Below are 288358 nucleotides of genomic sequence, written 5' to 3' on the forward strand. Positions count from 1 at the left end.
TTTCAGCGTCTCAGAGTGCTAGGTTTGCAGGTGTGAGTCACCACACCAGGTCTGAACTTCTTGATATTAATTACTTTTTCAACTGTGACTAGATTGGATTCAGGATTACATTTTAAGTAAATAATTTCATTCTCAGAAATGTCCTTGTTTCATTTCTGTGAAGAGGTGGATGATGCATCCAGGCCTATATCCTTGAGGCTGAGTCATTTTCAAACGAGTTCGTCAACCCTATCACCAGCTTGAAGTCTCAGGACTTTAAGCAGATGTCTAAAATCCCTGCATGCTGGTCACGTTTTAAAGATTGCTTCTTTTTAACTCAGACTCCCCAGGAAATTCTCAATAGCTTTGCTACAAGAAGTAACATTCAATAATCTGTGACATTTATACTCTACTATTAATATATTAGACGTGTACCCTTGCAATATGCACAGGTGGTGAGGTCCCATCCATTACCCTCTTCTGTGGGAATGCAAACTAATACTAATTTTTTGATTGGCTTATGCAGGGTGACTGGGGAGCTGCAGGGGTTTCCACTGACATAACTGTCCCATCAGTATAATCCATTAGTCAAATGCTTTCTTAGATCTATCTCTTGCTCTTAAATTCCTGTAGATATTATGCATTAAAATAATGAGCATTCCCAGGTCCAGTCCTCAGGCCCAGATTCTTTACTGAAGCTTGCAACTGAGGTCCCTATAAGCCTAACAGCCAAGAACCTGAATGTTGTTCAATGCTTCAACATGGTATCTTGCCCATGAAGCACATGATTGGCTTGGAATTCACCATGATACTACTGTTCCTTGTGGATGATCTGCCCTTTTTTTTTTTTTTCTCATGAGCTGAGAAAATTATCTTAATTGCTCAAAAATGCTGCAAGAAACCATTCTGGAAATTGGAATTTAAAGTACCTAGCTAGAATCCTAGAAATTGTAACTAAATAAACTATAAATTTCATTAACTGTCAGAACAAATTGGAATCGGGACATTGCTGACAATCTTGTTTATACAATATGCAAGAAGACGTATGGGGAAGTGAATGGGTTATGGGAAGACTTAGCTCTGGTTATTGTTTCACACTGTTTAATAAGAACATGATTGTTCTGTGCAGACCTATACCCAGGACACACCTCACTCAGTGAAAGATTTCTATCAATAACACAGAGATGAAAGCTACCGTTGAAGTCTGTTATCTGGGCAAACTCTTGGCTGCGGATGTAAGAAACCATTTTAATAACCCAGCTCCAGCCACCACCTAAACTAATAATACTCCAGTCCCATAAGAAGGTGATCATCTGATGTAGTAATTATGGTGAGCCAAGCCTGTGCATCTGACAGTAATACCAAGCTTGAGTTCTAGCTTTGCCATTTATGAGGCAGGTGACCTTGGTCAAGTTACTTAAACTCTTACACTTTAAATACCTTCATCCATAAAAATGAATCCAATTTCTTGGGTTGCTGTGAGGAATAAGAGAGAGAGTTTATGTATTAGGCTTACACATAGGTAGTATGTAATAAATATAACCCCAGTATTAATAACTATAGATATTATTTAATAAACATGCCCACCCACACATGCACACATGCACACACTCCTGTAATGATGAAAGACTCCAGCCTTGTTGCTGTTTTTTTCCTAATTCATGTCTACAAAATGGTACACTTGGCTGCCAGCTCTGAGCTGTTGTTATCAGTCTTGTCAGATGTCATGTGTAAAGCAGGTTTGAGGTTCAGCTTTGAGGAATGGAGGACAACGGTTCACATGTTGGAAATCAGCATAGCTGCATATGTTGCTGGACACTGTGCAGAGTTTGACAGAAGTTTCAGGTGGGTCTCTTGGGGGACTTAGTTCATTAAAGAAAGAAACTTAATCAAAAAAGAGCTCGAAAGCAGAGTCAAAAACTGCTGCCTGAAAGGGAGCATTCCCGCCCTCAGGAGCAGCAGGCAGAGCCCTGACTCTAGCAGTGGTTGGGAGATAGGTTTGGGCATTGCGTATAAAAGAAAACTTAGAAAGAGCCAAACATTACAATTGCCATCTGCACTTAAGAGATTGCCCTGCCTTTTGTAAACTAAAAGTAAAACCCTAGCCCAACTACTGAGTGAAACCCCCTCTTGACCAAGGGCACCCCAGAAAAACCTGAAGAACTAAGTTCCCAGCCCTGATGGGGCAGGAGGTCAAACAGGCCTTAAGATAAGATAACTAAATTCCAAACAGGACGGAAGTCCATGCCAGACAAGGATCAAGTCCCCCTCCCCCCCGATACTTACAGAATAAACTATGTTCTAACTAGCAAAAACTTTTGTTTTTCTCCAGTGGCTAAACAAGCACTGGCCTTAAGCAATATAAAACAAATAAAATATAAAACAAATATAAATATAAACAAATAGCACTGTAAAACAAATTGCAGCCCACTGCCAGCCACTGACCCCCCACCACTCCCATCCCCCATTCCATAAGCCAAAACTACAGTTTAGATTGGATACGAGACTGATTTCAGTAACTTTGTCCTAGCTAGAAAACCACTGACCTCAAACTAGTTCTGGCTGGTCTATAGAGGCTGCACACTTGAGTGTCTTGGTGACCCTCTTTCACCTTTTAACTTACAGGGCCTGATTATAACACTTTTAAATGTTACGTCTCCACTTCAGGTGGAACATGGGTCATATGTTACATTCATGTTTATCCAGGATGCATGCCTTAGGACCACCTTCAGGAATGTCCATAGCTCCTCCCATAGCCTGTTGAATATGTATGCCTGAACGTCTCCCTTGGCATCAATCCCTGCACCAACCCCTCCTCCTTCCAGCCGCCAGTCTCTGGTCTTTGCCAGAGGCTATGCTTCCCAGCCTGTCAGAACGGCCACCCTGTGGGCTGTTACCCTGTATAAGAAATGGATAGGTGTCATGATTTTTAAATTGACACTCTCCATCTCCTTTCCCCCCTTCACCTGACCCTGGAGGGGTCTAACACAGCAGCTCCGGAGCAGCTAAGCATATGAGAAGAAAAAGTTTAACCCTTGGCACCCCACTCACCACCCCAAGCCGGGCTTCTAGACCTGAAGCAGCAAGGTAGGAGAGGATGGTGACTGAGCATAGCAGGCTTTATAATGAAAGAACTGGACTAGTCTTTTATGATAGATCAGACCTGAAATTTTTATCACATAGAACAAACTGACACACACGAGAAAATCTAGGAGGCCCGCCCTGTATTTCATTCAGGGGCAGGAGAAGAGTTCATCCAAAAGCCGAGTTTGGAAGGGAAATGGAAGAGAGACTAAAATTCTTTGTAATTAGTTATTCCCTGTTGAATTCTGCTATTTCAATAAAAATTTCACCAATCTGATAACTGTGTGAATATTTTACTTTTCATTTGGAAGTGCGCTCAGCACATTATGAAGATAACCTAACAAATTACATTGCCTTCCTTTTTTTTTTTTGCTTTTTTAAAAAATTGCTTTGTAAAAACCATCTCCACCCAGTGCAGAAAGGCCATGCACTGTTTCTAGTGCTGTTTTATTTTTTTGCTTTTTTGTTTTTTTTTTTGAAATTAACGAAAAACAAAAATCTCCTTTCTTTGTGTCCTAGAAACTATTTTGAAAAAGCCAAGCATTCATGGCTGAATGAAGGCCTGAGCTGTTGTTCCTTTGGTCAAAGAAAGAGCCGTTCAGTCAAGCATGGCTGCCACGGTTTCCTTAAAATGCTTGCAAAACGCACTGGCCAGACACTGTGTTTTCAGATTGCTAAACCAGATTGAAATTGAAATTGTGTGGGTCTGAGAGTTTCCACAGGAAAAAGTACAAAACCATGACACAGGATGCCGCAGAGGCCATGTGGACCAAAGGAAATACAAACTCGAGAGGGAGGTTTTTGAAGGTCTGCACACCTGCTGCTCAGCATAACTCAGATGGCACGTCCTATTTCCCACCTAGAAACACGATCAAATGCCTGATAGGGAAAAAGTGTTGTGGAGAAACGTAGAACGCTACCTTTTCAGATACAGAAACAGGATATGTGGATCTTGTCTTCTAAAGAAAGAATAACAGATGTTGCCAACACGCAAGTCACCAGTAACCCCTGCATGACCTGTCTCCGTCTCTTAGATACAGAGAAAGTCACTTTGGTCGCATCTTTTTTGTCAAATCTGCCAAAACAGTGCCATGAAGTACTGAGACATTTTTATCCTGTTTCCCTTCCTCAAATCTGTTTTTAATTATACGGTTTGGGGACAATGATCCAATTCGTTTATATGACACAAAAGTGGCACCTTGCATTTAAATAAAAAATCAAATCTTCTCTAACTTCTTAGGATTCTGTATAGAAACGGGAAGGATGGACGCACTGGATTGTCCATTTTATTTTGCTAAATACAGAGGCATTGAATTTTAAATACAAAATAATTTTATACACATCTAAAAAGAAAGCTAGTAAATTAGTCATATATATTATTTATAAATCATATTCTGTAAACGCACAAAGTCTATAAGTACACACTTTCTAGAGATTCAGCTGCGGCCTTCTTTTCAACACAAGTGGTTAAAAAGGATGACCCCTGGAATCATGCCCATGTCCTATCAAATAGCATATTCGCAGTTTAACCTCTCTGCATCTCAATTTGTTCAGCTAAAATATGAACATAAAAACAGGACCTTTCATGAACAGGTGTTTTGAAGATTATAGAAGACAAGTAAACATTATAAATTATGTTCTCCCCTCTTAAATCTTGTCAATGACTTTTTATTGCCCTTCGGATAAAATCCTAAGTCCTGTGTATAGGCTCTGTGGCCCTGCATGGTGTCAACACCTATCTCTCCAACTCCATCTTCTTTGATTCACTGTTTAGCTGAAAGTCCTTTTTTCAGTTCCTCCAAAGTTCCTGTGTTTTGCTGCTTCTGAGGTTTTACAAGTGTTCTTCGTTGCCTGGAATACATCTTTGTCACTCCCACACAAGCCCAGCACACACAGCTCGCTCCCACCCAACTCTTACTTCTCAGTTTAAATGTCACTTGTTTAAAAAGAACTTTTCTGATGAACCAATCAAAAAAACATTCTCTTTATTTTTCTCTAGCGTAGATGTTGTTGGTTTCTAATACCACAAATGTTGGTGTTACCTGAAATGAATGGAGAGACGGAGAGGAGCCAGGCAGAGGAGGAATTAAATTTGACTTTTAGACAACGCGTCAGGCTCTGGAGGTGATACCAGACTTCTCATAGATCTTACAGCTTGGAAGAGCAACACAGAATTCTGTCTTCCTGCGCAGAGTCCGGACAAAAGAAGATATGAAGGAGAAGGAATCACGGGGCTTATGCCTCCATCCATGTGCTCCAAATAAATAAGTTATTCCATTATCATCAGGAGGCAGGTGTGCAGTGGGGAGCAGCCGGGGTAGAGAGAGACAGGAGGGTTTGAAAACCCCCCTAATAGGGGAAAAGCATTTTCTCCATCTCAACCAACTTGAACCAGATGCAATGTCTATGTTTAAGGGTCAATATAAAGATCATCAAACTCATATGGTTTAAATATAATTACATGTGTCTATGTTGTATACACATTTAAATATAGAGATATTTTTATTATATGGACTATTTTCCATCATAGTCTCAATAATAGTCTTATGCATGCATGCGTGGACATACTATGAAGTACGTTTTATATATTTATCTACACATGAAGTATGTTATATGTAATGTGTATACATAATACATAACTACAGAGGGTGCTAAACATATGTAAATACATCTTAAGAAAGGAAAAAAACTGAAGTTATTCCATTATCCTCAGAATGTTATACACACAGATGTAAACATCTGTGTGAATATTTGATTATTGCTGCCTCTGCTATCGTAGTCTTAGCACAAAGAAGATATTTAAGTATGTCTACTTTTTTTAATCTCTGTATCTTTGTGGCTTACCACATCTCGAAATTATCTGTAAAAAGTAGTTGAATAAATAATAGCTGTGAAGTGTTTAACATACTTTTGGACTTATTTTTAGAAATCAATAGATGGTGGCTATTATGATGACCGTACTACGGCTGCTCGTGCAGATAAAAAGAGTCTCCATAACAGTCTTAATTCAATTTTGGTCTGGGTTGTATATTTCTAAGACTTCCATTACAGAAATTCATAAGCTTGCGTCTGAGTTTACTCATACAGCTTGTCTTTAACTCATTCTAACTTTAGGTAACATACCACAGTTGCATAATATCAGACAGGTTGAGAAGGGACTACAGCCAGCTGTAGAGGGTATGTGCTGCCCCAAACCAGCAGCCAGTGTTCCAACTCATTGAAACTTGCCATGTGTAGCTGTGAGTTCAATACTTTCAGACCTGTTAATTTTTTTCAAGAGAAGCTAAAAGTCTATATTGACATTCATGTAAAATTTAAATTTGCGAAACTGATTAAAAATGGCAGACTCTATGTGGTCTGAAATAGATCTTCATGCTACCCAGGGGCAGCCAGTTCCTGACCTCTGCTTATATGACAGCTGTCTTGTGGAACGAGGTTTTATCAACCCTTTTCTTGTCTTTCACTCTCCTACATTGATTATTCTGTGCTTTTCAACATTTCTTTCAGTAGTTTAATTTATGGCTTCATCAAGAGCATTTCTAGCTATTGCTCTTGTATCTCCACCTTCCTTTTTTGCTTTTTTAAGTCCCTCCTTTGTTTTTTCTTGATGTTAGAAGGACTTTTACGTTAATTACCTATTATATGAATAAAGCATTTTTAGCAAAAAAGGAAAAAATGGAGCTACACAGTATTTTCCAGCTAAGGCACAAAGAAAGAATTCTTTGGTGTTTTAGAGAACTCAACTACAGAAACACATGAGAAGAAATAGCACAACAAAGCAGGAGCAGTAATTTTATACCCAGTGAATATATTTCACCCACAAAGTCACTGGGCAAAACTTAAGTTTTCTGGAATTTCCCTTAGCAATGATTTTCTTTATTTAATTAATTAATTAAATTAATTAATTTTTTTTAGAGATAGAGTCTCACTTTGTCACCCTCAGTAGAGTGCCTTGGCATCCCACCTCACAGCAACCTCCAGTTCTTGGGCTTAGGCAATTCTCTTGCCTCAGCCTCCCAAGTAGCTGGGACTACAGGCACCCGCCACAAGGCTCAGCTACTTTTTTGTTGCAATTTTGCGGGGCTGAGTTTGAACCCGCCACCCTCGGTATAAGGGGCCAGTGCCCACTGAGCAACAGGTGCCGCCCAGCAATTATTTTTTTTAAAGGCATATTTCTCTCTGTACTAAACTTTGACATGTCCTTCATCAATACTTAGAATTATTATTATGTGCTATATATATATGAAGATTCTTTGAGACTTAGATTTTTATCAAAAATCACACTTTTTTTGCTTTTCTGCAGAAACCCACTGTACTCTGAAGACATTTTAAATGATTGACGCGACATATGTAGTACTATTTATGTAAGTAAGTCAAGTGATAGCAATGTAAAATTTATGATCAAATTCATGAGTGTTAGGCAATGACAATTAGGCATACTGCCGCCTAACAAACTGTAATTCATTTTAAGATGAATTCCCACTTCAGAAGTAATAAAGAGAAAAAAGTATATATTGGTATCAATGAACTACTGCTTAAATAAGTTTCTGAAATAATAGTTTTATAGGAAAGCTTAATTTTACATTTTCTGGGTAATTTTATTTTATTTATTTTATATGTGTGTGTGTGTGTGTGTGTGTGTGTGTGTGTGTATATTCCCCCCCCCCCAGATAATTCTCACTCTGTAACCCTAGGTAGAGTGCTGTGGTGTCATAGCTTACAGAAGCCTCAAACTCTTGGGTAATTCTCTTGCCTCAGCCTTCCCAGTAGCTGGGATTACCGGATCCCCACTTCATCGCTTGGCTAGATTTTCTTTTTTTTTTTTTTTTTTTTTTTGAGACAGAGTCTCACTATGTCACCCCTGGTAGAGGGGTTTAACTTCAACCTCTTGGGCTTAGGTGATTCTCTTCCCCAGTCTCTCAAGTAGCTGGGCCTACGGATGCCAGCCAAAATGTCTGGTTATTTTTTGTTGCAGTTGTCATTGCTGTTTAGCTGACCTGTGCTGTGTTCAAACCCTCCAGCCTGGGTATATGTGGCTGGTGCGGTAACCACTGTGCTAAGAGCACCAACTCTAGTTTTTCTATTTTTTAGAAGAGACTGAGTCTCACTCTTGCTCAGGCTGATCTCAAATTCCTGAGCTCAAGTAATGCACCCGCCTCAGCCTCCCAGTGTGTTAGGATTACTGGGGTGAACCACCATGCTGGGCCTTTCTTGATAATTTTAAATAATTCTTATAAAACTTTTATTTTATAACATATTAATTCTACAATACTATCAACTTTTAGTCCATAATTAACTTGACTACTTAACATTGCTTCTAAGTCTATGGTAACTTTTAGGGCCAGCCACTAAACAGTTCTATTGTGGTGAGAAATAGTTAATAAATTTTTCAAAGTAACTCTTATAACAAAGTACTGAAAAGAATAAAGGTAATGAATATTAATATTTCAAGTTGAGAATTCCCTGAGGCTATATGAGAGTACTTCAGTAAGTCTAAATGACTCTAACAGATTGATACACAAGGGAACTTGAATAGAGGTAAATATTTGGGAGAATCCAGGAGGGATCACTCTATTAATATATTCTGCCTATAAGATACATAATTTTACCCCCAAATTAGACCCTACAAAAGAGGTCCTTATGGTCAAAATGTTAAAAGCCTTCTCTGAGGCATTTCAGTATAATACTTAGGGCATATGCTTTCAATTACCATTATCCAGTTGCCTTATTTCCTGCTTGTGAGTCCCTACAGGAGATAACCTTTCAGTTCCTTCATTGGCTAAAAAGGAGATGATGATAGTACCTACCTTATAGCCCTGTTGAGATAATTAAAATGTTAATATGTCATAACCCATCCTGGTACAAGAATATATATATTACATGATCTCTGTATTTCCTTACATTATTATACATTGATCTGAACACTAAAAGTACTAATGGGTCAGGTCAGCCTGAAATCAATCCTGGTTTTAGATACATTCAGTGGTCATCTAATGAAATTGGTTTAAAAAACAACGAGGTGAAAACATTTAAAACAAATCTAGTATTTACATAGGCATCACTTCACAATTTAAGTGTTGCATGTTAGTGCAAACATGTTTTTATAAACTCTTAAACTGGTAGAGATCACTGATGTACATATTTATAATGAATGATAAAAAAACTAGTCTCTTGCTATAAAACGAGTGAGAATTTGTGGTTTGTAATAAAATTCCCAGGGATAGAATTATAAAAGGATGTGAAAAGTTAGGTATCTTCAAAGATACTTAGAGAAAAGTGAAACTTACATGCCCCAGAAAAAAAAAAATAAAACAATGAAAATAAACAACAACAAAAAACAAGTAACAGCAAAAAGAGCAAAGTTGGGGGCATCATACTACCTGATTTCAAAATATACTAAAAAGCTATATTAACTAAAAGAGTATGGTATTGGTATAGACATGTTGGCCAATAAAAAAGGATAAAGAGCTTACTAATAAATCTATGCATGTATGGACAATTGATTTTAGACAAACATACCAACAACACACAGTCTGTTCAACAAATGGTGTTGAGTTAACTGCACTTCCAGATACAGAAAATAAAACTAGACCCTTATCTCACGTCATATGTAAAAGTAAATACAACTTTAGTCAATCTGTAAAATTACTAGAAAAAATATAGAGGAAAATCTCCATGTAATAGTCTGGGCAATGATTATTTTGGATATGAACCCAAAGGCACAGGCAACAAAACCAAAAATAGACAAATACGATTACATCAAATTAAAAAGCTTCTTCACAAGCCAAGGAAACAACTAACAGAGTGAAGGGACAATGTGTAAAATGAGAAAAAAAATTTGCAAACCAGTATCTAATAAGAGGTTCACAATCCAAAATACATAAGGAACTCTAACAATTTAATTGGAAGAAAATAAATAACTTTAGGCAAAGGCTATGGGTAGATATTTCTTAAAAGAAGACTTACGAATGGTCAAAAGGCATCTGAAAAAAATGCTCAACATCACTAATCATCAGATATGCAAATTAAGATCACAATGAACTATCACCACACAGCTGGTAGAACGACTATTAGAAAAAAAATGAAAGATGTGTTGGCAAAGATTTGAAATAAAGGAAACCCTTGCACACGCTGTTGGTGGGAGTGTCAGTTAGTACAGATCGTATGGGAAAACATATGGTGGGTACTCAACAATTTAAAAATACAACTACCATATGACCCAGCAATCTCACTGTTGTATATCCAAAGGAAATAAATCAATGAGAAACAGATAACTGCACTCCCATGTTTACCGTAGAATTATTCACAATGTCTATGATGTGGAATCAACCTAATTGTCCATCAATGGCTGAAAGAAGAAAATGCGTTCACACACGCATACATGCGTGCACACACACACACACACACACACACACACAGGAATACTATTCCACCCTAAAGGAAAAAGGAAATCCTATCATTTGAGAGAATGTGGATAAACCTGGAGGAAATTAAGGAAAATAAGTCAGGCCCAGAGAGATAATCCTGTGTGATCTCACTCACATGTGGGGTATGCGGAGTATAAACAAAGTTAAACGCACCAGGACAGAGCAGAATGGTGGTTACTCGGGGCTGGGAAAGTAGGGAATTGGGGAGATATTGGTCAAAAGATACAAATTCAGAAAGAAGGCATAAATTTAGGAGATCTATTGTACAAGATGGTGACTCCAGTTAACAACGTGTTATATGCCTGAAAATCACTGAGAATAGATTTTAAGTTTTCTCACCACACACAAAGAAAAGATAAAATCTTTGGTAATGCATAAGTTAGCTTGAGGTCCATCGTACAATTTATACATATTTCAAAACATATTGTATATTACACACATATACAATTCATATAAAAGTAAAATTTTTTAAAAAGAATTGACCTTCTTCTAGGCTAAATACATTTTACAAAGAGGCTTGCATCTAACATAGAGCATAAGCTAATGAACAAATAGCTATCAGAGAACATTGAGAAAATATGTCTTAGCCAAAGTTCCCCAGTAAACACAGTCTGAGACAAAACCTTATGTGAGCACTTTCTGGGGTTGTCGATCCCAGGGAACAGGAGTGAAAAACAGAAGCAGGATAGTATATATATAAAAAAAAAAGAGTAATGATTTAAAATATGGCTATAATGGGGAAGATATTGATGTCAAAGTTGAACAATTATTTCATAAAATATAAGTAGAAAAATCCTTAGGCTCAGCACTGGTAGCCCAGAGGTTAGGGTGCTGGCCACATATGTTGCGGGGGGGTGGGGGGGTGGGGCATTTGGGTTCAAACCCAGCCCACGCTTGCTAAAACAACAATGACCACCACCACAACAACAAAATAGCTAGATGTTATGGTGGGTGCCTGTAGTCCCAGCTACTTGGGAGGCTGAGGCAAGAGAATCACTTAAGCCCAAGAGTTTGAGGTTCTGTGAGCTGTGACATCAGGGCACTCTACCCAGGGTGACACAGTGAGACTCTGTTTAAAAAAAAAAATAATAAAATAAAATGGAAAAATCCTTCTCACTTTATTTTAAATTGATATATAAATTCAATTTTATATTGAATTTTATATTTCTATTGTATAAATATTTACCTAACTCGAATTAAATATTATAAAAAGACATTTGCTTACTTTACTTATATCCATAATACAGGTAATTTAAATTTGGTAAAAATAATATTGAAATATTGAATCTTCTTCTACAGGAAACAGTCTTTAAATTCTGTTGTGTAAACAATTCTGTGTGTCAGAGATTTGGAGAGGTTTGAGAAGGAGGTAGGATTTAAACTTAGTCTTGAAGAATAATTGGAGAAGAGACAATAGAACTAAATTGCATGGATGGGTTGCTATTTTCTAGGTGCCCAAAATACAAAATCGCATTAAATTCTCATAGGTATCATGATTTCCAGTTTAATGATGAGGAAACTGAAGCTCAGATAAGTTAGTTTGCTCAAATGGCCTCAATCTACACCAGCCCCATTTTGAGTGCAAGCTTTTTAAGCCTAGCAACTGTGCTTTCCCCAAGACCTAATATAGTGAAGAGTGTGGATCATGGAGAAGATGGTTGAAATTCTCCCACCCTTATACTCCTAATTGGTTGACTAATATAAAATGACTCAACCTCTCTTTTCAATAAGTTTTCTTATCAGAGGGATAATAACACTTTTTCTTCAAGGAGAGGTTAAGATAATTAAATGAGGTCTTAGAAGTAAAATGCTTGAACAGTAACCAACACATAAGTGCCCAAAGGGTGTTAGCCACTATGTACTTGTAAGGAAAAGAGGAAGGAAAAAAAGGAGGGAAAGGAGAAGATAAAAGAGAAGAGGAGGAGGGGAGGAGGAAAGAGTCCCACTCTTTCAAATTGCCCCCTTCAGAGGCAGAGTGCATAGTGGGAACACATAAAGGAAGGCCAAGACACAGCTTTATCTGCTCTCTTACTAAAAAAATCTAGGAAATTGGGGCAACAGCAGATCATTTTGGAATAATTGTAGTCTAGATGGAAATTTCTAGGAATTTATACTTCAATGCTCTTGGCAGTAAATGGATTTTCATAGTTTAATTCTTATAAAGTCAATTTCCCTGTGTATTTTGCTTTCTAAACGCCTGAAGGGTTGCTCAATAAAAAATTTGTATTCTATGAATAAAACCTAAATGTGTTCAATGTATTAACTATTGACTACTTAAACTCTTTTAAGTGTCAAGTAAGCCTGTATTTATAAAACTGGAGAAAAGAATTTCAACTCACAGAGTTGTATATATACATATAGCATATATATTAGGTCTCGGTTAAAGCCTAGTGTCTAATGAACATTTAATAAGAGGTAGCTTTTGCTACTCAGACATCTTTTATTTTCTTCCACATATTAAGATCGATAAATCTTATAACCAATGTGTACATTTAATGGGGGAATGCTATTTTGCTTTTGCTTCCCGGAGTTATTATTAAATCATTGGTGTGCCTTACATTTATTTTCACATTTTAGAAAACGCTAACTCCAGAGATTGTATTATATTCGGTAACCACTGTATTTTCAAAATATCAAACAATGATGAATAGATTTTTAAAAGATTGACTATAAAATAATGAAGGCATTAAGAAATTGTTGCAGAGAGGCACCAAGGTCTCAATCCCAATTTGTTTATACAATCCAATGAGAGAAGTAATTGAAGAGCAAAGCAAAGGTTGACCTTCCAAGACATACCGTGACTGACTTGGTGTTTATAGCATGTTGTTCAGAGAAGTACTGAAAGATGGCTTACAGAGATATAAACAAGTGAGGAGGATATGAGGAATCCTTAGGGAGAGAAAAACAACCACCAAAGTATGGACCTAAAATGAAGCCAGGAAAAGAATCACATTAATAAAATCCCTGCTATAGAAATTCACAGGAAAAGACAAGGAGGATGGGAAAATGTCAAGAAAACATCTCGGAGATGGAAAGGAGGCTGGCAATTAAGTAGTTCAAAAGAAACTGGAGATTAGGTGTCTCTGTAGCAAGTTATAACTGTGTCAGCGTTTAACTAGGGAAGGCCCAGGCATTTTGGAAAGGCAGGTACTTTGGGTGAAGACAGTAACCGAATCTCAAAGGCTTAGTTAGGCTCCTAGGAAGCCTCCCTTATTTTGGACTTCACCAATTATCTCGCGCTCATAATAAGGTCTGCACTTTCTCTAATTGCTTGACTTCTGTCAACAGGTATGGGGAAAGAATAAGTACATTTCACCTTTTAAGGAAGAGAATTTCAGGTACAGCCCCTGGCAGGTGTTTATTACGAACATAAAGGCCCGGTGCGCTGTCTCATGCCTGCAATCCCAGAATTTTGAATCTCTTGAGGTGAAAAGGTCAAGGCCAGCCTGGGCAATACAACAAGGCCACACTTCTGTAATTTTTAAATTTTTTTTTATTAGCTGTGCGTAGTGGCTGTATCTGTAGACCTACCTATATGGGAGATTTCATTGAACCCAGGAGTTCAAGATTATGGAGTGCTGTGATCGTATTGGACACTCTCGCCTGCCAGTGTGACAGAGCAAGACTTCGTCTCTAAAAATGAATGAATAAATGCAAAAATAAATAAGAACTTGGTCCATGAACTCATTTGCAAACAGGATTATGCAGGCACTTAAGTGTTTGAGGTCCACAAGGATTCTCTGCGATTCTGTTTTCCTCTTTTTGGAGGGGTGGGAGGGAAGAGTGGTTCACTGTGTTACCCCAGCTAGTCTCAAACTCCCAGCCTTAAGTGATCCTCCCCACTAAGCCTCGGAAGAAACTGGGATTACAGGATGAACCACCGCGCCCTCCCTCCTTTTCTTTAGCTGTCTTTTAATTGCTTTCATGAGCAGAGTGTTAGGTCCAATCTCACAGGGGAATTGTTCTTCTGGATCTAAAAATCTCAGGTGCAAGGAGGAGCAAATTTACATAGAAGCGGCCTGGGGAAATTAGCGCCCCAGATGTATCTAAGTGTGGGAAACACTGAGGTAACGAGGAAAGTACTTGCAAGGGTGGTGCTAATAACCGCTCGTTTGACAATCAAGCCCTATTAGTGAGCGCCCACCACCGACCCTCCGGGAGGAGCCGGGAGCGGGTCAGAGGGGCTGGGCAATGCCCTCGCCGCTTCCCAAGCCCGGCTTGGCCGGGCGCCTCCGGGCCGAGGTGCGCCAGGTGGCGAGGGTGCCAGGTGCGGCCAGTGCGCAGCCGACTGAGTCAGTCGCCCAACTATGCTGCAGAACCAGGGCAGCCGGCTCGGCCGCCCCCTCGGTTGAGCTCGGGCCGCCCCCGCGCCGGGCGCCGGCTCCCCGCCCCCGCGGGCGGAGAGGAAGCGGCTGAGGCGCGGCGCGGGCGCGGCGCTTCCGGGGCTGCGCGCGGATCCCGGGCCCGCGCTCCCCGCCGCGCTCCCCGCCTCCAGGTGCGGCGCCACCGCGCTCCCCGCCGGCCGGGGAACAGCGCCGCCCGCGTGGCCGTAGGCCGGCAGCAGACGCGGCCGCGGGCAGCCTGCGCGCACCGCCGGGAGGAGGCCCGTGCCCGGGGCGGGCGGCGAGGACCGATCACCCGGAGCAGCGAGAGGCGCGGGCGCGGGGGCTGCCGCTCCGCCTGGCCTCGCTTTCCGAGCGGCGCGGCCGGCGCGCAAGGCGAGTACTCGGGGCTGCGGGTGGGCTGCGGCGGCGTGGCCGGGTCCCGGGCGGGAGGACGGTCCCCGGGCGCGCCGGGGCTTTTCGGCACTTCTCGGAGGACATTTCCAGAACGCGACGTGCTGGGCTCTGGTTTCTGCCCCTCAGATTTCTCTCCCGCGTGTGGGCGTCTAAAAGGAAACCAGAAGCCGGTGAAGTGACGCGAAAACTCTCCTGGGATTTGACCCGGGAAACTGACAATCCCGACCGACAGCTAGACGCCCCCTCCTCTCTTTCTCTACACCCCGCAAAGAGCCGTAGCGAGTTCCGGGCACCAAGTTATTTACTCGGTGGTGGTAATGACTTTGCCCGGTCTGTGTGCGCCCCCGCGCCCTGCTTGTTATGCACTTTAAAACGACAGGCCTGTTAATTAACTTTAGTTACAACCGTTTGGCCTCCACCTGCCTGAACCCAGCACCTTCCCCGGGGACCTGTGGGCAGTGAGTTTGCCAGATTCATCTTCCTGCTTTACTTTTGGAGACAGTTCTCTTGGGAGAAGCGGTGTCCATCCTATTTAGTAAAGTAAGTTTTATTTCATTCTGTCTTGTCTTTTTGAACCCTTCTCCCACTTCCTTGAGGCAGTTTCAAGGACTTATTTTGATTTGGGGAAGACTTTGTGAAATTATATAACCTTTGATAATTAGAGGAAAAATCCAGGAGACTAGTCAGCTGCTTTGTATGAATAATGACATTTTAAGGTTGTTGCAAGTTTGGTGATGTAGCAACATTTTTTTTTTTTTTTTTGCAAGCTTGTCCTTGAAGAAGTGCAGCCTTTGGGTTAAAAAAAGTGTATTGAAAGAAAGCTATTTTTAAAAGTACATTTAATCGGATGTCATTGTTATTACCAATAGTAGTATTGTACTTACAAGCTCAGTATTGATTTCTGCTCACTTAAGCTCTCTCTACACCACACCCGCGCAAGTTTATGGAACGTTGCCCGTAAGTAATTGGAAGACGGAGTTTATGACATTTTAAAAAAGGAAGCTAACTATTTTTAAGTGGAAAAAAAGGAAATTTCTTTAAAGTCTTATTTGGGACTTTCATACACTTACAGGGTAAATACGTTAAGGAAAGATTCTCATGACATTCCACTGTTTAACTATGTTTGTAGAAGAGAAAAAAAGTGGGTCAGAGAAGTAGGGTAGAGCCTAAAGTGGAAATATCTTCCTGGCTTCTTTCCAAACATATATTTAACACACACACATTTAAGGTGGTCCTAACACCAAGAGGGTTTTATTTAGCATAGACTTGATTTGTCATTACTTAGAGATTTATGTAACAGTGTTCCTGGAGGATAAGTTGGAGGGCTCATTAAAACTTATTTATGTGGGTGTGCTTGTATGTGTTGGTATTTTTTTCTCTGTAAGCCTGTCAGATTTTAGGTGGTTTGTCTGTGAAAGGAAAAGCTGATGGTACATTGAAGAACAAATTCTTATTTTTCTGATAGCACTGCAAGTTTCTCACAGTGTGAGGTATGCATTTAGTACTTTTCAGAGTTACTACTCTAAGTTACTATGGTGAAGTAGAGAACTCAGATTACAATGAATTGCAGTTTTCTTCAAAAGGTTTACATTAGCACATTGAAATTATGACATTTTTTAAAGCCCGCTTTGAATTCTGAGTTATAAACATCATGATATCCAATAAGGTTTTTTGTTTGTTTTTTACTTTCTAACCTACCTCCCCGTAACACTGAGCAAGTTTCGTGAAAGTCTATAAAAATGCTAAATGATGGCCATCCCCTTAGTAGCCTTCTTTTAACACACATTTCCTCCTCTCTCTGTAAATTTTTTGACTCCTTTATTGGGCCCAGTCTTTGCACATACTACAGTGTAGGGATTTTTGGAATTCTCTGTAAAGTATTAGGTAGAGAAGTTCTGAATGTTGGAAATAAGTCTTAGCTTTCATCACTTGATGTATGTGAGAATAGAGGCTATGAGATACCATCTTTACTTTTCTTTTGCCAAGTCCTGGACCTGGTGGTTTATTTTTTAAACATTGGCCAGATTAAATATATAATGGTAGTTAAGCCATTTTGCTTCTTTCTTTCTTCTTCAATTGAAATTGAAATAAGTCAAGGGTATTGTCCTCATGATTGTTACTAATTAGAAATCCGACCTGTGAAATTTTGTTACAGTTTCAACTCAGCCCAAGCTTGCTTCTTTGCCCATACTAGTCAGCAAACAAAAGGAGTCCTGATAGGGAAGGGAGTAGTCATTTTGCTGGGTGGATTCCGGCATAAAAACTACCTTGAACAGGTAGGGAGGCTTATTTTTCTTACACCATTTGTGTACAAAAGTGAATCAGTAGGTGAGGGAATGAATACTCAGGGAGGGGATGATGAGACAGTCTGTCTTCCCGGATGGTTCTTGCAAAAATAGGATGCAAAACACACAAACTCTGCTGGTTACAATATGTAGGTGTAGGAAGAGGGAAGAATGGCTTGATCTTTTGGAGTGGGAGAGATGACTTACCTGGGAAGAGCAGAAGAGAAATGTGGTCTCCATTTGCTTATCAGATGACTTGGTCTCATGCAGGTGGTGATGGTGAGGGGAGGGGCTGCCCACACTTAGGCACTGAACCCTGTGGATCCAAGCCCTCCCCGGCTGTCTCCAGCCTGCCCTTGCCCGGGTCAGTTTTTGCTACTTGTTGGGTCCTAGGTCTGCGGGCTATTCTGCTTTCTTGTGGCTTCCTGAAAACATTCCTCTCTGCCCCCTTTCTGGTATTCCTCTTGCTTCAGAAGCCTCACCTGCTGGTTTCTACCCACACCTCCTGGAACTGCTCTGAGAGCGCCTTCATTGGTCATTCCATCCTCAGAGCACCGAATTGCTGTGGGATTTTGCTATATTCCTGTAGCTGTTTGAGATTTTCAGAGTTCCTAAGTATTCATGAAAGATGATGGTGCCACTTCTCCATGTAATTAAAGATAAAACAATACCAAAATATAAACCATGTGAATGTCAACTTCATAAAATTTGTTTTTTGTATCATTACCATGTAAGTGGTTTTTGCAATGATTACTCCGCAAAACTTTTTTTTTTTTTTTTTTTTGGGCGTACCTTCTTCACTGACACAAGTAGTAAAGAACTGATCGCTTACATACATGTCATTTTTTGATCTAACCCTTTGCATTTTAAACTCATTGTATCTTCGGTCTCTTTGTAGCTCCCTCAGTGCAGTTCTCAAATGAGATAATAGAGGCTCTTATCTTGAACTGCAAATATTTCCCCCTATTATCTCGGGGTAGTGTGCCTTAAATGTTTATTGAATGAGTAAATGTAAAGAAATGGGCTAATAATTTAAGAGACATTTGCTGAGATACCCCTTTTTAAAAAACAAAAACAAACAACAAAAAGATACTTTGACAATTACTGAACCAATAGGAATAAGCTCTCAAACTCAGTTGGAAAAGAGGTCAGGGCGCTATTTATAAATGCAAAGAGAGGAAACGTTCACAGTAGGCTATTTTGAAACATCTGGTTGTTAGTCTAAAAATGTGACTCTTACATGCAGAGAAATGGTGGAATATGCATTTGTATGAAAATTTTAAAATTCTGTCTTTGTTAAAAACTACAGAAGATGAAATTGTGGTCTTGTTTCCTAAGAATTATAGTTCTGCCTTAGAGAACTCTCCATTAGAAAAACAATTCTCAAACCTCAGTCAATGAACTTAAAATCTGGATGGAGAGCTTGACAAGGAAAAGATTTACTGAAAGCTACAGATTATAAAACATTTAATGGTATCTAAAATACTTAAATCTAGCTATTATCGAGGCTTCTAATAATAAGTTCTTATACTAAATAAAAGAATTAGTATTCCTGGCCTTCACAGGATGTGGAAATGGATATTAAGTTCTAGATTTTTAAAAAGTTGTGTTTTTCTGATTGCACAATAAATAAAACATAAAACAATCTTTATTCCTTGATTCAAGCCATGAAATGATTTTGCCCAGAGCCTGGCTATATTCGGGTTAAACTTCAGTTATTTTTCTATCTAATAGATACTAATTTAATCTTTATTGCTTGCCAGGCACTGTTCTAAGCTGTTAGAACATCCTTTGAGGTAGATGCTGTTATCATCCCTGTTTACAGATGAAAACCGTGAGGCGTAGGAAAAGAAAGGAATTTCACAAGGCTGTGCAAGTAGCACGTAACAGATCTGAGATCTCTGGCCGTCACCATCCTCTGTATCCTAGGTTTAAAGTCTTCAGATGAAGTCATCATTTTTCACAACTCTAATCACATCTGTGTTTTACTAAATCAGTGAAACTATGCTTAATGCTGTTACGTGACTGTGGAATTATTAGAAGAACAACGTACAGTACTAATTTGAAGGAATGTGGTGTGACAGTGTTGGCAGAAGAATGCCATTCAAACCAAGTGCAGAATGATCAGGTACAAACAATAGCTTAGTAATAGCCAGCATTTATTGTACCCTTGTAATTTGTCAGGTACTGTTTTATATGAAGCCTATCAGGGCGTATCTACCCGTGTAATGTGAAACGTAGTATTAACAACGACTGGATACTTTCCAGACAGCCCTTGTATACCTTACATAGGTTGCTTGTTTCATTCTAGCAGAAAATACTATGTGCAGTGTATTATCATTAAACAAGCGAGGAAGCCGAGCTTCAGGGAAGTTCAAGTACGCTGTTAAAAAGTAGGGAAGCCTAGGTTGGACTTCAGGCATCCTGTTCTCCAGGCTATTCTCTGCATGGAATTAAGAGTAGACTGAGAAAGGGGGGAATAGTGGAGGAAGCTTCATTAAAATATGAACGTGGTGTTACCGTAGCTGTCAGACTTGACTTGGCCCCCAAAGGAGAGAAGATAGTCCAGGGAGTTCAGTTCCCTTTGTACAGAGAGTTCACGTTGAGTAAAAGTTGACAGGCTGGCCCAAATCTTCTGGTCTCTCTTCCTATCTCCATTTTTTTTTTTCTATAGTAGTAAAAAATTTATAAAACTTACTATCTTAACCATTTTTTTTTTTTTTTTTTTAGAGACAGAGTCTCACTTTGTCACCCTCAGTATAGTGCTGTGGCATCACAGCTCACAGCAACCTCCAGCTCTTGGGTTTAGGCAATTCTCTTGCCTCAGCCTCCCAAGCAGCTGGGATTACAGGTGCCCACAACAACACCCGGCTATTTTTTTCTTGTTGCAGTTTGGCCGGGGCTGGGTTTGAACCCACCACCCTTGGTATATGGGGCCGGCGCCCTACTCACTGAGCCACAGGCGCCACCCTATCTTAACCATTTTTAAACATACAGTTCAGTAGTGTTAAGTATATTTACATTGTTGTGCAACAGACCTCCAGAACTTTTCTATGCTGTAGAACTATAGCTTTATACTTGCTAACCAGGGGTCCTGATCCTGCGGCCCATGGGCCACATGAGGCGGTGTGATTATATTTGTTCCCGTTTTGTGTTTTTACTTCAAAATAAGATATGTGCAGTGTGCATAGGAATTTGTTCATAGTTTTCTTTTTTTTTTAAACTATAGTCCAGCCCTCCAATGGTCTGAGGGACAGTGAACTGGCCCCCTGTTTAAAAAGTTTGAGGACCCCTGCAACAATCCCTTGCTTCTCTGCCTCAGTCCACTTTCTAGTTCTGTGAATTTTTTTACTTTATATACTCGTGTAAGTGGAGTCCTATAGGATTTGTCCTTTGTGTGCCAGGCTGTTTCTCTTCATGTAATGACTTCGGGTTCATCTTTGTTGTAGCAGTTGACAGGATTTCCTTCCTTTTAAGGCTTCTTAGTTTCCCATTATGTGTATCCCCGTGTTTGGTTTATCTGCCCATCTGCTCATAGATCATCTGGGCTGCTGCCACAGCTCACTTCCTTTGTATCACATTTAAAGTTGAGCCTTTAAAATCATGGCAGGTCTCTTTTGCATCAAGATCTTGTCAAGTTTTTTTTTTTTTTTTTTTTTACCATCACCTTTGACAGCTCACGTGCCAGTGAATATTCATTTTCATTATATTTGATTTTGGCTTCATGTTGTTTGCTTTCAATTCTACTAAAATCCTACATTCATTATCTTTCTAAATAATAGATGCAAAATAAATTTCAATAAACTAAGTTCTAGATGATTCCTCTATGCAGTAATTACAAAGATGTTCTGCCTTCATTTGTCATTGGCTTTTGAATCTCAGGCAATTACATGTGGGTGGATGGGTGTAGGCGTCCATGTTTAGTCACTTAGGTGGACACGTACACCCACGATCAAACTGAAGTGATGTATGGAACTTGGACTTCCAAGGACAGGTGTCTTTAAGCCGCATTCCCCTCCTCTGCATGTAAGTGCTTATGCACAGCTGGACAGGGAAGGGAGAGGATGAAGTGTTCCCTACCTCTTTACTAGTCAGCTGTGTAGCTGGTAGGAGGCATCCCGGTGAGCAGTGCAGGTTGCGGAATCTGACCCTTGGCATTTTGTCTCCACTGTTCATCTATTGTGTGGTCTTGTGCATGGGATCGTCCTCCTAACACAGCTGCGAGGAGTGGATGAGCTCTTACACAGATAGTTTGTAAATGCTGCACAACTGTTGGCTGTTACTATCAGTGGAAATCTGAGGGGGAGTGAAAGAGGTTGGATGTATTTTGGTGGGGGAAGGGGTAGTGGTTATGACAGACGACAGGGGCAGGAAAGTCAAAGCCTGGGGATGACCACAAGAGAGATGGCCAGATTGAGGGAGCAGGGGTTCGCGTATGGGGTTCACTGGGGGGTGGTGTTGCCACCTGCTGTGATAGGTGAACAGATAGCAGAGGATGCCAAATGACTAATCTTAACACTTTTCTTGAGGCTAAGCACTTAGCCTAGAGTGATGAGCTAGCAGTCCTGACCTTTTACCTTTGCAGTCTGCTCTAAACTTGAGGATGGCCAATATGATAATTTCTCTAAACCATTTCCTCTTCTGCATGTTTGTGAGGAATAGTGAAGTTGAACCTGCTGTTTTAATGAACAGTTGCAGTGAATAATCTCTGTTAATTAAGGAGTTTGCTTGATGTGTCAGTAACATAATACTTGTTTCTTGGGACTACATCCTGTACAGCAGCAAAGGTGGACTTCTGTAAGACCTGTATCCTGTACCAATTAACCCAGCATATTATCCACATGGAACCCTCTAATTTCCCAAGGAGTTAATCTGTTTCTCCATAGTAAGTTTATTAGCAAATTGAAGGCAGGGACACTTTCTCCTCTTTTATCACTTATCGTTCTAGGCACCGTATGGGGAGCTGATTATAGTTATAAAGAATCAAGGGAATAAAAGTTATATCTGAGCTTTCTTTATTGGGTTCCACTGTAGGACGTCCTAAATCACCTTTCCTATCTGCTGGTGCCACTCTGTCATCAGCACCAGCAAAATCATTTTCTCAGACATTTCTGCAACTAACCTGGGGAGATGGTTTCATTCCAGTGGGAACCACTGTTCCAGAATACAGTAAAGTCTCATTGTTACTAGACTCTGTAAGACTTGTATTGATAACATTGAAAAGCTCTATTATTCATTTAGCAGCCTTGTTTATATAAATGTACATCTTCTAATATTCCTTTCAGGCCTGTGATCTTATGATTGGTAAGCCTCTTTTTCTCACATGTGTAGTTTCTAACTTTGCTAAAATTTGTCTTCCTCCAGTTTGTACGCGTCTTATTTCACAATGTTGTACACTTTTGTGTGTGCGTATTCATAATATAACTGAACACTAGTGTACCAGGCCGTTTTGCCCCCTGTGAGATACTAGAGTCAGGCAAAGTTGTTTCTAGAAGTTGTCAGTGTTGAATAGGGGGTGACCTCGTGGTTTAATGAAGCGACCCATTCAGTATTTAGCACTGACAACTTCTAGAAACACCTTTGTCTGACTCTAGTATCTTATAGGGGGCAAAACAGCCTGGTGCATTTGTTTTGTACATGAAAACACATTTGTTTTCTTTCCTAGCTCAACCATGGGACATGGCAAAGGTCCACTGTTGATGGATGTAGGGTGGGAGGGGCTCACTGTAGTGGTTTTTCTATTTTTCTTTCTTTTTTTTTTTTTTAGTTTTTGGCTGGGGCTGGGTTTGAACTCGCCACCTACGGCATATGGGGACTGGCGCCCTACTCCTTTGAGCCACAGGTGCCGCCCTATAGTGGTTTTTCTTACTTGAGGGTTGCGATGGGAAACCTGTCCCAGTCTGTGAGCCCCACATATGGCTTGGAATGCTTCTGGCTGACCTGACACTCCCAGCTCTTAATTTGAAGACCTCTTTTTGTGGTTAGAGGAATTGAAGAAATCTGTGTGTGGAACCAGTCGTTACTTTTTAATAGCTTGGTGGCTTACATAGCCAAAAATTTTAAAACCTTACTTTCCACTGTTCATCTGAAATCATCTCAAAGCTGGGAGAAGTTATTTAGCAACCATTTATAGAGCAGCTGATATAACCCGGCAGTGTTCAAGCTTAAGGTTTGCAACAGTGAAGAGGAGACAAGACCCCTGTCCTCTTGAAGCCATCAGCAGACATCAGGCATTAGTAATAAATGCCATGAAGACAGATAAAGCAAGGGCGAGAGGTGGTGGGTCACACGCTGTGTTTGCAGGCACAGGGGGTTGGGGAAGTCCTCTCTGAAGAGGGGACAGTGGAGCTGAGACCTGCTAGAGTTATGGGTTGAGCCATGAGACATGGGTCTCATGAGATGGGTCAGACATAAGGTCTGAAGTAGGAACAGATTGAGGCCAGTGTGATGGCTGTCACCTCGCCAAAGGAGACGTAGGTGGGAAGACATAGGGAGTGCTATGGTGTGACTTTTGTTATTCCATTAATCATTCTGGGTTCTGATTGGAAGTCCACCATGTGGGGGATCAGGGAGCCAGGACAGAAACAGGGATATGAATCCAGGAGACTGTTACAGAGGTCTAAGACAGTAAGGAGATGGCTTGGATTAGGAGGTGAGGAGGGGTCGTGGGGAGGAGTAGTTGGATTCAGGATATAGTTTCAAGGTAGAGCTAAAGTAATAAGGTACTGTTTACTATATGATATGGCAAACTGGGCATGTAGCAGGTGCCCCGAGATGATTCTTCCCTCTTACTTTCTTATAGAAATGGTTCGGGACAGCCGGGCAAACACACACCCAAGTGTAAGTTTGTGCTCTAAAAATGTACTGTGTATACATCATATATTGTGTTTATCAACAAATAATTTGGCATGTATTGGTAGCTTACCTGGATTACACATGTTGGCAGAGTTTATTATAATAATAAAAATGGCAAACCCTTACTTAGCATTTGTAATGTCCAGTTGGTGTTCAAAGTGCTGTGTCTCTATAACTCATTTAATTCTCACAAAAGGGGGAGAGAGAAGCTGCTTTACTGTTAATATGCCCACTTTGGTGATGATGCAAATACAGCACAGAGAGGTGAAACTCTCACCCAAGCTCCTCAGGTTAGCAAACGAGGGAAGTGGGATTTGGCCCCGTCGTCCCCTTCAGTGTCTTGGCTTCTGTGCTGTGCTCTCTGTGGAACAGGCAGAGTCTGATCAAACACTTGCTGTAGTCCGAGGATACGTGCTCCCCTCAATTTGTTTGATGAAGCTGACCAAGGTAATGGTACTAAGAGGTGCGGGTCCTTTGGGAGGTGACGAGGTCATGAGAGAAGGGCCTTGTGAGTGGGATAAAAAGAGGCCTGTGGGAGCTCGTTTGCAGCTTTTTCTCTCTGCCACGAGGACACATAGAAGGTTCTCTGAGGAGTGAGCCTTCAGTAGGTGTCAAATCTGCCAGCGCCTAGATCTTGGACTTCCCAGCCTCTAGGAAGTGAGCAGGACATTTCTGTTGCTGATGAATTATGTGGTCTGAGGTGTAGATGGTCCCTGACTTACAGTAGTTTAACTCAGGACTTTAGACTGCATGATGGTGTGACAGTGACATACACTCAGTAGAAAGTGTCCTCCTCCATGATGCCAGGTGGTGGCAGCTCGCCACAGCTCTCAGGCTGCTACACATTTTTAACTAAGGATATTTTCAGTTTACAATGAGTTATCACATCACCTTGTGATAATAAAGAGCGTCTTCTGTCACAGCAGCCTTCATGGTCAAGACAACACACTGAGAAGTAGATGGTGTAGAAATGTGGAGAACAGAGCATGTTTCTTATTCAGTAGAGACCTCAGGAAGGAAAAGTGTGTGTTAGATGTTGAAGAATAGAACGGAGTTTAGTCATGAGCGCCCGTGACTCCAGTGGTGATGGAGGTGAATGTTTGTAAGTCTGACTGTGTGAGGCACTTGCGATGGTGGATTATCTCCCTGAATCTTTACCACTGTTGAGATACCTTGCAGACAGTGTTTCCATTATAAAGGAGGGGAAATAACACCGACGTGGACGGTGTATGTTTAGACTGCTAAAAAGTGGGAGAGGCAGGATTTGAACTTAGTCTGACTCTAGACTTTTATGCAAATCACTGTTAGGCGGGGCACTGTAAAGATTTAGCAATGTAATTACCAAATTTTGTTGCACATTTCAGCCAACTTTGCAAAGTGTTACAAATAGAGATTTAGGGACGTGTTATCAGCAGTTGTGAGTCACTGACCTAGCAGGTGGTCTTGAGTGGCGGTGAACTCAGTTGGTGGTCAAAACATGGAGAGCTTCAGTTTCACTTTATGGAGTTTGGACATGCTAGAATTTTACAGAGTTCGGCCTGTCCATGTCCTTGTCTCAAATAATGTGACCCTATGAGGAGAGAACTGGATCTGTGAACCCCTTGTGTGGACAGACATCTAAACAGCGAGATGTTTGGAGGATGGAACTGACACTTCAGTGCAGAGAGAATTGTAGGGCCAGCGGAAGGGAGCCCCCCTATGTCGAGAAAAGGAGTCAGATTCATTCTGTTCATTTCATTCATGCCATGTTCAGCATGTCGAGTGGTAGCAGAGATGGTTTTGGGTGGAATATTTAATATTGTCCTTGGTTGAAGTATGGGTGTATATTCCAAAGGAAGGAAAGGATTTTGTTTTTGAACAAATACACATGAACACACACAGCAAAAACTAATGAAAGGGGTCTTTCAACACTTCCTCCATCCCTATCAACCTCTCCTCTCTTAAACATATTCCGAGCTATAAGTGAATGTGGAGAATGAAATGATTCATTCTCTTTTAAGGAGTTGATAGGATGCCTTCAAAGAAGAAGATAAAATTGACTATTCCTAATTTTAAGTAGTGTGCAGGGTAGCAGATACAGAATGTGCAAAAAGTATGCGGTTATCAAACACCTGTTGCCTCAGGGGGACATTAATTAACAAGAATAAACTGAGTAAAGACTTTGGGTAGAATGTTTGGCAAGGGTCAAATATGAGCCTTGAGTTCATACATAGGGATGCCAATCATGTAGGAAATATGTAAGACCTGACATTTGACAAGTAATTGCTATTTACATCAATAGTACCTTCTATTATTTTAATATCATTAGAGACCAAACTGTGATAGGGCACTACAGACATCCTCTTTAGGATGTGGAGTGACATGCTGGCTTTGGGTTTTTGATAGTTCATAGAAAATGTGGAGACTGGGCGGAGTCAGATTTGTTGCAGCCATCTGGATGAGAGGTGTAATTGAGGGTGTGAACCCTGCGGATGGAGGAGTGTATGTGCCTATTAGTTCAGCTGCCATAACAATAGAAATTTATTTTTTCATAGTTCTAGAGGCTGGAAAGTCCCCAAGATCCAGTTGCCAGCTGGTGAGGTTGCTAGTGAGGACCCTCTTCTGGGTTTGCAGACAGCTGACTCTGTGATCTCACAGTGGGAATTTGGGGGTAGACTAAATAAAGTGAGTCTTTTAGAAGAATCTAATTCTGTGTATCAAGGTCTGATCCATATGAACCCATTTAACATTAAACCTCCTTGGAGGCCCTATCTCCAAGTGCAGTCACTTTGAAGATTAGGGTGTCAACATGAAGTTTGGGGGGACACAGTGCTCTGCATGACAAGGAGTAAGGTCAGTGCCTTGCCTGCCTCCTTGAACGTGGTGGGTAAGGCGCGGGTGGACTTGGGAATGTCTTTTGGGCTTTAGATCTGGGTACTGGCTACCTGCTGGTGCCATTACTTGCAGTGGCAAAGGGGAAAGGTCCAGAGGTTTCTTGGTGTGTATTTTATTAAAATTATTTTTAATCCTGTTTAAGTTTTTGTGGAGACAGATGAGTAAAACTATGACTTTTTATAATCTATTCTACCCCAAAAGAAGGTGCTTCTAATCCTCTGGCCAAGGATGATGACTGTGTAAGAATCATATTTTAAATTCTTGAAGTGGGTGAATTTTATTTTCACTTATTGTTACCTTGGGAGTTGATTTCCATTTTGTGAAGTACCAGAAAATGTAAGCAATACATTTATTTACGTAATGATTGTGTAGAATAAGAGTAGAAAACGAGGTTTGCATGTTGTATTGAGGTTTAACTTTCCTTTCCCCCACGTTTTGGCCTTTTAGGTGTGTGACCCAGCGATACCTTATTGACAAATACATTTCCTGCTCTTTTCTCTCATTTGTAATTTATTTCTTTGCTCCTGTAGCGTGTCCTGCAAGAGATAGGTGCTTTTCCTCTTATCCTATACCGGCTGATTAATTTTTGCTCATATTTTTAAATAGTTGAGGCAATAGCTTATGGGCTGTAACATGTGGAGTCCAAGTAGTGCCTTTTAGACAGCTGTTTCAGAGATTATTTTCAGCATTGCATCAAAACTTGTTTAGAGAAATTTAACCTTGTTTGGGTGTGACTCATTTTATTACTTCTGTATATATATGTATGTAATGCATATTCTATATTTTTCCTTATTGAAGCATTATATACAGAAATTTGCACATAACACATTTTCATAAGATGACCTACCCTACCTACCATCTAGGTAACTAGCACCTAGATGAATTTACTTTTGTTAATGCTTAATTGTGTTGTTTGAAATATAAATGAGCTTGTATTGTATGAATCTTCTGTATGGAAAAAATGTGACCTTTAAACTTTTTCCTTGTCATTTTGTGTGGGCCTGTTTCCTGGTACCTAATATATTTAAGAATTAGCTAATTATTCAGCTAGTGTTATCTTGTATATTAATATTTATCATTGATGTGTAACGCTGCCTGCTTTTTGTTAAATGCAAACCATTGACCTGAGAAATATGTTCTAACTGCTTTTTAAATATTTGAAAGTAAGCGTATTGAAGGGGAAAGTAGTGTATATTTAGCTACTGTTAAGAATAATTACCTAAAACTTGGAAACCAAAAGAATGTTCTTTTAGTCCCTTGTCAGGATTATGGTGTAGCAGGCCCACCCTAAGGATGTTTAATCCTAATTCCAATTCCTGTGTTTGACTTGACTGTTTATGGAATAGAGCGTAGACACTGGGACATTGCCTTTATCTTCTAGCTTTTTGTTCAGTAGAAAGAGTAACCCCAAATGTTATGGTTTTATTGCCTTGTAGAACGTTACTAGTTTTTTTATCTAACCTAGTTGTCTTCTTTTTAAGAAATGCCTTTTCTGAGGAACTGTATAAACCTGTCCCACAAATGCTATTGGAAACAGCTTTACCATCTACTTGTTCCCTCATCAGTTAATGAGTCGAATACAATTTTTGATGTATGTTCATTCTTTGTCACGTCCGTGCCATTTTTTGAAAGTCAAAGTTTGGTACAACCTCAGCATTTCTGTCCTGTACCTCCACACTCTACCTAGGAATTGACTTGCTAGGGCGTGCAAAGCCGTGAACCAGGATTCCAAACTCAGTGAGTGAAACTACTGTCCTAATTGCCATTGTATGTCTTTAAAGAAAGCTTATCCTGTAAAAGTAGGTTTTAATTGGAAAGATGTTTGGAGAAAACTTAGAGATCTAAAAATAGATCTGCTATTCAATCCTATAATTCCTCTGCTAGGTATATACCCAGAAGACCAAAAATCACATTATAACAAAGATATTTATACCAGAATGTTTATTGCAGCCCAATTCATAATTGCTAAGTCATGGAAAAAGCCCAAGTGCCCATCAATCCATGAATGGATTAATAAATTGTGGTATATGAACCCCATGGAATATTATGCAGCCTTAAAGAAAGTTGGAGACTTTAACTCTTTCACGTTTACATGGATGGAGCTGGAACATATTCTTCTTAGGAAAGTATCCCAAGAATGGAGGAAAAAGTATCCAATGTACTCAGCCCTACTATGAAACTAATTTATGGCTTTCATATGAAATCTATAACCCAGTTATAACCCAAGAATAGGGGGAAGGGGGCGAGGGAGGGGAGGGAGGGGAGAGGATGGGCAGAGGGAGGGTGATTGGTGGGATTACACCTGCAGTGCATCTTACAAGGGTACATGTGAAACTTAGTAAATGTAGAATATAAATGTCTTAACACAATAACTAAGAAAATGCCAGGAAGGCTATGTTAACCAGTGTGATGAAAATAGGTCAAACGGGCTATAAAACCAGTGTAAGGTGCCCCATGATCGCATTAATGTACACAGCTATGATTTAATAAAAAAGGTTTTAATACTTAAACTGTCCTAATGAGTTACTTTTATTTTTTTCACAGGCATAAGCACATAAAGCAGTCACTGCAGAGAAAATAACATCTTGAGAAATTTTCCAGTCACGATTGAAAGAAGAAAAAGCAACAGAGAAGTGCATCCTCTTGGTACGCGTCCCTCCATGGTCTGCTGTTTATAATTCAGCTTAGTAATGAAGCCACCATTATGTCTTCCGTCAGTGAAGTGAATGTGGATATCAAAGATTTCCTAATGAGCATTAATTTGGAGCAGTATCTCTTATGTTTCCGTGAGTCTGGGTATAATTCTGTGAAGGACTGTGTGGCAATAAATGATAACGTGTTGCACAGCATTGGCATATCACCTACAGGACACCGTCGGAGGATTCTTAAACAGTTACAAATACTCTTATCAAAAATGCAGGACATCTCAATATATGCAAATATTCATAAAACAAAGAAAAATGATGACTCTTCAAAGGATCATCAAGCTGCTCCCTCTTCTGATCAGCATACCTGCGTAGAACATTCAGATTCTGGTCGCGTTCCGACAACTAGCCCACCACCATTAGACACTGTTACAAAAAATCTTGATGAAAATGAGGTTACTGTGGAAAATAGCCAATCTCTGCGATCAGAGGATAAACCGTCTCCTAACAATGACCTTCCCATTTCAGAAGAACCACACCCAAACTTGGAATCTTTTCATGATAGTGAAAATAGTAACATAGAATCTGTGATTACAAAGAAGACTGTGGATTGCACAATCGAAGAACAACAAACAGAAAAAGTGAATTTGATCTCAGAACATCTCAGTAAGCTTCCAAAGGCAGACCCTGAATGTTTTTCTTTTGTTGGTTGTTCCGGAAGCAAATCTGATGCAAATTCTGGAAACGGACACAATGGTGTATTAGAAAAATCCCCACCATCCCCGTTCTTTCAGTTTCAAGGAGAAATGGTTGTAAATGATTTGTATGTTCCGTCCTCCCCCATCCTGGCACCAATGAGAAGTCGGAGCAAGTTGGTTTCAAGACCATCTCGCTCTTTCCTGCTAAGACATCGGCCTGTGCCAGAGTTACCAGGGTCAACCAAAGGAATTTCAGGGAGGTAAGAATTTTTGTGATATGTTTGAGTATTCAATTCGAGGGAACTTACGTTATTTTTAACAATTACATTTCCAGTGTTCCTTTCTAAATCTGACTTCACGTTTACCTATTCTACCAATCTCTCCCTTCTTTTTATCAATTTTCCTTGTGCCAGTGTACATTACTTTCCAGAGTCTATTTCTTTTCTTTTCTTTTTTATTGTTGGGGATTCATTGAGGGTACAATAAGCCAGGTTACACTGATTGCATTTGTTAGGTAAAGTCCCTCTTGCGATCATGTCTTGCCCCCAGAAGGTGTGGCACACACCAAGGCCCCACCCCCTCCCTCTCTCTGCTTTTCCATCCCCCCCCATAACCTTAATTGTCATTAATTGTTCTCATATCAAAATTGAGTACATAGGATTCATGCTTCTCCATTCTTGTGATGCTTTACTAAGGATTAAAAAAAAAAAATCCTTTTATCATAAGGACACTTGCACTAGACTGTTTATGGCAGCTCAATTTACAATCGCCAAAACGTGGAAACAGCCTAAATGCCCGCCAACCCAAGAATGGATTAACAAGCTGTGGTATATGTACACTATGGAATACTATTCAGCCATTAAAAACAATGGAGACTTTACATCCAGAGTCTATTTCTAATAGAAATAAGTCTTAGAACTTCCTGGACTGGTTAGCTGTTCTGTATGATTTTCGGGGAAACATTTCTTCCCTTAATTCTGCCCAGATATGCCTTCCCCATATCTTCCCTTCACACCTGGCATTGCAGGCTTTCCCCTTAGGCAGTTCTCATATTTGATTTTCACACTTCTGTTTCCCCACTAGATTATTTATTCTTTGGCAGAGAATATGCCTTTAATGTTTATCTCTCTGCTGCTTGGCTCAGTGCTTGGCACCAATTAGTAATTCCACACCTATCTATTGAAGTTGTTAGTGGTGACTGTGGTAGGTGGGAAGGACGTAAAAAAGAATGAGAGGGCTTGCAATCCAGGGTAGAAGATAGGTGTAAGGAGATGCTAACAGTACAGTCATGAAACTGGGGTCCTTGGACACTGGAACTCTGGGACCCCAAAGTTGGGGCCCTGGAAGTTTCAGTTACTAAGGCAGCAGTAGGCCCTTGGTATCCAGAGGTCACTAGAGCAGTTTGGGGAAGAGCAAACTTTTGCAGCAGAGCAGAGTTTTCATCTATTTCTCAACCTTAGACTTAAAATAGTGACGGTTTTTCTCCAGGGTTGGGTGCGGTCTAACTTTCTCCGCTAAGAGCTGACCCTTGCCTGCTAGTAAAAAGAAGTGCAGTGAGTAGCACTGAACACTTAACACGCTTCCTGCACAGGGCCAGATCCGCCTCTCGGCAAGTGTCCCCTTCACCTCTTGAGTGTGTGGCTGCTACTGATCCTGTTGCCCCTTAGGCCCTTTTGGTAATTGTGGTGAAAGTTCTATTTGCAAGAAAAAGAGTGTAGCAATTTAGTGTTTCCAAGGGAAATTGTAGCAATTTACAAGGCGGTTAACTTAAGTATTTTCAATTAGAGCAAAACTCTTTGATGACAGAGCCCTAATTTATTTGTCCTTATTTTGACATCCCTAGTGCCAATTGCAATGTCTGGTATTTACTAGGAAATCAATAGTAATCGTGTTATTTATTAAACACAGGGGTGCTAGTTTGGTTTATAATTTTCCATGGGTTATCTTATGTTTACAGTGGCCCTTTGAATGAGATGAAGTTCACCCTAGTTTACTTAAGAGGCAACTGAGTCTTAGGATGATTTTTTTTTTACAGGACCAAAAGGGTGGCGAACTGGGATTGCATTCCTGTACATCCTTCTGCAGAACATGCTTTCTTAGCCACTCATTTGATAAATATTTTTAAGAATGTTGATTGCATATGTAAGAATTGGATTATTTCTTGGGATTGAGGAAGGTCACTAATTTTTGCATGACGCTTTTGCTTCAAAATACTTTGCTGATTTTGAACAATTTAAAATAAATGAAAAATTAAAAATTCAGATGGCAAAAGGTTTTGACAAGTGAGAAGGGTTTATTAGGAGCACCTAGGTTAAAACTGCATCTCTGACTGAACAGAAGCCTTTCGGGAGTCCTGAAGACCACTTCAGATAAACATTTGGTTAAACTTTCAAATGGTAGGTGCTATTTTTCATGAATTTTATAGAGTCTTTGGTGCTCCTTCAGTTCGATAGGGGCAGCAATACTCCACTTCATTTTTCTTAGGGTCCTGGTTGGGTCTGAGAATTAAATTGATGCAAGACAAATTAACAGCAGGAAAGCATACCAATTTATTTAATACCAGTAACACCAGTTTTCTGTGGCAAGGGGACATCTCTTTAAAGAGATGAAGGCCCAAAGAAGTAATTAATTATCAGACACTTAGGTACTGAATTGGAAAAAGTGTAGTAAGTTGTGGAAAAATAACTAGATTACGTGGGAGAAGCTTAAAAGATAAGAATTATTTTAACAAGGTCCATGAAGAATTCTTTAAAAATTTTTTAGATTAATATGAGGATACATTTGATTAGTTTATATCATTTGTAAGGTAAAGTCCAAGTTACAGTTGTGACTGTCACCCAGCAAGTGTGCCACTCACCCGTACGTTGTCCCTGTTAGCTGGGACCTTGTTGAACTTTCGCCCCCTCTCCCCTCTTCTTGAATTTGAGTTTTTCTGTCATGTGACCATGCTGTTCATATACAAATTTCAAACTAGTGCTCAGTACACGTGATGCTTGATTTTCCATTGTCATGATACTTAGGAGAATGTTCTCCAAATCCATGCAAGTTGTAACAACAACAAAAAAAAAATACAAAATCTCCGTTGTATTTTTGGATAATATTCTATGGTCCATATATTTCACTGGTGGTGTTTCCATAGCTTTGCAATTATAAATTAAGCTGTGGTAAGCAATCAAGTGCAAATGTTGTGATAAAATGAATTTTTTTCTATTGGGTAGATACCTAGTAATGGGATTGAGAGATCAGGTGGAAGTTCTCCTCTTATTCTTTGAGGATTCCCCATATGCCTTTCCATGAAGGCTGTCCTACCAACAGTGCAGAAGTGAAGTGTCCCCTTCTTTCTGCACTTGCTCCAGCATTTCTTGGTTTGGGACCCTGTGACGTGGGCCATTCTCACTGGAGTTGGGTGATATCCCAAAATGAATTGGTCTTCCATTTCTCTTATTTATTTGTAGAGTTACTTGTGCCCTAAGTAGAGTGCCCTGGCAGCGTCATAGCTCACAGAAAACTCTGTCTCTCGGGCTCAAGCAATCCTCTTGCCTCAGCCTCGTTAGTAGCTGGTTCTATAGGTGCCCGTCACAATGCCTGGCTTGTTTTTCTATTTTTAGTAGAAATGGGGCCTCACTTTTGCTCAGGCTGGTCTTGAACTCCTCACCTTAAGCAAACCACGGATCTTGGCCTCCCAAAGTGCTAGGATTACAGGCATGAGCCAATGCACCCCACCCATTTCTGTAATGTTAATTGGAGATCCCCACCCATTTCTGTAATTTTAATTGGAGATGAGCATTTTTTTGATGATTTTGTTGGCCATCTGTCCTCAGAGAAAAGGTTCTGTTCCTGTCTCTTGCCCAGGTTTTAATGTAGTGGTTTGTTCTTTTTTTTTTTTCGTTGATTTGAGTTTTTTGCAGATTCTGGTTATTAGCTTTTTGTCAGATTCATAGCAAGCAAATCTCTTCTCTCACTCTGAAAGTTCTCTCTGCACTTTGTTGGCTTGTGTCCTTAGCTGTGTAGAAACTTTTCAACTAGATCAGGTCCAATTTATTTTTGTTGTTGCTGTGATTGCCTTTGGGATCTTCTTCATAAATTCTTAGGTGTTTTGGCACAGGATTCTTTCTGTCTTAACTTCTTGTACTTGAGGATAGGATGTTATTCCCTTCTCCTGGGAATTGTCTGCTTTTAAGAAACAGCTGGAAGGTCAGAGCGATCTTTGTGGACCTGCTGTTTTCCGGTACTTGTTTTTCATTTAAAATAGTTAATATGCCGAGTGGTACATTTTCAATTTCTTCAGTTGTAAATGTAATCTTTGTATCCTATACAAAGATTATTACTCATTTATTACTTATTACTCATTTTGTGACTATGACATTTGAACCAACATTAATGTTTGCAGTAAGTACTTTAGTACTTGCTATATTAAGGCACTATAGTCAATGTGATTTTTAGGCCAAATCACCCATCATGATCTTTCTTTTAGGTTTCCATTAACCTTAGTAACTATGTTACTTAGTAACTATTGTTTTATGGTGCTGACATCATAAAATGAGCAAATAAAATTATTTTCAGACTGCACTATTTTTCTGTATAGTCCTTCCCTGTGTTGCAAATAGTAATTACAGGATTTTAAAGCATTATAATGTGACTTTAACAAACCTGTGGATTTTATAATCTGAGTTTTCCTTTAGTTAGGTCGTATCAGCAAGTCATACTTCATACATTCCTTGATACACCAAATAAAATATCTTTGTGGCCAATTTTTTTTTTTTTTTTGTGGTTTTTGGCTGGGGCTAGGTTTGAACCCACCACCTCTGGCATATGGGACTGGCACCCTACTCCTTGAGCCACAGGCACCGCCCTTTGTGGCCAATTTTTAAAATGTGATTAGCAATTAAACATTTCATACAATTGTTCAAAGGAATGTGGTCCTGTAAGTGTTGTCTTTACACGGGGCCCTTGGCTTCTCTTTTTGGAATTGGACGCCCGTTCCCTCCTTCCTCCTAATAAAACTGACACAGTTGACCCTCGGGTCAAGAAGATCCTCTTTGTTTTTGCCCTAGGTTCTTCCCTAAATTCCTGCCTGCTCTTTTTCTCTGGAGGCTGGACCGGGTGGGGCTGTGCTGGACAGTAACCTCAGGTTATATTTTAACTCCTATCTCTAGAGAGCCGGATCCGACCTGGCCTTGAAGCATCAGCACTTTCCTTATCTCTTTCACCTGGAGATCTCTCTTGTTTCTGGGCAGTCTAGCAGAAAGTGGTTCCAGCCAGCATGTTGTCACTGCCCTGGGAAATCTCAATTTGTCCTGTGACCCTGCTCAGGAGAGTCCTAGAGTCTTGAGACAGGAAGGAGCAAGTGTCTGACAGTGACTGAAGAGGTGTCTGTTTCATCAGCTTAATGATTTTTATACACTCTTTCATGCAACGGTGTTATCCTTGGCATACCTGGCAAAGCCCTCCTCTCTTTTCCCTGTAGGTGGCCTCTGAATGTTTTGAGGGAAGGGAAAATGAGTGAGAAGTAATGGTAAGGGGATGTAAGCAAAGCTCCCACGTGGGCGTGGATCTGTTGCACAACTCGTGCTAAATTGACTGAGGGCTTTTTAAACAGTTGGACATCTAAACCTGATGCCTCCAGCATTCTTTACATTTTTATTAAAAATTAAAATCTTTTTCTGCATGTATATAGACATTCAAAATGACTAACACTGTTTTATAGATCTCCAAGTTGAAAATGTATGTGAACAAAAAATGTCCAGAAAAGTAAGAAGCAATTGTTTACTGGATGAGAAACGTACAGAAAGGCGTCATCTTTCATGTTCAAGGAACATTTTACATTATAGAAAAATGCCTACTAATGCTAAAATTAATGTATTTATTTTTATTTATTATATTTTGCAGTTTTTGGCCGGGGCTAGGTTTGAACCCACCACTTCTGGCATATGAGGCCAGTGCCCTACTCCTTTGAGCCACAGACGCTGCCCTATTTTTATTTATTTTTATTTTTTTGAGACAGTCTCATTTTGTCACACTTGGTAGAGTGACATGGCGTCGTAGCTCACAACAACCTCTAACTCTTGGGCTCAAGCAATTCTCTTGCCTCGGCCTCCCAAGTAGCTGGGACTACAGACTACATTGTCTACCACAATGCCCGGCTATTTTTAGAGATGGGGTCTCTCTCTTGCTCAGCCTAGTCTTGAACTTGTGAGCTCAAGGCGTTCCACCGGCCTCTGCCTCCCGGAATGCTAGAATTGCAGGTGTGAGCCACTGCACCCAGCCTAAAATTCACATATTTTAATTTTAAGTGCTTTTAAATAAACTCTATGAAAAAATAGGCTATTTCAATAATTTCTAAATTTTGACCTGGACATCTAAATAATTGAATCAAAATTTACATGCTTTAGATTTATGATTAGAGAGTAAGGATATCTGTTCAGTCTTCCTTACAAGTTATAATAAAGTCATACTTCTTATAAATAATCCGCCTTGTTTGATAAAAGTATATATTAAATGTCAACTTTACTAGTAGATCAAAAACATTTTCGTGATGACATGTTGCTGTCATTCTGTAACAATCGTTTATTCTTATTCTAAGGATTTTTTTTGGAACTGCAGAAGTTGAGACTTGATACATTTGTCAATTTCACATTTTTGGTCTGTGCTGTAGTTACTCTCATGTTCTCTGAATTCAGATTTTTGTGTTTGGGGTAGATATTATGAAAACTTCAGGGTAATTTTAAAATGCTGCCTAATGATTTTGCTTGTTTTTCCTTTGAAATCAACTCTATAAGGCCCTTATAGAGTTTTAGTAGTCCGTTATCAGTTTTGAGCATTGCATGTTTTTGAAAACACATTCTGTGAAATGATTCATATATTGTATGTAACTGATTATCTTTTGGTGTGGTTGCCTTGCCTAAGCAATAGATAAATGTGGTTCATAAAGGGAGATCCTTAATTACCTATATGCCATTGCTTTTCTGGGTAGTTCTGGTGATTTAAAATGTAGGTTAAAAAAATGACATCTGTAGATATGCTAAATACTCACTGTGATAATCAAAGTTATTCATTGCTTTCCCTTGTTTTTAAGTTCTTTAAGCAAAACCTTTTAAAAATTTTTTTGAGCAGAGTCCCTCTCCTGGCTTTAAGCGATCCTCTTGACTTATCCTCCAGAGTAGCAAGTACCTAGGACTACAGGTGCCCACCACAATACCATGCTCATTTTTCTATTTTAAGTTGAGATGGGTTCCTACTCTTGCTTAGGCTAGTTTCCAACTCCTGAGGCCTCCCAGAGTGCTAGGATTACAGGCATGAGCCACTGTGCCAGGCCAAAGCAAAACATTTTAATTTGGATACCAATGATAGTTGTCTGTGCCTCTGGGGAGATAATTAAAAAATACTATGGACTTGGTGGTTTAAACAACAGAGATTTATTTGCTCATAGTTTTGGAGGCTGGAAGTATGAAGTCAAAGTGTTAGCATAGTTTGATCTGGGTGAGGGCTCTCCCCTGACTGTCAGGTGTCCGCCCCCTGGACTGTGCAGATGCCTTTGCTCAACACCTACACTCAGGGAGAAAGAGAACACCATCTCTGCTGTCTTTTTTCCTTTTTCTAAATTTGGAATTGGGCGCTACCTGGTGGTCTCATTTACCCTTAATTACTTCCCACATACCCCATCTCCTAGGGGTTCAACATGTGAATTTGGGAAGGGGGGGTACAATTTTATCCATAAGTGTAGTTTTTCTTTACTTTCATGGAAATTTGTTTATTCTTTATTTAAGTAATACGAGTGAGGCATTTATAAAGGCCTTGCAAACACATTACAGTCTACAGGTAAAGATTGTTTGTAGTAGACCAGCCCCTCAGATCTGAACATCTGCACATTCCCTTTCTTTTCAGAAAAATAAAATTGGATTTAAGGTTTTAAAAATAATGAAACTTCATGGGAAAATATGAGGTTACCAAAAAATATACCAAAACCCTTACCAAGTTAATGTAACTTAGAATCATTGATGTTTTCATGTTGGGGATTTTGGATTTTCGCAGGAGGTGCCCCAAAAGTACCCTTGAAGTCACCATGCCTCGGGAAAGTGAAACATTGTAGCTGAATGTGCCTCATTTACAAAATGTTCATTACAGCATTTAACAAAGAGACGGCCAATGCAAAGAGGATATTTTGTAAATATTTAAAAAAATTTTACAAAATAACCATCCAGATTGAAAAAACAAAAACAAAAACAAAAAAAAAAACAACATCCTAGTGGGCCTAGAAGTTAGTTTGTTGAGAAATCAGTAATGCAACTAACTTTTGTGTCGATTCCTTTGGGTTTGGCAGTAACCAGTATTCAGAATTGATGTTTATCCTAGTCATAGAGCAATACCATTATTTCCGATGTTTGTGATTTATGAAAATAATATTCTTTCACAACCTGGCATTTCACTTAATATTATTTCTGATACTCCTCGTGTTTGTCCATGTCAATGCGTGTATTTTATGCAGTTACTGCTGTACAGTGTCTTATTAAAAGAAAACGTAGGGCGGCGCCTGTGGCTCAGTGAGTAGGGCGCCGGCCCCATATGCTGAGGGTGGCGGGTTCAAACCCAGCCCCGGCCAAACTGCAACAAAAAAATAGCCGGGTGCTGTGGCAGGCGCCTGTAGTCCCAGCTACTCAGGAGGCTGAGGTAAGAGAATCGCTTAAGCCCAGGAGCTGGAGGTTGCTGTGAGCTGTGTGACGCCACGGCACTCTACCAAGGGCCATAAAGTGAGACTCTGTCTCTACAAAAAAAAAAAAAAAAAAAAAGAAAGAAAACGTAATTTGCTCCCCTCCTAGGTTGTTGCCACTTCTTCACTATTACAAATAAAGAGTATTCATTTTGAGGACGTTTAAGAAACAAGTGCACATTAGCTTTACCAGGAAAACCAACTGTTCTTTTTTCTAATAAAAATGTGTTCATTCTTGAGTATTTGCACTGCGTAGAGTAATGCCTTATGCTCTTTCAAGTCTGATATCACTGATCACCATAATATTTCTAGGGATCAGGTCTTGTTTTTATACTCTTTAATAGTTCTGAAGTCAGGTTCAGGGCTGTTAGGTAACTTGACTCAGATCACAGAAGTGTAACAACAAAATTGATGGTGACTACTGCTGGGTTTTGAATTTTTGCAAGTAAACAATGCTTTATATTTCAATTTTAGAAGCAGGGTTCAGGATGAATCATGGGAAAATAGTACCCCGAAGAATGGAAGATAAAATTAATATTGAATTCTGGCTTTGCCTCTCAGCTGTGGGATTTGGGCTGGGAGAACCTGCTTCCCATATTGGTAGGATTAGGACACCAGCTCCTACCTCATGCAGGTGTCACTAGGAATTAATGTAAGATACAGAGATATAAAGCCCCTGACATAATACTTTGGGTCAAAATATAAGAGTTTGTGATAATTTATTAGTAGACAAATTACTAATGTAGAGTTTCAAAGCACCTTTTTGTTATATTGAGCTAATCTTTTACCCGCACTAGTTCCTCGAACTTGGTTACTAGATTCGGTATTCCCTTATAGAGGAACATTGCATAGTGAAATCCATAGAAGTCTTTACAAAAGTTTTTCTTTACATTTTATATGCCTAACAGTTAAACCAACAAAATATTGCTTTAAGGTACCACTAATGGGTATACTTAAAATAGTTCAAAAATAGTTTGGTCTTCACAATCTTTTTATTTTAAATACTTTTTTCCCCCGTAAATTAGATTGATTTTTTTTTTTTTTTTTTTTTTTTTTGGTGGGGGAACAGGGTCTGTCTCTGTTGCCTGGGGTAGGGCTAAAGTGTAGTACATCATTGTTGCCCTCTGTAGCCCCAAACTCTTGGGCTCAGCTGTTCTTAGTTCTCCGTCTCCCAAACAGCTGAGACTGCAGCCACGGAGCCACCAGTTTTGATGCCCTGTGACGTTACAGTGGCTATATTGTCATGAGGCAAGAGGAATTTTTCAGTTTCATTATTGATCTCAGACCACAGCCGTACATGTGATGCTGTCATTGACCAAAACCTTGTTATACAGCATAGGTCTGTATGGATACCTGTGTGCACGTAACGTTCTGACATCTGTGTGGCTTGTTGTAAATGCTCAATAAGAATCAGCAATATTTGTTTTCAGTGAAACTTATCAAAGGTATAGAAAATTTAAGGATGTGCCACTCAAGGGTTCAAATCAGTAATATGTACTTGTGTTAGTAAAATACAAAGATGAGGAAGTCAGTACAGTGGTATAAAAGTTATCAGGGATGTAGAGATAATAACAAAGAATGAAGTATTTTTAATACTTTGGTAAGATTCTTGCCTTTGCCCCCCTGCCAAAGACAACTTCTCCCCAACAGTAAAGGACCATCACTTTCTTGCTTAAAAAATTTTTTTACCTTTAGTATGTCCCAAACAGTATAGTTTTGCTTATTTGGGGAAATTAAAAAATGTAATCATCTAATGAGTATTTTGCAGTCAAGCTCATTTCGCTTAACTTTGAGAATTACCCATGTTGATGTCTGTGTTTATAGTTTGTTCGTCGTCACTGCTATCTAATATTATTGAATATTGAATATGCCAAGTATCCATTTTTATCATTGATAATTTGTATCTTCCACATTGTCCCGTATTTTATATATATTTACATGTATGTATATATATATATATAGTTGGATATATTAATATTTACATATACACATATCTGTAAGAATATATGTATATAAGCTTAGGGTACTAAAATCACGTTTGACTTGTGCAGTTACAAGAGATGTTCAGTGTGATTTTTCATCTTTTGCTATCAGCATATATTGAGTATCACAATTTTATTTTTTATTTTTTTGAGACAGAGTCTCACTATGTCACCCTTGGTAGAGTGTTGGGGGGGTCACAGCTCACAGCAACCTTAAACTCTTGGGCTTAAGTGCTTGTCTTGCCTCAGCCTCCAAAGTGGCTGGGACTGCAGGTGCCCGCCCCAGTGCTTGGCTATTTTTTTGTTGTAGTTGTCATTGTAGTTTGGCAGGCCTTGAGCCGGGCTTAAACCTGCCAGCCCGGTGGATGTGGCACAGAAACAAGAGTATCACAATTTTAATACACTTGTTTCCTTTCTTATTATATGTATACATTTTTTGGCACCTCTGTATAAATCAAGTTTATTAAGGTAAAATTTGCACATGAAATGCACTTATTTTAAGTCGGTTGATGGATTTGGACAAGTATGTATATCGGGGTGACCACTACCACGATTCAGATGCAGAACATTGCTATCACCCCCATTTCTTCTAAAGTTCTCTTGTGAAAATTTGCTGTATATTTCTCTTTTTTTTTGGCTGGGGCTAGGGTTTGAACCTGCCACCTCCGGCATATGGGACCAGTGCCCTACTCCTTGAGCCACAGGCACCATCCTGCTGTATATTTCTCTATTCTTTACATCAGGCATCTGTCAGTCTCACTCTAAATTAGTTTTGCCTGTTCTAGAACAGCATATAAATGTCATCACACAACAGGAAATCTTTTGTATCTGGTATCTTCATTCCACGTAACATTTTCAAGATGCATCCCTGTTGCGTGCCAGCTTGTTTTTGTTATTGACTAGTGTTTTTTGTGTATCTTCCCCAACGGGTTTATCCATTTTTCTGTTGACATATGTTCGGGTGGTTATTCTTGGATCACATTTATATGCACATCTGTTGGACATGTATCCAGGAATAGGGTTGCTGCCTGATAGGAAGTATAGATCTTCTACTTCAGTAAATAATGCAGAATGGTTCTTACCGAGTATTTATATGGATTTGCAGTATCATCAGCAGGGTATGTGTATTCCTTGTTTCATATCTCAACAGTTTTTTTTAAATTTAGGCATATAGATATGTGTGTAGGGGTATTTTATTGTGGTTGTGAATGTGTATTTTGCAATGATTAATGAGATGAACACTTTTTATTGTATTTATTTGCTTTTGGAGACATTTATGTCATCTTTGATGTGGTGCCGTTTTGAGTCTTTTGCTATTTTTATTTCCTTTTGGTTGTTTTAAATTGCACTTTATGTCTTTCACAATGATTTTTAGGCATTGATACACTGTGGTCATGAGCCTTTGCCCAGTATATCTTCCCTCTGCATACTACTTTTATTTATTTTATTAAAGTCATATACACATAGATCATGAATACATTTATGCATGTTGGGGTATACTGTGTTGATTTTTTAATACAATTTGGTGTGCTTACATCAGACTAATTTTTTTTTTTTTTTGGCCGGGGCTGGGTTTGAACCCACCACCTCTGGCATGTGGGACCAGCGCCCTACTCCTTGAGCCATAGGCGCCACCCAACATCAGACTAATTAATACAGCTTTCGGCTCATTTACTTGATTATTGTGTTAAGACATTTATGTTCTACACTTGGCAGATTTGACTTGTACCCTTGCAATATGCTCCATAGGTGTGGTCCCGCCTTTTACCCTCCTTCTGTCAAACCTCCCCCCTCCCTCCCCACTCCATTTCTCTCCTTCATCCTGGGCTATAGTTGTGTTTTATCTTTCATAAGAAAGTGTGAGTAAATATAAGTTGGTTTCATACAAGTACTGAGTACATTGGACACTTTGTCCTCCGTTCTTGAGATACTTTTCTCAGGAGAATATGTTCCAGGTCCCTCCGTGTAAACATAAAACACAGTATGTTCCAGGTCCTTCCATCTTTTTTTAAGGTTGCATAGTATTCCATGGTATACATATACCACAATTTATTAATCCATTTATGGGTCGATGGGCACTTGGGCTTCTTCCATGACATGGCTATTGTGAATTGAGCTGCATTGAATTATCTGATGCAAATATCTTTTTTGCAAAGTGATTTTTGGTCTTTTGGACATATTCCTAGTAGAGAAATTGCAGGATCCAACGGTGCATATTACTTTTAATTCAGTCAATAGTATTGAATTTATTTGTTTTTACTTTTCATCCTGGGATCTTGCTAGACTTACTAGTTTAAGAAACATATTGGTAGTTTTGTACTGTTTGTTTATTTATTTTACCCTTTTTCCACTTTCAAAATACCTTGCTCTTACAAGGTACCTTCTTTTCTAATCTGCCTGGCTTTTATTTCTTTCATTTCTCTTACCCTGTAGGTTGGTCCCTCTGCAATAATGCCAGCTTTAGTGGAGAGATCAGATACCCTTGCCTCATTTCCAGTCTTAGGAGAAAACAGTCCGTCTTTAATCATCAAATAGAATGCAGGATTTTCATTACTAAGTTAAGGAAGTTTCCCTCTGTTCTTAGTGTGCTGAGAATCTTTGTCATGACTGTATTGTACGTTCAATTCTGTCAGTTGGTTTTTCTAGATCTATTGTCATGAACGTATCACTTTTCTCCTTTATTTTGTTAATGTGGTGAACTACGTTGATTTTTTTTTTTTTTTTTTTTTTTTCCAATGCCAAACCACTAGTGCTTTCTGGGATAAATCTCACCTGGTAATAATTTATTATCCATTTTATATATTGTTGGGTTAGATTTATAATATATAAATTCTTATTCATTGTATTTAATATTTTGATAATTTTTGCATCTATGTTACAAGGAGTATTCAACTGTAGTTGCCTTTACAAGTGGTTTGTTACCGGTCGTATTGCCATTATAGAAGGAATGAGTTGGGCCCTATTCCTTCCTCTTCTATTTCCCAAAAAATGTTTGTATGGGGATATTATTTCTTTAATGTTTGGTGGAATTGCCGCTGAAATATCTGGGCCTAGAGTTCTATGAGGGTACATGATGAATTACGAAGTTCAGTTTCTCTAATAGTGTAGGGCAACTAAGATGTTTCTATTTAGTCCTGTTTGGTCATTTGTGTCTTAAAGAATTGTTTCATTTCATCCAAGTTGTTGAATCTGTTGACATAGTTTTTTCTAACAATCTGTCCTTATTCCTTTAACGTTCTTAGAATTGGGAGTGTTGGCCCCTCTTTCCTTTGCGATATTAGTAATTTGTGTCTCTTTTATTTTTCTTCATTGATGTTTGGCAGTTTTATTGTTTTTTTTTTTTTTTTCTCTTCAAAGAACCAGTTTGGTTACAATGATTTTAAAATTTCATTCATCTGTTATTGTATTGACTTCCACTCTTTATTACTTCACTGCTTCTAGTTGGGCAGGTAAATATCTATGAGAAGTTAAGGATACCCTAATTGTTCCCTTTAGGTGGGAAATAGAACTCATCTATGTATCAATAGGTCTTTATTATCCTGTTTCTACCTCATTTACTTTCTTCTTTCTTTCTTTTCTTTCTCCTAAGACTATATGACCTTTGAAAGAAGGTCTTGTGTGTATTTTCTTATTTACATTCATAGAACCAGCCACGTTTTTGACTCAATATTTTAAAGCTAATGACAAAAGAATTACATAAACACTGAACTCGAGTTAGTCAATTTGTTTCTCTGAGTTATGCAGCCAGTCGTTTTGAAATTATGTGCATACCAGCATTGGACAAATATATTCACTTATTTTTGTAAATTATCGATGGGAGAAGCAAGTATTTGTAAAATCCAGTGAAATATCTTCCTTTAAGGCTATGTAGAAAAACATGTTTGTGGAATTTGGCACTTCTGTTTATTTCAAATCAGACTTGTTTTTAGTATCGATTTTTCTACCCCAAAGAATGTATGTGTCTCTAATAAATCCTGCGCTCAAGACAATAGCTCATACATATTTTCCGCTTTGCTTTAAGCTGTTTCCGTGAGAGAAGAAATGTTGCTACCTCAACTGGAAAATCTGCAGCATGGAAAAGTGAGTCTCTGTGTTTAAAGTCTCTGTGAATTAGTTGGCCCTCATCTGAAAGCCTTGAATGTGTTGGAATCCTGGCTGGGAAGGCAACCCACCTGTGATATAGGGTATAATGGGAGTAACTGTCTGCCTGTGTTCATAGTGACAGACGTTCTTAAAGGTGACTGAATAAAAGACAGTAATAGGCACTCCAAGGTGTGGAAATTTATACATGTTAATGGAAAACCCTTTTTTGAAATGCAAGCTTCATTTGTCATTAAACACATTCAAAGGCATTTAACTAAATTAAATGGTTTCTGGCAGTCTGAGCAATAAGACAGAGTTCTATGGAAAGTGATTTTGCCATGGTAACAGGAAAGGCCTGTGGTTCTGGTAAATTGATCATCGACACAAGCTTTTCTTTCTTTTTGATGTTGCTTACACAAGTTCAGGAACATTCTTTTTGATAATGCAATGTCAAACACTTGACTACTGAACCTTAAAAGTTCTTTTTTGTCGTATGAGAAATGCACGTATTGGGCGGCGCCTGTGGCTCAAGGAGTAGGGCACCGGTCCCATATGCCGGAGGTGGCGGGTTCAAACCCAGCCCGGCCAAAAACCACAAAAAAAAAAAAAAAAAAAAAGAGAGAGAAATGCACGTATTGTGTGTTCTTTCTCGGAGAGCAGAATAATTCAAGGGTGGTGGAAATTGTCTTGAAGTTATTTACAGGTGTGTTATTTGCTGTGGCATTAGAGGAAATGAGTGGATTCTGAAATTGTGAGTGATATCTAGCTGTTAGTGAATGTTTTATAATTGTTTACTCTGAATTAAAATAAGATTAATTTTCAATCATTTAGAATATTCTCTTAGTTAGGAAATAACATCAATGGCACCATGCCAGTCCCATTGTGTGTGGGCAATATAGTCGGTTATATTGATGTGGATTTTAGAGGTTAGCAAGGACATATGTGAGCAGTTACAATTTAAGAAGCAGTTATGTGATACTGTTTTGAAGTGAAGGGTAAATACAGTGAATGATGTATTAAGAGTATGGGGGAATATATTGAGATTCTTATATATATTAAGAATTATGAGCATAATTTTGGACAGAATAAAGCGTAAGTTGTGACATTGATATAAAATAAACACATGCTTTTCTCTTTTTTAAAAAAACAATATTACATATTATTCACATATTTTCATTCTCATTCCGTCATTTCCCCAAAAGATTCAAATGAAGAGAATTCATCCTCCATCTTTCCTTATGGAGAGACCTTTCTCTTCCAGAGACTAGAGAATTCCAAGGTCAGTCCCATGCATTTAATTTTTTTTCCATAATCAGTTCACTGATTTTCTGTGGTTCTTCATTTTCTTTTAAGTTATTCAAGGGATATGTTAGATTGACAAATGACATTTCTAGTCAGTAAACGTTTTGTTCAGTAAAATTATGGTAAATATATATCTTTAAAAATATGTATTCTACAAACATTTTCATTTTGATTTCAGGAATATAGGATTGTGAATTTTAAAAATTTGCCACAAGATCAAGTTCTTTTCATTAAAAACTAAACAATCCCATAAGACATAAAAACTGTCTCTTGCTTTGCCTTCTGTACAAATGCAAACTTCCTAAGGATATAGACATCTAATTATATATGTTTTTAATTAATTTAGCATCACTCAGTCTTTCTTGTTTAGTACTTGAGATCTTTTGCTGTTTTATTTTTTGGTCTTGATAAAGGAGAAGTTAGAGAAAAATAAAGCTGGCGAGTGCAAATAAATGAATTTTGTTCTGGGTTAGCACCTTTTTTTTTTTTTTTCTAAGCTGAATTGATGATTTACTAATGAGTTAAGCAAAATAGTAAAAAAAAAAAGGATATCAAAAAGCTATTGTTTAATGTAGTCCTCCCAATTTATTTTTCCTGAAAATTGATCTAAGCAACTAGACATGTTTAATAAAACTAAACTCAGATATTGTGGATCTTTGTAGGATATTGTTATACACACACACGAATCCCAAAACGTAAAACAATGTTTTTTGTTTTTTTTTTAAATATAGAAGAAATCTATAAGGAATGAATTTTTGACCCATGAAGAAACTCTCAAACGGGAACCAGTGGCTACCGGGACCTCTCTTATCATCAGATCAAGGTAGGAGGTCCTGATTGATGAGGATTCATTCTTAAGAAAAAAACTGTTATAAAATGTTGACTTCTTTATGTTATATTTCTAAGAAAATAGTTTACATTGGCAAGTTGACATCTTTCTTTTCTAAATGATTCTGTAACCTCAGCGATTTTCATGATGGAATTATTAAATGCAATTCTGTGAATTAAGTGGATCCTTACATTCTATAGCAGATTATTTTTGTCTTTTACTAGTTCAAATCACTTCCCACTCCCCAAAGTAGCAAATATGTGGTGACATTTTAGCACATTAAAGATGAGAATTTTTATTAAAACAAAGGAGGAAGGGGCTGTGCAAAAATCCCATCATGTGAGTTGCAGAATTTTACACATTTCCTTTTTATTAGAGATTCAGCATGATAATTTGATCACATGTGAAGGTAGATAGAATTTGTAACCTCTGATTTAAAGTTTATATTTTTCCTAGCTTTTTTTTTTGAAATCAGTATACTGGATCGTTACTTGTAATTCATTTAATTTTATGTGTAACTTTCACTTTCCAAGGCTAAGACTGTTGTAAGTTTCCTTCCGTTAAAGCTAAATAATTGAATATCTTCAGTAAGCATTTAATATGAATCTATTTTAATGCAAAATATAGAGGGGCCAGGCTAAATTATTCTTTAAGGACACAATGGTTTTTAGAATGCTGGATCCAGAAGGATATAATTTGACCCTCGACATCTGTTTCATTGATTAGCAAAACAAATCCTTGTAATGAGTTAATTTACATAAATGATTGAGTGAAATTTATGCCATTCCTTAAATCTGTAGGAATATGCTCAGGTATTATGAATGTTGCAGTAAATATTATGTTACGCAGCTTTTATTTTAATTGTAAGTTTTTTTATTATTTTATCATATTTCTTTAACTTAATATTTATTAAATCACAACTGTATACATTTATGGGGTACAATGTGATGATTTGATATACCATGTGCAATGTTTAAATCAAACTAATTAACATAACCATCACCTCACTTATTTTGTGGTAAGACACTTATACTCTCCTCTTAGTTGTTTTGAAAGCATTGTGGGCATTAGGTGAGATTCTGCCAAATACCCTCCCTCCCCCCATTAGCCTCTCTTTTCCCCCTTTCTGGACTATCTTTGTGTTTTATTTGTATGAATATGTAAGTGTATCTATATTGGTTTCATAATAGTATTGAGTACATTGGATACTTTTTTTTCCCATTCTTGAGATACTTTACTAAGAAGAATGTGTTCTAGCTCCATCCAGGTAAACATAAAAGATGTAAAATCTCCCTCTTTTTTATGGCTGCATAGTATTCCATGGTATACATATACCACAATTTGTTAATCCCTTTATGGGTTGATGGGCACATGCTTCCACTACTTGGCAGTTATGAATAGGGCTACAATAAACATTCTGATGCAAATGTCTTTGTTGTAAAATGATTTTTGTTCATCTGGGTAGCTACCTAGTAATGGAATTGTAGGATCAAATGGTAGATGACCTTCGAGTTCCTTGAGAATTCTCCATACTTCTTTCCAAAAATGCTATATTAGTTTGCGATCCCACCCCCAGTGTAGAAGTGTTCTTTCTCTCCACATCCATGCCAGCATCCACATGTACCACAATTTGTTTATCCATTCAAATGGGCATTTAGACTGCTTTCACGACTTGGCTATTGTAAAAGTACAGCGACCTTTTCTTGTAGCTAGCAGTGTACTGTAATACTTTTCATCATTAGCATTGCCAAACACTATCAATCTTCTCAGGAGTCAGATATATGCTTGGTTTTATGACATTGTGGTGGAACAACAAGTCCTTGAAGATTTGAGGATCGTAGAGAAAGGGAGCATGTTGGAAATAAGACCTCCATACAGATAAGTCCATGCTTCATGATGTTTCCCAGAGAAGAGAGGTGGGACTGGCTACTTAATTGTGCTAGTTGAAGATGCTTAATTATGATGCAAAGAATATGGTCAGTCTCTATCCTTACCACCTGTACACAACCCTTCAAAATAAAAGCAACCAGCTTAAATTATACATAAGAAAAGAAGTGTTAGGAGCATTCAGATATGTCAGAGGATAATGAAAGAATTCTACTTCATTTTTCTGGAAGAATTAAAAAAAATTTAAGATGGGTTAATTGAGCTCAGATTTTCTTGGTCTTCAATTTTGGAAGGCAGTTGTTTATAAATAACAAATGTTACTCATGTCTTAATTCACATACAACCCTTTGAAGTGGTAACACTGTTGTTCTCCATCTAGCATATATGATAATCGGAAGGAGACGGTCAGCGAAAACAAAGTGGAAGATATTTGGATCCCTCGACAGGATAAAAACAGTTTTCTGATAGACTCTGCTTCCGAATCAGAGTACTCCACAGTAGAAGAATGCTTTCAGAGTTTAAAAAGAAAAAATTCAAAGGCATCTAAATCTAGGACTCAAAAAGCACTGAATCTGGACCCAGGTAATAGGAATAGTTATCCGTTAAGCTCCTGCAGTGGAAATGCCAATTCATCAACCATATCCTCAAGTGCTATTTCTCCATACGCCTGTTTTTATGGATCCTCTGCAAGGAAAGTTAAATCAGGATGGCTCGACAAACTCTCTCCTCAAGGGTATGTATGTTTTCCTTTATTCCATAAATAGAATTAAAAAAAAATCAGAATGTGAGGGTATACAGATATTTCGTTTGCATACTTTGTTTTTGTACAGATTGAGTCAAAGGTCTATACGTATTGTGCCTGTCACCCAAACAGTGTGCATGCTACCCGATAGGTGTGAATTTAACCTATCCCCTCCTGTCCACTCCTCCCAGCTTGATTTTCATTCAGATTTATTTCCCTATGTGTACTTGAGTATTGATTGATTAGTTCCAGTTTGATATACATGTATTTGTTTACCTATTCTTGTGATGTTTCACTTAAGAAAATGGTTTCTGGTTCCTGCTAAAGTTATCCAAAAATATACTAGATCACCACATTGTATGCGTATATCACATTTTATTAATCCCTTCTTGTATGGGTGGGCACTTGGGTTTACCAAGCCTGCTAAGAAGAGATTGTACCTGTATTTCAGAAATTATTCTTTAACATTGAGAAGGAAGGAATCCTTCCTCACCCATTCTGTGAAGCCCATATCACCTTGATACCAAAGCCAGGACAGGACCCAACTGAAAAAGAAAACTACTGACCAATGTCCCTAATGAACATGAATGGAGAAATTCTCGATAAAATCCTAGTAAACCGAATCCAGCTGTACATCGAAAAGATAATTCACCGTGAACAAGTGGGGTTCATCCCAGAGATGCAAGGATAGTTCAACATAGGCAAATCTGTGATTGTAATCCACTCCATATAGATCCAAAGACTAGGACCACATGATCCTCTCAATAGATGAAGAAAAAGCATTCAACAAAATTTGGCACCCTTTTATGACAAAGCTTAACAAAATAGGCGTAGGACACACCTCAAAATTATAAAGGCTGTGTGCAACAGAGCCACGGCCAGCATCATGTTGAATGGGGAAAAATTGACAGCATTTTTACTTAGACGTGGAACCAGACAGGTTGCCTGCTGTCTCCACTTCCATTCAACACGGTATGGGATGTCCTGGTGAGAGCAATCAGGCAAGAGAAGGGAATCAAGGGATCCACATGAGCAAAGGAGGACTGTCGCTCTTTGCTGATGACTCGATCCTATGTCTGTAAATAATAGCACATTAAAAAGAATTCAAGTCTATTCATCTCTAGACTTATCAGGGAACTCTTCCCCCACCCTGGCCCTTTGCGCGCCCGCGCACACACACAAATTTAAGGACTTTCACTACATCTGCAAATGCTATCCTTTAAGGAGAGATGTGCAAAACAATTCCATTACCAAATACCCAAACTAAAATAGAAAGTTATGAACTCACATCTAGATTCTCAATGTTACTTTGTAACTTCACACCAAAGCGCACTGTCCTGTGTCCCAAAACGTACCAAGGAAAAACCACACAGGCCGAGTTAGTATTACTCAGCCTACACGCTTTGGCTTTTGCTCCTATCATAACATTGTTCTGTTTGAGAATACAAGGCTTATTGTAGTTAGGGGGAAAAAGTACATCATTGTTACATTTAGATGTTTGCTGTTATTGATATATTGGGTTTTTTTTTTGGCAACAGAAGGTCAGAGTCCCTTGAATATTATATTTTTCAAGCAGATTTATCCTTTCAGATGTTTATAAATAAATTTCTATCCCTTAAGTATTTTAGGGTTCTGAGCTATCTTTGAGGGAGGGATTATGTTTAATTAGAATTGTCTTCTGACATCCTTATTTTTGGATGTATTTGTGAAATATTTACTGGAAATGTTTCTCATGAGTTATTAAATTATTTCAGGATTAAGCTTCTCATGTTAGCAAATCCGGCAAGTCACTATGATGGGCTGGTTTTCTCTCTTCTTTCCCTGAAAACGTGCATCATTTCTAGACTAGCAAATAACTTACCAGAAGGAACATCACACCTTTAGTGGGAGCACGAATTACATTTCTTAAGAAAGCTAAAATACCCCCCAATTTTTTTGTTAGTAATTATAGGTTATGACTTCATATTATTTATGTAATTTTAAGAAATTTGATTTTAAGTAAACCATAGAAGAATGCTGTTTAGTATCCGTTATTTTGTGTCACTCCTCTCTGTCTACATTATGATGATAAGATCATCTGCTGTGTGTACCATCTGTTCTTACCGCTTCTTGGTATTAAGGGTAAGCGTATGTTCAAAGAATGAAAGGCTGAGTCAGCACTTGATCTACAGGCTGGGGAAAGGAAACCTTGAGCTTGAATGTTCTGTAATCTTTCATTTCTGTATTTATTTAGGGAGATCCTAGAGCTTTCTCAAAGAGCTACTGTATGAATTAGCAGCCCCTGCGCACAGCACCCCAGCAGCTGTGAATTCCTGTGTGATCTCTTGCAGTGTCACGCACTTGGCAGGGTTGGTCTCTTTATGCCCCGGGCACCATTACTGGCCCCCTCTGGGGCAGGTAGAATATTTCCCTCTTTACAGAGCCTTTAGTTTCCATTCTTTCTATTCTGAACCTACCTAAGGCTAGATGCGGTAAGCTTTCTAGACCTATACATTTTCATTTGAGGGGAAATAATGGCACATTCTGTCTTAATTGTCCCCCTCTGCCAATACCAGGATGGATAGATAGGTGAGCAACCAGAGAAATGTGTTATGAACATCAAGAAATTTAAAATAACTGCAAATTCGATGTGATTTTATTGCTATGACTTGAAAGAAATATATGTCACTGGCCAAAAAGCACACATCTAATAGATCAGAAGTGGAACCAGCCATTTTTCTTTCCCTAATTAGAGTCTGTAGCCTATTTTGAGGGTGTTTAAGATGTTCATTAATAATATAAAGTAATGCCTACCCAGTGCTTGTGCAAAGTTTGCTGATCTTTGTTTAACTGATGGCTGCATGTCTCTCTGGTTCAGGTAGCACTGGTTGAAATGGTATTATGAATTCCATAGAGCGGGTGTCAACAGATTTTTTTTTCTGTAAATGGTCATATAGTAAATATTTTAAGCTTGTAGCCCTATGGTCTCCATCGTAACTATTTAACTCAGCAGTTGTAGCATGAAAGTAGGCTTAGAAAACATGTAAAGCAATGAATAAGGCTATGTTACGATAAAATACAGGAGCAAGACAAACCAGAGGTCTCCCTGCAGGATTCTCTGCTCTTGGTTTTCTTTCTGACAAATGCTCTTCCCCCAAAGAGCAACGAGGGCTGGACCTCATCTCTCTCAAGTTTATGCTTTAATATGTCCTTTGCAGTTAGTTAAATTTGACCACCAAGTTTAACACTACAAATCTTTCTCCCCTGCCGCCCCCCTCACTTCTTTATTTTCTTCTCCAGGGCTCCTAGGCCAGATGATCTGTTTCATATAAGCTCCATGGGGAAAGTCCTCTACATTGTCTTTTTTGTACTTTGGTATCCCCGATACAACTTTGATTAGCACGTGATAGGTGTTTAATAACTGTTGTTAAAAAAAAAAAATCAGTAAAGACCTAGCATTAGATGTTATTTTTTCTTTTAAGTTTTGTAAAACAGCAATTAAAAAAATTATAAGGACTTTTAATACAAACTGCTAAACTCAGCAATATGTTAATGGATGAAAATGTCTGGTGCTATTGATAGAATTGGTATACGTTAACAGGGCAGTGAACTTTCAGTTTTTTGTTAGAATATGTTTCCCCCTTTAATATAGGAGCATGATTTATCAAAACACAGCTTTAAAACAGCCACAGTCTGGTTTATACTTTTCATATAGTTTGTGAAACTGTCTTTTGTTTAAGGAGTGACACTGAACAAAATAAACATATGATCCAAACATATTTCACCTGGTTTAGTATCTATTTGCTTTTGAAATGGAAATGCCAATTCTGAATTAGTGCACAGTGTATGAAAACTGTCCAATATTTAGTTAAGGAAAAATTGTATAACACCATGTGACAAAAGAAATGCTGAAACATTTTCATTTTAAAGTATGCAGTTATTTAAATATTTGAATGACCTAAAAATAATATTCCTAAGACTCGTGGTTTTAAAAATTATTTGAAAGGAACTTGATAAAATGTCAAAATTGTTACCAGTATTTCAGACAAGTCAAAGAAGATGAAAAATTAATAAATGATACTTTTCATAATGCTGCACTGAGTTTTGAGGTTTTGAAAACAAAAATTCTCACCTGCTTTTCCGAGGATCTGCATAGATGGTAATATGAAGGACTGGATACAATTTTAGGAGGAGTCCTGCACATTACTATAAGGATAAGACATTATGGTTGAATGTGCTACACCTTTTCTAGGAGATACATAAATTGCAGTTTCTGAGTATATCTGCAACAAGAAAACTTTTTTGACTTCTTTTTTTTTTTTTTGAGACAGAGTCTCCCTATGTCGCCCTCGGTAGAGTGCCGTCACAGCTCACAGCAAACTGCCAACTCTTGGGCTTCAGCGATTCTCTGGCCTCAGCCTCCCAAGTAGCTGGGACTGCAGGAGCGCACTACAATGTCTGGCTATTTTTTGTTGCAGTTGTCATTGTTGTTTAGCTGGCTCAGGCGGGTTCAAACCCACCAACTTCTGTGTATGTGGTTGGTGCCCTAACCACTGTACTATGGGCGCCCAGCCAGTTTTTGTTTTCTTGAGACAGGCTGTTTGGACAGTCTGTTGCCTGGGCCAGGGTGCAGTACAGTGGTGTGGTGTCCTCAAACTCCTGGGCTTAGCTATTCTCTTGCTCAGCTTCTCGCTCCAGTAGCTGGAAGTACAGGTGCCCGCCACCACACCTGGCTAACTTTTCTATTTTGTGGAGATGGGGTTTTGCTCTTATTTGGGCTTATCTCAAGCTCGTGAACCTCAAGAATCCTCCCACTTGGCTGGGATTACAGGCATGAGCTACTGCACCTGACTTCTTTGGACTTTAACTTGTTATTTTCTGAAGATGTTTAGGCGTGTAGGATAAAGTACAGAGCATATTTCTAAAACCTGGCTTGTAGGTGCCTATTAAGGAATTTGTATTTTACCTGACAAGATGTTTTGCCATTTTATTTCTTACTCATATAAATATGTATATTTTAAATTTTTACATTTTCTTTTTTTTTAACCCTGCAGAAGACATACATGGCAGGGTGAGCCTGAGATATCAGAATCTTTTTTTTTTTTAAACAGACTTATTTATTGTAGGGGCACCTTTTATTTATTTTATTTTATTTTGCAGTTTTGGCCGGGGCCGGACTTGAACCTGCCACCCCTGGTATATGGGACCAGTGCCCTATCCCCTTGAGCCACAGGCACTGCCCCGAGAGATCAGAATCTTAACATTGAGGTCAGCAGTTTGAGGCAGAGGAGTACAAAGGCAAGCCAGATATTCTCCTGGTCTTTTTGTAACTTCCATTTAGAGAAGCAGAGAAATATCTACAGATAACAATAAGACCAGAAAAAGACAGAGTATAATTGATACAGAAAGGTTAACAGAGCATGGAGATAGAGGGTTATAGAGGGTTGAGAAAGCATTTCTTTTTTTTTCTTTATTGTTGGGGATTCATTGAGGGTACAATAAGCCAGGTTACACTGATTACAGTTGTTCGGTAAAGTCCCTCTTGCAATCATGTCTTGCCCCCATAAAGTGTGACACACACCAAGGCCCCACCCCCCTCCCTCCGTCCCTCTTTCTGCTTCCCCCCCATAACCTTAATTGTCATTAATTGTCCTCATATCAAAATTGAGTACATAGGATTCATGCTTCTCCATTCTTGTGATGCTTTACTAAGAATAATGTCTTCCACTTCCATCTAGGTTAATACGAAGGATGTAAAGTCTCCATTTTTTTTAATGGCTGAATAGTATTCCATGGTATACATATACCACAGCTTGTTAATCCGTTCCTGGGTTGGTGGGCATTTAGGCTGTTTCCACATTTTGGCGATTGTAAATTGAGCTGCAATAAACAGTCTAGTCCAAGTGTCCTTATGATAAAAGGATTTTTTTCCTTCTGGGTAGATGCCCAGTAATGGGATTGCAGGATCAAATGGGAGTTCTAGCTTGAGTGCTTTTGAGGTTTCTCCATACTTCCTTCCAGAAAGGTTATAGAGAAAGCATTTCTTTGAAGACCTTCTAGGGAGGAAAAGTGGCAGTTGAATTGGCCTTTGGGAAATGGATACGATTTTGACTGACATTTTTAGATGAGTGCTTTTCCGGCTAGAGAGAGGGGAAAGGCCCTGAGGTGGGTGAAGTCTGGATGGGCTGATGCATGAGATAGTGAGCGGGGTTAAGATCAAAGTGAAGGCTGGGGTGATTTTTATCAAAGTTACAAGGTCCAGGCTGGGCACAGTGGCTCACATTTGTAATCTTAGCACTCCAGGAGGCTGAGACAGGTGGATTGCTTGAGCTCATGAGTTCGAGACCAGCCTGAGCAAAAAGTGAGACCCGTCTCTACTAACAGTAGAAAAACTGAGGGAAGAAGATTGCCTGAGCCCAAGTTGGAGGTTGCTGTGAGCTATGATGCCATAGCACTCTACCCAGGATTGACAGCTTGAGACTCTGTCTCCAAAAAAAAAAGGAATAAAAGGTTGCAAGGTCCAGGAGAACCAGGAGGGAGATACTTGCCAGTGAAAAGCATGTTCATGTCGAACTGAGATCTAGGGGAAGTGGAAAAGCCAGCGGTCAATTACCAAGGAAAGGTCAGATCCCAGACAGTGGCTAGGGGTCAGAACACTAGAAGCAAGTGGCCTGTGAATTGGTGGAGTTCATAGTTCATGTTGCTGTACCTTTGTCCGTGACCAGTTTCCCAGCTGAAGTCCACACTCAAGGCTGTGTTAGTGGGGCTGTTCCCAACCTGGGCGTACAAGTATTTGAGTGTCCTAGGTCTCCTGGTAATGCTGCCCTGGAGCTGCCCTTCTAGTGAAGGGCAAATGATGTAGAAAATTGGAAAGTCTATATCTGACTAGGGTAAGTATCACTTACTGCATTGAGTTTGCAGTTCATTCTTAAATCCCAGATAAAAAGTATTTTTTTATAACAGCAAATCAGTGGACTATTTCTCAAATTGCCTGCCACTGGTATAGATTATGCCAAAATTTTTTTAAAAAATGTTTATTTTATTTGTAGTTTTCGGGGAAAAATAGTTTTAGTCTCCATTAAAATAATGTGGTTAATTCCTTTTAGGCAGTCCAGCTGCAGAGAAATGAGTAAAGTGTTGGATTTTGACTCAAGTTAGCATTGTCAAGACATTGTTCTATTGCTATGGGACTCAATTTCTCAGAACTTGCATTTCCTACATAAAAGCATAAGGTCAAGATCATTGGATCATTTGGAAGAGTAGTCCTGATGTTAGCCTGACTCTTACTTTGTTAAGTAAACAAAATCTCAGTTTTGTTTCTCCCCAAAAGATCACCATTGTATAGCAGGTGAGCTTGGATAGTGTTACTGAAGTTTGTAACCTTACCCTGATGAATATAAGATAAAATAATCATGTGTTTACATTGAAGTTCTAAAATTCAATTTTTGTTGTTAGAATAATACATAGTTTGTGTCAGAAAGTTCTACATGGCCTATTATTAAATCGAAACAAACACGCAACTTTCTTCCCCTCCAACTTCTTCCCAAGAGGAAGACACTTAAAAATTTTTTTTTTTTTTTTTTTTGAGACAGTGACTCTGTCACCAAGGCTAAAGTGCAGTGGTGCAATTACAGATCATGGCAACCTCAAACTCCTAGGCTCAGGCAATTCTTCTGCCTTGGCCTCCAAAGTAGATAGAACTACAGGCCCTTGTCACCATGTCCTGCTACTCCTTTTATGTTTTGTAGGGACAGAGTCTTGCTGTGTTGCCCAGACTAGTCTTGAACAGTTGGCCTCAAGTAATTCTCCTGCCTCAGCTTCCCAAAGTGCTGAGAAGTCAGCTACTGTGCCTGACTTACAGTTTAGTTTTATTTTCTTATCACTGCGACTGCTACGCATATTTGAGCTATGTAGTATGGTTTGATTTTATCCTTCATTTATAACTTTTAGTTTTCCTTGGATTAATTATTTTCTTTCTTTGTTTTCATGATTTTTTGGTACTTATTTGTTCATCTGAAAATTCTTCCTAAGAACTATAAAATCTCAGAAGTAACCTAAATACGAAAGGTGCCAAAAATAGGTATACACGGTTTAGAAAGAAAAAAAAACTTTTAAAATTCTAATAATATATACTGATAACAGAAGATGAACGCAAGTCACATTGGACTTCTGCAATTATAAGAGGTACTTCAAGTAGTTAAATATCAGCATCCAGACACTACTGATTACAGCAAATTAGTGCTTGAGCAGCACTGACCCAAGTGTCCACTCGTATCCCTGTACATGCTGTTACATTTTCTACCCAAAGTACCCCCAGTGTAGCAGGTTTTCAATGGTATACCCCAACCTGTAACCATACCCCCCAATAGGTAGCAGTCAGGGAGTGTTAAGGTAGGAGAATGTGGGGGAAACTCAACCACACCTCTTTGTCCTATCCACTGTCCTGGAAGATTCTCACTGAGGTCAGCTCTCACGTCTTGGTGTATGCAGTGGTCTTGTGATGAAAACTTTCCATTTTTCTGTTTTAAGAATGTGTTGCATGCTTGTTCTGCAGACTCCTGTCTCATGTGCACACTATTGTAGACTCCGTGGCAAGTGTGTAATCTGCTCTAGCACCATAGTTGAGGAAATAGGATTTGTCACTGTGTGAAGCCTCCCAGGTCTTCCCTTATGCATGTCCCACACATGGCACCAGGCACCTTACACACTTATCACAAGTGTGTGCAGTTATCAGATGTGCACACTCACGCCTCCATTGTCAATATACTTAGCATTCTCCAGTTTCAAATACCTCTTCAAAGTGGTCTTGGGCCCCTCGAATGACAACCTTGCTTCTGCTATTTGGAGTGTCCTGTCTGTGGCAAGGTGACGCTAGTATTCATTTCACTGATGCCATCTGTTGAGGAAATGTCATCCTGTACAATGTGACTATAATTCAATTTCATTCTGAAAAGGAAAATATAGATAATAGCTCTTAAGATTTGTATACAAACTTTTTGTCACCTTCTGGCATAAATATGCTTATCAATTTAATTATTCTGGAGCCACCTAAAGACAACTGTAGCGAGCTTCGGCCTGCTACACGGTTAATATCCTGAGATTTCCTCATCGCTGTCCTGGGGATTCTCTGTGACTTGTGTTTTTGTCTTTCTTGAATCTTACATCATTGCCTCTCCACCTTCCCCTTTTCTCTGAAGAAAGCACAGCTCCTGGGACTGCACCTGTGTCTCAAAGGAGTAGGGTGCCGGCCCCATATGCCAGAGGTGGCGGGTTCAAGCCCAGCCCTGGCCAAAAAAAAAAGAAAGCACAGCTCCTTGAGACTTCCCAAGAAAAGATAGAGAGGAGGTAACCTTATTGAGACCTTGTGTGTTTGAAAAAAAGTTTTTTTCCTAATGTGATATTGATAATTTATGTTTCAGACATCTTGACTGGAAACAATGCTCTGTCCAGAACAGTAACCACCTGCTGTGGGTCTCTCCTATTCTAGAGCTAGTGCTGAGAATATTTTTTTCTTTCTAGATTTCCTGGTAGTTTGGTGTTGGGCCCCTGGCCCTAAAACACTGATAAAAATCTAGCTTTTGCATTTTTCATTTTCACTAGCTGGGAAGTTTCTTTAATGGTATTTCCTAACCTACTTTTGTTTTCCTAATCTTGTCCTTAATGCACGTTCTTTTTATTATTTTTTAACAGCACAGCGTTAATGTTTTACAGATACAGTATATTCCTTTACTGCACTGAGGACATTAGCATTTTTTTTTTTTTTTGAAGCGTTCATTTACTGTAGAGTTTGTTTCCTTTGATTTTCTATGGGTGGGGGGCACTCTTCTCCAGCTTTTACCTTGGAGGAGTTTTCCTGAAATGGTTTGTTAATACTGGGCTGTTTAAAGTGAAACACAGTAAAGCCTATTGGCAGCTCTGGTGGGTTTTGTCTGTTTCCTGTGAGATGATGGTTGGTCTTTTCCTGATATTGTATTTTATTGGTGAATATGCATGTTAGTATTCTTGAAATGAATCCCCTTCCTGAGGGTTATCAGCCTGCTCATGAGCGTTCTGAGGGCTTATTAGGGAAACTGGACTTTGAGTACCAATAATTAAGATGCAGAGATTTATTTTATTTTGCTGTTTTTTAAAATATGGCTTCCTGCTTTCAGCCATGCCTTAGTCTCCCAGCCCTGACACCCCCTATTTTTACCTTTCCAACGAATAAAATTCTGTTCTGTTGAGTAAAGGTCAGGGCAGTTTTCCAGCAGTGTGAAGTGAGGGGAGGATTCTGGGATGGGATGGTGGCCGGTGGGACTTCACATCTTAACCTGTCTTTCCATCCGTCCTCCCGTTCTCAGCACCTTGTCCTGGGGCCTACATAGTTAAATCCAGAGTTAACTGGTGCAGGTACTTCCTGAGACTTCGTGAGGTTCTGTGGGGGTACATTGGTTTTCCTCTTCATTTGGTTTAATGTTGGTTTAGCAATCAGCTCTTATCCTCCCTTCTGCTTTGCAGATTTCTAATTATTGTTACAGTCATCTATTTCTCTGGTCAATGTTGGTTTGTAAGTATTTATTTTAATTTAATTTTTTTTAACTCTTTGAAGTTTTTTTTTTTTTTTTTTAGAGACAGAGTCTCACTTTATCACCCTCAGTAGAGTGCAGTGCCATCACAGCTCACAGCAACCTCCAACTCCTGGGCTTAGGCAATTCTCTTGCCTCAGCCTCCTGTGTAGCTGGGACTACAGTCACCTGCCACAACACCCGGCTATCTTTGAAGTTTTTAAATGATATTTGGGGAAGAGTAGAAGTGAACGCAAGCTTTTAATTGATCACCTTACCTGGAAGCTGGTTTGTGTTAGAGGTTTTTGAGTATAAATCTATAAAATAGGTATGAATCTTTTAAAATGGACTTTCACATACCACATCATGGAAGTACTAAGCTCTTTAATGAAGTGGTAGTTGCACATGAAAATTCAGGCTTTATCACGAACTTTTACAATTCTTTATAGTCTCTGGGATTTTATGTTGAATGCATTTTTTTTTCTGGTTTAAACATACACGTATAGCAGAAATAGAAACTGCGATTGAAGAAAATGAAGAGGTTTTTTTGTCACAACTCATTTGGTTGATATAATCTGGGAAACCATCACTTTGGTTTGTGTAAAAATGAGGAAATGCCCTTTAAAACAGAAAAATGCTAGCATTTTATAGAAACACTTTGATAACTCCTTGCATCTCTCTCTATAAAAGACTCCATTACTAATGCTATCTCATTTCAGAGTGTTACATTTAAAAGAGTAATTGGATAAAGTAAATAATTCTCTGAATAAAGCATAAGTAATGAGATAAAGAAATATTTATACTTTTGGAGACTGTAGTCTTTCTTTTTTTTTTTTTTTTTTTCCCCTGAAACAGAGTCTCACTAAGCTGCCCTCGGTAGAGTGCTACGGCGTCACAGCTCACAGCAGCCTCAAACTCTTGGGTTAAGTGATTCTCTTGCCTCAGTCTCTCAAGTAGCTGGAACTACAGGCACCTGCCACAATGCCTGGCTATTTTTTGTTGCAGTTGTAATTGTTGTTCAAACCCACCAGCCTCGGGGTATGTGGCCGCGCCCTCCCCACTGAACTACGGGTGCTGCCTGGAGACTGTAGTCTTTGTAAAAAAATATTTTCTGTAGTTAGGGTTCAAGGAGGGAAGGGAGATAAAGTATACTGTCACTCTATAGGAATATGTAATAAACAAGGCAGATGAATCTGGACCAGGATGTCGAGGACACCTTTTTATTCTCTTGAGATTGTTTAGAATAACTGAAAAGTATGATTCTCATGATTTTAAATGCCATGGCAGGGGTCTTCAAACTGCGGCCCATGGGCCACATGAGACGGTGTGATTGTATTTGTTCCCATTTGGTTTTTTACTTCAAAATAAGAGATGTGCAGTGTGCATAGGAATTTGTTCATAGATTTTTTTTTTTTTAAAACTATAGTCCGGCCCTCCAACAGTCTGAGGAACAGTGAACTGGCCCCCTGTTTAAAAAGTTTGAGGACCCCTGAAAAAGCCATACATTTGACTCAGTGCCCTTGAGGCCCATTACTTTTATGTGGTTTTTCAAGGTGACAGTCCTTTGATGCCTTAAGTTGATATCATTGGTTAGCATTCTTATTCGATTTTAGGATTTTTTTTTAATGCATAAAGATTTAGTCTTTCAAAAAAGCGTCTGCTGGCACTTAGGAATAAAATTAAACAGGAGTGCCTCTTTGTGAGTACTTCATAAATGGAGATTTAATTGTGTGTGTATACAGTGTTGTTAAAAAAGAATTTTTAAGAAAAACATTTTGAGACGACAAAACCCAACACCAGATGGTGAAGCTGTTTTTATGAAAGCAGTTGAAACTTTACACCACCTGCCCTACCATTGCTCAAGGGAAGAGTTTATAGAAATCCACTCAATAATACTGCACAAGCCTTATAAATTATTCTGAAAAAGCTTCTTAAAGAAATGTTTCCCTTCAGAACTCTAAAAACAAAATAAGATGAAAACTTGGGCTAATGTGTTGCATGTCGACTTCACCCTTTTTCCTAAAGGGATTCTGAAGTACTTTGCAAGATTGAACTCAACATATAAAATGTGTAAGGGTCAAATGTTATTACTACCTGAAGGTATGTCCAGGATACGTGGCTATCAAATGGACTAAAGTCTGTTTTATGTAGTGGCTAGGAGCATAGTCTTTGGGAAGAGACTGCCTGAATTTGATTCCAAGATGTATTTGACTCCTTAGCAACTGTTAAAGGTTATTAAGTATGAAATGTCTGATTCCCCCGTCCTAAGTTTGATGGTTGATTATCTCTGACATTTCACTGTCACACCCCTTGTTTTTATTTTTATTGGGAAGATACATTCTCACTTTTCAAACACTTGTTTTGGCTTAGGATTATCTTTCAAAAAATGTTTAGAGCAATGTTGTGAAAGCACGAATAAATAAAAAATTCATGTTATTTTCAAAAATGAGTTCCATTGTGGAACCAATTTAGCGCAAAGGGCTCAAAATATCAACAAAGAGTTTGGGAAGGATATGGCTAATGAATGCACAGTTCTCCAACTGTTTGAGAAGTTCCATTCTGGTGATTTTATTCTTGAAAATGAGCCATGTGGGGGCTGTGAGACCATGATGGATCATGATGAGCTGAAAGCTAGAGGAAAAGCAAATCCATCTCAACCTATGTGTGAATTTGCAGCAAGGTTTGAGATTGCTATTCCAACAACACTGGAGCATTTGAAACAAATTGTCAAGGTAAGGAAGCTGGATAGATGCGTTCTGCATGAATTAAAGGAGTGTCAGAAGCTTGCCTTTCTTTGCTGTCACAACAAAGTATTTTTACACTGTATTGTTACAGTTGGTGAAAAAATGCATTCTTTTTGACAATTGCAAGCATTTGGCACCATGATTGGATAAAGATGAAGTTCTGTAACAAAGTCCAAAACCGAATATTCATCAAAAAAAGCTAATGGTGCCAGGCACAATGGCTCATGCCTGTAATCCTCCGGGAGACTGATTGGATGGATCACCTCAGCTCATGAGTTTGAGAGCAGCCTGAACAAGAATGAGACCCTCTGTCTCTAAAAAAATATATAGCCAGGCATTGTGGTGGGCACCTGTAGTTCCAGCTACTGGAGAGGCTAAGGCAAGAGAATCACTTTGAGCCCAAGAGACTGAGGTTGCTGTGAGCTATGATGCAATAGCACTCAACCTAGGGTGACAAAGTTAGACTCTGCCTCCCCCACGAAAAAAAAAAAAAGGTAATGGTGTTTGGTTGGTGGTCCAGCACTGATATTCTCCACTACAGCTTCATGAAACCTGATCAATCAATTACAGCAGATGTCTGCTACAACAAGTTGGACAAAATGAGGAGGATGCTTTGAATTAATCAGTGGAGACAGATCAATAGAGACAGGCCAGTCCTCTTGCAAGACAGTGCTCAACCATGTCACAGAAACAACACTGCTCCAACTACAGAAGCTGGGCTTGGGAACTCGCTGTCATCTGCCTTATTCATCACACCTTGCACCAAGTGCTGAGGTGAGGCTGTGGATCACCTCTTCCAAGGAGAAAAATACTCAATTCTCAACAAGCTGTGGAAAGCTCCTTTTGTGATTTCACGATTTCATTGCCACTTGCGCTCCAGGCTGCTTCCCTGCTGGCATACACAAGCTCCCATTACGATGGCAAAACTGTGTTGATAGTTTAGACACACATTGGCTCATTGCACTGCTTCTCATTTGAGATATTGAAAGCTAAAGTTTTGATTTGAAATCTGACATTTCTTATATGATGAATTAAATACTTGTATAACTTGGGAAAATTATTTAAACAATGCCTTTGTGCCTTCATCTATAAAATGGGATAACTTACTTGTCTTGTGTGTTGCTTGGGAAATCAAATGAGTTTATATTTGTATGTGGCTTGGTATAGTGCCTGGAAACAAGCACAGTGTAAGTGTTTGTTTGTTACTAGGTATAGGGCTAAATAAGTTCATTAGTGACTGAAATTATAAAATTGCTTTTCTGCGTAGTAATGCATCATTACTTCAGATATGGTTTGTATTGTGTGGTAGGAGGAACAATGGGCAAGAGGGCACGGTCTTTTATATGTTGACTTTTTTAAACTTCTTAACGTTTATGAAAAAAAATTAAGCTATTTGAAATTTAAGGGAAAAGCATAACTTTGGAGAAAACTTTTAGAGTACTTTTGTAGCCTCTAATAGTGTATCAATTATATATATAATTTCTGTGGAATTAGTTGCTTACAATAAACATATAAATGCACCTACATGGGAGGAATATTTAATTCTTACATAGAAAAGATGATTCATATAAATATAGTATTCACTCTATCAAAAATTTACAGTGACATTTAGAATCACAAGAGTGGTACTTGTAGTGTTTACCAATATTAATCTAAGCTTCCATTTGCTAGAAAAAGGAATAATTCTGTGAGAGAGGATTTGAGTTCTTTAAGCAATTATTAGAATTCAGTATTGAAGTTCACATGTAGAAAATGGGCAGGAGGATTATTCAATCGTTACATAAATCAGTTTAGTTTTAGAAACATCTTAAATTGGTGATTTCACATATTTCATGTAGGAAAATGTCAAATGCATACATTTAAAGGACTGAACGTTTTCGTTCCCAACTTTATTGAAGTGTAATTGACAAGAATGTTTATATTTAAGATTTATGCCATAATTATTTAATATACATAGACATTGTGAATGATTGCCACAAACAAGCTAATTAACATCACAAGGACTTCACAGCTTCCCTTTTTTTTTTGGTATGTGTTGAGAACACTTCTTTGAACGTCTCTTAGCAAATTTCAAGTGTACAGTACATTATTATTAACTAGAATCATCCCACGCTTACATTAGCTCTCCAGAATTTATTCTTATAACTGAACATTTATACCATTTGGCCAACATCACTTACATCCAAAATTTTGAAACGTTAGCATAGAAACAGAGAATGGAATGGTAGACAGCAGAGACGAGGGGTTAGGGATAAAGGAGAGGGGGCATTTTAAAATTTAATTCTAAAATGTATTTTAAAATCAAAATTAATGGTGAGTCTTCCAAACTATCTGCAGGCTCTCATTTTTTTTTTTTTTTTTAATAACAGGGTAGGTCTACAGAGCTTTTATCATATAAAAAAATCTAGTCTTATTTGAAAAATGACAGAACAAGGAAATTAAGGATGAGGTGTTTCAATTGTGTTTATTTTCCATATTTATAAATTCAGATTTGCTTAAGCTTCTCTCAGTGAAAAATATGTTCATTCATTTGCTCATTCACTGAATAGTAAGCCCATTTTATGTGTTAGGGTTGGGGTAGCAACAGGCGTTATTTTGTTACATAAAACAGAAGTGGTATCTGTACTTAAGGATCTCAAAATCTGTTTGAGTAGATAGGTACTCTAATTACTTTGATTTAATCATTACCTATTTTATGCATGTATCAAAATATCACATGTACCCCAATTATTATGTAGCAATAAAAAATGCATCTTAAGAAACAGAAATTAAGGCCTCATGTGGGAGAAAAATAACTAGTGATGAAGTAAAATAAATATGTAATTATAAATTCTGCTAATATCACATGTACCTCAATTATTATGTAACAATAAAAAAATTTAAGAAACAGAAATTAAGACCCAGGGTTTGGGAAAATTAACTTGTATAATGATGGATGAAGTAAAATTAATATGTAATTATAAATTCTGCTAAGTGTTAAGAAATACCCAGACCAAGAGAACAAAGGAATGTGGAGGATCTATGCGCTAGTCGGGGTGGCTGCTGGGAGGGACTCACTTTGAAGCTGAACTCTCACGGGTGAGAAGGAGCTAGCTATGGCAGGTGCAGGCAGGGATAATGACGTATGGGGAGGCCCCAAGGCAAGAAAGCGTTTAGAGAACAGAGGTAGTGTGGCCAGAAGGTGGTGTCCACAGGTTTTGTTGGCTAACTGGGTGAGGGGCTGACAGCAGAAAGTGAAGCTTTGAGGGCAGGATTGCCAAAGAGCCCCCTCCGCAGGCAGAATGGTCATTGCGGCTGGTCTTTCTGCCACTGCACAATCTGGCTTCTGGTTCCATGCTTGTTCCTCTTTGGATTATTTGCTTTTCCTCTTTGGATTATTTAAGAGGTTTAGTATTCCTTAAAAGATAACTGAGTTTAAAATGGATGAACACATCAAATAGCTGGTGGTTGAAAAAATTAAATGGCTAGGTGTTGATTCATTGAGAGGCTGAGGTTTTGATGTTTTTCTGAGTAGGGTGTATCAGTGTCTGAGGGAGGAGAGATGTAGCTAGTCAGATGGTGGCATCTTTGGTCCTTACTCTTAAGAACTACCGAGCCATCTGTTTTCCATCTTTTCTTACCTCCGTTTTGTGCCGCCACAAGTACTTCAGACTGTAAACTGTCCAGATGGTGTTAGGATTCTAAGAAAGCTTCTTGAGTCTGAGCGGTTGCAGTGGAACAATCTATGTGAGACATGTTGAAATAGGTTTTAAACCTTTCTCACTTGGTGTTTTGGCAGGGTGTGAAACTTTGAATTTAATTCCAAGTTATCTAAGGTTTTTAATTTTTAACTAAATTTTTAATTTAATTCCAAGTTATCTAAGTTATCTAACCTTTCTTTTAGAAGATGCTGATTATACGAGTTCTGGTCGCTTTTTTGTCTGTTACTCTGCTCACGTTGCAAAAGGACTGAGCTTAATCCCACCACTTGTTCAGGCAGTTGCTTCTCTGTTAGTGCCGTATGTGCCTCTGTGTTAATGGCTGATCAATGGTAGAGAATGAAACCTTCTAGAACTTTCTCTGTAAAGTGTAAGGGCTGGTATAGGAGATAGAACTTAAGCATGTAAAAAAAAATACATATAGAAGTAGAGACTATGTTAAGGGCTGTGAGGAAAAGAGGAGTGTGTTTGAGTAAGTAACTTGGGATCTGTTTTGGATTGGACCATCAGGGAAGGAATTTCTGTGCCGAAAATTTAGGTGTGACTACAAAGAATGAGCTAGCAAAGGAAATAGAAGAAGAAATGGAAGGCCCTAAGGCCTCTATCTTCCTGCAGATGTTGGTTATTTTTATTTTGAAATGGAGGATTAAATGTGCCAGTGAACCCTGGCTTATCACTGTTCACAATGTTAGATGGGTGAAGACCCAAAGCTCAATCTTGATTTATTGAGTTACTGTTGGGTTGCGCAGGAAGATGTGTATTTGCCTGTCTTTAAGTATGGAAGAGATAAACTTGAAATGAGTTCAAAGTGATTAATCAGTGTGTAATCATCATGTGTCTGCTTAATATTTATTTACCTTTTAACTTTTAACGCTGAAGTACACTTGAGCTAGTAGAAGTAAAAACCACATCTCTGTAATAAATACTGTTGGGTGTTGTAGTGGGAAGAGACACAGACATTTAAAAGGAGGAAGAAGATGAGGAAATAAAAAGAGGGCTGGGTAGTCAGTTGTGGGCATATGATTTGAAGGTTTTTACGTGTTCTTATTCCTAATAAATTTAAGGTTGTGAAAGTATTCTCTATTTGATCAGATTTGCTCTGATTTTGTTTCAAGGAGAATAAATTTGCTAACAATTAACATGGGAGGCTGGTATTTCACTAGATGTGTGCTTGCAGAATTAGCCCAGGAGACAAGACTTTCCTGAAGTTTTTTACTATTGTCTAAATCCTTTAAAAGATACAAAAAGTTACAACAGTTCTTCAGTTGAACATATTAGATAACTATAGAAGCCAAAGGGAGACATGGTTGATGTTTACCTATTTGTTTAGAAATGATGTCTTTTTTTCTTCCAGTTTTTTTTTTTTTTTTTTTATTGGTGGGGATTCATTGAGGGTACAATAAGCCAGGTTACACTGATTTCATTTGTTAGGTAAAGTCCCTCTTGATTTTTTTTTTTTTTTAAATAGGAAATTAGTTTCTGTTTATTATCTGTCTTTAAGTATGGAAGAGATAAACTAAGGGCTAAAATTATCTAGATGCTGTACATTGAAACTGAGATCCATGTAATGCAGTAGTAGCTGAATTTTTGGCACCAGGAACCAGTTTCACGGACGATAATTTTTCTGTAGGCCTTGGGGGTGGTGAGACAGGGATGGGGAGGCAGAGGTCAGGTAGTGAGGCTGCGTGGTGAGGTTTCTAGCCAGCCGAGGACAGCTACTGTCTGTGGCCGGGTTGGGGACTGTGGATGTAGAGAGGGTAGAGTTAGGATGAAACCAGTAGTATTGCTTGACTTCTGGGAAGGGAAACGAAACAAACAAAAAAATAAGTGTAAGTAGAAAGTAGTTCTTCGCTCTTTACTAACACAGTTAGAAAAATAGTTGTTTTCTCTCTTATGACTGAATAGGGAGCATACATTATTTTGCTTTTGTTTTTCATGTCAATAACCATTTTAAATGGCATTTGTCTTTTATATGATAGTCTTTCAAAAATAATGTTTCATTGAATTTTGAATGATCAGAATGAATATATTTGGGCTAAGCTCTTCGGCTAATGTAATCAATATCAAATATTTTAGGACTAAACCACTTGAGTATCAGTTTTTTAAATTCCCAGTCAACTGACAAAGTGTTACTGTACATGTGTTTTCTGTGTGCCGTGGCCAGTACTGTATAGCATCATAGCCTGTTTTTGTCTACCCTGTTTAACAGCAAATGGGAATATGTTTACATGGTTACATTACAAGTGCATTTAAAATCCAAGTTCATGGTAGTTGACTCTAAAATAACTATTTCATATGTTTTGCAGAAAACGCATGTTTCAGAAGAGATGGGTGAAATTTGATGGACTTAGCATTTCTTACTACAATAATGAGAAGGTAAATACACTTTACAATTTTCAAAGATCGCTTGATGAATGCTGAGAGCACTTCAGTGAACTAAGCTTGTCATTTGGTTTTCAAGAATAGGAGGTGGCTTATAAACATGAAAGGAATTTAAATAGGGTAAAAATCAATCTTTTTTACTCTTTTCATAATTTAACTTTTCTTTGACATATAAAATTTGAATTCTCTTTTACTTAGCTATCTAACGGTTATTTGCAGAGTATTTTCTATAAACCTTGGGAGCTCCTAAGAGTAGTATGAAGCTGAAGAAGCAATTGCCCTTACCCTCGCGAGCACGCAGGGGTGTGTACAGTTGGCACTAGGAGAGAGGCAGGGAGATGTTGCTTCACCAGGGATTGGAGGGAGACATTGATGTGAAATTTTGTTTACCATACACCTGGAAGAAAGGGGATTGCCTCTATATATACAAACTAGAGGGAAACAAGGACTTGTTAGCAGAGAATGGGAGATGCCCAGATGGGAAATGTGGACCACATTTAGTATAATGGAGTAGTTTTGTCCCTTTGGATCAGGTAAAAAAGACATAGGGAAAACAAAGTTGAGAAGGAATTAAAGTTCATTGAGTCTTAAGTGTTATGGGAAGATGGTTACAATGTATTCTTTCAGCGGTTGAGTCTTAATGAGGTGAGGTGGAGTTTTGATCATACCCTTCCTGTTAGGTATAAGCATGTCTTTATTCTTAGGTGATGAAGGCTGAAAAATGAGGGCATTCTGGGTCATTTTAGCTGCAGATGTTTTTCAGATGTTGCCTATCTTTCTGTATTTATATTTGTACACACTTATATTTATTGGCACATGTGCACAGTTAGCTAAAACAAATTCTGAAGATGTAATCAGTTTTGAAATCTAGATGGCAAATATATGGGTGCTCCTTGCAATGTTCTTTTAACTTCTTTGTTTGGATATTTTCTTAATAAACAGTTGGAATTAACAAATATACTACCATATGTTCAGATAACTAAAATCAGGTGATTTTTTTTTTTTGTTGTTGTTGTAACTATACTTTTTTGTTATATACTTAAAGTCTTAATCCAGTTTTCTTATTTATAGCACATAATCTAACATTATTTTCCCTTTATTTAGAGATTTCCGTAGACATAATGGATATTTTTGTTGTATCTGTGGTTTGAATGAAGATTTAGATTTCCTTTCTTATACGTTACTTCTCCAGTGCTGCAGGACAGAAGAATATGTGCTTTTACTCTTTATTTATTTTTAATTTCACATTAGTGTGAGGGTACCAACAATTAGATTATAGTGTTTGTATTTGTTGAGTAGAGACCCTGGTATAGTTTTGTCCCACACCCAGGAGGTGTGACCTTGTACCCTTACATCGTGCTCATGAGACGGAAGCACACCCAGCCCCCTCCTTCCTCCCTCATCCCCCTGCTCCCCACCTTGAGTTGATTGGAGTTTTTCTCTTGGGTGGGTATGCATTAGATTGTCTGCTGGTTTCATGTTAGTATTGAGTACATTGGATTCTTGCTTCTCCATTCTTGTGATGCCTTACTAAGAAGAATGTGTTTCAGCTCCACCCAGGTTAATACAAAAGATGTGAAGTCTCCAACTTTTTATGGCTGGTGTACTAATACCACAGTTTAATGAATCCATTCCAGGGTTGATGGGCATTTACGCTTTAAACAGAAAGTAGTGCCTATTACAACACAGCACACACCAAATGCTTTATTGCCAAGACTAATAGAAGGTTTAAGAGAAGGATTTGTTATGTGGTTTCACTTTGCCGTGAACCAAATTAAGCATCAGGTGAGTTGGAGTAAACCTCTTTGAGGTTTATAAGATGATTGGATGAGTGCTTTTTTAAAATCTTGTTTTCTGCTTTAGCTGTGTTCAGTCTGCTTGTGCATTTGAATGTTGAGATAATTTCTATGCCTAGGGAAAGTAGAAGATAGTTTGCTCATCTTACGGAATCTAACTGCTGTTTTTTTTTTTTTTTTCCCTTTTCTGGTTGAGTTGAAGAAGAAAATTATCCAGTCGTGAGACTGGCTTCCATGCCATAAATCTCTCTGTTGGTGGTTGAACCATTCTTCCCATTTGAGAGAGAATTTCTAGTAAATGTGTCCAACTGGACTATTTTTCTCTTTCTCTTCATATGTCCTATTAAAGATTATCTCACCTGCAGCAAAGAGAAGAGAGCTTATTACATTTTTAGATATTGATGCAATAAACATGATTCAAGCTTAGTGTGAAGTTGAGATTAAAAGTTTATATTAAAGTGAGTTATTACAAATAATTTAGCTTCTCAACTTTTAAAAGAAGTATTTCCTTGTCATTTCATCTATTTACTATTCATATGATTGGTTTCATTTGGGCAAAATATAAAATTACCAGGGTGAATGTTTCCTAAAAATAAGCACAGTTTCTGTTGTGACCCTTCTGACAAAAGGTATACCTAAGAGTGGCTGGAAAAGTTACTATTTGGGCCTGGTGTGCTATTTTAGTGGCTCTGTGGGCAAAGCAGTTGAGTCTTTTGATATTTAAATGTTCACTTGAGGACCCTGTGGTTGGGCAGTGGAGGAGTGGGGGATAGTCTGCAGAGGCCCCCATTGCCCTAGTTTCCTCCCACTTTTCTCAATGCTGCCCAATCATATCTTTGCAAGGACTTCATTGTATCACAGAAAATGGTATTATCCCACAGTCTTGAGATCTCATCTTCTTCTGAGAAATTTGTCTCACCCCCCTTCTCACTCAGCTGTGGTCAAAATTGCCCCGTGGTCATTCCATTGTCTGAAACTGGTAGATGATAAATGACAGACTTGACCTAGATATCAATGTCATCTTATAGGCTCAAGGGATACTTTGAAATTTCTTTCTTTGGGGAAAATTTTATACTCTCAAAAATGCAGGCATCTCGAGTCTATCATTTGAGTATTCCACCCCCCACCCCCCACAATTGGCTTTATCTTGAGTTGTTAGAAGAGAAATACAAAGGCAGTTCTATAGTGTTAAAAATTATGAGATTTATTTTAGGATCTTATATAATATATGAGACTTTAGGGAAAGTATAACTTCCTGATGTTAAAGTGACATAGCATTTTACTTGTGCATATTTTGATCACCTGGGAATTTTTTTTTATCCTATTACTCTACCACAAGTACTTACTTGACAATATAATATATCATTGTTACAGGCATATAATTTATTTTTATAAGGAATTGTTTTTTAGACTCTTTAATGAAATCCAGGGGAAAGAGAATCTTTTTATTCCTTTTCCCCATCCCCCATAATACCGCTTGAGTGCTCTCTATGAAAAAGGTTAATGTTAGCCAACAAATAGTTAATTATCTCAATAGGGATATATTTTTATAAGCTCCTTTAATTATTATGCAAACTAAAATCCAAGATAGGACATCTAGGGGATGAACTGTAAATGTTTTTGGACATTCTGAATTTCCTCCTGTCCCCTCACATTGTCCCCCAAAGATACTAGGCCCCTTCCCACCCCCTCAGGTGCAGACCATGGGAAGATGGCCTTCTTTTCAGTTCCTAGAGCATTCAATGGTTTACATTTGGCCTTGAATTGTCCTGTTAATCTACTCCCATTTTCGGGTTTCCTTTGTGAAGTCAGTCTTATCATGTATTTCCCTGTGATGATCTTTTTAAGCAATGTCTGAGCACAACTCTGGGAAACTAGGACGTGTCTTTCCCTGTATTTTCCCCTCTGGGTTTTTATTTTTCCATCTGATCTTTCCTAGACAATGCCATCCATCAAAATCCTGTGCAGACTTTCCCCCATGAACCTTTATTTTCTCTAACTGTATGGCATTTGAACAATCTTATGTAGTAAAGTTTAGAAGGACAAGAAGGCCAAAGTAGGGGGATAGGTCAGGAGCCTGTTGCAGGAAGCCAGGCATTGATTTAGCAGAGTGTAGACTTATGTAGAGGCCAATGAATTTCAAAAAGTACTAAAAACGAGCCACTGGAGTTGGTTATAAATGTGACTGGACATAGCGTTCATTTGTAAAATGCTTCCATAGTGCCAACTATTACATGTGAAAGGTGGTGAGGGAAAAAGAAGACCTGAAGCCTATTCGGGGAGACTGTATTGATCCAATAATCACACGGGTCAATATAAAGCCTCCATTTAAATTATAGTTAGCATTGCTATCTAGGAGAAGTCCAGGTAGCTATTAGCTTAAATTCAGATTATTTGCCCAGGTAAGGATGAGCTAAGCGTCTGATCAAAAAGACTTTCTTCAGGAGGGAATGTTTATGCTGAAATGTGAAGACTGAGGAGGCAGCACTATGTAAAGGTGGGTGTGAAGAATATTTTCCTTGCAGAGCAAATTGTGAATGTAAAGGTGCTTGTCTGGGCAGCAACGTGACAGGTCACAGAACCTCAAGAAAGCCAGTGTGACTAGAATTCAGAGTTGGTAAGTGGGAGGGAGGAAGTGAACCCTGAGGATGGAGGAGAGTCCAAGTTATGTGAGTGCAAAGAACCACAGGTCAAAGACTATTCTGTCCTGTTTCAGACTGATTCACTAGAAGAGCGATGTTTTAATGGGCAAAATGGATAGAGGGATGGTAGGTCTTCAGGTAGTAATAAACTGTTTTAAAGTTTGTGGTATGGGACAGTTACATTTACAATGATGACTTGAAAGATGTATTGAAGATGAATGAACTGTACGGGTAAGGGAGAGAGAGATTTTAGATTACTCTGCATAACGCTGGTAGAAGTGGAAGACATTCTGTTAAGTGAAATAAGTGAGGAATAGAAAATTCAGCATCGTATGTTCTCTATCATATTTCTTAGACATTTGCTTAAAAAAAAGTTGGTCCCAGGGAAGTGAAAAATAGTACAGAGAAGTCTAGAGATTGGAAAGATAGGCAGAAGGAGAGGATCGGGTGAGATTTTTAAAAAGATGTAAAATTATAGCTACTTGGGAATAATTTCTAGTGTCCTGTGGCATTATAAGATGATTGTAGTTACCAATAATAGTTTCAAATACCTAGAGGGAGGATAGTGTATGTCCTCAGAGAAATGATAAGTGATGAAATGATGGCTATGATAATTACCATGCTCTAATCACTATATTGTAGATGTATTGCAATGTGACTGTGTGCCCCATATATGTATACAATTGTTATACATCAATTAAAAAATTTAAAAAAGGAAAGAGCTTTTCTTAGGGAGAAAAGATAAAACAATAAAAAAGTAGAAAATAAGAAGAAGTAAGTTATTTTAAGTTGCTTATTTCTTGACACCTTAAATGAGGTTGTCTATTGATTTTCCTAAGTAATAGTTTAATTATGATATTCAGTTTTTGGCTGCACAAGAGAATATAGGAAATAACACTGCCTTCATGATGGTGGTACTTAAATAGCATTAAAGAATGGATAGGATTCTTACGGATACCTAAAGTCAAGGATGGGAAATTGGAACAGAGCCAGTGAAGGAGAAGAAATTGTTAAAGAACTAAATCACTTTGGCAGAGTATATGGTCAACTAGCAGAGGAGGATAACCCTAGCAGAGGGCTGACAATAATTGTCCCTTACTGGTCCCTAAGTTAGGAGTTTACAACTGGAAGGGATATAAACTTGGTCCTTGCTCTCTGCATGGAATGGGTCAGAACCTCCTTTTTCTAAGAAGGTAGAAACTTGGGACCCACTCAGAAGTGAGGGTTCTGGGGACAATGCTGTGAATGAAAGAGGAAAAACACCTTAAGGATGTGTCCAAACTCTTCTGATGTTCAAGACCCTCCGTAACGTGGCCTCATCATCTCTTTGATTCCACGTTGTTATCTTTTTATTTCTCTACTTCACACTTCCAGTGTTCAGTCTGTTTGGCCAGAATCACCTCCACCCACTTGTCTATTTGGTTAAAGTCAGGGGGGTCTCAAGTCAGGCTCAAATGCCACCAGGTTTGTAAGAATTTTGGGGCTCTTCGAACGTAGGGACTTTCTGAATTTTCTTTCTAACACAGAATCCAGTAAATATTATGCCCTTAGTGTAAATGGTTGAGATGGTGGGGTGGTCATCATGCCAAGTGATCAAGAGGGTCTAGGAAGTTGAAGATTAGGAATAAGTTAATCCAAGTGCAAAGAATGACCATGTCGAGCAAAATTGTAATATGTATATACTGATTGCAAACAGCAAAATCCATCTTTTTTTTCACTGATTAGTCACTGGAGAATAAAAATAACATGATATAATGTGATATTAGGATAATTATCATAAAATCATTGAGTAATACGATTAATCGATTATATCCAACAAGTTTTGTAGTTATGTTTTCGTTTTCAGTGTGTAATGGCATAGTTCTGAAATGGTTCGGTGACAGTACCCGTTGTGGCCAGCAGATGCCTGCAAACACCATGAAATCATTTTGACCAGATTGTTTTAAATATCACGTTGTGGTTTTTTGAACTACATATTGCTAGTTTAGTAGAATTGTGTGTATTTTTTTTTTCCTTCTTAATTCCAGATGAAGAGAAAATTGAAAAGACATCTCATTTAAAGGGACATTTAAAAGTTTCTTTTCTTGGGTATTAGATTATAATAGTATTTGCGCAAACATTATCTGTATGTCATTTTTAAAACTTCATAATTTGAAATTATGAAGGAGAAGCCTTATAAATACTATTCCATTCTTTTCTTTATATAAGATCAAGAGAATTTAATTTTCACGAGTCATCTTTATATTTTTCTGTAACCAACACAGGAGATGTATTCAAAAGGAATAATTCCACTTTCTGCTATATCAACAGTACGAGGTCAAGGAGACAACAAGTTTGAAGTTGTTACAACACAAAGAACTTTTGTTTTTAGAGTAGAAAAAGAAGGTAAGATTATTTCTTTATCTCTGTAAACCACAATCATTAATTTCTGTTGAATCACATTAAAAAATGAATGCCTTGAAGGCTATGTTAACCAGTTTGATGAATGTATTTCAAATTGTATATAAAACCAGCACATTGTACCCCACCATTACATTAATGTACACAGCTATGATTTAATAAAAAAAAAATTAAACAAGACATGTTAAGAAGCCTTTAAATATATTTTAAATAATGTATTTTTTTAAATTTGCAAATGCATATTAAAAACATAAATTGGTAAGTTTTTGTTTACTGTTTTTTAATGGAACAAAAATGCAAAGACTTAGGGCACATCCTTAATTGTCAAGGACTCTTAAAAGTTTTGGGTCTATAGTAGTGGAAAAAAGACAAACTCAGTTTTTATGGAACTTGCATTTTGAGGTATTGGCTTGTTTTAATGTAAAATAGTTGTTTAATATGCAAAAACAAATTTTCTACTAAAAGGTTGTCTTTTGGAAGTTTATGCATGGTAGGTCTTAGCTGACTGCAGGCACCGTAATCATTTTATTAGGGATATGGAGCATCTTCTATATTTCATGAGTTTTTTATCTACATCTCTACATCAGCCACTGGTCACTTGATGGTAAAAATTTATCTAAGTATGGCATGGGTTTTCTGAATCACATTTACAAGTGTACAGAGGAATCTTTTCTGAATTTTGTTTCATGGGGGAGGGAGGCATCAGAGGAACTAAAAATTCTGTTTGTTTTGTTTGACTATCATATCATTATAAATCTCAGTAGCTTCAAATAATATAGGTAAGGCCTTCTCATGAATTAAAAAAATTTGGATTTAACTCATTTAAAATATGCTTTTATTTAGTTATAGATGTATAATTCAATTTAATTTTCAGAAGTACGTTTTGGTGCTTAATTGAGCAATAATGGGGTGAATAATTTACTAAATACTGGGTATTTAGTGTATTATTAGCCACATACCCGGCTAAATTGTTCATTTTCACAACAGTCTTATGAAATAGGTAGCATTACAATTACTATCTCATACTACAGATAAGAGTATTCACCACCAGTCGAAAACTGCCGCGGTGTTAACTGTCATGGGACAACATTGGCCTCTGTATTAAACTCTTAGATTCTTAGAACATACGGTGGGCATGACCAAGAGAAAGCTTTCAGTGTCTATTCTGTGTCGCTCGCATTGCTACTTGGGATTAATGGATTTGTTTCCGCTTGCCTTTGCACTGGAGAAGCTTTTTTCAGACTGGATTACTACCCATTTGTGAGTTCAACTTCCTGGTATATGATGGTAGCAAACCTTTTCCCTCCTCCTCCCCCCAAGTACCCCAAAACATAAAATAAAATAAGAAATATCGACGTTCATTGCTTATAAAAGGTGTTATATTATGAAACAGATCTATGTATATACTGTATAAGTGTGTGACAAAAAGTTTGTTATTTTGAAGCCAATGTTGCATGAAAACTATAGCCCTAGAGCAAGGGTCAGCAAACCGTGGTCTGCAACGCACATCTGGCCAGGTGCCTGCATTTATAAGTAAAATATTGTTAGCTCACAGCCGTTCTCATTATTTACATGTTTTAGGGCAGTTTTGAGCCTCAGTGTGCATCAAATAGTTGTGGCAGAGGCTGTGACCAGGAGAGCCTAGTATTTTTACTATCTGGACCTTTGTAGAGAAACAGTTTTTCAGCCTCTGTCCTAGAATTGCATGCGTGATGAGCAGTTTTGTGAAACATTGAAATTCAGACACAGGTCCTCATTTGACTTTTGTGTGCAATCCCAGTTTTTCTGCATCTCTTGAAACGTGTGGCACTGCGTCCTTGACTGGCTTTCACAGCGTCTTTCTTTCCACTTTGGTCTCCGCTACCCTGAAAGGTCACTGGCTGCTTCTTTGAGGTGTTTCTACCTCCCTCTTGGCCTCTCAGAGCAGTTTTCACATATGCCACGTAGCCTGCACTTTCAGACAGATTATTAAATAGAGCTTCTAACTTGTGTGAAAATCTGTTTAGCCATATTTACTAGGCACAGTAAAAGTTAAACACATGTTATTTAAGTAAAAGGTAGTCAACTCACACGTGTTTGAAAGTTACATGTTCATAATTGACCAAGAGACCCTTTAGTGGCATATAGTTCATCTTTGTGATGTAAACTTAGTGCAATATAAGGCTTTCATTAACTTTTGGTATAAATGTATTGTTTGTCAAATAAGTTGTAGGACATTAATTTTTGAGATCATGGAAATAGTGCTTCATTAAAAACCAAAGTTGGGGTGGTGCCTGTGGCTCAAGGAGCAGGGTGCTGGCCCCATATACTGGGGGTGGCAGGTTAGAGGCCAGCCCCAGCCAAAACTGCAAAAAAAAAAAAAAAAAAACCAAAAAAAAAAAAAACAAAACAGAAGCTGTATCCACAAGGAATTGCTGAGTCAGTTATTTTGATCAAAAGTCATTTTTATTAGGTCATTAAATATGAAATGTCTGATTTTTAATCAAAAGTTCAGTTTGTTTAGATCTCAAATAAAAGCAGTACAGTTAATCAAAGTGCACGGCTAAATTTTCGACACAGTTTTGCCATTTGAATGGTAGTCTGTGTACACCAGCAGCAAAGAAGCCTGGAGAGCAAGTGGTGATCAAATTGCAAAAGGCATTTTCCACAGCTTGGTGAGAATTGAATGTTTTTCCTTGGAAGAGGTGGTCCAAAGCCTCAAAGAAGCGGTTGTAGGTTGGTGCAAGGTCTGATGAATACGGCAGATGACAGAGAGTTTCCAAGCCCATTGTCATTTTTGCAAGGTGGTTGAGTGTTGTCTTGCAGGACGATTGGCCTACCTCTGCCGACCAGTCTTGGCTGCTGAATCCCAGCATCCTCAACGTGTCGTTCAGTTGGTTGCAGTGGACATCTGGTGTAGTCGGCAGATAAGTTTTCCTGAAGCTGCAGTGGACAATCCCAGCCCTGGGCCAACACTTAGACACCATTAGCTTTTTTTTTTTTTTTTTAATGACCATTTGGTTTGGACTGTGTTGTAGCACTTCATCTTTATCCAGCCATTGTGCTGAATGCTTGTGATTGTCAAGAATGTATTTTTCATTCCATGTAACAATACGGTGTAGAAATCATTCACCATTACGTTGTCGTGACAGCAAAGAAAGGCAAACGTGGAGATATCTCTCTTGAGCTCTTTCAATTCACATGGAACCCGTGTATGCAGCTTTTTACCCTGCTCATTTGTTTCAGATTGTCCGATATTGTTGGGACAGTAGCATTAAACCTTGCTGCTAATTCACACATAGGTTGAATTCAGCTCATCATTACCCACCTTGGTCTCATGTCCTCCATGTGGTTCATTTTCAAGATCCAAAGCACCAGAAGGGAACTTCTCAAACCATCCATGTACTGTGCATTCATCAGCTACATTTCCCCAAACATTTCATTGATATTTTGAGCTGTCTGTGCTGCCTTAGTTCCAGGATGGAACTCACATGTGTAAATAAAAGGGATTTTTGACTTACCTGCAGTTTCACAAAAATTGACCCTCCTAAAAAATTTGAAAGATAATCCTAAGCCAAAGTGTGCATTTGCAAAAAAGAAGATATAAAAAAATCTAAACCAAAAAAGCAAAACAAGATGTGTCAAAATCAAATGTAAGAGATCTGTCAAACTTAGTACTTAAGGAAATTGGATATTTCTTACTTAATATCTTTAACATAGTGAAAAACTCACATTTTTAGACTAGTACATATTGAAGTTTGTGGGTATATTGCATATATGTTTACATATGTACCTATATATTATAGAAGCTTCAACAATATACTATAATAAATGTGTTTTATTCTGTTTTTTTCTTCTATAGATAAAATGATCATTTTGTGGGAAGTGGGAAATATAGTGGCTTATGAAAAATTGGACTGTCTGAACTTTAAGTTAAAGTTTGCTTCAGTTGAGTGAAGAAGCAAAATCAAAGTTTAGAACAGAAAGGGGAATGGTTTGACCTCTTAACAGAGATGAATTCTTCTTTTTTGATTAAAAAGGTTTAAGTGACGTAAGCAGCAGTCACTGTCTTTAAGTTGTGAGCACACTGGCCCTGCTCAGGTAGGATTACCATTTTGTATCTTTTCTCTGCATATTTCTAAGGCTTCAGTCCCTCCAAATATTGTAGTGAAATATTTTCATTCTTGTATTCGAAAGTGAATTATTTTGAAATAATAACATTTTAAAACTACTCTTCACCGAGGGAAAGATTTGGGGTGACTCCTCTTCTGAAATGGAACCTCTGGGATCGGTCGGAGGGTCCTAACAGTTGATGATCTCACTGGTTAGTTTGTATCCTTGTGTGAGCTGTGGTCACACACGCAGATGTGCCATTTGACAAAGGTGATGTTTTGAGGGGGCAGTTCTCATGGTTAGAAGACAGCTTAAGATTTCTGAGCGGCAGTCCCTTTCAGGGCCATTTTTCAGCATGAACTTTCAGCTGCAGATTCTGTGTCTGTGCCCACCTTAGTAGATTCTAGATGCCTCAGAAACAGGCAAGCATGTCATGTTCTCTCAATTCTCTTTTTATGATATAAAGTTTTTTTTTTTAATTAAAAATAGGTAAAACGCATAAAGAGTACCTAGCCTAAGAACCATATAAATTCCCCTTAGTTGTTTTGGAAGCAGCCTTCTATCTCTTTGCAATCTTCATTGGTCAAGCAAAGCATTGAGCATTTTCTGTCTCTACTTTGTTACCCTACTTAACACCATTCATGGTGGTTGGCTGAGTGTCTTCTTTAAAGACTTCACATGTCATTTTGGAAGTTTTTGGTATTTCATGAACTTGCTACGCTCCTGCATTCCTTCTAACATACTGTATTGCGGGGCCTTAAGTTTGATGTTGAGGCAGATCTCATGGTTTTAAGGTGCCTTTAGCCACCTACGTATCTCAACGCAGGTGCTGAACAACATCTCAAACTTCACGTGTCCTAATTCCTATTTCTGTCCTCTCCACCTCTTCCCTGTAATACTCTAATGTTCTTCATTTCAGTAAATAGAAGTCCGAGGTGCTTAGGCCTCCAGTAAATAGATGTCCCCCTGTGTTGTTCCTGAAGTGTGGAGTCATCTTAAATCTTTTCCTTCTCTCCTATCTCACATCCGGTCCATCAGCAAATCTTGGCAGTTTGACTTTGAAAATGTGTCTGAACTCTGACCAGTTCTCAATACCTCCACTGCACTGATACCACTCTACTACGAGCTGCCCCCTCCCTCTGAATATTTTATTCACCTCTATTGATCAGCTATATTCGTATTTTCAGCACAGTTTTGTCAGATTCACCAGGAGAATCAGGTCATGTCACTCTGCTTCATAGGCTCCACCGTCTGTCTTACTGAGAGCCAAGTACTTACGATGTCCAGATGTACCTACAAGATCTGGTTCTGGTCACCCTGTGCTATATGTTATCTCATTGTGTTTGTTTCTGTGCATTAAATTATATTTCATTTCTTGTGGCCTCCCTGGTTACCTAGCGTGTGAATTCTAGGAGAGCATGGTCATGGACTAGCTTGTTCATTTCCCTGCTCCTGGTATTTAGGGTAGGTCGTGAAACATACTAAGCACTCAGTAAATATTGTACCAATGAGCGGTTATCAGTTTAAAGAAAATGCTAATGTGGGATGGCGCTGGCCCCATATACCTAGGGTGGCGGGTTCAAACCCAGCCCTGACCAAACTGCAACAAAGGAATAGCCGGGCATTGTGGCGGGCGCCTGTAGTCCCAGCTACTCGGGAGGCTGAGGCAAGAGAATCGCCTAAGCCCAGGAGTTGGAGGTTGCTGTGTGATGCCACGGCACTCTCCCCAGGGCAATAAAGTGAGACTCTGTCTCTACAAAAAAAAAAAAAAAATAAAATAAAGAAAATGCTGATGTGTAGTACTGCTTTCTTTAATACTAATCATGGGTTACACTGTGTAATCTTTAATTAGCTCATATTATCATATCAAAAGAAAGGGTCCAGCTACACTTTGTTAACTTATCAATGTGTTATGTGACTCTTATTTAGCAATCTCTCATGTAATAAATCATTTGTTACTAATGAATATGCCTTCTGCTAAATCCAGTAGTTCAGAGAAAAAAAGTCTCTTGTTGACTTTTTTTAACCTCTTTTTTTGAGGCTTATACAGCAGCCTGTTATTTCTGAAAACATCAAGAACTAATTTGCAGTTTTAGGAAATTTCTAGTGTCTTTTATTTACCTTCTAGCATAATCAGAATAAAGAAAGTGGCAATTTCAACACTTATTCTTGTTTTCCCTACTCCCTTTCTTCTTTTCCAAATCAGAATGCTATACTTGGTTGGAGACAAGCCCTTCTAGGTGAGAGCTGGTGTTCAGAGGGAATGGTGGTTAGCACAGTGCTAAGATAACTCAGAGGCTGGGTGCAGAGGCTCACGTCCATAATCCTAGTACTCTGAGAGGCCTAGGAGAGAGGTTTTCTTGAGAACAGGAGTTCTGAGTAAGAGTGATACCCTGTCTCTACTAAAAAGAAAAAAATTAGCTAGGCATGTGGTGGGTACCTGTAGTCCCAGCTACTTGGGAGACTGAAGCAGGAGGATCACTTGAGCCCAGGAGTCTGAGGTGGCTGTGAGCTAGGCTGGTGCAGCAGAGTGAGACTCTGTCTCAAAAAAAAAAATTAAAAAACAAAAACAAAAACACAGTGGATCAGTGGATATTTGTTACTGAAAAGAATACCAGAATTTTGTGAAGAACAAGCGAAAGCTAGCGTAGAATCTAACTTTGCCCTAGATACTTGTCCAAAGGGAAATCATTCTTTAGAATATTGTGACTTATGAAAGCATATTCTCCCATAGCTAAAGATGCACAAGTTGCGCAGCTAAATACAAATGACACTTGTAATCTATTTTATTGTTTAAATAATCCGTTCTACTGTGTCTCTCCATCGGCATGAGTTTAAAGAATAAACTGAATGTTACTATTCATTCCTGTTCTTCTTCATGTCTGTTTACTTCCTGTTAGTAACTGGAGCCCTTGGGAGTCAGATAATTCTTCCAGGATATGAGGGGATCATGTATTGAGATGCAGCCAAAATGTGTGTTAGTCTGACAGATGCAATTGCCAGTTGCAAATTAATTTCTGAGAAACTGAGATATATGGTAATAGTAATGTAAAAGGCACTACCACTTAGGCCCAGTTTATTAAATTACAACCTACATTTCAAACTCATTGATCTATGTGAATTAACACAAACAAAAGCCTTTATATAGCACTTAGTTGGCAGGACTATCTTGTGTGAAACTAACGATCACAGGTAATAACCAAGTTACATGGAAGGTCTGTTGCTGTTATTGAAAACGTAATAAATTATCACGGTGCAATCTGGATGTGTTTGTATACATGTAAAATTGTAGAGTAGCTGCTGTATACTGACATTGACTTAGCTACTTGAATATTCCCATGTTGTTTATGATGTAACACAGTACTGAGGACATTTGATAGGTATTTTATCCTGTTCTATAGAAACAACCACCAGTAATACGTAACTCCTACAATAGAATATTATTGAATGAATTTTTGATAAATACTTGGGCTTCGGTCATTAAAGACAGAACTCTTTAGTATAATTTTGAAGGTGAGCGAAAATAAAGATAATTTAAAAAATCAAGACTTACTATGAAGTAATTAAATTGTTACTCATGTTGGAATGTGAATAGGCTTAATGTGGAGACCTATTTTAATCCACCATGAATTTATTCTGGACAGACTTAGAAGGATCTGAGAAACTGTCTGATGTTCCGAAATTGGGCCCTATTTGCTCTTTTCCTGTCCTTCCTCCTGGAGAGGTTTTCCTACCTGAGATTCAGTCTGTTTCCTTTTGCCTTGATGACCACTTCTCCACTTGTTCTGATAGCCCATTTTTCAGCCTCACAGGTAGGATTCTACCTCAAGGTTTGTCTGTTTCTTTTTTCTTTTTTTTTTTAATTTTTTTTTATTAAATCATAGCTGTGCACGATAATGCAATCATGAGGGTTCGTCTGTTTTCTCTTGCTTCACATCAAACACTTGTCCCCTTCCATGAGTTTCTCTCATTTGGGTCACCTTTCTTTCTCTTTCCTTCCTTTCTTTCTTTCTCAGAGCCTCAAGCTGTCCCCCTGTGTAGAGTGCTGTGGCATCACAGCTCACAACCACCTCCAACTCCTGGGCTCAAGCAAGTCTCCTGTTTCCACCTCCCAAGTAGCTGGGACTACAGGCACCCACCACAACGCCCGGCTATTTTTTGGTTGCAGCCATCATTGTTGTTTGGCAGGCCCAGGCTGGATTCGAACCCCCAGCTCAGGTGTATGTGGCTGGCGCCTCAGCCGCTTGAGCCACAGGTGCCGAGACTGGGTCACCTTTATTTACGCAAGGCTATTAGTCTGCCTAGACCAGCAGTTCTCAACCTGTGGGTCGTGACCCCTGTGTAACAATGAAAATACATCATGGCCTTAGGCCTAGATGCTCATGCTGGGTGCTGAAAACTGGAGGTGGTTCTGTTCATTAATCAGATCCCTCTATCCTTTGCCTGGTCAATTCATATGCTAAGGTACCTTTTGCTCTCTTTAATTTATTTTTTTAAGAATGCCCAGTAAACATATTCACTATTTTTCAATCCCTACACGTCTTGATTGTTCACATGTCCTTTTGTTTTCATTTTCACGTACTTTAAGTCTCAATAATACTTCCCAGCCTCTGGTGTGGTCTACCTGTCATTGTTCATGTGGTCTTAATCATGCCCTTTCATAAGATTCTTGAAATGGTTTCCTTTTTTTTTTTTTTTCCTGTCATCAAGGTAAAATTCCTTAGACAGTATAGATTTTACAGCTGTATTTCCCACTAAATATGTTCATCTACGGGTTAGTCCTTAAGTGGATGCTACTTGTTTCTGATTTTGTTCCCGTATTATCCTCTGCCCAGAATCGCTTTCTGTTCTTCCTTCTCTCAGGTTTTTGAATTGCCCCTCATCTTCAAGACCCCTTTTGTTTTATGGTGCCAAGAAGAGTTGTTAGAGTTGAAACATTTGATTCTCCTCCTCATAATAATAACTTGCTATATGACTTTCAGAAAATCACTTAGCTCAGTTGTGTTGACTTCTACGTTGATACAATTTGTACAGCATTTAGACTATCCAGTGTTTCATTATGCGTTCAAATCTAACAGGACATATGGCTTTGATTGCCCCTTTGGAGCTAAATAGAATTCCTATGCTAGTGACGGTGCCTTGTTTGTACCTGAAGGTGACTTAGCTTTTGTGGAAGGAGTGGAAGAACCAAGTTTTAATTTTCCAGGTGAGATGCTATTGTTGGTTACTATGGTGAGCCTGGATTTAGTAACTGCACATCAAGATTGGTGAGCCAGGATTTAGTAACTGCACATCAAGACAGCTCTACTACTGAGTAGAGTAGGTTCCAAGTGACTGTTAGAAAGTAAAATTTTCTAGGCATTTGTTAACTGACTTGCAAGGCAAAATAGATTAATTGCTGGATAGAGATATTACTTTCTTCTATTAAAAGAGATAGTCCAATCTCATGAATAATTTAGAAGAGTGCTTCTCAGGTATGAAGAAACTCACAGGTGAAGCCCATGGTATGGATTCCAGGACAACTGAGGAACAAGTGTGATTCCTTTTACCTCACAGAATTGGGCCATTGGTCCTTTCCACAGTAGCATTTAGACTGTAGTCATGGGAAAGAGGGGCAGGTTTCTTGATGCTGTTTCTATGTGTATGACTTACAGATGGATTGTTTATCTTCTCTTGTCTTTGTTTTCCAGAGGAAAGAAATGACTGGATCAGTATACTGTTAAATGCACTGAAATCAGAGTCCCTCGCCTCTCAGTCTCAATCCATTGTTACACCTGAGAAATGTGGATATCTTGAATTGAGAGGATATAAAGCCAAAATTTTTACTGTGCTAAGTGGAAATAGTGTCTGGCTTTGCAAAAATGAACAGGTGAGTCTCTGTTACGGTCTTTGCAAGTTGTTGCTTTTTGATTATAGTAACAACTGTGCTTTGTTAGAAATATTAATGTTTTTACCTACGGAGTCTTGCTTTTGTATTGAATACTCCATTTAATGTAACAAAGGAGGAACAGTTTTCTTGAACTTTCTCCATGTTTCCACCGGCAGGAAAGTATCTAAATCAAACTTGAGGCTGGATATCCCATTTTCAGGGGAATGAGGAAATAGAATCATTGAAAATAACTTTTGAAAAAAAGTATTTCTTAGTTAAGCTAACATTATAAAACTACAAGAGAGAATAATCAAGAACCAATGAACCATTATAGCTGTTGATGAAATATGACCAGTTCTGCATTTGACATGTTGCTTTAATGTTTGTTATAGAAAACTATAGAGTAAGCATAGGTAACATATTGAGTTTATAGGTTTTTATTGGTCTTTTGGGGTGGTGGGCAGATATGTATCTTGCAGAAAATGATGTACTAAGGCTATATATATAATATGTGTATATACACATGTACGTATGCGTACACACACATCTATACATACCCATTATATATACATATAAGTAAAATAGACTTGAATTGATGGGTTATTAAATTCAATTAACATCTAAAGGACCAATAGAGAATTTAAATGTTCTGAGGAGACTGATGGCAAAATAGTTTTAACAAACCCTTTAGCTTTCTGTGATTCGGTAGACCTTCTTTGCTAACATTTCTGGTTTTTAATGTGCATAAGAAAATTCTTTCTTTATTCTTTTGTGGCAAAAACTTTTTAAAATCTTTCTTCCTGGAATATACTAGATGTTTAATGATTGTGGAATTAAACTGGGTACTCTGGATAGCTGATCTAATTCATTTTAAGATACATTATCATGGGTTATTGGAAGGTGAAACTAAGTGCTATTTTCATAACAAAAAATAAGGTTATCAACTCAGTTTCAGAAAAAGTTCACTATAGATCTCTATCCAAGGTATCCTCTGCACTTCAGTGTGAACTTGTTATATTTTTTTGGATGAGATTTCTTAGCTAATTAACTGTGGAAGTCATCATTAAGCATTGCTGCCACACTCACAACTTGGATAGTTAATATATTCCTCAAGAAGTATAGTGATGTACAGCTTAAAAATGTATATGAATCAAATATGAGCATTTTCATTCAGTGAAGTAAGATGATTAAAACTTTTCTTACTGGAATTATGCTTAAAAATGCATAATTTGCACGTTAAGTATGGAAGTTACTCTCCCAAATTAACTGCAGTATTCATTTTTCACTTGTATAGATAGGATGGACTTCAAATTATTAGTTTCATTGCTCACATTACCTAGATCATCTGAGCTTTTTATTCCCTAAAAATAAGATAGATATTTTTAATGTTTTATTAACACATTCTTATTAACCAAAAATTATACGAAATTATTGGTTTAGTATCAGTGATTGAATGTGAAAGTCACAGTAATGATTATCAATTTTTGAGTATCAATTATGATGCTAATTAATTTGTAAATATTCCTTTTTAATTGTCCTCACAAATATAGAAGGAAGATGCTCTCATCTGTGTTTTGTAGGTAAGGATAAATAAGGATAAAATAATTTGGGGATTACAGTTCATCATGTAGAGTTTAATTTAAAACCAGAACTTAATAACTCTAAGCCTAGTTTCTTAAATAATATGCCAACTTCCCTTTTACAATATAGGTTGAAAAGTAATTTTACATCTGTGACCTTTTAGAAATAGCTTAAAAATCTGGGGTTTTCCTTGAATAATTTAGTTTGCTGTGAGTTTCAGTGTATGCGTCCAATAAGCGTTGCATGTGATGCCAGCACCCTAAAAATGTCCTCATGGAGGAGGAGGATACAGGTCGTAACTTCTGAGAGGAAAAGTCAAACAAGACCATTTATGTTGGATGGTGAGCTCAGAGTTGTATGAGGTTTTGCAGGAATCAGAGAGGTGCAAAAATGGGGGTATTTGACATAGTCTGGGAAATGGAAACGTTTCCATGTACTCAAGCAATGAAGATGTTCTCCTTAAAAAGGAGAGCCTTCAGGCTGGAGGGACCCTTTCTCCTTACATAAGTAAACATTTTTGATGTATGTCTATTTCAAGTCCTTTTCTATGCATTAGCGTGCCTCTAAATGTACCTTTAAAAATGTCTGCTATTTGTGTATATGTGTGTGCATTTTAAATTACATCATATCCTAGGGAGCCAGATCTTTATGGAATTGGTCTTGAGTTGTTACAAGACTGTGCAAATAGGTGAGGCCCTCCGTGTTCAGACATTGAGTTAGCCACTCCGTATCCTTGCATTCTTGCATGCACTATTTTCTCCAGAGGAAAGTTTCACATTGATTTTCTCTCATGGTGAAGCACATGTGGAGAACCTTGATCCATGCTAAGGAATTTTTCTCTTGAATGCAGAGGACTTGATGCCAGTGACAGCATCAACCTGCCTTTTAAGAAGAATTAAAAGATATTGGGCAGCACCTGTGGCTCAGTGGGTAGGGCGCCGACCCCCTATACTGAGGGTGGCAGGTTCAAACCTGGCCCTGGCCAAACTGCAACAACAAAAAAATAGCCGGGTGTTGTGGCGGGCGCCTATAGTCCCAGCTACTTGGGAGGCTGAGGCAAGAGGATTGCCTAAGCTCAGGAGTTGTAGGTTGCTGTGAGCTGTGTGATGCCATGACGGCACTCTACCGAGGGCCATAAAGTGAGACTCTGTCTCTACAAAAAAAAAGAATTAAAGGATATTAAAATAGTATGGTGCAACATTTAAAAGTTTTACATACCTACCCACACACACACACACAGAAGGTTACATATTTTTCAAAAGTAATGGAAAAAGATCTATTGATCATAAAAATGTACGTGGTACTTCATTTGAATCTGTTAATTCATCTTAATTTGTGTTGGCGTTAATCTCGTGCCATGCAACAGAGCATACTTATTTATATTATTTTTATTTCAGAACAGTGAATTCATTACCACATAACTTAAAGCATGAATAGAGTAAAAAAAATAAGAAAATTGACCCACACCATCCCAAATTAGGAACTATTTTCATTTTTTTGCCTCTAATTTATACAGTTTTACTAATTTACTTTGGCAGTCATTCTGGAGAAAGTGAACAGGCAGTGGGTAGAGGTGGACGGCTAGTTATTACATCCATATGTTGATGAGTTATTAAAGAGGAAGCTCATTTTCTGCGAAGAAGATTGGCCTGGGAGGTCGCAGATAGGGGTTTTCATTCTTGCGCTGCTACTGATTGGCTCAGGTAATTAAGATAGTCTCTCTGGATTGAAATGGCATCATATGAAGAAGGGAGATGGATTACTATCTCTAAGGCCATCACTTAAGGTATGTGTTAAAATCCTGTGTTTCTGGCCCATCCCAGAATTGATTCAGAATTTATGAAAATGGGGTGTTGGAATTTATACCCCAGGAGAGTCGTGATGGGTGATCCCCAAACCAATACTTTTAAACACTGTTCTGGGTTTTTTTCTTCTTCAAAAATAATATGCATCCACATTAAGAGAGCAAGATATTTCAGGACTTGGACATGCATAAAAATAGTCTTTATTTATGTATTTATTTTATTATTATTTTGTTGTTGTTGCAGTTGTTATTGTTGTTGAGGTGCCCCGGGCCGTGTTCAAACCTGCCAGGCTGGGTGTATGTGGCTGGCGCCCTAACCACTAAACTACAGGCGCCGCCCTAAAAATAATCTTTAACAATATTAACAAGATTGGTGTTTCTTTAGTTCTTCCCTCAACTTGAAGTTGCTGTACTTCCTTTCCAGTTAATTTGAAAGTATATCTTTTTCTTCATTGAAAACATTTAAGTATTAACAGATATGTAAATGGACAGTTAATGTTAACCATCTCAATTTCTAAATAAGATTTTTTTTTTTTTTTTGAGACAGAGTCTCATTCTGTTGGCCAGGCCAGGGTGCCACAGCATCAGTGTGGCTCACAGCAACCTCGGACTTCTGGGTTCAAACAATCCTCCTGCCTCAGTCTTTTGAGTAACTGGGAATACAGGCACGCCTCACAATGCCCAGCTAATTTTTCTATTTTTGTAGAGCTGGGGGGTCTCACTCTTGCTTAGGCTGGTCTTGAACTGCTGGACTCAAGAGATCCTCTTGCCTTGGCCTCCTAGAGTGCTAGGATTACATGCATGAGCTGCTGTGCCTGACCTTTAAATATGATTTTGATTTTTTAGCTTATAAGGCCTGCTTTAGCTATTTAATTTCTTTCTCTTAACATAGAACTATTTTTTTTTTCCCCAGAGTGTGCCTTATTGGAGGAATGTTTTAAAACTGCATTTGTAAAGTCAAGAGAAAAGCAAGTTTGAAAACTAATGGAGAGATTTTTTTGTTTGCTGTTTTCCATAAGTTTCTTTAACTGTGTGCTTGTGTCTGGAAATTTACTGTGATATTACAAATCATTGTTCATTTTTTTCTTGAGCAATTTTTCTACTTTGAGTAGATGCCCCTAAGATTTCTTGTCAAGCATCTCTACAAATATATTTTCTGTAATTTTCTTTTTTTGAATCTTTCTTCTATTGAATTAAGAATTCACTTTGTCTATGCTTTTATAATATAGCTATAAAACTTTATAGCTAATCAAACTCTTCAACGTAGCCTTCATGACATTTTCTTAGTTACTGCATGTAGGCATTTATATTCTGCATTTAGAACAGTTTGATGAGACTAGTTCAGATTGTATATGAAACCAGCACATTGTACCCCTTGATTGCACTAATGTACACAGCTATGATTTAACAATAGAAATAAATAAATTTAAAATATATATATATAAAAACTTTATAGCTAATGCCTTTACTTTTTCAAAAATTTTTTATTACTACATTTTGTGTGTATTTTTTTTTTAACAGACGTGGTGATGGAATAGCAGGGAAGGCCAGTCAGCAGGTGGTTTCCTGAGTGGTCTAAATGCCGTGTGCAATAGGCATCAACATGGGGTTAACATGGAATTTTGCTGTTCCCAGTGAATCAAAGGTTCACTTTTTTCCTCTCTCTTTCTTTTGCTCTTATTCATTAGCAGATTATAGAAACTGAAATATAAAGTAGTTGAATAGTTAACATGCCTTAGGGAATGCTAGGGATTTTTAGTTTTTATTTTTTTCCTTTTTTGGAGAAACTTTAAGAAACTATGAAGATACATTTAAAAACATTTGTTAGAAAAGCAAAAACTGCATAGTAGAAAGTGACACTCGAATTCTTTACCTAATTCCTAATTACCCTGTTGCAAAACAGTGCAGTGGTCTTATCCTGTAACCATGTCATCTCTTAAATATTTAGCGGCCTTGTACAACCCCACTGTCTTAATTTTTACACATTTTCTTCTGTTCTTTGTCTCTGTTTATGTTTTATATGTCTGCAGTGTGTTATAATTATGACAGTTTTTCTGCCTTATTATTATGATATATAAAATAAGTAATGTTTTAGATCATCTGCCTTCATATTAGAATTGAGTACTTTGGATTCTTGTTTCTTCATTCTTGTAATGGTTTACTAAGAAGAATGTGTTCCACCTCCATCCAGGATAATACAAAAGATGTAAAGTCTCCATCTTTTTTAGTGGCTGAATAGTATTCCATGGTTTATATGTACCACAGCTTGTTAATCCATTCCTGGGTTGGTGGGCATTTAGGCTGTTTCCACATTTTGGTGATTGTAAATTGAATGCAACAGACAGTCTAGTGCAAATGTTCTGTGATAAAAGAATTTTTTTTTTCCTCTGCCCTGTAATGGGATTGCAGGATCCAATGGGAAGTCTAATCTGAGTTCTTTGAGGGTTCTCCACACTTCCTTCCAAAAGGGTTGTATTAGTTTGCAATCCCACCAGCAGTGTAAAAGTGTTCCCTTCTCCACATCCACACCAGCATCTGTAGCTTTGAGATTTTGTGATGTGGGCCATTCTCATTGGGATTAGATGATATCTCAGGGTGGTTTTGATTTGCATTTCTCTGATAATCAGGGGTGATAAGCATTTTTTCAGATGTTTGTTGGCCGTTTGTCTTCATCAGAGATGGTTCTGGTCATATCTCTTGCCCATCAAGGGGTGGGTACGGGAATGAGGGATGGGGAGAGTGGAGGAGGGAAGAATGTGGAGGGGTGTATAGCACACATCTTGAGGGCATGGCTCAATTACAAGAGGGACTTTCCCTAACAACCACAATCAATAAATAAAAAATAATGGGAGAGGAAAGAGCCTGCAGCTAGGGCTATATCTGCCCAACATGTGTCCCATTTACATGCTAATAATACAACTCAATGAAAACTCTTTTTGGACAAATCAAAAAAATAAAGTGATCACATTTAAAATACTGTAATTGCATTTGTCTAGGTTATACTACAGGCACTGTGTTTCTGATTCATTCATCCATCTGACTAATGTTTACCATGTACTTCTCATTCCTGGGCTCTGCCCTGGGCACCAAGGGTTTTGTAGAAACCTCAAGGATCTTTGCTGTCTGGGACCTCACTTTCTGATGGGAGTAACACAGAGTGTTAAATAAATAAATGAGATTTCTCGTAGCTTTCTATGTGAAGCTTTGTTTTCCTTTCTGATTATTATTATTTTTTATGTTGGAAATAATTCCTATGATTCTTTCCTGAAGAGTTGTTTATGTTTAATATACTGTTAGTTCTGCAAATACTATCAGTTATATTTTAATCTTTAAAGTAATTAGAATTCTTATGCTCTCAAATGAATAGTGTGAATATTTACTTTATTCACTGCTATGTCCTCAGGCAGAAAATCTGGCACTCCGTAAACATTGGTAGAATGGAGTTCCTGACTTAACAGTCATTTCTGGCTGTTTCCTTTAATAGAAAAAGTATTTCTTTTCTTTAAATTTTTGTTTTAAAATTATTTTTTCTCTATTGCCCCTTTATCATCTTTGTCTATGTCTTGGGAGTTTATTATCATTCTTGCCAATTTCTTTAAGCTCTTTATGTAATAAAGAAACCATTTTCTGTAACTCTTCTTCTGAACTTATTTGGTTACTTTTTATTTTTCAGTTAATTTTTGTTAAGTCTTGTTTTTACGATTAAACTATTTTTTAATCAGTCGAAAGTTGCAGTTTTTCTGTATTCTGGATCAACAATTATTTTCTAACCAGTTTACCTTAAAAATGATATGCATGTAGTATATAAGCCAGCACTTTTAAAGTTTTAAAGGAGAAGCCAGGCATTGTGGCAGGTGCCTGTAGTCCCAGCTACTTGGGAGGCTGAGGCAAGAGAATCACTTGAGCCCAAGAGTTTGAGGTTGGTGTGAGCTGTGACGCTGTGGCACTCTACCGAAGGCGACATAGTGGGATGCTGTCTCAAAAAAAAGGAGATAATCAAATATAGACCTACACTGAACTAAAAATACATGGTGTTATATACATGGTATTACTAGTTGAAAGGAATTTCTGTACAGGACATGTGGCGAATTTAAGAGAACAGGCTTTAGTTTCCGTTTGTTATTATGCTGTCCTCACAGCTGGCCTCTCCCATCTTTTCCTGATGAGTTTTTTTGAATATCACGTTAATATTAGTGAATTCATTACAACCAGATGTCTTGCTTGGTGGGTTTGGGTATCCATTTGAGGCTAATTGTGGCATTGGGGTTTTAACTACATAAACTCACTTGATTAAACATTCTCAAATCAGGGTATAACAAGAGACTCATTCCCCCTCCTTCCCCCAACATAATGTTTCCTGGTGTTCTGGCATGGAAATGAATCTCTAATAGAATTTAAATAGACGTCACAGGGCTCTGGGTTGTGTGGCACAGAAAGGAGCAGCAGGATGGAGGTGGTGGCCTCAAATTCTCTGGATTCTGTATCTGGCCAAACTCTGCATCTGGCGTTCCCCAGGAAATCTGGTGCCAATGTCACACAATACCACATCTGCTTTCAACAAATGTTTAAGCACCATGTTCTTAAATTCCTGGCACGGAAACCTGGCATCAAGTATTTCCAAAAATAGATGTGAGATTTCAGCAGATTTGGGGTTAACAGACCTTACCTTAATTTTTCTGTTTAGTATCAAATTTCTGTTTTCTTCTCTCACTATGTAGTTTTAAAATCGTTTTAGCTCAGTTCTGTTGCTAATAACTCTCATGAATAACCAATTTCAGTATCTTGGTAAATATTTACCATTAAGTATATGAATGTTTACTACGGAATTGTTGGTATGAATACTTTCGGTCATTATAAATAAAATGGAAATATTTTTATTGAAGATAAATTCTGTATTTAGAACTCTGAAATGAAATAATTGGGTGCATTAGGTCTTTATATTCTTTTATTTACTGTTTGTAATTATATCATATGGTAGACATGACTTTATTTACATAAATATGGAAATTAGGGTCTAGATAAACTAAATAACTTGTCAGTGATCAGACAGCCGGTACGTGGCTCAAGATTCTTCTCTGGTGCTGACCCCAGTGCTCACTTGGTCATTGAGTCACCCTGGCCTGTGGTGTCCGGATCTGCTATGCCCAGCATGGATGGCCTTGGTTATGTGAGTACTAGTGGGAGGATTCTTGCTTTTTGAGCTCCTCCATTCTATCACAGCAGGTTACATGCAAATATTGCTTACTACAGAATGTGGTTTTACCTTTTTACTTTTTATAATAAGGTCGTTCTACCCACTGAATTTTGTGTTTCTATTTTTTCAACCCACTTTATTATAATATTTGAAAAGTTGAAACTCTGGCTTCTCCCTGGCTCTCGCCTCTTTCTCATAGTGAGAACAAAGCTCACAGTCAGACTGTGCTTAATGGGTAATTTATTTTTAATTTTCTTGGACATTTAACATTCACATTTTATTCCATTAAAAAATATCCCAGCTAGTTAGTTTTTGAACATGTATTTTTAAATAGGTGATATGTTCAGTTGGTTTCAACTTCTAAAGGTACAAAAGAGCAATAATAATAATGACGGTGGTTAGCTTGTCCTGTATAGCGTATACTGTGCGGCAGGCATTCTTTCCAGCATTTTGACTGTATTAACTTAATCCTCGCTAAAGCGATGCAGTTAACACTCTACTGTGAGTGAGTGAACTGAAGCCAGGGAAGTAGGTCTGACTATCAGGCTGAACTGGGTTTTGTCTTTTCGCCAGTCAAGTGTCACAAACTTTGGGATGCCTTTTATGGACACAACTCTCTTTTCTGGACTGAAGTCAGTGCTTACCCTACAGCCAGACATTTTTCTTTCCTTACATTTATTACAACTTTCTCTCATTCTCAGTCCACCAATGAGCTTCCCCAAGGCAGGTACCCTATCTTCTGCTCTTGTGCAGACCCAGGATAGCACCGTTTCTGGCAATACAAGGTACTTAATAAATACTGCTTTGCCAAGAGAAAGTTTTCTCATTTAAAAATGGCTGTATGGACTTGGTGCCTGTGGCTCAAGTGGCTAAGGCGCCAGCCACGTACACCTGAGCTGGCAGGTTTGAATCCAGCTTGGGCCCTCCAAACAACAATAACAACCAAAAAATAGCCGGGGGTTGTGGCAGGTGCCTGTAGTCCTAGCTACTTGGAGGCTGAGGCAAGAGAATCTCTTAAGCCCAGTAGTTGGAGGTTGTTGTGAGCTGCAATGTCATGGCATGCTACCCAGGGCGACAGCTTGAGGCTTTGTTTAAAAAAAAAAAAAAAAAAAAAAAAAAAGGCTGTATCTGCTCTTCCTACTTCACAGAATTATATAGAGTGGGAGAAGGGGAGATCATAGCTGTTTATAAACTTCAGAACACTACACAAATATTAACTCAATTATGGAATACACTGTATAAGTTTAATGAAGGTGATGCTTTTAAAGGTTCTGGATATTAGAGCAGGTCTAGGCACCCGGGACAAATAGGATCGTATCAGTGTAGCTGCCGTTATGTCCCGGCCTGCTTACTTTATAATAGAATGATTTCAAATGGTTTTTGCACGTTCTGATTGTATTTTTATTTTCAAAAAGACAGAAGTGTTTGCACCCTGATATTTAAATATTGCATAATCATACTGTCTAAATTCTACAACTAGCTCTGCTTTTTAAATCAATGTTTCTTACTATTGGCCACATATGAAAATCACAGGGCTGGAGTTTTGTTTTTGTAGATTAAGATCCTTTGGTTCTGTCCTCAGATTCATGGAGTCACAGTCCCAGGGAGCGAGGGAGAGGTTGCCACATGTAATTGTGAAAAGCATCTGGGAATGGGAAATATTCTAAATATGTTCTAAATACTGTCTGAAAAAAATGGCTTAATGTCATCTAAAATATTTTTCATAGAAAACCGAGCTGTTTCATATTTAATAGCTCTCAAGAGCACTGACATTTATTTTGTTTCTCTGCTGGTATTTTACAATTGATTTGTGCTGGTGAGTTCTGTGGATACTCTAATTATTCAAAACCATATGGCCATGGCAAGCAAATGATAAATGGCAAATACAGTTTTCCAGAGTAAAAAAAAAAAAGAAAATCATCTTTGCCTTGAGTGGGAGAAAGTTGGGGCGTGAAGCTGGCCCTCATTTATTTTAACGGAAATTGTAGATTTGCACGTAGCTGTCTCATGACTTGCTTGTGGAGATGAGGGGCCATCTACTCAGGCAGGTACCGTGATGAGGCACATTCGTTTCCATAAAAGGTTGTCATTCTGACCATCTGGAGCTATGCTGGTCAGAGTTTTATGTGCCTCTGCCTGTACTAACACCCGGGACTTGTAGGCCAGGCCTCCTCAGGGTATGTGACCTGGAGTGATCTGATGGCAAGCTCTCGTCAAAAGCCTCATTGAGGAGAATTGTTTGCAGGATGTACAGTCCAAGCTTTTTATTCTAGAGTTTATCCCTGTATCAAGGTGAACCATTAGAAGGCTGTTTTTAAAGTATTAGATGTTGCTACTCCATCATTATTTCCTGACTTAGGAAAGACTGTTTGAGTTCCTGATCACATGCATGGGAAGTTTATCCAACCATCAGATTATTTAGTTGTAGCATTGGTGTAGATAACTGGGAATTTTTTAAGTAAGTACAATCCAGTACCAATATGCGGAAAATTATTAAAATGTTGCAGATTGGAAAAGCTTGTTTTTCCTTCTTTCCATATAATGTTAAGTACTATCTTTCATTAAATGGGCTTACTGCACAAAGTGGAAATATATCACTTCCATTCTAATTATTTTTACAAGACTCAGCATTTCTTTGTGTTTTTTCTTTTATATAATTAATTCTCAACTTTTTGCTTGTTTCTCCTAAAAAATTACTTTTTTCTTTCATCAGAAAAAAAAAAATCAATGGATGATTTCTTTCCTGTAGGAGCCATTTTCTTATTCTAACTAAAAACTTCTTTATACATGAACAAAAAAGAGAAGCTTTTAGGGCGGCGCCTGTGGCTCAAAGGAGTAGGGCACCAGCCTCATATGCCAGAGGTGGCGGGTTCAAATCCAGCCCTGGCCAAAAACTGCAAAAAAAAAAAAGAAGCTTTTCCACCATTTTGGCAAGAAACTCTGGATACCCTAGAAATAGGGAGAAATTTGTGATTCATTTTTAAACTTACTTTATCAATCAGGAATGCATTAGTATTAAAAAACACAAACCTGAAGGAGAGCTTAAATATTAAGCATTTGTTTTAACAGACCCTTGGGTGTAGGCAGAGGGTTGATGCAAGCCAGGAACAGGGTTTTTCCTATATATAGTTTTTCCTCACTTTGGCATCCTTAGAGTATAAGGATTTGTCTTCAGGCTCGGCTTCTCGAGGATTGTAAAGTTCTGTAATAAAATGTCTTCTGTGCTTACGGATGTCTTTTTCCAAGAAGATGGGGAGGCTGGGGTAAAAGGCTTTGTTCTTCTTAGGCTCTCTGCCTTTCCTTCTCCTTCCCACCAGGAATTATTTATATGTTATTGACCAAAACTGCGATGCACGGTCACTCCCAGGTGTGGGGGAGGGAAGAGAGTGCTTCTGCTGTCAGTCTGGACAGCAGAAGAGACGGAGAGAAGCAGCCGGTGGATTGGTTCTTTTTGTCTCTGCCAAGTGTTCTGATTGAAAATAGACCGATATTTTTGTATTTTGCTTTTAATACAGGGGCATTTTCCTACTCGTAAGTTAAGAATTAGCACATTTAATCAAAATCTGTTCGCACGGGTAATTCATTTTTTGACGTACAGATTATATTTTAAGACATGTTGAGGTTTTTGAATTGATACATCAGATTCCCCAACCCACGTGAGTAGATGACTTTGCAAACTTTAATGCCTTCCGACTGCAAGCTAGCCACTTCGCCTTTGGAACAATTGCTCATCTTCACGAGACAAGCTGAACGTGGTGACTAGAGATGTTGAACAAATGGCAGTTTTATGCCAAAGTAGCGGGTTAGAGGCGCTTTTAGAGAATTCGAATGAAGGAAAAGGAAAGCAGTAAAATATTGTCAATGAGATAAGATCCTATACTTCATAAAACAAGCAATGCTTTTGAGAATAAGTGAAGAGAGTCAACTAACATGATACAGCAGAGGTGATCCAATATAGTGACAGAGCCATAGACAGCCCGGGCATCTGTTCCTTTCTGCTATGTCCAGCCAGCTGCACTTGCCACATCACTTACTCTCTTTGAGCCTCAGTTTCCCCATCTTTTTATATACATAGTGATTACACTAATCTCATCCTGTCATTTAGCTCCTCCACCTAGAAAACTGCTCAGTGCAAGGTAAGGCTTCATGAACTGTTAGTTCCCTTTACCACCTGTGTAAAGATGAGTATGGTGCTGACTTTCTCCAAAGAAAAGCACGTGTAATTCAGCGTGTATGGCCCCGTCAATTTGTCTTCCTTGTGACTTTCACAATAGTCTCAAGATTTAACACGGGACATTGTTCTATATTGAAAGTGACTACCTAAAATGAGAAAATCATTCTCAGTCTATTTTCTAATGAATTGTCTAATTCATATACATGTCTAGTAAAATTTGGTAGGATTATTGGATTTTAAAAAACACAAACATGTTTCTAAAAATCTATATTTTTGTTGTTTCTTGATAGTTTTCAATGTTTTTCTCCACCCCAGGATTTTAAGAGTGGGCTCGGTATTACCATAATTCCTATGAACGTAGCAAATGTAAAGCAAGTGGACCGGACGGTAAAACAATCTTTTGAAATCATTACTCCCTATAGGAGTTTCAGGTAAGTTAGGATTAAGTGTTTTGTGTTTGCACTGCTCCAGGAAGGCTGGGATGATGCATCTTTATTTTTAGTGTAGTGGTGGTTTTATCTCTTATAGACACAAAATTATCTTCTTATTTTTCCATGTTGTGTAATTTATTGGCTGGTACATAAAAATACCTTGTAAACATGACCTAAATATAACCTGCAAGGATATTTATTTCATGACATTTGAGTAGTTTTTGAATATCTTTGTTTTTAGTAGGCTTGGTGAATGTTAATTCTTTATCAACAATTTTTTTTTTTTTAATTTTGTCTCCCTTGGTAGAGTTCCCTGACGTCACAGCTCACAGCAACCTCAAACTCTTAGGCTTAAGCGATTCTCTTGCCTCAGCCTCCCAAGTAGCTTGGACTGCAAGTGTCCGCCACAACCCCTGGCTATTTTTAGAGATAAGGTCTCTCTCTGGCACAGGCTGGTCTTGAACTAGTGAGCTCAGGCAGTCCACCCACCTCAGCCTCCCGGAGTACTAGGATTACACACTTGAGCCACTGTGCCCATCCTATAACAAATATTTTTTACAAATTCCTTTGTATTTAGAAGGAATAACATTAAAAAGAATGTGATATGTTTAAATTGTATTGCTAAATTTGTCTTCTTTTTAATCAAATATGATCCCTCATTTAAGATCAATTCGTAATTATAATTGTAGATCATTAATAATCTACGTAATATCTAATTACAATATTTCTTCCAGGGACTCTAGCTTAAAATGATCTCGAATTAATGGACCTCGTAGCACTTATCGGTCCAGATATTTTAGCATTTTATTCTATATCTTACATTCTGGTATTCTACTAATTGCATCATTATGACAATGAAAAGAATATTAAGTCCTTACCATGGTTTAATAAACTATAATGATTTTATAGGTTTATCATACAGAACAGGCCTAATAAGTCAGTATCTATTGAGTTCACCTACATTAATGCATTTATCATAAATAAGCAATATACCACAGGGTAGTAGGCTGGTTAGAGGATATTGTTCTAGGCCTCGAAAAACTAATAATTACTTAGTAATTTCACAGTTACTCCCAATGCTGTTACTCATTTTGTCTTTCAAAATATATCTACTGCCTAAAATTTTGAGAAAGAAATGTCTCATAAAAATCGTCTTGATTTTCATATATCCATTTTCTATCCTCAACTGAAAATGTAAATATATCTTGGCTATGACCACTTTCTGGTAGAACAAGAAACCACTAAGAATTTTATAAATATTCCAGTGGTAATGGAATTATAAAGTGCTTCACAAAGCGTAATCCATGTAGACCACTTATTTTTGTGGATTATTTAGAATATGTTAGCCATCTGTTATTTTCTTTAGATTTCAAAGCATTTTCATCTTTAAAAAGAAAATTTTCATGTGAAGAGAAGCATCACTTTGTGGGTCACAGACCCAGATTCCCTGGCATACTGTAGGTGCTCAGCAAATATTTCTTGAAGGGTGAACTGCTATTTAATGTTTTTTTTCTTTTTTTCCTCTTAACTCAAAACACCAAAGAAACACTAAGGTTTAGAATAAATCAGAACATGGCTAAAAATGTTTTACAAATCTTAGAATAGTAACCACCTCAAGCTTTTTTTTTTTTTTTTTAATTTCTCAGTTTCTTAAAACCATCTGGACATTCTTCTAATTATAAAAAAAGAACCTATTTAAGTCTGAAAACAAAAATCGCAGTTTCTGGCGGGCAGTTTTGATAACGTAGTTTCAGACTACCATGGCATACTTGCTTGGCAAAATATTCCAATAGTCCTGAAACTCAGCCAATCTCTTACTATTATAAATGAGCATTGCTTAGCAAACATGGCCTCCTAGTTTAGACTTTTGACCTGACAAGGCAATTGTTAAATCTTGGCTATAAAAATGGGTACATTAATTTTTGTTCATGATATACACAAAGCCATAAGGAATGTGGAAAATTAAAGGAAAAGAAAAGATTTCTCGAAGTAGATGATTTGTAACAGGAAAAGGTAATCCACTGCTCCCTAGCAGGTATATTTTTCAACTGCTGTTTTAATTTGTGAGTGAAATGAATACGCAAACTGAACATAGTACTTAATTGGCCTTTATAAAGGAGATCAATACTGCAGAAATGTTAATTGTTTCAGCTTTACAGCAGAGACTGAAAAGGAGAAACAGGACTGGATTGAAGCTGTGCAGCAGTCAATAGCAGAGACTCTCTCTGATTATGAAGTAGCTGAGAAGATTTGGTTCAATGAGTCCAACAGGACCTGTGCAGATTGCAAAGCCCCGGACCCTGACTGGGCGTCCATCAACCTCTGCGTTGTCATCTGTAAGAAGTGTGCAGGTAATTAGTGACACGTCACGCTCCTCACTGCTCTGTGGCACATGGGCACTGAGTGGCTGTGCAAATACCAGACAAAGCTTATTATAGTTCAATCAAATTCAGAAATGCCTTATCACACTCAACTTCTGAAGACGTAGATGTCAAAATTGATTTTTTCAGCATGCAAGTTATATTTCGTGCCTTCTAGTCTATGTTTGGATTTTAAAAATGGTGAAATTTCTAGATTTTGGGTGAGCGTATTGCAAAGTGCACCCTGAACATGGAGCTTGCACATTTGCTTCCAGACGTGTCTGTTTTTCCCTAGTCCCTTTCAGTAAGACACATGGTTCTCGTCAAATGTGTTTTGAGCTCTAAACTTCCCTTATCAGGTCTTTGATGTCTTCTAATAAAAGTTTTTATATAGAAGCATTTCAGAAGAGTATGGATGTTTATGAAAATACTATGGCTGTGACTGGCTTTCTTATTGTGACCTCAGACAGGTGTCCAGGTGAGTAGAGGAGGATGGACCCCAGTTTAGGTGTGTGGTCAGAGGTCTTGGGGAGAATTAGCACAGTCCAGATGTCACTTCGATTTTCCAGGCCTACCTCTCCGCCCCACCCACACACACCTTACACACACGAAGAGGGGAGAGAGAACTCACCTAGAAGACCAGTCACAGTGCTTTTATGGGAAGTTTAAAAGATGAGTAAGACATGACATTTCCTCCAGAGGTATGTAATTCTAACAGCGCACCGTAAGTACAGGAATAGAGTTGGGTGCGAGGTTCAGTGAGGGAATGTAGTAGAGGAACATCTGCTTAACTAGAGCCCAGACGGGGGTGCTGTAGCCTCCACCATTGCTGCAAACCCTTACCACTTCTCTAAAGCTCTCTCCTACGCATTTCTCATCATACCAAGGTCCATTTCCTCACCAGGTCCTTAACAGTGTCAGTCATAACAGCAGCAAAAATGGACCAGCTAATCGGCTTCCTGTCTGTATTTGTCCCCATCTGGTTCTTTTGGGAGAGAGAGGCTTTGTGCCGCTCACAGCTCTTCTGTGCTTATGCTTCCCTTTTCCCTCCTTCCTGGCGATACTCACCTCACCACTTAGTCACTGTCTTATGTAAGTGGTCTGCCACTGTCGTCTTGTTTCATCACAGAAACTTGCCTAAGTGTGTCTATTTATACCATCAAGCATCTTGAAAATGTTCCTTTCCCTTCAGTGGATCATTCTCTGTCCTCTTTTTCCTCTTAGAGATGAGATATTTTCAAGAGCAGTCGTATGGATGAGTTTTCTTCATTCATTTAACTTTCTAGGTTTTCTTCTGCCTTCTGTCATCGTTCTTTTTTCCTCTTCAGTGCAGTAAAAATATTTTCACTGTACTTACTGATTTGTGGTGAGATTGATCACTCAATTTCTGTGTAGTCAGTGTGTGTATTTTTATTGTCTTTTCTCTCTTTGCGACCCTTGACGGGTATGCCTCTTCTGACACCCACCGGCCCCCAGTTTCTAAGGTAACCTGCATTATTACTTCTGACCAAGATTGGGAATACATGGAGCTACACAGTTTTATGCAGTGGGTGAGGGGCAGCATGAAGTCTGCTTTTTTGACATGTTAATTTTTAAGGTGTATTTGGCAGTGGCTTCTCTGTGTGTTCTTAACTACAGTCATCCTTTTGCAGGTTACACTTTCTCTTCACGCTCACAAAATACCTTCACGTGTCCCCTTGGGTTCCATTCTCAGCCGCCTTTCACTCTGCTGTTCCTGAGTGTCATTTACACTTGACCTCCAGACTCATTTTTAAGTAGATGATTCTCTGTTAAACAGCAAACTCTTTTAGAATTATCTATGTATTACAACCTGTACTTAGATTTGCCAAAAAAATAACATGTCAAAAAAGCAGCCTTCATGGCTGCCCCTAGCCCATTGTGTAAAACTGTGTATTTTCATATAATTCCTTTTCTGGGTCAAAAGCAATGATGTTCACCTTAGACTCAAGCCTAAAATCTGAGCGACCACTTTCCCTTTCTTTCTTTTTTTTTGGGGATGTGTGTGTGTTTGACACAGTCTCATTTTGTCACCCTCGGTACAGTGCTGTGGCATCACAGCTCACAGCAGCCTCAAACTCTTGAGCTTGAGCCATTCCCTTGCCTCAGCCTCCAGAGTAGCTGGGACTGCAGGCACCGCCACAAAATCTGGCTGTTTTTTTTTTAGAGACGGGGTCTCGCTCTGGCTCAAGCTGATCTCAAACTCCTGAGCTCCAGCGATCCACCTGCCTCAGCCCCCCAGAGTGCAAGGATTACAGGCATGAGTGCCCAGCCCCCTTTCGTGTTTTCTTCAAGCCCAAGTCCCATTCATTTTGTTGTGTCCGTGTCTCTAAATCTGTTTGCTCCATTTTGTTTCTGTGCTGCCGCCTTAGCTCAGATTCTGTTTCTTGCCAAGGAAAGTTACACCAATACTCACTCTCCTTCAGCTTTTCTACCTGCCTCTAAGTGTTTTCTTTTTCTGAACTGTACAGCCCTTGGGTAGTCTTTTAACATGCAAGCCTATGCAAATTCCTGCTATACGAATTCTGCAGCTTTAGCTCTAACTAGTTTCCACCTTGAAGGAAGAAGGAAGGTAGAGAACCTCTCACATAATGTAGGGAAAAGGATGAACCTGCGCTGCTGATAAGGTAAAGGTCCTTCAGATCAGGGACAATGACTTGTTGAGGATTTTCCTTCTCAAATTAGCAATCGTTTGACATACCCCTGTGTGCTCAGTGATGACCGAACCGTGGTTTTTACAGCAGAGTTGGGCTTAGGGTAATAGAATGCTGGCCTCTTGTCTGGTCCAGACATAATAGCAGAATCAAGAATCCACGTCAGATTTTTAAGTAGACACGTATTCATGTGGTGGCTAGTTTTTCAATAGTAAAATTTTTGGTTATACACATATTTCAAATACACAAATCTCTCTCTCTCTCTCTCTCTCTATCTATCTATCTATCTATCTATCTATATATATATATATATTTTTTTTTTTTTTTCAGTTTTTGACCGGGGCCAGGTTTGAACCCACCACCCCTGTATATGGGGCTGGAGTCCTACTCCTTGAGCCACAGGCGCCACCCTATGTATATTCTTTTAAAAGTGGGGTTTGATACTAATGCTGGTGTTATGCCCAGGGGTTCCCCCAGAGACCACACAGAAAGTCGAAATTGCAGGGGAGTTCTTTATTGGAGAGCTGGCTGGTGACGGCCTCCATGTCCCAACATGGGGTTTGTGAACGCAGCCCCGAGTTGTCTGTGGCTCTGGTTTATTTTGGGGTGGGGGTGTGGGTGCAAGCGTTATTATGGAAGCAAAATTAGCAGTTAAAATGGTAGGGGAACCACGAGGGAGGGTGGTAAGTCATTTTACACAACACTATGATCATGAGAGCGCGATTAGTGATTTTTCTTCCTTACAAAATAGGTACAAACCACAATGTCCTAGGGGAAAAATGCAGGGAGGGGAATTTACAGGTTAAGGGTCATAAAGCCATAATCACTAGGGCCACAATCACAAGCAAATGCATTTACAATTACACTAAGGGAGGGCAGACAAGAGGAAGTGGTTTTGAAGCTAAAAGGGAGTAAATAATAAAATGGAGTCAAGCTTGTTTTTTTAACATTTCAATATCACATACGGATTGTATGAAGATCATCTTAACATAATCACGAGGGTTGTTGTCACGAGGGTAGTTAGTGAATTTCTACATAATAGAACAGTTCTAACCAGATACACTTAAAATACCATGCAATGGGCAGGGAGGCAGGTGGAACTGTTTTTTTTTTTTTTTTTTTTAAAGCAATAAAATGTAACAAAACAACAGAATGGGGTCAGGCCTGCTTTGCCTCCCCACCGATGCTCAGGAATAAGAGTTACAACAAAATGGAGTTAGGCTTGCTTCTCTCTCACCCTAACACAGGGTGCTGACATAGCTATGCTGGCACCTTCACAGTGGCTGGTTACCATTTCTGTCTAATTACCACCACGTCTCCTAGTGCCCTTGGCATCTGGGAGAGTAGATATTGGAGTTCTTGGAGAAGATACACCCATACACAGATACATGTACACACATATATATACCTTTTTTAAAAAATGGTAAAAGAAATTTACGTATTAATTACAATAGAAATGCAATTGTTTTTTACTTTAGGACAACACAGATCTTTGGGACCAAAAGATTCCAAGGTTAGAAGTCTAAAAATGGATGCCAGCATTTGGAGTAATGAACTCATTGAGGTGAGTCCTGTGTCCCTATGGGGGTCAGCAGAGACTGGGAGGAGATGAGCAGGGGGCTGTCATGAAGCCTGTCCCTGGGAGGGGGGAGGTCAGCAGAGACTGGGAGGAGGTGTGTAGGTGGCTGTCATGACATTTTCTAGGAGCTCCTTGATGATTCTCATCAGAACATGAAGAATGGCTTTTAGGGTTGTGGATAGTAGTAACTCTTCCAGATGCTTCCTAAATGAGATAGTTATTTTAAAAATAAAAAGTACAAAGAGCTTGAATTATAATAACTACTTTTAAACAATGGATGATTTAATAGAAAGTTAGAACGCTCTTTCTAATCCACCATGGATAATATACTAGAAAAGCAAATGAAAACATTTGGTAAAAATTTACTCTTCTTTGTCTTCGCCGTGTTCCGTCATTAACTGTGACTGAGTCTAACTTGCTGTGTCCTGTTCCCTTGTCTGCCCCCGTTCCTCTGCTTCCCCTTGAGATAGCATTAGCCCACTACTCAGCCCTTCCAAATGAATCTGTCTCAGTAGGAGTTTCAAAGAATAAAAATACTTTTGCCGCAATTTGCGTTGTTTGCGATTCTGTCCAAGCAAAATTTTTACCATTACTCAGAGTAGCTAGGTTGTATAAAAAAATGGATATAGTAACTGCTTTCATACTTCACTTTTTTTGATAGTGTTCAGTCTTTCATGTATTTTCTTGTATATTGCAGGATGTTATGCTTTAATTTGTAATATGATACAGTTTTCTGAAGATTCAAATACGTATTATGAACTGATATGTTTCATCATTTTTTTGACTACTCAGCTTTTTATCGTCATTGGAAACAAAAGAGCAAATGACTTTTGGGCTGGTAATCTCCAAAAGGATGAAGAATTACACATGGACTCACCCGTAGAAAAGAGAAAAAACTTTATCACTCAGAAATATAAAGAAGGAAAATTCAGAAAGACCCTTTTGGCATCTCTCACCAAAGAAGAATTAAATAAGGTATCCAGTGAAAGATAACCATAGAAATCAACTTTAATGTCTTCTTAATAGGTGCCAAGATTCTGGATAAGAAGTAAAAAATCTTATGCTATTTGGTAAAATAATGTTTAATTTTATTTCCTTTTGTGACATTGTGCCCATGATTTTCCGATTGTTTTACTCAAGGATTTATTATTAAGAGACAACATAGTCTTTCTCCATAAATGAAGTTTCCAGCTAACTCAGCTCTATCCCCATTATTCTTCATATTTTGACAACTTTCTCTGATTTAGGAACCGGGTGCTGAATTTAATTTTTGCTGCTATGTTGCTGATACTGTCACCACCTTTGGCATGTAACAACAGTGTGTTGTTATTTAATAGAAACTATAATTTGCTTAGTGCCATTGATTTAAAGTCTCGTTTGCTTTTGGCTGAGTGATTCTAGATCCTTGGCGCCTATTTGGTGATGCACATTTGGTCTGCTAGTAAGACCGTTTGGCAAAGGGTCCGGTTAAATATCTTTTTACCCCTTCTGAATCACTGTTTCATCTCATGGGTATTAGGAGGCTCTTTTATAGGTAGATATTTAAAGCATAAACCTTTATATACCTATCTTTAATGGTCAGATGATATATTTTTTCATAGTTCTCAGTCTTTTGTTTCTTTGAATTTTTTTGTACACAGACTTCCCCTCTGCCCCCCTGGCTTGAAGGCAGTGGTGGTATCATATTTCACTGCAACTTCCAGCTCCTGGCTCAATCAGTTCTCCTGCCTCAGCTTCCTAAGCGTGTGGGGCAATAGGCTCACACCACCATGCCTGGCTAATTTTTTCTATTTTAGTAGAGATGGGATCTTACTCTGGCTCAAGTGATCCTGTCCCCTCGGCCTCCTGTCATGTTAGGATGGCAGGTGTGAGCCACCATGCCCAGCCAGCTCTCATTTCTTGAATGTTCTGTAATGCTTGGTGGGTAAGAATCTTGAGGAAATCAGCTTTACATTGAACAGTTTGGAAAATAAAGACCATTGTCCACATTTGAACACAGGAGTTATATAAAACTGATTTATATTTTTGGTTTATTGGTTTAGTTTCCTAAAATAAGTTTTTCTTAAAGCAAAAACACACACTGAATGCAGAATCATCATAGATTCCTAAGATAGCAGAGAGCCATATGGTTATGTAAGTTACTGTTGAGATATTTAGTTTTGTTTTGGGTAATATTTTTGTAGGTGCCACTTACATCATTAAAATAACTGTCTAATCCTACTAGAGGGTATCATAAACCTAGGATTATTCTTAATCTAATTCTGTGAAACAGAGGTCAATAAAATAAGTATATAGGGAGTAAATTATTGATTTGGGGAGGTAATTGTGAGTTTGGAAAATGAGCCCGTATGTCCCCATAGTTTTTTTCTCGTTTGATGGTAATGTGAATGTTGTCAATGGGTAGTTACTTACGTCATCCAGTGACGTCCTCTCTGCCACTCCCCACAGGTTCCCAGGGACGAAACCATTAGCTAAGTTTTAAATTAAAGGCTAGCAATCACATTTCTCCTAAATATCTTAGGGACGTATACCTATTGGTACTTACTTCCACACTGTACTTCTTAATAGAGTCAGTGAATAATCTTTATAAAAGAATGTGTACCTTTAATGTATTAAAATTATTGTGCCTTTAATGATTGCTGAGTCCTCTTTTTGGTGCTGGGATATAATTGTGCTGGCAAGTAGATTTGTTACTGTGACTCGTGGGAGTGACAGTCGGTTGGATAAGACTTTAAACTGACCAGAATGAACCCACTAAAGCAAGTGCCGTGTGCTATGGGGGAAGGAATGGAGTGAACGAGAGAAGGAATTAGGGGAAGTCCCTGTGATTATGGGGGACCTCAGACTGTTAGAGTGGAAGGGATAGTCATCCTTATGTTTTTAAAACACTGTTATTTTGCAAGTGGGGAAAAACTAAGACCTGAAAAGGATGGGATTTGTCCGAGATCACCTAGGAAGTGAGTACAAAGCCACTTATAAGATGAAGGATTCTTGATTCTGAAGTGAAGGAAATTGTAGAGGTTATCTAGACCCTGGTGGAAAAGGTGAATGCTTTCTTAACAGCTGACACTCCAGGGTAGGAACTGTGAACGTGTCGTAAGCATCTCGCTGTCTATTCTGAGCTGCTGAGGGAGACATCACTGAGGATGAATTAACCAGTGATCAATCTAGGAAGATCTTGTCAGGAAAGAGTGGAAATGGTGAGGCCAAGACTCAGGTCAGATCAAAGTGCCATAAGCTGAGAGTCTTGAGGCAAATGGAAAGTGAAGTGTGGGAAGAAGGGATGAGAAGAGCTGTGAAGCAGCTCATCACTTCAATGCAAAATAAAGTCGCATTACAGCGATTCATAGTGTTTGTGCAAGGATGCTGCATGAGTCGGTGATACTGTTTTCTTGCCTCTTGCAGGCTGTTCTCACTTCCCTCATGACCCTTTCCCCAAAGGGAAGATCCTGAGTTTGCTTTGCACTTGTTTTTCTAATTCCCCTTAGCACAATGATAATTTAAATATTCTGTAGCTCCTGATTATGTTGGAAAAGCATATTAATGACTTTCATATGATAGAAACATTTAGTGGACACTTTGTTACTACATTTGAAATGTTTTGAATTTTCTGAGCATCATCCATTATCCTAGTATATGACTGTAAAAATGTCTTCCAAAGCAAATAGGATGGATTAGGTTTGGAAGACATATCACAGCAAAAAAATAATAATAATAAAAAAAATAAATAAATGAATAAAAGATAAAAATAATAATCCATGGATTGAGATGTAAGGGCTTAGGTTGTAATTTAAATTTACACTAAGAAGGCCTTTTGTGCTTGTTGTCTAATTTGGAACAGAATTATTATTAACCTTCTTAGGAACAAAATGAGTACAAACTTTATCTCATAAACAAATTTTCAGACTTTTCACTCATTTTGATAGCTAGATTTTCCTCCCTTAAAAGGTGTATTTTCTTTTAATGGCCAGGCTCTGTGTGCCGCTGTTGTGAAGTCAGATGTTCTGGAAACGATGGCTTTGCTGTTCAGCGGAGCAGATGTGATGTGTGCGACTGGAGACCCCGTGCATAGCACCCCCTACCTGCTGGCCAAGAAGGCTGGTCAGAGTCTGCAGATGGAATTTCTCTATCACAACAAGTTCTCAGGTTTGTTCCTCTGTCTGCAATCACCTGGCTCTTCTGATCTTTCCCTTAAGGTAGTGAAGCATAAATCTGTTTATTTCTCAAACAAGAAAAATCTGTCAGAAAGAAGAAAACGTAATTACCAAAAAAAGAGATGGAGGATGCATAAGCCTGCTTTTGTATCATTTCGAGAAAAAAGTTTAGGAAATAAATCTTTTCTATTTTTTTAATCTTATAAGTGGAAGATTAAAATAGTTAATCCCACATAATCATTTCCACCAAAATTAAATCCGATTTTCATATATGAATAATAAACACGACTTAAGTGCTTATTGGCAAATTTTATGCAAAGTATAATAAAACAAATATCTCTCTGTATTTCTTCTGTGGTAAATTTAAAGTAGTTTTTCCTCCAGCTCAAAGCTCATGTACATATTGGTAAACAGCGGGAAAGTTGTTCACATTGTAAATTTCAAGTGTTCCATTTTTTAAATTTTTCCAGATTTTCCTCAACATGACATTCATGGTGAGGGTGGATTAAATCAAGAGTCTCCACAGACTACCTTCCTCTGTGACTTTTTGTATCAAGCTCCTGCTGCTGCTTCCAAACTCTCTTCAGAGAAAAAACTGCTCGAAGGTATCTTTTCTACTTCCTTTAGATTTTGTTATCTGATAAAACGTTATTCCACTATCAGAACAATGAGGTTTAAATTTTGATTTTTTTTTTTTTCCCCTGTGAATGTTCGATTTGATCTTGCAGTAGAGAGATGCAGTTTTTGAGTATTTATAAATGCTTCCAGGCGCTGGTATGATTTCATGTACAGCAGCAGGGGGGTTACTGAGCTGCAATGCTGAGTGAATGCTCATAGGGCTTTCAGATGTCTACCTTAGGGCTAAGTGATTTTGTTACAGTTTTTAAGAATTATTGAGAAAAAAAAAAAAGGCACAACTCAGTCCCTTGCCTTAGGGATGGACACCCCAACTGGAGAGATAATATAGATAAATGTGAAAGTGTAGGAAAAACTGGCCAGTGTTGTGGACATACTCCGAGTACAAAGTGATGTCACATTGTTCAGTTTGTTTTGATGAGGGGTGTGTGTATTTAAGTAAAGTAAAACTTAAGCTTGGTTTCATAGGAGTGGATGGGAATCACTTTGATTTAACATCAGGTTTGGAGAACTCTCTGCGGTGAGTCAACACAGACATTCCTCCATTTTTCCGATTCTCCATCCAACTCTCTGTCTGCTTGTGCTGGGCCTTGGGAGTATAGAAATAAGGAATATGGAGCAGTGCCTGTGGCTCAAAGGGGTAGGGCGCTGGCCCCAATACCAGAGGTGGTGGGTTCAAACCCAGCCCTGGCCAAAAAAACCTGCAAAAAAAAAGAAGATGTAAGTCTCATGCTCACGTTACGTACAGTGGTCCCCGATGTCTTTGTCACAGGGACTGGCTTCATGGAAGACAATTTTTCCACGGACTTAGGTGGAGGGGTTTGGATGGTTTTGGGGTGGTTCAGCACATTGTGTTTACTGTGTACTTTATTTCTATTTTTATACTGTAATATATAATGAAATAATCATACAACTCATGAGAATGCAGAATCAATGGGAGCCCTGAGCTTGATTTCCTGCAACAAGATGGTCCCATCCAGGGGTGATGGGAGACACTGACATCTGAAGTGTGGTGTTGCTGTAAAGCAGTTTACTTATCACTTACCACTCATTGATAGGGTTTGCCATGAGTCTGCAAGCAACTGATTTTTTATGGTCTCTGCGTAGTTAGACCTCTCTGCTAACGACAATCTGTATTTGCAGCTGCTCCCCAGCACCAGTGTCATTGCCCCAGCTCCGCCTCAGATCATGCAGCGTTAGATTCTCACAAAGAGCATGCAACCTGGATCCCCTCCAGGTGCAACTTATAGCAGGGTTTGTGCTCCTGTGAGGATCTAATGCTGCTGCTTATCTGACAGGAGGTGGAGCTCAGGAGGTGATGTGAGTGCTGGGGAGCAGCTGTAAATACAGATGAAGCTTCACTCACTTGCTCTCTGCTCACCTCCTGCTGTGTGGCCCAGTTCCTGATGGGCTGTAGACTGCTCCTGGTCTGAGGTCTTGGGAGTGCGGACCACAGATATACATTCAAACTAATTCAAGTACAATGGACAGGAAAATAGAATGAGATGTCTTTCTGGAACAATTAAGTCTCAGTGCAATAAAGCTGTATAGGACAATTGATGGTGGGTATTGACGGTTCGGGAGCCTGGCAGTAATTCCCCAGTTGGTATAATTCAGCTGTGTTTTGGGGGTAAAGGAACTAAAGGGGGACAGACAAACACATTTTAGAGCATTAATCCTGATATTTGCATATTTGAAGTTATTGTTTCAGTATTACAACTGCTTTATTTTTGAAAAAATTATTTCTCAAAGCGGAATTATATTGGAATAATTAATTATATTATTCAGGGTTATATTTTAGGATGGGAGGCGACTGAGTATGCTTGAGCAATGGAATTTCATCATCTGAAAACATGAAAAGAGTAGCTGTCGTTTACTGAGCGATGACTATGTGGAAGGTGTTGCTTTGCTTTACATATTTTAATTTCAATCCTCAAAATAGTCTGCAAGACAGTCAATCTTATGCTGATGTTCATATGAAAAATGCAGCTTGGCCTGAAGCAGAATTTTGCACCTGACTTGTGTTGTCATTGTTATTGGAACACTTCAGTCTTGGTCAGAGTGTCACAGCCAGGTGAAAGAAGGATGTCAGAATGTTCTTATCCTTTGAATTTAGTTGTTTTGGTTCTTTCAGCAATTGATTTTGTCTTCCTTTATGACCTCTGGTAATAATCAATTTTAATTATACTGAAGTTATCTCACCTATTGCTCCTATCTGTGTTTAATCCTTAAGTAGTCAAAAGTCAACTGATCAGAAAATGGTAAAAGTACCGGGATAACTTGTGAATTGACTATATTAACTAGTCAATGAATAAAGCAATCAATGTACTTGTAAATAAGTCTTAAAGCTTGCTAGAATGCTGCTTCTAAAGAAGAGATTGTAGACTCGCTTTTCAAATGATTTGACTTTTACAAATATCAAACAGGGATTGAAATACAGGATTTTATTTCTAAAGTCTTTCAAAATATCAAAAGCATTTTGCAGATTAAAAATAAGCTTTGAGGTTGGGCACAGAGGATCACACCTGTAATTCTAGCACTCTAGGAGGCTGAGGCAGGTGGATCACTTGAGCTCATGAGTTCAAGACCAGCCTAATCAGGAACAAGACCCCCCATCTCTAAAAATAGCTAGCCTTGTGGCAGGCACCTGTAGTCCCAGCTACTTGGGAGGCTAAGGTATGAGAATCGCTTGAGCCTTAGAGTTTGAGGTTGCTATGAGTCGTGATTCCAGGGCACTCTAACAAGGGCTACTGAGTGAAACTATCTCAAAAAACAAACAAACAAAAAAAAAAAACACTTTTGTTTTTTTTTAGCAATTGTGGTTATAATATTCATAACTTACTAATTTATTTGGTGTCTTACTAAAATAGATTTTTTTTATTACTTGAGTATCACATGGATGTTATAAATAGTTGTAACTAAATCATTCTTTTACCTTTTATACATTAACTGGATTTTGGAGTTAAAGCTTATTTCAAAAGACACAGAAATCAATTCATTCTCAGTATATATGGTGTGATTAGGGTTGTCTTCCCATTTTAAAACATGTCTCTTTTTTTTATTGTTAAATCATAGCTGTGTACATTAGTGCAATCAAGGGGTACAATGTGCTGGTTTCATATACAATCTGAAATATTCTCATCTAACTGTTCAACTTAACCTTCATGGCATTTTCTTAGTTATTATATGTAGACATTTGTATTCATGGCATTTTCTTAGTTATTATATGTAGACCTTTGTATTCTGCATTTAGTAGGTTTCGCCTATACCCATTCTACCATGCAACATAGGTGTGTGGCCCCACCTTAACCTCCCCCAACCCTTCCCCTCTCTTGGCCCTTTCCCCATATTCCTGTCTTATAGTTGGGTTATAGCCTTCATATGAAAGCTATAAATTAGTTTCATAGTAGGGCTGAGTACATTGGATACTTTTTGTTTTTCTTTTTTTTTTTTTTTTTTTTTTTGGTAGAGACAGAGTCTCACTTTATGGCCCTTGGTAGAGTGCCGTGGCCTCACACAGCTCACAGCAACCTCCAACTCCTGGGCTTAAGCGATTCTCTTGCCTCAGCCTCCCGAGTAGCTGGGACTACAGGCGCCTGCCACAACGCCCGGCTATTTTTTGGTTGCAGTTCGGCCGGGGCTGGGCTTGAACCCGCCACCCTCGGTATATGGGGCCGGCGCCTTGCCGACTGAGCCACAGGTGCCGCCCTTTTCTTTTTTTTTTCTTTTGTGGATTTTGGCCGGGGCTGGGTTTGAACCCGCCACCTCCGGCATATGGGACCAGTGCCCTACTCCTTGAGCCACAGGCGCTGCCCTAAATGTATTCTTTTCTGTTTTTGCTCCTTTTTTTTTTTTTTACATTGGATACTTTTTCTTCCATTCCTGAGATACTTTGCTAAGAAGAATATGTTCCAGCTCCATCCATGTAAACATGAAAGAGGTAAAGTCTCCATCTTTCTTTAAGGCTGCATAATATTCCATGGTATACATGTACCACAATTTGCTAGTTCATTTGTGGGTCGATGGGCACTTGGGCTTCTTCCATGACTTAGCAATTATGAATTGGGCTGCAATAAACATTCTGGTACAGATGTCTTTGTTATAGTGTGATTTTTGGTCTTCCGGGTATATACCTGGTAAAGGAATTATAGGATCGAATGGCAGGTCTATTTTTAGATCTCTAAGTATTCTCCAAACATCCTTCCCAAAGGAATGTATTAGTGTGCATTCCCACCAGTAGTGTAGAAGTGTGCCCTTTTCTCCACATCCATGCCAACATCTCTGGTATGTGGGCTACTCTTACTGGGGTTAGGTGATATCTCAAAGTAGTTTTGATTTGCATTTCTCTGATGATTAAGGATGATGAGCTTTTTTTTCATGTGTTTGTAGATCGTGCGTCTCTCTTCTTTAGAGAAGTTTCTCTTCAAGTCCTTTGCCCACCCTGAGATGGGATCACTTGTTCTTTTCTTGCTAATATGTTTGAGTTCTCTGTGGATTCTGGTTATTAAACCTTTATCGGAGGTATAACCTGCAAATATTTTCTCCCATTCTGAGGGCTGTCTGCTTGCTTTACTCACTATGTTCTTGGCTGTGCAGAAGCTTTTTAGTTTGATCAGGTCCCAGTAATATATTTTTGATACTGCTTCAATTGCCTGGGGAGTCCTTCTCATAAAATATTCACCCAAGTAATATGAAAGTAAGCTTCTGTATTTCAGCTATGCCACATAACAACAAAGATTTCATTCTAAAATAGCCTCTTGGCAGGGTGTGGTTTGATTGTCTTTATTTTTTTTTCATCCAATTTATCATTCAGTTGGCTGCTGCCCACCTCCACTTCCCACCTCTCACCTCCCTTCACCATCATGTCCTGCCTGGACTGCAAACCTCTCCTTATTTGTCACCTTATCTGTATCCTAGCTTCCTGCTGGAACTTTCTTCCAAAAAAACAGGCTCAGTGATCTTTGAAAATGTAAATCAGATCATGTAATTCTATTGCTCAAGACCCTTTAGTCACTTTTCATTCCAGAATATAACCCTGTTCCTTACTGGAATATCTTTTTTTTTTTTTTTGCAGTTTTGGCCAGGGCTGGGCTTGAACCCGCCACCCCTGGTATATGGGGCTGACACTCTACTATTTGGGCCACAGACACTGCCCCTCTTTTTTTTTTTTTAAAGGGCTTTACAAATACATTTATTGATGGTATTACTGAATGCTGAATGTAGAGAATAGAATACAAAGAAATAAACACTTAAAAAGGAACATGAATTTTTAAAAATGCAATGTATTTACATATATCGACCCATTTTGTTCCTTACCCTACAAGAGCTTCTAGTTCCTCCCCTGACCCATCTCCCGTCGTTCCTCTCTAAGTTTACCTACCTGGGCACATTGGTTTCTTCTCTGTCCCTGGAACATGTCACATCCTTTTCTGCCCTTCTGGACCTTGTAGGCACTGTTTACACACGAGCACTTCTCCCTGTCTGGTTCCTTCTTATTTTCCAGGAATCAGTTCAATGCCTACTAGTCAGGGAGGCCTCTTTGGCATCTAATTAAAATGTGAGCCCACGGCCAGCCCCTCTCTTTCATAGGATCTTGTGTGTGTCACCCTGGTGCTGATTTCATGTAGATCATCCTGTCTTCCTTGGTTTGTTTTTCCCTTCTGGAGTGAAAGCTCAATGAGAAATCAGCGTTCATTTCTTTCTTTTTTTTAGGGTTATCAAATCTTTGATGCCGAAAACAGTGTCCCAGTGTCCCACACAGTAGCCCATATAAATATGTTGCATGAACGTCTCTTTAGGCAAGTTACTATGAGTAGAAACACGAGACCATATTAATACTTGGGTTTCAATATGTATATACAATGATATAGTTCCTAGTACAAAGCATATTTTATGCAGAAAGAATCTACTTAAAAACGAAGAAAGAAAAAGCTGAACTACCAAGAAACTTCAAGATCTGTGTTTATTTCTTTCCTTCTCCCACCATGGTTCTGCCGTGTTGTTACTGAGCACTAGATTTATGAAATAAATGAATTGTTTGGAAAGATTGAGAGATTAAAGTGTGGTTGTCACCTTTGCCTCTGAGAGGCCAGCAGCTGGACCATACCACTCCATCAGGACTTGTCAGGAGGGCCATGGAGCAAAGAGATTAAAAACAAGACAAAAATCTGGGAATAAAATGCACACAGTCCTCGTGAGAGTTACAGAGGCTTCAGAATGTCGGCTCAGGTGTTCAGGACATGAAGTTTCTGTGGCCTCTGGTTATAAGATTGATCGGTATTTTTCTTTTTCTTCTTTTTTGTTTTCCTTTTCAATTTAGTGTTCATGGAGAGAAAGATTGATAGCTCTTGTTAAAACTAAATACAGAGCTGAATGATAGCATCCTGGTTCTGTTTTCCTTTTTTGCCCCCTCAACCATATTTTTCCCCTTGATAGCTTACCTTTGATTTGTTGACACAGCGTTGCTTTTTAAAAAGAAAGTGGTGGATATGGTTTACAGGAAATCTATTTTAGTTTGTTCATATTTACTTTTATAGTTGACATGGAGGCATTTTGAAGATCTTTTGTTGGAAAGCCTAGGTTGTACACATCTAGCTTAAAATGCTTTTCTAAGGCTGAAATGTATTATTTATTTTAAATGAAAAGTATGAACAAGGATTCTTCAATATATTACAATTTTCAGTGGATGCTGAATACCGTCAGTTGAGAAATTTTCATCGGGAAACAGCTTCATGATTTTGAAAAAACTCATTTTGCCTTAACTACCTCAAATGGATTATATATACATGCATTAGAAAATGACTTCTCTATACCCTAACACATTTTACAAATTTACATATATAGTTCAGGCACATAATAGGTGCAGAGAGACAGGATGCGCAGTGGTTAAGAGGGTAAAACTTCTAGAACCCAACTGCCTGGGTTTCAGTCCTTACCTCTGATACTAAGTACTTGTGTGACCTTGACCTTGAGAAAGCTAATTAACTTGCCTGTGGAAAGGGTACCAGGAAGGGGGTTTGTAATAATAGATGTGACTAATAGGGTTCAATGAGGATTCAGTGAGTTGATGCACATGAGTTCCTAGCCTTTGAGTTTGGGTGTGCTGACCTATAGGCTGTAGCTGGCATTCATGGCACCCACCTCTATCAGCCATATCTTTCCACAGTAGTATTTAAAGAGGTCACCTCTGGAGTTCTTTACCACGCTTGGCTAAATCTCATGGTAATGATTTCCATTATAGATCTAAGCATGATGATTGGGTATGAATAACCTCTCTGGCCAGTCTTCCAAGCTCCTGTCTATTGAACAGCTGAATCTTGAGAGTTCTTCGTTCTGTGGCCCCTGTTTTATTTCAGTAGCATCTTCTAGTAACAGTTAAGACTTCTATAGTGGAGAACATTCCATGGAGGGTACTGACATTTGTCAATGTCAAATTCAGGAGCGCACACCTGAGTTGCTCTAACCAAATCAATATTGTCTAACATAGTCTTGCTAAAGCTTTTCACTGCTTCCCAACTCCATAGGAATGTCAAGATTTCCCATCGCAGCTTTGTGCCCTGTCTGACCTCTGTCTGGCCCATTTCACTTACAAATATAAAGCTAACAAATGGTTATAGAAATGATAATATTGCCAGACTAAATCGCCTCAAGCCTACAATTCTAACTTAAAATGCATTTGTACCCACCTTTTTCAGCTGATCTGTCATTTGTTTCCCATTAGAATTTACATAATTAGATTCTGCGTTCACATTTATTTTATGTATCATTTCACTTGGCATTGTTTGGTTAAGGCCTTCAGATGGCTCCCTCTTGTCTACTGAGAGGGGTGCAGACTCCTGAACATCTGTCATGTGGGACTGTGGGGTCTGTTCTGCCATGAACCTGCAGTCTTGTTCCCCATTGCTCAACTTCACATGTAATCTGATACTTCAGCAAATAGGATTTCTGCAGCTTTGCCTTTTAATGACTTTGCTCACATGATTCCTTCCCAGAATTATGGAATGATTGTAGCTCTGAATGAAATTTTTTGCTACTTCAGAAACTTGACTCCTCAGTCATAAAAGACCATTTTAAAGTGTTTTTGTGTGTGTGTGTGCAGTTTTTCTTATTGTTCTAGTCTGATGGTAGCTTCCCTCCTTGAGTGCGTCTAACCCCCCTGGAGACCACCTGATGGTTATTATTCTAAACACACCTCCCCTTTCATTTCGATTACAGGCTGCCTGAGAACAGGGGCAGAATTCCCGATTTGTGCCAAGGATGAACTGCGTACTGAATGATTGTGTATTTGTTCCTTTATTGTCTTAGGAAGATCGAGTCATCTCAGTTCATTGTTTCAGAACTATTTCTTAATCCCTTTGATGAGTAATGTAGCTTTGTCTTTTTTATATAGTAGACATCTTCAATACATAATTTGAAAATTACCGCTCTCGTGATTTCCGCATTTTCATATTTTCACAGTGCAGGATATCTGCTGTGAGTCAGGATCTGAGGGCTCTGGAATAAAGTGTCATTTTTTATAGGAATTGTTTGGGTTCTGTTAGCTTTCTTCGCCAGTCCCACAAACGACTGTTTTGAGTGTTTTGTTTACTTCTGGCAGTTGTGATGGGACTTTTCATTTGGGGATTTGATTTTCAGAATAGAGTGATCCCGTAGTTCTTAAGGAATGTTTCGCCTCGTGATTTTTTTTTTTTTTTGAGGCCAAAAAACCCTTGTCTTGTTTCTTTCTTCTACTTCTCATTCCCACCCCCATCCAAGATTCCACTGATATGACGGAGAGACATATGAAGAGGCATTTAATAGGTATTTTTTAGTTTTCTATTTTTAATTGTTTTGGCTTAATTTAAAATTTACAGAAAAGTTGCAAGATTAAAGGTAAAGCGTTCCCATGTATCTTTTATTTAGATATCCAAAATATTAGCACTTTACATTTACTTTGTCCTCTTCTCTGTATATGTGTATGAACACACACCCAGGCATACAATTCGCACACACGTGTGTATGTGTTTTCGTTTGTCTCTTGTTCTCTGTGTATGCATGCTTATTTTTAGAACCACTTAAAAGTAAGTTTAAGTTGCCTCTTTATTTTTAGTCCTTCAATATGTATGTCTTGAAAAGAATGACGCTTTTAAATAATGTGTTAAAACAGTGCAATGATCAAATTTAGGAAACTAATCTACAGGCTTTATTCAGTATATTTAATCTATAGGACATACTAGGCTTAATGTATGTGGATTTAATATATATTTCAAATATAAAATTGAGTGTTGTTTGTACAATTCTTGGCATTAATTTATAATTTGAGGAATTGTATACTGTCTAGAGTCCAAACACAGGATGATGAGGTGATAATTCCAAAATAATTCCTTTATCTAGAGCAGTGGTCCTCAACCTTCCTAATGCCGCAGCCTTTTAATACAGTTCCTGTGGTCGTGACTCACAGGTTGAGAACCGCTGACCTAGACAAACTGAAAATTTCAAACAAGTTTTCCTTCCTAGTATCACATTTATATGAGAAATTTGAGTTTACTGTTTTAGCTCAGTTATTCAAAGAGTTATTTGGCAGACTATAGAGTTTGAATTATGTCATTAAAACCTATAGAAAATGATACAAATTTGGAATTTAATTTCCACATTAGTGTCATTTGATAGAAAATATATATGATTTTTTGCTGCACAATTAGCGAGGCTCTTTGTTTTAGTTTTTATAAAGTGGAAAATTAAAAAGGAATAATGAAGAGAAATAAATTTTGGCAATGAAAATGCATATGATTGAAAGTTATTCTGTCCAGTTGGCCTTCATCACTTTGACCCCTCTTGCATTTATATTTTCAGACCTAATTTTTGTCAGGAAATCACCTAAATGCAAGGAGAAGCATTGGCAGGTCTAGTTTCTATAACAATGTACAACCCACTAGAAGATTAAGTAGTAAATACTCTTGTTGCACGTGGTTTTCAGAGTTCAGCAGGAGTGAAACAAACCTGGGTAGACCCATGTCTAAAATGCTGCCTTTTCCCAGCGCCCTGCCTTCCACTGGCCTCTCCTGTGGAGGGTAACTGTTACATCTTTGCAGAAACTACAAACTACAGATGAAGCATGCACAACCTTTAGGGAAGTTCCTGACTTTCATTGTTAAGTACCCAATTATATTGTGGCAATTAATAACTATCTTGTCCCTTTATCATTTTTATTATCAGCACCAATAGTCTTGAACCCCATCTCCTCTTGATTCATCAATTTTTTTCACCAAAATTTTAATTTTAATTTTTACATATATATGTGTTAATTAGGTTTCCATTTTTTTGCCTTCACAAAATTAAAAAGACTTAAAATTTAATAACAATAACGATGTTTAAGATAAGGATTAGAAATAAAAACCTTGTAAAGAACGAACGAACATAAATACATTCAGAAAAGGAATCAGACAATTGCTACATCGAAATATTAAGCAATAATAATAATAATGCAAAGAAAGTAACATTTACATTGTCAAATAAGAGTATGTCTATTATAGAATGCTTCGACTCTGAGGTTCAGTATGGAGTCCTCAGTTAACTTCTTATTTTTTTTTAAGTATCAAAAAATAGACAATACTTAGAAATACAAGTAAAAGATAATGTCAAAAAACAGATCATGCTAAATCTTATAAACAGTAGAAAAAGAAGAAATACATCAAAATCATTCTACTTGATCTGGGTGCACCTGATATTAAAGTTGGAGAAAATGTATTATTATAAAGGAGAAATTACAAACATATATCACTTATAAATAAGGTTACAATATCCTAAACAACATATTAACATGTTGAGTTAAAAATTAATGTTTAAGTAATATACTTTGGTCAAAATTAAAACCAATTTATGTGAAAACTAGTCACCATTTTCTTTTCTTCAGTTTTTTTTTGTGTATTTTCCATGGCAGCACTGAGTCATGGTCTAGTAACTCATATAATTTGCTATACTTCCCAAAATGGTATTTTCATGGAAATGTAGTAACAGAATTTGTCTCAATGTGTACATTTAAAGTAGTATTAATTCCATAATTACATTTTTCTATTTGGGCCTTATTTTTATATGTAGCAAGAATAAGCTTTGGTCCTTATTTTTATATGAAGACGAATAACCTTGAATGATTGTCCGTGACGTCCCCCAGCATTTCCTGTTTCTTTTGAAATTCTCGGCCAGTAGCTTGACGGATCTCTTCTGTCTATTTTTACGACTTCTGTTTTCAGATCTTTCAGTTAGGGAACTTTGCCCCCTTTGAGTAAGGCACACATTCTTGTAGTTTGTTTGTTGGTTTTATTTATTTATTTTTTTTGCTTGTTTTTATTAGGCGTAACGCACTAATTATAACAAATATGTTATATCTCATTTTTGTTTTACCAAAGCAATACAGGCACATGATTTTAATAGAAAACAAATATTTGTTTCTTTTTTTTTTTTAATTCTTAAATATCAATTTTTGGTAAGTTTGCTCATTTTTAGTTTTTCTCTTTTCTTAGAAGTAATGCTAGTTGGCTATGGAACTTATAAATTGATATCTGATATCTTATTTTTCTATTTCTTATTCTATTTTAAGGAGAGTTCCTTTTCTAAGATTTCTTTTTTAAACTTCTCATGTATCAAGAATTTTTTTGTGTGTGTGTTTTTATTTTTCAAGCATGCTGTTCTTGTTGTATGAATACAGTGTGTTCCCTTATCAGTCTGATATTTATAGGGTAAAAAATAAGATTTTCTGTTTGGTCTTTGTTTTATGTTAGAAGCGTTCTTTAAAATATCTTTAAACAATGATGACATTTATGATTATTATATGGTCATCACTCTGCTGTGAACTTTGTATAGTCACAAATTCTCATAGCATTTTATAAGATAGTTATTTTTCCTTACTATATTACTTTACTACGGCTTTACTACAGTAACCAATTACCACTAACCTGGTGACTTAAAACAAGAAAAATGTATGTTGTCACAGTTTTGGAGGGCAGAGTTCCAAAATTAGTATCATTGGGTTAAAATCAAGGTGTCAAGGTGGCTGTACATTTTAAGGAGGTTCTAAGAGAGAATCAGCTTCTTGGAATTTGTTTTTGTTAAAAGATAGATTATTCTACCAATCTCTTGCTGAGAGTGTTGGGATGGGAGTCTTTGATAATTCTGGCTATAGCATTTTGTATATAAATTTGGGAAGGTTATACTGTTGAATATATAGAATGTTGTGGAATCACTTTATTCCCAACATAGACCTTACCTCTGCTTCCAGGCAGGGCTTGGGCCCCTATTTTAGAATCTGATGGGTCAGATTTCTACAGAGTAAAGGGTCCAACTTTCACACAGGTGAAGAGAGTTTGTTGCTTAGCTGCTTAGCACAGTGGAGAGAGTACAGAGAGTATATACATTTTTTAAGAAAGGATAAAACCGTGTTAGAATTATAATATTCAACATATATCGATAGCATTTATTACCTTGTGTGTTGTATCTTGTATTTCTTATAATTGCAGAAGTCCAGGGTGAGTTGAGTATTACAATTTTAATGCAGTTTTTTCCTTTCTTAGAATGCATATACAGTTTTTGGTATCCTCTATATATTGGCCAAACTGCCCATATGTTTATATTCGTTTATATATAAAGTAGATTGTTGATAGAGACTAATTTATGACTTGTTTTGTTTTGAATTCTTAGAGACAAATAAAAAGTGGTGTGTTTTGGAAGGAGGCTTCTTGAGTTACTATGACAGTGATAAGTCTACCACACCTAACGGCAGCATTAATGTCAATGAGGTCATCTGCCTGGCTATCCAGAAAGAGGACTTCTACCTAACTACTGGGTAGGTATACCATTAAATAACTAGAGGTGAAAGGTATTTCAGATAATTATCACTATTATGCAAGGTAATAAGGGTTTTGGCATCAGATGTTCATTTGCTTCCTTTAGAAGGGTCTAGGGGATTCTCAAAGCTGACTTATATTGTACCTTCTAAGATTTCCTTTGAGAATTCAATAAAAAGGAGGAAAAATAAAATATACTAATATGAAGGGCCATGCCTCAAATCCTATATAAATATGTAGCATTTAATTTTGTAGTCATTTAATTTTAGGACTCATTTAAAATGATGAACCAACGATGCAGGTTTTGTATTCTAAGGGAATATCACGATTAAAACAGGTAAGAGGTTTTTATAAGAGCCAAACATAACTTGTGGCCTCTTTTTATTTGTGTGTGCCGCAGGCCCATCTTTATCTTTGAGATCTACTTACCCTCAGAACGTGTGTTTTTATTTGGAGCTGAAACATCTCAAGCTCAAAGAAAATGGACAGAGGCAATAGCCAAGGTATTTACCTATTGCCTTATTACCGTAGATCTGGGGAAGACTTTTATTTTATTTATTTATTTATTTATTTTTGTAGAGACAGAGTCTCACTGTACCGTCCTCGGGTAGAGTGCCGTGGCGTCACACAGCTCACAGCAACCTCTAACTCTCGGGCTTACGTGATTCTCTTGCCTCAGCCTCCCGAGCAGCTGGGACTACAGGCGCCCGCCACAACACCCGGCTATTTTTTTGTTGCAGTTTGGCCGGGGCTGGGTTTGAACCCGCCACCCTCGGTATATGGGGCCGGCGCCCTACTCACTGAGCCACAGGCGCCGCCCCGGGGAAGACTTTTAACTTGGAGTCTGTGGTTGAGCTTCAGGGGTCCACGAACATTTTATGTGAAGATTCTGGGAAGAAGGTCAGATTTCATTAGGTTAAATGAGCTTAAGAACTATCTTCCTAGAGCCTTAAGCAGAGGAGAAATGAATGGAGGACTGACAAAATCTTTTTTTTTTTTTTTTCAAATTATGGCCATGTTTATATTGATTAAATTATTTTTAATATTATGAAGTCATTTCGGTGAATATTTTTTCATAGGTAGATATCTTATTCAAAGTGTACACAGTGGTAAAAGCAACAAATTTAGTAAAAGACATAAAAGGAGAAAAACATTAAAGGTTGACCTTTTGAAAAGTGTCACAATTCCCTGAAGAGACTGTCTTCTTTGTTTTAGATGTAAAATATAGCAAGAAAAGAGATTTAAGGTGCTGCCATTTTACAGCGTAGTAGAGCTTCTAACTTTTAAGACCAAAAGGAAGTTTAAATCATTGTTTTGAATTTTGTGTCACTTAGGAATCTTTAAACATAAAATACTAAGACAATTTTTTCCACATTCCCTTATATCTGTAAATCAGGAAGGGAGTTCCTATTTTCACTGTCTTTATTACTTTTTTGTATTTGTTTTAACAGCATTTTGTTCCCTTATTTGCTGAAAACTTAACAGAAGCTGACTATGATTTGATTGGTCAACTCTTCTACAAAGATTGCCACGCCCTCGATCAGTGGAGGAAAGGCTGGTTTGCTATGGACAAATCTAGTTTGCATTTTTGCCTTCAAACACCAGAAGTTCAGGAAGACAGAATGGCCTTGAGAAGACTGCAAGAGCTCAGTAAGATTTCTTTTTCTTCCCTGTTATCTTTGGAACACAGTTCCTCATTACATACAATAATGATAGCTTTTGTAAAATTATGATGGCTTACTTCTGAACTCTAAGTAGTCTTAAAAATTGTGACATTGTGGGAATTTAGTATATAAAAAATATGTTTATGATTTTTATTCCTTCTCTTTAAGCAATCAGCACAATGGTTCAGAATGGTGAAAAACTGGATGTCTTACTCTTGGTAGAAAAAGGGAGGTGAGCGTCCTTTTGCTTATTACTCTTTATCTCAACAACTGGGGCGTGTGCTAGTTTAGTTACTTTCTTGGAGAAAGACCCTGATTTTAAAACTGGACATTTTCTGAATCGTAGATGTAGATACACTTGAGCTTCCTTTGGAGAAAGAGTGCACCCATGAGGTTTAGATATTTTCGTATTTGTTATGATAAAATCAGTATGGTCAACTATTAGTTTTCTACAGACCTCGCTTCTTTTGGGACATTCACAGTTAAATATTAAAACCAGTTTGGTGATTATAAATATATCTCAGGTTAGAAACATGAGGGATGTAAACAGTATTCTGAATTACCTACGTATGTGAGTCATAACATAGTCAAGAAACAATGTTGTTTCTTGAATTTATTGATTTTTTTAGTAACTATTAAGAATCTATTGGGCGTCGAGGACAGTTGCAGGTGTTGGAGATATAGTGATAAAAAATAGAAGGCCTCTGCCTTCATGAAGCATGTACACTATGGGGAAAACAGTGTAGGCAGACAAAAAATAATTGTGAGACGTTGTATCCATCAGTGTCAAATCTAATGGAGAAAAGCAAGGAGAGAATCCATGGAACAGGGTTCTGTGTTAGGTAGTGTGATAAGAGAGGCCATCTGTGATGAAAGGTCTGTGTGACGTGAAGTAGCAAACCACACAACAGTCCGATAGCGTCCCAGTCGTGGGGCCGGAGATGTTTGAAGAGAGTTGTGCTTGGCGTGTTCATGGTCTGTAAGGAACCTGCCCTAGCTGGGAGTATTTGAATGTGTGGCAGAGTGAGAAGAAATGATTTCAAACATATCCCTGGACTAAATCACATACAGTCTTACAGGTCATGATGTGTAAAACTAGAATTTTAGTCTAAGTAAAATGGGAAACTCTTCAGTCAGAACTGGGAAATGGAAGTGTCTGATTTATGTTTACAAAGCACTACTCTGACTCCGGATGAATAAGCTTTTGGAGGACAGGTGTGACAGTGAGTGTCTCCTGAGGATGCTGCTGCAGAGGCCAGGCCAGAAATGGCTCGTCTAAGAACATAGTGTTGAGGACTGATGGAGTATGTGATGAACATAGAAGTGTCAGGATCTGTTGATGGTCCAGGGGTCCTCAAACTACGGCCTGCAGGCCACATGAGGCGGTGTGATTGTATTTGTTCCCGTTTTGTTTTTACTTCAAAATAAGATATGTGCAGTGTGCATAGGAATTTGTTCATAGTTTTTTTTTTTTTTTTTAAACTATAGTCCGGCCCTCCAACGGTCTGAGGGACAGTGAACAGGCCCCCTGTTCAAAAAGTTTGAGGACGCCTGGTTCAGACGAATGTAAGAATCAAGGATGTCCCCAAAGTTTTTGGCCTGAACAAATGGTGCTTTTTTTTTTTTTTTTTTTTTGGAGATAAAAAAACACACGTTGAGTAAAGATAGTATGTTATAAAGTTTGGGGCAGTAGACCAAGAATTTGTTCTTGGCAGTGATAACGTGGAGATGCCTGTTTGATAGCAAAGTCTGGGATTAAGTGAAGACATTATACCTGGCGGTAAACAATTGAGAGTCATCACAGAATACACCAAAGAGAAAGAGTAGAAAAGAGAGTTGAGGATGTAGCCTCAGGGAATCCAATATTTAAAGTTCTACAAGAGGAGGAGGATCAAGGGAAGGGGCCGGGAAGGAGCAGCTGGTGACAGATCAGAACAATTAGGAAGACTGAGTTTCTTGAACATTTTTTTCTTGATTTCTTGTAATTTGTTTTTATAACAAATTCACTGATTGCACTGACTCAGTATGTTTGGCTTTGTAATAGTGCAAGATCATTTGCAAAACATAAAGCAAATGTTTAATTAAAGATCAGCTGGTTAATGCAGTTGATCTTCGAACACCCAGGGGTTTGGGGTGCTGAACCCTTGTGCTGTCAAAAATCTGTGTTTAAATTTTAACTTCCCCCAGACTTAGCTACTAATGAACTTTTGTTAATGAGACGACTTGTTAACATAGTTAACACCCATTTTGTATGTAATGTGTGTTATGTATCATATTCTTTCAATAAAGTAAGCTGTAGAAAAGAAAATGTTTCTAAGAAAATCATAAAGAGGAGAAAATGTGTTTACTATTCCTTAAGTGGACGTGGCTTATCATAAAAGTCTTCACCTCCTGCAGGTGAGGAGGAGGAAGGGGTGGGGTTGTTCTTGCTGTCTCCTGTGGCAGAGGAGGAAGAAGGTCTGCGTCTAAGGGGCCTTCGCAGTTCAAACCATATTGGTCAAGGGTCCACATAATATAAAAGTACAGCTAAATCAAACTTCACTATGGTTGTTTCTCTTGCTGTGACAAGAGCAACAACTTTCCTTACCTGAACTTTTATTTCCTTCGTCTTCATGGGAGGGCACTAACAGCTTTAGACAATGTGCATATTATCAATTGAATATTTATGTCAGAGTTGTGTTTTTTAACTTAAAAGCATCATTAGGGCTTTGCATTTTCATGTATTTACTCCTGAGATTATGATGGTTAATGCTTCTTTAGGTTCTGATTTATGGTACCAGATGATGAATTCCCTATCCTGTCAGAGGACTGTTAGTGATATGTTCAGAAATGATGAGGTATGGATAATATTATGGCGTTGAAGTACTAACAGAAATAGTTTTTATAGTCATCTAGTAATATTTATGGAATGCCTACTGCCTGTCCCTTCCATAGCAGGAGAAAAAAAATGGTCAAAACCATAAACTTGGCATCTGAGCTCTCAGGGTTTATGCTCTTAAATAGAAAAACACCATCTTGATAGTTGAATTTATTGCACTTATTCTTTTTATTTATTTATTTTATCAGGTTACTATAGCCAAGATTTTTTTCTGTTAGGTTTTGTGTGTGAAGGGTTTGAACAGTGGTATATAGTTTTAATTAAAATATAGCAAACATGGATTAGAATTATTCAGTTTGATGAATATTTTATTTAGTGCTGCTGTAGACCATATACTCCCCTCATGAATGCAAGATGTGGAAGCCAGAATACTAAATGTTTTGTTACATGATACATTTTTACCTTTCTCTTGGACTGTAGGTGTCAGGGGATTAAAATACATTTGTCATATTATTAATCTCTGAGTTCCTGGAATAGGGAAAACTAGTGCAATCCCAAAATAAATGGTCATAGACACTTAATAATGGTTGTTTTTATCCATTACTAACAAGTTATGTTGAAAATATTTTTATGGAAGTGGAGAGTAAGGAGTATGCTGGGATGAGAATAGGAGAAATATGAGGATAAATGAACAACCAGGTATTTTCCTTAAATTTCATTGAATAGCTGCTCTGTAATATACATAATTTCGAAGGAACTGTATTACCACATGCTGTATCTTGGTTTTATTTGATTTTCCTATTTTCTTCAAATAAATAAACTGATAACAATTATGATAATGGATGGAACTTACCAGATACCAAGCACTATTTTAAGTATTATTTAATTATTAATACTTAAATAGTCCTTAGTTTATATGTGGCATGGAAGAGAATCATCCGTTTCAAAATTAAGGTCAGTTTGTGACTTAACAACCTAAAGATCCTTTTCTAAACTAGTGTTCAGGATTAATCGACCCATACCTTTGTACAAATCACTTTCAGGAATTAAGTCAACAAATGTTTTAGGGAACATGGTTTTCAGCTGCTTTGTGAACGAGGTGATTAGGGTGACTGCTGAGCTTTTGGCCTGGGTGACTCTGTAAATGGTAGTATCGTTTACCAAAATAGGGAATATGTACTTCTCTCCAGTACTCAAACACAGCTAGTTAATTATAGCTGTTATTGTTGAAGAGCTCTTTCATTACTGTGTCAAAATAAGAGCATTTCATCATATCAGCCTCCCTCTCAGCTCCCTTTTGATCTGTTCGCCCTTTGGGAGATAATGACTGTCAGCAAAGGGAGACTGTGGTAGACTTGAAAATGACAGATAAAATTGTGGCTTTTGGCAATAACTTTCAATTATTTGTATTCGTGGCATACAGAGATGGTGCGAATAATTGAAAGAGATAGAAACCAATCAGCTGTAAAGTTTAACCTTTATTCTGTATTAGTAACAACTTTAACTAAAAATGCTCATCATAAATAAGTGTAATGAATGGATTTCACACGTTTTCCCTATTCTTGTCTACATTAGGTTAAAATGCTAAAAATATTAATGTTTCTAAAAAGCAAGTAGGAGAAAGAGCCCCTGGAACTGGAGACGTTATATGCTGATAATTGCCCACCGAATGTAGTCACTATTTACATGCCAGTTTGAATCCTCATGGTAAATTTTCTCTATATGCATAGCACGAGTGTCTTTAGACAGAGAAATATTGCAACAATATTTTCCACACACAGCATTTTTGCTCTGCAAAACTCTAAACAGAAGGTGTTCCAGATGGTGTCATTTTAATATGTAATTTTTTGTATACTTTAAAAATTATTATTTTGGAATAATAAAGCCTTCTTGATTCTTTTGAAGCAGTGGATTTCAACCTTCCTAATGCCAAGATATATTTTCATTGTTACAAAGGGGTCGTGACCCACAGGTTGAGAACTGCTGTACTAAAGTGTTTCTGGGATGCTATTTGAGGCAGTTACCAGGACTTAGATTCTGTGCTTTCTTTTAGGCCTTGGTCAGGATATCTTTGTGCCAAAAAAAAAAAAAAAAGTTGAATTTCTAATTTTTTTGTATTTGCGTGTATCTATCTATCTATCTATCTATCTATCTATCTATCTATCTATCTATCTATCTATATATATAGATACACACACACAGGAAGAGAGAGAGAGAATGTTCTGGACCAGGAAGTCAAAAGTATTTACCTGGACAGCAGATGATACCTCAACCTTAACTGAAATGTTCGATAGGTTACAGCATCCTTTTCTCAAAATTTGAAAGCTGTTTAAGCACATTAGCCCACATTCTCTGCATATGTCCTTCCAATGAATAAACTTCTGTGTTTACCAAATTCACATGGCAGAGCTGCATGTCCATTTACCAAACACCTATTATTAATCTTTAGTGGAAAAGCTGTTGGTCACGAACAATGTGAATAACTCAGCTGTGTTATCAGAAACAGAAAAGATGTTTGTGTGTGTGTGTGTGTGTGAATTTTAGATTCCATGCTTGACCTATAGTAAGGCCTGACAGCTTGATGACTCTCAAGCCTGACTGCATTTCGGTTTTAATTGCAAATTCCAGACATAAAGAAACTAACACTGGGGAGTACACACTTCATCAATATGTTCCACAATTATGCAACAGACTACACTTCTCAATTTGGGTGATTAACACCCTAAAGTTAAGATTCCTTATTTCCTATCAATTTACTTCATATGCTCTTCCCACACCCCCTGCCGCCCCCACTGAATTGTCTTTTATAGCAGCTGATAGGAATACTCTGGAGGCTGAATTATCTTAAAGTGGTTTCTAAATTGTGCATGTAATTGCAAATTAAACAGTAGCCGATTGCCCAAAATATAAGCTTGACTGCTTTTGTAACTTTCTGATGATTTAATTCTTAGAGATGGTTTAATCTGAGTGTTGCCAAGACAAACAAGAGATTCTCTTTTCTCACCACCCCCACAGGTTTTTTAAAAAGAAAGGAACTCTTCAACATTGTAAAGTGAGAAAGTGAAAGAAAATTATAATAGAGGGAATGTGTGGCTATTTAAAAAAGGTTAATTTTAAAGGATGTATATTTGCTTAACAAATATCTTTTCATTCAGTTCAAAGCATTTCTATATACCGGGAAAGATGTAAGTTTATGAAGAAATAAATGTATTCAGGTGTGAGAAAAAAACATGCAAAAGGATGAGAAGATCTCTTTAAGATGTTTGGGTTCAAGGTAATTTTTTTTTTTTTTTTTTTTGGCCGGGGCTGGGCTTGAACCCGCCACCTCCGGCATATGGGACCGGCACCCTACCTGTTGAGCCACAGGCGCCGCCCGGGTTCAAGGTAATTTTTTAAAGAGAAGTATGTTTAAGTGGATCTGGAGTGCGAGGTGGGATTTCAGTAGGAAGAACCATGGGAACTGAGAGACTACGTCATTCCAAGAAGTGGAAATATTAATAGTAGCTTCAGAGTAATAGGATGGGATAGGAACAACATCGGAACAAGTTGGCCTTAAGCTGTGGTCGTTGAGGGGAAACATGAGCTGATATGATGACAAGGATAGATTGATGCTATATTAGTATTTTCAATTAAATTCAATTCATAACTTGCTATATTCTGAAGAGGAATACAAACCCTTTACAAGGGTACAGAAACATTTTAAAGCTATTGTTAAAAGTGAAATTGGGCTTCATTCTGTAGTCAGTGGAACATCATTAAAGGCTTTAAGGAAGTGCGCGATAAAATCGGCTCTCACATTTCACCTATAAGTGACTGTCTGATAACGTCTAGGGATGAGAGTGAAGAACTAGAGCCCTTGCCTTTCTTGAAGTATCAGGTGCCTTGGGGCTGTTTACTGAGCTGTTGGTTTCAGAAGAAACAAACTATTTAAAATAGTTTTGTACAGCATTATTCATGCCACGTAGTTTCTGCATCTGTATATTTTCTTTTTTTTTATTTTTATTTATTATTATTATTTTTTATTGTAGGGGATTCATTGAGGGTACAATAAGCCAGGTTACACTGATTGCAATTGTTGTGTTTGCCTGTTTAGATGGCTAAAATTTTATCTCCATGCTCCAGTTTCCTATGTGGAAAACTAGAAAAAATAGTGAATCTCTCAAAACTAAAATGATGTATAGGTGTGATGACTAAATAGAATGTGCCAGACTCCATTTCTGGCTGTGAAGGAATAACTGGCATGGAACAAGGTGTTGCACTTCAAACAACCGGAAATCTGTACAAAATATATGAAAGGACTGTTTTCTGACCTTGAGACAGTTGGCGTTCTGGGACTATGATTACAGAGAGAAGGGAAACAAATGAAGGAGGCCTTAGCTTCACCTTGACTTTATTTCCTTTATTTCCTGACTGTAGGTACTCCTCAGCCCATGGCACAGAGAATAGGAAAAGCTGAGCAGAAGTTGGGGGCATTGTAGAAATAGGAGCTTAGGGAGTCGAAAATAGCTAGGATTTTCAGGGGAGGGTACCGGAGCTGAGGGAGATACATAAAGAATTTCAGAAATTTTCCCCTTTCCCCCTATTCTTAGGTTGTAACTGGGTTATAGCTTTCATGTGAAAGCCATAAATTAGTTTCATAGTAGGGCTGAGTACATTGGATACTTCTTCTTCCATTCTTGGGATACTTTACTAAGAAGAATATGTTGGGGAGGAAGTGGGGAGGTGGGCAGAGGGTGGGCGATTGGTGGGATTATACCTGCGGTGCATCTTACAAGGGTATATGTGAAACTTAGTAAATGTGGAATGTAAATGTCTTAGCACAATAACTAAGAAAATGCCAGGAAGAGTATATGTGAAACTTAGTAAATGTAGAATATAAATGTCTTAACACAATAACTAAGAAGATGCCAGGAAGGCTATGTTAACCAGTGTGATGAAATGTGTCAAATGGTCTATGAAACTAGTGTATGGTGCCCCATGATCCCATTAATGTACACAGCTATGATTTAATAAAAAAAAAAAAATTCATAGGAGTTCCTTGTTCTGCATATTATAGGGTGAAATGCCAAGAAGCCAGGCAGAAACAATTTTCAGAGTACCATAAGTACTTTTACCTGTGTTAAGTTTCGGTAAATTCTACTGTCATCCCTTCAAATGATTCTCAGAGCTGAGACAGCATTGAAATTCCATCCAGTCTGGTGAGACAGACCTCATTAAACACACAGGGCATTTAATAAAGACAAAAGAAAGACAACACTATAGTATAAGGGCTAAATCAGCTTTGGAGTAAAGGTTACTTTATTTTTACTTCACTATCCTTAAAAACTTTAAAAGGATTGGCTATTTCGCAGGTAATTTAGTTGCCTGGGGCCAAGTAGGCAAACAACGTGAAAATAATCATCAACACCAAGGGAAAGAACACAATCTTGCCGCTCAACAACTTATTATTCATAGTAGTTAGGATGTAGTTAAAATTACTAGTCATGTGAAAAATCCACAGATGAGTTGTTGATAGATACAGATCCAGACATGAGAAAGATGATGGAATTAGCAAAGACTTTAAAAAGTGATTCAAATATTATGCATATATTCAAAGATGTAAAGGAAAACATAAACACCATGAGAAAATGGATAATTAAAAGAGTACTAACTATAACATCTAAAGCTGAAAAATACACTATCTGAAAAGAAAATTTCACTTGATATGCTTAATGTAAGTGTAGGCTCTACAGGAAAAAAAAAAATCAGGGAATTTGAAGGCATGACAGTAGAATTTGCCAAAACTTAAACACAGATAAAAGACAACAGAACCTCAGTGCATTATGTGACAGTGCCAACCAGTTTAATGTAAGTGTAATTAAAATACCAAAATTAGAGAAGAGAAGGATAAAGGCAGAAAAAGTCTTTTAAGGAATATAGTAATTTTCTGAATTTGATAAAAAAAAATCAATAAACCCACGTCTTAAGATCAAAATACTGTAAGCAGTATAAAAAACAAACCATGTGAAGACAAATCATTATAAAGTTCCTGAAAACTAGTGTGAGGATAAAATAAAGTACCAGAGGGAAAAAAGACTTTAAATATAGGGAACATATATGAGAATGTTTCAACAGAAATACTGCAAGCCTGAAGACAATGTAATAAATATATAAAGTACTAGAAAACAAGCAGCTCTCAACCTAAAATAACCTATTTAGCAAAACTATCTTCCAGAGATGAGAGCAAAATAAAATATGTTTTGGCCAGACTTATGCTAAGAATCTAGATCTGCACCATATGAAATATTAAAGTATGTTTTTCTGGTTGAAAGAAAATTATACCAGTTATAAACTTGAACCCATGCAAAGCAATTAGGAACTTGAAAGCATATGTGTATGTTGATAAATTTAAATAATATTTTTATATTGTTGAATTTCTTAAAAGTAATTGCTTAAAGCACAAATAGCAATGTATTGTGTAGTTGATAACATGCATAGAAGTAGAACGTATGGCAGTATCACAAGAGACAAGAAGGGAGACATAAAAAATGAACTTTGAAATTATTATAGTAAAACAGTCTAATATTATTTGAAAGTAGATTATACTACTTGTTGAAATCTCTAGAGTGACCACTGACAAATCATTGAGGTCTAGCTATGAAGCTAATAGCAGAAATGAAATAGAATTATATATATATAATATATAATTATATATATATAATTATATATATAATTATAATATATAATTTTATATATATATATAAAAAGAAGCCAAGGAAATTCATGCAGATAGTCAGCAGGAAGAAACAAACACGAACAAAATTAGGAAATTTGACCAATGATGATGAAAACCATCAAAATTGTGTGATGTATCTAAAAAACAGTATTTAGAAGGAATTTTATAGCTTCAGTTGCTTATGTTGAATAAAAATAACTAAAGCCTTTAAGCTTCTACCTTAAAAATCTATAAAAGAGCAAATTAAATTCAAAGTACGGCGGAGAATGAAATGATGCAGATAGTAGCAGAAATCAATGAAATGGGAAATTTAAAAACAGTAAAGAAAATCACTGTCACCAGTAGCTGGCTCTTCGAAATGATCAATTAAATTGAAAAACTTCTAACTTTCCTTTGAAAAGTTAAGAAAATTGATAAAACTTCAACTAGAAGAAAGTACAGAAGATACCAATTACTAGTACCAGGTCTTAATATTTAAAAGATAAAGGTATATTATGACCAACTTTATACCAGTAAATTTCACACATGAGCTATATGCTAGAACCTCTATAATTTGACCACCCAAGAGACTGTAACAAACTGCTAAACATAAGGAACGAGGCCTACTGCGCTGATCTGTGCATGTGGCGCATGTCTGGTCTATGACGATTCGGTCAACTTAAGAAAGCAGTCAACATAGGGAGGTGGCCAACTATGGAGGTTCTATCGTAATTTAAAAATCTCTTTCAGTTACATGAATTAGATGAGAATATTCATTCTTACCACTTTCATTCGACATTTTCTTGCTGGTTGAAAATGACAAAGCCAGAAAATAAAATAAAAGGCACAAATATTGGAGTATAAATGAAAAAAGCCCTCAAGTATACTTTATCAAAATTAGAAACTTTATTCTTTAAATGCTGCCATTATTAAAAGGAAAAGAAAAATCTCATACTTGGAGTAAATATTCACATCACACCTATCTGATAACTTGCATCCATCATATATAGAAAGAATGCTTATATGTTAATAAGGAAAATGCCCCCATAAAATAGCAAAAAATAATAAACACTTTTAAAAGAAGCTCTGTGAATAGCCAACCAACATATATAAATGTTCAATGTCAGAGAAATGCAAATTAAAACCTCAATGAGATAATATTCTATATACTGTAAACACTAAGATTAGAAAATAGCAATTCAAATAGTTGATTAGTGTGGTAGGATTGTAAAATAATACTCTCATTTTGGGAAACAGTTTAGCAGGTTTTTTTTTTTTTTTTTAAATAAAGTTAATGCACACTTACTATACATCCCAGTGAATGAGTAGTCTGGGTACTTACCCAAAGTAAATCATAAATGTTCATAAAATGACTGCTACACATATATTTAAAACAACTTTACCATGGTCAAAAACTGAAGTCAGTCTATAAACAGAATGTGATACATGTGGAATATTGAACCTGTATTAACCACTTGAATGGTTCCTTAAAACATTGTGCTAAGTAAAAGAGGCCAGGTGCAAAAAAGTAACACCATAGAATTCCATTTATATGAAATTTTAGATCTGGCCTATTGCATTAATAGCAGAAAGCAGTACAATTTTTGCCCAGGATTCAGCCTAGGGCAAGGGACTTACTGCAAAGAGTTATGAGAGAAAATTGTGAGTGATGAGAATGGTCTATATATTGATCGTGCTGGTTGCACAGGTGTAAACATTTATTTAAATATTTCAAACTGTGCACTTACATGAGTATGTTTTAGACATTAAAAAATTATAATGACTGGATAATTCAGCAATAACAATTTATCCTTTTTTCCAGAAAGGAAAAAAAAATAACAAAAAGCCTATTATGATTAGTATGTTCTGCTTTGAAGTGTTGCTTAAATGCAAAGAGAATATTTTCACAATTATCTTCTGAAGTCATATCCATTCCATTCCTAATGTGCCTAGGATGCTTTTCAAGGTTGAATGTAGGGTGAACCATTAAGAAGAGAAATAGATTTTCTGTTATGAGTGGCCCGCAATTATCTTCTAGGTCCATTCCAATGGTGTGACTTTGTGATAAGTTTTCCAGGAAACCTTTTTGTGAATCTGTGTGTGATAAGAAAGATCACAGAACCATATACCTCAACATTTCACCTCTTGAAGGAGCACTTTTGGAACTGAGGATCAGGGCTTGAAATTATGGAGATCTAATTCCTCAGGTAAAGGAGGGATCATGGACTAGAGTAGTACTAGTTAAGATGACCTCGTAGTACTAGTTAGTATGACCTCGTTACCTCGATTTGCTTTTCTCTCCTAGCCCTGAGTCCTCGGGAAAATTCTCTCTGGCCATAGCTTCCTAGTCATAAATGAAAAGCTGGAAAGAGAGGTTTCCAGTTCTCTGGTCTCAAAAACTCAGGGACAGTCTAAGGTGGCTGTAAATATATCCTTTCCCTCAAGGAACCCATCAAAACTTTGACTTATGTGATTCGTTTCTGTTTCACAGTTAAAACAAACCACACAGGCATATATATATAAAGAGAAACAAAATATCCATGTGTTTTCTACCCAGAGACAATGTGACATGTTGGCAGAAGCAATTGAATTTAAATATGGACTCCTTGTACTAACACAAGTATCTCTCTGGATGTATCCTAAACTGCTGAACCCTTCCCTGGTTGTTGGGATTTCAGCTTATTTCCATTTTTAAAATGTTCTGTAAATGTGTTTCTTTGCATGTTCACTTGAGCATGAGAGGGGAAGAAAGATATTAGAAGGAACAACAAATAATTGTCCTTCAAAGCAGGTGCTTATGGAGGAGCCCTGTGGTTGCAATAACATGTTAAAAGTAATGCATACATGGTTTAAATTTCTTAGTACATATTGTCAAATACTTTTTCAGACTATCAGTTTTTATAATACTGTGATACTTGTTATAGTTTTTAGTGATGAATGTTATGGATTTTAGATATATTTGTAAGTTGCTTTTGACAAGTTGCTGTTTTAATATTTGTCTCTGATTTCTAGATTGGTTTGTGTTTATTGGCCATTGACACATAATTCTGTGAATTATCTCTTTTTTGTGTCTGATGACCCTATTTCTGTGGAAGCCCTTTCTGTATTTATTTATTTATTTGTAAATGCTTAGGATATTATACTTTCCAGTCGTATTTGTGGAGTGTGTTATTTGCTTTTTGTTTAAATGTTCTTTATTTATACAAGTACATTTACTTTTTTTATGTAGTTGATCCTATTATTTGTGAAGACCTTTCTGGTTCCTGTCAGACTAGGCTCAAATATGATTCTTTACATTTTGTGGTTATTATATTGCCATTTTGACATAATTGTCTTTATTAGTCATACAACTTCATATCTATGTCTTTTTTAAAGACAGAGTCTTACTTAGTTGCCCTCAATAAGGTGCAGTGGTGGCATCACAGCTCACAGCAACCTGAAACTTCTAGGCTCAGATAGGACTTTTACCTCAGCCTCTGGAGTAGCTGGGATTGTAGGTTCACACCAACATGCCCAGATACTTTTTCTATTTTTTTTTCGTACAGAAAGGGTTTGACTCCTGCCTAGGTGGGTCTTGAACTCCTGACCTCAAACAAACAAACAAAAATCCTCCTGCCTCAGCCTGCCAGAGTGCTGGGATTATAGAAGTGAATCACTGTGTCTTTTCTTATTTAACTGCTTTGATGCATTATAGCAAATGATGTTTCTTTATGTGGCTTTGAAGTAGCATTTGAAATTTATGCTTGGGAATGGACAATTAGAATAATTAATTTCTCTATAATAGGAGTTCATTAAAATAACTTTTCAGTTTTTAGGAAATAAGTTAATGTTCCCTTATCATTCTTATCCAGAAATATGAAATGGTTTTTTGATAAAACATGAAATCACAAAGTCGAACAGCATTTGTGTTGAAAATATCTTTTGTTATTTTATTCAGTGTGCACAGATTTTAGCTAAGCATTGGGAAAATTGTTGAACTGATAGTATTAAATGTCAAACATCTTCTACCCTCATGATGTATTTTAGAAGTCACTCCTTGACAAGTTAACTCAGGAGTTCTACTCACTAGTTCACATGAAGTCAGCTAAACCTGTCATGCTGGGATTTCTTTTAACTAGAAAGAAAATTTGACATTCAGAAATGTTCATAGTTACTGACAGAATCAAACTGGCATTATAGGAGAGCCATTGTATTTTGGATTTCTTACGCCGTTTATTGAAATACCCAATGTAGTTGTTTATAAGAAGTCACAAAGATCAGGAGTGGCACCTGTGGCACAAAGGAATAGGGCGCCAGCCCATATACTGGAGGTGGTATGTTCAAACCTGGCCCCGGCCAAAAACTGCAAAAAAAAAAAAAAGAAATTACAAAGATCTTATGTCATGTTTAGTTATTAATTTAATTATTAGGTAAAAATTTATGTAAACAAAAATCAGAAAAAAAAATGTTTAGCTCTCTGTTCAAACTCCTAAATTTCTCCAGATACAATTTTAATTAAGTTTATAGAATGTAGGGGCTTGATATTACTCAGGGGAAATGACTTTAGTTATATAATTTCATTTAGGCAAATGTCCCCAAAGAATGCTTTTGGATAAATGGAAAGGCTGTGGCATGTCAGGATAGTACAGCAGGTGTCAAGAATTTTTCTAAAAGAAAATCACAAAAACTGGAGGTCAGGCCTGCTATGGTGGTGTGGAAAGCAAAAACAATAAAGATATCAAAGAGCAGGAGATGAGGATTACAGGTATGAGTGTCTGTTAAAAAGTAGTAATTATAGCAAGTTCAGAAGAAGTTGGAAATGAGTGGTATCACGTCAGCACCCTTGTCTTTTTATAAGAACATCTACAAAAGAAATAGGAAGATATTTTTTTCTTTTCAAATTAGAGAAAGTAATTATTAGAAATGTGAAAGATGACATCCCTGTCTTCCCACCTTCCACTCTTGAACCCTAAAACTCCAGAGATGATTTAGCTAATTCTTTTCTCTTAAAGTTAAATCTAAGATATCACCGTTATAGTCCTCAATACAGATCAAATAATTTTATGTTGGTGAAATATACTTTAAATGTTTGGGATTCATTGAGGGTACAAAGAGTTGGGTTACACTGGTTGCATTAGTTAGGCAAAATTCCTCTTACGATTGTGTTCTGCCCCCGAGAGGTTTACCCCACACTGTGACTCCCTCTTCTTTTCCTTCTCCCCAATTCCCCCCACCTTGTACTGCCTTCATATTAGAGATGAGTACCTTGGATTCTTGCTTCTCCACTTTTGTGATGCTTTACTAAGAAGAATGTGTTCCACCTCCATCCAGGTTAATACAAAAGATGTAAAGTCTCCATCTTTTTTAATGGCTGAATAGTAGTCCATGGCATACACATACCACAGCTCGTTAATCCATTCCTGGGTCGGTGGGCATTTAGGTTGTTTCCATTTGTAAATTGAGCGATAAACAGTCTAGTGCAATGTCCTCAGGATAAAAGGATTTTTTTTTTCTTCTGGGTAGATGCCCAGTAATGGGATTGCAGGATCAAATGGAAGGTCTAATTTGAGTTCCATGAGGCTTCTCCATACTTCCTTCCAAAAAGGTTGTATTAGTTCGCAGTCCCACCAGAAGGGTAAAAGTGTTCCCTTCTTTCCACATACACACCAGCATGTGCAGCTACTTTAAATATTTGTTAATTTATAGTTCAACTAATTTAGGTTTCAAATCAAGCTTTATAGCCAATGATAGGTTTTCTCACGTGGTGTACCCACTAAATGCCAGGTGCTATGCTAATGCAAATTAGCAGGTGCAAATGCCTTGGTTGCCTGTGTAAAGTTTGGGGTTTAGCAGCTAAAACATTCACACAGCTACAACATTCATGCAGCTACAACAGATGATACCATGGAGGGCAAAACAACTGTTGGAGGATGAAAAAGGACACTTCTTTTTTTTTTTTGGCTGGGGCTGGGTTTGAACCCGCCACCTCCGCCGTATGGGACCCGCGCCCTACTCCTTGAGCCACAGGTGCCTCTGAAAAGGGACACTTCTGATACTAAACACAGAGGAAGTTTGGTGATAACGCCAAGAGGCGTGGCCTGGAGTGCACTCTGGGGGAGGAGTTCCGGTAGCCAGCCACCGAGCCAGACACTCTTACCACACACTCAGGGACATGGGATCCCCTCCTCCCCCCACGGAGGGTCTTAAGTATGGGGGAATGGCAGATAATAGTGTTGGAGGGGGAAAACGGGCTAGATCGTGAAGTCTTACTTGCCTTGAAAACCAGGAGCTGTAGAAAGACAGTGAAGATCTGGAAGGCACGACATTGCCTTTCAGTTTAGAACAGTCGTTTCGGCCGGGTTGGGGAGCAGAGATTAGAGGGGTTGAGAACTTGGGAAGGAATTCTGTTAGGAGGAGTATTAGTGGCCTCAAGAGACAGCATGAAGAACTAAAATAAGGGAATTTTGGAAAGACGAGAAGGCTGGGTGAATATTATCAGGGGACTGGATCAACAGATTTTTGTGACTGAATCCGTGTGACAGTGACTGGGGAGAGGTACTGATCTACAAGTGATTAATATTAAATTTATGGTGAGTAAGTGGAGAAACGGTGCTGGGAGCAGTGTAGTTATGGGAGTGAGAAAGATTTGAGATGCTTACTCCAGATTAAGGTCAAGTTGTTAAAAAAATTATTAGTATTATGGTTTATTTCTTAGTTATTAATATTATGTTTCTTGAATGTTGTGCTAGGGGTTACTTTCCTCATTTTACCTGTGATGAAACTGAGGCAGAAACAAGGTTGATGACTTGTCTGAAGTTACAAAGGGAGTAAGTGGCGGAGCGGAAATTTGAGTTTGGAAAGTTTTTTTGAGAGATTTTTGAAAGTTACAGCCTGGAGATAGGAATTTCCATGGGAAGCGAAACCACCAACTCTGAACAGTGTTTCTGGAGAATCCGTGAAGTTTATATGCATGGGGATTACAACCTTACGACTCAGAGGAAGTGGGCTTGGAAGAGAAAGTGACGAGAAAGGAGAAAAATACAGAAAAAATTGTACTGTGACTATCAAGGGGGTAGTATTTTCTTTTCTTATTAAGATGTAAAATCATCATTAGTTCTAAACTCTTGAAAAATATAGCCAGAAATATCCATTAGATGTCACTGGGCATAGCCACTGCTCTTTAGGTATTAAAAAAACAGAATAAAAAGAATTGGAGAATGTGAAAAGTGAGACAGTTAACTCAGGAAACATCCTCTGTTCTGTGGGGAGGAGAAGAACGGAGCAGAAACTAGTGGGCCTTGGAGAGTAGAGGACAGAGTTTTTCTTACGGTGGGTGAGATAGACTCACATTTGTTGGATTTGGGGGTAGACTGTCTAAAAGGAAGAGTTTTTCAAAAGCAGAATAATAACTTGAAATGCTTTTTAAACTTTCTAGAACATTATACATCCATGGCCATACCAAGTTGGATTTCACAGTCTGGCATACTGCAATTGAGAAAGCAGCGGGCACAGATGGTAATGCTTTACAGGATCAGCAGCTCAGCAAAAACGACGTTCCCATTATCGTGAACAGCTGTATAGCGTTCGTTACCCAGTATGGTGAGCATCACTGAGTTTTTATTCAACCCCTAGCACTCATGGTATCATTCTTAGAGTTTCTAAATGCTGCCTCTATTGGACTGAATTTAAGCCCTCCGTATTTGTAAGTACACCAGAGGAAAATAAAAGCGGAATCACTGTTCAGCTAATTGCCACTCCGTCTCCCAATAAGACTCATTTAAACCGTATAACTCATTTTTGCCATTTCCTCCTCCTTTTACATGCATAAAAAAGTTAAATAACACTGAAGAAAATCTACATTACATGTATGTTAAAATAGTACAAGAAGTTTACTTGGAAGTGAGAACGTTGTAACCTAAAAATTTGTACCCTCATATTTATTTGAAATTTAAAAAAGGACATTAAAGACAATATTTTTTGAGCAGTTACAAATCTACAGGAAAGCCTAGAGTAAGACAGCACACCTAAGTGTGTTTGTGGATGTTGTGAACTGTAGAGCAGCATGTAAAATAATTTCCTTTCTGTTGCATGTATAACGTGTATGTGTATTTATTCAGTATATGTTGGTCAAATGTTTGTATTCAGAAGCATGGTTATTTTATTACTTTGGGTTTATTTGCAAAAGATATTTGTGTGGATAACTAGCACATACAAACAAGGTGATCTATGCCTAGATGGTCCAACTTAATTTTAGGTGCAATGGTAGGAGTTTAGATATGCCTGAAAAGCAACCTTTTTGCTCATATTTATTTTCAAATCATGAATCCTTCAAATTCCTTTTTTATTTACATATATTCTTCTTGCCCTAAAAGGTAGAAATTTCTTAAATATATTTGTAAACAATAATGCTTTTACCTCTTACACTGTAGGTAAATGCCATTTATTCAGAGTACAAATATGGAAAAGAGTAAAATGATTGATTTGGTATTTTGGAAGGTACATTAGTTTTTTGGGTTCTCCTAGTATTAGGAGTATCTCTGAGTGTTCTCAATTTGAAAAGGTTTAATTAGTATGAGGACTACACTAAAGCAATGTGTTATTAGTTCATTGCTGATTTATTGAGTGCCCGTTGTATGGCAGCCAGTGGTTTCGATATTAGAAACAATGAAGAGGGAATTAAAAGTTAAAGACAGAGCCACAAATCATGTGTTCTACTGTAGGAAACTACTTGTACACTGATACGTAAAAAAATGTCAGAAATAACTACGAAGAAAATAATTTTCAGAAATTAAATTCATAATATCTGTATGTGCCTCTCTTTTAGGGAGAGAGCATTTTAAGGATTTGGCTGGTTTCATAGGTGATCTAAGTGCGTTTCTTACTGAGGTCCAGATTCACTGTGTCCATACCGCATGTCTACTGAAAATATGTGCATAGTCACCTGTGGGCATCACCATGGGATTCTTTGTTTTGATTGTATGTTTATATTTTTCTAATCAACTGTAATCATCTGTCTAATTAAAAATAGGAGAATTTTATCTTCATTTATTATAGTCATTTGGTATTGGTGTGCTTGCATTTTGCAGGTGCCGTGTATAAACGAGTTGCCTACCTGTTATATTTTATCTAGAACGTAACCTCATTGGAAATTTTCACATCATGTTAGTTTTATGACGGCTTTTTGGGGGTTTTGTTTTGTTTTGAGTAGCTGGGGCCACAAGTGCCCACCCCAACGCCCGGCTAGGCATTGGGTCTTTCATAAGCTGAGCAGTGATTAAAATAATTTGACTAGATCTGGTATAACCAATACACTGTGTTTCTCGAAGGAAATTGGAAGTTTCTGTGTGTTTATTTGAATTTAAAATAACTAAGCATTAAATTATTTTCAACTATCTTTTTTTTTTTTTTTGAGACAATCTCACTCTGTCACCCTTGGTACAATGCCATGACGTCACAGCTCACAGCAACCTCCAACTCTTGGGCTTCAGTGATTCTCTTGCCTCAGCCTCCCAAGTAGCTGGGACTACAGGCGCCTACCACAATCCCTGGCTATTTTTTTGTTGCAGTTGTCATTGTTGTTTAGCAGGCATGGGCTGGATTTGAACCTGCCAGCCTTGGTGTATGTGGCTGACGCCGTAATCACTGTGCTACGGGTGCTGAGCCGTCGACTAACTTTCATACGTTATATCTGTTTTATAACAAGGTACATTCACTTGCATATTAAAGCTAGAAAGCCAATGAAAGTTTTTTTGTTTTTTTTTTTTTTTCAATGAGCAGAACATGAGGGAAACGTCAGTGTTATCAGCATGTATATATCTAGAAGAAAAGATTTGGCATGAATTTAAAGAATTCCCAGTGATTGTAGGACGCAGGTGGTTGCCTCAGAGCCTTTATGGCAACATTTATTTTGAACTTCTTGAACTAAAGATTTAAAAATCTATGGGCCAATTTTCCGTGATCGTTGTGTCAAGGTTTGGATTTGACCAAGTTCACAAGGTAATTTTTAGAGTTTTAGGATTTCTTTGTAAATTATACTTCTTGGGGGGAGGGGATTATTTTAATTGACATAGACACAATTATGTTCAAATTCTTATTCAGTTGACTGATTTGAGTACCAGCTATTCACTTAGCAAGGAACATCTCAGACACTTATCCATCATTTTTCTTATTCATACATTAAGCAGACATTTATTGATTACCTAGTGAGTCCTCCTATGCCCTGCATAGCTGCCAGATTTACCCAGAGAATAAGGAATAGTCCTTACCTTCTTGAAGTTTATGGATTTGTGAATCAGAGACAAACAAGTGAACAGTCACATCTCTGTATAAAATGCTATCATAAAAAGGTTGAGGGGTTACTACAGGTGTTCATGGTATTCGGGTGAATTCCTTGGAGTAGTGAAGATCATAGAGGCCTTCCTGGGGAAAGTGTGGTCGCTGTCATGAGCCTTAAGAAAAAACAGGAGCTGGTTAGACTAAAAGGAGGGTTGGGATTCTAGGAGGAGAAAGCAGAGTGAGCCAAGGTGTAATGTTATAAGAGAACCTTGTCCGTTCAGTTAACTTTGTGTAACTAAATGTGTCCAGAGCTCAGTGTGAGAAGAGGTAAATACAGGAGACATGAAGTTAGGTCGGTTCCCATAAAGTTTTATTGTACTACTGGCAGCCGGAGGCCGGCATTCAGAGTTTAAAATTTTTAGGTAACACCAGTAGACCTGTCATCCTTGTTGAGACAGACATGAGGATGGGGGCAGTTGTGAAAACATAGTGAGTTCTCAAAATAAGAAGAGATCAGAGGGAAAGATGTGGACAGTTTTGACAGTAAGATTATGGTGAAGAATCTTTGTAACCTAGTATTGTATTTTTTCTTTCTTTCTCTCTCTCTCTCTCTCTTTTTTTTTGGGGGGGTGGGTGTGTGGTAAGTGAGAAAGAAAAGGTTCTGACTTGTAAAGGTGTGGGGAGAAGGTAGTGCTATACTGGAGCTAGAGCAGAGGTTCTCAATCTGTGGGTTGCAACCCACAGGAAATGTATTAAAGGGCCGTGGCATTAGGAAGGTTGAGGACCACTGAGCTAGAGGAACAAGATAAAGAATATTGCTGGGGATTCCTGGAGAACTGAATAAACAGAAGGCTTAGAGAACAGGCACAAAGGGAGGGTAGTTAGAGACAGTGATGTCCTGAAAGCCGTGAAGTTAAAAGACTTTGGACGGGGATTCATTGGGAGTGTCAGATGCTTCAAGGAGTTCTCATTAGATAAAAACTGAACAGCATCTAGAAAGAAGGACGGCCCTGATTTTGGTGAAGGTCACCTCAGCAGAAGGGAGACTGGGCACGGAAGCAAGATCGTGTGGTTAAAGGATCCATAGGAATGTGAAATGGGAAAGAATAAAGAAAGGAAACTCAGACTGGTTTTGAAAGGAAGAGGGACAAGAAACCTGGGAGAGGACAGGGAGGATTTTTGTGTTTATGCTGTCACCGTCACTGTCACCACCTCCACCCCCCTGAGAACTACGCCTCTTATTTACACGGAGCATTGTGAATCAGTAACTTTGAAAAAGAAGCGGCCTAACTTTTTATTGGAAAGAATGTGAAGGTGGGAACATATAGGAATGAATATACAATCTGGGGGCAGGAGGTTGGGGAAATTTATAGCAGTGAGTAAAAAATTATTCATTTTTGTCAGTGGAAAATAGAGGCAAACGTGTATTCTGGGAGACGAAGTGAGATAGAGCCCTTGAGGTGAAAGAACATTACTGGAGGATATTCCCTGAGTAACTGGGCTGGTCAGGGGCCTGCTGGAAGCTGGGGCTGGAATGGTTTGTTCATTAGGCTTACACTTTAAATACTAAAATTAGGAACACGAAGCCTCCTTCACATGCTTGTTTTTATCCGCTCTTGCATAGTGATTTCATCATCTTATTGATCATATCAACACAAATATGTGTTTTGTGTTCCATATATCAAATTAGATTTTGAATTTAGAGTTTTTCGTATAACTTTATTTTTTGTTTTTTGGAAAACCAAGGTTTAGGATGCAAGTATATCTATCAAAAGAATGGGGATCCTCTGCACATAAGTGAACTCCTGGAGAGTTTCAAGAAGGACGCAAGAAGTGTTAAATTGAGGGCAGGAAGACATCAGCTGGAAGACGTGACGGGTGTATTGAAAAATTTTCTCTGTGACGTTGATAATGCACTTCTTACCAAGGAGCTCTATCCGTATTGGATCTCTGCTTTAGGTAATGTATATGACACAGAGCCTAAATGAATGCCTGCTAATGTTATATTAAAATTGTTTTTGGATCTTTGATGCACTGAAAATTTGATTAAAAAGAATAATGTGCACCATGGCTTAAACAGAAATTATGCAAATATCAGTAAGCTGCTTCTGTCTACCTCAGAAGAAGTTTATAATGATTGCTAGTTAGGTTTTTATATGCTTAGTTTTCAGTAGATTTCGTAGCGCTTACCTTGCTTTAACTTTGGAAGTTTATAGTCAAGTTCATGTATACTATTTGTTATTAAAAATAAATAAAGGGTTTAATAAAAGATGTATTTTACAAGATTTCCATGTGAATCTTCCATGTCTATCATTCATTTTACCTCTTTAACATATTTATTTTTTTTACTTTTTTGTACTTCATTTTTTCTAGATTCTATCAAATAAAATTAAAAAGCCTTGTCATACTGTAGAAGACATACCTACGTAAGAGATGACCCTAGAACGCAGTTTATTAATCATTTACTGAGTCAAATTAATTTCAGTAAAACCTACTTTTATATCTATTAATTTAAAACAATGTCTTTTATTGAAGTATCCCAGGAATAAAGACCTTTAGAAATAAACATTGATTTTAATCCCATCTTTCTAATAAAGTTGTTTTTATTTTTCTGTCTGATAGTCTTTTTCTTCACACCTGTGATTTTTCTGTATAGCAACTTTATTTTTCTTTTTTGCAACTTTATTTTTATTAATAAACCGTTAACACTTTTCATATCCACATTTTTGGGGTGATAATTTTCGATCATTTCTTTCAGATTTTAACCCCCCCCTTTTTTTTTTTTTAATTTTGAGACAGAGTCTAACTTTGTCACTCTTGTAGAGTACCTGGCGTCATAGCTCCCAGCAACCTCTAACTCCTGGGTTTAAGCGATTCTCCTGCTGGGACTATAGGTGCCCACCACTGCACCCAGCTATTTTTAAAGACAGGATCTCGGTCTGGCTTAGATTAGTCTTGAACCTGTGAGCTCAGCAATCCACCCACCTCGCCTGCCAGAGTGCTAGGATTACAGGCAAGAGCCACCAAGCCTGGCCCTTAAAACTTATTTTTAAATTAAACTATAATTACTGTTTCTCTCTTACACAGTTAATCTGTTTCAAAAGTTTTTGGAAAATGAATTTTGAATTTAGCTATGTAATAATATACATCTTTTGAGAAATAGTTCTTTTTATTAATTCAAAGTGTTTGTTTAAAACACAAATAATATAGTTGAAGGAATTAATTTTGAAATGTCACAAAACATCCACAGTTTGAGAATTATCCTAAGATAACTCTCAGTAGTGTCAGCAGGAAGAGTAGTATTGTTAGTAAAGTGAAGCTTTTCATGATTTAACTGTCTTAATTCAGAGATATCTTATTTTCTTTCTCATGTTTCTCAAAGTAGTAGGGCTAACTGCAATCACCAGAAGCATTAAATGTATAATTTTTCTACAGTATAAAATACGGAATGAGATAAATGCAACACATTGCAACCCCATTTTTCATTAAGAGAAAATTTTATTGGAATTTATAACTATGATGTTATTTAAGTATCTCTTTTATGAAAGCTTGCAATTTGTTTCTATTGTATAATCAATGATTCTTGTGCCTCAGCCTCCCACGTAGCTGGGACTATAGGTGCCCACCACTGTGTCCATATTTTGATCAGTTATTGAAAATATGTTATAAATGTGATTTTTCTAAAGCTGACAAATTCAGTGGTAAAGAAGTCTTTATTGCTGTCAGTCTCCCAGGAGGAGGAAGTCAGAGTGGCCAGCACATGCCATTCACTTGGATGTGAATTCTTTGAGAATTTGCTTGGAGAAGACTTTGAATACTGAGTCAAACAGCCTTTAAGTCCTTTGCTTTCGGATCTAATGTACCTCAGCTGGACCCGTCAGAAGTGCCTCATGTTGGTTCTGAATAGAATAAACTAGAACTTGCTGGGTGACCTCATAGGAGACACTCTGGTATCCTCTGTATCTGAGGCTGAGAATGCCTTGCAGTGGTCTACCAGCTATATTTATACGCTATATCATCAGTTCTCCTGAGAAAACTATTAAATATTCTGAAATCTGTACTAGTTGAATCGCTCATGATATTTTCTAGATCAGCTGAAATTTTCCCTGAGTTTTATTCAAATTGCTTATGTTTTATTTATTTGGAAAATACCATCTATTTGATTTTATATGATGTGTGAAAATGGGCATGCTAGCGTGACTTGCTGTAAGCGCAATAGATTTAATTAAATTTTATGGAATAAATGCATTTACTCCTACAGTTAGAAAGTGGATACTGTGAGTGAAGGTTTGGATCACACTGGGGATGGGAGTGTTAAGTAACTCTTTATTCATTTCCAGACTCCGTGAATATAATTTGGGTGTTGTGCCCTCTTGCTTGTAGAGACTCAGCTACTAATTCACTTAGGTTGCTGTGATCGTCTTTATGTTTACGGGTGTCATGGGCAGGCCAAATCAGTACAAAGGAGATACCACTTTCAATTTTGAATAGGATTGTACCTGAAAAATGTGTCACAGAGTTTCCCTGAATCCCCAGGAATCCTACTGTCCTTTACAAGTGACTGTGTACTTTTTAAAAAATTATTATTATTAAATCATAGCTGTGTACATTAATGTGATTATGGGGCACCATACACTGGTTTTAAAGACCATTTGACATATTTTCATCACACTGGTTAACATAGCCTTCCTGGCATTTTCTTAGTTATTGTGTTAAGACATTTATATTTTACATTTACTAAGTTTCATATGTACCCTTGTAAGATGCACCGCAGGTGTAATCCCACCCATCACCCTCCCTCTGCCCACCTCCCCCCTCCTGTCCCTCTCTCATATTCTTAGGTTATAACTGGGTTATAGCTTTCATATATTCCTCTACTAGGTATATACCCAGAAGACCAAAAATCACATTGTAACAGTGATATTTGTAACAGAATGTTTATTGCAGCCCAATTCATAATTGCTAAGTCACGGGAAAAGCCCAAGTGACTGTGTACTTTTAAAGAATCGTTAATGTTCCGCTGGGTTTCCGTGAATAGAATAGGTAGGGCTAACTAGTAGGTAGGGCTAACGAGTAGGTAGGGCTAAATAGGAAGTTAAAAGACCTTGTTTCCTCGTCCTAGTGCAGTGACACAGACCTGCAATCTTAGCAATCTGGGAGGCCGAGGCAGGAGGATTGCTTGAGCTCAGGAGTTTGAGACCAACCTGAGCAAGAGTGAGACCTTTTTTCTATTAAAATTAGGAAATCTAGCCTGATGTTGTGGCAGGCGACTGTAGTCTCAGCTACTTGGAAAGCTGAGGCAGGAGGAACTCCTGAGCCCAGGTGTTTGAGGTTACTGTGGGCCATGGAACTCTATCCAGGGTGACAGAGTGAGACTCTGTCTCCACAAAACAAACAAAACAAAAAATCTTGTTTCCAAAGGTAGTTGGGGTTTGAGAGGGAACATACTACGTGCAATCCCCTTGGGTTACAAAGTGAGCACAAGCTTTTTATGTGAAGAATGATCCTTTACTTCTCCCATCAGCTGATAATTTAAACCAAACTGCCCCTATACATCCTCTAGAGTCTAGAAATTCAGGGATTCCTATGTCTAGTTTCTCCAGATATTTGACTGTGTTTGGTTAGGAGAGTAGAGAGTCATTTCTTCATATCTCCTCTCCGCAAACCAACAAATTTCCACCCACAACAGGAGGGTCACCTTGCTCTCAGTCTGGGTCACACTTGTTTAGCCCCACCCATGGTTTCTCCTGTTGCCCCCTCACCTTTCCAAAGTTTTGAAGGTATCAGGCTTATAAAAGGCCCTTTACAGTTACGAGCTCCAGGATGGTTTATACCTCTGGGGAGATTTTTATAATTCCTTATGGAAAAAAAAATAAACATCATTTTCAAATGCAAGCAATGAAACCTTCCCATAGACTAAGTTAAAATACTTTTGGCTTAATTCTTCAATTTGTACTCCAACTTGACTATACGTAATTGATAGAATGCATTCCTGTTGGTTAAAGCCCAATATTTCAGAAATAAAAAAATGCAACCCTTCTCACTCTCTCATTGTGAATGCTTTTTATTTCAAATTACAAATTATAGGAATTATAGCACATAGTGGTGGGATATGTACATATGTATGTACATAAATGATTTTTGAGAATTATAGGCAATTTTACTTCAGACTTTTGAATGTTTTCTACTGAAACCTATTTGTATCACTTTGTGAAATACACGTGTGACTGTTGAAAATACTGTTGAAAATAAAATTTATAACCTGATTAGTTCAAGTCTAAATATCTTTTGTTTTTCCCTCCAGATACACAAGATGACAAAGAAAGAATTAAAAAGTATGGGGCATTTATACGTTCTCTTCCCGGGGTCAATCGAGCAACATTGGCAGCTATAATTGAACACCTTTACCGGTGGGTGACTTTATGAACTCTTTTAGACATTTCAAACGTAGCCCTTAATAACTCACCATTTCTTAAATTTAAAGTAGTGTTAGTAACCTTTTTCTACATGGGAGAATGCATCTTTCAACACACCTTAATAACAATCTCTTTAGCCTCTTTCTGTAATTAAATCACATTTTTAGATAGCACTGGGAATTTCTTAAATGAATTGGAAATAATCATATACAGCATCCTCAGATGTATCTAGTGCCTTAATAAGAATTTAAAACTCTTTGGAGGGCGGGAAATAGAGAACAAAGAAGTATATGGACCAGAATTCTGCAACAGGAATCTGTGAGTGCGATGTTCTCTCACAGTGGACATTCGTTTATTATCAGATTTTATCTTACCCTGGACCTTATAGTTTGATACTAGGCTATTTATACAATGAAGAAAAGTTAAAAATCAAAAACATTTTCTATGTAAGGACATGAAAGACCTACATTTGAAAAAAAAAATAGGAATATAAAGGTGACTTGAGAAATGAGGGGTGAAGGATAAGGATGTTTGAAAATGTCCTATTGAGTTAAAATTATAAGTTTGTTTTGATTTTAGCAAAAATTATTGCAGAAACTTCAATAAGTGTAAACTTTGACTAAGGACTACATTGTAGCTTCCCGTGTGATGAAGTACTCTCTTGAATAAATTTCTATAAAATTAATTTTACTGAAATAACCTATTCGGAAGCTAGATTTAAAGTCTTTCACCATTTGTCTTTTCTCTGTATTTCTTTTTCCCAGCCACTACTTCTCACGCATGTCAAACCCAGTATTGTAAAGCTGCTTTTATTATAACATACAAATATGGTCTGTTTTATCATCCCATCTCTGTCTATGTCATGTTGGGACAGATTTCCATATGGATAGTTTTGGCATGCAGCATGGGGTTATAGAGGAGAGATTGATTGTGTACTGAGGTTTAGGGAATGCTTCGATGCTGCAAATTTAAAGACACATTATGAATTGATCAGGGTAGAATGACAGGTCAGAGGAAGGATTTACAGACCCTGGAACACAGGACTAGGACAGGAGAAGGTTAGGGTTAGTATAGTTGGCAGGAGGTTGCACAAGACTTCAGGTCATAGAAAACCATTTGGGTTGTATCCTTTAAATGCTGAGAAGAGACAGATTAAACAGATTTGTTTTGGGATAACCCCCCCCACACACACAGTGGGATTAGTTGTGGGGAAATAGTACAGAGGCAGAGACACTAATTAGAAAGCTGTTTCTTGGGCTTCTAATGAGAAGGCCTGACTAGGAAGGCTGACCAGGCTCAATGAGGAACACTTGGGAACGCCAACCTTTGGGGACAGGGAACTGAGGAAGAAACGGAAATACTATTGTATCCACTTATCCCAGAACTGAATGTAGCCAATGAAATTAAAGAGAAGTGAAGAGTACAAAGGAGAATGGTAATTTGAGAAGAAAGTCTCAAGAAAGGAAGGAATGTTTGATCATGTCCTCAAAAGATGGAGAGGTAAATTCCTGTGTGGTCAGGTGGCGTTAGCATTTAATTTAATCCCTGCCCTAGATAAAAGACCCTTTCCTCCATCATTAGCATCTGCTTAATTGCAATCACCAGGTATTTATCATACCCGACAGTGCGATTAAAGCAACTCTCTGACTATGAGACGCTTATTTGATAGTAACAGAGGCGGACATGCAAATGTCCAGATTTACAGTTTTCGTGTGGTAAAAGGAAAGGAGGAGTCTGGAGAGGGGTGCCCACAGATATCACGTCCTCCTCTATTAAATTTCAATTCCTTTTGCACATTGTAAATCAGATAGGATGATCGCACTTGCTCCATCTCTGCTATGCAGTTGGCATTTTATTATGAAATTTTTACATTATATATATGGCTGTCATATTCACTTGCTTGTTCTTACAACTCCTAGAATCCGTGTTCTTTACAGACAGGGATACCTAGCTTATTCTGGCTATACTCCTTTGATGAAGTTTGATCTCTCTCGTGTAGTATATATCGTGAAACTTTCCACATGTAATTAAACAGGCAATTGAATAGCTGCTGTCTACACAGCCGGTGACAAATAGAGGCTATCAACAAATATTCTTATATGCCCTGCTTGTAGTTCTCATCTAGTGCATTTTTATCAGTATTAATTTCCCTTTTTTGAGATGATAAGTATAGTGCTTTTTTTTTTTACTTTGAACTTGTATTTGTGGACCACTTTGCTTTAAATGTTCTTTTAGCAGTTATAGCCTGCTAAATGGAAGAGTTGACTCTTTTGTTCTTATCTGTTCATTATGCAAAGTGATTCTGAGTGATAGCTAAGAAAAAGGTAGTTGCATTTTTAAATTTCCCCCTTTTTGATAATATCCCGTTCTGAGTAACTGTACAAACACGTGCTTCCAGGTGTCCTGTTACACACTTTCTGGACAATTTAGCCCAGGCCTGAAGCTGGAACTTGGAACTCTGCACTAGTACAGGCCCACCCAGCCTCTTTTCTTGCCTCTGGCCCCTGTTTCTCTTCCATTTATACTCCCGTCCTACACTTCACGTCACTTCACACCGCTCTGCAACGGTACTGGGTGCTTTGGCCCCGGGTTGTTACATAGTTTGAAATCGTTTAGATACAGTCAGTCTTTCCTCTAAATCAGCAATCAAATATTGCTTCGTAATTGGGACTAATCTCTTTCACAGTCTTCTTTCTTATTTTCTTAGCTAGACTATAAGCTACTTGGAAGAAAGAGCCATGGGTTTTTCGTCCTCGGCATCGTACCCTTTATATCAGAGAACTTCAATATGCGGGTGTTAAACAAAGGATAAGAATTCTTGCTTATAGTTCTACGAAATGTAAAAATAGAAGTGTGTCGTAATGAGCTATGCCTTTCTCTGACAGGGTTCAGAAATGTTCAGAAATCAATCACATGAACGCTCATAACTTGGCCTTGGTCTTTTCATCCTGTTTGTTTCAAACGAAGGGACAAACTAGTGAAGAAGTGAATGTAATTGAGGACCTAATTAATAATTATGTAGAAATATTTGAGGTAAATATTTACTATCTTGTTCTGATTAAACTGGTTTTGATGTTACTGTTTTCAAACAAATATGTGTACTTCAGGGTGTTACTATTCACGTCTTTATGAATATTTAGAAAGAGAGAAAATGAATAGTCGTATTTAAATTTTTTAGATAGCACGTTATATTTTTATGTAATTTTTTATACTATGACCATTAATTGTTATATTTGATTGCTTTTAAAGCTATTTTACCACTGATGTCTGTTGGATAGAATAGTTCTATTTATAGGGATATTGTATGCATTTTCTTTTTATATGTATAAATCATATCCATTTAAAAGTGTAAAATTGTGAATTTAACAATTCAATTTAACAATTCAACAAATACCAGACAGTTACATTGAAAGCATTCTAGGTTTTGTTTTTCTTAAATTGTGCCACCAATTGGGAAAAAAAGATAATTCTGAAATATTATTATTTTGTGGAACTTGCCAGTCTTCTCTGTTTCAATTATTTGACTTTTAAACTTGCTATTTTATGAAGCCAACATTTTCATGTGCATTAGGAAACGGCTAGAATAGGAATGACTTCTTGGTTCAGTGAAGTTAAAATAGAAGACATAAGCCAGGGTTTGAATACGGTAGCTCTCAGTCAAAGTTCTAGTTCCATTATATAACAAGTTCTGGCACCTTGGCATTGTCCTTTAGCCTTTTAAAGCATTTCATGAAACGATGTTTATCAGACCAGTGTTTTCCAGGGGTATGGATATAACAGGTTAAACCAACTGGGTTAGTGTGATAGGTTACCCTTTGGAGAGTTCTTACATTCTTATTAAGATAACTTATTACAAGATTTCTTAGCAAGGAAAAAGGAACTATTTTCATGAAATGTTACAGTTTCTATCTTAATTCATATAGGAATGGACACTAGAGTTCTTAGATTTTTCTTTGCTCTTTGATCTTCTCTCTATTTCTTTTTACATGTGTCCACTGTAAATTCTCTGCAATAATCTGATGCTGAGAAAAGAAAGAATTAGAACAAAAAAATGTGTGGCTTTACATGCTCCCCTTACGTTCGATTTTTGTAATTGTACCATTAGTAAAAAAATAAGTGATTTTCTTCATGATTATGTTAAACCCAACTTTACCTAAATGGTAGACATTGAATAAGCCCTTAATGAACATTTCAGTGCAAGAAATGTCTTGTCTCTCAATCTACACAAACTTAAAGAAACCAGTCCTCAGCTCATCATAAAATGTTTTGAACTTAATGAGACTCTATCTTGCTGGCTCTGTTTATGACCTAGCTGTGTGCACCCACGCTGATTAAGACGGCCATTTTAATTTATCTTTAACTTGAGATCTAAATTCCTGAAGAGTTCTATGAGGCTGAGGGCCATCACTCACTGTATTCTACATTATTAGAATGTCCAAAATTATATTTTAAACAGGTTAAAGAAGACCAAGTCAAACAAATGGACATAGAAAATAGCTTTATTACCAAGTGGAAAGACACTCAAGTGAGTAGTAATAGTTAGATCTCTAAAGAGTGAAACAAAAACACTTCTGTTGTAAGTAAAGACATTTGCTGTGTGTATTCTCAAGTTCCTATTTGAAGCAAAGTAAAAGTGATAAGCAAAAAAAAAAAAAAAAAAAATACCCTAGATGAATTATGTGTATAAAATATATTCATGTAAATTTCTTGAAACATAGAGGGAAAATCAGTTTTAGTTTACCAAGATTTCCTCTGTAAAACCAAATTTTATTTGTAAAAACACTGTTGAAAAAGCTGATGGATTTCAAAGGAAGCATTTAAAGCCAAATAAATACTTGGAGTATATTGAAAATTCAAATAGCCTGAATGAATTTCTTCATTATTATTTTGAAAGCACAAATTGTTTCTTATATGCTTTTGCTTTGCATGGCTGCAGATGAGCTCATTAATGGGACGTGTCTACTGTGATCTTTGTACAAAAACATGCTAATTTTTCTATAAAGTTGACTTTTCTGTGTTCTTTCTTGCTTTCTTCTGTCACATAGTATTGGATTTTCGTGTTCAGGTTGCACTGTGCTTTTCCAAGGGGACCTTACCTCGTCTGATGAATATTCACTAGGACTTCTTAAGGGTCATCATTAATCATCTGCTAATAAGTAGGAATTGTGGTGGATACCATGTTACAAAGTAAATAACAGAAATGGGTCAAATATGTTTACAGATCACTTAGATTAAGAGGCAAATGCTTTTTGTTAGTAAAACCTTAAGTTCTCCTCAACCGTGAAATAATATCCATTACAAATTAGAGGAGTAATTTGATAATAAGGAAATGAGAGAAAATTTAAATTCTACCCCAGTACTAATACTATGATATTAATTACACAAAGAATTATTATTTTCTCCATTTCGACCCAAAGTAATGAATTCAGTTTAGAGAAAAGTTGGTGTCTTTTAAAAGAATCGAGCTCATTATCAATTCTCTTAAATTCTCCCTTTTATAGAAAGGTTTTAGTCACGAAATAAAGAGTTGTATGAGCCCAAACACATTATCCTTGGCAGCATTATCCATAGTATTATTAAAAAGTACGAGTATCCTTTTGCATTTTTATCTGTTATATACACATCACAATAAAGAAATCAGTCTTGTTTTCAACTCAGTATGGGTGTGTAAAACTAAGAAAAGAATTGTCTATAAAATGTAGTAATTGGAAAAGGAAGTGAAAGAGTCTAGGAAAATCTGTTGCTTTACTTGAGTTTTCCCTCTAATCCAGTCAGAACTCTTTTTGGAGGATTTTTTGACACTTTCTTTTCCTTGTTTGAATTTCTTTGCTCTTCTTTTTGGTTTCATTCTATGAGGTTTTTGTGTCTGTTTTTTTGATTTTTTTATATCGTGTCCTTCCTTAGCTGTTTATGCAAACATCATGAAAAACAAAAGTGTCACCGGTGTTGTCCTAGAATTTTTGTGTAGTATTAAAAGTAAGGGGAAAAAATTGGAAATATGCTATAGTGCCAGAATGATTAAGAAACTTTTTGAAAGTGCAATATTAATTGTTTTCCTCACAAATTTACTCACTAGATTTTATGCTGAGGCAAATTTAACTTGAGAACGATTGTTTCTTCATTATAATCGTTTTTAAAAAATTGCATAATGGGTATTGTTTCTAAGTGATTACACAACTTAAGAGAATTTCTGAGAAAACTATTCAAAATATTTTCCACATTAAAGATTAACGTGGTTCTTTGTTGAATTTCTGGACTTTATGCTGTGAGTTTCTTCAGTGATATCCTATGCTTTTCATTTTTTGCCTGTATCTGTCTTTTCACTTGATGTATCTCCAAGTATATAAGAAAAACCTCGATCACTTAGCACTTAATGCTTGGCCAAAAATAATTAAAATCGGAACTTCTGTTTATTGTCTGCTTTATTCTATCACTTCACTTTTACTTTTTCTTACTAAATTTAATTTCTCTATTTGTAGTTTTAATACACCTTTGACCTAGTCTTTCCTGAGATTTCTTCTCTTTGAAAATTTAGCAAGATGTGTTCTGCCTTTTAATTTTACTGATATGCACACAGGATCGCTAAGAGCAGGATTTGACACATGGCTCCTGTTCCTCCTCCTTTTGTTTATACTACTAATATACTTGATGATGGCCTCTCCAACTTTTGTTGTGGAATTCAGCATATTTTCATTGTAGCCAGATTATTATTTCAGTAACAATGGAAAGGTATTCTGGAACACTGAACTCTTAAGTAAAAGATAAAAAGTTGCATTGCGATTACTGTTACTGATTGTGACATTTGTGTAGATTACTGTCTTTAATCAACCATCTCTGGAAAGTGGGTGCATCATGCTTGTGAATAGGGGAACTGAGCTTACTTATTGTTGTAATGACCAGAGCTTTGTAGGGGTTTGGAACTGTTTTAAGTATCAGATGTATTTTTGGAACATACTTAAATGTATTCTCTTCACATCTACCCTTTCTAGGTTTCCCAGGCTGGAGATTTGTTAATTGAAGTGTATGTAGAAAGAAAGGAACCAGACTGTAGTATTATAATTCGGGTGAGTCCTAATGGTGGAAATCAAAGGGCAGTATTAATTTACGTATTTTGCATTTTCCAGTATTATATTTCTGTTACTTTTCGAGTTCAAACCAATGACTGATGACACCATTGATGTTTCATACCAATACCGTCTAGAAATTCTATATTTTAATAATTTGGAAAGAAAAAAATCCTACATGCTTTAGGTTATAATTAGGATTTTCTGTAGGTCCTAGAAAATAACCTGAGCTCAAATACTTGCCCTTGGCTTGTCAACATTAGGCAAGTTATTGTCCTGTCCAAGCCTCTATCTTCTTACGTGTAAAATGAGGAAAAATTACATTACTACATAATAGCACTGACCTGAGGACTTAATAAGATAATGCAGATAAACTACTTAATAAATTTCCCAGCATTTGTTTAATAAATTACTGTTATTACTAATGTTGTTATTATCAGTAATATGCCTTTGTTCTTATTCTTTCAATTTACTTGAATATTGGATAATTCTTTTATTTATGACAATACTGATCGTTTGTGCTGAATTAAAAATAGATCTTTGTCATGCCACTATAATCAGTAATGAGTCGTTTAGGGAGAGTAACTGATTCTTCAGGCTCTTACTTGGCAAAACCATTTTCTCTATATGAGAATTAGATATTCCACCATGTAACATAAATTCTGTTTTAGTGCTTATCTTTTTGAAGTCTAGGATTTAATACAATCATAACATGAAATATATTGTACTTGTAATTATTAGGTTATAAATCTCTACTGATTATGTATTATGACTACATGTCAACTACCTACCTTACTTACAGCATGGAGCTGAAATTCTCTGATTATGGGTTTTGTTCTTATGAGGCATTTACCTGCCACCTCTTGACCACTTCATATTTCTTATGCTGAATATGTGGCATTTATCATAGGGGGCAGGAAGGACTAGTACAGATCAATCAGCACAAGTTCACTGCTAATGCGAGAAGTGGTAGTCAAAGCACATGTCTTAACTCTACACATAAACTCTTTCATAGCACGTTTTCATTTTATCTTTCTTAGAATGTTGTGACAGAAGTTATTATAATTGAGGAAATACATTACCTTAATTGCATTTAGATAAAAGACTGGCTCTTAAAAACTATAAAATGTTAGAAAAAACGATGACTAACATTTGTTTTGATGCTTAAAACTTTGCAAAACTCTTTAGTTACATTCGTCTCAGCTGATCTTTAACTACAGCTCATGAAGGTAGAGGAAGCCGGTGAGATCTCAAGTATATAGAGTGGAAACAGGGAATTGAGGCCAGAATACAAGTCTGCGTCGTCATAACCCAAACCTGGTGTTCCTTAGACTGAGCTGTATAATCCAGAGGGTAATAATTTCCTAAGGATAGAGTTCTAGGTGTTTTAAAGAAGAGGTTTGGGTCTTCCTGGGGATAAGGAGTTTCCATCATCTTACTTCAAACGGAGACAACCCCTGGTGCCTGTTCAGATGTTTGATTTCTCAATAATTTATTGTTTTGTAAGAAAAAGCTACACTGCTTAAAAATTTAAATCCATTCAGGACAACAGTATCATTGCAGTGATTCACCTACTGTTTCCGTTGCTTAAAGTTCTCCACTTTTTTCAGTTGTTAATTTTTTTTTTCTTTTAAGTTTATATTTCACTGGGCTTTTTCTAAGTAGAAAACAGTGAACTTCATCAGATAATTAATATAGTACAAAAAAGTACCAAACTTCATGAAATACCAAAGGTAGACTATGTGAGTGGCCTGTTGTGAAAAAGTCTTTTATTATTGTTATACACACACACCCACGCTCATGAGCAGTAATGGAAGAAGAAATGGAAATTAACACATTCCTTTCCTAAGAAAATTTTTAATAGAGACATACCCATATTGAAGACAGGCAAACCAAATTGCAATTGGAGTTATTCTAATGCTTGAAACATCTCTTTGTTTGGCACTCTACATCTAAATTCTAATTGAAGAAAGCCATCTTAACTTTTTGGCTAGCATGTACCTAAGATTGGCAAAAACAAAAACAAGAAACAAATCAAAAATCCTGAAAGTCCCAGAAGAGGTGGTGTGTTTGTGCAGTGTCCCCAGGCTTAGGGGTTCTTACAGAGCTGGCACCATGGCCTCTGGCTGCCTCACACTTTAGTGTCCCACCATCTGTCACTCGGTATGTCAGGACACACCAGACTACCAAAACCCCAGGGCATTTTGGCATTGCAGACAGCAGTATAATTTAGGGTCCAGGCTGAATAAACCAAGGCACTCCGCACTCTTCATTATAGAATTGATGAGTGAAAAGTTTAATACTTCGAAGATGATTGGATTCGCTGTCTGGTGAAGGTCTTCTGATGTGTGACTGGGTATATTATTCCCTTCTGAGTGGCCTTAATTGCTCACTAAATGAGGGAAAAAAATTTCTCCTGATTATGTGTGTATTATAATCTTTTTCTGCCCTTATATGAAATACTATTTCATTTTATGGATAAGATCTGAACATGCTGTTTTCTCTTGAGTATTTAGAGAAGCTAGTTTTAACCATGCTTGGAAGAAACTAGGATGTTATTAAATGGTGGGGGGGTAATTAAAAATTATACACAGGCTTTATAGCACCCTGTATTGTCCTAGTATAAGTCTACCTCTGTGTCTGACGTATCTTTTGAAGAAATATTGATTCTCTGACAGATATCTCCTGTGATGGAAGCAGAAGAGTTAACTAATGATATATTAGCAATAAAAAATATCATTCCTACAAAAGGTGATATTTGGGCCACGTTCGAAGTCATCGAAAATGAAGAGCTAGGTAAGTGATTTTCATGGTGGAGATTCTCGATTTCCTTGTAGTTTGAAGAAATACTCTTTTTGTGACAAGTTATTACTAACATTTTATGTTTTCCTAAATATTAATGTCTGGTCATGAATTCCCTTCTACCTGATACTGTGAGTTGATATGTATTATTACTTCTTGAAATCACTTTCCTATGATTCTACTCATCAAAATAGTTTCTTGACTATAAAAATACAGTGCAAAGCATTAAGCGTTAATGTTGCTGCCTCAGAAACTAAGGCCTTTGTTTATAAGCAAAAGCAAATTTATTTGTAGCCTTGTTTTGTCACCACCACCATCCCCTTCCTTCCTGTATGCCACGTACTTAAAAAGAACAAAGAATGTTGATGTTGATTATTATTTATTAATTTAAAAATAATTTTAAGCCTATCAGAAAGTTCTCTGGGGGCTTTTTTCCTTTTCTTTTCTTCTTTGTGGATCAAATATCTTTTTTGGCCTTTCAAAGACAATGAAAGATAAAGTGTGCTTTTAAAACCCCACAATCGCATTAATGTACACAGCTATGATTTAATAATTAAAAAATAATAAAATAAAATAAAATAAAACACCTCAACTACTCTGATAGTCAAGTGCTAAATAAACTCAATATTCTCATGACACCTTTTGGTGTTAATGATTTCTAGGAAAAAAAAAGAAGTAGCATGTCTTTGTACCTTGACCATCTGTCTAGCTGATACCTACTAAGGTCTGGGACCCTTTCAAGTACAGCTGCCAAACTGCTGAAGGAAAATCTTGCCACCCACAAGCTCAAAATTAAAATGCAGCATTGAAATGCCCCATAGTGTGTTATGAGGAGTGTTATTCATTAGTGTTCAAATGAAATGCAGTGGTCAAGTACTTTGTCTTTCTGTCTTGATGTTTTTTATTTCCTTATTTCTAATTATCATGGACAGCTCTTCAAAATGGGTCAACTGTTATCATTTGATACACATGGCTAGGATCTAATAACGACAGTGCTTTGGTGTTGGTTCAGTGTCTCCCCCTGGCTGGGTTCCTTCTTCCCCCTGCACAGAGATGCTCTGGGAAGTGACTCCCGTGGAAACCAGCTGTTGAGGTTGACAGATTCACTTCCGTGTTAAGTTCACCCATCCTTCCTGTGGCATTTACTGTTAATGACCATTTCTTTTTGTTTTGTTAATCTTCACTCTTTTGTCAATGTTGCCTGGATTATCCGCTTGATTCTTAAATCATTTTATCTCTTTCGTATTGTAGTTTCTTTTTGCTCTATCTCCTAAATGTGAGATTTCCCCTGCAACGATCTCCTTTGCCATCTTTTTTTCATTTTATGTGTTTTTTATTTTTAATTTTTAATACATAATCTCTTCCCTTTTTTGGTGCTTAGCTAACATGTATGAGCTGGTGTGTGTCCCCACATCTGGCCCACCCGATTACCTCCCTGAAAACCCAAACTATGATTTCCATTGCATTTGGTCTCCTCTCTTTCTGTAGTGCCTGTTACCTGGATTTATATTTGACTGTCTTGATGGGAGCTTTTGGGGAGAAAGGAGAGACTCTTTTTTTTGTTTTTTCCTCTCTATCTTCTCTGTAGCACAGTGCCTACTCCATACTAGTCGTACAGTTAAAATCTGTTGAATAAGCGAAGCATAATTTTGTATGACTGTGCTACAAGGGTGGTAAGAATGTTTTAGGTCCTTCTTTTTTAGAGCGTTTACTACATATTTTACATCTCATACAACTTCTAGCATAGTACCTTGATGTGGAACATACCTCACAAAAGCCTTTTCAACTGCAGTGGGGTAAAAAATAGATTTCTTCTGGACTGAGCGTCCTGGATTATGGCCCCTCATATAAATGTACCCGGGTGTGGAAGGCGCATGGAAAGTCATCCCTGTTTATAAACTGGGAACCACGAGAAGATCTCAAAGCTATGGGGACTGTGGTTAGTGCTTGGAAAGATGATTGTTTCCTGCAAGTTTCTGGTTTTTTTTTTTTTTTTAAGGGTCGCAGAAGAATACTGAAGGGTTGGGAGTAAGCCTCCCTACTATGTCCTCTCAAAGACTGAATAAATTGAAGCATATCCCTGTGTCTTGGCATCGGGGCTCTGTGTCTGTAGCCCCTGGTCTTCCAAGTGCACGGCAGTATGTACACAGCAGCAGATAGGTTATGATGGGAGGGAATTATGTAGCTACAAGACAGATATTGCACGTGGAAACGTTGTTTTGAAATTTCATCTTAGAAAATCAACGGACGCTTATACCCAAAGTGTCTGATTATCAACTTGCATGTGGTAGTTAGCATATCACGAATTCTACTATTAGATTTTATTATTTTTTCTATAATAAAATGAAGGAAAACTCTATCTTAATGAAGTTATGAAAACACAGGAGATAACAAGTTTTGATTTTCAAATATCTGGATGTCCATTAAAAGAAACATCCCAGGTCCACCAAGAAAGAATATATTCAGAGTTAAGAATTCAGATTTGGTAGTGTCTTAATGTATGGTAAACTGTGAAGTAGAAATTGCCAGAAAACTAAGATTATTTTTCACTGTTTCTAGAAAAGCAGTGATAGGGAAGCAATAAAAAGGCCTGTGATCAAATTAGTGTATGGACCCTGTGTCTACTACCTGATCTAAAAGGCTTATGGGCTTCATTTCTGGCAATGTGCAGGGGAGGTAAAGGTAAATATAAAAAGGAGATTAAAGGCATAGATAGTAAGAATATTATAGTTGATAAGAAGAATGTCCGTGGGTAATTGGTGTGTTTCCTAATTTAACAATAAAACCTCCAAGTAAAGAAGTAACCAAAAATGAGTGAATGTATAGAGTGGTAGATTTTAAGTTATGTGTGAATTTTAAAGGGTTCTCTATGCTTTCCTATCCAGTGCCCCCTTTGAACACTAAATATTGTGTAATGTTCCCTTACTACTCCAGCATACTCTATTATAATTATTCAAAAACAATACAGTAGTTATAATGTAAAAATAAATGAGAGAAGCACAGGCATTTTAGCCTGTCAATGCTGAGATACTCCCATGTGGCCAAAAGTGATGAAAGTACATTCCTAAATCTGTCTATGAAATCATCATGGATGTGACAGCTACAAATACAGATTGCTATAAGCTTGTCAGTTTCGTGACTCAGATACTGTTTGACATGGTGCACAACTCTTAGGAAAGTTCTGACTAAAAGCACAATCTATTTTTTTTGTTTGTTTATATGGTAGTCAGATTGATGAAACAAATAAGTTACATTACAATCATATAAAATACTTTGATCTCATATTCCAACCATATAAAATATACGTTAAGCTGAGTTAGATTCTAGGCTGAGTAAGTTTATCATGCTGGCAGAAACAAAAAAATGCATACTCATTTTAGAAAGTGTTATCTTTTTGAAGTTGAATTCAATTATAGTAGCGATGTGTAGTGTGATGTTCATTCAAAAGATGACATTAGTCAAATGGAAGCTAGTGTCACCCTACAACATGCATAAATAGGACATTTTTTCCTCTTAAAATGAGTATACATTTTTTTGGCACCCTCTATATAAGTAGGTTTTGCATCTAAATGCATGCCTAGTGGGTGGTACACTTGAAATTTGAAACCTTTCTTGTCTCACTCATTGAAGGTTGTCAGGCATTTCTGAGCTTCTACTGCCAATCATGAGGATAGACTAAGACTCCTCCCAGGAGAGGGTGTCCCTTTTATCAAGAGCTAATCTTCCAACGTATGCTATTATTTCAGTGCTTTCCCTTGAAAGTGAACCTATTCTTTCCTTCCAAAGAATGCTACACTAGTCCCCCATGCCCTCTAGACATTTCACATCTTGAAAAAAATTAATTGTTGTAGGGGCTTCAGTGAAGTGGATTTCACTGAGGAGTTCCGGTTGGGAAGCAGTTACTTTCTATACAGTGATATCATAACAACATTTTCCCCTTGTTTCTTATAGATGCTACGATAGGGAAGATCTGTTTATTTTTTCATCAGGATTCTTTCGGGTTCTTCTGATTGACAGATAAAATGCTATTACCTTCAATTGATGTGGACAGGTCAGAGGAAGGCTTGCACAACTCTTAGTTTGGCACTGAAGATTTAATTACTGGGGAAGTCATAATTATCTCTGAAAATCCTGTATTGTTGCCTCAGAATGGCAGCTGTAATTTTAGATTGAAAGTGGATGGCTCTGTACTTAACAGGAAGCCAGGTTTATTCTGTGAACAAGATGTTAAACAATTGATAGTATTTTGTGTTACTCAGCTAAGAAATCACCTCCATAACCTGTTTCCAAATAACTATGCTGAATTTTTAGCATTTTTTGATATAGATAGTATGCAGAAGAGTTAATTTCTAGTAATGCCCTAATGCCAATGACTCACCTACCATATAATCTATCCTGGCAAATGGTTGTAATGTAACTATCAATAAAAATTTATTTGCAGGAATTTAAGTTCAAATAAAGCTTGATAACTCAATTTCTTCCTGCTGCTATTTCCTATAATGCCATTTTATACCATTTGACAGTGTAACTATTTCTGTTTTCTTCCCATTTTTTTTTGGCTGTGTTCTTTATCTAAGAACTTGATTTTTACTGTCCTAAAGGATTTCATACTATGTGACTGATATGAAAACAGAATTGACTAATTGGATGCAACTAACATTAATGATATGCCATTGATATAAGCCTCAATTTCTGTTGTGATTTATTTCAATATGACTAAGAAGGCTTCAGAGCCATCCATATGGTAATATTGATGATGCCTATAATAACAGTGCAATGTCCACTTGTAATAGTGTATAACACTGATCCTCTTTAATAGAAATGTCTGGCATTTCAAAATCTCATTAGCCATTTAATCCTTTATTAATGGAGCATAAGTTTTTATTTGAAAACAGACACTATATTCTAGTTAAGAATATTACTCTTCTAAGCCGATTCCACTACCATCAGTTTCCTTACCCACAGGATACTGAAACTCTCTTGCTATCTTTTTGCCATCTTTTCAGTAAAGATAGGAAAATGAAGGGAAACAGAGAAGGGGAACGTCTGAACTGACGTTGTTTTTCACTTTGCTTATGTTACCTTGTTGAGTCGTTAAAAATATCTTGGCAAGTTGATAGGATTTTATACACATTACACTACTTTAAACTCAAATAGGTTTGGAGTTCAAGTCTTTTGTTCCTCACCTGAACCAGCTGTGTAACGTTAGGCAAGTGGCTGAATCTCTTAAGTTTTTTTTATATAAAATGCAAGTAATCATAGTTTCTATTGAAGAATGTTGTGAGAATTGTAAGTGATAACTGATGTAAGGTATCCAGTATACATAATATCTGATATATAGGTGTTATTCCATAACTGGCAACTATTTTTTTTTTAATTTTTTTATTAAATCATAACTGTATACAATGATATGATTATGGGGCATCATACACTCACTTCATAAACCATTTGACACATTTTTATCACAGTGGTTAACATAGCCTTTCCGGCGTTATCTCAGTTACTGTGCCAAAACATTTACATTCTACATTTACCAAGTTTCGCAAATACCCCTATAATATGCACCACAGGTGTGATCCCACCGATCCCCCTCCCTCTACCCACCCACCCCCTTTCCCACTTCCCCCTATTGTTAAGTTGTAGCTGGGTTATAGCTTTCATGTGAGAGTCCCAAATTAGTTTCATAGTAGGGCTGTGTACATTGGGTATTTTTTCTTCCATTCTTGGGATACTTTACTAAGAAGAATATGTTCCAGCTCCATCCATGTAAACATGAAAGAGGTAACTATTAACGGAATCAGTATTGTCTCTGAGCTTGCAAATAGTAGAATTACGAATCATTTAAAACCAAATGTAAAGGGAGTGTTTATTCTATAATTACTTTTTCTTTTAAATACATCTAATTCCAATTTTCAGACAGACAATATATGGGTTAATTAACAACTGAATTAGAACATTGACAAATTATGAGAAATTATGAACTTGGCTCCATCTTTTAGAAAAGTGTTTGAAGACAAGCAATAGTCAGATAGTACAAAAGATTTTATCTGGTTTTATAAAGAGTTATATTTTGTCTGCTGCTCTGTCTGCTAATATTTTCTGTTAATTTATGAACCATCAAAGAAATTAATAAGATGTTTCATTCCTAATCAATTGGTTGAGCATCTATTATACACCCAGTACTATGCTGTATGCAAAGGAATATGTAATAGTAAAGAAAACGTAGATTCTTGACTTCAAGATGTATGGCCTAGTGGTTCTTTGTTGTACATGCCAGTATGAGTAGGCTTGCTCCGATAAGCACAGAATGCAGAAATGGATTTCAGTTTTATTGGATGGCTAGTAAAAATCTGGTAATCACATTGGGAAATGGAAAACTTCTTTTTTTGCAGCCCCTGGATTGTTGATGACTTCTGGCCTTTGCAGGGGGAAATCAGTATTAGAGAGGATGTGATTACCAATTACAGTGTTCTGGTTCAAATCTGAGTGTGACGCTATTAAGATCCACTTTCTGTTTGTCAGTAGCGTTACTTTATCCAAAACCAAAAGCTCGAGTGCCTCCTTGACTGTGAGGAGGGTTTGGTGGAAGCGAGTTGATTGACACATGACTACACTCCTGGGAAAGCAGCACTGGCATCTTTCTGTCAGAGCTTTCAATTTTGCTATTTTTAGTGTACTGTGAAAGGTTTAAATATCTTTTTTTCCCCTACATATCTTTCTGTCATTACATTTTATTAACTGATTGTCATATTTTGATTAGCAAAAAACTTTTCGATGAAGCTTTAATTGTATTTGCGAAACTTATAGAGGTTTTGTTCTTTTTGTTTTTGTTTTTAAATTCTACGCTAAGAATGTGTGCTACGTTTAAAAATGTGGTTGCCAAAAGCAAAATGTGTGTGTTTGAATTATTGAGGAAAGATCACGACACTTATTAAACTTTTTGCTTGTTAGTGTGTGACGTCAACAGTTAATGTAAAGTATTTGCACATCATGTTTTTGATTGATATTTCCACTCATAGTTACATGTAGGTTACTCAGCACTGTTTTAGAATTATTATCATATGTTCTCTGTAGAAGTTATATTTTATAATTTCATATTAATTGATTATGAGACTATCAGCTATACATTGCTCGCTAATATTGATGTAAAATTATAAGATTCTGATCTTATGAAAGGACTAGTTGTTTCTGACTATTAGTAATAGACAAGATTGACTTACTTGCTCATGCAAAATATTCTAGGCAACCCAGAATGTTATCTAAATTAAAAGGAAACACGGGAAGATGCTCATGCATTGTGCAAAGGGATTTTATAAAAAAGAAAGTACTTCTGACTTAAAACAAATACATAAGTAAAAAACAGATATTCTTGCACACATTCCTGTGTATAGTAAATATATAGTAAATTTTATTATGTGTTTAATGTTGTTCTAGGTGTTAGGGTATCTTGTACGTGTAGCCTAATATTATTATGCAAAGGAAGATACGATTATGTATACATATTATTGCATACAGATCTTATCAAAAAAATTCAAAAATTTATAATTATAAAAATTCTTACCTTTCTAATTTTCTTTTTGACTGGGGTATTATTTTTCGCAGAGCGACCTCTTCACTACACAGAAAATGTGTTGGAGCAGGTGCTGCGGTGGAGTTCATTGGCAGAGCCTGGGTCTGCCTACCTCGTGGTGAAGAGATTCTTAACAGTGGACACAATTAAACTCTATAGTGGTAGGTGCTATTGCTTTGCATTGCAACTGGGATTGAAATTCGAGTGGTTAAAGGACAATTATTGTGACACCAGTGGTATTTGAAAGTGTGAAAAATGAGTCTCTAATTATAGAATCTACTGACGCAGAATGCAAAGAAGAATATTGAGGGAGGAGGAAGTGTTCCAGGGACTTGGCACTGTTGGTAATAGTTGGCTTAACCTGAACGTGCTAAGTTACTGTTTTAGGAAGGGATGGTTTCTGTTTTTAAGAGTTGCTTGTCATGCTTATGCTTGTGAGTTTTCCTAATTTTTAAATTGATGATGAGTCTCCTCTTTGAATTATATTTTTATTTGAAAGCTCTCTGGGCATTCAGGGAGTACAAATTTTTCAGGCTCTGAGAGTGAGTGCTTACTGTATGTCAGTTTTTATGGTCATATTGGAAAACAAAAACATACAATAAAACGCTTCCAAGGATACTTTCCATCCACCTGGAAGAAGATGAAGTCCATGGATGATTCAATAAGAAGCTAGCAAGTACAAATGAGCTGCGTAAGAGAATCTCTAAACCTGTGTGAGATATCAGAAAGTTCTGTTTTGAAGTTTTTATTCTTCCGTTATGTGAACAACTTGACAGATTGTGGAAAAAATAAAATTTCAGCCAGGATTATATATAAATTACTCCCAAAAAGCTAATAGTTCAAGTTTTGTAAGATGAAACGTACCACTACTTTTATGATTAATATTAATAATAACCATTACTGTTTATTAATCACATATCAGCCAACCTCTATATGCACTAAAGCTCTGTTTTTTTAAAACTTTCCCTATAAGTCATTGTGTTTTGACTGTTACTCATAAGGAAAAGAAAAATGCAAAGAAGTTAAGTAACTTGCCACAGATTATAGTTGCAAAATATTGGATTTGAGAACATATTTGTCTTACTCCTATTTATAATAATAATGGGGAAAAATGGTAAAACAGATGGTACAGCTCTTTAGTGCTCTAAACCTACTCAGGATGATTGCAGGTTCTCCAGCTAATAGTTACAGGGCAGGAAGCTTTTTATTTTATTTTTTTATTTTTTTAAAACTTTATTCAAGTTAATATGAGGGTACAATTTTTTTTTTCTAGAAAAGACTGCCTGACAAGTATACTTTGTCAAATTTAAATTTAAGGAAGAAATAATAGCAATCAAACTCTTTCAGAGAATGGAAAATGAGTCATTGTTTCTCATCTCATTTTATGAAAGTGTAACATTGATGTCAAAATCTGACAAGACAGGACATGACAGGAAAAGTGAAGGCCAATGTCTGTTCCTTAATATAGACACAAAATACTAATCAAAATATTAACAAATTGAATCCGCAGATATATTAGCAGGATAACAGGTAACACTACATAAGCAGGTAGAAATTATCCCAGAAATCCAAGTTTGGTTAAAACTCGATAAATCTAACAAAATCATTCACCTTTCTCACAGAATAAAGTAATAAAATTATATGATTATGAATATTTAGGTTAGTTACATTATTCTCACTTTCAGTGTAAAGTTCCATTTGTAGAAGAGGCCCTCACCTGGGGACATATTATACACCCTCAGGAAACTCTTAATTGTATCAAAGATAATCTGACCAATTTATGATTTCATAACCCATTCTTTACATCTTAGTCTTACATAAACGTATGTTTACAAAATGCCAGCATTCTAACAACTTCTATGTCATTCTCTTGACATAGAACATATAAATAAATAAAACAGGTAGTATTCTTTGTGTTGTATAAATTTAGTCTCTCAGAAGTCTTTGTCTAATTCTGAATTTCTTTACTACTCCTACCTATGATTTTGACCAAATATTTTCCAAGTCTTCTTAAGGGTTATAATAGAATTATTTCTAGTTGTATGAATGCATGTGTGTCAATGTCATAAATAGTGGTTCTCAACTAGAAATTGATTTTTCCCTCCAAAGGACATGTGATAAGGTCTAGAGCCCCCTTCTGACTATACAATTTGGGGGTATGGTAGTGAAGTAGGACTTGTTATATTTAGTGGATGTGGGCCAGGGATGTTGGTAAACACTCTACAATACACAGGACAACTCTTTGCAGTGAAGAAATACCTGGCTCAGCTATAGTTGTGTTTTATCTTTCATATGAAGTATGGGTGATTATAAATTGGTTTCATAATAGTACTGACTACATTGGATACTTTTTATTCATTCTTGAGACACTTTACTAAGAAGAATATATTCCAGCTCCATCCATGTAAACATAAAAGAGGTAAATTCTCCATTAGCCCAGGATGAAGGAGGGGAGAAGAGGGGGATGTGAGGGGAGGGAGGAGGTTGATAGAGGGAGGGTAAATGGTGGGAGCACACCCATGGTGCATATTGCAAGGGTACATGTCAGATCTATTAAGTGTAGAATATGAATGTCTTAACACAATAATTAAGTGAGATGAAGGCTATGTTAACCAGTTTTATGTAAGCATTCCAGATTATATATAAAATCAGCACATCGTATCCCATAAATGCATTAATGTATATATGATTTATGTAAAAAAATAAAATTATAAAGAAAAAAGAAAGTTGAGGTTAAAAAAAAGAAAAAGAAAGAACTGGCTCAGAACGTCAGTGGTGCAAATGTTGAGAAGCCATGATTTTAGATGGTCTATAAAAATATGCTCTCTCTAACTCTTGAATTCTATTAATCTTTCATTATCGTTCTGGTGAGAACTTTTTTTTCCCCTAACATTTGTCTGAAATGTCTGTAATTCCCCCCATTGCAAAATGTTTGAAACCTCCACCTAGACATAGCTTTGTTATTACGTGAATGAAAAATTAGATCCTACACGGCTGTGATATAAAAGACGAGTTTGAATTGTTGGGGGCAGGGCAAAACCACGTAAACCGTTAAATGCTGTTGATCTTTGAGGAGATGGGGAAACCCAGCAGGGCTGATTTAACATAATTGTATCTAAGTAAAATCTTTGTTGTGGAAGGGAAAGAGGAAAAGTGGCAGTGAAAAACTATGTATTGGCTCTGTCCGCATCTGGTAGGAAGGTTAGTTATTCTGAGGATTCACACGGTCCATTGTGTTCTTTAGTGAGAATACAAGTGAGCACTTCTGTTGTAAGAGCATCAGGGCTCTGTAAGGTCTAGAAAATCATTTTGCATTAAAAAATAAAATTTGTTGATTCCAAACACAAGAGAAAGATCTACAGACTTAAAATGATATTTACACAGATTTGGATAAAACATTTTGTGGAGTAAGATGTCCAGAAACTTTTATATCACCCTCTTTCTTTCTTCACTTCTCTAACAGGATGGAGCCATAAAGCATATCTCAGTCTCCAAACTAGCCCTACCTCGGTTTACCAAACCAATGTGTGTTTTGTTATTGTACCATTTGTAGTTCTTTCTGCTGGGAAACTAAACTTCTTTGCATAAACAAACAAAGAAAAAAAACAAATTTTAGGAGAAAATCATCACCCAATACGTTAATTGGATCATTTCGTAATGTAATAACATATATTTTTGGTCAAAAATAGGAGTACCTATGAAATGTTCAAACTATTTCTGTTTTTTAGCTGATAAAATTTTTATGATTTATATTCATGTTGTCATAACAAAATAATTTCTTTCATTATGGTCAGTTCTGTATTTGTTTGAATTTAGGATTGTCCTTTTAAGGAGTCTGTGATCTGTTTTAATCAATTTTTTAAGCCATGATTTTTTCCAATACTGGTGTCTTACAGCAACCAGCAGCATAATAATGCCTTTTCTAAGGTATATTTTGTTTGTTGGGTCAGTCAGACATTGACCTTGTTTTGCAAATTTTCCTAAATCAATCATAATGACTACCTCCTCCAAAATTGTTGCTCCATTTATCACATCTACTGTAGTTCAAAATTGGAATCTAAAATAAAAAATAATAATAATGAAAGTAAATGAGGTGTAATTTCTCTGTCATTTGTTAACAGAAAATCCAGAACTATCTCAAAATATTTAACTGTCAATTCAGAGAAAAATAGAAAGAATGCCAATACTTTCTTTCTTGAGGTCTTCTTCCAACCTAGGGCTAAGTAGACATCAGTAGAGTTTGAAATAGGTTGCAACTACATTTTCTCTCAATAATAAATAGTTAATGTGTTAACATTACATTGTATTAGAACATAAAGTTGCCTACAGTATCCTTTGTAGGGTTCTTTTTACAATACCTTATTGCCACAAATTTTACTTTATCTCTGTCCTTATCCCTGTATCTATATCTACATATGAATATGTGTGTATATGTATGTATATATGTATATATGAGCCATAGCTTCTCTTAAAAATGACTTGCCTTTCATTAATGAGTTTTTCTGATTTATGGAACAAATTATAAACATATTCTTTGGCTTCATATTATGTTTTTATCACTTTCTTACCACAGCAAGGTTTTTTATTATGTAAGTATTTGCTTACATAATAAGTATATAATTTAGGGGTTTTGATTTTCTCAATTTTCTCACTATCCGTGAGGTAAAATGTAGACTTAAAATGAATATATTTTAGAGTCATCCTGTACTTAATCTCTGCTCTTTCATTTAATTAATGACGTAATATACTTTACTTTTGTAGAAAGTAGAAAGGTGAATTTTCTACTTTTGTAGAAAATAGAGGAGGTGAATTTTCTCTGCTTTAAAATTATTTGTTTTTCAAAAGCAGTTTATTTCTTAGAAACATTTTGTGCCATTGCCATTATTGTAATGAGGTGTTAACTAACTTGCAAGAAAGATAATAGTCTTCAATTTTTTTTTTTCTACTCCATGGATTGTAACAGACATTCAGGTAAAAGGAATAAAATTTTGTTTAAATTGTCATTTAGTTTTTGCTATAGTTTCTCTAATTAGACAGTGTTTTAACTGTCTTTTATCTTGGGTTAAGTTTTAGCATCTCTATCACAAGCAAATCATAAATGTATAGCTTCTATCAGGACACAGAATAATTTTATATGACTGAACTTTTAAACACTAAGTTTCTTTTTAATTACCCAAATAGAATGACACATAAGAATTAAGTCTTAATGATCTAAAGGAGGAAAAATAAGGATATAAGATGTAACTCAAATGCACATTCCTGTGGGTTTCTAAATTTAGATAGCTGTACATGACAGATGCTTTGGAATTAAATTTGCATTGAAATAGAGTAATTTAAAATGTAACTGCTTACAGCAATTTACACCTGGAAAGCAGAGCCATTCACTATCAACAAACTTAAGGAAACAATAATTAGCCAAAACAATAATAATAATAAGAGTCCATGAATCATAGTCTAGTCAAAATATTTATATTCTACTCCTCATCAAGTCTTCTGTAAGCCAAAGATATATATTGGATGGAAAGCAATACCCAGCTCACTTGAAGTGGAAGGTTTGGTTTTGAAATTGATATTTATTATCAAGTATTAACATCCTGACTTTTTAAAATAGTATGATTGTTTAGGGAAAAAAATACTATTGTGAAGTTTTTATTAGCTCACTGTTTCATGTAGGAATCTACCATGACAAATTTAAGGGATTGTTAAGTTTTATCTTTATCCATAGAAAAAAGAAACTCTAAATGTATGAAAGCTGTTTAAATATGACTAAAAATGAATATGAAATAATTGATTCCTCCAGGCCAGGATAATTTTAGAGAACGTTCAAACACAGAAAATTATTTTAACCAGATGATTATAGACATTTCTGCTAACACCAAATATCTCTTACTCAAGGAGATATCATCCTTTATTTAATTTTTCTTGTGTTATCCTACTGTAACAAAACTATATATATTTTTTCTTACTAAAAGTATGTTAAGTAAACTTAAAAAAAATCATTTTTGACTAAGGAAGTGCTGACAAAATTTCAGAGGGCTGCCTGTTCCGTTTTATCTAGGTCAGAGGATGGTGTGCATTGTGACCCAAAGGAACTGTACTAAAGGGTTGTGGCATTAGGAAGGCTGAGAACCACTGATCTAGTTAGGGGCTGCTTTTCAAGGGAAATATTGTTAGGTTATGACCATGAGAGCTATATGTAGTTCTCGGTTTCATGGTTTTGGATGCCTCCTGAGATATTAGGTTAGGGAGAGTAGACTAGCTTGCAAGTTAGTAGTAACATAGGGATAGGTTCAATGAATTTATTTTTGATGTGTTAGGTTTTAGGTGTCTGAGTGTGTTCGAGGATATTAGTCTAGAAGGGAATACAGCATTTACAGCAATGGGGTTAATTGTATGAAAGTGATTTTAGCATTGGTGGATTACACGATCATGTAATGTTAGTACCAGAGCAAGACTATCAGCTGAACACAACACTGGCAGTAAGTAATGGACACAGCAAAGGAGCGCCTGTGAGGAACAGTCCAACACCACCAGGAGGAGGGCAATGTCAGGGACGTCATCCAAGGAGGACGTTTTAGGAAAAATGATGCCTGCAGTCAGGAAAGGCACCTGGACGTGGTTTGTTGTGGTTGAAGATAGCGGTAGTAATCATGATAACCATGATCAATTACCTACAAAAGAAATATCCCAGACTGGAAAACTAAATTCTGTGTTTGATATGAAGAGATCTGAATACTAATTCTAGTTAGTTGCTTTCTAATCTTGTCACACATCATCATTGTGAGCCACAATTTTGACATTTCTAAATGAGATCATATTGGTTGTACTTCCTGCTTTGGAAAGTTGCATGAGAATCACATGAGAAAATATATGTGAACACTATGAAAACTCTGAAGTGTCACCTGTGTATTTATTACAAGTATGATGTGCACTATGCCTTTGAGCAGGAGGTCAAGAGAGTGAAAAATAAGAGTTAAGTATTCCAAAGTTGGGGGAGAAATCACTCATTATCTGGCTAATTTGGAAGAATGAATTACTGGTACCCATTCAATTTATAACCTTGATTTTGTTATGTTCAGAGTCACACTCAGTGTTCCCCAAAGTGTGTAGCTTATTTTAAACTTTAATTGGTGGGTATCTTTCTATTTATTTGAACATTTTGAGAGCAGACAAAAATTTAATTGTGAGAGCTTTTAGAAAGTCTTTGAAATATTAACATTTAACATACATTTTTATATTTCAAAGTTTTTTTCAAACTTTTGAGTTCCTTAATAATATGTGGTCTAAGATGTAACTATAACCTCAATGACATATAATTATTATTAAAATAAATTTTATTATATAAACAATATAATTTCCTAAGTCTGCTTTTTCTTTGACATATGAGTGGTTTTCCTGGGCATAGGCTTATTTCTTATTGGTAAAATTTGAAAAGTTTATTAATCTGAACAGGAATTGAAATGAAAAAGGTACTCTCAGAGGTGTGAATGGACTTTGTCTAACCTGAACAGTTTGCAATATTGTATCTCCTAACTTGATTATAATTTATTTAATGCTTTAAAAAATACCATATTTTGCCCTGTATAATGCACACATTGCTGCCCAAATGTTTGAGGGAAAATAGGATGCACATTATACCTGAGCAGCACTAATTCCACATTGATGTAATTTGGGGCCAGAAACGTGGGTGTGTGTTATACATGGGACCACATTCTATGGTACAAAATATGGTCCTTTTTCTAAATCAACAAAGCATTATAAATGCCTCCCTCCTCTTTCCTCATCTAAATTAGCTGAATCACATTAGTCCATCAAATGGCTCCCAAATGGCTCACTATACTTTTTTTTTTTTTTTTTTTTTTGAGACAGAGTTTCACTCTCGCCCTCGGTAGAGTGCTGTGGTGTCTCAGCTCACAGTAACCTCAAACTTTTGGGCTTAAGCAATTTTTTTGCCTCAGCCTCCCAAGTAGCTGGGACTACAGGTGCCCGCCACAACGCCCAGCTAGTTTTTTGTTGCCATTGTCATTGCTGTTTAGCTGGCCTGGGCTGGGTTCGAACCCACCACCCTCGGTGCATGTGGCCAGTGCCATAACCTCTGTGCTATGGGCACCGAGCCACTCACTATACTTCTTATTTAGCTATAAAATATCCTTTAAAATATTTCTTACCTAATGTGTACAATGCAAGGGTATATTTCAAAATAACTAAGCATAAATTATAAATGTCTTACCATAAAAAGATAAGTGAGATGATGGTTTCGTTAATTTGATTTAAGCATTCCACTTTGTATATCAAATCATCACATTGTACCCCATAAATTTATGCTTTTTATTATGTTATCAGTTATGCTTTTAATTAAAAATTAAATGAAAAACAAAACAAAAAAATATTTCTCAATGCAATTGAATAGTAAGACATTGTGCCAGAAGACAAATTTTAGCAGTACGTTTTTTTCAGTAATTCAGAGTTACCTAATACCTGAACAGAAACTAGTAGTATAGCAATGTGATTTAAAAATTGCTGTATGTAGCCGGGCGTTGTGGCGGGCGCCTGTAGTCCCAGCTACTCGGGAGGCTGAGGCAAGAGAATCGCTTAAGCCCAGGAGTTGGAGGTTGCTGTGAGCTGTGTGAGGCCACGGCACTGTACCGAGGGCCATAAAGTGAGACTCTGTCTCTACAAAAAAAAAAAAAAATTGCTGTATGTAGTCAGTACGTATATCATGAAAACTGTGGGCTCTGTTAATAACCTTTGTTTGTAGTTGGGATCAGTGATGTGATTAGTCCTGAGGATTTGTGTTTACAGTCTTCCTGTGCTTATGCTTAAGTTACAAGGAACCATTTCTATTTTTCACTTTGTTTTCTTAACAGTAATTATAAGTGTGAACATTTATTATTTGCTGCATAAGTGAAGGTTTTCCTCCAAACAAAACAAGGGTGGTGAGTTTAAGACTTAAGGGTTTTTCTTTCTAAAACTCAAGTTATTTTGCAAATTTTAGAAACATATGGCAGTAAAATTGTATCACCTTAATACCAAGAAATTGCTAGAGGTCCTAGTTCTTTTTTTTTTTCGAGGTCCTAGTTCTGGTACAGCATTTTGGGTATCTCATCCAGTGTCAAGCTTACAACAATCCCACAGGTTAGGGCTCTTCATTCTTATTTTACTGAAAATGCAAAAGCTGAGATCATAATGACCAGGTTGTGGCTATTTGGCTTGAGGTTTCTTTGTCTTACTTTAATTCTGAAGTAAGCAGTTGAATATGTATGTCTGGACTTCAGGGGAAAGTTTTAGACTGGAGATATAGTGACCCATTTATGCATGATAAAATATGAATTTGACAAACATCAGAAAGTGTTTTGAGTAAAATCAGTTGAAATAATGTCTAAGTGTAGCACACCGACAGTATTACTCATGAAGTAGAAATATTATGAAATGCTATTAAATGCTATACCTTATCAGTATCACCTTTCTTACTTTCTCTTACTGTTTCGTATTTACAAGGATTTCTCTAATTCCTTAAGAGTTCCCGGACTCCTGAGTTTCCTTTTTTATCTCTCTATTTGTCTTGTTTATATCAGTGTTATTCAGAAGAAATGTAATCTAAGCCACATAGGTAATTTCATATTGCCTGGTAACCACATTTTAAAAACCAGAATACGGAATCAAGTAAAATTAATATTAATATTTTATTTAACCTCATACATTCAAGATGTTATCATTTCAACATGTAATACGTATTTTTAAATAGCGGTATTTTACTTTTTTTTTCCTTGTAGGAAGTCTTCAAATTCTGATATGTATTTTTTATTTACTGCCCCTCTCCATTCAGACCAGCTCCATTTCATGTGGTCAGCAGCCTGCAGTGAATTGAACAGCACAAGCAAACCTATAAAAAGCAATATTCTTGACACATTCTGTTTTCAGACATTCCCCTTAGACTTCTTAGTAATAGAAAACAAGTTAAAACTGAAAATATGTGAGTGTTTTATGTTGTATTCCAAATAAGTAATAAGGTGCCCAACTTATAAAAGTACTGCTTTGCTTTACAGAGAGAAGCACGCTGGAGAGTATCAAAGAAGGAGTCTTGAGAATCAAGGAAGAGCCTTCTAAAATACTGTCTGGAAATAAGTTTCAAGACCGGTATTTTGTTTTACGAGATGGTTATCTCTTTCTTTACAAGGACGTGAAGGTATAGTATTTGAACACTGTCAGTGACTGCCCACTGTCCTATCTGGGGTGCCTTTTATCCAGCAGGGACTGGCCAGGTCTTCCTCCCCCTGCTTATCTAGCTGTGTTCTGGATGGCTTTGCTATCTAGATCAGGAACAGTAGCTCTTAGGTGCCTGAGGGTTATTTACTTTAGCAGAAGGGAGAGAGAGAAACAGTCTTGGAGGGAGTTACAACCTAAGAATAGGGGGAAGGGAGAAAGGGAGGGGAGGGAGGGGGAGGGGGGTGGAGGGAGGGGGATTGGTGGGATTACACCTGCGGTGCATCTTACGAGGGTATATGTGAAATTTAGTAAATGTGGAATGTAAATGTCTTAGCACAATAACTAAGAAAATGCCAGGAAGGCTATGTTAACCAGGTATGTGTCAAACGGTCTATGAAACCAGTGTATGGTGCTGCATGAACACATTAATGTACACAGCTGTGATTTAATAAAAAAAAAAAAAAAGAAAGAAGCAGTCTTAGAAGAGTAAGTCTTAGCAGTCTAGCAGAGAGACCCCATGCAGGCGCTCTGCAGGCAGAAGGGACAGAGTCAGAGTGAGCGGTCCGACTGCCTTCTCCTGTAGCCTAATGTAGAGCTGATCTCGTAGCTCTCAACACCACAGGTGTAGAGACTGCCAATTCACTACTCTGGTCTGGCAAGCTCTCATACTTGTTAGGAGAGCTAAAACCCTCCCTCTGCCCTTTTCACCAGGGTGTTACACTACGGAGCTACAGGTGTTTCTTGTAACTCTCACTCCTCCTCCCCATTAGCTACACAGGCTCCTACAGAACACATATACATCTTTCTTTGTGTGGGGAGGAGCACTGTCCTTTTACACCATTCCCAGCCACCTCTCTAGGAATCATTGCCTGTAGAGTATAAAATACACAGCAAGCGGGTGAGTTCTGTCAGCCTCGGGCACACGACATTCACGCTTCAGTAACACAGTAATGAACTTAGTGTGGCTTCTCTAAGCATCTCAAATATTTTAGGACAGAGAATGACTTAAGCCTTCAAGAAAGTCTTAAGTGTGTTACATAAACTAACATATAAATTAGTATACCCGTCAATAAAATTGAAAGAGAATGTGTGAAAGAAGCCTTAGTTTAGTTAATGGAAATTAATGAAAGGTGGGATAAAATGGCTTGCCTAAAGTTAAAATGAATCTTATGAATACCTTTCTTATACATTTGAATGAATCGACTCCTGTAATGTTATATTTATTAATGAAATATTATTGATGGACTGCCTATAATTTAATCCCTTAAAACCTTTCTTTAAATAACTGTGGGATGGGGAGCAGCAGCGTAGTCATAATAGCAGCAACTTCAGGTGGTTCCTCCCAGGGGTCCTCAAACTTTTTAAACAGGGGGCCAGTTCACTGTCCCTCAGACTGTTGGAGGGCCGGACTATAGTTAAAAAAAAAAAACAAAAAAAAAACCTATGAACAAATTCCTATGCACACTGCACATATCTTATTTTGAAGTAAAAAAACAAAATGCGAACAAATACAATCACACTGCCTCATGTAGTCCGCGGGCCGCAGTTTGAGGACCCCTGCCTATGCGAAGCAGAGCTCTCAACTTTTGTACGGATTCTCTAATTTTATCTTTATAGTAACCCCATGCTCTTTTTACTTTTATCATTCCTACTTTGCAGATGAAGAAATAAAACCACGAAGACGTTATGTCACTTGTCCAAAATCAGATACAGTAAGGGATGGAGTCAGCATTCACTCCAGGCATCTGACTCCAAAGATTTTATGGAGGAACTTAACTAAGGAAATTTAATACGTTTGTATTTTTTAGCTTCGGGTTTTTGCTGAAAGAATTTTATTTATAGAAGATAAGTCCCTGTCATTAAATAGTTAGATGTTTTTAGATGTGAAAATACAGACAATTCCATTTTTAGGGCCTTTCCCCCGAGCCAATGCACATGTTCGGATCTGCCTCGGGAAAGCCTACTCATGGAGAAGGGACTCTGACAGATGGGTTGTTTTTGTATATGGGATGTGATATCCCGTATCCCCAACAGAGTAAGTTTTTAGATTTTGTGTCTTTTTGAAAGAGTCATCTTGCTCAACCTAAGATAATTCATAAAAACCAGTAGGCAGGGATAGTCCCAAGAGTTTGTCTAAAGATAGTGCTCTTTGACACCGAACTTTTTTTTTTTTTTTTTTTAAGTAACATCAACCTTAGGTTATGGAGTTATCCTCTAATTATCAAGTGTCTGAAGGTCGTGTTTATACATCTGTCAGAGTAAGTTAGTGCAACTTATCCTTTAATTTGGACATTAAGAAAGGCAGATATTTCTATTTTTTCTTTAAACCCAAACTACAATTATTTTCAACATGTGGTTTAATTTTGCTGATTATTTTTTCATGTTACTACTCTGACTCTGTTAATATTGATGATGCAGTCACTGGCAATGCTAACTTTTCACGTGATTTTACACTGGATAATCAATAGTAAAATTACCCAACTGATTGAAGTAGAGATTTGGCTCTGGTTTTAGCAGTTGCCATTAATATATGTAAGTTTGTATATATTTAGAAAATGATTTACTGAGAAGGGAATAGAAATTACAAATTGAGAAGTGTATTTAAAAAGACTTTGTGCTAATTAGAGATAATTTATGAATGCTCGTTAACAACAAATTAGGGTAATACACAGGGGAAGATATATTTCGTTTTCCAAGTTTTCCCTGCACAGAAAATGTTAATTGTTTTCCAACTTGATTTACATAAAAGGTGAGAGGTTTCAAAGAATATTACCATTATACTGTTAATGGTGTGAAAAATAAAATGGGTATAGGCTTGCCATTAAGAGTTATATGCACTCATGAGCCAACACAAATAATTTTTTAAGCATACTCATTTAATAACTTAAAAACTTTACTTTGAAATATAGGAGGGTGAAGCAACATATTACAGACTTTATAACAGTCTAGTATATTGAACTTTTTGGAGAAATTCTCCAAAATTACAACTACCAGAAGAGAAACTTGTAATCAACCAACAGCAGTAAAGGTATTTTGCCAAATGAGATTTCTTTTTATGGAACTTTCCACTAAGATGTATATTACCCTTTATGCATATTCAGTTTAAAGATAGAAATGGAAAAGATTTCATTGCAGAATTGCTGATTCTATCAAATGTTGGTTTTCTGGACTGGTTGTGTTTAAAGTAATGAGCTTCCAATGCCAGTAATGGGGGGAATCAGTTAAAAATTACTTCAGACTCTTAATCTATTTGTTACTAAAATTTCTTTAAAACGTAGGCAATTCTGGACTCATCAATGTCCTGTGTAAGTGAAGGTTATATATTTCAGGCACAGTATTTCTCATGCTCAAGTATGCATATCCCATCTTCCCTACTATTGGAATTGCGATCTCTCACCCTGCCTGGCTATTGCATTGGGACCATGTTGGGACCTGAACCTCAATTGTAATCTGATTTAACCTCTGACACGGATGGCCAGGAGTCACCTCTGCTGGACATACTTCTGACAGTCCGCCGTTCTCCCTTGTTATGAACCCCTCTAGTGAGGTTCTTATTACAAAGCTACCACCCTGTTCTATAACATAGACAGTTTAAGATGCTTAAATGTTCTTTCTTAAAATTTTAACAGGCTACAAAAATTATTCAAAAGTACGTCCCCAGATGGAGTTAAAAGAAAAAATACATAAACTACCAGAAACCAGCCTTAATGAAGAGTAGAGACTTATTTTAAAACAAAACAAAACAAAACAAACAACAAGAAAAACGGGGCGGCGCCTGTGGCTCAAAGGGGTAAGGCGCTGGCCCCATATGCTGGAGGTGGCGGGTTCAAACCCAGCCCCGGCCAAAAAGTGCAAAAAACAAAAAACAAACAAAAAAAACAAAACAACAACAACAACAACAAAAAAACCAGAAAACTACAGAACTTCACTGATAGAAGCAAAAGTGAGGTTAAGTCTACAGATATTGCTTTATAGAAGTAATGTGATATTTTTCAGATTCTCAAAGGGAATGTTTTTTGACTTTGCAAAAATGATTTGTTAATTAATTACGACGTATAAATAGTAATTAAAAACATTTGGGAGGGAAACTGAATGTAAAATAGTTGGGAAGTATTTTCCCAACCACTAAGGCATACAGTGTAGCTAAAATAGCTTAAATATTATAATCCAGGCATATAAGTGAACAGAGAGTAATGAATTCAGGTAAAAATTGCATGTCAGGATTTAATTTTTGATAAATAATGCTATAAAAGTGCATGTCGAAAGGAATATTTTTTTCAACAAATTGGGATGGAATAATTGTCAGTAAAAAATTTAGTTTAAATTCTCATTTGTACTGTATATTTAAAAAATTCCAGATTAATGAATGAGTTAAAGAATCCTTACAGCTATCTATAAGAGCATGGAAGTGAATATTTATCACCTATGTGGAAAACACTGAAGTTACAAAAGTCCAAAAGAAAAGATCGATATATCTGACTTCATAAAAATAATGAAAGAAAACAATAAGCAAAGTTAAGGCTAACAGCAATTTGGAAAGAATATTTCATTACTAAGACAAAGCGATTTCCATGCCTAGTATGTAAGAACTAGTGCCCGCAAATAAGTAAAGATGTGGGTAAATTATTAACATCAAAACTGAAAATGGCTAGCAAATACGTAAATATACATTTAACTGTGAATAAAACTACCCCGTCTAGCCAAGATTTTTTGTTTTATTTGCATAAATTTATGGACTCCAAGTATAATTTTGTTATATAGTTTTTAGTGTATCCATCACCCAAATAATGTATATTATACCCATATAATAATTTAACATTCACTCTCCCCTCTGTGTCTCCATGGTCTGCCATCCCATACTCTGAGTCAATGCGTGCACGTTATTTCGCTTCTACCCGTAAAGAAAACATACATTTTTATTCTGACTTCCAAATCCATCCATGTTGCTTCATAAGATAGGATTTCATTCTTTTTGTGCGTGCATATACTACATTCTCTTTATCCTGTTATCCACTGATGGATGTTGGGTTGATTCCTTTCTTTGCTGTTTTTTTTTTTTTTCTTTTTCTTTTTATTAAATCATAGCTGTGTATATTAGTATGATCATGGGGCACCATACACTTGGTTCATAGATCGTTTGACACATTTTCATCACACTAGTTAGCATAGCTTTCCTAGCATTTTCTTAGTTATTTAGCTAAGACCTTTACATTCCACATTGTGCTTCAACACGCATGCAAGTTGCAGGTAGCTCTTTGCTGTAACGATTTCTTTTCCTTTGGGTAGATAGCAGGTAGTGGGATTGCGAGATGAAATGGTAGTTCTATTTTTAGTTCTGTGAAAAATCTCCATGCTGTTTTACATAGAAGTTTTTCTAATTTACGTTCCATCCAACCATGTTAAGCAATCCCTTTTGTTCCCCAACATATTTTTTATCTTTTTAATCAGAACCATTTTGACTGGTTCAAGATGGTTTCTCGTTATGGTTTTAATTTACACATCTCTGGTTAGATGGAACATTTTTCATATGCCTGTTATTTGTATGTTTTCTTTTAATAAGTCTATTCCTGTCTTTCACCCATGTTTGAATGGGATTATTTTTGCTACTGTTGTTGACTAGAGTTACTTATATGTTCTGGATGTTAGTTGCTTGTCTGGGGAATAGTTTGCAAATTATTTTCTCCCCTTCTACATGTTGTCCACTCAGTGGATTATTTCATTCACTGTGCAGAAGCTTTTCAGTTTAATTCCAGTTTCAGGATCTTAATCATGGTGCTAGCCTCGGATTCATTGGTTCCATTTCTAGAATCAAGCAATAAGGAAAGAATAATCCAAAATTTGTTTTTAAAAATATTATTTATAGCAATAATAATGGCAAACTTATTAATAATGGTGATCAGGGGTGTAATTTCACAGTGTAACTTATTCTGGGCCTGTGATCACCATAGCATTATTCCTGATCGGATTCCTTATCAACTTTCCTCTATATTTTCTTTACATAATCTGAACTTGTTTGCTCCATGGAAACTAATTTTTAATTTTCTAAATATATTTTATCCCCCCCTTTACTCTTCAAATTTGACTGCTGTCATAAAGAAAAGACACCTATAGTAATAGTTTAACTTACATAAAACTTAGTATTAATACTTAGTTGAGCTGTATATTTGCTGGACAGGCTTTTGTGCACTGTCCAGAGAGCCTAATAAACATCTATTGTGCCGTTTCAATGAAGCAATGTGTTCTAACTTTATAAAGATAGTAGCTGTTATTTCCCATGAGCTTTCTGTACTTGCATTACTGGACTAAACCCTTCATAGGCATTTTCTTGTTGAATCTTTATAATAATCCTTCACAGTAACTCTTTATCATTTAATATTCACAATAACCCAATGAGACTGTTAAGGTTTTTATTATCCCTACTCACCACCAAGAAAATGAGGGCACAGAGAAGTAAAACGCGGTCACAAGCTAGTAAGCCGGATTTATATCCAGGTGTTTATGACCTAACACATCTTGCTCTTGGTTATAAATGCTACCTGCATGCCAGTTTGAAGGAAGAGATTTTCTTGAGAGTTCATAGAACATGGGGAATGTTGTGTTATGAATTAATTCCATGGTTATTATCTGCATAAAATTTATTATGGGCTATCCAAGAAAAAATAATGAAATGTATGAAGTTTTGCTAGTAAATTTTTAGATTTGACTAAAAATGATCCAATTTTACTTATATCGGACAACTTTTGCATAAGAAAACATTTTCAAAAAAATTTTTATAGTTTTTATTTACTTTTGCTTGAATAGATATGTTGGAAAGAGTAAAGATAATTGACCCAGGACCAACTGTAAATGTCTGTGGTCTATTTTACTGAATTATTAGTGATAATTTTTATTAATATGGATATGTGGTATAGTTTATTATCTGCCCATATAGGTTTAGTCTATTTTCTGTAATTCTAGAATTCAAAAAGTACAGAAAATCACAACTCGTTTGGTGATGAGATTAGAACCAAAACAATGTAGAGATATTTATAGCTTTTATTTATTAATATCACACTGTTTGAAATATCATACATTTCAATACAGAGAGAGGAATATATTTGAATACAGGGTGCTGTCCCAGACAACGTGGGAGGTGTGCAGAGTTGCAGAGTCATTTACCACATGGTACATGCATTGTACTTTTGTATTATATTTTTAAAATAAGAAAAAAATCACTTCTGATGTGAATATCTGACCCAAGTCTTTTTCAATAAAGAATTATAGAGCTGTATGTGTGTTTTTTGTATATGTACAATTTAACATACACACATATATATTATTTATATTTATTATCTATTTAAATGTATATATTTGAAGTATGATAATCAAAGCAGTCTTCATTTACTAAAGCTTGCTAGTGAAACATTAAAGAAACTAAATTCTAAACCCAGTCATAAATCCTTAAGGAAAATATAAGGGCATTTTAAAAATCTGCTTAATTATCCATCGTTCTGTTTCCCTTACAGAGCAGTAAGCATGACAAAATGTTTTCCCTCAGTTCCATGAAGTTTTACCTTGGAGTGAAAAAGAAAATGAAGCCTCCAACAAGGTAAAGCTTGATAGGGAAAAAAACTACTGGGAAAATAGGTGTCAGGAGTCAGGGATTGGGGGCATTATTCTAACTTTCTATAATGTAAGTTTTAGGCAGATTCCTTTGAATGGTTTCACCTGTGGCAGGGCCACACACCTGTCTGAGTAGATGAGGAGGCTTGATGTTCACCTTGAGATGAAAGTGAAGCTCCTTGGTGATCATAATGTCCACTGTCTAGAAATCTCAGGAGGCCCTGTCTCGGGGAAGCACGTGGGCTCCCCTGCACCTCCCTCCTTGATCAGTCTAGGGGTGACTCAGGCATGTAAGTCCACGCACAGGAACAGGAAAGCAAATGTTTTGGAGGCAGCCCCCCCGAGACCTGGCCTTCAGAATACTTTGATCCTTGCTCTGTAATTTTTCCATTTGTTGTACAGAATTTGGGACTGAACTCTTAATATATAAATGGCAGAAATGGGTGGTCCCTTCTTATGTATTATGTGCCCCTTAGACACTTAGTTCTCCCTATCGTTTGGTTCATATCACAATTTCTTGTCACAAATGACTTATTAGCTGGTAAATGTTTGCACTAATCCTTTGTTTATTATTATGAGGCTTCATTTGAATGAACTGTGTGTGCCTCTTTCTGAGCTCACTTTTGCTGCCGTAGTTAATTTCTAAGTCCAGCATATATACTTGAATTGTAGTCGGCACATTCTTTAGTTTCCCCCCGTATCAGTATAGAATATTCAGCCATTTTCCTAGACATTTGTCCTTATTCCGTTACAGGCTGCATAACATCACATGATCCCTTCCCCTGGTCTCCCTTCAGCCTGAATAAATCTCTGTTTTTATTCACTTCTAGCTAAATCACACCCATTGTATCATCACTTGTGGAAATCCGTTTCAATTTACATGGCTGCTATTAAATCCCCCATTCTTGATGTCTGTTTTTAGTCTTGTAAAACCTATCATTTTTAATGTCATGTTTGTGTTTTTTTTTTCCCCTATGTGATACAGTTGGGGATTGACTGCATATTCTGAAAAACATCACTGGTAAGTAAACAACTGCTGACTTTGGACTTGACATATTTGTGTCAATTTCAGTAAAGGAACAACTTTTCATATCTGGCAGATAGAACAACAGACATAAGATGTTTTACTTCTGTGAAATTAGAGTCTTTTCTAAATACTTAGAGCCTGCGAAGAGGAAGCCAGGTTTGAATCAGGGTTTGGGTCTCAATGCCGTTTGGCAGTGCCTCTTAGGAGAAACTACGTACAAATTCTTTAGTTAGTTATCACATCACTGTGGAATCCAGCTTTCACGGGATAAGGAGGTAAAACTCAGTTTTAAAAAGGGATAAGAACTAGCTAAAATCAGATTTAAAAAAGACATACATTCTCATCTCAAAACCTGTGCCTTCTGGGTATGTATTTTCTTTTCCGTATACTGTTGCTAGTGTCCTGCGAGTCTCTGCAGAGATTCTACTAAACGTCTTCTCCTCCCTCACGTCTTGAAGTGTAAAATCACTGAGCCGCATCAGGTCTACCTCTCCATCATCTTCCTTATCCACCCAGTCTTTGGGACCAGGCCTTCATTAATCTGGTTATTCTAAGATTGGTTAGATTTGGTTATTTGGTTATTGGTTAGATTGGTTAGATTTGGTTATTCTTTGTAGCTCTACTTAGATTTTTTTTTTTTCCTGGTACATTATTATTATTATTATTATTATTTTTGCAGTTTTTGTCGGGGCTGGGTTTGAACCCGCCACCTCTGGCATATCGGGCTGGCGCCCTCACTCCTTTGAGCCACAGGCGCCACCATTTTCCTAGTACATTTTCCACCCAGCCACCACAGACACTTTTCTCCACTGTATCATGTTTCTCTCCTGCTTTAAGACTCCGGTGAATCGCTGGCATGGCTCATCTGCCACAACTTTCCCGTCTTTACGTAAGGATAAAAGAAGCCTCTACCTTTAATACCTTCCCGATCTGCGCGTGTACGATATGTGGCCCTTTATACTGAACCCTTATCCATCACCTCCTCCTCTCTGATGAGCCAACAGACTCAACTACCGTCACTCTTTCAAATCAAGCTCAAATGTCCCTAAAGTCTTATCACATAGCGCTCACCTCTGATCATTGTTTATTTCTTCTTTGCACCGACAATATTTTGTAGACCTGGGTGCATAATTAAAATGATTTACATGGTCATGGGAGGGACAATGTTCCCAGGAAACTCTAAACAAGGAAGCAAGCATTTTCTATAAGTCTTATTTTTAACATTTTTTTCCCACTCAATTGTTCTAAATAATACAGGAACATAAAATATGTAATTCCATTGAAATATCCATCATGTTCTGGTATCAGTTGCAAAATTTTATTTTATAGAAAACAACGATCACCTCATCTTCAAGTCTGCTGTTTCTGTTTGTGGTCAACATTATTTTCTCCTTTTCTCATTGTGTTATAATTTATGTGTTTACATATATAGCTCCCCTAATAGCCTACACAGGCTTTGAGGGCTAAGTCTCTACTTTATTTAGGTTTTCTTTTTTTCTTTTTTTTTTTTTTTGTGGTTTTTGGCTGGGGCTGGGTTTGAACCCGCTACCTCCGGCAGATGGAACCAGCGCCCTACTCCTTGAGCCACAGGTGCCACCCTTTATTTAGGTTTTCAATAGAAGGTTACTGAATCAGAGTTACTGGGTATGTAGCAGTTTCTCATATGTAGTTTATTTTCATGAGTCTGTGAGTATTGGAGTTTATAATCCAAGTGATGACAACTGTGTCTCAGCCTTTGTAAAAAAAAAAAAAAAAATCTGTTCTTAAGAGAATATGCCCGTGTTTTCCTTCTTAGCTTGAGAGCATCAGGGGAAAAACAGTATTTTACCATCTTGTACCTGAAAAAGCAAAATGACATTGACCTTTGCATCTTTCCAAACTACTCCTGATCATTTTGCAGCAGTTACCAAAGCCCATAGCTATATTTTATTTAAACTAGCATATTTACACTGATATTTTGACATCGTACACTTAGCAGGAGACTGAAATAATTTGTACGGAAATATTCTACTGTTGATTACATTAGAAACCCCACAAGATTTCTTTCTGGTATCTAAATCACCAGACAAATACACTAGAGCATAGTCAAGTGTCTTTTTGAATGATGTATTTTATAAACCTTGTGTTGCAGGCACCTCTGTTGTGATAGTTTGCAAACCCAGATGGAATGGATGGCCAGTATTTTCATTACCCAGGTATGTTTGTTTAAGCTCTCTTGTAGAGTATAAGAACTTTGTTTATGGGAACTGTTAGCATATGGATGATTTCAAAGAATTTTTAATAAGAATTTTAAATGTATACAATTGGCGTAGAATTTTATTCTCCCATTCATATTTTTTAAAATAGTATATGAATGTCTAACTTTATCCTTTACCTTCTGATAGAGAGTTTATTGTCTTTTTTGAGGATTCTTTTTCTCCAGCCCCACAGATCTTGGCTTAGCAGAGGTGTATTGTTTTAAGATGGTTGTGCAGGAAAGGAGAAATCATCTCAGCAGTCATCATACTGGAGTCTCACATAGATTTTCATTTAGAAAAATGTCCTATTCTCCTGGTTTCCAGTCTCTCCACCTCAGCATTTTCAGTGACAAGGACAGGAACGCACATTTATTCAGTACCCACTGTGCACTAGATACTTCCCAAGAATACCTTCCTAAGAGGAACAGGGCATGATGTTCAGCTTTACACAAGAAAAGATTCTCCTGTTTCCTTAGAAGCATGTATCAGTTAGGAGTTTAAACTCAGAGGTATCTGAAACCAATGCTTATACTCAATTCTGCATTGGGCCTCCCTCTCTAGAGCGGGTCTCACCCTGTGGAGAAGGTTAAATAGTCCCATGAATTAGATTGGTTTCTTTCCTAACTGTGTTGTGCTGAATTTCCAGCAGTGTTTTTCACAGAGTATTCCAATTCCGTGGTAACGATTAAGTTGCCATTCTTAATTATTGAGGGGGTACTTTCCTGTTTCTCTTATAAGGAAGAAGTTAACTTACCCCAAGTCTAGTCCTTACTTGTTCTGAAAACCATTTTCTCTGTTCATTTAATTTATTACCCTTTCAAGTGGTTAATAAACACGGCTCTCCTCAGCCCGCCTTTACCCTTACTGCCCAGGAATATATATGTAGAAGCAGACCGGCTGCTAACTTTTTAGAGTCTTTTTTCCTTGTTTTATGGTAACTTCTAAAAATTCAGATATTTAAAGTCTACTTTAAAAAATTAGCTTGGAAGTATTTTAGTAAAGTTGAAAACTGTAGAGTCAAAGACTGTTATAGTGTTTGTGGCGCAGCTACATCGATGTTTCGGTTTATAGAGTTGAACTCAGTAGACGCGTAGTTCAGTGTCAGGCGTGAAGAGCAAAAAGCAGAACCTGCTCCCGTGACCACCTGGTTTCTCCCAGTCTCACATGTCCGTCCTCGTCCTGCTCCCAAGGACAGAGCCCAATTACCTTTTCTCTGTTCATTTTACTCCTTGGGATTATTTAGCCCCTCCCTCTCCTCACATAAACTCAGAGACCCTCTGGAATGTACGGGTTTCTGACTCATCTCTGTGGGTAAATAAGCAGCAAAACAGCAAATGTTAGTATGTGTGTTATTACCCTACACACACAAACACACATGCTAGATACCAGTAAATGCTCCTTTGTGGACCCTTTCTGGTACCTGGAATACTTTTGTAATATCCATCCTCTTTCTTACTTCCAAAGTCTTCCAGATTTTAGCTGAAATATCAAATTCTCAAAGAGATTTTTCCTTCAGACTAATAAGACCTTCAGGCTGCCACCCGTTGCGTCCTATACTCCTCCACTGAGGTGCTGCTAAAATGTAAACTCCCTGAAAAAGATTCTTATTTCACTTGTATGTGTGCGGTATTTCAAAAATAGGAAGGACGGGAAGATATCAAGTAGTAAGGTTAAATATCACAGGGAGACCAGTGTGTTGACATAGAACAGTGAGGAGAGAAAGTATGACTGAGGTGAGGAAGGGCATTAATTCAGAAAGATTCGCAGAAAATGACTTTATGAATAGGTGACAAGTGAGCTAGGCTGAAACCCATTGAAATGACCAGGGTTTCCAGGAGGGATCATTCCAGGTTGGGGTCTTTCCTAAGATGTCACAACCTTGGTTTGTCCCATAAACATTGTGGTGGGAAGATGTAAGAGATGTTCAAAGACTTTGAAACAAGGGAAGAATATTATCTACTTTAATTGAAAAAAATAAATTTGGTCACTTTTTTGAGTTTACCAGGTAGAGGATCAAAGATGGAAAGCAGGAAGAACAGCTATGTGAAGGATTTCCAGCTCAGCTCAGGGTGGTGGGGTAAGACATGTTCAGATTCAGGACTAATTTGAAGGTAAAGCAAATAGGGCTTTTAGATTCATTGGCTGTTGTAGTTTGAGGGAAGAGGTAGGAATCAAGAAAGATTCCTACTTTTTTGGCCCTGGGCAAATTTACAGATGGAAGTGGGATTATCGGAGATATAGATGGAAGTTCAGAGTCCTGTTTTGGCCACATGAAATTTGACATGGCTACAATATTTGACACGCAAATGTGTATGCTGAGTAGCATATGGAATGTGTGGATCAAAAACTCAGGCAAAAGTTTGGGGCTGAAATTTGGAGGAAATAGCATTTAGATTGTATTGAAAGCTATAGGATCAGATGAAATGCAGGGGAAGGAGGGAGAGAAAGACAGACAATCCCTGAGACATTTCAAAATTTAATGGTTAAGTAGAAGAGAAAACAGGAGAAGAGGGGTGGTAATGTGTGAGGAAGGAGAAAAGCTGGGTGATGGGTCCAGAAAATTCTGCAGGCCATTTGCTATGTAGATAAATAAGACTATGAGTAGACAGAAACAAGAGGTCAAGGTAGGTTTGAGGCTCAGTTTATTTGTCTTTAGATGGGAGACTGTTGACTGTGCACATGTTCTGATGGAGATAGTCCAATAATTCAAAGAAGAAATTGATAAAGGAGAGGATTATTAAACCAGCAGAGGCCCTGAGCAGATATGAAGCAATAAGATCCAGTACACAATTGTTCATCAATTGAAAATCATTGTACAATAGAGTGTGTGGTACATTTATTTTCAAATTATTGACTCCATATTCTGGCCCACTGAGCAGTTATAGATATGACTGGAGAAAAGTTATTTGCAAGCAAAGCAAATACTGATTGCAGCAAAAAAAGAAGCTCATTTATATGGCTGCAGATGCAGGGAGATTGGTGCATTTCATCACATTTTCTTAAGTGATTGCTAAAAACTTTTTGAATTAAATCAGTGATTTCAGTGCATGTGAGACAGGGTGGGATTTTAGAAGTGAAATATTACAGGAAAAGGAGAGAAATAATCTCCTGAGAGTGAGGAAGCCAGTTGTCCTATGGAAGAACTTCAAGGTACTACTGAGTGTTCACTTGAAATTAAAAATTGAAAGGTTTACTTTAAAATGAATCCACAGACATCTCTTCTAATTTTGTCCACCTTCAAATGTCAAGCACCATGGAATAAGTAGAACTGTGCCCAACTAGTTTTGGGGCCTATTCAGGCAAAGTATTATAGAGGAAGAAGGAATAAAAAAAAGAAGTAATCAGATAAAACTTGGACCAAGAAGTGAGTGTGCTGATTGTCTATGAAATCTGGGCCAGGGTATGAGGAGAGTGGGTGAAATGTGGTAAGAAGAATCGTGGTGGTCAGGGGATTGGAGGTCTCGGGAAGTCAAAAGAATACTTAATGAAACTAAATTAGGTTAGCTGGAAAGTCAGGGAGATTTGGGGGTGGGATTCAAAGGATGATCCTTAGCTTTATAATTCATTTTTTTTGACTTTAGAAGTCATTTACAAATAACTATATAAATGTTAAATCAGAACATACCGCTTAGATCTAAACTTGGATTCTGATGTTGAGGAGAAAAATTGCATCTTAGATCAATCTAGGGAGAACTCATTAGCCAGTATTCATACTGCTGTGTTTATTTCATAAAAAGAAACATGTACTTGGGAATTGAATTTTCTCTTAGGTTTCCCAAAATATCATTTAGCCTATACATCAGCAACTTAAAAAATGTAAGCATAATTCACAGAATTTCCTAATTCCTTGCCAGCCAGTTTTCTCCCAGCCTTACATGTTGAGAATATCCCAATTATATAATATCAATGTTATTTTTACTGTGTTTGGTACCATGATATAAAAATAATATAAAGCTTGTAACTTTCTCATTGAAATGTTGCATAATCTACCATTATAGATTTGTTGAACCAAGATAAATGGTTCACCAAAATTCAGCAGTAGATATGATGTGCATATCGAGAAATAATATAACCTATATCATAAGATCATTGAGAATTAAATGCAATAATATATGTATCTTGATAAGCACAAAGGTAGGCTGGGTGCTCTTACGAAAAATTAGTTATTATTACCTAATGGGCACACAGTAAATGTTTGTTTAAACGCATTTGCTTTAAAACAATACATTAAAACACTGCCACATATGAACAATAATATGTTGATGTTTCTTAAGAATTGAGGAAAATAGAGTAGGCGTTTAGATATATAGTTTAGACAATGGTTTTCATTCGAATATTTGTTCTTATTGTATAAAAATCAGTTTTTTGTCAATTTCTGAAAGGTTAATCTACCCTGAGTAGTAGAAAAATTCTTTCTAGATTTTTCTTTTTATGCATGTATCTCAAAGATTAATCACTCAAGAGTTTATCTTTTTACCTGTGGATATTTAAAACCCCTATTACAAAATTAACTTTCCCTCAGTTATTTCTATGACTATTTAGTGGCCAGAATATATGGTCAATGCCTGGATAACAAATGTGCCGCACTCAGTTGTACAATGATTTTCAGTATAAATGTTTGGGTAAAAGGGTAACATTTCCTTAGAATTCAACTAGATGAAAAAGTAACATTTTTAAAAGGTCATGAAATGAGGCTAAATTTTCCTGAAAGCCTTGCCTTAGGTTGATTTGAGGTATATAATATCAAATTATTTTTAGACTAACATCATCTTTTGTATGGAGAAAAAATAAATGTATAGGTGCATGATTTATAGGGACTAGAAATATAAGACAAGTGTCTTATTTTTCTTCCACAAAGAGATTTGTAGGTTTCTTCCAATATTCTACCCCTTTGGGTTTGATAAATAGTATGGAAGGCATATATTTGAGACTTAGAAATTGAATTGAGACCTGAAAGCTCACTTTGCTTAAGAGTTTCATGTCCTTGAGCAGTGTCACCACAAGAGTCAACATCATAATTACGAGTGACATTCTCATGAAAGGCAGATGGTTTGATGTGGATATGGAAAAGGAGGCAAGTCACTACCTACAGGGGTTCTCAACCTGTGGGTCACAACCCCTTTGTAACAATGAAAATACATCCTGCATATCAGATGTTTACATTACAATTCATAACAGTAGCAAAATTACAGTTATGAAGTAGCAATGAAAATAATGTTATGGTTGGGGATCACCACAACATGAGGAGCTGTATTAAAGGGTCACGGCATTAGGAGGCATTAGGAAGGTTGAAAACCACTGCTATATAACATGGTGCACCGCATAATAAAAATCACACACCAACAGCAAGAAATTGTTTCCACAGCATGAAAATGATATATGGCCACCGGCTGGAAAGGAACGGAAACGTTCAATAACTAAAAATCCCAAAATCGGAGGTTTGCCTCTAATTCCCATCCAGCATGAGAGGAATGCGACCCAAGCCCGCAGGAATATCGAGGTAGGTTAGAATTTTGTTTGCCTTACATTTGCTTTCCTGTACCTCAAGGTTATTTGGTGTGTTAATTACTTCATTGCCTTCAAAATCACAATGATAATCTCTCTGAAAATCACATACATCAAGAAAACATTATGAATAACCCTATACCTTTTAGTTTTTTATTCTTTTTTTTTTTTATTTATTATTTTTTTTTTTTTGTAGAGACAGAGTCTCACTGTACCGCCCTCGGGTAGAGTGCCGTGGCATCACACAGCTCACAGCAACCTCTAACTCTTGGGCTTACGCGATTCTCTCGCCTCAGCCTCCCGAGCAGCTGGGACTACAGGCGCCCGCCACAACGCCCGGCTATTTTTTTGTTGCAGTTTGGCCGGGGCTGGGTTTGAACCCGCCACCCTCGGCATATGGGGCCGGCACCCTACTCACTGAGCCACAGGCGCCGCCCACTATGCCTTTTAGTTTAATATCATTGGCCACCCAATTCACAAGTGCACAGTAATTCTTACATTCTTACCTCTATAGTCGTCAAGCAATTTTAAATGGGTGTGTAGAAATCTTGGTGATAAAACAGCAGCCTCACAGTTCTTAGAAGTTTACTTATTGAAAACCCTTAGAGTGAGCCCATGGCAGAGTTTGTTTACAGCGAGGGGAGTTAGACTTTCCAGTAACATAATTAAATTTCAGTGGTTTGGGAAGCAATAGAGTATCTAAGTTAATTTAAGGAACTAAACATGACCCCGGAGCATCAGTAAAGAAGATGTCACATCTTTTGCAAAGGTTGCTATTTGTTTTCCTTCTTACCTTGTGGATGGAGAGAACATAGCAGCATCAATTTTGACATGAAGTTCAGTCTCTTCCTCAAAGGATATAGGCTCGTTACCGGCAAAACTCATTAACCATGTTAGGACCAATATGTATTTCAGCACCTCAAACGATTGCTCAAAGCAAAAAAGGAAAGCATTTAAAAAGCGTTTTAAATTTGGAATTAAGCTGTTTGAGTATTTTGCTGTCCAAACAGAAATAACTTTTGAAAGACTATGGCCATTTGAATCTAGTGATCAGAGTTTTAAAAACTTTCTTTAAAAAACTTTCTGTGCATTTCTTGAACATGGAATCCCATTGTAAATTCTTCCTCTAAAATATAAAAGCTTCAAAAATAATGGTCTTTTGTTTCCTGTGCAGTCCACTGCACTGATACAATCAAAGGAAAGAGTAAATCTTTAAGGAAATATGAGCTTGTCTCTCCTTTCTGTCTGCACCTATGGTTTTTCTTGGTAATAAACTGTGCCCTAGAGCTATGGGTACATTAGGTAAGCTAGAATCTTAGAATTTTCTAAGAGTCACATTGCCTGAGAAGCTAGCTGTCAGAATACTTGGTTGGACAAATGAAGCTGACTCCAGCTTCTCCTCACCTTAGGATCAATTATGGCACAAAGAAAAATATAAATCATTAGGATGAAAATACATTCTCAGCTGCCTATACAGTTGATGATTGAATATACAAGAGTTTATTAACTTAATCCCTAATCCACAATTTCTTAACATAGTTAAGATAGGAGAACCGATGAACTAAAACTATGAGGAAATGTTAAAGGCTTTTCAAAGAATTCCTTTTGAGATTAATTTCTGGAAAATGAGTTACTAAAGTAAATTAAGCCTTTTTTTGTTTTTTGTAAAAACTGTAAATGTGATTTAGTGATTTGATGAGTTTGGCAAATCAATGTATATATTCAAGAATTGTTTTCTCAATCAAGTTTTTGGCAGATTGGTAAATTTGGTGACTTGGCCTAACTTTCCATAAGTGTTATTGAAAGTCATATTTTGGGCCTCATCCCTGCGGGGAAGGCTTTGTGGAGGAAATGATTTCTAAAATTAGGGAAATTAGAAATGAGCCAGCTGAGTATGCCAGGGAAAGTAAGTTGTTGGAAAAAACACCGCCACATATGAAGGGCCAGCCATAACGTTTAAGAATATACAAGCTGAAACTACTCGTAACCCGCCTGCTTACTCCCCGGAAAATCAGGGTCACCTTTCTTAACCGTGTTGCCCTCAGCCTCTTTATCTATAAGCAGGAGGGTAAGTAAATGCCCCTACTTTATATAGTTGTTGTTATGAGTGAACGAGGTTATACATGAGAATTTATAACTATAAGGTTGACATATGTTGAGACAAAATAATAAGAAACTTGGAAGATGATGTAGGATAATTCACTAGTTTTCAAAATTGCTGTTTCTTTTAAGAATGACATCTGTAAAACAAGTAAAAGTAACAAGGAAGCACGACGCAGTTGAAGAAGAAAAATAGTACTTAATTCCCTCTGTTCCCGTTAGTGTCCTGGAGCACAGCTGCGTGGGGTAGAGAGAAACACACTGGTTTCAAAAGGGCCAGCCTGAGTCCCATCCAAAGCTCTCACTTTTGTATGGCCTTGTGCAAATTGTTATCTCTCTCGGTTTCTATTTCTACCTCTTAAAATATAGATCATATGCTTTAAACTGTAATTATGCATAGTTTAAAGCATTCAAATTATAATGGTGAAGATTAAATTTAATGATAGAATTTTACATTTTATAATATGAAGATTATTAACAAATGCAGTGAGTTTAGTAAGAAAGTCATGTAGAGAGTCCCCAGTGTAACCTGTACATATGGGTCGCACTACTTATTGGTGTCAAGAGACCTCCATCACCATTGACCCCCATGATCTAGATTTAACAGAAAATTGAAGACGCAGACTGAAGCCGCGTGAGTTGCTTGTGGAGAACCCATTCCCCGTACCTCGCTCAGGCGATGAGAGTAGAAACTGCTCTCCCTGGGAGACAGGCGTCTCTCTGGTCGCAACAGACTCCATTCCAGGTCATTATTTCCATTCCAACAACTGGTTTTCCTGGAACACCCTGTGACATGAGCAAGCATTGCCTGGAGCGAGCCATCTCTTGCTCCCTAATCCCATACCGCATCTCTCTCTCTCTTTAAATTATTAATGCCCTTTCTTGTTAGGATAGTGCAGTACGTAAACTATTTTCTCTCCCCAGTATCCACGCCCTCGTCTTTCTTTGCCCACAACATGCAAGGCTCTTCTGCACCCCGTATTATTCATGCAAAGAGCACCTGTGATTGCCTGTTCATCCCTCTCCTCTCCTCAACTGTTCATACTTCACTTCTATTATAGCCCCCACCTTCACATAAGGTTGTATTATTTAGGCTGAGATTATAGTTTACTGGAAATTTCAGCATTATGTGTGTTACCATTTGGCCCCTAAATACTGCATCTAACAGCCCCAGAATCTTTCTGCTGATAGTTGAAACATGAGAACTGTTACTCTGACACATATAAAATCACTCTATAGTTATAGTTAATTTCCTCCCAACTGATGGATACCGAGTGGAACTTTTAACAAGAATAATTTTTGTTTATAAAGTCTGTTTCGTTTATTTTTACTTTGTGGTGGTAAAATACATAAAACATGGAATTTTCCACTTTAACCATTTAAAAATATAGTTCAGTGGTGTTAAATTCACATTGTTGTTTAGCCATCACCATTATCTCTTATTACTTGAACATATTAATGAAACTGTGGAATGAAGCTAGATATTTAGATAGTAAGACTTTTTTCCCCCTATGCATTTTACAGAGGAGGAAATGTATTTAGCTTATAACATGTAATCATAATCGATCAGAAAATTCCAAATTTCAAACTTATTTGTAAATAATATTGATAAAAATTTTTATTCAGCTTGAATTTTTCTACTACAGTGTTACATATAGATCTACTGAAATTATGGAAAATAGAACAAAATGTTACATGTTTGACATTTTTGTACTTTTTTTCATTTATTCATTTGAAAATTATCAGTCATGGGCTGCGCCTGTGGTTCAAAGGGGTAGGGCACTGGCCCCAGATGCCGGAGTTGGCGGGTTCAAACCCAGCCCCGGCCAGAAACTGCGACAAAGAAAACAAACAAAAAAAAAAGATCAGTCATTTTCTGTGTGCAAGCACTGTACTTGGTTCACGCTTCTGTGAACAAATCAACCAAGAGTACAAAACAAGAGCTCAGTGCGCATGGAGCTGAATTTTTAGCAAGGCATTCAGATAATCCCAGCAAATATAAATAACACATCCGTATGTTACAAAACAGTAAGTGTTGTGGAGAAAAACAAAATAGGTCAAGATGAGGTGTTGCCTTCTTGACTTAATTAACGCTGGATATCTGTAATTCCTGTGTACGTGGCTGCACTTAAGGTAGCTTGCATTCCATCCTCTCTCTTTCAACCATTCAGAACTTAATAAAGTCTCCTTGACATTTCTGCCTTTAATGCTTCACAATTTCTACAGAGAAAATTTTGAAGAAAACCGAGAGGAAAACAATTATCGGTTTACTACTCCTACCTGTAACTTGACCCAGTTTATTGGGTAACCTTTCTATCCCCCATATGCTTGGTTCTCTGTTGTTCTTTCGTCTGTCTCAGACTTGACTGCGTTATAGCATCCTCTGATAATCTGAGGACAGCTGTATACAGTAGATGTCCCATCACAGATGTCCTGTACAATCGTATAAGAAGTCGACTTCTATACCACTGCCCGTGTCCTGTTCCAAGAACTTTTTTCAGTTCGCTGAGCGAGCGTGCGCTCTAATCCACACATACGAAAGTGGGTTTCCATACACAAGTGTATCAACATGTCAGTGTTTTAAAATATATACCTGGGGAATTCTGATAGGCATTTTGTAAAGGAAAAAGTTTCATTAGTCAAGTATATTAGGAAGAGGGAAAAAAAACAACAGGAAAAAGTTGTTATATAGATTTCTCTGCTGTAAGGCTTCTCAGCCTCTCTGCATTGAATGTTAAATGTATTGTGATTATGAAGGGGGCTATACCACAGAGCATTTTAGCACAGAGCATTCCCCCGGCTCCTGGCCACCTCAGGGCTGTGGGTACAGTACCTTAGAAACTACAGATACACAGACTCCTGACGTACCCAAGCAGAAGGGAGCAAGTGAAGCAAATTTAAGATGGTCAGTTGGAATAACCAACCTGTAAGACATCTTTGAAGTGGTGTGTTTAGTGCGCATTAAAATGAATTTCCATGGATTTTTGATGGATGCTTCTCGACTTCTGATGGGGTTACAGCCAATAAAACTACCGTTAAGTTAAAAATATCACAATTGAAAATGTATTTAATAAACCTAACCGACATCATAGCTTAGTTTAGCCTATCATAAATATGCAAAGGATGCTTGCATTAGCCCACAGATGAGCTGGGCAGACTCACCTGGTCACACGGTACACTGTGAAGGTGGGTCGTGTGCCCGTGGTCACATGGCTGACGGGGAGCTGAGACTCACTGCCCTGACCAGTGTGGCAAGAGAGCTTCCTACCATACCTGTTTAGCCTGGGAAGAGATCAGCATTCAAAATTGGAGTCGGTTTCTGCTGAATGGATATTGCTTTTGCACTATCATAAAGTCAAAGAATCCTAAGCCAAGCCATTATAAGTTGGGACTGTCCTTACTTGATTTTGTAGCCCTAAGATTGGGATATAAATTCGGACATGCCAGTGGTTATCAAAGTAAAGTTCGAGCCTAAACCATAGAAATACATTCCTTGGTAGGAGGCATCAGCTTTCATGTGGGAAAACATTTTTTAAACTAAAATAGTGCCAAATCTTGCTTTCCTGTGAGACATTTAATTTTATTTTTAGAGTGCAACAGCAGAACTTGACAGGCTGCGGCTCAGTGCAAAGCACGATAGAGTGTCTGTGGACTCGAGTTTAAAGGAGAGAGCCTCCATGGTGGCCCAGTGTCTGGAGCACAAGGACGATAGACTTCGAAGTCGAAACCGAAAACATCGGAGTTTCAACTGTCTGGAGGACACAGAGCCTGAGGCCCCACCTGGCCAACAAAAAGGCCTCAAAGGCCTGAAGACTCTGAGGAGAACTGAGGACAGGAATAGCAAAGCTACTTTGGACTCTGACCATAAGTTACCATCAAAGGTCATTGAAGAGCTCAATGTGGTTCTACAGCGGTCAAGAACCCTTCCGAAAGAGTCGCAAGATGAACAGACTTTGCAGAAAGAAATAAAATAAACTGTCCCTCCCCAGTTACTATTTTAGTATTGTATAGGATGTTTGTGTGTAAACCAGAAACCAACCCATAAGATAATTCATGAAGATGTGTCCACCTGCAGACACGTGTCTATCTGTGATCAAGAAACTTGACTATCTATACTTCCTCATTTAATGAACATTTAAAAATATGTATATATGTGATAAAGTGTAAGATAAGCTTTATTTTGGTTTGAACAAAGTTTGTAAAGTTTAATTATATTAACCTGGTTAAGGAGACTTCGGGTTACTTTAAGTGGTCAACCCTTTTAAAGAGGTCTATTAAATGGTGTAATTTATGAGCAGAAATCTCAAACTGTACTGTATTGTATAAAATCTGGTGTTTAAATGAAGCTTATGAAACTATCTGTAACATAGTTTGCACTTTGAGAAACCTTGTCTATTACCGTATGTTTTTAGGTTTACAGAGAGTTCAACTTAGGGAAAAGTAAGGGAAGTACATTGAAAAGAGGGTGGGTTTATTTGGTGGCTGCCTAACAAGTAACATTGGGGTTTTAAAAAGAGACAAGAAGTTGACCAATGTCCTAAAAGCAAAGAAGTAAGTCGAGATGCATTCTCGAGGCACTGATGCCTCGCAATGGATGGTGTCAGAGAACCAGCCACATTGTACGTTCACTACACTTAAGCTCTTTGTCCGTGGCTGCTAAGAGGAAACTGACGCTGCACTGGAGGGTCGTCCACTCAGGACCCGGCTGGGACGCCATCTGCACTGTTGCTGTACAAGCACGTTTTTGGAGTTTCCAAAACGTACTTTTGGTACGAACAAAATTTGTCATCACAGGGTCTTGTTTCTGTTGTTTTATTGTTTGTTTTTCTTATTGTTTTACGTTTCATTTTTATGTCTTGTTATTTTAAGTAAGGCTATAATGCCTTTCTCTGCATTGTCAGAATTAACTGGAAGTACCTAAGATAATATAGCCAAGTTGAGGTGTGGGAGAGCTTACTACACATTTGGGGGCTACGTGTTCACATTTAATTTCGTTTTTTGTTTTTTTTTTATAATGTAGTGGTCACCTCTCTGCCTAAAAATAATGAGAAAGCCCTTTATGTTTGTTTCCACATAAAGATTAGCTACAGAATTGACAATTTTCCTGAAAGGGACAACAATACCTAATTATGGTTTATGTGAGGGACAACGTGTTTCATTATTTTCTTTCGAATTATATTAGGTTTGGTGAGTTTGAGTATTAAAAGTTATTTCATGCAGCTAAGTTTTATTCCTAGCATTCCTTCTTACTCTCTAATTTTAAGGTATTTTATCAGAATCTGTCTATTTACAAAGGTTCATCAGGCCACTCATGGTACAGTAATGTGCTGTTAAATGCTATGAATTTCTTTATTTCTAAGTACTGACCCCTTTTATTTGGTGGTGATAAAAAATACTTTACACTGGGTATGAGATATTTATTCTTTAAATAAATTGAAAAATGTTTTAATAAAACCACAAAACTGCAGGACAGTTTATGAAATAGTTAGCAGTATTAGGGAGCCTTCCTTTAAACCAAGAAATCATGTTATTTAGAAAGAAAACTAATCTTAAATATACTATTTCTAATAAATAATTACTTTTTTATTTTTATGAAATAGTGAAGTATATGAAAATTAATATGTTTGGCAATGTTGGACAATGGGAAAGTGTCTGGAATATTTACCTGCCTTATCTGAATTTTTCTTAAAACTTGTTATTAAAATCTAATAGTTTTTGCTTCTTTTTTTTTTTTTTTCCTGAGCAATTGTCTCCATTTTTCAAGTGTGTAAGATAAGGGCTAACGATGACATCTCATATATTTTGAGTAAAAATTAAAACTGTTTTCCAAGTCCACTCAAATGTAACTGTTGTCTTCCTCCATTATTTTTTGCATTTGAAGGTGATTATTGTGAAATAAACTGATTCTCTCTCCTTTATTTTTAAATTTGAATGTAATACATACTTCAAGACAGCTCTGTTATTTTCCCACACACATCACTATGAACATAGCTTTATTTTATGTGATGGATAGATGCAGAATGACGAAACCAGCTTGAAAACAACCTGGCTTCCATTTTGATAGCCCTAAAGTTAATTTTTAATCATGATTTTTAAATATTTGATTTCTAAATAAATCATTCCCTGATGATTTCATCAAAGTGTCACTGAGAAATCCAAGCAGAAGAAATTGAAGCCAAAAGTACGACTTGTGTACATAATTACACTAGCTGCTGCTTTGCATTGCTTATGTAACAATTTTAATTTTAAGTATACATACACGGCAGAGTATAAAAGCATGTATTTTTGAAAATGCATCATTTTCAAAAGATTTATTTGGGCAGGTAGCAGCACCCAGTATATTTTCTGAAAGTTTGGATAATCACTCTAGGGAGACGATGATTACAACTTCACCGTCTTATCAAAATTTGCTCCAAGATTTTCAGTCAAACTCACTTAATAGAAGAAAGAATTAGATTTAAAATGTGACTAAGTTTCTGCTATGTGTTTATATATAACCATCACATTTATCTCTAATCATCCTGAAAAGCACAACACAGAAATACATCTTATGGGTAACTAAATTAGTCTTTTTATGTTGCACGGTTACTTCATTTAAAATATTTTAATTATATATGCCTGTCTTCTCTGCTGTGGCCACTGTATATGTTGGATTTTTTTTTTTTTTTTTTTTGTGGAGACAGAGTCTCACTTTATGGCCCTCGGTAGAGTGCCGTGGCCTCACACAGCTCACAGCAACCTCCAACTCCTGGGCTTAAGCGATTCTCTTGCCTCAGCCTCCCAAGTAGCTAGGACTACAGGCGCCCACCACAACGCCCAGCTATTTTTTTGTTGCAGTTTGGCCAGGGCCGGGTTTGAACCCGCCACCCTCGGTATATGGGGCCGGCGCCTTACCGACTGAGCCACAGGCGCCGCCCTATGTTGGATGTTTTTAATAATTCAGATACCTCTGCAGATTTAAGGCTTTTATTATTGGATTAAAGTTCAGAGCCTGAATGTCCTCTTCTGAGAAGTGTGAACAACTACCTTGTAGGCTTTCTGGAATGACATATATATACATATATATATATTTTTTTTTTTTTTAAATATGTAGCATAATATACATATGGCTTATGGATAAGCCAGGTATGTAAGATATATTTAGCAGTTTTTTCTTCATTCTTTAATAAGTATGTTATGTACTTATGAAGCAAAAGCCTGCAGGTATGGGGTAAATGATGTTCCCCCCAAAATTCATAGGTTGAAGTCCTAAATCCTAGTACCTTAGAATGCAACTCTGGGGATAGGGCCTTTTTTTTGTTTGTTTTTGTTTTTGTTTTTGTTTTTTATTGTTGGGGATTCATTGAGGGTACAATAAGCCAGGTTACACTGATTGCAGTTGTTAGGCAAAGTCCCTCTTGCAATCATGTCTTGCCCCCATAAAGTGTGACACACACGAGGGCCCCACCCCCTCCCTCCATCCTCTTTCTGCTTTTCCTCCCCCCCCCATAACCTTAATTGTCATTAATTGTCCTCATATCAAAATTGAGTACATAGGATTCATGTTTCTCCATTCTTGTGATGCTTCACTAATGAGGTCCTTCAGGAAGGCCCTAGTCTATTCTGATTAGTGTCATAGAATAGGACTTTTGGACATATAACAGGACACCAGGGATGTCCCTCAACATGGGAAAGACCACAGGAGGACACAGAAGGCAGCCATTGTTGAGCTATGAGTGGAGGCCTTAGAATAGACTAAACCTTCCACCACCTTGATCTTGGACTTCTAGCCTTCAGAACTATGAGAAAGTAAGATTCTGATGTTTAAACTACCCAGTCGAGTAGTTTAAACTCGACTACTCAAGTAGTCAAGTAGTTTGTTATGGCAGCCCTGGTAAATTAAGTGCCCCACATTTTCTTTTGTGTTCATCTGTTAATGTCTGATGAACAGAATGCCCACCCCCTGGTACTTGCAAGTCTTAGTCCTCACACCCTTATTGCCCCAAGTCTCAGACTATTTTCTAGCATTACGTCAGAGCTATAGTTATCATATTAACTAATGGAGAAGAAGAGAGAGATGTTCAATTGCAACTGCTGAGAACCCAGCTAGCTACTTGAATACCAAAATAGTACAGCATAAAAATTCAAAATCGTGTCTCAGCTAAGAGTTAGAGGCTGATTTTTTTTTTTGGTAAAGATGCGAGCACTCTCATACCAAGAACTAACTATACCAGCAGAGTTAAGGTGCTTAATTTTTCACACTATCTGAAAGAATATCGCTGAGTCTTTCAAGGCACAACTAAGAGAAGTCTTCAGTTAGAACAGTTGAGCAATACACGAGACTTGGGAGAGACAAAACCTTTTTCAGTCAACCCAGATGAACTGATTCTACAACCTCAAGGCTGGCTCAGCATCATTCCCTGTCAGATTAAGTGGTATCTGTGTCTGTCTCACTGGAGGGGATCTTGTTGGAGTTTGCCCCTCACTCCCGCCTCATTTGCCTGAGCCTGTTTGCAGCAGGTGGTTTTGTACAATTTACCTAACTTGGTGCATTCTTGTTTCTTCTTCTCATTATCTGAGCCCTCTTTAGTCAACCTTTTGTTTCTCGTTACTCTACCATAACTGCTCCCAGCAAGGTCGGAACAGCCTCGTTGCCAGCTCTAAGGGCTGACTTTTAGTCACTGTAGAATTTCACCTCTTTATGTAAAACCTTCTAGTATTGGTCTCTTGCACAGTACTATCTTGTGGTTTTCCTGCTCCATCACAAGTCTGTCTTCTCAGATTCTCCACTAGACAGCCTAAGTCCTAACGTAACACATCTATGTCATGACCTGAAATAAATATAGTACATCTTCTGACCAACCCATATATATATTTTTTTTTTGAGACAGTCTCTCTCTGTCCCCCTTGGTAGAGTGCCATGGTGTCAGAGTGTTGCAAGAAAATGGTCAATTAAACCTGACAGACACTTACACCGACAACATAGAGGAAGTCTTGCAAACTAGCGCTAGGGAGGAAAAATAACCTGAGTAGAAATGGTGGAAACTGAAGAAGTAAAGCCAAGAAGAGACAGAGACAGGAGATGAGAGAGAGGGTGGCGTCAGGAGGGCTGATGCAGCTGATGGCTGCAGCCAGCTCCAACCCATATTTTTAACTTCAGACTGAACCTACCCATGGACCTCAAGAAAATCACGTTTGCACTTGAATGTTCAACTAGCATCTCAAATGCATCATCTCTAAAGCTCTTTACCTTTTCCTCAGACTTTCCATTTCTAAGACTTAGGTACAGAAAGATTGAGCAGGATTACCCAGCTATGGATTGGCAGAGTTGACATTTGAACCCAGGCAGTCTAGTTCAAGAGTCCAAGTTTTTACACTTCGCTTTAGATTGTCTAGCCCTGCAGGCCCAACCCCTAGTGGGGACTGATACTAGTCCATAGCCTGCTAAGAACCAGGCCACACAGCTTCTGTATTTCCAGCTTCTTACCATTACTTGCCTTCGTGCCTGAGCTCTGCCTCCTGTCAGATCAGCTGCAACATTGGATTCTTATAGGAAAGCAAGCTGTATTATAAATTACGTATTCCAGGGGTCTAGGTTGCATGCTTCTTATGAGAATCTAATGCCTGACTAACAAAGCTGAAGGGCTGAGGCTGTGATGCTAGCACTGGGGAGTGGCTGCAAATACAGGATGGGGCCCTCTAGTTTTAGGAGACCAAGCTCCAGGCTCCCACCAAATCTGCATTATGGTGAGTTGTATAATTATTTAATAGATATTACAATGTAGTAATGTAAATGTACAGTAAATGTAATGTGCTTGAATCTGAAACTGCCCCCCAACCCCCCATCTCTAGTCCATGGAAAAATTGTCTTCCAGGAATCTGGTTCCTGGTGCCAAAAATGTTGGGGACCACTGGTCTAGGCCACTATTGTATCTTTCCTGAATGATTGCAAAAGACTAAGACTCTTGTCTCCCCAGTTCCATACTGCTCCATGGAAAGAAGCAAGAGCCACAGTTAACTTTTTACAAAGAACTCCCTAATAACTTTCTTATAGCTTCCTATTTCAGTTAAATGTTTTTATAAGTACAAGCCCTGAAATAATTGCTTCCAACATACCACCTGCTACTTCTCAATCATTCTTCACCTCACTTTGCCGCAAGCTCAATGTCTCCAGGCTTTTCAGTGCCAAAGGACTTTGCACTTAACTGTTTCCTCCATCGGCAACACTCATCTCAGACATATGCATGGATCACTTTGTTAACTTCTTGTAAGTCTTCTTTCTAGACCTCTGAACGTCCCATATAAAATGGCATCATCACCTTATAGCCCCTTGATCATGTTCACAGGATTTATCACTAATTGACAGTTTATGCTTATTACATATCATTGAGCGATCTACTTTTATTACAATGTAACTCTGCAAGTACAGAGTCTTGTGTTTGCCATCCTGCTGCCAGCATCTAAAACAGTGCCCCTTTCATACCTCCATTGTCATTGTCAAAACATGTCAAATGAATCAAGTCATTGTATGATGAAGGAGACTGAAGAATACCAGTCCCACAAAAGCTAGAAACAATAAAGAAAAAAAAATCTACATAAAAGCTGTTGCTGAAATGAGGAAGGTCCAGATTCCAAGGAAGTGGGATTGCCGTTAGAAAAGTGAGCTAATACTGTGCAGCTGCTTTTGTTATGAAGGCATTTAAAGCATCTGCACACAGGAGAAAAAGTTGAAAATCTAGTCTTTGTTCAGGTTAAGTGATGCTTTAAGACACAATAGAAAGTTTTTGAAGCCTTATATGATTAAAAAGACAACATTGGAGGCTAAATGGACTAGACCCAGAGAGAAGGTGGAGAAAACTGACCCTAGCTAGTTTTCCTCAAGACACTTGCTACACTCTGTTACAAAGAAGAGTAAGCTAATAAGCTCAGAAAAAGTCTCTAATGGCACAGTGGAGTTGTTGATAATCTCATGGTACTAAAGGGAAATAGTTTCAAGATTATTTACTATCCTGGAGAGAGACCCCCTCCCCATTGGGAAGTGTTGACTAGAGCAGTTGGGAAATGAAATCTTGACAGGACGTCATCAAAACTGCCCCACAACCTCATGACTCCCTGGGATTCAGTGCCATCAGCCCCTGCTTTATCAAAAGATGAAAAGATAAATCTCTTTCTGGAGAAATATAATATGATCTAGAGCTTCTATCATTTTTTTTCAATGGCATTTAAAAACAATTTTAAAAACATTCAAGGAGACAAGACCCTGGGACCAAAACAAAACAAACAAAAAATACTAAGAAAAAATAGAGGAAAGAGATCCCCAAATGATCTATTGGAATTTCCAAATAATGACAACCATGATAAATGTTAACAATAAAACATGGGAAAATGAAAAATACAGGTGGATAATTTGTCCAGAGAAGTGGAATTTTAACAAGTGGAAATTCTAAAAGTGAAAATACAGTAACTAAAGTTAAGTAGATTTAACAGCACAACAGATATGAATCAAAAGTTAGTGAAAGGAAAGAAAAGTTAATAAAAAAATAGAATATATCCAAACTAAACACACACAAACAATAGATATATTAAAAAAAGGCACGTGGGTCACTGTATAAATGTTTAATGTGTGTGTAATTTGATCTCTAGAAGACAGAAAATGGGGGGGAGGGAATATTGGGAGAGAAAATAACCAAAAGTTTTTCAAAATCGGTATGAGATTTGCTGAGTTAGCCAAACCAAGGTGAATACAAAGAAAACTGCAAATTATTACATCATAGTAATACAAGGGAAAGCTCAATAATAGAGTCTTAAAATCAGCCAGAGAAAGGAGAAATACTATAGCAAAAGTATCAATAGGACAAGGGCAATGACCTTTCACCATAAAAGGTGGAAGCCACAAGGGAATAGAGCACAATTATTAAAGTACTGGGAGAAAATCATCTTCCACCTAGAATTTTATGCCCTTTCCAAATAGTCTTTGAAAAGGATGGGAAAATAAAGGTTATTTCGAATAAAGAAGCTTTTTTCAGTCAACATGCACTGGAAAAAAAAAAGTACCAAAGAAAATTTTTAGGCAGAAAGAAATTGATCTCCAATAGAAGTGACAAATTCAAGAAGAGTGAGGAGCAACAGAAAGGGAAAAACATTTAGGTAAATGTATATGAATGTTGACTGTACAAAATCATGATACTGTCTTCCAGTCATCAAATAGATGAACATAAGAACAATAGCAAAGAAGTGTGAGGGGTTACCTATACTTCCAAGTTGGCTAAGATCTGAGCATTATCAGGGAAGAAGTGAATGTAATAATTTATGTTAAGTTACAGCAAGTCCAAGGTGTGTGTTTTAATCTCTAGGGCACATGCTAACAGAGAAGTGAAAGAATCAATGACTCTTGTGTTTGTAGAGAAGAAAAATGGAAAACAAAATGTTTCAATAGGAAGATGAAAAAAGAGAAAAAAGAACGTACAGCAGGTCAAACTGAAAACTACAGTAAAGTGGTGGATATAAAGCCAAAAATATATTAGTAAGACTATTAAATGCAAAATGACTGAACACTTCAATGAAACCTAAATATAAAGACAGATATTGAGAGTAAAAGTTTGAAGAAAATATATATTATCCAGACACCAAAGAAAGCTAGTTTCCCATAAAGGAGTATTAGCCTACTAGAGAGAGATGAATGAATAAACTCTATACTTTCTATACACTTGCGAGCTTCAAGGGTCATGGTCTGTGTTTTCACTGACACCGTTAAGCAGATGCCACCCAGGACTGTCCACGTGTCAACTGCAGCCCCATTCAAACTCTGTAAATATGCTCTGCTCCCGGTGCAAATTAGTTACCCTGATGAATGAAATTTTCAATTTTTATATTGAAAATAGTTGAGGATCTATTGAAAGTGACAGTTTGCTGAGGAAATTTGTATTCATCCTATGTTTCTTAATCATTTTCTTCTCAGCTTTCCAGTTACTTAATAAAAATAACAGGTGTTCTAAAATGAAATGTATTTCTTCTTTATTAGATGAGCTTAGTCTTTGCTGCCAAGGAATTTGTCCGGCTTGTGCTGTCATGTATGTGTTATTCTAACTGTACACTAACTCGTCTTCCTCTGAAATAAAATTGTGAAATCACCTTACATCAGCACTGGAAATAGAATAATCTGTCACGTTCCCACTGCATAAAGCAGCTGAGTTGAAAGAGGAGGTTAGACATTTAACTAGTACTTTAGAACAAGTTATAAATTACACATTGGCATGCTAAATCAAATTGCTAAAAATGTGATATTTCTTTAAGTATGATTTTGCAAAAACAAAATGACCTTCTACTCTATATCATGAAGAATTTTGTGTGTTAACAGGCAAAGAACAAATGTACCTATGCCAGGTAAATCAGATCTTACTCTAAGATTTTATAATCATATTACAAAAAAATCTAGGATTGAGGCTTACTGATAGGGTTTTGGTGGAATAACTAAATCTCATTCAGCAACAGATGACATACCCAATTCTAAAGAGGAATTTAATAAATTTTAAAATATTTTAAATGCACTCAATGAAACAACATTAAAATACTAGAAATCTTCAAATGATAAACTCAACAATGGGAATTATTGCATATTTTAAAAGATATATACTACAATCAGTTATAGTCATTCAATGTAAATAATAAATTCCTAGCAGTACACATTTTGAATTAACACTGCAAAACTAACTCCAGACCTCACGTATAATCAACAGTCATTATGTAATGTCCTCTAAGTAGCTTACAAACTCTTTAGAGATTTCCTTTCATTCCCCAGGACAAAAGTGGGTAATAAATATTTCTTTGGTGATCACATAGATGTAAGCAGTCATTAGCCTTATAATTAGTGAATATTACTGCCAGATTTTGATAAATATTTATTTGGTAGTTTGTGGTCATGATGTACATTTTTTGTTCAATTTTACAATATTTTGTGCATTTGTGTGTATATTCTATCTTTGTTTTTCCTTTTTGTATTTAAGCAAAAAAATCAGGAAAATCTTTTTTATTTAATCTATGTAGACATCACCAGAAGTCTGTATCTGGTCTCCCTCAACTCTGATTAAAGTTCACTTTCCAGTTTGATGTTTGAAGATGTAGAACCTTGTACATTTCCAATCTCACCTCCCAGATAAGATTAAAACTTAATTGCCTTTAATAAGCACAGTAGGTATATATAAATTCTACTTAACAACAATTTATGGTGCTTCTACTTCCCAATTATGATAGAAAAAATTCTGACCGTGAAATAAATTAGTTAAGTGTTTTTCATTTTTAAAATAAGTGAGCAAAAACTGATTAGCAATTGCCAGTGATTTATATTCATAAAACTTTCCCAAATTCTCCTCTCTGGAGGAGAAAATGTATTTAAAACATGTAGTATTTTGTTAGTCGCACGTCCTAAACATTTAGCAAACCTTGGTACCCTCTTCATTCTCTTGCTCTTTCTTTCAGTCTTTTACCCCATTTAACAGATATTTATTGTATATCTACTGTATGGCTGGTATTGAGCTAATCAGAAATTTTATAACTGTCTCTAAATTTGTGAGATAATCAGCTAGCTGAGAAACAAGAAGTGTGGCTGTTATTTACCCTTAATCCAAATAACTTCTCAAAATGCTGAGATTTGATTAGAAATTGCCTTATTCAGACTCCAAGTAAACAAAGTTTCCCTTTTATTTATTTTACTTTTAAAACTCAACTATATGAAGAATGCATGAATATTTTTTAAAAATAATTAGAAATATTTTTCTTTTGGTGAGAAAAACATTTTTTCTTAGAAAAATAAAAGACCAAGATTAAAAGATATAAGTAATTCCTTTGTTCTTAATAGATCATCACCTTTAGAAAAGTTAAGCTTTTTGGTAGAAAACATGATAACTGTGGTGGACTGGGGCAGGAATGGAGATTTCCTGGGCAGATAATTAGGGAACTTTCTAGAATAAATGGCAATGCTCTATATCTTGATTGAGGTTTAGGCTATATATGTCCCTGTGTTTATCACATTCACGTGATGAAAACTTAAGATATGTGCGTTTCATTTTATGTACATTTTACATAAAAAGCTACATGCTGACATATTCCAACAAAGTTGTTAAGATGTTTTCAATTTATCTTAAGTGAGTAGAAATAAGATTAATTCATGGATTGATGAAGAAAGGGGTTGATGAATAGATAACATTGTTGACCCATACAGTGAAATGTGAACAATGGACTCTTGGCAGTAAATTTTGGATTGTTTACTAAAAAGTTCTATCAAATTTGCTTCAAGTCCAAATGTTTTCATCATAAGGTGTTGGAAAGAAAAGAATTCTGTATTAAGGGTGCATATAATTTATTCATTCTATCTGGCATTTTTATCTCAATAAAAGTATTCAAGACTGAATTAAATTGTACTAAATTTCAATGCTGCGTATTTCTATCTACCCACTGCTCAGAGTAGTGAAAGCTGTTTCCTGCCCGTGTTCCTTTTAGAACTCAATTAACATTGATTTGTCCACTGTTGTAGACTGTATTAAAACTAACAACTTAAAATAAATGAGTGTTGGCTCTTTATGAGTAAGTTCAATAACTTGCTTCTTTCATTCTTATTCCTTTCCAATTAAAAGCTATTAATGTTTGTGTTTCCTGGCAACTTTATTTTTATATTCATATTTTAAGTTACTACCTTTCTGATAGGTATATTCTTTCTAATAAATGTCGGATTCTGTTGTTTGCTATTTTTGTTTAACAATATAGTGACTCTACTTGGATGTTCATTATTTTACTCTTTTAAAAATAATTTTTCATAGTTCATAAATTTAACATGTCTTATTTTTTTGGTATGTACTCTTCTAACAACAAGCAGTAGAACAGTGGTCCAGCAAATGGTTAGATTCATTGGAAGTGTCAGAAGAGCATATTAAAAAATACTATCTTCATTTAGTTTTATTTAAAACATTTATTTATTTATTCGTTTATTTATTTAGACTGAGTCTCACTATGTTACCCTTGGTAGAGTGCCATGGCATCACAGCTCACAGCAACCTCAAACTCTTGGGCTTAAGCAATTCTTTTGCCTCAGCTTCCCCAGTAGCTGGGACTACAGGAGCCCCCCACACTGTCCAGCTATTTTTTGGTTGTAGTTGTCATTGTTTTTTGGCAGGCCTGGGCTGGATTCGAACCCACCCGCTCTGGTGTATATGGCTGGCGCTCTAGCCGCTGAACTACAGGTGCCGAGCCAAAATATTAATATTTAACATATAGATTGGTCAGGCATACTCACTTAGTATTTATCAAAGTTTGTACAGTAGTTGAATCTTTTAAAAAGTGAATGAGAGTTTTGCATTGTGAAAGTGTTAACAGTTAAGTTCTTTGTATTATAATTTGTGTAATAATTCATTTGTGTAATAATTCTTTGTATTATAATTTGTGTAATAATTCATACTTGGCCATTTACATAGCTTTATAAATATATACTAATTTTAACTAAGTTTACTTTTAGAAAAGGATGCTTGGTTTAACACATTTCTAAGAGAGCAGGCCAAGAAAGGAGGAAAAAAAAGAAAGAGAAAAGAAAGAATACCTTTGGAGTGAATGTCATGTTAATAATTTGAAGTTAAGAAAACAACAAGAAAATTATGAAATCAATTAATTATAATTGTTTTAAAATTATAAAATCAATTATCTTCCTCAAAGACCTCAATGTTGAAGAACTTAAAAGCCTTATTATGCATTAAAAACCAGGATGCTCCCAAAAAACTAGCAAAAAGTTCACCTAAAACTATAATTATTAAGAAGACTATTTGAAATTATGTTCACTAATATTAATGATAAACATATCCCTAAAGACCCATCATATCTTGCAATATTAATGATATTGAAGTGGATATGAAGTTGATATGGTCAGCGAGAGACTTTTTAAATGCAAACAAAATGAAGACAAATATCTGCAATTTGAAGGTATTTTCAAAGTTATTTGATACTCATTGTCGTACTTTACACAATTTTAATAACCAAGTTTAGAGATCATTTTTGAGTCATACACATAAAAACCAAAAAGAAGTGGAAAATACCTTTTTTCTGCAATAGAGGGCTGACATATCACATTTAAAAACATAAGTACATTTATTAAAAATTAAAATTGGGAGATAAAAATAATGTGAAAGAAAATTTGAACAAAGAAGTTTTTGTAGGAGGTACGGCATTCAGTGGTATGAAAGTACCTATATTTAAAATATGGCCAAATTGGTATTTTCTAGATTCCATTTCAGTAATGAAATATATGATGAATTACTTTTATGTGATGCTCTTAAAAAGTACAGAAATAATGTCTTTCTTAGAGACATTATTGAAAATACATCTTCAATAATGTCTCTAATAAAACCAGCATTTCCTTGAAGCCACCTATATCAATATAACAGCTCTTGAAGTAGCTTAATTGATAAGAATGAAATGAAAACTCCAGGATCAATTTTATTCTGGACATGAAATTCATTCCATTCTTTTCAGAGACAAGGTTTGCAATACGAATGTGTACTATGTATATGTGTGTCAGCTGGGAACACCCTCATTGTGTGGGACAATTCTGAAGAACTCCTGTAAGAGTTAGCTTCACACCAATTTTATACTAACTCCCTAGATGTTTAAGTAGTACATCTCCAGGCATAAGTTTTAGGTGATATAATTTTGATCTTCTCAATGAAACATCCTGCTTAAGCACAGACAATAAGCCCTGACCACCAGAATGTTATTTATGTATTCAGAACACAAAGCAGTTATATAATTACACTATTGTAGTTAAAGTTATAAAACCTAGTGCTTCTAAAATATAATATTGTCTTATCAATATATAGAACCAGGGTTAAGAGGCTCGTTTCTAGGCATAAAACTCAAGTCTTAGGGCAACTCCTGTGCAGCTTTCAAAACTACTTTCTATAGATGCTTTCATGAAGTGCACACTAAATCAATAAAAATAAAGTAATTACACACAAAACTTAAAACTTCAAATACAATAAAAAGTCCCATGTTCTTCTACTCCATTCAGATTGTCACACGGTGGCCATAAAGTTCATGTGCAGTTTTAAATTGCACACAAACTTTATGACCACCCTGTATAAAAGATACAAATTCTCCATCTATTTTTATGGCTGAATAGTCTCATAAGCACAGAAAAGCAAGTATCCAATATGCTCAATACTAATGTGAAAGCAATAGATAAACAACTACATGCTCACCCAAGAGAAAAGCACAATTAAACTCAAGTGGGAGGGAGAGGAGAGGGGAAAGAGGAGGGAATTGGTAAGCTCCCATCTTTGGTGCACAATGTAAGAATATATGGTACACTCCTTGGGTGAAGGGCTCAACTACAACTTGGACTTTACCTAACTAATGCGAATAATGTAACCTAATCATTTGTACCCTTATATTAATTTGAAATTGAAAAAAAAAACTTTTTAATCTATTTTTTTTATTTTTAAAGACAGGGTCTCACTATCATCTAGGCCAGGGGTCCTCAAACTACAGCCCGCAGGCCACAAGAGACGATGTGATTGTATTTGTTCCCATTTTGTTTTTTTACTTCAAAATAAGATATGTGCAGTGTGCATAGGAATTTGTTCATAGTTTTTTTTTTTTTTTAACTATAGTCTGGCCCTCCAACGGTCTGAGGGACAGTGAACTGGCCCCCTGTTTAAAAAGTTTGAGGATGCCTGATCTAGGCTATAAGGCAGTGGTAGGATCATAGCTCACTGTAGCCTCAAACTCCTGGGCTCAAGCATTGCTCCTGCCTCAGCCTCTTGAGTAGCTGGGACTGTAAGTGCATGTCACCATGCCCCGCTATTATTTTTATTTTTTGTAGAAATGGGATCTTGCTATGTTGCTGGTCTCAAACTCCTGGGCTCAAGCAGTCCTCCAACCTTGGACTCCCAAAGTGCTGGGTTATAGGCGGGAGCCACTACTCCTGGCCAAGATTGTTTTAATAATTAACTGTAAGAAGGGCAATGCAGCTACAATAAAAAATTCAAAGACAAACTCTATAATGAGACAATACATTTATTCATGTGTGTGTTTGCACTACAATGAAACACCAGGCGTTATATCCCGTGTTCATTGTCTTCTTGTAATCTTTTATTTTATTTTATTTTATTTTTTTTTAATTTTTTTATTAAATCATAAGTGTATACAATGATATGATTATGGGGCATCATACACTCACTTCATAAACTATTTGACACATTTTTATCCCAGTGGTTAACATAGCCTTTCCGGCGTTATCTCAGTTACTGTGCCAAAACATTTATATTCTACATTTACCAAGTTTCGCAAATACCCCTGTAATATGCACCACAGGTGTGATCCCACCGATTCCCCTCCCTCTACCCACCCCCCCCTTTCCCACTTCCCCCTATTGTTAAGTTGTAGCTGGGTTATAGCTTTCATGTGAGAGTCCCAAATTAGTTTCATAGTAGGGCTGTGTACATTGGGTATTTTTTCTTCCATTCTTGGGATACTTTACTAAGAAGAATATGTTCCAGCTCCATCCATGTAAACATGAAAGAGGTAAAGTCTCCATCTTTCTTTAAGGCTGCATAGTATTCCATGGTATACATATACCACAATTTATTAATCCATTCGTGGATCGATGGGCACTTCGGCTTTTTCCATGACTTAGCAATTATGAATTGGGCTGCAATAAACATTCTGGTACAAATATCTTTGTTATGTTGTGATTTTTGGTCTTCTGGGTATATGCCCAGCAGAGGAATTACAGGATTGAATGGCAGATCTATTTTTAGATCTCTGAGTGTTCTCCATATATCCCTCCAAAAGGAATGTATTAATTTGCATTCCCACCAGCAGTGCAGAAGTGTTCCCTTTTCTCCGCATCCACGCCAACATCTCTGGTCTTGAGATTTTGTGATATAGGCTAGTCTCATTGGAGTTAGATGATATCTCAAAGTAGTTTTGATTTGCATTTCTCTGATGATTAAAGATGATGAGCATTTTTTCATATGTCTGAAGGCCGTGCGCCTGTCTTCTTCAGAGAAGTTTCTCTTCAAATCCCTTGCCCAGCCTGCGATGGGATCCCTTGTTTTTTTCTTGCTGATGCGTTTGAGTTCTCTGTGGATTCTGGTTATTAAACCTTTGTCAGAGTTACACCCTGCAAATATCTTCTCCCATTCTGAGGGCTGTCTGCTTGCTCTGCTTACTGTGTTCTTAGCTGTGCAGAAGCTTTTTAGTTTGATCAAGTCCCAGTGGTGTATTTTTGAAGCTGCTTCAATTGCCCGGGGGGTTCTCCTCATGAAATACTCACCCAGACCAATTTCTTCAAGGGTTTTCCCTGCATTCTCCTCTAGTATTTTTATAGTTTCATGTCTTAAGTTTAAATCTTTAATCCAATGAGAGTCTATCTTAGTTAATGGTGAAAGGTGTGGGTCCAATTTCAGTCTTCTGCAGGTTGCCAGCCAGTTCACCCAGCACCATTTGTTAAATAGGGAATCTTTTCCCCACTGAATGTTTTTAATTGGCTTGTCAAAAATCAAATAGCGGTAAGTAGCTGGATTCATCTCTTGGTTCTCTATTCTATTCCAGATATCTACTTCTCTGTTTTTGTGCCAATACCATGCTGTTTTGATCACTATCGATTTGTAGTAAAGTCTGAGGTCTGGTAGTGTGATTCCTCCTGTTTTGTTTTTATTTCTGAGTAATGTCTTGGCTATTCGAGGTTTTTTCTGATTCCATATAAAACGAAGTAATGTTTTTTCAAGATCTTTAAAATATGACAGTGGAGCTTTAATAGGGAGTGCGTTGAAAGTATATATTGCTTTGGGTAGTATGGACATTTTGATAATGTTGATTCTTCCTAGCCATGAGCATGGTATGTTTTTCCATTTGTTAACATTTTCAGCTATTTCTTTTCTTAGAGTTTCATAGTTCTCTTTATAGAGATCTTTCACGTCTTTTGTTAGGTAAATTCCCAAATACTTCATCTTCTTTGGCACTACTGTGAATGGGATAGAGTCCTTAACTGCTTTTTCAATTTGACTGTTGTTGGTGTATATAAAGGCTACCGATTTATGAATGTTGATTTTGTAACCTGAGACGCTGCTGTATTCCTTGATCACTTCTAGGAGTTTTGTAGTAGAGTCCCTAGTGTTTTCCAGATACACAATCATATCATCTGCGAAGAGCGAGAGTTTGATCTCTTCTGACCCTATATGGATACCCTTGATCGCCTTTTCTTCCCTAATTGCGGTGGCTAAAACTTCCATTACAATGTTGAAAAGCAATGGAGACAATGGGCAGCCTTGTCTGGTTCCTGATCTGAGTGGAAATGATTCCAATTTAACTCCATTCAATATGATATTGGCTGTGGGTTTGCTGTAGATAGCCTCTATCAGTTTAAGAAAAGTCCCTTCTAGACCAATTTTCTTGAGTGTTCTGATCATGAAGGGATGCTGGATATTATCAAAAGCTTTTTCTGCATCAATTGAGAGAATCATATGGTCTTTGTTTTTTAATTTGTTTATGTGCTGAATTACATTTATAGATTTACGTATATTGAACCAGCCTTGAGACCCTGGGATAAAACCAACTTGGTCATGATGTATAATTTGTTTGATGTGTTGCTGGATTCTGTTTGTTAGGATCTTGTTGAATATTTTTGCATCTATATTCATTAGTGATATTGGTCTATAATTTTCTTTTTTTGTTGGGTCTTTTCCTGGTTTGGGGATCAGGGTGATATTTGCTTCATAGAACGTGTTGGGTAGTCTTCCTTCTTTTTCTACATTTTGGAACAGGTTGAGTAATATAGGTACTAATTCCTCTTTAAAGGTTTGGTAGAATTCTGACGTGAAACCATCTGGTCCCGGGCTTTTCTTTTTAGGGAGGTTTTGTATAGTTGATGCTATTTCTGAACTTGATATGGGTCTGTTCAACATTTCCACTTGATTCTGGTTAAGTCTTGGAAGGTGGCGTGCTTCCAAGTATCGGTCTATTTCCTTCAGATTTTCATATTTCTGAGAATAAAGTTTCTTGTAATATTCATTAAGGATTTTTTGGATTTCTGATGAGTCTGTGGTTATTTTGTCTTTGTTGTTTCTGATTGATGATATTAGAGATTTTACTCTTTTTTTCCTGATTAGGTTGGCCAGAGGTTTATCTATTTTATTGACCTTTTCAAAAAACCAGCTTTTTGATTTATTGATCTGTTGTATTATTCTTTTGTTTTCAATTTCATTTAATTCTGCTCTAATTTTGGTTATTTCTTTTCTTCTACTGGGTTTGGGGTTGGAATGTTCTTCCTTTTCCAGTTGCGTGAGATGTCCCATTAAGTTGTTAACTTCCTCTCTTTCCGTTCTCTTGAGGAAGGCTTGCAGTGCTATAAATTTCCCTCTTAGAACTGCCTTTGCAGTGTCCCAGAGGTTCTGATAGCTTGTGTCTTCATTGTCATTTTGTTCCAAAAAATTGGTGATTTCTTTCTTAATCTCATCTCTGACCCAGCTATCATTCAGCATAAGGTTATTTAACTTCCATGTTTTTGTATGGGTATGCAGATTCCTGTTGTTACTCAATTCAAGTTTTATTCCATGATGGTCCGAGAAGATGCATGGAATAATTTCTATTCCTTTAAATTGACTGAGGTTAGACTTGTGACCTAAAATGTGATCAATTTTGGAGTAAGTTCCGTGGGCTGATGAGAAGTATGTGTATTCAGTTTTGTTGGGATGAAATGTTCTGTAGATGTCTGCTAAATCTAAATACTGGATGGTTAGGTTTAAATCTAAGATTTCTTTGCTCAGCTTCTTTCTGGAGGATCGATCCAACACTGCCAAGGGAGTGTTGAAATCTCCAACGATTATGGAGCTGGAGGAAATCAAGTTACTCATGTCTGTTAGAGTTTCTCTTATAAATTGAGGTGCATTCTGGTTGGGTGCATAGATATTAATAATTGAGATCTCGTCATATTGAGTATTACCCTTAACAAATATGAAGTGACCATTCTTGTCCTTCCTTACTTTTGATGGTTTAAAGCCTACTGTATCTGCAAATAAAATTGCAACACCTGCTTTTTTCTGATTACCATTTGCCTGAAATATGGATGACCATCCTTTCACCCTGAGTCTGTATTTGTCTTTTAAGTTGAGATGTGACTCTTGTATGCAACAAATATCTGGCTTAAGTTTTTGTATCCAGTCAGCTAACCTATGCCTCTTTAGAGGACAGTTTAAGCCATTCACATTGATGGAGAGTAAGGATAAGTCTGGTGGAATTTTGGGTATCGAGTTTTTCAAAGGTCCAGTGGACATTTTTAATCCTTCCGCCAGTGTGGAAGTTGGAGTTTGATCCGAAGTTTCTGAGTGAGTTTACTTTTGTGGTATAGGATTGGGTTGGTCATTGTGGAGGATAGGTCTGAGAACATCCTGAAGAGCTGGTTTACTTATGGCAAATTTTTTCAACATATGAATGTCATTGAAGTATTTAATTTCTCCATCATAGATGAAACTCAGTTTAGCTGGATACAAGATCCTGGGTTGAAAGTTTTTTTGCTTTAGGAGATTAAAAGTTGATGACCAGCCTCTTCTTGCTTGAAAAGTTTCAGCAGAGAGATCTGCAGTTATTCTAATATTCTTACCTTTGTACGTTATAGTTTTCTTTGGCCGGGCTGCTTTGAGAATCTTCTCTTTCATGTTAACTTTAGTGAAGCTAATTATGATATGTCTGGGAGATGGCTTTTTGGGGTTGAATCGTGCTGGGGTTCTGAAGCTGTCTGCTATCTGAATTTCAGATTCTCTAGGCATGTCTGGAAAATTTTCTTTCATAATTTCATGTAGAAGGGCCTCTGTGCCCTTGGCTGCCACGTCATCAGCCTCCGAAATTCCTATAACCCTTATGTTATTTTTTTTCGAATTATCTGAGAGCTCTCTGAGTGAGTGATCCATTTTTGCTCTCCATTTCTCTTCCTCTTTGAGAGATTGGGAGCGTTCGAAGACTTTATCTTCAATGTCAGAAATCCTTTCTTCTGCTTGCTCCATTCTGTTACTGAGGGATTCTACTGTATTTTTCATATCTTTGAGGGCTGTAAGTTCTTGTTTCAGTGTGTCTAAGTCTTTGGTGGTTTTGTCTTTAAATTCGTTAAATTCTTGAGACAGTTTTTGAATTTCTCCTCGAATTCCTAATTCCATTTTATTAATCTTGTCTGCAAACCAAATTCTGAATTCGACTTCTGACATCTCAGCCAGTTGTTTATGAATGGGATCTTCAATCACATCTGCCGTATCTTTTCTTGGGGGGGTTGATCTATTCTGGTTATTCATGTTACCAGAGTTTTTCCGCTGATTCCGCCCCATGGTTTACTCCCTTTGGTTTTTCCCCTGGGGTTTTTTCAAGGGCCCGTACAGTGTTGTGGGCTGAGAAACTGGGGCCCTGTCTGGTGTGGTGGAGCAAAGTGGTTCTGTCTTGTTTTCAGCTGGTTTCTGTTCGATCCTATTGCAACTTCTACTCTGGCTTGAAGTCTCAGCTGTGTGGAAAAATTAGCAATTAAGTCACCCCGCCTGCCCACCTCTGGCCCCAGTTGGAAAAGGAGAATCAAACCTTCCTACAATCGCACACCCAGGGCACCACCTGAAAAGTCCTCAGTCTATTAGCCCAGTTCAAAAGGTCCGAATCAACTGTCTCAATCGGCACTTGTCTCAGGTGGAAGGGTTCAAGAGGTCTCTGGGAACTGGATCACAGGGTCCTGGTGACTCCTCTGAGACAGCTCACCCCAGTGCAGCGTGGAGTCAGGAGGAGCCACCCCGCAAACAGAGCAGTCTGGGAAGGTTGACGTCTCCTTCCCCACTTTGCCCCTCCGTCGGACCCAGTCACTGGTATCTCTGCAGATGGCTAACCCAGTTGCCTGCAGTGAACAGACACTCCAGGGGTTTGCACCTGCCTGAATCGCGAGGAAGTCTGCCAGGCCCCCGCAGACTGCCGCTATCTAGCAGGAGGAGATGGGGCCTGACATCTTTGAGTGTTTGATGCAGGTGATGGGAAGGAGGTGTTCACTCAGGCTTAGCCCCGTCCCTGATGGATGCTGCTAACAGAACAGAACAGAACAGACAACTTTGTGAGGTTCTGTCTCTGTTCCTGTCGTCGCCTACAGGAGACGGGTTGTTTTGAGTTCAAACGTCTTTGCTGCTGGAGAATTGCGTCTGAACACCTCTCTGGGTCGGCCCCGCCCTGGAGGCTTCTGGGTTTGTGAGCCGTGTCACCGGTGGCCTCCTCTGGTTGCCCAGGGAGACAGGGGGTGTGGCCTCAGAATATCCAGAAGTGAGCGTTCTGCCGTTAAAGAAAAAACGGCTGTTGATCTACCTCCAGGGAACTGCTGCTCTGGTGTGGGCACTCAGGCGACCCTTTTCTCCTCTGTCCCGCGCCCCAGAGTCAGCACTGAGCGGCCGCAGTTTGTGCTGGGTCCACACCCCTTAAGAGATCCCCCAAGAATCAGAACTCTTGGGGGATGGGCTCCCAGACCCGGATTGGGAGTGGGGCGGGGGGAAGCTAGAGTTTCATTCAGTTTCACGCAATACTACGGTCCGGGGAGGGCTCCTGCACTGCACCGCAGGGAAGTGCCGCCAAGGCTTGATTTTCCCTCAGCAGAGTGCCCTCTCCTCGCTCACGTATCCCAGAGTCAGCGCTGACCTGACGCAGCTCAGGCACTGTGCACTCCCCTCGAGAAATCACCCAAGGAGCCGAACTCCGGAGGGATAGGCCCTCAGACCCCGAGTGAGAGTAGGGGCTCTCAGCTCTCAGCGGGGAGGCCAGAGTCTTATTCAGTCTTGTGCCCGGGGAGGGCTCCTGCACTGCACTGCAGGGAAGTGCCGCCAAGGCTTGATTTCCCCTCAGCGGAGTGCCCTCTCCTCGCTCACGTGTCCCAGAGTCAGCGCTGACCTGACGCAGCTCAGGCACTGTGCACTCCCCTCGAGAAATCACCCAAGGAGCCGAACTCCTGGGGGATAGGCCCTCAGACCCCGAGTGAGAGTAGGGGTTCTCAGCTCTCAGCGGGGAGGCCAGAGTCTGATTCAGTCTTGGGTCCCCTATGCCCGGGGAGGGTTGCTGCACTGCACCGCAGGGAAGTGCCGCGAGGCGTGACTCCCCCTCAGCCCGGTGCCCTCTCCTCACTCGGCGCGCCTCAGAGTCAATGCTGACCAGTCGCAACTCGGGGACTGTCCACTCCCCTTGAGAAATCACCCAAGGATCCGAAGTCCTGGGGGACAGGCCTCCAGACCTCAGTGGGCGGGAGGGGAGCGCCGGGGATTCAGGGTTGCCGGCAAAGGATTCCCAAAGTTTTATTCAGCCCTATGTCCGGCAGGAGAACGCCACGGCACCCCAGTAGGGGAGGTAGGTCCAGTTTTTAGAAGGTCTCTCCCGTGGAGTGTAGTGGGAGGGCCTTTAATTTCTGCCCACTTGTTCAATTGTGGGGCTACAGAGCTGGTCTCATGGGGGAGGGGGACTCCCGTCCGCTTGGTGGTGGATTTTGTACCTTTTGTTTGCGTCCTTGTGATCACAACTTGCCTCAGCGGTGTTGATGTGCGTTCTTCAGCCTTCTCTCTTGGTGAGGCTCAAGTCCACCAGGATACTTACTAAATTCCTGTCCCTTAACTCTCCTTCTGGACGGGAGCCTTTGTTGAAAGCTGGCTTCAGTCCGCCATCTTGTCTCCCCTCTCCCCTTGTAATCTTTTAGAGTGAAGTCTTTCCTTTTCTCTTCATCTTTCTTTAATTGATAATCATTGAATTCCCAACTATACTAAGTTACATGCATTATTTTATTTCAAATAGAATTGAATCCCAATCTATGAAGCAAAGCTGAAGCTTTGAAATTTTAATTTAATCTTCAAATAAAATAACTTGAAATAGCTGAATGCATGAAATAAAGACTTAAAACAATTGTAGGAAGTCTGTAATAATCAGGCACTCTTAAAACCACATGGTTGTAAGAGGCAAAGGCAGCCTCTTACTCGGTGTCTGTGGCAATCATTTTCAATGAGACTTGGATCTCAGATCAGGAGGCCCATTTCAAGAACAAGAGCATGTTGCCATGGCTTCAGAGTTTTACAGGAGGATTTTTTCTCCAGATAGCCTATTTTCTTAATAAACGATGGAATACATTTTTTTGAGAAAATCAAACATTTTAATTATATATATAGTTATTTTCTCACAGAATCAGAAAAAAGTCAATTTTAGCCCTAATTAAACTTAACAATAATTTATTACAATTAAAAACACAGTATGTCTCTATCAAAATCTCAAATATATTTTTTACAGAAATAGATAAAACTATTCTACAGTTCACATGGAACTACAAAGGCTATGAATATCCAAATCAATCCCAGGAAGGAAGAACAAAGCTAGAAGTATCACACTTTGTTATTTCAGGATATGTTATGAAGCTACAGTAATAAAAAAAGTATAGCATTAGTTAGTTACAGAGAGATGTGTAAGGCCAAATAAATGGAATTGACTATATAACCCATGACTACATAGTCAAATGATCAATTTATTTTTAGATTTTAATAGGTATATGAAACATTATCACTAATACCTTTCACTTAGTAACCTCTGATTAAAAGTTGCTTTCATATGTTTTGTGTTATCAAATATATATATACCATTTATCTGTTGGCTATTTGTATGTCTCTTTTGACAAATGTCTGTTCAGGTCTGTTTCTCAATTTTCAACTGAGTTGTTTTCTTGTTTCTGAGTAGTTTGAATGCTTTAAATATTTTCAATATCAGTTCTTCATGGATAACTTGCAAGTATTTTCTCCCCTTCTGTAGGTTACCTCTGGATTCTGTTAATGGTTTTCTTTTGCTGAAGGAAAGCATTTTAGTTTGATGCAATCCCATTTGTCTATTTTTGCTTATGTTGCCTAGGCAAGAGCTCATTGTCCAGATCAACATCATGGAGTTTTTCCCCTATGTTTTCTTCTCATGATTTCATAGTTTCAGGTCTTATATCTAAGTTTTTAATCCATATTGAATTGATTCTTGTACATAGGATAAAGTTAAGAGTCCAATTTTATTTTTCTGCAGGTAGACAAGCAATTGTCACCAACATATAAATATGTTATAATAGCTTTCATCTTAAAAAAAAATAAAAATAAAAGAAAACCCTCCCTCTTGATATGGTATATTCCTCCTATTCTCTCCAAATATTTCAACAGCAAACAACTCTGAAAGCTTCTCTTGCTTATTTTCTTTTTTCTCGTGGACTCTCTCTAATCAGACTCTCCAACCCATCACCAAAACACCAAATGTTTTCTAATCAAGGTTATGAATGACCTCTACTTCACCCAATAAATGTCCTAATTTTTATACCACAGAGATAACTCATTTAATCAGTGGCCTTTGACACAGGGGACTAGGATCTCTCCTTTTCCAAGTTCTTTTTCACTTGGCACATGAATACTGGACACTAAGTAAAATAAATTAAATGTGTTGTAATTATGCCTGAGAATCAGCTACTGCAGCTTCAAACTCTTACTCCTGGGCTCAAGCAATCATCCACCCTCAGTCTCCTGAGGACCCCACCACAAAAGCTCCAGACAAATCTACTTCATTTTCACATTGCATGTCTGTAGCTTCTGCAAAATTTATGTGTATCCTTATTATAAATTTATTAAATGGATTCTAATTTCAACCCCAAAGTCCAGATACAGTTGGCCAATTTCCCTCCTTAAAATGTTGTTCCTGATGTTTGGACTGAAGTTATTATCTCTAGAATGAGGCACAGCCAGGGCAGTTTTCAGCAGAAGGCCCTGGTTAAAACATATTAGTGAAATATAGAAAGAAATGTAAGTCTCTGAATTTTCCTTTGGTTGTATTTTCTTTCATATTAGCAAGAATTAGTTGATCAGACTAATAATTATTTTATTGGAATTTGGAGATACAAACTTTGAGGATAAAGGATATCTTTGTCAATAGACAGGGGCTACTGAGCCATGAGTATGATTAGATTGCAAAAGCGGTAGCTAAGAAGGTGTCAGCACACGGCAGTTCGTAAATATATTTTAAAGAGAAGGATTCACTGAGGGCAGTGTATTCATTGATTGAATGAATAAGTGAGTGGCCAATGGACTCTGGAGCAGAGGGAGCCATTAGCATGAGCTTCTCAAAGGAGACAATAAGCAGTTATCTACTGAACTGTATTTAAAAGGCACACTCGAAGTTTCTTTTTTCAGCAAGTTAAGCAGCTCTTGTTACATTTGAAGCAATCCCATCAAACATCAAAAGGAACAGAAAGAGGGCAGGAATTGCCAGAAAGATATTATAAAGTATTTGAGAGGAATGATCTCAAAACAGGTACAAATACCTAATCTTTTTAGAAAGTAAACACAAGAGAGTAAGGTATGCTGAACAGCGCCGTAGTTGTGTTTAAGCCCCTTAAGGTTGAAGTCCAGCACATTAAGCATGTTATAATTTAACTGTTGAGAAACAAATTAAAATTTTAATGATCTTTCCTCCCTTTGGAAATAAATGTAGTTTCCTATTACCAATGCTGCCAGAACTCATAATATTATTGTCTAATCAGCACTTAATGACCCACTCTTAGTGCTTCTAATTTTACATAATTAATGTGCATGCAAAAGAGGCTTGTAAACATTTTGTTATCATGTGGTATGTGTTGGGTAAATATAAGCAACCTACTATCAGATTCTTATTTGCAAATCTCCTGGAAATTTCTGTTAGTATTTTTTTCGTCAGTATGGTCAGCATTTGTGTTTTGTGTCTACATGGACAAATCAGTGCACTATAACCATTTTCTTCTGCTGGCTCTTTTCTTCCCCCTAGTCTACTGGTCACTTTTTTTATGTCATTGGAAGGCATAACAGAGTGAATAGAATGAAGGTCTATTTTATTAAAAAAATATATTTCAACTTGAAAATGCTAAAATTACTAATTTTTCAAAAAAAAATAATTCTTTGTTCAGGGGTAATCACGGAAGTGCACTCGTATATTTTTATTTATCTATTTTCCCGTAACAAATCATGCCAGCTATAAGTCTACATCTTTTAAAATGGCCATCTCCTTAAACAGCTTCCTCTAACTGAAAAAGTCTATTATTCTTTCATAAATCCCTTTTCCTTTTCTTCCTTGGTCTTTGTCTCTCTCTTGTGTGTCCTCCAAATAAATTTCTACTGAGTTAATATTTGTTTAGTGTATAGAGTTCGTCCTCAGAGCATCCATCCCTATGTCACTTGGGCTTCCTTCCCTCCCTTCTTTCCTTCTTTCAGCCCTTCCTTCCTCCTTGGTAGGGTTTCTTTCTGTCACCCAGGCTAGAGCACAGTGGAATGATCACACCTCGCTGCAACCTTGTTCTCCTGGGGTTCAAGTGATTCCCCCTCCTCATCCTCCTGAGTAGTGAGGACTACAGGTATGTGCCACTATGACTGGCTAATTGTCCAGTGTTTTCTAGACAGAGTTTGTCATGCTGCTCAGTCTGATCTACAACTGCCAGGCTCAAGCAGCCCTCCTCTGTTGACCTCCCAAAGTGCTGAGATAACATGATGAGCCACTGCACCCAGCCTGGTCTTCACCTCTTCCTTTAAGGCACCTCCTCCAGTCCTGCTGATCACCTTCATCAGGGTGTCTTCAGAGGAACTTTAGAAGGCTCAGAATAATTTTCAGCAAAGGCCTCAGGCATAGATTCATCGAAGGAGAATGTTTTAAAGGAATGGGGGCAAAGAATTGTCACAAGACAAGGGAACAGAGCAAGATTAGAGTGTGGCTCTGAGGTCAGCTTGGTCAGCTTGGAAAATAAACAGGGTTTTCGGGCTCAGCGTTCAGGCTAGGGATGACCTCCAAAAGTTCCATCTATCCAGGAGGTCACATGGAGAACCAGATGAGGGCTGCAGAGACCAATGTGTACAGGCTGGAAGAGTATAGCCACCGGCTGCCCAGGATGAAAGGGAAGGCCTGCATAGGAACACACCAATTGCATGGGCACCAATCCAGTGAGAAAACTATAGGAAGCAGATTTTTGAACCAGGTGACTAGTAACAGCTGTGCAGAATCTGGAAGAGATGTACAGATTTACACAAATAGTGTGGGGCTGGTGACTCCAGATCAGGAAATGGTATATTTTTTGCCATTGTTTTTTTCATCACTTCTTAGTCACATCCTCTAGTGTGACTCCAGGATGGCAGGTGCAGGATGTTTCCAGACGGAGGCCGAGCTCTGCAGGTGCTGAGAACGACTTCCTCCCAGGACTGTTTCTTCCTCCTTCTCGCCTTCCTTGACAAATACCTTGACTCCCCCATTTCCTCTGCTCTCTGATTTTTCCTTGTCTGTGTCTGTGCTGAAAAAGACAGAAGGGTAATTATTTAAATAATACAACTATTTGTCAAAGGCATTTAGCCACATTATTTTTTCCCTTTAATGAGGTAGGAGTGATATTGGGGAAATCTTACACGTTCTCAGAAAATTAAAATAAATGCAAAAGATGACATTTTACAAGATTGCTTTCCATTCTTAACATAATGAACAATTCAGTCACTGTTGAATAGCCCAATCTATTTTATTTTTTTGAACAAATTCCATTGTCAGGGCCAACATCATCCATGTGCTTCCAAAGCAGAAAGTAATTATCATCACAATTAGCTTTTACAGGGATACACATTTTCCTTATGCTGTTGCTTCTCATCTTCACCTTCCTCCCCAATTTGTATTCGTATCTTCAGAGTGGCTGTATAAAGAAGATTATGCTTTCTGAATGTACTTCTATAGCCCTGTTGAGGAAGTCTGTAGGGGCATTAAAATACAAATTACTATTGCCTGAGTCATTGAAGTTGCACGTTTGACAATATATAAGGCCAAGGCATGTTGTCGGGGTCTTTTGAGATTCTGAAGGAATTTACCGTACACTAAGGGAAAAAAATATTCAAAAAATTTCTCTTTGGATATTTATGGAAAACGTGACTCTTTTAAACTACTTCTCTGACCTCCATTATTCCTTGCTCTTTTCTACGTCTTTAGAGACAGTACTTTTATCTAAAATTGGATATGCCTTAGAAAAGATAGGAAGGAAACAGGAGGTTGGACAGATGAGACTTGTTGCCATCACTATAAAGCTGTTTAGGCAGAAACAGTCCAATCTGAGATAATAGGATCTCTAAGCTACGCCAAGTCACCCAAAGCACTAATGTCCTTCATGTGACCTTTGTGGAAACTGTCCAGAATTGACGCTAGTTCCCACTATGTGGTGACAGAGGGAGAAGGCAGGAAAAACCACAAAACAGATCTAGTGCATAAAGGTAGTTATACGTGAGTTATAATTTTTTTTTTTTTTTTTTTTGCAATTTTTGGCCAGGGCTGGGTTTGAACCGCCACTCTGGCATATGGGGCCGGTGCCCTACTCCTTTGAGCCACAGGCACCGCCCATGAGTTATAACTTTTACTGTTATTAACTAGTTATGTGTCTTTGGGCTTATACATTTATGCAGGTGGTAGTGAGAGACTCCCTAAGAATCTGGAACTCAGAGACGTAAGATTATTCTGTGGGAAGTAAATTGTAAAATCAACTCAAAATCAAGAGAGATTCACAGTGACCTTGAAGAAATAAGCAGGCTACCCATTCATATCAAGATCAAAGAATATATTAGTGAATCTAGAAAAGATTTATTTTTTAGAATGAGGGATTCATTAGTACAGAATTGAATAGAGAAAAGAAATGGAGTCCATTAAGCATCCTCCTCTCCCATTGGCCTCTCATGGGAGGAAGTACATTGACAAACACTCAACCTGTTTGACTTGGGAAGCAGGGATGTCTTTATTCTGATAGGAGATGAATCCATCCATCAAAAGCCTGATGCAATTAAATATTGAGATGCTGAACTAATTCCCCTTACCCTGATTCTATGTTTATCAATCACTTTTAGGATTATAATTTTATTTTGCATGAGGCACTTCTCCTTCAGGGAGGGAAGATGAGCTGGAGTGCATCCATGGCTAATCTTCTCTTTCAAGCTTCGTTACTATGATTACATCCTCAAAGCATAGGTCCCCACAGCTGGTAAAGTGAAGTTAAAAGGCAGGCAAGGCTAAGGAATCACAGTGGTGAAATCAATACAGTAAATAACAATTTAGAAGGCTTCTGACTGCCTGGCAGCCTCTCTGATAACATCACAGCTTCAGTACCCTGATGATGGAAGTGGAAAACCAAATTCAAAGTGAGCTGATATCCCTACTCTGCTTTTGTTTTTCTGATATGACAGGAGCCCAAGTGGTACAACCAGTTAGCACCAACTTACATAATAGAAGTAACAGGCACCCAAAAAGAAGTGAAGAGCACGTGGGCTTCCTCTAGTGCATTCAGAGAACAGAGATTTATGAGGTGAAAAGGCTAAAATGATAATCCTAAAATTAATAACAAATGGAAGAAGACAGACCAGGGAAAGGAGAGAAAGGACAATGAAAACACATCTTACTTTATATTCTGAAGGGTTATAATATGGAAGAAGTTGTTAACTGGTTCTATACTGATCTTAGGTTAAAATAAGAAGCAAAGGGTGAGAGTACTACACTGAGAATTTATGGATCATTATAAGGAGTAAGTTTATTTTTTATTTTTATTTATTTTTTATTATTAAATCATAGCTGTGTATATTAATGCGATCATGGGGCACCATACACTGGTTTTATAGACCGTTTGACACATTTTCATCATACTGGTTAACATAGCCTTCCTGGCATTTTCTTAGTTATTGTGTTAAGACATTTGCATTCTACATTTACTAAGTTTCACATATACCCTTGTAAGATGCACTGCAGGTGTAATCCCACCAATCACCCTCCCTCTGCCCACCACCCCTCCCACCCCTCCCTTTCCCCTCCCCCTTCCCCCTATTCTTGGGTTATAACTGTGTTATAGCTTTCATGTGAAAGCCATAAATTAGTTTCATAGTAGGGCTGAGTACATTGGGTACTTTTTCTTCCATTCTTGAGATACTTTACTAAGAAGAATATGTTCCAGCTCCATCCATGTAAACATGAAAAAGGTAAAGTCTCCATCTTTCTTTAAGGCTGCATAGTATTCCATGGTATACATATACCACAATTTATTAATCCATTCATGGATCGATGGGCACTTGGGCTTTTTCCATGACTTAGCAATTATGAATTGGGCTGCAATAAACATTCTGGTACAAATATCTTTGTTATAATGTGATTTTTGGTCTTCTGGGTATATAACTAGTAGAGGAATTATAAGATTGAATGGCAGATCTATTTTTAGATCTCTAAGTGTTCTCCAAACATCTTTCCAAAAGAAATGTATTAATTTGCATTCCCACCAGCAGTGTAGAAGTGTTCCCTTTTCTCCACATCCACGTCAACATCTCTGTTCTTGGGATTTTGTGATATGGGCTAATCTTACTGGAGTTAGATGTTATCTTAAAGTAGTTTTGATTTGCATTTCTCTGATGATTAAAGATGATGAACATTTTTTCATATGTCTGTAGGCCATGTGCCTGTCTTCTTCGGAGAAGTTTCTCTTCCAAGTCCCTTGCCCAGCCTGAGATGGGATCGCTTGTTCTTTTCTTGGTTATACTTTCGAGTTTTCTGTGGATTCTGGTTATTAAACCTTTGTTGGAGACATAACCTACAAATATCTTCTCCCATTTTGAGGGCTGTTTGCTTGCTTTACTTACTGTGTTCTTGGCTGTGCAGAAGCTTTTTAGTTTGAGCGCGTCGCAGCAGTGTATTTTTGAAGCTGCTTCAGTTGCCCGGGGGGGTCCTCCTCATAAAATACTTGCCCAGACCCATTTCTTCAAGGGTTTTCCCTGCACTCTCTTCTAGTATTTTTATAGTTTCATGTCTTAAGTTTAAATCTTTAATCCAGTGAGAGTCTATCTTAGTTAATGGTGAAAGGTGTGGGTCCAGTTTCAGTCTTCTACAGGTTGCCAGCGAGTTCACCCAGCACCATTTGTTAAATAGGGAATCTTTTCCCCACTGAATGTTTTTAATTGGCATGTCAAAGATCAAATAACGGTAAGTAGCTGGATTCATCTCTTGGTTCTCTATTCTGTTCCAGACATCTACTTCTCTGTTTTTGTGCCAGTACCATGCTGTTTTGATCACTATCAATTTATAGTATAGTCTGAGGTCAGGTAGCGTTTTTCCTCCTGCTTTGTTTTTATTTCTGAGTAATGTCTTGGCTATTCTGGTTTTTCTCTGATTCCATATAAAACGAAGTATTATTTTTTCAAGATCTTTAAAGTATGACAGTGGAGCTTTAATAGGGATTGCATTAAAATTGTATATTGCTTTGGGTAGTATGGACATTTTAACAATGTTGATTCGTCCCAGCCACAAGCATGGTATGTTTTTCCATTTGTTAACATCTTCAGCTATTTCTTTTCTTAGAGTTTCATAGTTCTCTTTATAGAGATCTTTCATGTCCTTTGTCAGATAAACTCCCAAATATTTCATCTTCTTTGGCACTACTGTGAATAGAATAGAGTCCTTAACTGTTTTTTCAGCTTGACTATTGTTGGTATATATAAAGGCTACCGATTTATGAATGTTGATTTTGTAACCTGAGATGCTGCTGTATTCCTTGATCACTTCTAAGAGTTTTGTAGTAGAATCCCTGATGTTTTCCAGATATACAATCATATCATCTGCGAAGAGTGAAAGTTTGATATCTTCTGACCCTAAACGGATACCCTTGATCGCCTTTGCTTCCCTAATTGCGATGGCTAAAACTTCCATTACAGTGTTAAAGAGCAGTGGAGACAATGGGCAGCCTTGTCTGGTTCCTGATCTGAGTGGAAATGATTTCAATTTTACTCCATTCAATTCGATATTGGCTGTGGGTTTGCTGTTGATGGCCTCTATCAGTTTAAGAAATGTCCCTTCTATACCAATTTTCTTAAGTGTTCTGATCATGAAGGGATGCTGGATATTATCAAAAGCTTTTTCTGCATCAATTGAGAGAATTGTATGGTCTTTGGTTTTTAATTTGTTTATGTGCTGAATTATACTTATCGATTTATGTATATTGAACCAGCCTTGAGACCCTGGGATAAAACGGACTTGGTCATGATGTATAATTCGTTTGGTGTGTTGCTGGATTCTGTTTGTTAGGATCTTGTTGAATATTTTTGCTTCTACATTCATTAGTGAAATTGGTCTATAATTTTCTTTTCTTGTTGGGTCTTTTCCTGGTTTGGGGATCAGGGTGATGTTTGCTTCATAGAATGTGTTGGGTAGTCTTCCTTCTTTTTCAACATTTTGGAACAGGTTGAGTAATATAGGTACTAATTCCTCTTTACAGGTTTGGTAGAATTCTGACGTGAAGCCATATGGTGCCGGGATTTTCTTTTTAGAGAGATTTTGTATGGTTGGTGCTATTTCAGAACTTGATATGGTCCTATTCAACATTTCCACTTGATTCTGGCTAAGTCTTGGAAGGTGACATGCTTCCTAATATTGGTCAGTTTCCTTCAGATTTTCATATTTCTGAGAATAAAGTTTCTTGTAATATTCATTAAGGATTTTTTGAATTTCTGAGGAGTCTGCTGTTATTTCATATTTGTCATTTCTGATTGATGAGATTAGAGATTTTACACTTTTTTTCCTGGTTAGGTTAGCCAAAGGTTTATCTATTTTATTGACCTTTTCAAAAACCCAACTTTTTGATTTATTGGTCTGTTATATCATTGTTTTGTTTATAATTTCATTTCATTCTGCTCTAATTTTGGTTATTTCTTTTCTTCTACTGGGTTTGGGGTTGGAATGTTCTTTCTTTTCCAGTTGCTTTAGATGTCCCATTAAGTTGTTAACTTCCTCTCTTTCTGTTCTCTTGAGGAAGGCTTGCAGTGCTATAAATTTCCCTTTTAGAATTGCCTGTGTGGTATCCCAGAGATTCTGATAATTCCTGTCTTCATTGTCGTTTTTTTCCAAAATTTTGGCAATTTCCTTCTTAATCTCATCTCTGACCCAGCTATCATTCAGCATAAGGTTATTTAAATTCTATATTTTTGTATGGGTGTGCAGATTCCTGTTGTTACTGAGCTGAACTTTTATTCCATGGTGGACTGAGAAGATGCAAGGAATAATTTCTATTCCTTTAAATTACTGAGGTTAAACTTGTAACCTAAGATGTGATAGATTTTGGAGTATGTTCTGTGGGCTGATGAGAAGTATGTGTTTTCAGTTTTGTTGGGATGAAATGTTTTGTAGATGTCTGCTAAATGTCCGCAAATGTTGGATGGTTAGGTTTAAATCTAAGATTTCTTTGCTCAGCTTCTTATTGGAGGATCTATCCAACACTGCCAAAGGTGTGTTGAAATCTCCGACTATTATGGAACTGGAGGAAATCAAGTTGCTCATGTTTGTTAAAGTTTCTCTTATAATTTGAGGTGCATTCTGGTTGGGTGCATAGATATTAATAGTTGAAATCTTATCATATTGAGTATTACCCTTAACAAATACGAAGTGACCATTGTTATACTTCCTTACTTTTGTTGGTTTAAAGCCTATTGTATCTACAAATAGAATTGCAACACCTGCTTTTTTCTGGTTACCATTTGCCTGAAATATGGATGACAATCCTTTCACCCTGAGCCTGTATTTATCTTTTAAGGTAAGATGTGACTCTTGTATGCAGCAAATATCTGGCCTGAGTTTTTGTATCCAGTCAGCTAACCTGTGTCTCTTTAGAGGACAGTTTAAGTCATTCACATTAATGGAGAATATTGTTAAGTCTGGTAAAATTTTGGGTATTGAGTTTTTTCGAAAGTCCAGTGGACATTTTTAATACTTTCACCACTGTGGAAGTTGGAGTTTGATCAAAAGTTTCTTAGTGAATTTACTTTTGTGGTAGAGGATTGGGCTGGTCACTATGGAGGATAGGTCTGAGAATATCCTGAAGAGCTGATTTGGTTATGGCAAATTTCTTCAACATATGAATGTCATTAAAGTATTTAATTTCTCCGTCATAAATGAAACTCAGTTTAGCTTGATACAGGATCCAGGGTTGAAAGTTATTTTGCTTTAGAAGATTAAAAGTCGATGACCACCCTATTCTGGCTTGAAAAGTTTCAGCAGAGAGATGTGCAGTCATTCTAATATTCTTACCTTTGTAGGTAATGGATTTCTTACGTCTGGCTGCTTTCAGAATTTTCTCCTTCATATTATCTTTAGTGAATTTAATTATGATATGCGTGGGGGATGTCTTATTCGGATTGAGTCGTGCTGGGGTTCTGAAACTGTCTGCTATCTGAATTTCAGAAGCTCTTGGCATGTCTGGCAAATTCTCTCTCATAATTTCATGGGGAAGGGCCTTTGTGCCTTGTAAGGCCACTTCATCACTTTCAGGGATTCCAATGAGGCAGATATTAGCCTTCTTCGAATTATCCCAGAGCTCTCTGAGAGAATCATCCATTTTTGCTCTCCATTTCTCTTCCTCTTTGAGAGTTTGGGAGTGTTCAAAGGCTTTGTCTTCAATGTCAGAAATCCTTTCTTCTGCTCGCTCCACTCTGTTACTGAGGGCTTTTACTGTATTTTTCAGATCTTTGAGGGCTGCAGATTCTTGCTTCAGGGCATCAAAATCTTTGGTGGTTTTGTCTTTAAATTCATTAAATTCTTGAGACAACTTTTGAATTTCTCCTCAAATTTCTAATTATGACTTTTGAATTGCTCCTCGAATTTCTTATTCCAAATTTTCCTCCATCCTATTAATTTTGTTTGCAATCTAAATTCTGAATTCGATTTCTGACATCTTGGCCAGTTGTTTATGAATGGGATCTTCAGTTCCGTCTGCCATATCTTTCCTTGGTGGGGTTGATCTATTCTGGTTATTCATGTTACCATAGTTTTTCCACTGATTCTGCCCCATGATTGTTTTACACCATTTGATTTTTCCTCTGGAGCTTTGTTGAGGACCCATACAGTGCTATGGCCTGAGAAACCGGGGACCTGTTTGATGTGGTGGGGCTAAGTGGTTCTGTCTTGTTTTCAGCTGGTCTGACCCTATTGAAACAGTTAAGCTGGGTTGAAGTCTCAGCTGTGGAGAAATATCAGCAGTTAAGTCACCCCGCCCCCCACAGGCAACAATTGGAAAAGGAAAATCAAACCTTCCTACAACCACACACCCAGGGCACCACCTGAATAGTCCTTGGGCAATTGGCTCAGTTTAAAAATTCCAAATCAATTGTCTCAGACAGCACCTATCTCAGGTGGTATTGTTTAAAATGTCTCTGGCAACTGGATCGCAGAGGTCCGGTGAGTATTCTGACATGGCTTGCTCCGGTGCTCCGTGGAGTCAGGTGGACCCACCCAGCAAATAGATCAGTCTGGGAAGGTTGATGCCTCCTTCCCCACCTTGAACCTCTGTCAGCCCAGTCACTGATAGCCCTGCAGGGCTGTGAGCCAGTTGCCTGTAGTGAACAGACTCCAGGGGGTTGCACCTGCTTGAATCACAAGGAAATCTATTTCTGCTCGGCCAGGCCGCTGTGCTTTGCCTCAGTCTAGCAGGGAGAGGTGAAGCCTGACAACCTTAGGTGCTTGATGGAGGCTGGGGGGGTGTTCACTCAGTTCAAGCCCTGCCCCTGATTGATGTTACTGACAGAACAGAACAGAACAACTTTGCAGGAATTTGTTTCTGTCCCTGCTAAATTCCCCTGCAGAAGAGAAGCCGTTTTGAGTTCCCAGAGCCTGTGCCTCAGGCCCTGTCTTTGCTCCTGCAGGTTTGTTTTTGGTTAGCTGTCAGTTCTAGCCACCTGTCTTCCTTTGTCTATAGGCTGACGATCCCCTGAGGGCCGGGTGTGTCTCAGGCTCAGTAAAGCGGTCCTCGGGGTCAGCCCGGCACTGGGAACTTCCCAGCTCGGTGTGTGTGTTTCTAGTCTCCAGGCTCAACCCAGGCTGATACCGCCTCAGGCAAATCCTTTATTCATGGGGCCTGCATTTCCATCCCAGATCTGTTCTGTGGTGGTTGCCACTTGAGTAGATGCCTGGCCTCTTCTGGTTGCCCAGGGAGACAGGGGGTATGGCTTCAGAATATCCAGGAGTGAGCCCTATTGTTGCCAAAAGACGGCTGCTGATCTGCGCCTCGGGGCACTGCTGCTCTGGTGTGGTTCCCTCTCAGCTGACTATCCTCTCCTCACTCCTGTGCAGCAGAGTTAGCACTGACCAGCTGCAGTTTAGACCCTGTCCACACCCCTTGAGAAATCACCCAAGAATCTGGACTCCTGGGGGACAGGCCTCCAGACCACAGAGTGAGAGTGGAGGGGAATGGTGGGAGCTCAGAGTTGCAGGTAGAGAATATATACAGTTTTATACAGTTTTATGCCTGGCAGGAGAATGCCGTGGCACCCTAGTAGGGGAGGTAGGTCCAGTTTTTATAGGGTTTCTCCTATGGAGTTTAGTGGGAGGACCTTTGAACTCTGCTTGTTTGTTTGTGGGGCACTCCGAGCCGTTCTCATGGGGGAGGGGACTCCCGTCTGCTTGGTGATAGATTTTGTACCTTTTGTTTGTATCCTTGGGTTCGCAGCTCGCCTTAGTGGGGTTGATGTGCATTATTCAACCTTCTCTCTTGGTGCAGCTGTAATCCACCATGTTACTTGCTAAATTTCTGTCCTTTAACTCTCCTTCTGGATGGGAGCCTCTGTGGAAAGCTGGCTTCAGTCAGCCATCTTGTCTCCGCCCCCAGGAGTAAATCTTTAATAGGTAGTTCTTCCCAGTGGTAGAGGCTCTGTCCTATGAGAAAATAAGTTTATGCTTTTGTAGCTTTTGTGGGTTTTGTTATTATACACATAACAAAAGCTATATATCAGCCACATTATACAAATGTTGCAGAAAGATGCCTGAAGTAGATGCTTTTTCTAGTCATTATAAAATTTTATTTTGTACAATTCCATAATTAATAATTTTTTACTTTTACATCTATAACTGAAGGACTGAATTCTAAATCATTGAAATATTTAATGTGTCATATAGGACAATTAGTTTTATTAATAAGGTGATACTTCTTAATCATATTCTCAAGGAATTATATAATAATTATCATATATTCAATGAAATATCTTGTCATTAAGTAAGAATTTCTCTTTTATTTGTTTTGAATGATGTAATAAATTCAATTAAGCCACAACCAAAACATCAGAATCCAACAAATATCTAGAAATAAATCTGCAGAATATCTTGTAAGACCTCTACAAGAAAAACAATAAATGTTTCCAATATGAAAAACAATAAATGTTTCCAATCCAATTTTTCTGCTACTCACATCCTCCCAAGCTCTTATTGATTTTGGGCAGGAAGGAAGTTGGTGGATTACTTGTAATTATTCTATAGTTTTAAAAGAGAAAAACATAAATATGAACTCACCTGATGATTTTGTTATTTTATGTTACATAAAATAATCAAAGCATTTATTTTTGTCTGAGATAGGATTGGAAAGGGTTAAGAACAATTTAAACAGATGGAGATGCCACGTTCACCTAATGAAAGATGTAATCTGGTGAACATACCAATTCTCCTGAAAGTAATCAAAAGAATCATTTGAATCCCAGTCTAAGTCTCAGTATCTGTAAGGCAAATGTTTGTGTGTAAGAGAGAGTGTGAGTGTATTTTGACACATTAATTCTACAATTTCCATAGGAACACAAAAGGTAAAGAAAAAAAAATAATAGCCAGGCAATTTTAAAGAAAAGCACAGAGATGAAAAACTAACTCAATAGTAGTTAAGTCAGTGTGGTGCTTTGGCATAAAAAGAATCCCAAATCAATGGTGTAGAGATTCCAGAAACAGACAGCCATAGACTTATCACCTGCTTTGTGATGAAGGTCATCTTATATAACAGTCAGAGAAGGATTGCCTTTTCAATAAATGGCCCTGTGTCCATTGGATAGCCATATTACAAAAAAAAAAAATCCTGACATCAACCTTCTATTCTACTCTCCCACCTAACCATTTCATTGGATTTAAATCTAAATATGAAAGGAGAAACACTAGGAGAAAATACAGAAGATCTTTAATACTTTGCAGTAAACAAAATTCCTTAAATAGGAAATTATAAATTGTTATTAATGAACAAATTTATAGATTGGACTCTGCACAGTGAAAAAAATTGAAAAGTACCAACGAGAACTCTCATGGACTTTGGTGAGAATGTGAATAGACATACATAGTTTGAAAAATTGACATGATGATTTCACTCTCAGGTATACATATATATGCGATACAAATGTATTATTCTTAAGGGTAAGACATGTACCAGACCCTCCATAGCATCACTGTTCATAATAGCTAAAAACTGAAAACATACTATCCCATCAGTAGTAGAATTGATAAATATGTTCACACTGTAGTATAACATAGACCAATGAGAAGGAACTTTTCATAATCGTGATTAACCATATGAATGAATCTTGCAAATAATGTTGAATGACAGAAATGGACAGAATTATGATGTCATTCATACAAAGAATATAAAAATAGGCAAGCTTATATATGCTGTTAATATCTTTGTGGGAGGTGTTGACTGGAATAAGATGCAAAGAGAAGCTTAGGGCAGATGGGTTCTGTTTCTTACTCCGGGTGCTTGCCAAGTTGTATTCAGTATAAACATTTGGTCTGTCACTTATGATAGGGACATATTTCTTTATCGAGTAGAACCTCTGTATGTGGACCAGCCAAGGGACTATGACAAACTAGTCAACATATGGATAAGATCAATGTAAGGAACTAGGCCTACTGTACTGACACGTGGTGTATGTCCAGTATATGAAAATTAGGTTGATTTAAGGAGGTCTACTGTATTTATTATACATCAATGAATATCTCACCATTTTTAAGAAATGACTAAAAAATTACAGAAACGTATTTTAGGTACTTGCTTTTTTAAATGTCGTATTTTGCATTATATTGTATAATTATGTTTGTTGAGCTGTAGATACGCACTTGACTTCTGCCTGTAAATCTTTAGTCCAGCCTCCTTGCTCTCCCACTTTCTTCTTGTAGTTTGTCTATCAATTTCTGTTTTCTTGAAATACAAGCAGGCATAGAATCTTCACGAATGGAATTTTTTTTTGCTTATTCCTGTCTAAACTGTATGCCTCTAGTTTTCTTTTGCAGTTTTTTTTTTTTTTTGGTGTGTGTGTGTGTGGGGGGGCAGGTTTGAACCCACCACCTCCTGTATATGGGGTTGGCACCCTACTCCTAGTGAGAGATATGTTGTGGAAAAGCAGCAGTCATGGTGATTATCTTAGGAAGCTTCACAATTTTAGGAGAATGCTTGATGTTTGCTATGGGGCTTTTAATATTGCAACAGATTTGTGAGTACAAATAGTTTTTTGTTACCTGAATAAACTGAAAAGTGGTGAAGTCTGGGCTTTTACTGTACCTAACACCTAAATAGTATACTTTTGTGGATACGTATCAATAGGCTCTTTCTATCACTAATGAGATAAGTTTTTAAAAATAAACTTGTTTTGAGCCTATATGAATGCTTTTATCTTTATTTATTAAAATAATCTTAGCTAGTAAAAGGGCCTCACATGTGATTTAATGTTCTCCTATCTTAAAATTTTTAGTTTTTTTTTTTTTTTGGCAAGAATTATTATTTCAATAATGTATTGCACATTACACAGAGGCAGATCTGGGTTTAAATTCTGACTCTGTCACTCATTATTTATCTGTACTTGGGCAAGTCATTTAATTTCTCTGTTCTTTGATACGTGCAATAATACTATGATAAAGGCTGAAATTGGTATGTGACAGTACCAATTTCACAGGTACAGAGCTAGTGCCATAATAAGGAAGAGATACATGGTAATTATTATTACTAGTGTGGTGGTGGTAGTGGTGGTGGGAGTAGTTATTAAGGTGGTTATTTTTCTCTAGGTCTCTAGGCTAAACAGGACAGAGTCGGAAGCTCTGATTTGGAGCATCAGACTGCTTTCTAATAAAATAAATTCTTTAGCTGTTTTTTAAAGGCTGAGCCTAATCAGCCATGAAGAAGAAGGACATTCAGGAGAGAAGGAGCAGCAGATACAAAGGCAGACGGGGAGTTTGGCTGTCAGCAGGGGGGTCCATGGAAGGAAGTGTGGGAGCCAGGTTTGAATGGATTTAGGTTAGACTCTCATCTCCATTAGTAATTCACTTTGGGAAAATTACATCTTCTCTCTGTGCTTAGTTTCTTCATCTTTAAAAAAATAGAGATGATAAATACATACATGGCAGGACCCACCTCCAAGGGTTATTTTGAGAATTAAATGAATTTATATATGTAACCTACAGAGAAAAGCACCTAACAAACTGTAAATGTCAAATAGATGATATGTTATTAGTCCTGGGAATCGGAGTCAGGCAAGAAGTTTAAGCAAAGTAAGAAAGGGGCAGCTCACAGAGGATTAGTCTGCAATGCTAAACCTTGTGAATGTAATCTTCCAGGCAGCGGAGACCACAGGCATGTTTAAGCACAACCGTGACATGATCTGACCTGACTTCTAGAAAATTGCTATGACAGCATTATAGAGACGTGAAGAATTGTGGAATAAAAGTTGACTTCCACTGGCTGTTGCTTTCCTAGCTCACACACCTGGCAAAAGATTTCAATTTCTAGTATAAAGGATAGTAGTGAGCAGAAAAATTCTCAGCTCAAGAAAGTGCCTTCTGGCCACAGCAGCTGTCCTGGGAAGCACCCTGGTGGAGGCTCATTTATAATTCACATTGTAAACATTGCTGATGCCCTGCACCCAACAAAGTCAAAATATGCTATCAATCGCTGCCCCTCATGCTATCTTTTCCAAACCAACTCCAGGCTTGTGGAGAGGAGGCTAATCTCCTGTAGAGGGCTTTAACACTTCCAGTCCCAGTGTGGTGTCCCCACCATTTGCTAGAGCTGCCAGAGCATCCTTGGATACAGGCCTGTCAGACGCAGCACCATTCACAACAGAGGAAATGGTATCAAAACAGCAATGTTTATGGAACACCCACTGTGCTTAGTGTGCAGAAAAAAGGCTGCAGGAAAGTGCCACAGCAAAGAGAGCAGTGGGAGAAAGTGGTACCCCTTGAATAGTGTCTGCCACTCTGTCAATAGCTTTAGCTCTTCCAGGCCATTAATGATTATTCACTACAACTAAAAATGTGACCCAGAGACTACATCTCTGCCAATTTCTAAGGTTTCTGACAGCTAGAGATATATCAGGCATCAGAAAATTCTAAGAGAAAATTCTGAATTCTCTTTATGATTCAAATAATCAGTCGGTTTACCATGTTTGATCAATTATCTCTGGATTTCAAGTTGACCCACTCTATCCTTGGAATCTGTTTTGACCAGCAACAACTGTTTAATGAGAAACAATTTCTTGAATATAACATATTTCATTTAAAAACATTCAATAGCATCAATATTACATATAGTATTTCCTTCAGCAGTTTGGAAGATATTGTTTTGAGAAAATAAACCATAGTGAACTCTCACAGAGGTAAAACAAAAAATTGTGGCACATATAATAAACTACATTTTAAAAGTTAATTTCTCTGTAATTTATCCTAGCATCTCTATTCCATTATTTAAGATTCTCTTGAGAAAAACACTCACGAACATTTAAAACCAAGCTTCTTGGTCCTAAGTAGAAATATAATTATCATTTTTTTTTTTGGTAATTTTTCACTGAGTATACAAAGCCATTTTACATAATACCATTATCTCACTGTCAATCACTAGGTAACGTGGGTGGTTACTTTCTGTATTTAACTTTCCTTTTTTCTGCAAAATATAATTCCCTCATGGCCATCCCATAATTATATTTACAAAGATAGAAGAAGGACCTTTCTGCAGATCTCAAATTCATCCAAAAAATGCGATTGAAAAGGATGTCAGATTGTGCAACTCTTCTTAAATAAAAACATTCTGGGGATCCAGTTTGTATGACAACAACATGCATTTAACAAAACAAAAAATAATCTATTCCCTGCCAGTGACAGGAGGTGATTCAGCTAGCTGGCTGGCAGGAAAGGTTGTTTAGCAGGTTTCAAATTCCTAATTGGGTGTCTATCTTGCTAAGTAGCAGCTGGTTTTTAATTAGTTGAAAAATTACTGCCACTAAGAGTTGCTTTTTTAAAAAAAAAAGAACAAAATAATTAAAATGTTAGAATCCATATGGTGGATGTTTATCCTTGCTTGTCAATAGCTGTTTTCCTTCTTTATCACTAATACGTTTTAAAATCTTCCTATGCCACTTACATATAAGGTAAAACTCACTTTATGTAAATGTAAAATCCCCACAGACTCCCAGAATAGAATTGCGAAATAATAGCTACTTGTCTAATTGACTATGAAATTATCTCCAATACCACCCCTCCCAAAGATTGAATATGTGAATCTTACAATGGACCTCATTATTGAAGAACCCAGTAAATTCTATGACTTGATTTGCTATAAATTATGATGACATTGGTAAAAATATCAGAATGTTACAGATGACAGGAAAATTGCCTTTGCACATAGATTCCTTTTAAGGATTAACAGAAAGTTAATTTTGCCTCTAATTACAGAAAATCCACATTTTCTATGATTTTGTAATTATAATTCTACCCTATTTAAAGATAAAGTTTTGAAAAAATATGTGTTATTTAGAGATAAACCATCCTGCACATTGAACAGATCATGAAATTCTGTTTACTGTACACAGATTCCAATGTTCTTTCTTCCAGTATTGATAAAGTAAGGTTTCTTAGACCAACTATTTTTAAAAACACATTGCTTTTCATTTATTTTTTTGTTTCAGCAGGGAGAATAGTATAGTAGAAAGTGTAAGCATTTGGTACTAGTTCAACAAGTTTCAAATTTTAGTTCACCATTTTACTAACCTAACGCACCTTAACTCTCCCTGGCTCTCTTCTTTCTTCTCCAATGTAACTATAATAAAATCTAACCTGTCAGATAATTGGGAACTCTACAAAATACCTGACATTGTTTCTGGAATGCATCAATCACACAATAAATGCTTTTCTTATGTATATTTCAATAGACATGTCATGCATTTCAGTGGTCTAGAAAAATAAATTATTGGGTATAACTTATACTCTTGTGTTACAGTATCGGTGAGGGATACTTATGTAATCACTGTCATTTTGAATAAATATATCATTTATTGACAAATCTCTGAGATGGAGAAAATCAATACTTTCTATACCATTTATCTCATGATTGCTAGAGATAAAGAGACTGATTTAGATGGAAAGTTTGATATGATATTTATCTTTCATCCTACTAAATTTCTAACTCACATAACAGGGAAAGCTCTCATATAGCGGTCTCCACGCTGATTCTTTAAATGTATACATGTTGTGAAGAGCACCGACCTGCAGTTCTATGGGGGTGCTAGGTAATCATACCTTCTCTCTTGATAGAATCATAAACTCTTCTTTTTTTTTTAACTTTAAAATTTTTCTTTAGACTACTTATATTTTAATATCCTCTCCTGAAATTCATTACAGAATAATAAAATAAATAATTTCCAATGAAGCTTTATGTCAACCCTCGTGCCAACCTTCCTGCTTTCTTTTCAGTACTGTCTAAAGTCTTTGCCTGTGAAATTTCTCCGTCATTAGGGTCTGCTTATTGCTAAGTTCACTGCTAATGTTCAGTAAATATCAAACTATGATGCTCAGGCAATGGCAATGGGGAAAAATACTAACATGTGGTACAGTAACATGCAAATCAGGCAATATAGATTAATGGCAAACATTTGGTTGACATCTCTAATTTTGCATGGGTTGAAACTAAAACTTTATTGCCCTGCTCTATGGTCTGCCGTTCTGCCAGCTGCCTCTCCTACAGATGTTTCCAACCTACGAAGGGGGCTCTGAGTGTTAATCCCCTGCCACGTACCAACAAGATTCAGATGATCATGCAATAATTTGTTCCCTTTTCAAGATCTAACTTTTGATATGACGTGATGGAAAGCCTCAGTGTTATACGCTGTTACAAATGACTGTAATTACTTCTGCTGTGCCACCAAACGATTCAACGCATGCAGGCCAGCACACTCAGAGGGTACCCAAGTGACATTTTATTTTCCTCTGACCTTGATTGTCCCCAATTCATGGCAGCTGGAAAATTCTTTGGCCTAATCACAAATAGCCTAGTTAGGACACTTTAAAAATAAAGTTTTATTACATCTAGTCTATGGGGTAACCGTGAATGTTTTTGAGCTTGTTAAGGACAAGATGTAAACAATGGTAGCTAAAGCTCTGGCAGCTGTGTTCTGAACAGACCAGGAGGGGGGGAAACTGGAAACTCTCCATGCAGGGCTGTAAGATAAACACAAACCCAAAAACATCACAGAGAAAGGAGGCCTGTTTCAAAGCTGCTCCTGTAGTTCTTGGATTTTCTTCTGCAGGTGCTCCCTCATGATACGTGCAGATCTGAGTCTGCAAGGAATTTCTGAGTCACGCAAACTTGAAGTTTAATATAATACACTAAATCTGTGTTATCCTTTCTCGCCCATCAGAATGTTTTGTGGTTAAGCATTCTTCCTCCTGCCTTCTTTGGTCTGAAAATATTATTTTTGTAAAAGCTTACACTCCACCGTTCTTTTCTGGTTCCACCTTCCTATCATGCCCTTAGAAACTTGACTCTTCTCTAAGAATAATGTGTCCTTGCAACTTTCTTGAGGAAAGACTCCTCTTCTGGGACCCATATGGTGATGTGTAGGTGGTGGCCATGGCACTTATTAGCTCTAAATTAGATCTAAATGATTACTTCTTCCCTTTCATGTTAATGTCGTGACTTTGTGCACCAGCCTGCACCCCTCTCCACGCTGCCTTCCTCTGACTAGCAGCTTGCTCCCCACTCACTCCAAGCTCTAGTTCCAGGCTCCCAGTCCACTTTTTATTCTTTAGTCTCTTTATGTCAAATGATCTTATCTTCCATTTTGTAACAACCACCTACGTGAATGCCTATAATCCTTAAACCTAAAATTAGCTGAAATTTCTCTACCTCTGAAATAAAAAGAAAACCCAGCATTTACAATGCCTAGTTTGAGACAACAGTTTAATCCCCTTTTCAATATCCCTGTCATCTAAAGTCTTGAACCACGTAGTCATGTTTCAGTAGTGATGGACTGTATATGTGAAGTAATGCCCATAAGATTATATTATTATATTTTTGCTATATTTTCTATATTTAGATAGATGAGTACTTACTCATGTTACAATTGCCTGCAGCATTCAATATAGTAGTACGCTGCAGAGGTTTGTAGCCCAAGAACAACAGGCTGTAACATATAGTCTGGGTATGTGTTAGGCTACATCATCTGGGTTTGTGTAAACACAGCATCTGGGTTTGTGTAAACACAGCTCTATCATGTTTCCACCTACGAATACATTCCTCAGAAGATGTTCCTGTCTTTAAATGCATAACTGTATTACATCAACTCAAAAACTCCTTGACATGTTCACCCAGTCTACTTATAACAAATCTTAGTTTCCTTTTCAATATATCATATATTCTGTAATTAAAAAAATGTGTCCTTTATTTTTGGTATTCTTAACACTCTTGCCCAGGAATCTTCTGTTCCACTTGATTAAAAAACACAAAGCGTAGTTGATCTTAACTGTTTGCAATTCATGGGCACCTAGATGCGCTATTATATTGAAAAAAGTGATCAAACCTTTGGTACCACTGTAAATTCACATCATGGAAAACCTTTATAAATAGCTGCATATGCAGAGTTCACAGGTACCTCTAGCTCAGTGGTTCTCAACCTTCCTAATGCCGCGATGTATTTTCATTGTTACAAAGGGGTCACGACCCACAGGTTGAGAACCGCTGCTGTAGCTCATCACACCCAAGGGGAACACATCATCTTTCCTCCCCAACTGTTTCTTCTGTTGATCTTCTAATCTAACTTAATCACACTAACATTCACCTCATTTCTCAAACATCTTGGTACTGCTTAATAATTTCTGGGTCTGAATCTGCCATAACACAGGGACAAACAAGTATAAATAGTAGAGTTATCCACACAATATGCTTCATGGCCACAATAGTTTTAGACTAAGAATGTTTTAAACTAGGTACACCTTATACACTGCAGAACTAATTTCACTGTGAATTTGACATTCTTCATTGCATGAGAGTGACAGACGGAGGTCTCTGAAACAACATGTAATGAGGAGCATCCAAGTCCTTCAAACGGAAGAATGGCCAAGAGGTTGTGTGATTTATCTCACATTTTCAAGCCAGGAACGATCATTATGGAGAAATAATATATATTTTAATGATAATACACCATCAACAAATTGTGTACCACACGTATGGGGGAAAGGTATACATTTGACTCAATTTATATGTAATCAAGCCAGATTGTATCTAAAATACTACGATAGACGAATACAAGTAGGCATACGTGATTTATGTTACTATTTTTTCCTTTAATTCCAAATACCTTGTTAGATCCAGCCACCCTCTTCTCTCACCTCCTCACTGGTCTTTCTGCTTCCACTCTTTCTTCCTTGCATTCTATTCTTCTCAGAAATTCTCACTCAACATAATAGCCAAAGTATAGACAAAGGTCTTTTAAAAACGTATCATGAGATCCTAGTATGGACCCTTATAACCCTCTGAACACTTCCCCACATTTTTCCTTCACTTACTACACTGCAGTTGTAAGATTTTTCTGGGTACACCAAACATATTTCTTCCCAAGAACACTGTATATGTTGCTCTTCTGCCTGGAATGCTCCCCAGAAAGCTGTGATTACTTGCTTCCGTCTCTACTTACGTATCAGTGTGTGAATTAGCTATTCCCTGACAACCACTATCTGTAAGAGAATAACACTTCCCGTCTCCCTGCACTCTTACCGCCGGCCCCCACCCCAGTTTATTTTTCGCCACATTGCCTACTGCGATCTAACATATAGAATTGTATGGTTGTTGACTGTCTCTCCCCAACGTGTCAGATGCCTGAAGGACTTAGTTTTGTTTGGACCTATCTCTGTAACACCAAGAATGGCCCTGACATGTAGGGGGCTATCTACAGTGTTTATTAAATGCTCAAATGAATGAGTCTATCTCACTGAAAATGCATCCACATTACTGATTTGATAAGAAATAGCTACTAAGATTTTATTTTTAATTTGACACTGAATTAAATATCTATATATATTTGAACATGCATCTTATGAACATTATGCGTCTATTTCTATATCTATGTAGCTATTTAAGTTTTCAGCTGTCACTTCGTGTCCCAGGCTTCAAGCTTTTCAGGCTCCTGTGATTTCCACTAGCATATGGTAAAACAGATGAGCATGGATTTGACACCACCTGACCTTTAAATGACAATGAGAGTGGAAGGGCAGGATGAATATGGCCTTGTCAGACTTATGAGAATAGAAAATTTCCAGCAGCCCCAGAGAAGGTCAAAAATGTGCACCATAAATGGAATGAGGATCCCACTGAAAGTTTTTCATTGAATAAGGGTGACAGACGGAGGTCTCTCAAAGAATGCGTAATGAGGAGCATCCAAGTCATTCCACTGAAGAATGGCCAAGAGGTTGTGTGATTCATCTCACATTTTTAAGCCAGGAATGATCATTATGGAGAAATAACATATATTTTAAAGGTAACACATGATCATGGTATGAAAATTCAAAGAGTATCAAAAAAAGTAGATAGTGCTAAGTCTTCCTTACCCCACACACCCTTTGACTCTCTGATTCCCTTCCTCAAAGATACCCACTGGTACTAATTAGTTGTATAAACTTCTAAAAATATTGTATGCAAATGCAATCTGGATTATATTTAACTTACAATTCCCTTTACCTGTAAAAGACTTCAAGCTGGCAAGAATTAAAGAGGATGTAAGAATAGCCACCAAGGTGCAGATCAAACAGATTTTATGAATATTAACATTTGTCCAAAATGCTTTAGGTATATGTTAAAAAATAAAATGTTACGGATAACAGTTGAAATCTCTCCTGTTTTCTTATCTTTCTACTCCCAGAGTTAAACATTATCCTGAAGCTACTATACATCTTTTTAAATAATTGTTCTATACTCAAACTTATACATATATCCATTATCCATAATAATACATAATTGGTATTATATGGCTTTTTAAATTTAAGTTCTATCACAAAATATGCATATTTTTGTAACTTGCTTTTTCATTTAAGATTTTATTTCAGAAATTAATACATATTCACACATATGTCTCTAGTTCATTTTAAATATTGGACAATGCCTTGTTTGTTTAATATTCAGCTAGTGGACATTAAAATGATTTCTAATTTTTCCATTTGTGGAAAATGCTGTGATACCATTCAAATCCATCACATGGGGGATTTAGGAGTTAGGACTTCAATGCATAAATTTTGGGGGCACACATTCAGTCCATAACAGATAATGACTGGGATTATTATTAATAAATATCATTTGGTAATTGTTTCTTCCCAGTACATAGACATGCTATTGAATGTCTGCCTTTGATATCATAGTATCAATATGATTGAATTTGTTTATTTACTCTAATAGTTTGTAGAATTATATAGCTTTTTGTCATGCAGATAATTATATAAGCTGTGAGTAAGAAAAACTATGGTTCTTCTTTTCTTTATCCAGCTTCTCTTCCATGTATTTTTTTTATACCAGTTAAGATCATTGATAAAACATTGACTAGCAGAGGTGATGACCGTGGTTGCTCCTTATTTGTACTCAACAAGTTGACTTTCCACTGCCTTCTGATTCTATTGCTCCTGTTCATAAAGCTCTTCTACCTTATTTAATATTCTTGATGTAACTTCTCACTCTCTCCCCCTCTCTCATCAAGAGCATTTCTGTGCTTTTCTTATATTTCTTTGTGAGATTTGGTGTTGTTTCCAGTTATTGTCTTAAGATGATTCTATTACACTTGGTTCATAGACCGTTTGACACATTTTCATCACACTAGTTAACATAGCTTTCGTGGCATTTTCTTAGTTATTTTGCTAAGACCTTTACATTCCACATTTACTAGGATTCACATATACCCTTGTAAGATACACCGCAGGTGTAATCCCATTAATCCCCCTCCCTCCACCTACTTCCCCCCTCCCTCCCCTCCCTTTCCCCCTTCTTCCTATTCTTAGGTTGTAACTGGGTTATAGCTTTCATGTGCTCATACTAATGTACACAGCTATGATTTAATAAAAAATAAAAATAAAAAAAGAGAGAAATAACCAAAAAAAAAAAAAACTGCAATAGGTTTTAACAACTCATTAAAAAAACAAAACTAAACAAAACAAAAAAGATGATTCTATTACATTGAATCTCAGTGGAGGCTGAGTCTCCTTTTTTTTTTTTTTTTTAATGTTTGCCACCTCTCCCTCATATGGGATCATTTCCAGATATGAATTGCAGTAGTTTTCTTAAATTCTACTTCTTTCCATTAGTAAAATCTACTCCCCCCCCATAATATAAAATCTCACATACCAAGACTATTTGTTCCTAGAACTCTTTCTCTTTATTTGCTCACAAGTTTCTTTCTCTATTATTTCCATCAGCATTTTAACATGCTCAAATCTCTTGAAGCTACATCGACATTCAACTAATTCCTTACTCTCTATTACTGTAAAACCTCTCAGAAAGAGATTCGTATGCTAGCTGTAACCATTTTTATTCTTCCTTCTTGAGCTCACTCTGAAAACGATTCCACACAATTTAGTCAAAAGGCGATCATTTACCCATCTAAAATTCTAAGTGTTGATAGTTCTTGGATTTTTTTTTTTTCTAGTCTTTATTCTTCCTTTCACTGGCCATGAGTGAGTACCACAGTTTTTAAAAAGGATTCGTTATGATATGTTTGTTTTGAATCTGGAAGAAGGTACTTTCTTCATTGATATTTTCCTTCCACACTGCTAGGATTACAGGTGTGAGCCATTGCGCCAAGCCGCTTTCAAGAGTTTTAAAAACTTGCTTCCAGCGGGTTTAAATAGTGCTTATTAAGTTTATACCTATATATTTTATCTTTATTGTGTTACTGAATATAGTTTTTTTCTCTTCCATTATATCTTCTTAATTGTTGTTTGAAAGAAAATGAAGGCTATTGATTATTGATTTTGTGTTTTTGTTATTTTACTATTTTTGTTATTCTTGTAAGAATTAATGTCAACTCATCAGCTAATGAAAATAATTTTACTTCACTTTTGCCTCCTCCTCTGCTTTGACGTCCTCTCTAGGTCCATTGACTATTATCTCCAACACAGTGTCAAAGAGCAAGAGCAAAGTGGGTGGAAAAGCAGCGGGAAAAGAATAAGTGAGAGCCGTTGCATATTGTGTGTGTTCACTAATTGACTTTAAGTGGACAATTTGTCCAAATATGATTTGTTTGAGAGTTATATCTGTTTCTTTTTCCTCTTTAAATTGTGATGACTATAAGGTTTTTAAAAATTTATTTATTTTTTATTTATTTATTTTTGTTTGGGATTTTTTGAGGGTACAAAGACTTAGGTTACACCAATTGCATTTGTTAGGTAAAGTCCCTCTTGTAATTGTGTCCTGCCCCCAAGACATGTGGCATACACTGTGACACCCCATCCCCCTTCCTCCTCCCCTATTCCCATTCCTTATTCCCCTAGACTCCACCTTGTATTAGATCATCTACTGCCTTCATATGAGAATCAAGTACATTGGATTCTTGTTTCTCTATTCATGTGATGCTTTACTAAGAAGAATATGTTCCTTCTCCATCCAGGTTCATACAAAAGATGTAAAAGATGTCTCTATCTCTTTAATGGCTGAATTCCATGGTATACATATACCACAGCTTGTAAATCCATTCCTGGGTCCATGGGCATTTAGGTTGTTTCCACCTTTTGGCGATTGTAAATTGAGTTGCAATAAACAGTCTAGTGCAAATGTCCTTAGGATAAAAGGATTTTTTTCTTTCTTCTGGGTTGATGCCTAGTAATGGAATTGCAGGATCAAATGAGAGGTCTAATTTGAGTTCTTTGAGGACTCTCCATACTTCTTTCCAAAAGGTTGTACTAGTTTGCAGTCCCACTAGCAGTGTAAAAGTGTTCTCTTCTCTCCACATCCACGCCAGCATCTGCAGCTTTGAGACTGTGATATGGGCTCTTCTGACAGGAGTTAGGTGATAGCTCGGGGTGGTTTTGATTTGCATTTCTCTGATGATCACGGGTGATGAGCATTTTTTCAAATGTTTGTCAGCCATTTGTCTGTCTTCATCAGAGAAGGTTCTGTTCATATCTTTTGCCGAGAGGTCGATGGGATCGTTTACTCTTTTTTGTTGATGTAGATTCTTGTGATCAACCCTTTGTCAGATGGATACCCTGCAAATATCTTTTCCCATCTGAAGGTTGTCTTTTTGCTTTACTTGTGTCTTTAGCAGTGCAGAAGCTTTTCAGTCTCATTAAGTCCCATTTGTTAATTTTTGTTGTTGTTGCGATGGCTGCTGTAGTCAATATAAGGTTTGTAACAAATTTGCTGAGACAATCCTTTAAAAATCTGCTAGCAATATACTTCCACACGCCAGCATTTTCACTTTCTTCTACAGTGAAATCATCTTGAGCAGATTTTATGTTATAAAAAATTATGTGGTCAGAACAGTTGGATATTAATAAAAAAGAACAGACAGAAATTTTGCTAAAACAATGCTTTCTATTCTTTCAGACCTGATATTTATAATTCAACAACGATTATAAGATTCTCCTTCATGGAGAATAAAACTTCATTAAATTACAAATGTATCCAATATGTAGGTGCTGTGTATGTGTTAACTCTTTACAAGTCTTTACAAACACAAGCATATTTTTGTTGCTTCAAAATGTATTACATTGACAAAAAATTATTCATCTTTAAAGCGTGTTACCTGCACAGGGTTTGGTCAAGCAGCAGACAAGACAGGGCCACTGTTTCCCAATAAATTTATAAAGAATGATATCCTGAGGTTTTGAGAAATCTCTCTTTGTTCGCCCCAGGAAAGAGGTGAGGTCAGAATGAGAAACATCCCCAAGGGAGTTCTGACCATCAGTATCACAAGTTACCTGGTGTGACCTCTTCTCCACAATCCTAGAATCTCCTTTCTACTTGGAGAACTAGATGTACAGCATGAAGAATCGTGCCTTTTGAAAATGTCAGTGAAAACAGCTAAGGACTGCACAGCCCTTTCAAACAGTTCTTTGGCTCTCTTAGGAGCTGTGTTTGTTGAAAAACCCAAGTTGATGAGAAACTCGATGTGGGTTGTGTGAGCTTCTGCAGAGGATTTTATGAAATTATATAGGTGGAGATCAAATATGTAGGACAAAGCATGCAGCAGATATGTCTGTCACATTTATATTGAGCTGTTCACAGCCACTTGCATGCATATTGGTAAAACAAAGTCACATTCAACACTAAATGAGGATGAAAATCATCAATATTATAAAGCTATCTATAAAGACAATGGGATGGCTCAAGCCTTTAGGATAACATGTTTAGGAAAGAAGAACTTGCATGTTTTCTACTTAAGAAAGTGTAATTTATTGACCTAAGATTCAAGTTGCATCCAAAAAAAATAAAATGTCTCGAGGTCATGAGACTAATACTTTTTTTTTTTTTTTTTTGAGACGGAGTCTCAAGCTATTGTCCTCTGTAGAGTGCTGTGATGTCACAGCTCACAGCAATGTCAAACTCCTGGGCTCAGGCAATACTCTTGCCTCAGCCTCCCAAGTAGCTGGGACTACAGGTGTCTGCCACAACGACCAACTATTTTTTTTTTTTATGTTGCAATTGTCATTGTTGTTTTAGCTGGCCCAGGCCAGGTTTGAACCTGCCAGCATTGGTGTATGTGGCTGGCGCCGTAACCACTGAGCCACGGGCACCAACAGAGACTAATAATTTTTGCTTCACGAAAATTTTACATATATGGAATGAGTTTCCAAGTGAAAGCCACACATTTTCTAAAAAGAATAGACAACATAATGTGATATTCTAAAGATTCATAGAAATTTTAATTCTCATATTCTAAGAATTTCAAATTAATACTCTTCTAGAAATTATTTAATACAAATAAAACTTGAATTATTTTCTCAGAGGCCACTTCATCTATGATAATTCCACCATGATATTATAGAGTTTTTAATATATCTAACACATTATTGCTTTAAATTGTGAAATGATACTTTATTAGTATCATTTATAGCCTGAAAATCTTTTTCTTTGCACAGAGAGAAATACATCTCCTGTACATTCGAGGTTACCATAATTCCACTTATGTGGTATGTGTACAACTTTCTACATCTTCAAAATATACCTCATGAATAATGATAATAGGAATATATCTGTGCACAATTCCCAACATAAAAAGGAGACAGAGGATGCTTTTGAAGATCTCATGTGTTTTTTTCCCATTGCATACTATTTCCTCCCAGCCAGAGGTGATTGATCATCATGGACATTGATGTCCTGACCATCGGTCTATTCTGTGGATGCTTCTAAGTGTCTTTGGAAAAGAAGAGTTCAGTGGTAAAATAGGGTTGGAAAATTTAAGGTGTGAGCCAGATTTTAAGGTGGATATCATTTCCTGTAGGAAGTCACAGCACCTTAGCTTGCTAATACCTTTGAATCTACATGCAATGTTATTTTCTGCAATTTTATTTTATTTTACGAACATTGTTCTGAACATTGCACTTGAACATTGTTCCATATTCAGATAATCTGATTCACATTTATGTGGATATAATGCCAATTTTAGTTTTAGAGCATTTTCTGAAAAATTTATCTAAAATTTATTTTATTTTATTAAATCATAGCTGTGTACATTAATGTGATCATGGGGCACCATACACTAGTTTCATAGACCGTTTGACACATTTTCATCACACTGGTTAACATACACATGTATGTAATCAAGCAGTAAACTTAGAGAGGGGGCCAAAATACGTATGATGAGGTTTCTTTCTGATTCCATATAAACAAAGTAATATTTTATCAAGTTCTTTAAAGTATGACATTAGTGCTTTCACAGGAATTGCATTAAATCTGTAGATTGCTTTGGGTAGTAGGGACATTTTAACAATGTTGATTTCTCCCAGCCACGAACATGGTATATTTTTCTATTTGTTAACATCTTCAGTGGTTTCTTTTCTCAGGGTTTCATAATTTCATTATAGAAATCTTTCACATCCTTTGTTGGGTAAATTCCCAGGTATTTCATCTTCTTTAGCACAACTATAAAAGGAATAGAGTCCTTGACTCTATATTTTTGGCTTGACTATTATTGGCATATATAAAAGCTATTGATTTGGAAGTATTTTGTATCCTGAGACACTGCTATATTCCTGGTCACTTCTGAGAGCTTTGTAATTGAGTCCCTGGGTTTTCCAGGGATGAGATCATGTCTGCAAAGAGTGAGAGTTTGGCTTCCTCTGACCCAGTTTGAATACCTTGATCCCTTTCTCTTGCCTGGTTGCGAAGGCTAGGACTTCCATTACTGTATTGACTAGCAGTGGTGACAATGGGCATCCTTGTCTAGTTCAAGATCTAAGTGGAACATTACTTGCAAATAAAAACAAATCAGGAGGCTTCACATTACCAGATTTCAGGTTATAGTACAAGTCTATAGTGATCAAAACAGCATGGTACTGGCACAAAAATAGAGATGTAGATCTATGGAACAGAATAGAGACTCTAGAGATGAACCTACCCACATATTGTCATTTGATCTCTGGTAAGCCTAACAAAAACATACATTGGGGAAAAGATCCCCTATTTAACAAATGGTGCTGGGAGAATTGGTTAGTGACCTGTAGAAGACTGAAACTGGACCCTCACCTTTCATTATTAACAAAGATTGATTCTCATTGGATAAAAGACTTAAACTTAAGACATGAAACTATAAAAATACGAGAAAAGAGTGCAGGGTGAACTCTTAAAGATATTGGCCTTAGAGAATACTTTATGAGAAAGACCCCCCACCCCAGGCAATTGAAGCAACACCAAAAATATATTACTGGGATCTGATCAAGCTAAAAAGCTTCCGCACAGCTAAGAGCACCGCAAGTAAACCCAACTGCCTTCAGAATGGGAGAAGACTTTTGCAGTTTATGATTCTGACAAAGGTCTGATAACTAGAATTTACATAGAACTCAAATTAATCAATAAGAAAAGAACAAACAACCCCATTTCCTTGTGGGCCAGAGACTTGGACATAAATTTCTCTGAAGATGACAGGCAAATGGCCAACAAACATATGAAAAAATGCTCATCATCTTTAATCATCAGAGAAACGCAAATCAAAACACTTTGAGATATCACCTAACTCCAGAAAGATTAGCCCACATCACAAAATCACCAAACTGCAGATGTTGGTGTGGATGTGAAGAGAAGGGAACACTTCTATACTGCTGGTGGGACTGCCAACTAATACAACCTTTTTGGAAAGAAGTACAGAGAATTCTCAAGGACCTAAAAGTTGATCTACCCTTTGATTCTGTAATTCCATTACTAAGTATCTACCCAGATGAACAAAAATCATTTTACATTTTCACCAGAATGTTTATTGCAGCCCAATTCACAATAGCCCAAGCTGTGGAAGTGGCCTAAATGCCCATTAACCCATGAATTGTGGTATGTATGTATAGCATGGAATACTATACATAAAAAGATGAAGACTTTACATCCTTTATGTTTACCTGGATGGAGGTGGAACATACTCTTATTAGTAAAGTATTTAAAGAATGGAAAATGAAGTATCCAGTGTACTCAATATTATTATGAAACCAATATATAATCACTTACACATTCATATGAATGATAAAACACAAATATAGTCCAAAAAGAAAGAGGGGATAATGTGTACAATGCAAGGGTACATTTCTAAACAACTATACTGTCACATCAAGTGGCTTGTTTTAAACTTACATAAATAATTGCAAACTATATTGTGTTTTCTTTTACAATGGCTAATGAGTTTGGAAGTCTTTAGAAAGCTAACTAAATGTTATAAAATATTCAAAATGTTTTCCCCAAACCCTACTCCATCCTTGTGATTCATTGATATATATATAGCAGTGAAGAATCTAGACTTTGGAGCCAGAAATCCTGGCTTCAATTTTCAGTTCTAACAATTGGAACTATTAATAGGGTGGTCTGTACATACTAACTATATGACTTTAGACTGATTTTTTTTTTTTTTTTTTTTAGAGACAGAGTCTCTTTTTATCATCCTCGATAGAGTGCTATAGCATCACAGCTCACAACACCCTCCAACTCCTGGGCTTAGGCGATTCTCCTGCCTCAGCCTCCCGAGTAACTAGGAATACAGGTACTCACCACAACACCCAGCTATTTTTTGGTTGCAGCCGTCATCATTGTTGTTTGGCAGGCCTGGGCGGGATTTGATTTGGACCCACCAGCTCAGGTGTATGTGGCTGGCGCCTTAGCTGCTTGAACCACAGGCACTGAGCCTAGACTGATTTTTTAATCTCCTATTGATAAAACTGCATAATGCCACCCCTCATAGGTCATTGCCTTTCAAGGGTTTAGGACAAGGTTAACATGCAATAACTCCTTAAGTGTTCCTAATAATTATTGCCGTTATTATTAAAGACATTATTTCCTAAAAATCAAGACAGTGAAAACTTCCTCTTCAATAGTCCATTTTTCTGTTAATAGTAGGTTCAAAGTTCACCTGGTAAGGGACCTGAAGCCTCTGCACAAGGTTTTCACTTGACTTCCCTCTCAGAGGAGTTGAAATAGCCCCTCTCTCCTTAGAACATGTGCGTAAGCCTTCTCCATTCTCATCTGTCAGTTAAGGCTTTAAGTGCTAAAGTAGCAGAATAGTTACATTTTAAGAACCATGAGTGAATATAGAATCAAACTCCCTGGCACATTCTAAGTCTCCAAAGATTATCCAAGAGAATCAATGATTGTGTGTTAAGTGTCACCTGAAAGTTTGCTGCTCCCCTTAAAGAAGATTTATAGAAATTTCACTTACATTTCATGCCACTGGTCTGAGAGAGTCTTTGAGAAGGTAAAGACCTTGAAATTTGAAGATGTTGTTCACTGTCTTAGACAGGGTTTTCATTTTAAGAACCTTAGGAGACAATTTTTCTGATATCAATATTAGAAATAATTGTGATTTTTCCTGTACATTTAAAATTTTAATGAAATACATTGGTTTGGTGTTTATCTTAAGAATATTGTGATAGATACAAATTACCATATTTTCCTCCTTGAGTTGCCTATTAAACAACTTAACAGGGAAAATTGTGATCGGCCCCAGCAAATGCACAGAGATTTATGGTATATAATTTTGGTTGCCCTTACTTGTGATTTTATTATTATGTTCTATTTCATTTTATATTTGCTTAATTATTCTCACTTTATTAAATTTATTCTATTTAACAACATTGTCCATATTTTTTAAAGCTACCTAAAATTGCTTTTGTAACAAAGTGACTTAGTAATTGATAACCATAACATTTATAGAGAGAATTATATGGCTTTTTCATAACTGATTTCTTAAGTATCATAGTATCTAACTGATAAAAATCAATACTTAAAGTAGAAATAGTTGTAGAGACAGAGAAATTTTAAATATCATTGGAGAATGATACAATTCTAATTTATAGGATCTATCACAAAATAGTAAAATACACTAACTTTTTTACCATGTTAGTTTTAATATATTTAGTTGCTAAAAAGTATTTGAAACATTTGAAAGTGTTTTGAATTAGAACAAATATAAAAACTTACATAGTAATGACATTTGGCTTTTTCTTTCAAAAATTTTATTTCTTCAGAGCATGTAAGTTGTTGCCGTTCATATGAAAATTTTTCTATGGAAGTATTTTTGGGGAAAAAAAAAAAACCCTCCAAAAACCAGATGGTAGCTGGTGGTTGTGTAAGATAAGTTAAACATAATTTATTAGAGAAATTACCCTTCTTTTATGAAGTATACCTCTTCAATTAAATTTTTGCAGTGTCGGATTTGGGGTTAATATCAGGCAAAAGGCTAAAATTTGCATGTTAATAAGAATATTTTATGAAAAAATTTGATAGTCTAGAGTTATATAGTTCTTTTCTTATCCCTTTTGACAAAATGCTAAATTAAAAAACTTGAGGAAATATGCTTTATCAGAGCTATAATTATATAAAGTGACTATTATAGTCTTTTTCCATAAATTATGGGTAGGTCTTAATTAAAGAAAATACATGACAAGCGAATCATTAGAGAAAAAGGCAGTTTCTTGTGTTGACATACATTTGTCAAAAGAAATTATCCCTCTTTTAGATCTTGCTCTTTGAACACTTAGAAACGACAAGCATTTGTTACATGTGTTCAGCTGACAATGAGGATGTATCACACGAAAGACAAGTGAAAAAATTTGGATTAATTTAGTTATAAAGAGATTTACATTTTGCTGGTTCTAACATGTCTTTTGGAGATTGATGAATAAGAAATGAGATAAGAAAGCCCTTCAGAAGCTACTATTGCTGAAGATGGTAGAAAAATTGCTCTTGTTGGAAGATGTATCAAGTTTCTGCCAGGCAAAGCCAGGGAAAATTCTCTTGTGTTATCAACTAATCTTCCCAGAGAGGGAATATTATGAAAGATGTATGACACAGCTTTCTGCCTCTCCCCGAAGTCAGGTGGTTGTGTGCTGTGCCAATTTAACAAGATTTCTGCGCCTTCATTTTATTTATTTACCAGCTTAGCCGTGAATCTAAAATATTGCCTCTGTTTTGCTGTCCAGTAAGCTTCTTCTGGAGGGTTTTTGCCATTTAAAATTAGTTATTAAATCTTTTATAACAACATTAAAACTCAATGTACTGAAGTTATTTGTTCTGTCATTTTAAAAAATTTCCCCAAGAAGAAGGTCACTAGTTTAAATCCAGTGAATACATATTCTGTCATTTTGCCTATGTCCAGCCTTTGAAGTGGCTATCTTTCCGATATCCAGAATCTAAATTTCTTTTTCTTCATAGTTTTTAGAGTCAGTATTTATAATAGCACAAAATCATAAAAACTATAATTCTGTATAATTCTAATGCACTATGAACTTCACTAATGTTTTGCCAAACACAACAGCTGTAGTAAAAATCCACTTAGTGTGAAAACTCATCCCTAGAAAAACGTTTACATCATCTAGACTTAAGTGTTCTAGATTAAGCAAATATAAGAAAGTGCCCATTGAGACATGATTGCAAGAGGGACTTTACCTAACAATTGCAATCAGTGTAACCTGGCTTATTGTACCCTCAATGAATCCCCAACAATAAAAAAAAAAAAAAGAAAGTGCCCATTGCAAACAGCTAGGATATTTTTGAATCCCCATAGGAGATATTTAATGTAGTCTTCCAGTGTCTGGAAATAACCCTCTTTGAGAAAATTTGGAAGACCTTGGGGTATTTGTTACAGGTGATCAGACAGTGGCACCCCAGAGGGAAAAAAGATACCTGATTTAAGCATCTCATTATTGATACAGGTAAGAAGGATAGCAGGTTGATTATGCTATCCCTTGCTTAAAACTGTGGAAGGATTTACTTTTATTTCACACAGAATAGAATCTATGTTCCTTATCTTGGCCTGGCGAGGCTTTCTGCAGGGCCACCTGCCTTCCACGAGGCTTCCATTTGTCCTCACTGTAAAGATCTCTTATTTAGACTAACTGCTCCGGTTTCTCTCGGCCTCTTGGTGTTCCTCTAGCAAACTAAGTTCCTGCCTCTGGGCCTTTTCACTAAGCTATTCTCTCTCTGCCTTCGATGTCCTGCCTTGAGATATTTCATCTGGATTGCTAATTTTGATATTTGGTTTTCAATGTAAATGTTACCTCTTCGGCAAATCCTTCTTTTATCACTAGGTATAAAGCAGACCTTCAGTCCTTTTCCAGGACAGTACTTTGCCAGGTCTTTTTCTCCACATACACCTAGTGTGTTCCTTCCTGTTTATTGCTTATCTCCTGCTATTATACATTTGCTTTCTCATAGAGAGACCTTGTCCGTGTCATTCATTAGCCAGCACATGTTGGTGCTCACTCAATGTATGTTTAATGAATAAATATAAGCCGTACATTGATATTCTATGGTTTGTGTGATGGGATCTCACTATGTCTCATTTTAATAAAATTTTGACTTATAGGTGAAATTGTTGAAATTTCTCTTTATGCATAAGAAAATGCATCTGAGTCTTTGTATATTGCTGGACTAAACATAGTTTGACTACTATAAGTAGTGGCATAATAGAATCACAACGTCCCATCCCCTGATGAAAATCTGGCTGTGTTTAGCATGTTCTGCATAGTTTAAGTTTTAATCCTCGTTTCTGCCTTTCCCCTCTCTGGCAGCTTATGGCCTGGATGAGCCCACACATTTGCCTTCTTCACAGTAATTATATCATTCCCAGGAGTTCACACGCTTCCTTTGCATCATCTCAGTGCAAGAAACAAAATGCATGTCTCCTGACTTCAAGGTTATAGAGAATGTCTAGAATTTTATGTTGCTTTGGAATCCGTTTTGAATATAGGTTTAACTTTCTCCTTTCAGAAACAAAGCAGACTCACCTTTAACACAGTTGCTGGTTCTGTACCCTCCCCCACGTCCTAATGTCATGGCAGCTGTCTGCCTTACATGTGTGTAACTGCCTCCTGGTGACTAGCTCCTCTGGGCATACACCTACAACCCGGTCCACCTGCACTGCCAACCCTCATACCATCACGGATACACAGATGGGTCCCACTGACCACCTCTCAGCCATAGCGTGACCCCAGAAAATGCACAGCTGCTTGATCTAAACCCATTTATTGGAACTCCTCGTGGGAAACCTGCTTGGGTAATTTCCTAGACCCCAATGAAGGCTTCCAGCCATAGCTTCACCTCTCTCTGGCTCTCTACCTGCTGGTTGAATAAACTGTCTTTGAGACTTTCCAGCTGGACTTTGTCAGGAATGTTCTTAGCCTGTGAGTGATAATCCGCCTCTTGTGTCATGTTGAGTGGCCTTGCCTGGGTCTCAACCAGCAGACACACCCAAACCAACTTTGCTTCCAGTCAGGGCTCTCCGGGTGTGTGTATATGTTGGCAGAGATAAACTGGACACATTCCAGACAAGAGCCACAGAAACATCTGCCACTATAAACAAATGTCCTGTAAGAGGGACACCTTGTCACAGGCTGGATACTTAGGCATTAGGCCATCTGCCAGAGGGAATAATATCCCAGGGAAGACAAATGTGAGGCATCCATGACCAAATCACCTCCAGCCTTCAGGGCAGAGCTACAGTTCATAGCCACTTTCCAGAGAGAGAGAAATTTCAAGAAAAAGTAAGAGAGAAACATAACAAAGGTTATGTGATGACTTCCTCTGCAGCAATGGGTGACAGGAGGGAGGAACAGGACAAGGCCCTGAACCGTGAGAAGCTCGTGCCCTGGTCTCATTTGTCCCGAGCGGCCCTTTGATGTGCTGCACTCTCCTGTCCACTGGAAGCAGCCCACCCTGAATGCCTGAGCTCCAGGAGACCCCCAGCTTCCCCAGGACCCACCAGTCCTGCAAGGCTGCCACACTCTGAATGGCACAGAACAGTGTTGGCTGTAGATCCAGTGATATTGAGACCAAGGGGTTGAGGTCATAATATATTCTTTCTACATTACTCATTATTTCTTAAAATTAAGGCATAATACAAAATTACTTTTTCCCCTCGTATGCTCTCATGACAATGAAACTAAAGACAGTTTAAAAATTTCCAGAACATTTATATAAAATAAAATAAATAATGTACATACTTCCTAAAGTTAAAATTAAGATGACAGTGCAATATTGAATTAAATATATCTAGAGTTTCACTAAATAGAAAAATTAGTTTGCTGTTGGGGAACCATAAAGCAAATAAGTTTACTGAAAGTGAATTATACTGAAGAAAAAGCAAACCCAACAATAACATAAAATATAACCAAACAACAAATACAAAAATCTAAGGAGCTTTTGAATCTGAATCAATATTTTTACGTTGCCTTATTTCTTCGTTAATGAGATAAGAGATCACCCCTTTCTTCGCAGCCTTTCATTACTGCTAAAAGAAAAGATGAAAGCAATATAAAATTTAGTTTGGTGAAGCAGAAATATGATTTTGTGGCAATGACAAATACAGAGAAGCAAAGTGATGTGTCACTTGAAGCCTCTGGTGGAGAAGCTTAGAGTGACTGTTACAATTGAATCTCTAAACCAGTCTCCATTTTGATTTAGCTATGAAAAGTCTTAAAATTAGAAATATACATATATATTTTGAGACAGAGTCTCAGTACATTGCTCAGTCGAGTGCCATGGCCTTACAGCTCACAGCAACCTCCAACTCTTGGGCTTAAGCAATTCTCTTGCCTCAGCCTCCCAAGTAGCTGGGACTACAGGCACCTGCCACAATGCCCGGCTATTTTTGTTGTTGTTGTTGTTGTTGTTGCAGTTGTCATTATTGTTTAGCTGGCTCGTGGGCTGGGTTTGAATGCACCAGCCTGGATGCATGTGGCTGGTGCTGTAACCACTATACTATGGGTGCCGAGCCAAAAATTAGAAATATTTTAATGCTTATATATTACTTCCTTTCTTCTATAAGTACTTACTATATACTAATTTAATATAAAATAATGGAATTGGGAGGGGGCAAGATGGCCAACTAGAGACATTGGTCACTAGACTGTCCCAGAAAGAAAAGGTTTTAGGTGAAAAAGCACAGCTCAGGTGAAATACTGAGGGGAAGGTGCCAGAACTTACCCTCACCAGAGATCATGGAAAGAAGTTGAGGAGCAGAATAAGAAGCGATGTTTGGAGAGCCTTCAGGGATTCGGGGTCTGGTGGTGTTTTGCTCAGATCTCGAAATCCCCCACAAAGACCACCAGGGAGCCAAGTTCGATGCAAAAGCAAAAGAGCCTTTTTTTGCAAGCTCGAGCTTGGGCTCCCGGGGGCTCCGCTGCAAAGGATCCAAGACAGGAGCCTCGAACTCTGGAGCAGGGGGTTCTTCTGGTCCGGCGCAGCTGGTGGGCATGCAAAGCTTGAAACAGAGGGGGCGCTTCTGGATTGGTTAGGTGGGAGTCCCTGATTGGCGGGCGGTTGTCTCCTGATTTTGGGGAATTGCCTAGGCTTGTCTGGAAAGTGAAACTTACTGAGTGATATGGCGGGGAAAGCGAAACTTGACTCCTAAGATGGCGCTGGTCTGGTTCTTTCAGTGGGAAGGGTAGGTAGGAGTGGTGACTTTTCCTCCTGTCCCACCTTTCAGCTCCTGGAGAACCTTCCACCCTGATGAATCAAGGTGTTGCTGCTACTGGCAAAGTGAAATCTTCTTGGGAGCAGGGGCCCAGGATGCAGGCCAGCATTGGGTCATTTTCTGTTGTCACCACAGACCCAAGCCGAGGTGACAGATGCCATCCTGCTTACTCACATGCTGGGCAGGTCACAGTCCCTTAGTTTCCTGAATCATGCAAGAACATTCCCCCACACCTGTTTCAACTTTGATAACCACAAAAGAACAGGGAAGCACAGGGGTCCAGCAACATTCCTGAAGTTCTGACCCATAAGATGGGATGAACCAAGAGGACCGGGAAGTTCTGTGAACACTGTTTAGGGCAGGGAAGGTTGGCAGGTGCACGCCCGTGTCCCTGAGAGCCCCTAGCTACTCATGCAAAGCTGTGTGCATTTCCCCTGTGGAGACATGGGCAATTGGAATCCGTGGTGTAGGAGAGTCTTCCCCTCCCAGACCAGAAGCAGCACTGGAGCCCGGGAAGGCAGGTGGAGATGGGGACCTCCCCTCCCCCAGCCACCCAATACTGTGGATATAGCAGCTTCTGTTCCCAAATATGAAGCTTTGCCATGGGTGTGCTGTGGTTTGACCAGTTCTAGGCTTGCAGGGAGCTGCACCCCATAGCACTCTGCTCATTGTACCTGGTGCTGACTGGAGTGGGGGGCTCATTTCCCCCCCTTCATGAACAGGCTCTGTTTTTGAAGTTGCCCTGATCCAAGAGCCTTAGCCCCTTGGTCTCAGCATCATTGGATCCATAGCCAACACTGCTTTGTGACATTCAGAGTGTAGCAGCCTTTCAGGACTGATGGGTCTCCTGGAGTTTGGGCATTCAGGGTGGGCTACTTCCAGTGGACAGGAGAGTGCAGCATGCCAAAGGACCTCTCGGGACAAAGGAGACCAGGGCACAAGCTTCTCATGGTTCAGGGCTTTGTCCTGCTCCTCCCTTCTTGCACCACTGCTGTTGAGGAAGCCATGGCTATTTTCCTTGGGAGTGACGATGGTTCCACTGGGGGTGGTTAAGTCAGAGTGCTTGGGAGCAGCTGCCCCACCTCTCACAGGAGGCAAGATTTGGGTAGAGCTATACTTCTGCCAGAGCGTTTTAGCACAGCCCACAGCTATTCTAGTCGCTTTGCTCACCATGGGTTGCGTTGTCTCTACCAAGTTTACTATAGATGGGCCTGGGCAGGAGCTGGACTCTGGTTGTTTTTGTGCCCCGAAGGGCAGAGCCTTCTATAACTTCTGACAGAAAGATGAGTGAGCAGCTTGAATGCCCCATAGCTGGAAGCCTCTTCTAATCTCATCAGGAGGGCCCACCTCTCCTGTGCTAGGATAACAGCATATTAGCCCTCATCCTGCCCTGCTCTGGACCCTTCTGGACCTCAGAAGAACCCTTCCCCTCCCTCTCACAGCTGGTATCTGAACTCGGAGGCATGGTGACTGCAACCCTGCCAGCCTATTCTTGGTCTGGTCACCCAGGACTCGAGGATGCCATCCAGGGCCTGGAAACTGGGATTACCTGAACTAGTCCATGCTGCTTGCACCTAAACACTCTTCCAGGGGTCTAGGGTCCAAGTGGCCCAAATTGCTGTGTTCTGATTGTGTTCTTTTGCTTTAGCATTGTGGTAGCTATAGCAGTGGCTGCTGTGGGATTTGGAGTGTTTTTTTTTTTTTTTATTTTTTTTTTAATATTGTAAAGCACCTTCATAGTGAGAATCTACTTGTAAGAGCGAAAGGCAGTGCCCTTAGTCCTCTCTGCACTGAGCTGCAGAGTTCACAGCAGACAACAGGAGAACCAGAAAGCTGGGTGTCTGGTGCTGAGGGAAGAGGTTCCAGTTGAGAAGGAACCACCACAATAACTCTGGCAATATTAAAAATAGGTTGTTTTGACATCCTCCAAAGATTATACTATCTCTCTAGCCATGGACTGCAAACAAAAGGAAACACCAGAAATGTCAGATATAGAATTCAAAATATGGATCAGGAGTAAGGTCGTGAGAAAGTTAGAAATCAGCACAGAGACACCAAAAATTTATTCAGGACATAATGAAAAGCTCCCTGTTTGAGTACACACATTTTGCTTAGCCATTAATTTCTGTCAGTGGGCATTTGGGTTGCTTCTGCCTCTTGGAACTGTGAATTGTGCTGCTATGAACATGGCTGTGCAAATATCTCTTCAGTTTTTTAGATATAATTTTTCAATTTTTTAGATATAATTGGGATTATCAAATCATAGTTCCATTGTTAACTTTTTGAGTTTTTAACTTTTCAATAGTGATTACATCGTTTTCCAATCCTACCCACAGGGCACAAGCTTTCCCATTTCAAAGTGGTGTGCTTTTATCTTGCATTTATTGATGACTGATGAATACTCATTCACATGTTTCTTACTCATTTAGATCTCCATTTTTGTAAGGTGTCTGTTCTGGTCTTTTATCAATTTTTCCTATCCAGAAGAGTTCTTTATACATCTTTCTGAGTTCTTCATTGGTTATATTTGTTCCAAACGTCTACTTTATAGTTTCCTGACTTGGGACCACCAGGTTTTCCACTGGCCATGGCAGGAAGGCCTATAAGACTGGGTGGTCTGGAGGGACTCCCATCCTCCTCATCGCCTGTCTCTTCCCACTTGGGCAATGGTAGCTGTTGCTGCCTGCGGGCAGGTGCAGCTTGGGGGCAGGAACTGATTGTGTTCTTTTGCTTTAGCATTGTGGTAGCTATAGCAGTGGCTGCTGTGGGATTTGGAGTGTTATTTTTTTAATTTTTTTTTTTAATATTGCATTGGGTTAACAATTGGGTTAACAATTTTCTTTGGTATATTTTAAGTTCAAGTTATGTGTGCGCCCTTCACACAGAAGATGTGCATTGCGCCAGTTAGGTGTACGTTGACCTCATTCTTTCTCCGGCTCCCACCTACTTGATTTCCACTGAGTTTTAATTCCATATATGTTGGTGTTCTTCATGGGGGGCCATGTTTCTCTGAGACTCTGTTTATTTTTCTTTTTACCCACTGATCTTCTAATCGTACCATCCCTGTTGATCTGCATTTGAGTTTACTGATTCTTTCTTGTATAACATCAGATCGATGGCTGAGCCCCTCTAGTCTAGTGAACTTTTTATCTTAGTTATTTTAACTCTCCATGAATTTCTATATAAGTGAACATCTATTAATTAGTGAATTAATAGTAAATTTCTATATAAGTGAACATCTATTAATTAAAAAATTGGTGACATATTTATTTCCATTCAGAATATTATTTATATTGGGTAAGTCATGATAATTTTAATATACATGATTATTGATGTGTAATATATTTCCAGTGAAAAATACTGGGAATAAAAACACAATGTATTTGTATTTACCGACATATTATGTTTTTCAGAAGGGGGGTATGTGTGTATTTTTTAATGACAACTATCTTACTATTTTAATAATGAATGTATCAATTTCTAAATTTGATAAAGGCATTAAGAACAATTTAACATTAATAGAATTTTAAAATGTTTAAAATGTTATTGTAAATGGTTCATGACATAAACGTATTTCTCCCTGATTTGTTAAAATTACTTAGTAAGATTATCTGTATTCTGCAATATTAACTTGTTTTAATTAAAGTTAAATACTTCAATTTTCATTAAAATTTTGAAGCAAAAGTTTGAATAGAAAGTTCATGTCATCCAAATAGAATCAGGATCAAGTAACAAATACAATTACTCAAGCAAAAATAACTCAGTCCCACCACAGAATCATTCTCATTCTATTAGACCATACATTATGTTTTTAAGAGTATATAAGCATTTTTCAGCAACTATGATATATTGTTTCCTATGCTTACAATATGTGCTATGTAGATGACTCGAAGGAAAACATTACATACAAACTAAGTGTCTAGTGTTTTAAAAAGAGGAAAATTAGATTTCTTTGAAGCCGGTTTGTATTCTAATCTCTAATTGTAAACCCTTCTAAATATTTTCACTGTTTCCAGTGAAATAAAATATAAAATAGTAAACTGATATTATAGGAAAATGTTTATAGCTAGGTGGATAATTTACAGTACATTGTAACATCACAATTACCATATATTTAATTGTTTTATTGACATTTTCAGATATTGGAAATATAAATGTCTGCAATTAAGATTTTTTAAAAGGCTTACTTAATATGTATCAAGTTACATGTATCTTTAAATTTTTCATATTTTCTTATTTTTTTCACTTACTTTTTCTTCAGTCTATGATAACATTTGAAATAAATCTCAAATTAAATGTTTATTAGGAGCTAACTCTCTAATAAATGCCACAAAATTGAAATAAACCTGTGAGGAAGATTCTTACAGTTCTCTCTCCCTACGGTCATTTAGTAAGCTGTGAATGGAATAAAAATAAACTGGTATAAGTGCAGTTTTCTGCTTTTAACCATCTAGTAATAGGGTGACCTTGGAAATGAACAATCTCCTTATAATTCTCTTACCATCATCTGCCAATGAAGAATTAGGCCTTGCATTGATAATCATTCCAGGCCCTTCTATTCTCAAATCAAAACACTCTTGACAATCCCCTGAGCTGTGTGTTTCTCTGTGTGCAGATCTGGGGGTATGTGTGAGTATCTTCACTTACCGGCACAGTAGATGCAATAAAGTCACAGGATTATATTGCAAAGCAACTTTCCATGAAGTCTTTTTTGTTGTCTCTGTTACTATGAAAGCACTTGTTACAATTGCTCGCTCAGGAGGTTAAAGGGAAGGAAAGGCTATTCTGCTAGAGTCAGATATAGCTTTACTTTAAATACCTACACTACACATCTGCACTGTAAAAGGTACTTCCTCGTGTTGCAGAGACCCCAAGAGGACAGTTGCCTGATCCGCAATTTACAGATGAGCAAATTGAGTTCCATAGACATCAAGTAACTTCATCAAGGCCACACAATTAAAGAGGGGAACAAAAAATGTTGGCTAAGAAAGGCATCATGAGGGAGTCAAAGAGCTGAAGAGGAAATAGAAGGAAACATGTCAGAGTGACCTAATCAGGTTTTCAATTAAATCTGATTAGCTGGAAAACTTAATCCATCAAAAACAAAGTGCCCTTGTGGTCCACAACTTTCCCAGTGCTGACTGAGAGTAATCAGTCTGGTCACTACATAATAATGGGAAGAAATAATGAAAAGAAAATTGGGCTAGAGAGAAAAAAGACTTTGGGGGTCATGGTCCCACACTTAATCATCACATTTACTAATTCTTACTAAGTTTTAATATGCTTGGTATTGTTCTATGTTCTTAAATATTTAATACTAACTGATTTAACCCCAGGAATAAACATTTCAGGTGAAAAGTATTGTCATCAGATGAGATTTGGTGCATTCAGGGTGGTATTTTGGAGTTAGACAATGGTGATAGCTGCATAGTTTTATGAATATACTAAAACCACTGAATTGTTCACTTTTACATGATGAATTTAATGCTAAGTAAATTATATCTTAATAAAAACAAAAAAGAAAAAACAAGAGGTGGACTTACAGAGATCAATGATGAAAATACATCAGAAATTTAGCAATTAAACTCAAACCTCCATGCCTCAAAGATGGGGAGAAACATTGATAAAATTGAGTTGAGGAAAAGAGGTGGGGGAAACAGTGTCTCTCATTCATTGCTGTGTCAGTGTAAGTTGGGACATTTATTTGAGTAAGCAATTTAGCAGTAGCTACTGTACTTTAAAAGATAAAGTACAGACCCTCTGATCTAGGATTTTCATTTGTAGAAATCTAAAATCAATTTGTGCCTGGCACACTTACCTCTCAGTGAATGTTCTTTCCTGTTATAAAGGTGCTAATCGTGGAGAGGGACGTAATAAATTAGGCAGTAAATTCCTGCAAAAAAACAACCCAAAATTATTGTCATTGTCTTTTCTTGACATGTAAGGAAAGTAAACCTATTTATTTTTGGTAATTTGCTTTTGGTTACATGACCAGTAAAAAAAATGGAGCCAGGATGAAAATTCTGGCATTTTCACTTTAGAATTGCACTGTGAAATATGGTGGCCTCCTAGACCTACTAAGAAATTAAAATAGGGCTAATGCTAATTAAGGTGTCCAAATAGCCGGGCGTTGTGGCGGGCACCTGTAGTCCCAGCTGCTCAGGAGGCTGAGGCAAGAGAATCGCATAAGCCCAGGAGTTAGAGGTTGCTGTGAGCTATGTGATGCCACAGCACTCTACAGAGGGCCATAAAGTGAGACTCTGTCTCTACAAAAAAAAAAAAAAAAAAAAGAAGAAGATGTCCTGCAAGTATGAACTGAACAATGAATTTTAAAGACTTAGTATAAAAAAGCCCATTTAACTTATGGTTACATACTAAATGCATTATATTTTATACAGGTTGGGTTAAATAATATGTGTTATTAATGTTAATTGTACCTATTTATTTTTTAGTTTTTGAAAAATGCGGGTAGCTTAATTTAAAGATTATAATTATATCTGTGACTCGTATTCTATTTCTTTTGGACTGTGTTCTCTAGAGCACGGATACAGATGTGTGTGTTACCATGCAGCACTCCTTTCTGTGATCTGTGTATAACAGCAGAAATGTATGTTTCTGTTAGTGCTTTAGTCCACTGAGCAAACTCTTATACACCCTTGGTGGAAGAGAGATGGAGTGCACATTGAACTATTCTAATGTAAGGCAAATGGGCTTTGGTTTAGCTAAGCTTGCTTAAAAATGGTGTGGCTGCTTGATGGAGACACAGAGTTAGCAGCTAGACAGAGAGTAAGCACATTTTCTTTTCTTTTTTTTTATTCATTAAATCCTAGCTGTATATGTTAATGCATTTATGGGGTACCGTGTGCTGGTTTTATATACGATTTGGAATGCTTACATCAAACTGGTTAACATAGCCTTCACCTCACTTTCTTAATTATTGCATTAAGACATTTGTACTCCACACTTAATAGATTTGACATGTACCCTTGTGAGATGCACCATAGGTGAGGTCCCACCTCCTTCCACCCATCCTGCCCCCTTCTCCACCCCTCCCCTCACCCTTCTCTTCCCCGCTTCATCTTGGGCTGTAGTTGTGTTAAATCTTTCAAGCACATTTTCATTCAGTGCTGAGTGCATTCCGAGGGAAAAGGAACCAGTATCACAATCTCGGCATTCTAGGAGTCTAGGTTAGAGAATTAGTTGTGAGTAAAACAAAATGGCTACAATTATGGCCAGTAATCTCTAAAGAGAATAATTAGGCCCTGAAATTCCCGAGGATTAGGAAATCAAGATCCACGGAAAGGACTAAGATTTTATGTAAGATGCTTGTTTTGGGCACAGGTTATTTCTGAAACTAAAGACCCTTTTAAGGTACAGCCAAATTTGCCAGACTCTGGGAGGCAATGAGTGAGACAGTGCATGCCAGTAGATAGAGCTGTGATTTTGTTTTCCAACGTGGAGGAACCCTGCAATCTCAGCAGGGGGATGAAAGGGAAGGTTGCAACTCCAGATACCCAGCATTTGCCCTGCACTTGTTTCTCAAGAGCAGTGCGAGTGGGAGGCAGGTGGAAGGAAGGGCGCTAGTGAGCTGATCAGATTGAAATCCTCTCCTTGCTCCACTTTTGGGCTCAGTTCCTGAGGCTTCTGGTTATTTTTGGAAGGGAGGCCTCTGCTGGTGTTCTGATCACCTTCTATTTACCCTCTTTGTGAAGGAGGGGCCTCTACCTTAAATAGTACAAAATAACTGAACATACACCTGACCCCGAACGGACGAGAAAGATAGGAGTGTTCATTGTATTAATCACACGTACTCACAGGGCAAGCAGGAGGGCGCTGCTCACCATCTGGGAGCACAGGGGGATCACACGTGGGAACAGCACGAACAGCAGCCGTGGGAGGAAGGCTTTGTAGTAACAAGAGAGCTAGATGTCTCCAGGTTCCTGTAGAAGGATGTGACGGTTTGAATAACTTTTCAAGACCAGATGTGGTCGCTCATGCTTGTGATCCCAGTACTCTGAGAGGCCAAGGTGGTCAATTGCTTGAGCACAGGAGTTGGAGACCTGCCGGAGCAAAAGCAAGACCCTACCTTTACTAAAAATAGAAAAACTAGCCAGGCTTTGGGGCAGGTGCCTGTAGCTCCATCTACTTGGGAGGCTGAGGCAAGAGGATCTCTTGAGCCCAAGAGTTTGAGGTCTCTGTGAGCTGTGATGACACCATGGCACTCTACCCAGAGCCACAGTCTGAGAATCTGTCTCAAAAAAAAAAAAAAGAAAGAAATTTCAGGTTGGTGAGGAAGTGAGTGAAACCCAGGAGGCTGAGGACCAGGTGAGGTGTGATAATATGGTAAAGCATCTAGACTTTTCCCCTGGCTGGGGGATTTATCTAGTCAGAACTGGAGGACTCACATTTAGGCTTCTGGGGACCAGGGAGACTCAAAGATGTCAAGGGAGCACATGAAATTTTATATATATAATACAGATGAAAAGTACTGGACTTCTGGATTGGCCAGGCCAACACATGAACAATTAATTGGAAAATACAGTTACCCCTAACGTAGCCATACATGGGGAAAATGGAAAAATGTAGCTAAATGCACCTTTATTTATAAAATATTCATTACAAAAATTTTCCAAATATTTACAAAGTATTTTCTACGTATTGGCGGCCTCTTTATAAAATGTTACGATGACTATAAAGGTACCTTTAGCTACAATTCGTATTTTCTTTATGCGTGACAACTTTCAGGGTGACTTTTGGGGATATCTCGTACACAAAGCATGACTATTTATACCATTGAGCGTAAATACTTGTTAAACACTTCTGTTTTACACAGTATGTTACAGTTATCTGTTTTTCCCTAAAATATGTGAAAGAGTTTCACAACCCGTAAAGTGCTGAGCATATTGTATTTCTGTGAGGAAACCAATGAGAATGCCATTTTGGATTCTTTTCCTTGGAATTGTTCAAGCTTGAAATACCATTCCAGAATCTCATTTTAAAATAAAAATTAGTTCAGATGCACATATATAAAGCATGCATGCAATGTACCAATGAAAGTTATAATTTAAATCACATAAAATATTTCTAGGCCAATACAAAGTTTATCTTCCTGATTTATTTAGGGACCATTTAGTTCCAAAACCAAAAGTCACTCAAAGTAGTTTATAGAGAACAGACAATTTTAGTGGAATAAAAAGGGCACCACATTAAAATTGATGAGTGAAAGGTATAGTGAAGCAAAATCAAGGAATAAAACTGGGACCTGATATGTACAAAGCAATAATTTGTACATATTACTGGGACCCGATAAAATAATAATTTAGCAGGAAGGTGAAGAAAGTGAGAGTTAAGATTTATTTTCTATTTACTTCAATGATACTTTGTTCTTTCCTTTCCTACCAATAGAACTTATTTATTTAATTATTTGAACGAAATTATGTGAAGCTTTAACACCTCACTACTTTGTAATTTGGCAGATAGTGTAACATATGCAGGCATAGAGCTGAACCTTCATTTTGGCTAAGAATAAAAACCTGAATCAATAGTGTATCTCCCATGTTGTTGAACTTGTCTGGAAATCTGTTAAGTGCCCAGTGATGTTAGTACCATTCTGGGTTTAAACTTAGTAAAGTATAGAATTGTTATATGTTTTAAAAATATGTGTAACACTGGGTGGTGCCTGTGGCTCAAAGGAGTAGGGCACTGGCCCCATATGTCGGAGGGGTTCAAACCCAGACCCGGCCAAAAACTGCAAAAAAAAAAAAAAAAAATGTGTAACACAGTACTATTTACTCTATTGCTGTTGTAATTTCATGATTCTGTTTTATAATAATGTCATGAAACTGATGATTTTGTTTATGCACTATAGTACTCATTGAGCACCCCCCAAAAATATCTTTCTCAAAGTTTTAGATAATGCAGGTGACTATATTCAACTGATAAAAAGAGCTAGCATTTATTAATGAGAATTTACTATGTGAAAGAGAAAAATTATTTTCATCTTGCAATTCTAATAGAGAAATGCTACCAATTATTGCCGCTTTACAGATGAGGATACTGAGACACCAGTCCATGAAGGAGCTTCCTCAGAAACTACACCACTGATGATCAGCATTAGAATTGCAGCTCAATAATCAAATCAGCTGCTTTTGATTTTAGGGTAGGTCTTGCCGTAATTCCAATGAAACACAATTGATTTACCCTCAGAATGCTTGGTGAAGAGAATGCTTTGGAGGCATGATTACATTCCTTTATTTAAGTGATGCAAACGTGTGCATTTATTATTCACTACATGTGTGTAACATTTATTATAAAAGCAACTTTTGTGTTGGGGGGATGCCAGATATTGGACAAACTTGAACTGTGAAAAGACATTTTGTGTAATTTTGGCTTCCTAAAAAGCACAATTGAGACAAAATGTTCAGAGTTGATTCTCTCTGATTTAATTCCCTGTTGTCTTTCTGTTTTATACCATATTTTTTTTCTTTTTTCCTCTCTTCTCCTCTATTCTTCTTCCTGCTCATCCTCCCTCATGATCTTCCTTCCATTTGGAGCACCCTTACCCTTTCTTCACCGCTCACTTTGTGTTTTTATAGTGGCCCCTAAGAACGTAGGAGGGAGAACTTCTTTCCCCCTCCTTTCTCCCTTCCTTCTTTTTTTTTTTAAATAAAATATTATAGTTTTAATAATTCAAAATCAATGAGGAATTATAAAACTCAGGAAAGAATTAGACAGCTAGGCATCATCATTGATTTGACTGTAAAAAGAACTTGATTATATTAGGTTTCATGGAATAATGTACCTGAGTTGTTTATTTTTTCTTTAACTTTTTCACAGTAAGTAGAAAGGAAATGCATCATTAGCTGGAGGAAAATCATATAGGTATAAGATGATAAAGTAGCAACTGTGGACAAGCATTACAAGTTTAAAATACTATATTTTCAAAACCAGCAGGAGAGATGATTTTGTAAATGCCAAGAAGTCAATGTGAATATTAAGCCAAATAAGTGGAAAAAATATGGAATTGGAGGTAGGAGGGGAAGTGTGAACAGCACTCCTAAAACAGTGAATATTCCTGGAAATAAATGTTTTAACATTTGGATGAGTACATTATTTAGTGAAAAATTATTACCTGGAAATAAGTAGCTATCTAAATGTTATTAAATTGTTTTTAGTAAAGAGGTTATAGAGAAGTCAGTTTTTTGCTAGATTTTAAATAAATCTACTGCAGAATTTAAATTAACCCATCATAGAATTTTAGGAACATAGGCTGGTCTTCATCCAAGACTATTGAACTTTCCTTAAGTATGTAAGCATTGTTAAAAGTGTTTCTTTACTTTTCTTCACTCCATAAATAATAATTCTTATGTTAATGATACCACTAGATTTATTTTTTATAATAAAATTTTATGAGGAATTCCTTATAGTATGAAAAAATAAAGTTATATAATTAAATGTTGATGGCAACTTAAGATTAGTTTGCAGCTGCATATATATTTTGGAAGAACGTTTCTATTTATCTGTTTTTCTAACTACCTATCTGCCTATATTGCTTTTTGCACCTCTAATATATGTTTTTGGTACCAAAATCTTGCTTTCGAGTTTCACAATAGGCAGTGATATGTCACATTTTTGGACTCACAGGATACCAGAGCCTTACAGGTTTTCAACCTTCTTGGTTTAATTTCTTTGGAGATGGAATGGAATGGTTTACAAGATATCTTCTGATTACAGGAGGGGAGAGAATTCTCCACCACATGACCAAGTCTTTTTGGTGTCCAAGAAACCCTAACTGGAAAATTGACTCTTAGATTCCTAGTTGAGGTTTGGTTTAGAAAGAGATAATATATTTGGTTTAGAAAGAGATAATATATCCATACTGTATACATGCAGTACCAAACCTTGGGTACTACATGTCTGCAGGAATGCAGTTGGGAATTTTTCATTTAGAACAGTGGTTCTCAACCTTCCTAATGCTGTGACCCTTTTATACAGTTCCTCATGTTGTGGTGACCCCCAACCCTAAAATTATTTTGGTTGCTACTTCATCACTGTAATTTTGCTACTGTTATGAATCGTAATGTAAATATCTGATATGCAGGATGGTCTTAGGCGACCCCTGTGAAAGGTCGTTCAACCCCCAAAGGGGTCGCGACCCACAGGTTGAGAACCACTGATTTAGAGGTATGCTTTATAGAGTCTACTACATTCTTGTCAGTATAGTCTCCAAACAGGTTTCTCCTCGGTGCCTTTATCATTTCCTAATTCTTCCTCTTTTTTTTCTAGAATAACTTCCTTTCAAAACTTTTAGTACTTTTTTCCTGATATCATATTTATATTATATGTGAACCTATATACATTTCTATGCTAGACATAATATGTTCTTACAAATTCCACAGCATATTAGCACAGTAGGATGCAAATGTTTGGCAGAATGAATTGCATATTGAGCTAATGAATAAAAAACTCGATAAATGGGTTACGTGATTCAGGGTAAGGGGAATGGAATCTGTTCTTTCCTCTGCACTCAGTTGCTGTCAACTGATGGCAAATCCCTGCATTTCTCTGGACTATATTTCCTTAATTTGCAAAATAAAGGTCTGGGCCTGGATACCTTCTACGGAGCCTGACTTCCTATGAATTTATGGAGAGATCCAGAGTAATGAAAGTTCAGGGAATAGAAGAGGTTGTTGTTGCAAGTATTCTGGTACCCTGATCAGCAAATCTTGCCTGTTAGATTTCACTGGCTTAAACCCCCATTCAATGAGCTGGCAACTAACACACCCTCAGGAAATTATTCTCACTGATACCTTCCTGTGCTTTACCTATTTAAAATTTTTTCAGATTATAAAAGAAATCTGTCTATCTAGGTTTAATATTTTAAATATGGAGGGAAAAGGAACCAAAAGGGAAATAGATTATTCATAATTTTATCACCCGATATAAAACTTGTTAATATTTGGGGGAATTCTATCGTTTTAGTATGTCTCTGCATAGTCGTTTAAAAACGCAGGATATATTCTGTCATCTGTTTATTTACCCATCTATTCTTTCATCACTAAAGATACCTATGTTATCTGTAGACGTGCACACTTCCATGTCTTAGGTATTTATTCAATATATTCCAGTCTCCAATCTCTGTTGTATTGTTGCGGACCTTTTCTAAATAGCCATTGTAGTAGACTGGGTTGGCCAAAGGTCTTATATGTCCAGCAATCGTTGATTTCTCCTCCCTTCTTCTTTTGGCAATATATACTTTATTTTCTTTATAAATACTTTATTCCACTAGTTTAGGCCCTTTGCCACACGTCTGGGTGCATGACGTGGCTATAGCCAATCAGAACTCTACCTTCCAGACTGAAATAGGGGATAAGCAAATAAACCAACAGAAATAGGATGGAAGTGTACTTCTTTGGAGTTTTGGTAAAACTAATGAAACAAAGGTACCATTATTCTCTGGGATTAGTAGCGGTAAGATTCATGTAAGCCTGTTTGCTGATACCACCCTTGTGAGGTAAATAAAATTTACACAGAAAATAAGAGCAGAGAAAAGGTATAAAGCCGATAAGACTTTTGATGATTTCTTCTGATTCTCTGGTTCAGTCAATGCCTAACACCAGCATAACTCTGAACTTCCCTCTGTGTGACTCAGGGCAGGCCCCCATCACTTCTTAACTAAGTTAGATTTTCTTGCCCACAAAATAAACTGATCTGACTAGTGCATTTAGATATGTGTTGTATGAAATTTAACAACAATTTCCTGTTTCTGATATTGGATATATGCATCTCTTTTCTTTAATAAGCAACATGATTATATAGTTTGAGAAATTAATGTTTTGCCCATGTATCTGAAAAGAGGTAGGACCATATAAGATAGTTTTGCTCCTTAAAAAAGCAATTTAAGAAGTGAAAGACTTGATTGTTTTTGAGCCTATGTATATTATTGAAATGCTGTTCAGAAAACCTGGCACCTACAAATGGCATCAACGATACTCTTTAAGATATATACATCAGGCCTAATGGATTACAACGTAAAACACATCTATTTTTATCATCTCATATCGCCTTAAATTGATTGAGTGGGGCTAAGTCTTGCTTTGTTCCTGGATCAAGGAGCTCCATGATTTTTATGCTCACTCTGTTGTCAAAGCCATCTAGTAAGTCATGAAAATGTCCACATCCAGGTAACAGACATCATCCTCCACCCCTGCTTGTCTGGCACAGACAAAGAAGCCTCCAAATCAAGAAGGCCTCATGCACAGTTTCTTTTATTTCTCTGCCTTGATATTTTACTCTCTTATCCTCCCATCTTACAAACCAAGGACACCAAATAGCACATTTCCCAGAGAGAGTGGCAATAGGAAGAAGAAATCCAAAAGAAGGATTTTTTTTTTTACTGTTACTTTTGTGAGCTGGTGTTGATTTCTCCAGGCCTGTAAATTTACACAGGAAACACTCTTTCTGGGTTCTTTGGACACCCCCACTCACAGGGACTCCACAACCCATGTGGTTCTACCTGTAGTTGCACTGGCGATGGCAAATTAACTGTGGAACTGGTTGCTTATCCCTTCTACAGCCAGTATTATTTGGGTAAGGTAATTTGTCCTGCTATAAAGAATGTTTCTGTGACACGTGATTGGTAAATGGTACTAATTTAACACAGAAGTCTGAGAACCACATGTGATTTGTTTTTCAACATATTGGTATTTTGGGCCAATAGTAACAGCAGTTGAATGGAAGACGCACTAAAAGAATGAATCACAACAAACTACAATGTCCAGTCACCTCACATTCTCCTTCTGCGCCCACCTTGACCATGTACTCTGTCTAGGAATTACTTATTGCATTATTATCTCCACTCTTTGTTCATTTTGTCCTTTAATCCATACCTTAGACATCACAAGCCTTCCTATAGGTCCCTCCATTGAGTTACATTTATTTTTAAGAGGAAATCCTTCATTCACTATAGTAGGTACTTAATCAGAATTTAACATGACCTTGGACCTATTAGAATTATTTAGTCCTTTTGGAATTATGTGTGTTATGTATATATATTTTTTCATTCTTTTGTTTATTGAAGAAATTAGAAGGTTGCCTAGATTTTAGGTGATCTGTTCCTAATATTTTTATCCCATAAGCTCAGGGTATTCTGAATCCATATTCAGGACCACATATGTTGTAATTGCAGAATGCCTGTACTGTAACCTCAATGTGACTTTGAGTGCCATTGACTTATGTTTGAAGAAGCTTTCTCAGAGTCCATATGAAGGGATGTTCCTTTAAGACCCTCCGAGCTGATTAGCAAGCTAGTCATACAGGAGGCAGACTCTGCAAGCAGAGTCTGGCTGTCTGGAATGTCCTGGAAGGGGCCTTGGGAGTGGAAAACAAGATAAGTTACTGCGCATCTGAGTTACATGTTGCAGCTGTTTTCTCAACCGGCTGAGTAAGTTTTTGTGGTCGCTCTGTGTGGCTTCTTTGTACTCTTATCATATAAACCATTGGCTGCCAATTAGTTTTATTATTAGAATGTGTGTGTGCAGAACTTAGTATTGTTAAGAGTATATAAGCCTGCAAGAAACAAAGTTAGGGGCTGCTTGCCTGAGCGAGCTACAGTCCTCTGCTTCCCTATAACATTCTGACTGCTGGTTTTACCTCTGCGACTCTGGCCTGGACCATTTAAAACAACCCTGTACCTTTCTCTTCTCTCATTATGACACCTGTTCTTCCTTGCAGGTGACCCTTTATGACAGCAGGACCCAAGATAGCGTTGATTTTCTTTTCCTCCCTCATTTCATGCACGGAATGATGATGCTATGTTTTTCTCCCACAAAACTTGAGGAGAAACTTTGGAAGTGTGAATAGTCACAAGTTTACAAGGCTCTTTTTTGCTTTGCTATAAAAAATAGCCAGCGATTTTGTATCTTTCCTGTAATTTTCCAGGGGGGTGGCAGACACAGGCTGAGGTGCTTTCCAGGAGAATGTTGATTTAGCAACATGAGGGGTATCCTTCAAGCCGCTCTCTTTACTTGGAGTTCAGAGTTGGCACAACTACCACCTCCTCCTCGGGGGGTACGTCTCTCCTCGAATAGCTGTTCCCAATGACTCTTCCTCAACAGTCCTGCTTTCGGGGTGCGTTTCTTGCTCTGTGATCTCCTGACTCTTTCATATTCTTTGTTGGGGGATTTAAAATCTCATTAATACATCCTTTGCTGGACCCTTTTTAACTTTCATACCCCTTTGGAAACTGCAGTTTCTGGTGCATTCTGGAATGTCCCTTCTAAATTCCTATTACATATATCTTTACTAATGGCCGTATCTTTCCCGTGGAACTATTTTGAAGCATATTGCAGACAAGTTGGTAAATTAGTACATTTTATTTAAATCAAGAAGCATGTAAAGCCTGTATTTTCTCTCATTTAGGATTGCTTGTATTTTTCAGACACAGAATGATTTAATTTAAACAGCCAGATTTTAATTTATTTGAAAAAGGGTTATTGCTCTGAAAACAAGTGGAGATACCTTTAATGACTGTGAGTTATGAATACGTGGCTCAGAGTTGTGGAGTTTTTAAAAAAGGATGCATCACACCCTGCAGAGAATATACACTTCCTGATTACATTGGTCAGAATAGGTGAATGTGGCTAGTCATCATAAACTGTATTTCTAAATATTTACCATGGAATCTTTTCCCCCTGCATTTTTCTTCTTGCTGATGAAGGTTTCTCCTAGGAGTTATGGTTTCAGTCAACCATTCTCAGTTTTTAAAGAGGTAAATGTCAAAAAGCACCAGCAGTAACAGCATAAGAATCCTGTGTGGGTTCTGACTATAAGTATAGCTTTTGAAAAATAAGTCATACCAGTATGCAGAGACAGGCTGATTTCAGGTTTCCTTATTCATCTGTTAAGGGATAATTGTTTTAAAGCATGAAATTATGTCTTTTATATAGATATAAAAATAACACATATCAAAAATTTTATTTGTTTCATTAAATAATAAGGAAAGCAGTGAAATATGAAAACAGGCTTGTAAGATAACTCAAATTTATAACCAGATTAGGATTACTGAAACAAATTTACAAATAGATCGAAACTGGCAAAACTCTAAAATATTTGCAGGGCCATAATCCATTGCATTCATGGACATAATTTGGATTTATATGGATAGGAATTACTTATATCAGCGTAAGCATAGTATAAATTTTTATCTGTATATTGGCTCGGTGCCCATAGCACAGTGGTTACAGCACCAGCCACATACACAAAGGGTGGCAGGTTTGAACTCAGCCCGGGGCAACTAAACAACTGCAACAAAAAAATAGCTGGGTATTGTGGCTGGTTTCTGCAGTCCCAGCTACTTGGGAGGCTGAGGCAAGAGAATCACGTAAGCCCAAGATTTGGAGGTTGCTGTGAGCTGTAACACCATGGCACTCTACCAAGGGTGACATAGCGAGACTCTTGTCTCAAAAAAAAAAAAAAATTATCTGTATAGAATAATAAAATAGCTCAATCACGTATTAACCAGTGCAATATAACTGTTCCTAATTGTATCTGAAATCAGCACATGATACCCCATATATGCATTAATGTATACTTGATCTATGTGTTTATGATTTAATAAAAAATAAATAAGAAATAGCTCAGAGGCAAAGATAAAATCCTGTCAAAATGAGCCTGACACCCACCAAATTTCAAAGCCTCTTGTAAATTCCTATTAGGGAAACGCTTCTCAGATCCTTCCCTATGCCACTTCCTATATTTGGTGAAATGTTAAATGCCTTATATCTAAACACACACTAGCAGAAAGCTCTCTGGTGGGGTGGTACCTGTGGCTCAAAGGAGTAGGGAACTGGCCCCATAAGCCAGAGGTGGTGGGTTCAAGCCTAGCCCTAGCCAAAAACTGAAAAAAAGAAAGCTCTCTGGTGAAGCACTACCTTCCTAGAGAGTCCTCGGAACCGGCCCTGCAGCATGCTTGGTCTCACAGTCAAGTTTGGGTTGTTTTCTTACCTGATTCCCCCACTGAAAAAAGGACGCTGTGAGGCCAGTGACTGAGCTTTCTTTTCTTTCTTTTTATTAAATCATAGCTGTGTACATTAATGCGATCATGGGGCACCATACCCTAGTTTCATAGACCGTTTTACACATTTTCATCACACGGTTAACATAGCCTTTCTGGCATTTTCTTAGTTATTGTGCTAAGACATTTACATTCCACATTTACTAAGTTTCACATGTACCCTTGTAAGATGCACCACAGGTGTAATCCCACCAATCACCCTCCCTCTGCCCACCTCCCCCCTTCCTCCCCTCCCCTTGCCCCTTCCCCCATATTCTTAGGTTGTAACTGGGTTATAGATTTCATGTGAAAGCCATAAATTAGTTTCATAGTAGGGCTGAGTACATTGGATACTTTCTCTTCCATTCTTGAGATACTTTACTAAGAAGAATATGTTCCAGCTCCATCCATGTAAACATGAAAGAGGCAAAGTCTCCATCTTTCTTTAAGGCTGCATAATATTCCATGGTGTACATGTACCACAATTTATTAATCCATTCGTGGATCAATGGGCACTTAGGCTTTTTCCATGACTTAGCAATTATGAATAGGGCCACAATAAACATTCTAGTACAAATAATCTTTGTTATGATGTGATTTTTTTGTCTTCTGGGTATATATGCCTAGTAGAGGAATTATAGGATCGAATGGCAGATCTATTTTCAGATCTCTAAGTGTTCTCCAAACATCTTTCCAAAAGGAATGTATTAATTTGCATTCCCACCAGCAGTGTAGAAGTGTGCCCTTTTCTCCACATCCACGCCAACATCTCTGGTCTTGGGATTTTGTCATATAGGCTAATCTTACTGAGCTTTCTATACACATCACCTCGCCTGATCCCTCATTCACATCAGGTGCTCAGGTAACGTCAAACAAAGGCGTAAGTGACTAGTTTGACGATTGATCTAAGGCCACTTTGGTAACTCAAATAATAATTCTTCTCTTTTTCCTTAGAAAATTGTAGTTATTTAGTGCAAGGACTAAAAAGCCCAGGTCTGAAGATGTATCATGTTTATTTATAGAAGAAGTAAAGGCTCAGTTCATTTCTTAGTTTCATAAATATTTTCACTTAGGAAAATATTAGCTGGAGACCGTTGTGCACACTTTTAGCAATATGTCACATTTCTTCTAGGATTCAAACAATTCTTTGTCTGTACTTTGGAGCTCTTGGCATTTATGCTCCAAGAAGCATCTCTGATAATGAGAGCATATATTTTGTGCACTAGTGGTGCTGCCAGTAATGTTTTCAAACTAAAAATTAATTTTTAAACACTAGGCGTCTGTGACCATGACACTTATTAACATTTTCTTTTGGCACAATATTCAGCTTTCTTCAGTCATTGTTGATGCTTTTATTTTTGAAAAGCTGTATTTTATGTTACATTGGTAACTTTTTTTCTAAAATTAATATTTAATTCAAAGTATATTGGAAAATAAAATAGAAATGCATTCATATTACATAAGCCTGAAGTTAGTAGGATCTTAAATTTTTACTTAGCCAGTTGGGCCAGTTTTTTTTTTTTTTTCTGGAATAGTATGAGAAGAAAATGTTCTTAGAAGAAATAATTAGGGCATTCTGTAATATTTGGAGCCAATGTTAAAGTAATAGGAATAGCAATATATATCCAAGCATTTTTATAATCAAAATAGGCTGAGTATCTTAGAAATTAGTGCCCATTATTTTCACATATTATGCAATTTGTGCTTTAGAGATGTTAAGATTTATAAAGGAGAATATCAAAATTGTTTCTGTGAATTCCCTTGAAATTATTCCTCATTGAAACTCTCATGTTTAGTTTTAGATTAGTAATACTTGCTTTTAAAAGCAATAGTAAGAACATTAGTTGTAGATGGTAAGTCTTTGTAATAATAAAGTTAGATTGCCAGGGGCATTTGCTGCTACTTTGTTTGAAATTTCATTCCTAGTTTCCAAGTCGATTCATTCCCTTTTGGAAAAAAAAAAAAAAAAAAGTAGAATCTTTAATCTAAGTGGCTTCTTACAGAGAAAAATTGCTGCCTATTTCAGTTCAAGCTAGTTCATTAAGTATCTCTTGACAGTCTATTCTGTATCAGAACTTTTTTTTTTAATTATAGGGATACGAAAATGAATGACACTTCTTTCAGACTAGTGAGGGAGATGTACACAAATATAACTTCTTGTTCAAGGGCACAGGATGCTAAGGGATCACCCAAAATCCCCATGAATTCAAGGGAAACATTCTGGACTAAGTGACTGTTTGGCTAATGGCAAAAAGTGACAAAGTTCTTTCCAGGTTTGGGGTGAGTGTGTGTGAGTGAAAGCATGTGTGTATATGAACATATTCTTCAAGGTTTTTCTTAATTACAAAAGTTAAATGGTGAAGTGAGGCAGGGCAAAGGACAGGTTTATTGCAAGAAACTGCTCATCTTACCTCTACGGGGTCTGAATATCAAAGCGACTTATTATTGCAGAGGAAGTATATGATACTGTCAGAATACAGAGGAGGGAGTCTTACTTTAGTTGGGCTAAGAATACACTGTCTGAAATTGTGTCGTATAAATTGTGTAGGTCAATAACTCCCCACCGCCCCCTCACCACCTCCAGTGAGGCTAGTTTAGTCACATTTTGTATTATATTCTGAGATCCCTTGACTTCCTAATTTTTTTTAATTTGCACACATTAAGGCTCACTCTGTGTTGTAAAGTTCTATTGATTTTTTTTTCCTTTTTTTTTTTTTTTGTTGGGGATTCATTGAGGGTACAATAAGCCAGGTTACACTGATTGCAATTGTTAGGTAAAGTCCCTCTTGCAATATTGATTTTTACAAATGTGTTTTCAGCATTGCAGTATCCTGTGGAATAGCTTTCCTGGCCTACAGCAACCCTTGTGTTTCATCTGTTCAAACTGTTCAGCCCCTGCCACCTTGAACTCCTGGCAACCCTGACCTGTTTACCATCTCTATAGACGGCCTTTTCCAGGCATATAATTGGAATCAGACCTTTTCTGGCTTTTCCAGATGAGCATATTTTACTTGACAATATATACGTTTAAGGGTCATCTGCGTGGTGGTGCCACGACTTGATGGTTCATTTTTTTTATGTTGCTGAATAATATTTCATTATATGGATATAACACAGGTATGTTTATGGCATTGAAGGACATTTTGGTTGCTTCCAAGTATTAGAAATTATGAATAAAACTGTTATAAACATTTGTGTCCAGGTTTTGTGTAGACATAAATTTTCAAATCAGTTGAGTAAATGCTGTAGTGTGTGGTTACTGGATTATATGTTAAGACTATGTCTAGCTTTATAAGAAACTGGAAATCTGTCTTCCACTTTGGAGAAGACAGAACCACTTTGGAAGACAGATTTCCAGTTTCTTATAAAGCTAGACATAGTCTATTTTACATTCCCACCAACAATAAATAAGAGTTCCTGTTGCTTCATATCCTCACTAGCAGTTAATAGTGTCAATTTTGGGATTTCAGTCATTCTAATAGTAGTATTAGATTCTTGTTTTAATTTACAATTCCCTAATAAAAATTATGTCAAACATTTTTATATGCTTAATTGACAATCGTGTATCTTCTCTGGTGAAGTGTCTGTTTCTATCTTTTTGTTAATGTTGATTTCTGGGCGGCGCCTGTGGCTTGAGGAGTAGGGCGCCGGTCCCAAGTGCTGGAGGTGGAGGGTTCAAACCCAGCCCCGGCCAAAAAAAAAAAAAAATGTTGATTTCTGTGTTTTTTTTTTTTTTATATTTTTGACACTAATATTCTGTTAGGTGTTTTGAAATCTTTTCTCAGTATGTGGTTTGTCTTTTAATTCTTAATATTATCTTTCTTGGATCAGTAGTTTTTAATTTTAGTAACTTCCATCTTACCATTTTTTTTTTCTGAGACAGAGTCTCACTTCATTGCCCTTGGTAGAGTGCAGAGGCATCACAGCTCACAGCAACCTCAAACTCTTGGGCTCAAGTGATTCTCTTGACTCAGCCTCCCCATAGCTGGGACTACAGGCCCCCACCACAATGCCCAACTACTTTTAGAGATAGGTCTCACTTTTGTTCAGGCTGGTCTCGAATTCCTGAGTTCAAGCAATCCACCTGCCTTGGCCTCCCAGAGTGCTGGGATTACAGGTGTGAGCCACCATGCCCAGCCCCCATATTACCAATTTTTACTTCATGGATCAGGTATCATATTTAAACATTCATCACCCATAAAAATATACTCCACATCTTATGTCATCAGGGAAAGGGGAATTAAAACAATAATGAGATAACACTATGACTGATTAGAATGGCTGAAATTAGAACACTGACCACACCAAACACTGGCTGGAATGTGGAAGAGAAGAAACCCATTCTTCACCTGGGGGGAATGTGAAACACTACAGCCAGCTTGGAAGACAGTTCAGCAATTTCTTACAAAGCTAAATAAATCTATTCTTACCATAGGAACTAGAAATGGAGCTCCTTGGTATTTCTCCAAAGGAGTTGAAAATTTACGTCCACACAAAAAGTTGCACACAGATTTTTGTGAGCAGCTTTGTTAAAAATTACCCAAACTTGACAACAACCAAGAAGTTTTTCACTGGAAGAATGGATAAATGTTCTTGATACATTCAGTCTGTGGGATATTGTTTAGCACCAACAAGAAAAGGGCTATTAAACCATGAAAAGACCAGGAGAAAACTTAAATGTGTGCTACTAAGTGAAGGAAGCCAAAAAGAAAAGGCCACATACTGTTTAGTTCTAACCATAGGACATTGTAGGAAAGTGAAAACTATAAAGACTGTAAAAGATCAGGGATAGCGAGGGAATGAGAGGAGGGAGGGACAAGCGGGCAAAGCACACGGATTTTAGGACAGTGAAATATTCTGTGTAATGCTATAATATATGTCATTATACATTGGCCAAAACTTGAGAACGTGTACTGCCAAGAGCTAGCCCTAATTTAAGCTATGAACTTTGGGTCATAATGATGTGTCAGGGTAAGCTCTGCTCCAATGGGCGATGTTGATAATGAATTACTTATTCAATACCCGTATTACATATAATATTGTTCTAGTCTTCTATTTCTGCTTTTGTGGGTTTGGGAGTTTGTTTCTTTTAGGGAATTTGTCCATGTCGTATAATTTACCACAGAGCATAGAGTTGTCCATAGTATTCTTTTAATGTCACTGAGATACATAGTGATGACTCCTCTTTCATTTCTAATAGGAGTACTTTTTTGGTTTAGCCTTACTAAAATGCTATTTATTGTGTTGATCCTTTCAAAAAGTATATTTTGATTTCACTGATTTTCTCCTATGGATTTTATGTTTCAATTTTATTCCATGCACTACTTTTTATTATTTCTTCTGCTTTTGTTCGGCTTTCAAATTACTCTTCTTCCTCTAGATTTTTAAGGTGGAAATTCACATTATAGATTTTGATGCTATAAATTTTCCTCTGAACAATGCTATAAATTTCCCTCTGAACAATGTTTTTACTGC

At 37.4% G+C, this 288358-nt stretch overlaps 1 protein-coding gene across 3 annotated transcripts; it reads left to right on the top strand.

Moving 5' to 3' along the window:
* Positions 1-15707: 15707 nt before the first annotated feature.
* ARAP2 (ArfGAP with RhoGAP domain, ankyrin repeat and PH domain 2) lies at positions 15708-203511 on the top strand. 3 transcript variants are annotated; one of them, XM_053578074.1, is made up of 33 exons: positions 15708-15769; positions 29788-30846; positions 45297-45355; positions 46561-46637; positions 47392-47483; positions 49756-50109; positions 69390-69459; positions 76168-76288; positions 86086-86264; positions 99333-99448; positions 101600-101799; positions 105959-106044; positions 106852-107034; positions 110031-110205; positions 110684-110818; positions 123522-123666; positions 124068-124170; positions 125119-125317; positions 125500-125563; positions 142258-142421; positions 146844-147056; positions 151402-151507; positions 154399-154546; positions 155970-156038; positions 158503-158577; positions 161256-161373; positions 168982-169110; positions 178996-179135; positions 186661-186743; positions 187743-187778; positions 189916-189979; positions 195387-195521; positions 201217-203511. In XM_053578074.1, exons 2-33 carry the CDS (start codon positions 29948-29950, stop codon positions 201598-201600), a joined length of 5121 nt encoding a protein of 1706 aa, XP_053434049.1. In that variant the 5' UTR covers positions 15708-15769; positions 29788-29947; the 3' UTR covers positions 201601-203511. The 3 variants fall into 3 exon arrangements, with proteins under 3 accessions (XP_053434049.1, XP_053434051.1, XP_053434052.1); XM_053578076.1 differs by lacking the exon at positions 155970-156038; XM_053578077.1 differs by lacking the exons at positions 15708-15769; positions 46561-46637 and having other exon boundaries at positions 30711-30846.
* The last annotated feature ends 84847 nt before the right edge of the window (positions 203512-288358 follow it).

Source organism: Nycticebus coucang, chromosome 23, assembly GCF_027406575.1.
Source record: "Nycticebus coucang isolate mNycCou1 chromosome 23, mNycCou1.pri, whole genome shotgun sequence".
NCBI classification, from domain to species: Eukaryota; Metazoa; Chordata; class Mammalia; order Primates; family Lorisidae; genus Nycticebus; species Nycticebus coucang.

Excerpts from the sequence above, each read along its gene's own strand:
- ARAP2 (XM_053578074.1), top strand. The coding sequence starts at position 29,948 with ATGTCTTCCGTCAGTGAAGTGAATGTGGATATCAAAGATTTCCTAATG. Across the intron at positions 46,638-47,391 it reads AGAGACTAGAGAATTCCAAG|AAGAAATCTATAAGGAATGA; the intron begins GTCAGTCCCATG and ends TTTTAAATATAG. Across the intron at positions 110,819-123,521 it reads AGAGAAAAAACTGCTCGAAG|AGACAAATAAAAAGTGGTGT; the intron begins GTATCTTTTCTA and ends TTGAATTCTTAG.